Below are 256,658 nucleotides of genomic sequence, written 5' to 3' on the forward strand. Positions count from 1 at the left end.
ATGTCATCATCTTCGGAATCCTCCTCCAGTGGACACCATCTCTGTCCGCCACTCCCATTTTTACTACTACCCTCCCTTTAGCTCCCCTCCCAGTTGGACGTGCCCCCTTACCCAAGAGAGTGGGCGACTCCTTTGCTGCAGGTACCCCTGTCCCCACCCACTCTTAGCCCTGCTGCCCTCAGTGAGAAAGCTATTCACCTCCTGAGGTCCATTTGTGTGGGTCAGTCAATCATCACAAACATCATCCAGGGACTGGCAGCTCAAATCCAACTGAGTAATGCGTTCCTGAAAGGCATTCACGGTGCACTGGTGGGCATACAGAGATCCTTTCAGGCTCTGGCCTCCACACTGACAGCAGCTAGTCCCCCCTTGTCTATGGTCTGCCCTCTACCTTCCTCTTCCCAATCCCAAACCCCTCTTCCCAGACCTAGCTACAGCACACAAACAGGCAGGCATTCATCTACCTCAACATCAAAGGGTAGATCAGACAAACATAAGCACCACAAGACACACCAATGGCATGCACACAAGCAAAATCCAGATGCACACACAGCAACAATCACAACCTTTCCTGATACCCCACTACCCCCAGCATCACAAACAGAACACCTGACACACCCGCATACACCACACCAACACCACACACACATTCACAGATCCAACCACTATACCTATCCTATCCACAGACAGCACCACACCAACATTCACAGATCCAACCAATACACCTATCCTACCCAAAGACAGCACCACAGCAGACCCTCAGACATCCACCCCAGTCAACACACCTGCCGACACCACAACCACTGCCACTCCTATATGCAGCATATCCACAATACCTACAGTTACCACCCCAACAGAGAGTTACCCACCCCCCACAGCATCCCTCAGCACCTCCACCTCCCTCATCCCAAGACACATAAGCACCCTCACTCACCCACCCAACAGACACCCACCACCCACAAGCACACCTCCCACAATCATGCACCCAATACATCCACACCAGCACCTCTGACAACCACATCCAAACCCTTTTGCCATGACCATCCCTGTGTGTGTAAGAAATATTTCCTTTCAGAGTTTGCCCTTTTCCCTACTCCTCCCCCTTGAGGCTCCTAAATGTTCAGTGTCCCTCCCCAAGTCCTGCCCCTTCTACTTCCAAGCCTTCCACTATCCCCCTGCAAGTACCTTTGCTCCTCCCCCACCAAGTCTACCACTCCCAAGAAACCCCAACCTTCCCCTAAGCCTAAACCTAAACCCTCCCTTCCAAGCCAAATCCCAAAGGCCCCCTTCCCGAGCCTAAACCCAAACCTCCCCCAGTGACTCCCCAGATAATCACTGAGGTACCTGTCTGCCCCCTTGATGCCCCTACCTGTGGAGGCTACATGGCTGTCAGGAGTCAAGTTTGGGACACCCATAAATGCATTGTGTGCACACAAACGTACACCTATGGACTGGCCCTTGGCCTTTGACTTTTACATTGATTATTTCTAAATATAATCTAACCAAACAGTTTTTGGTTTTGAGGTTACATCTGTGTCCTATATTTCTTTTCCTAGGCAGATTTGTTCATGGCTGACATTGTTTGTCTGTCAGTGTTTGGTTGTGTGTGGTGCTTGTGCTACCTATATTGTTTGGACAGGGTCTGAGGTTGTGTGCAGTGCTTTTGTCCTCCAGTGATAGGGTGTGTGTTGTATGATGGGCATGTGTATGTCGGAAACCTGTTGTTGTCATGGCATTGAGTGGTGTTGGTGTTGACATGTGTTTGTTACTGTGTGGTGTGGCTTTGTGTTCTTTGAGTGTGTGCGTGTGTATGTTTTGTGCATAGTATGATAGATACAATGTGTTGTGTGTGTGTGATGTGTATGTCGACTGGTAAGCTACATGGTTGTGTGATTGTGTGTTCTCATTCCCCGTTGGTTGAATGTTGTGTTGTATGTGAGATGTGTCCATGGGTAGGGTCTATTGTGAGTGCTTGCCAGTGCGTTGATGATGGTGCAGTTGTGGTGTTTTTGTGACGTGTTGTGGTGTTGTGTGGTATTGTGTGTGGCTGAGCCTGTGCTGTGTTTCCCTGCGTGTGTGTTTTTGATCTATTTGTGTGTGGGGTGGCCGTAGTGTGTGTACTGTGTATATGCAGGTGTGTATGTGGCTGTATGTGAGTGTGCGTGTCAGTGTAAACTTACTTGTGAGTGTCACCATCATACCCACTTCCTGATGGTATGCTGTGTGACTGTACAAACATTGACAATATACAACAGTAACAGGTAAGTGTGTGTACTTATGGTTGCTGTCTACATTGGTGTCGAAGATTTAAAAGTCTCTGGGTGAGCAGGAGCAATGCGATGATGTTTAGTTCTGGTTCCATGGCAGCTCTGGACGAGTGCGGCTTCCTGAAGGTGAGTATCTCCTTTTATGCAGTTCACCTGGGTTGCCATGGTAGTGGGACTGAAGTGGAAACCTTGGTGGTGTGCAACAGTGTAATCTGTCCAGTGGAAACATGGTCTCTGCCACCCTGCAGGTGTCTTTCGTCATTCGTGGCGGTTTGACCGCAGTGGCCATGCCGGCAGTGCTTTGGCTGTGTTCTGTTGGGAATTCCGCCATAGTCATAATTTGGTGGTCTTCTCCACCAGCCTGTTGGAGGTGCAACCTCCACCGCCAACAATGAGGCCCAAAGTCTGGACAGAATGTAGGTGGAGGTTAATGAGACCCAAGTGTCTGACAAAGGCTTTCTGCAGCTTGGCTCAAGTGCATTTTAATTATGTAGGGCTGTGAGCAGAACCATCATTTACCTGTGAAGGTATATTGTTCCCCAGATTGTTGTGACTTTACATCCACCTGGGAAGTCTGTCTTCCATTCCCACCATTGAAGGGTGGGTGGCTGTGCCTGCAGAGTTGGGGCTCTGATGCATGTGTGGCTTCCTTGGGCTACAATAGTTGTTCTAAATAGTGCCCTTCATAAATAACATCAACTCCCTTTCTTTAAGTGCCTTGCCACTGTCTTGTTTTTTTCTCTCCTCTTACTGCAGGTGTCTTATTGTGTGCCTCATTTGCTAGAACAGGCTCATTGTTCATGTATTAGAATAGCAGGTAACTGAACTTTAATGAGAAGTTAGCAGTGAATATGAAGCCTGGGGTGGTGGGAGAGATCCTCTTGTATCAAGGAGACCGGGCTGATGCTACATCCAAGGTCATCAAGATGATTACTCCTTTGTTGACAACCAGGTAAACTAGGAAGTCTACATGCTTCCAGAGAATGCTGTCTCTGAATTGGTCACTTTGGTGGAGCAGCTTTCTAGAATCTTCTTCCATGCTTTAATTATATGTTCCTTAGAATAGCTGGGCAGATCCATATTTCAACTCCGGTGATTTACTTGCCCAAGTTTCAAGCTTCAAGCTTGAGTACTCATGCTTATTCCTATAACATTAAACATGGTTCATCTGATGCTGACACCTTCCTCATAGATTTTTCCTTTGCGACTTTCGATGCTTTACTTAGAAAGGGGAATTTTCATCATGGAAACTGCTTGGTTGATATTTTGTTTGCTGCATGCGATTGTATATTGCATCTTTTTCGTTGTAATATATCAATTTAGACTGCATGATCATTTAAATATGCGTGCTCTTAGCATATATTTTCTTCAAATTTCTGATTGATTTTACTTGTAACCTGAACAAAATTGCTAATAAAACCCTTGAAGTGTAGCCACCATCCTCTCTGTTGTTCTTGTGGAGTCGCATTGGTTTCACTGTGCTTGAAATGCATTGCTGATGTTAGCTCCTTTCTTACACTGCAAGTCAACAATTAAAGAACCATTTAAGCAATGGGGAATTCTCTTTCAATATACTACGTTCACATACAGTGGCACTTATTATGACTCTGGCGGTCTAATGACCGCCAGGGTCATGGTGGCTGTTTCACTGCCAACAGGCTGGCAGTGAAGACAGCCACTTTATGAGTGTGGAGGGTTGGACTCTGCCAACCCGCCATATCTCCTCTCAGACCACCAAGATCAGCATCTCCGACCCGGTGGTCCACAGAAGACCGCCGGCGGTATTACCCGCCTTTCCACCAGGGTTTCAGCGGTAGTAGCACTGCCATGAAAACTGTGGCAGAAAGGCTACCGGTGACAGGAAATGTCTTCCCTGTCACCGGCAGATGACTCCTCCATCCTCCCAATAAGAACAATACCCCCTCACCCCACCTCAAGGTGCAGCACCCCCCTCTTCCACCCCCACACCTCCTCCAGGTACAGCACCCCCTCCCCACACCTTCCACCCCCCACCTCCCCTCCCTGCATACATGCACACACAGACACCCACACGCACCCCGCATACACTCATTCACCAACACTGATGTTCACCCCCATGAATATATACATGTATTCATTTCAACTTTCATACTCGCATTCACTGCAACACTCATACTCTCATTCACTCCAACACTCATACTCGCATTCACCACAACACTCATACTCGCATGCACATACAACTACACACTTACATTCATAAACGCATACACACTTGCATACACACTTACATTCATACACGCATACACACATGCAGACAACATCCACTCACACATGTACACACAACACCTCCCACCCTCTCACCCGCCTCCCCTGTCGAACGATCGACTAACCTGGGCCAGGGAGGAGGTTGTCCGGCAGGGAACAGGCACTTCCACCTCTGGCAGCGCCCCGCCAGCAGGACACCACCAGGCCGTATTACAGGTTGTAATATGGCTGGTGGAGTCCTTTTGCCAGGGCTGGTGGTGGAACTGCCCCTGTGCCTCCGCCTGCCTGCACGACTACTGCTGGAATTCCACCCAAAATGTTGCAGAAATCTAGCAGTACTTGTAATATGGTGGGTGGAAGACCACCATCACTGGCGGTCTTCTGGCGCCTGTGGCTTTGGCGGTCTTGCTAAAAGACCGCCAAGGTCATAATAAGGGCCAATGTTTGAAATAATTTGTATATAATACATTTTACAGTAATGTTTATTTTGTATTTTACTTAAGTGTTTCATATTGTTATACCATTTTTATTGACATGGGTTACATTATTTACACATTTGTATATTTTTCTAACATTTTAAAAACCTTTTTACATTGATTCCCATTACTTTCTATAGGACGATAGTCTCTTGTTTACATTTAGAGGCCATTTTTTTACAGCTACCTATTCTTTTGTAGTCTATTTGTATCATTTTTGGTTAATTTTTGTGGAGGTAGGTTGCGAGAGGTTTTTGCGGTATGTCAAAACATATAAGACCATTTTAAGGTGTTTTATATGATTTTAGTGGGAGGGGTGTGGGGAGTAGTATTAAATGTTTGTTATAGTGTTTTTTGTGTTTATGGAAGGTTTTTTGGCAGTCTTGTGGTTTTGCTTATGAGTGGTTTGTTTTAGCTTTAGGTTGTTTTTGTTAGTAATATATAATTATTTCATATTACATATTTTGTTATGCTTTGTGGTTTATATAGAATAATTGTTATGTTTATGTTACGTTTGAATATGCAGTTTTTTGTGGGTGAATTTTGTGTCTTATTTTAGAGGTTTATGGATCAGGAGGCATAGAATTGATGTTGGGATTTTATATTTTTGTAAAGAAAGCATTTTGGTTTCTAGCAAACCAAAATTTTCAATTTTGATTTCCTTAGATTTCGGGTTCTCTCTGGAAGTTTTTTCTTTTTTTCTAAATTTTAGATGTTTGATGGGGCCTAGAGAATTTGGATTACATTGAGGGATATGTAGTGGACCTGTTTTATTTTTGCATTTTTTTGGCTTTTTACATTTATTTTTATTTTTTCAGTGGAATATATTTTTTACAATACTAAGGGGGAAGATCTGCAGAAGCCGCAGTAAGGTGTGTTTAAGTTATTTAGTGAGAAATGTTATTTTTTAAATTAATGTGCATTTGATATGATTGAGATTTATTATTTTCCATTTTATGCATATTATTGAGTTGTTTCTATTTGATTTTGCTTGTATTTTTCATTTGTGTATGTGGTGTTTAAACCTCAAATAATTTAACGCAGCAAAAATTGCAGCATTACATGACTCTGAGCCAGAGAGGCATTTTTATGGGTGTTGTGTGGGAGTTCGCACACAACATCCATGGATGTTGATGCATGCCCAGATTTACAAGAACTTGTAGACCTGTGAATCTGCCAAAACGATACACCCTCCCGGGGGAGGCGTATCTGGGAAAAATATGTTTACTTCTTGTTTTTTTCCTCTTTCTATGTGTGTGCATACTGCAGCACACATAGAAATAGGAAACAACTCTAAGAATTGTTCTTGTAACAGCCTTGTATGTGTGGGGCTAAGGATTTTTAATAGTTTGAGCCATGGCTTCTTGACCATTTATTAATATTGTATGTGGGGAGTAATTCTTTGTCTGACTTTTAATGTGGTTTAGTAGCTCATAGTAAAAGCTACTTTGTTTATTAGGTAGCACGGCATATAAGAATGGTATTCTAGTGCTTTGAGGTTCACTTTAATTGGTATATATTTGAGTGAATGGTTTGGGTCACATTTTTAATATTCCATCCATCATTCATGTTTGACATTGGGTTAGTTTATCTGTGGTAGAAAATCGTTTGTTGTGTCTATCATTGTTAAGCTTATCATGTAAGAGGAAGGATTCCTCTCTATGTGTGATGGTCAAATGTTCAGGAATTTGGGTGTCTTGGTATCTTTTAGAGGTATGAGGGGTATCTCTGGTAACTTTGTTAGGTTTGCTATGAAGTACTTTAAGGTGGGTATAGGTGGTGGCCGGCCTCTGATGTGGTCTGGGACTTTGAGGATTACATGTTTTAATGTTTTAGTTGTGGGTTCGGGTAAACTGGTGCTTGCCTCTTTTAAAGCTTGTAGTACATGCATTATTTTGATTTCTGTAACATTTGGGAGGTGATTCATTTCCCTTATATTAATAACAACACCATCTTCTCTGCTGGCCCTTCCATAGAAAGCATTAGAGTAATATTTAGTATATTCTCAACTGGTAGTTTCTGTGTGTTGGATAATAGGTTATTGGTAAGGGTAGGTAAGTACCTACACTTAGCAACAGGTCACTAACCTCCACTTAGGTACAGTTAGGTCTCAGTAAATTAAGCCTAGCTCAACCCTTGGTAGCTTGGCAACGAGCAACAGTTAACTTAGGAGACTAAGCGTAAATCATTAAAATATCACAAAACAGTAATTAAATAAAACAGAGGAAACAGTTTAAAAATCCAAAATCAATTTATAAAAATAGGAAATATTTTTAGTTTTTAAATGACACCAAAATGAATAAAATCGGAGATATGAATTTTTAAAGAATTATTGCATTCTAGAGCATATTAAGAAAAAACGCCAATCTGGTCATTTGGTCGCACCTCGAGTGTGGCAAAGTAAAAGTTTAAGGCCACCCGCGATGGAGGCTGGCTTCTTCTACAGCCCGCGGGAGGCCTCAGTCAAAAGTTTACCTTAAGACTTAGGGGGTCATTCTGACCCTGGCGGTCAGTGTTAAAGCGGCGGCCCAAAAAATGTAATTCTGACCCTGGCGGGAACCGCCAACACAGGCCGCTGCATTAACACTCCGACCGCCACGGCGGTACAAACAAACAGCGCGGCGGTCACCGCCAACAGGCAGGCGGCAGACAATGTACCGCCCACCCTATCACGACTCACCAATCTGCCACCTTTTCCGGGGCGGGAGCCCCGCCGATAAAAACACGGCGGAAACAGACATCTCCAATGGAAAACGCTTACCTCGACACACTCCACGCGGAATCGGACCAGCATGGAACCCGAACTCCACATCCTCCCAGCCAATGCCTTCCTGCTCTTCTTCCAGGATCACGAACCTCGCCGCAGACGACAACGGTGAGTACTGCACCTACGACACAGGGGAGGGGGGGAGGAGGAAAGGTTACGGGCACACACATACGCCACACACCCACCCCCACCCTCACCCCCACCGAAATACCTACCCACCTATGCAGATAAAAAAGTCAGAGTGACACCCCCCACCCCTACCCAAAAAAAAGCAAAGACAAAAGGCAATGAATGTAAAAGTAGAACTATATTATTGCAACAATAAAGTATAGCGACCTTAGCAATATATGAAGAATTAATACACATCTAGAACTATATCCATACAAGTAGCAAAAGTCCGGCCCAGTCTTTCAAAGTCCAAATGTCCGTGGGCCAATGTGCAGCAACACATGGGCAAAGCCCACACACAAGATCGAGTCCATAGGAGAGAACACTGCTGGGGCATCACAAAAATAAAAAACAGGCACCGCAGGGGGAAGGGAAGGGGGGGACACCTCAGCCACATGAGTCCACGACGCAAGATCCACGAAGGCCCTCCATGCCCACTGTGCCATCCTGGGGAGTGCAAAGCCACGGTCTCACAAGTCTCTACAGTGGGTGGATTGCCCACTGTGCCATCCTGGGGAGTGCAAAGCCACAGTCTCACAAGTCTCTACAGTGGGTGGATTGCCCACTGTGCCATCCTTGGGAGTGCAAAGCCACAGTCTCACAAGTCTCTACAGTGGGTGGATTCCCCACTGTGCCATCCTGGGGAGTGCAAAGCCACAGTCTCACAAGTCTCTACAGTGGGTGGATTGCCCACTGTTACATCCTGGGGAGTGCAAATCCACAGTCCATCAGGTGGATTACAGAGACCACTGGTCATGGAGGAGGCATGGTGGGCAGAGTGCGTCATGAAGGCCTGCCCGGCACAGAACCGGGACTTCCAATGGGCCAGCGGTGCTTGACAGGAAGGGCCCAGCGGAGCGGTGTTCGAGACGGCGGTGCCCAGCGGAGCGGTGCTTGACCGGAAGGGCCCAGCGGAGCGGTGCTTGACAGGAAGGGCCCAGCGGAGCGGTGCTTGACAGGAAGGGCCCAGCGGAGCGGTGCTTGACCGGAAGGGCCCAGCGGAGTGGTGCTTGAGACGGCGGTGCCCAGCGGAGCGGTGCTTGACCGGAAGGGCCCAGCGGAGCGGTGCTTGTCAGGAAGGGCCCAGCGGAGCGGTGCTTGACAGGGAGGGCCCAGCGGAGCGGTGCTTGACAGGAAGGGCCCAGCGGAGCGGTGCTTGACAGGAAGGGCCCAGCGGAGTGGTGCTTGAGACGGCGGTGCCCAGCGGAGCGGTGCTTGACCGGAAGGGCCCAGCGGAGCGGTGCTTGACCGGAAGGGCCCAGCGGAGCGGTGCTTGACAGGAAGGGCCCAGCGGAGCGGTGCTTGAGACGGCGGTGCCCAGCGGAGCGGTGCTTGACCGGAAGGGCCCAGCGGAGCGGTGCTTGACAGGAAGGGCCCAGCGGAGCGGTGCTTGACAGGAAGGGCCCAGCAGAGCGGTGCTTGAGACGGCGGGGCCCTGTTCAGCGGTGCCTGTCTTGCCTGGCCCTTGTTCAGCGGTGCTTCTCACGGCGGGGCCCTGTTCAGCGGTGCTTGAGACGGCGGGGCCCTGTTCAGCGGTGCCTGTCTTGTGTTTCCAGTGAACCACACCTGGCCAATACTTGCCGCTCAGTCTGCATCGGACCTTTCCGTTGCGGGGCCCTCCTGTGATGGAGTCCTGGGGCCCTGGGTCTCCTCCGAAACCCCCAGAATGGGGCTGGTGGGGCCCTCATGGCCAGGTCGGTTGCTCCCTGCCTTTTGCTCCTTGCTGCCCTTGCCCTCCTTGGCAGACTGTCCGTGGCCCTTGGCTCCCTTACCCGATGTGGCAGGTGACGGTGCAAGGCTCCCCTCCTTGGGGGCAGGCGTATCAGGCCTGTCGCGCCTGCCCTTCAGTTTTTTGCTCCTCTTCCCAAGGGGGGGGCTGGCTGTGCCTTTGCTGCTGGATGATGTCCCAGCCCAAGGAAAGGGCGGACTCCAAAAACCAGGCACGACGTTCTTGGGAGTTGCTGGGCTGGTGGTGGCTGAGGTGTTTGTGGAACTCTTACGGGATGGAGGGGGTGGGTCAGGTGAGGAAAAGAGGTCAAGTTTAGAGAGGAAAATTTTCTTTGGAGCCATGGGAAGGGTAGCTGGAGTGGGTATTGGAGTGGAGGAAGAGGATGTGGTTGTAGGAGAGTCAAGTGTGCTGTCTTTGGGTGCAGGTGCTTGGGCAGGCAGCTGACGTGGGGTGGATGGCTGTTGTTTGGGTGCCTGCCTGCGTTTGTGTGGTTGGGAAGCGGGGGTGACAGACACACTGGGAGAGGACACAGGGGACGTGTACATGGCAGTGGGGGTGGTGACTGCATGTGTGCGGACTGGTCTGGAGGGTGTGCTAGTGATGGGTGAAATGGCTGATGGTGGTGTGCTTGCAGGTGTGTGTGGAGACGTCACAGGGATGGAGGAGGGAGACGAGGAGGTGGGGGACACAGAGGAGGTAGTGACTGTTGGCATGTCTGCATCTGGATGTTGCTTAGGTGAATGCTTGTGTGTCCTGTGGTGCTTATGTCTGGATGAGCTGCCCTTGGGTGTTGAGGTGTGTGCAGGCTGGTCTGTAGGTGTGGATGGGATAGGCAGAGGAACAGGGGAGTGGGACTGGGTGGAGGGAGTCAGAAGAGGGAGGCTGGAGACAGGGACAATCGCTGCCGTCAGTGCTGAGGCCAGAGTGTTGAACGATCGTTGATGGGCAGCCTGACCCGAATGAAGGCCCTCCAGGTAAGCATTGCTTTGATGCACCTCCCTCTCCACACCCTGGATGGCATTCAAAAGGGTAGACTGCCCAACAATGATGGTCCTCAGGAGGTCAATGACCTCCTCACTGAGGGCAGCAGGGGTGACTGGGGCAGGCCCTGAGGTGCCTGGGGCGAAGGAGATGGACGGCTTCCTGGCCTTGTGGGCACGGGCCGAAGGCCGAGGGGCTGCTGGGAGGGCGGAGCTGGTGCGCTGGGTGGCGGCTGTACCTGTAGGGTCGGTGGGCACGGATGTTGCCGCCACTGCAAGGGAGCTCCCTTCCGAGGATGTGTCGGTGTCGCTGACGTCTCCACGGGTCCCCGTGGTGGAGCCCCCCTCGCCCTCCGTCTCACTGGTCATGTCGGAGTCCGTTGCATGGCCCTCCGGGGCCATGTGAGATTCAGCTCCCTCTTGCGCCGATGCCACTTCTCCTCCGCCTGATGATGCTAATGCACACATTCACAGAAAAACAAAGAAAAGGGGGAGGGGGGAAACATAAAGACAAGTTGAGTGCATGCATTGGGGACACCGTTGGCGGAGAGGACAGACACAGAAGCCCCCTGCACTACGCTGCGCACTTGGGGTACACTACTCATTCACTGGGACATGCCCTACAAGCCTATGGGCGACAACTGCCCACACAGTATACACTGGTCCATGAATCGCGTTACTAGGCACCCTACAGAGGTGGGGGGCCGGGGCACAGGACCATACCTCACGGACGGGCCTATCCTACAGAAATCGCCTTGGCCTAGGGATACCCACAGCCCTCCTCCCCCACCCAGGCACCTCCACTGCGCGCAAAATAGCTGAATGTGCTGGTACTCACCCCCTTGTGTCTGCTGTGATGTCCTCAAGCGCCCATCTATATCGGGGTAGGCCACCGCCAGGATCCGGGACATCAGGGGGGTCAAGGTACGACTGGCACCCCTCCTAGGTTGGGAGGCCATCCCCAGCAGAGCCTCCGCGGTCTTCCTGCTACCCGCGGCGGATGTCCTCCCACCTCTTGCGGCAGTGGGTGCCCCTTCTGTTGTGGACCCCCAGGGCCCGGACGTCCTTGGCGATGGCACGCCAAATGTCAATCTTCTGATGGGCGCAGACCTATGTGACATGTACAGGGGGGGAAGAGAAACATCATCACTTTTCTGCATGCTCGATGTGAGTGGCCGCCCCTCCCCAACCTTGCCATGTGGCACATGCTCTCATCTGTCGTGCCATGCATTCGTCATTCGCTGCCCTCCCCTCCATCGTACATCCTCCCCACTCAACCCAGGAATTGGGCACTATGCATTGCCCACTATGCATTGGCCCTGTGTACTCACCTGTTGGTCTGGAGGACCGTAGAGTAGCGCATACTGGGGGAGGACCCCTTCCACGAGCTTCTCCAACTCCTCGGAACTGACGGCGGGGGCCCTTTCCCCAGTCACAGCAGCCATTGTCACTTCCAGACCGAGGTCACAGCAGCACTTGCAGTATAGGTCCTCTCCTGTGGATGCTCAGGTCTCGTGTGATCAAGCAGAGAGAAAATGGCGGTTACGGCCGCCGCGGTGCGTACCGCGGCGGTGCGTACCGCGACCGCCGGCGCTCACCGCCATTGGCTCCTGAAACCCATAGGGTTCAATGTTGTCCAATGCGGCTTTGCGCCGCGGACTGCGACCGCCTACCGCCACGGTGTGCCACGCTTGCGCAATGACCTCACTTCACATTGTCACACTTCACAGGTCAGGCAGCCGCCATTTCAAGGGCCCACATGGCTTAATTCCTACTGCGTCACACATGGCTAGGCCTTGCACCGACAATCATACTAGCCATTCAATCCCGAGAGATTCGTGTACTGTGCATGCTGTGGGCACTTACCTGTGGGTTGCTTGACTCTGTGCTCCATGTTGTCCTTCCTAGGCATCGTCCGCTGGGACTTGCGAGGAGACGGAGGAATCTTCCCGTGTACAGACCGCTGGTGGACCTGTCGACAATGGAAGAAAGACACGTCATACTCCCCTACAGACTCAACCGTGCCACTATACAGGAACTGTGTGCCCAGCTGGAGCCAAACCTGATGTCACCCATCTGCCAACCCACAGGGATTCCGCCTCTAGTGCAGGTGCTGTCAGTACTGCATTTTTTTGCCAGTGGATCATTTCAAACTACCGTGGCCATTTCATCTGGGATGTCTCAGCCTATGTTTTCAAAGGTATTGTCCAGAGTGTTGTCTGCCCTGATGAAATACATGCGGAGCTACATCATTTTCCCTGAGGTGGGTGACTTGCCTACAGTGAAGGGTGATTTCTATGCCCTTGGACACATTCCCAATATCATTGGTGCAATTGATGCTACCCATGTGGCTTTGGTTCCCCCAAAAGACGATGAGCAGGTGTACAGGAACCGAAAAAATTATCATTCGATGAATGTCCAGGTGGTCTGTTTGGCTGGCCAGTACATCTCCCATTTAAATCCCAAGTTCCCAGGGTCAGTGCATGACGCGTACATCATGCGAAATAGCAGCATCCCTTATGTGATGGAACAGCTACAGAGACACCGTGTGTGGCTAATTGGTTACTCTGGTTACCCAAACCTGCCTTGGCTATTGACCCCAGTGAGGAATCCCAGGACCAGGGCAGAGGAACGTACAATGAGGCCCATGGGCGTAACAGGAGGGTGATTGAGCGGACCTTCGGCCTCCTGAAGGCCAGGTTTAGGTGCCTGCATATGACTGGTGGATCCCTAATGTACTCACCAAGGAAGGTGTGTCATATCATCGTGGCCTGCTGCATGCTTCAAAACCTGGCTTTGCGACGCCAGGTGCCTTTCCTGCAGGAGCATGGTCCAGATGGTGGTGTTGTGGCCGCTGTGGAGCCTGCGGATAGTGAAGAGGAGGAAGACGAAGAGGACGACACAGACAACAGGGACAGACTGATACTGCAGTATTTCCAGTGACACACAGGTAATAATCTACTCCTGCATTGTATTATATCTGTAACTGTAGTGGCTCTCTACTGTCTGACCTTTCACCCCCAATGTATGGTAACTTAGTTGTGTATATCACTTCCTATTACAGTGATCTGATCCCCACGGAGTGTCCTCTGTTTTTTTTTCCCCATGGACTACCGCTTTGTGACACTGGTATGTTGTCATCACAATGTAACTAGAAATGTTTTGTTGGTTATATAAAATACATTTGGTTTAAATAAAGAGATAGCAGAATCCAGTTGGTTTTTGTGCAATAATTGTGTTTATTGAAGTTTTCAAATAGGTGTATAGTTCAAAAAGGGTGATGGGTGATGGTGGAGGCATGTCCATGGCAGTGTCCAGACTTTCTTTCCTACAGGTCCATTGTCCATATGCCTGTGGAAGGTGGAGCAGGGGCAGTTCAAGGTTGGACAGGGTGAACAAGTGGGACAGTGGGATGGAATCCGTGGGTTTCCGTGCATGGCGGGGGTCTTGACATCCTACTCTGTCTTCTTCCTCGATCTCAGGCCTTTCTTGCGGGGTGGTTCTTGTTCTGCAGGGGGTGGGGTCCGGGTGGGCCGTTGCTGTTGTGTCGGGGCCTCCTGACCACTAGCGCCGGCGGAGGTGGTGGGCTGTTCTTCCTCCATGCTAGTGGCAGGGGCCCTTTGGGGGGCCACATGGTCCCGCAATGTGGTGACAATCTGGTTGAGTGCCACCACGATTGTACCCATTGCGGAACTGATGCTGCGCAGTTCTTCCCGGAACCCCATGTACTGGCCCTCCTGCATGGCCTGGATCTCCTGGAACCTGGCCAGGACCGTCGCCATCGTCTCTTGGGAGTGGTGGTACGCTCCCATGATGGTGGTGAGGGCCTCTTGGACAGTGGGTTCCCTAGGCCTGTCCTCCCTCTGTCGCACAGCAGCCCTCCCAGTTCCTCTTTGTTCCTGGGCCTCTGTCCCCTGGACGGTGTGCCCACTACCAGTGCTCCCAGGTCCCTGTTGTTGTTGGGGTTGTGGGTTACCCTGGGTGCCCTGTACTGGTAGACACACCGCTGCTTGACCTGTCCTGGAGACAGAAGCATGGGCCCGCTGGGTGGGTGCTGTGCTGGTGTTTCCAGAGGGGGGTAGGTCTGCTGTGGCCTGTGGCTGACTGAGGGTAACCGACTGTCCAGAGGTCCCCGATGGTCCGGGCTGGTCATCAGGTTCTAGGTCGACAGAGCTGCTGTCATCACTGGGGGTGGGATGGACAAATCTGGACCCTCCTGGCCGGTGTGTTGGCGTTCGGGCCCTGCAGGGGTAAAATAGTATGGTTATTGATTTTGTGTGTGCCATGGTGTTGTTAGGGTTTGTACACAGCAAAGAGCATGTCCCCTCTCACTGCACTAGTGGGTTCTGTAATAGCTCCCTTTTAAACTTATTATTGAAAGCCTTTATTGTTATCTCACCTTCCCCCCCCCCTAGGCTTCTGTGTATGTTGTTTAATGTGCTGTTTTGTTTACACATTGGGCCTTGCTTTTACCAAGGCTTCTTTAAAACACTCCTCCCTAGGCCATGTGTTAATCCAACTCATTTGCATGATAACTGAAACTCTGCACACCTTTCAAGAACATGTGCAGCATGTGAGGACCACACCCAGCTCTTCAAACCACACCCAGCTCTGCACACCTTCCAAAAACATGTGCAGCATGTGAGGACCACACCCAGCCCTTCAAACCACACCCAGCTCTTCGAACCACACCCAGCCCTGTCTATAAAAGGCATCCCCCGAGCCTCACCCAGTGCTTGTGCTCGTCTACCTCCCGCTTACCTGAGAACAGATCCCTCGGCGCTGGCACTCCTGCTCTTTACAGACTTTCTTTGACTTCAATGGGCGCAGCTGCTGGCTCTTCCTTCTTCCGGTTTCCGGTTCCTCCTTGCCTCAGCCTCTCTCCTACGAGTAACCTGCAAAAGAGAAAGAAGACAAGGTTAGACTGATCAGTATCTCTTGCCACCAACAAGTAAGTGCAAAACTTTTATTACCTGAGGGAGCTTTGACGGCAATTTCTGGATTCGTGTATAGACAGTTTGAGGCGAAGTGCCTTCACGAGCATTGTGATTTAGGCTCTTTGTTGCAGGAGTATTTTGCAGAACTTTGTGAAGCGGACATTGTTTTTTTTCATGGAACTTTTGGGAATCGAACAGTGGAAACCATTGACAGCAAGGCAAACAGTAAATCAAGGACTTGCACAAATTACATGCTGTATTTTGATGTAAAAGTACAGTATTTGTTTTATAAAAGATTCTGGAAATATGGGAAAAAAGCTTTACAGTAATAGAAAACACATCCCAGAGCAGTAACACATTCCAAACCTGGAAACTAGAGACCAGGATCCAAGAGGTACTTTTAGAAGAGAATTTCTAATAAATAAAGGGATAGTCAGGAACCCATTTAGGAATAGGTTGCATTTATCTGTTCTTTGTTTATGTTTCATTAGGCACCAGTTTCTACAGAAGTCAGAAAGGGCCGCAGATTTGTGCAGCACTTCAACAGTGGAAACGCAAGAACGGTGTTGTCTCTTTTTTTTATTTTATCCACTTCCCCCCTTCCCTTGAGCTTCTGTTCTTAGTGCACTGTTTTAAAAACTAGTGTGCTGGAACAAGCAGTTTCAGGGTGGGGTCGGATTGTCTTCAACCTCCATCAGAACTGAACAAGAACTCAGGTGAGCTGGGCTTTGACAGAAGCACAAGCCTTAAAAAAAATTCAGTTCTGGTGGACGATGAATACCGGGGAAGAAATAGAGGGCATTGACGTCACGGATATGGCGCAGGCCCTAAATGAGGACTTGGCTCATAATGAATCAGTGTCTGGCATCTTGCAACATATGCAAGCGGAAATAGAGAGATTAAAGATGGAGAATACCTCTTTAAAACAGGATTTAAGCAGGTATAAATTTAGGGGATCTCAGTGGAACACAGCTTCTACGCCTTTGTTTAAAACCTCCTCAGAGACAGGGGCGCCATCAAAACATACAACTTTGCCTTCCCCAGCTGAGGTTACTGTTAATGTTCCTAATGTTGTGCCCTTAGCAGCACCTGAACGTTTTCATGGAGATAGTAACAAATTCCATGTTTTTATCAATCAATGTCAATTACACTTCATTTGTAAGCCACAACAGTTCCCTACTGATGATACGAAAGTGGCATTCGTCTTGTCTTATTTGGGTGGCACAGCAGCCAATTAGTCAATTCCTTTCGTGGATAGAGATGATCCCATCCTCCATAATTGGAATCAATTTAAACGTACCATGACCAGCCTTTTTGCAAAACACACTTTCATGCAGGCAAGTGATAATGAGCTTTTAAATCTTAAACAAGGTAACAAGGATTTATTGACCTATCTCACTAGTTTTAATCGTTTACTCACCGAGACACAGTGGCCAGAAGAAAAGCGTGTCTCCCTTTTTTATAAAGGTTTGAGAGACGAGTTAAAAGACGCGCTGGCTCATATCGTTGATTTGCCAAAAGACTATTCCGACTTTGTAGATTTAGTTGTGAAATTAGAACATAGACTAGGAGAAAGAAAGGGAGATAAATACAAACTGGAATCACGGTTAACTTTTATTAGACACGAGAAGAAAGACACAGATAATAAACTCCCTGAACCAGAGCCTATGCAAATAGGGACACTCAGAGGTCCACTCACATCAGAGGAAAAAGAAAGAAGGAGAAAATTTCAATTATGTTTATATTGTGGCAGGGCAGGTCACTTTGCCAGAGAATGTCCAGTAAAGCCTAAAACTCCACGAAAGGGTGCTGTTTCCTCCACCTCCTCAACTGAATCGGGAAACGATTAAGCTCGACAAGGGGAGAGGTTACTTGTTCGAGAAAACATCTTAATCAAACCTCTAATGCTGCAGCCTTCAGGGTACCGCACATACCTAGACATTTCATAATTCAGGTTGTTTTAATTGTTACTACCCAAGTGAGGCATTCTCTCCCTGTCCTACTGGACTCAGGCGTGACAGGAAATTTTGTGGATAATAAGTTAGCTGAAATCTTAGGACTTCCTATGTGCCTCAAGCCTTGTCCAGAAGCAGTATGTGCAGTGGATGGGTCAGAATTGACCTCTGGATTAATCACAAAACAAACAAGTCCACTTGTTATGGTCTGTCAGAACGGGCACACAGAGGTGATTAGCTTTGATCTGATAGATACTCCTAATTTTGGTTTGATTCTCGGAGTACCCTGGTTAACAACTCATAACCCAAAAATTGATTGGGTGAATAGAACTGTTACTTTGGATTCCTCTTTCTGTAGAACCAATTGCTATCAAGAAGCAGGTACAGAACAGAGCACAGTATTACACTGTGCTAGTGTTACACAAGATGAACCAAGTCTCCCTCCTGAATATTCTGACTTTAAAGACGTCTTTGATCCAGTAAAGGCTAGTGTGCTGCCCCCACATCGGTCTTAGGACTGCCGTATAGATCTTATCCCAGGGGCCCCTTTACCTAATAACAGAGTATATGCTTTGACTGACGAAGAAACCAAATACTTAAGAACCTACCTAGATGACCTACTACAGTCTGGGTTCATCCGTCATTCCACATCTCCGGTGTCATCTCCACTCTTTTTTATCCTGAAGCCGGATAAATCCCTGCGCGCGTGTATCGATTATAGAGGACTAAATAAGGCTACAATAAAGAATAAATATCCTCTTCCTCTAATACCTGTGTTGTTGGATCAATTAAGACATTCTACTGTATACACTAAACTAGATCTGCGTGGAGCTTACCACCTGGTCCGAGTAAAAGAGGGGGATGAGTGGAAGACAGCTTTCAAGACAAAGTTTGGTTTATTTGAGTACACAGTAATGCCCTTTGGGTTATGTAATGCCCCTGCGGCCTTTCAGTTCTTTATAAATGAGGTCCTACACGAATTCCTGGACGTTTGTGTCATAGTATACATAGACGACATCCTCATTTACTCTAAGAACTCAGAAGAACATACCCAACATGTTCGTGCAGTATTATCAAAGTTAAAAGAAAATCATCTTTTTGCTAAGTTAGAAAAGTGTACTTTTAATGTGAACAAGGTAGACTTTTTAGGATACTGTCTGTCACCTCAAGGAATAACTATGGATGTAAAGAAAATCAGTGCTATTGCTGATTGGCCAGAACCATCCTCTGTAAAAGATATTCAGAAATTTCTGGGTTTCGCCAATTTTTATAGGAGGTTTATTGCACATTTTGCAGACATTGCGGCCCCAATAACTACCTTGTTGCGGAAAGGGCAACGATTTCTTTGGACTGATGAGGCGGCACACGCCTTTCAACTCCTAAAACAAAAGTTCACTTCAGCCCCAATTCTGAAACATCCTGATCCTGACTTGCCCTTTTTTGTTGAAGCGGATGCTTCACAAGTAGCTTTAGGAGGAGTTCTCTCTCAACGAGATGCAGTAGATGGCCAGTTACATCCTATAGCCTTCTATTCCAAAAAGTTATTGCCAGCTGAACAAAATTACACTGTGGCTGAAAGGGAACTACTAGCTATCAAAGTAGCCTTTTCAGAATGGAGGCACCATTTAATGGGAGCCAAGTACCCAGTTACAATCTTTTCTGACCATAAGAACCTACAGTTTTTTGGATCACTTAAAGCACTAACACCACGTCAGATGCGCTGGTTATTTTTTTTTAGCACATTTGACTTTGTTATAACCTATAGACCAGGTGCACAACAAATTCAATCTGATGTGTTATCTAGATACGGACATACCTCAGACATGAAACAAGATAAAATAGGAGAACCCATTATTCCTCCCCAAAAGTTGTTGGCACCAGTACAACAGAAGGATTTCATCACAGATCTATATAATGCACACATGCAAATAGCACCTCAGGATTGGTTAAAGGATTCCCATAACACAATACAACGAGGTTTATTGTATCACGACAACATGCTGTTAGTGCCCACCTCTGAATTACAAACACAGGTGATAATTTGGCATCACGCCTCACCGTTGGCAGGTCATCCTGGTTGGGTAAAAACCCTGGAAAATGTGCAAAAACACTTTTGGTGGGACACTATAAGAAAGGACATTAAGCAATTTGTCACTACCTGTCCAATTTGTGCAAGACATAAATCTTCTCATAAGGCTCCTGACGGCTTGTTAATACCAATGCCAACACCCAAACAACCTTGGCACACTGTGAGCGTAGACTTTATTGTAGGTTTACCACCTGTAAAATCCTTCACAACAGTGTTGGTTATAGTGGATTTTTTATCTAAAATGGCACATTTTGTACCATTACGGAAATTACCCACGGCGGCAGAATTTGCCGATATTTTTATAAGGGAAATTGTGCGTTTACATGGTTTGCCAAGCAAAGTGGTGTCAGACCGAGGGAGCCAGTTCAACTCCAGATTTTGGAAAAAATTATGTGAAAAACTGAAAATAGATGTGGCCTTATCCACTGCTTTACACCCAGAGACAGATGGACAGACTGAACGACTGAACCAAACCTTACTTCAAACGCTACGTTGTTTATTGGCTCATTATTCTAGTGAATGGTTGGAAGCTCTTCCTGTAGCAGAGTTTGTTTATAATAATACTGAGCATTCAGCTCTACTTTGCTCACCATTCTATTTCTTGCAGGGGTATCATCCAAGAGCTATACCCATTTTGTTAGAAGATTCCCTGTTGCCTACAGTAACGGATAGACTAACGAGGTTAGGTGACATACAAGACAAAGCCAGGAAACATTTATTAAAGTACAAGGAAAGCATGAAAAGACAAGCAGACAAACACAGGTCTGAGGCCCCAATGTATAAAATTGGTGACAAGGTATGGCTCTCCACAAAGAACCTAAACATAGAGGGATCCCGAAAGCTGCAACCACGTTTCATTGGACCCTTTAGTATAACTGCCATAGTAAACCCGGTAACAGTAAAATTAGATTTACCAAAAGAATATCCAGTACATACTACATTCCATGTGTCCTTGCTTAAGCCGTACAACTCAAAAACCCGACCTGAACCACCACCTCCACCCATACCAATTAAGGGAAATCTGGAATATGAAGTGAAAAGCATAAAAGACTCAAAAAGAATTAGTGGACGTCTGTTTTATTTAGTAGAATGGAAAGGATATGATGAATCTGAGAATTCATGGGAACCAGCATCATATGTACATGCCCCACAGCTGATTAGACGGTTTTATTTAAAAAATCCAGGAAAACCCCGTCCTGTAGGAGGGCCTTTGAGGGGCGCAACTGTTAGGGTTTTTACACAGCAAAGAGCATGTCCCCTCTCACTGCACTAGTCGGTTCTGTAATAGCTCCCTTTTAAACTTATTATTGAAAGCCTTTATTGTTATCTCACCTTCCCCCCCCCCTAGGCTTCTGTGTATGTTGTTTAATGTGCTGTTTTGTTTACACATTGGGCCTTGCTTTTACCAAGGCTTCTTTAAAACACTCCTCCCTAGGCCATGTGTTAATCCAACTCATTTGCATGATAACTGAAACTCTGCACACCTTTCAAGAACATGTGCAGCATGTGAGGACCACACCCAGCTCTTCAAACCACACCCAGCTCTGCACACCTTCCAAAAACATGTGCAGCATGTGAGGACCACACCCAGCCCTTCAAACCACACCCAGCTCTTCGAACCACACCCAGCCCTGTCTATAAAAGGCATCCCCCGAGCCTCACCCAGTGCTTGTGCTCGTCTACCTCCCGCTTACCTGAGAACATATCCCTCGGCGCTGGCACTCCTGCTCTTTACAGACTTTCTTTGACTTCAATGGGCGCAGCTGCTGGCTCTTCCTTCTTCCGGTTTCCGGTTCCTCCTTGCCTCAGCCTCTCTCCTACGAGTAACCTGCAAAAGAGAAAGAAGACAAGGTTAGACTGATCAGTATCTCTTGCCACCAACAAGTAAGTGCAAAACTTTTATTACCTGAGGGAGCTTTGACGGCAATTTCTGGATTCGTGTATAGACAGTTTGAGGCGAAGTGCCTTCCACGGGCATTGTGATTTAGGCTCTTTGTTGCAGGAGTATTTTGCAGAACTTTGTGAAGCGGACATTGTTTTTTTTCATGGAACTTTTGGGAATCGAACAGTGGAAACCATTGACAGCAAGGCAAACAGTAAATCAAGGACTTGCACAAATTACATGCTGTATTTTGATGTAAAAGTACAGTATTTGTTTTATAAAAGATTCTGGAAATATGGGAAAAAAGCTTTACAGTAATAGAAAACACATCCCAGAGCAGTAACACATTCCAAACCTGGAAACTAGAGACCAGGATCCAAGAGGTACTTTTAGAAGAGAATTTCTAATAAATAAAGGGATAGTCAGGAACCCATTTAGGAATAGGTTGCATTTATCTGTTCTTTGTTTATGTTTCATTAGGCACCAGTTTCTACAGAAGTCAGAAAGGGCCGCAGATTTGTGCAGCACTTCAACAGTGGAAACGCAAGAACGGTGTTGTCTCTTTTTTTTATTTTATCCACTTCCCCCCTTCCCTTGAGCTTCTGTTCTTAGTGCACTGTTTTAAAAACTAGTGTGCTGGAACAAGCAGTTTCAGGGTGGGGTCGGATTGTCTTCAACCTCCATCAGAACTGAACAAGAACTCAGGTGAGCTGGGCTTTGACAGGTGTGCGATTTGTGGGTGCCCTTGTCCCCCAGTGCTGGCAGTCCCATGTGGGAGGAATTGTGAGGGTGGTTTGTGGGGGGGGATGGGTATGTGCAGTGGTCATGCTTAGGTGATGGGTGTCCATGGTTTGTGTTGGCATTCAGGGGTTGGGTTGGGTGGGTTGTGCTGGTGAGACATTAACAGGGAGTATGTGTGCTGGGGGGTTAGGGGTGAGGGTGGGGGTGTGGGTTGGCATGCTGGTGGTTGGGGGGGTGAAGTAGTTGAGATTAGACTTACCAGAGTCCATTCCTCCGCCTACTCCAGCGAGGCCCTCAGGATGCAGGATGTTCAAGACCTCTTGCTCCCATGCTGTGAATTCGGGTGGAGTGGGTGGGGGTCCGCCGCCAGTCTTCTGCACAGCGATGTTGTGTCTTGACACCATCGACCGCACCTTCCCCTGTAGGTCGTTCCAGCGCTTTCGGATGTCTTCCCGATTTCTGGGATGCTGTCCCACAGCGTTGACCCTGTCGACGATCCTTTGCCATAGCTCCGCCTTCCTGGCTATTGTGGTGTGCTGCACCTGTGTGGCGAAGAGCTGGGGCTCTACCCTAATTATTTCCTCCACCATGACCCTGAGTTCTTGGTCCGAGAACCTGGGGTGTCTTTGGGGTGCCATGGGGTGGTGTGGATGAGGTGTGGGGTGGTGTTTGTGGTGATGAGTGTGGTGGTGTGTGGTGTTTTGTGCGTAGATGTGGTGTGGGTGATGATGTTGGGTTCCTGTGTGTGTTGTGGTTTGCGTTCCCTGTGCTCTCTCTCTGTGTATTGCGCCTTGTCTCTGAATTTCGATTTGTGGGGGTTTGTGGGTGATGTGGGTGTGTGTTTTATATGGTGATGGGTGTGTTGTTTGTATGTGTATCAGGTGTGTGTATTTCGATTTGTCCAATGTGGCTGGGTTTTGTAAAGGTGTGTGTATTTTGAGCGCGGCGGTGTGTACCGCCAATGGAATACCGTGCTTGAAAGACCGCCGCGTGGATTCGTGGGTCGTAATGGCATGGGCGTGTTTGTGTTGGCGTGACGGTGGAGGTTTGGTCATCTCCAGTTTATCGCTGCCCGCTGATGAGGCGGCCTTCAGTGGATGTCGGGTTTTTGGCGGTTTGGCAGTTGTGGGGCCAGAATGACCGTGGCGGTTTACCGCGGCCGCGCCGGTATGATGGCGGTCTTCTGACCGGCGGTAAGAGCCTTTTACCGCTGAGGTCAGAATGACCCCCTTAGTCGTTTTTCTGGAGATTTTCTTCAACGGGACGAACCTGCCAGTCCAATCCGACCTCCTGGAACTCTTCCTCGGATACGCGTTGCGGGAGCTCTCAGTGGAGATTTTTACCTTTGGACTTAGTCGTTTTTTCAAGTTGAAAATTCTTTCGACAGGGACAAACCTGAATGTTGATCCGACATCCCTGGATCCCTGTTTGGATACGCTGGCTAGGAGGTCTCGGTCAAGTTCCTACATTCAGACGTAGGCCCTCATTACAATCCTGGCGGTAAATCCCACTTTCCGCCATGCTGAAGACCGCCAACATACCGTTGCAGCGGTGGAATTCCGCTACAGGTATTACGACCCACATCTCGGAGTCTGACACAATACAGACACCCACACAAGTCTGCCACACCAAAGGTCAGTGATAAACTGGTGATACCAAAGCCTACACCGTCATGCCAACAAGAATACGCTCACACTATCACGACCCACGAATCAACACGGCGGTCTTACAGTAATCCATTGGCGGTACACACCGCCGCTCTCAAAATACACACACATTTACAAAATACAACCACATTGGACAATTCAAAATACACACACCTGACACACATACACACACTACACCCACAACACTATAAAACACACACCCACATTACCCACAAACCCTTACAAAGAACAATTTTTGTGGAAGCCTAGAGAGAGAGATTAGCAAACACAACACCAGCATCCACAGGCACACAACACCATCACTCATACAACATCCATGCACCTCAAACAACACACACCAACACATCCCCCCACACATCACAACAGACAGCACCTCACACATCACCCTCACCACATCATGGCACCTCAAAGACACCCCAGGTTTTCAGAGGAGGAGCTCAGGGTCTTGTGGAGGAAATCATCCAGGTAGAGCCACAGCTTTTCAGATCACTGGTGCAGCACACTTCCATTGCTAGGAAAATGGAGCTATGGCGGAGAATCGTCAACGCAGTGGGACAGCATCCAAGAACAAGGGATGACATCAGGAAGTGGTGGAACGACCTATGGGGGAAAGTGCGTTCTGTGGTTTCAAGACACCAGATTGCTGTACAGAGGACTGGCGGTGGGCCCCCACCTCCTCCCCCACAACTAACAACATGAGAGGAGCAAGTCTTGGCAATACTGCATCCTGAGGGCCTCGCAGGAGTAGCAGGAGGACTGGACTGTGGTAAGTCATATCTTACCCTCACTCCCATGACTCCATCATCTCACATATGTCCCACTATCACAACCCACACATCCCAATACCAAGGCATGGATCACCATCACAAAAGCATGTCCGGTACAGATACCCACACGGACCCCAAACCAACTATCACAAAAGGGCAAACACAATTACAGGAGTAGAGGGTACCTCACCCAATGCACAAGATGGCACACACAGACACTAAAACTATGCATTTACACCCCAACAGGACCCATACCCAACGTCACCGGACAGGATGTGCCAGACATATCCAGTCCCCCCACAGAAGAGGCCCACGGTGATGACAGCAGCTCTGCATGCCTGGATCAAGATGACCAGCCCGGCCCATCAGGGACCTCTGGACAGTCGGTTCCCCTGCCACTGTCACAAGCCACCACAGAACCTCCCCCTCAGGAAACACCACCACAGCACCCACCCAGCGGGCCCATCCCTCTGTCCCCAGGACACATCAATCAGCAGTGTGTCCACCACTACAGGGAACCTGAGAAAACCCACCAACCCAAGAAAATCAGTGGCAGTGAGCACACGGTTCAGGGGACAGAGGCTCAGGATAACAGGGAATCTGGGAGGACTGCAGTGCGAGAGGGGGAGGACAGGCCCAGGGAACCCACTCTCCACAAGGCACTTTCCAACATCATGGGAGCATACATGGGAGCATACCACCATTCTCAGGAGACCATGGGCACGGTACTGGACAAGTTTCAGGCGACTCAGCGGCTGCAGGAGAAACACTACCTTGGGATCAGGGATGACTTGAAGTCCATCAACAACAACCTGGTCACCATTGCAGGGGTGCTGGCAGACCTTGTCAACACCATTAGGGAAACAGTGGGACACAAACAGGCCCCTGACACTAGCCTGGACGATGAACGGCCCTCCACCTCCGCCGGGGCTAGTGGACAGGAGGCACCGCCACAGGACCAACAGGCCACCAGCACCCCACCCCCTGCAGAAGGAGAACCACCCCGCAAATGGTTCCTGAGATCCAGGAACAAGACAGAGAACATTGCCAAGACCCCTGCCAGGAAATAAGACCCTCCTGAATGTCACCCTTCTCCCACTTTGTCACCCTGTCCACCTTAAACTGCCATTGCTACCCTTCCTATGCCCAATTGGACAATGCACCTGTGAGACCAAGAGACTGGACTCTGCCATGGACAACCCTCCACCATCACCACAGACCATTGCACACCCCCTCCACTTATTAGCACAGAAATAAACACCCTTGAATCATAAAACAATCTGGAGTCAGTCTGTGCTTTCACAAACGTGTTATTGCAATAACCATGGAATATAGCAATGCCAATTTACTTCTGCACATACTGATGTAACACAGCTGTAGGCCTGGAGGAAATATAGTAGAGGGCACAAAGTGGGACCCAGATCTGTGAAATGGAAAGCCAAAGTGACAAGTCTGGGTCCATACACAGACATAAAAGGCAGATTTATGCTAGGTCCTACAATAGTATGAGATGTGGGAAGCAGTTCCATCCTCTTACCTGTGTCTCACTGGAAGTATTGCATGATGATGTTGTTTCGGTTGTCTACATCTTCTTCTTCTGCCTCCTCTTCTTCACTGTCCACAGGCTCCAAAGCTGCCACAAGACCACCATCAGGCCCATCCTCCTGCAGAAAAAGCACCTGGCGTCCACCTATCAGATGGAGGCACCAGAATCTGGCCTTCAGGAGGCCAAAGGTGTGCTCTATTATCCTCCTAGTTTGCCCATGTGCCTCATTGTAGCGTTACTCTGCCCTTGTCCTGGGATTCCTCACTAGGATCAGTAGCCATGACAGGTAGGGGTAACCAGAGTCACCTGCAAATATCGAGGGACAATTGTTAGACATCCTCCAAACATTAGGGAATCTCCCATACCCAGACAGCAAATGAAACTGTGTGGGTACTTTAGGCTCACCTATTACCAACAAACGGTGCCTCTGGAGTTGCCCCATCACATAAGGGATGCTGCTATTCCTCAAAATGTAAGCGTCATGCACTTGGCATTTACATGAGAGATGTACTGGTCTGCCAAACACACCATCTGCACATTCATAGAATGGTAGCTTTTCCGGTTTCTGTACACCTGTTCATTCCTGCAATGGGGGGACAAATGCCACATGTGTACCATCAATGGCTTCAATGATGTTATGGATATGTCCCAGGGCATAAACGTCACCTTTCACTGTGGGCAGATCCTCCACCTGAGGGAAAACTATGTAGCTGCACATGTGTTTCAGCAGGGCAGATAACACTCTGGACAACACTTTAGAGAACATTGGCTGGGACTTCCCTGATGCCATGGCTACTGTTGTTTGAAAAAACCCACTGGCCAGGAAATGGAGTACTGACAGGACCTGCACTAGAGGGGGTATTCCTGTGGGATGGCGGATAGCTGACATCAGGTCAGGCTCCAACTGGGCACACAGTTCCTGGATTGTTGCACAATCAAGTCTGTGAGTGGCTATGATGTGTCTTTCTTCCATTGTCGACAGGTCCACCAGGGGTCTGTACACCGGAGGATGCCTCCATCTCATCACCTACCCCAGCGGACGTGCCCTATGGAGGAGAACGGTGAGCAGAGGGTCCTACAGCACACAGGTTTCACAAGGCTCTTTAGCACAAACGTTAAATTTTCTCTATGTGCCATTGTCTCTCCATATTCCTGTCCTAAATAGGTGTGACACAGTTATTTGGCCTGCCATGTGGCCCCCTGAAATGGCAGCTGTCTGACCTGTAAGGTGGGACAAGGGGAAATGAGGGAACTGCGCTGGCGTTGTACACCGTTGCGGTAGGCGGTCGAAGAAGAGCATTGGTTATCATTGGGCCCTTTGGGTCCCAGGAGCAAATAATGACGATGTACGCCGGCAGTGACGGTACGCACCGCCGCGGACGTGACTGCCATTTTCTACCTGTTCACTCACTTGATACCTGACCTTCAACAGGAGAGGACCTACACTGCAAGTGTTGCTGTGACCTGTGTCTGGAAGCGACAATGGCTACAGTGTCTGGGGAAAGGGCCCCTGCCTTCACTTCGGAGGAGTTGGACAGACTAGTGGATGGGGTCCTCCCCCAGTACACGCAACTGTACGGTCCTCCAGACAGACAGGTGAGTAAACTGTGTGCATGGTGAATGGCACATGATTGTATGGAGTGTCATGGATGGAAGAGAAGGGGGGACAGGCCAGCATGCGAGGATGGTGTGTGTATGTATTTCTGGGCCAGGGTGGGAGGGTTGTGGCAAATGTGTGAGAAGAAATGTACGGGGGAATAACATCCATTTTTACTTCACTTTTCGTCTAGGTCAGCGCCCACCAGAAGAAGGGTATTTGGCGTGCCATCGCCAAGGAAGTGCGGACCCTGGGGGTCTACCATAGATGGAGCACCCACTGCCGTAAAGATGGAAGGACCTGCGCCGCTGGATCAAGAAGACAGCAGAGGCCCACCTGGGGATGGCTTACCAATGTGGAAGGGGTGCCCGTTGCACCATGACCCCCCTGATGTACCGGATCCTGGCGGTGGCATATCTGGAGTTGGATGGGCGCTTGAGGGCATCACAGCAGCCCCAAGGGGATAAGTACACTCTCATTCAGCTGCATCTTCACGCTTTACGAGGTGTCTGGGTGGGGGAGGTGGGCTGTGGGTTCCCCTAGGCCAGGGCAGACATGCAAAGGTAGATCCATTGATTTGCAGCCTCATTCCCAGTCCAACCCCAAAGGTGGTATTTACCCTCTACACCTAGTCATGGTTCTTGACAGAGTCCCCTATGGGCATGTGCTTTTCCCCGGCCCTTTCAGTGCATGGCTTAATGCATAGGGCTGCTCCCTGTGTGTTGTGTCTGCCAACGGTAGTGGTGTTGCAGGCATTGACCATGTGTCTCTTCTGTCTTTTCCCCCCTTTTTGTTTTGTCACCCTGTCCTTGGGTGCATTAGCATCATCTGGTGGAGGAGCAGTGGCACCGGAGCAGGAGGGAGCTGCATCCCACATGGCCCTGGAGGGTGAAGTAATGGAGTCAGAAGGCACATGTGGGAAGGAGGGCGATGGGAGCTCCATGACGGGGACAGGAACAGACACCAGCGACAGCAACTCCTCCTCTGATGGGAGCTCCCTTGCGGTGGTGGGCACCTCTGTACCCACTGTATCAAAAGGTACAGCCGCCACCTCCCTACCAGCACCGCCCTGCCAGCAGCCCCTCATCGAGTCTCCCGTGCCCGCTCACCCAGGAGGGTGGGCATCTCATTTGCCCCAGGCACCTCAACCCCTACCCCAGTCAGCCCTGCTGCCCTCAGTGAGGAGGCTATTGACCTCCTGAGATCCCTCAGTGTTGGGCAATCAACCATTGTGAATGCCATCCAGGGTGTTTAGAGGCATTTGCAGCAAACAAATGCATACCTGGAGGGCATTGATTCTGGTGTGGCAGCCCAACAGAGAACATTTCAGGCTCTGGCCTCAGCACTGATGGCAGCCATTGTCCCTGTGTCTAGCCTCCCCCCTCGAACTTCCTCTACCCAGACCCAATCCCCTGTACTTCAGCATATCCCAAGGACACCATCAGACCAGCATGCACACACATCAACACACAAGAGTGGACATGGCAAACATAAGCACCACACATCCCTCAGGCACTCACACAAGCACCATCCCCATGCAGATACACCAACATCCACTGTCTCCACTGTGTCCCCCTCCTCCCTCCCTGTCTTGTCTCCATTCACACCTGCATGCACTACATCTTCATCCACTACCTCCATCACCAGCACGTCCATCACCACACACCGCTCACGTGCAATCACCACACCCACTACCATTCACACATCCCCTGTGTCCTCTCCCAGTGTGTCTGTGATCCCTCCTCCCAAAGTACACAAACGCAAGCACACACCTACCCAACAGCCATCGACCTCACAACAGCCTCTGGCCCATGCACCTTCACCCAAATTCATCAGATGTACACCTTCTACAACCACTACCTCTTCCTCCACTCCCAAACCCCCTCCATCTTCCCGTCCCAGTGTGTCTAAGAAACTCTTCATCGCAAACTTTTACCTCTTCCCTACACCTCCCCCCTGTCCTTCCCCTAGGGCCAGGCTGTCCAGGTCCCAGCCCAGCACCTCAGCCACCAAATCCTCCAGGACAGTGGTCTTAGCAAGTCAGGTCACATCACGGGTGGCACCCATCAGGGCTGCCAGTGTGCCAGCTAGCGAAGCCAAGGAGCAGGCCATTCCGCCACCTTCTAAGGTGAAGAAGGTGCCCACATGCCAGAGGGAGAAGCCGCACCTACCAGCAAGCAAGGGCTCTTCCAAGCAAAAAGGGGACAGGGGCAAGGCACCAGCAGCGACATCAAAGGTGGGGAAGGAAAACAAGCCGAAGAGCAGGTCAGGTCAGGGCACGGAGGCTCCGGCTGAAGGACCAGAGTTATCCCTTCTGTCAACCACAACATCAACCTGTATGGCAGTGGACACCGCCACCTGCACCGCCACCTGCACGTCTGCTGCCTCAGCAACAGTCCCCAGCATCATCCCCAGTTGTCAGCCATCCGAGGCTGCAGGAGACGTCCTGCTGTGTCCGTCAACAGTTGCAGACACATGCACCACGGCCAGCACCTCCGCCACAACCACAGCCACCAGCCCGGCGATGTGCTCAGACAGTGCCACCACAGCTGACATGGCAATCATCCCCAGTGGCCAGCCGTCCGAGGCTGCAGGAGACGTCCTGGACCCTGCCGAGCGTACATGAGGCATGACTCCCAGCATCCCAGCACTGTTTGTACCTGTTAGGTGGCAGGCGAAGTCGCAGCAGGGTGGATTGTGTCTCTGCCTCCATGGAGTATCATGATACCTGTTCCCAGGCAATCTCGTAGCACACACACCCAGGTGAGGGAATGGGACCTGCAACACTGCATGTAAAGCTCTCTGGGCAAAAAGCCCCCTCCAGAACCAGTGGAGATTCACATCCACTACCTCTGTCCTTGGCAGAATGAAGCACTCTGGGCACAAAGCCCCATCCAGAGCCAGTGGAGAAAGACATCCACTACCTCAGTCCTTGGCACGAGGAAGCACTCTGGGCACAAAGCCCCCTCCAGAACCAGTAGAGATTCACATCCACTACCTCAGTCCTTGGCAGGATGAAGCACTCTGGGCACAAAGCCCCCTCCAGAACCAGTGGAGACTGTTATCCACTTGTGAGACTGTGGCTAAGCACTCCCCAGGATAAAGCAGTGGGCAACCCGCCCACTGGAGAGACTTGAGAGACTGTAGCTTTGCATTCCTCGGGATAATGCACTGGGCAACCCACCCACTGTAGAAACTTGAGAGACTGTGGCTTTGCTCTCCCCAGGATAAAGCAGTGGGCAAACCACCCACTGGAGAGACTTGAGAGACTGTGGCTTTGCACTCCCCAGGATAAAGCAGTGGACAAACCACCCACTGGAGAGACTTGTGAGACTGTGGCTTTGCACTCCCCAGGAAAAAGCAGTGGGCAAACCACCCACTTGAGAGACTTGTGAGACTGTGGCTTTGCACTCCCCAGGACCAATCAGTGGGCATGGAGCCCCCTCGTGGAGCAGTGGCATCATACGTTCATCCAGCTGAGGTGCCCCCCTCTGTCTCCCCCTGAGGTGCCTGTTTATTTTCCATCTGATGCCCGTGCAGTGTTCTCTCCGTTTCGAGTCAGGTATCTTGTGTGGGCTTCACCCATGCATTTTGGGACACTGATCCACGGACAATGATTTAATTAATATCCAGACTTGTGTAGTTGGCGTACATGTTTGTATATAGTGATATTTGAATTTGGCCTATCTGATATTTCAATGATTACACATGTTACAATCATTTCATTTTGTCCTTGTGATCTTCCAGGGGGTGACAGGGTGTATATGTAATGTTGCTGCATGTATTTGTGTGTATGGTGTTGTGGGTGAGGGTGGGGGTGGGGGTGTTGTGTGTTGCATGTGTCATTCTCTCCCCTGTGTGCTAGGTGCAGTACTCACCATGGTCGTCGCCGGTATCCAATGCGTCCTGGTTTGTTTGTAAAGTGTCGAAAGGTGAGTGGTTTCTGTTCCAAGTACTGTTTCCGCCGTGCTTTTGATGGCATTGGTACCGCCTCGGAAAAGGTGGCGGAGAGATGTGTTATAATACAGTGGGCGGAACCTTGTGTTCCGTCTGTCTGTTGGCAGTTACCACCGCGGTGTTTGTTTCTACTGCTGTGGCGGTCGTAGTGTTATGGTGGCTGTCTATGTTGGTAGTTTCCGCCATGGTCGTGATTCCATTTATTTTCCGCCGGCCTGTTGGCGGTATTACCGCCGCTTTAACACCGACTGCCATGGTTGTAATGAGGGCCTTAGTCTCTTTTTTGGAGATTTTCTTCACCGGGACGAACCTGCAAGTCAGACTGGGTCGCGGTTGAAGCAAGCTAGCTAGAGTTGCCGCGGCAGGTCGGTCCCTCTATGAAGCTTTTTTCACAAAGTTCTCCAAAGATCTCCAAACTTCTGGATCTTCTTCCAGATGTTCTTTTGATGTTCTTCTAAAGGTTCACAGTTCATTCCAAGGTTCCAGAAGCTCTTGGATGCTCCTTGGGGGTGTGGACTACAACTCCCAGAATGCACCTTAAACAAGCTCCTTTTTGGCCACTGGACAGTGGTCAGCTGGTTGGTTTCTTCAGGAGTTGGTGCAGGGATCTCTGGTTAGCAAGTTTTCACCTGTAGCAAACAGGGAGTCCCTTCTCGAACCAGTTGAAGCCAGGCAAAGTCCTTCTTCTGGTGAAGCCCAAGTGTGCAGCTGGTGCAGTCCTCGAGAGTGCAGGGTCCAGGTGCAGGCCAGGGGCTAGCAGGGCAGTCCTTCTTCCCATGTAGTTCTTCCTTGTTGGAATCTGATAGGAATCTGAGGTGTGGGTGCAGGTCTGCCAGTTTTATCCTGGGTGAAAAACAGGGGGGTCCTGGTTCTACAATCAGGGGCTGGGTCCTTCCCCCTCTGATGACCACTTCCTGGGAAGTGTGGCAAAAATCAATCCCAGTGACCAACATTCCTCAAAAATCCATCATGGCTGAAAGTGATTTTCAGAGGTTACATCTGGCTGAGCCCACCCACTGGTGTTGCTAAAAATCCTAAACACTCCCCTCTCCTGCATTTCCAAATCTAATCAATGGGGCACCTAATGGTCTGGGTTTGCAGGATGTGAGGGTGTTGCTGGGTTGCTCCAAATGTCCTTCTCTGCCTTTCAAGACCAGTTTGGCAGCCCTCCCCTTTCCTCCTTCCCCATCTGCTGAGGGGAGATCTGCTCCCCCAGGCACATCTCTTTGTGTGGGTCCAGGACACTTCACACCTCATCAAGGCAGCCTGGCCAGGCTGCCAAAGGCTGGCCAATCAGAACAAAGCAGCAAAAACACTGCAGGGCTGAAGTTGGCAACTTTTCAGCTAAAGTTTAAAACTCTTTACCCGAATAGGTTATATTAAATCCAACAACTGGAAATTGTGGGATTTATTATAACAATTAACTTGATACCAAACTTGTAGTATCTGTTACTTGAGGGGATTTTTAAAATTAAAATAAAGTCTCCCCATTCTAGCCTATGGAGGCCATTCACTACAATGAGGGAAAAACAAATGTGGTTGTTTTACCTCACCAGGTCTTATAAAACAATGCTTATAAGTTCTCTGCTTATATGTACATGGCACCCAGCCCTAGGGGCACATAGGGCACACCTTAGGGGTGACTTACATGTAAAAATAAGGTAGTTTAAGGCTTTGGAACTACTTTTAATTCCAAAGTCAGATTTGCATGTAACCTTAATTTAAAAGCAGCCAGCAAGGCAGTCCTGCCTTTAAAATGACACTGAGTACCTCAGCAGTGCACCTACCTATGCTGAATTCCCTAGACCTACATGCCCTACCATATACTAGGGACTTATAGGTAGGTTGACTTAGCCAATTATAATTAGCCTAATTTGCATATCCACTTTACACCGAGCACTGGCCCTGGGACTGGTAAACAGTATCCAGGGCACAGCCAAGAGTCGGTAACCATCAGTACCTGTCCAAAAAGTTTGGGGGTGACCAGGGCAAAAAGGAGGACTTTCCGACACTGTGCTTGTACTTTCTTTGGTGTAAGTGCAGTCCTCAAAAAGAGTAATTGTTTTCCTTTCTGTAGAATGATGTATCTTGGTCTTTCTGTCATTATGTCTGCAAACTGTGCAATCATATTAAATAGTACATGTGTAAACATTTATAATACATTTCATATTGACATGCAACTTTTGTTTGTTCATTTTCTATTTTATGCTTAAATATGTATTCTTGATTTTAAATTGCAATATTTATTTTAAGTCTTTCCAATGGGATTCTTGTAATGTTAGTTAGGTGTACCCTTTCTGTTGGGGAATACGCAAATACTATTGGTTGTTGGTAGTTAGTGGGGGTAGAGGAACTTTATTTAGAGTGTAATAGGTTTGGGTTACTTTCTGTTTATTATTTGTTTTAAACAACTTACTTTTTCATAATGTTTTGCAGGCATGTAAATTCTGTTGTTTTTCTGTAGATTAGTAGTTTCTCAATTTTGTAGTAAATATCTTTGTGGTATCCATATTTAAAACCATAGATGCAGCGGAGTGATTAGTTAGTTATTTGTCATTGTAAACCTTTAAAATGAATAACGTTTTAGTATAAGTAAACATCTTTCTTACTTTGGCAAGTAGTTATATATATTTTTCCACTTCTGTTTTCTTGTCCTGTCTCAAAAATCTGACAGAATATTGTCTTTTTGCAGCTTTTATTGTTTTAAAAGTTTTAAGAGTAGTAAGTCGTTTTATTTTTTGTGCTATTTATATTGTTATTTGAACTGATTGCATAATCATATTGGGTAATTTAAAAAAAAAATAGTTGTATAATATAGTTATATATAACAAATTATGTTTGTCTAATGTTTAAATATTAATACTTGTAAATACATATTTGTATTAATGTTTTGATATTGTGAAGTCCATTTTTGGGTGTCATATATGTTTGTTTAATTTATGTAAATTGTTCTTATATAGTTAGTATATTTCAGTCATTAAATGGTTAATTTAATTGTTTTTCGGTAAAATTTTGTTTTTTTGTTTTTGTGTTAAAGCTGTTGATCTTTTTCAATTTCCTTGTAGTCAATATTTTTTGTTTCCATATTTGTTACTAGTCATATTTTATTTCAGGGTCATGATATTTTTGTTTCTGATATTTTTGTTATCAATATAGTTTAATACAGATATTTTTGACAGCTATATTTTAATTATCAATATTTGTGTATTGTTACTTAAGTATAGGAAGACAATATTGTTGACAATATTTTTTTACTCTATATTTATTTTTTGATATTACTGCAAATCAATATGTTTTTTCATCAGTATTAAGTCAATGATCCCCACTTGATAAGTAGAGCAGCAATACTTTGGGCTTGATTATGAGTTCGGAGGAAGGGATAACCTGTCTGTCTATCTTCCGAGAGGGATGTTTCCACCCTACTGGCTACCTTCCGGTCGGGCCCATTGCAACTTCCCAGTTGGGCTGATCCAAAGTTTCTGCTCGTCAGCCCAGCGGGAAAGTAGCTACAGCGTTGTCAACAGCTCGTAATCGAGCCGGGAGCAATGCTGCTGCCACAGGGGGCACCAGCACCCTTGCAATTCTCACTGTATGCACAACGAGCATTGCGAGGGTGTTGGTCAGGGGGGACCAAGTGTATGGGCAGTGCAGGGGCTCCCCATGGCACATTTTCCCCACCAGTGGTGATACCGCCATGAAAAGGCTGGCAGAGAGCCAGGACATAATCAGAAGGGTGGGGGAGCATGCAGCGCCACCCTGGCTGATTCCGACCTCCGCCACTGTCAGCCCTTTGGGATCACCGATCCTGGCTTAGATGGCGGTACCCTGGTGGACTGACCGCCAGGGTCGTAATGTGACAGTCAGACTGCCACAGCAGTGGCAGTCTTGCTGTGGGGGGATCTTGACTGTTACCGCAAGGTTGGCGGTCTCAAGACCGCTAGCCTCATAACAAGGCCCTTTGGGCCCCATTATGAGTTTGGCGGGTGGAAAACCCGTTCAGCCAAATTCCTGTCACGGTGACCGTCACCTATGTGGGACCTCCTTGCCAGAGCAATTATGGGTTTTGTGCTAGCTCGGTAGGCAGAACCCTAAGTTTCCGCCCACTGGAATCGTAATTGAGCCGGCAGCAATGCTGTAGCCTGTAGGGTGCACAGCAGACAGTGAACATTGTGATGGTGCTGGCCAGGGGGATCCCTGCACTGCCCATGCCAAGTGCATGGGGAGTACAGTGGCCCTCTGTACTCGTTCTCCGACAGTCTTTTCATGGAGGTGCTACCACCATGCAACTGCTGACGGAGAATGAGGTCATAATCATGCAGCGCTGCCCTGGTGGATTAGGAACTCCACCACCGCCAGGCCACCGAGATCCAAGATCCTGGTGGAGCTGGCAGTTCCTCCAGGGTTGTAATGAGACGGTCGGACTGCCGCATTGGCAGTCCGACAGTCCCGACTGTGGTGGTCTATAGACTGCCACATTCATAATAAGGCCCTTTGTCTCACATTAACAGTCTTTTAAACAGCAAATGCTAAGAAACTACTCCTGTGACAGGGCCTATTCAGTAAGCAACTGCAGTGATCTCTTTACATGTGTCCTTCATCTGTTTGAAACTAAAAAGCACTTCAAACGCAAGTGGCAGGCACAGTGGAATCTAAATGGATATTTCAGATATTCAAAACCACATTTGAGTTTTATTTGGTGGGAGAGCTGCAGCAGCGCTATTTTACCACCTTAAAAAGTGGTTAATGGTTTCTTGTCATAGGAACTCTCAAGACATGTGACGTATGTAAAGTAAACAACTGATCACAGCACAATAACATACACATAGCAACATAATACCCCACTTAATGCATAATATGAACTTCAGAACAAAAGAGTCAAAACCAAATACAATAGAAAATATGCAATACATCAAAAACAAAGTCATATTGCAATAAAACAGCACAAAAATACAACAGCACAAAACACAACAGAATACATCACCAGCACAAGAAAATGCCAAACAAATGTGCAAAAACATCTGTGTCACATGTTACTTCCTCTATGAGCCTGTTTTCATGATATGGTGGTCAAATGTGTTTAGAACAAGCAATACCATAATAGCATCAGTCAAGAATGATTTGTGATCCAGTTCCTAAAGACACTATTGATGGTAAAGTTCAAAAAATTAAGACATTGTGAAATGTGTGAATGGTTTAAATAATACAATATATCCACTCAATTTGGTCATACTTTGAAGACTTCTGACAGTGCACTTACACAAATGAAGGAACTAAGTGGTTAGAAGGATGTTGATATAAAAGATGTGGATGATGACCATTTACCACTTGGGATGTGGTTTACATATGCTAGGAAATGGATATCAACTTTATCCAAAAGTGTACGAAGAATGTCCATATACATTATGTTGTACTACTTAAGATTTGCTGAACATGTACCAAAACCATTGTGGGCACATTCAATTCACTATTTCTGTCTTAAAATTCAATAAAATTTGTGGAAATCCTTGCACCAAACCTCAATAGGGACTCATGTTCTCAAAGACTTGAAAATCATGTTACTATATTTCTGGCTAACACATGCAGCTATCCCACAGTCAGTTTATCATGTCAAATCCCATCTCCCTTCCTTATTGAGCAGTCTGGTTGAGTAAAAACTACAACTATGCAAAATATCTCAAAGATACATCACAAATGACAACATGGAAAAAATATAAGAGGTACATCATCTTTATTAAACAGGACACAGATTTTGTTATACTTCACTAGATGGATATTTTATCAAACATACAAGCTAAAAGGACAGACATATGTATCTATAACAAATAACATTAAACTAGTCAGCAATTCAATCAATGGGTTAACAATAAGGCTAACATTCTGAATTAATTTGTCAGACATGTTACGTTTTAATGTGTGCTGAGTTTCTAATTCGATCTGGTGAGACTATAAACATATTGCCTGGCACAAACAAATTTGGAAATGTATTTTCTCCTATGTTTGGAGTATCTTTAAATTTTCTGGAAATTCAGAAAAGTTTCCAGCAGTATCCCTGGAAGGATTCAGCTAATGTGGATCAGAGATTATTGTATTTGTGAATTACCTGTTTCAAACCTGAAATCCTGGGGACAGATGTATCAAACATTTTTGTGATCGCAAATGGCCCAACGGGCTATTTGTGATTGCAAACATGCGTTTTGGTATGTAACAAGTCCAATTTGCGACTACATACCAATTTGGTATTAGGAAGAGACGTGTCAAGGGCGTCCCTTCCTGATACCGAATCGCAGAGGTATGTATGATTGTTTTGTGACCGTGAATGTGGTCGCAAAACAATCACAGTTACCACCTACATCAAGTAGGTGGTAACCCATTTGCAAAGGGGAAGGTGTCCCAGAGGGACCCCTTCCCCTTTGTGAATGCATGCAAAAATGTTTTTTAAGAGTAGGCAGTGGTTCCTTAAAGGAAAACAGGCTGCATTAAAAAACAAAAAAAAAAAAGATTGCTTTATTGATCGCAATGGCACGCAAATTGTGACCTACCTCATGAATATTAATGAGGTAGGTCGATTTGCAAGCCCTCACGAATCACAGTATGTGAAGTACATTCCAATAGCGATTTCTTAATTGCGTTTCGTTAAAAATCGCAATTAGGTAACCGCTATTGTGAAGAATGATACATATGTCCCAAAATTGCTCCTGTTATTCAATGGAGTACATCTTTTTTATGGGTAGTTATGCTGTTGAAAGCTTATAAATATCTACATTCAAGCATATATATGTGTTTATAAAGTTTCTAAGACTATCCTCAGTGGAAAACTCATTATCCAGTACTCACAGATGATTTAATTACATTGTGTGAGCAAAGACATGTTATGTGAAACCCACACTTGTACATCTGTACATTGAGCACACAAACAGGTTTGGGAAGCAGGTTCTTGTATGTTACGATAGACTGTAATACTAGTTACATATTATTGATTTGTTTTAAACCTGTAAAAAAAAAACTATGTAGACAGGTGTATTCAAAGCAGGAACTGCCCATTTAACCGAACAGAGGTTTGGGGTATACAATATTTATACACAACAACATACAGTGATATCATGGATTCTCAGACAAGATAATCTATTAGAAAAATAAGATTATTTTAAATATAAATGAAATCATCAATCCCTGCCAAGAATTGCTCTAAAATATTTAATGAATGTTTACAAGAAGAAATAAAGCCAGGGTGGTCGGAACTCCAGTGATCCCAAAGTGATATTTATTCAAGTATAAAATCATATACAAATATGGGGCAACCTGATAATATAGATTCAACCAGAGCAATTCGAAATATACATTCCTGAGCTTCATATTATGAACTAGTGATCAAATAACCCCTAATGTGGAAAGTGTTTCCACCTAATAAACAAATTGAGATAATCATCAACACATAAGTAATTAGAGTACAAGCACTAGAGCTCCTGTGAGGACAAGTGTGCTCGCTGGTCACACTAAAATTTGAAGATTCTAAATCTACTGAAAACACCTGGGAAGTTTTAGACCTGACAGGCTTAGGGTGGTCACCACTAACATTTTGCCTGCCTCCCTCCACTTTTTAGATACTGTTTTTGCTGGTTTTCAGACTCTGCGCACCTTATCACTGATAACCAGTGCTAAAGTGCATGTGCTCTCTCCCTTTAAACATGGTAACACTGGATCATCCTTAATTGGGCTATTTAATTTACTTATAGGTCCCTAATAGAGTGCACTATATATGCCCAGGGCCTGTAGATTAAATGCTACTAGTGGGCTTGCAGCACTGGTTGTGCCACTCACTTAAGTAGCCCCTTTACCTTTTCCCAGGCCTGCCATTGCAAGGCATGTGTGTGCAGTTTCATTGCCAATTCGACTTGGCATTTAAAAGTACTTTCTAAGCCTAAAACTTCCCTTTTTCTACACACCTAAGGTATGCCCTAGGTAACCCATAGGGCAGGGTGCTGTGTAGGCAAAAGGCAGGACATGTACCTGTGTAGTTTACATGTCCTGGTAGTGTAAAACTCCTAAATTTGTTTTACACTGCTGTGAGGCCTGCTCCCTTCATAGGCTAACATTGGGGCTGCCCTCATACATTGTTTGAGTGGTAGCTGCTGATCTGAAAGGAGTAGGAAGGTCATATTTAGTATGGCCAGAATAGTGATATAAAATCCTGCTGACTGGTGAACTTGGATTTAATATTACTATTTTAGAAATGCCACTTTTAGAAAGTGAGCATTTCTCTGCACTTAAATCTTTCCATGCCTTACAATCCACGCCTGGCTGGGTTTAGTTGAGAGCTCCTTGTGCATTCACTCAGGCACGCCCCACACACAGGATACTCAGCCTCACTTGCATACATCTGCATTTTGAATGGGTCTTCCCTGGGTGGGAGGGTGGAGGGCCTGACACTTGCATGTCAAAGGACAGTAGCCTGCCCTCTTCTAAGGACTGCCACACCCCCTACTGGGACCTTGGCAGACAGGATTGAACTGAAATGGGACCTTGTGCACTTCTAAGCCACTATTTGAAGTCTCCCCCACCTCAAAGGCACATTTGGGCATTTAAACGGGGCCTCTGCCCCTAACAACTCAGACACTTCCTGGAGAAGAAACTAGAACCAAAACCTGCATCCTGCCCAGAAGAACTCCCTTGCTCTACAAAGGAATCACCTATCTGCTTTCTGTGAAGGACTGCTGCCTTGCTGTTGCCCTGCTGCCTTGTTGCTCTCTGGCTGTGGTGAAGAAATGCTCTCCAAAGGTTTGGATAGAGCTTACCTCCTGTTCCCTGAAGTTTTAGGACCAACAAGACTTCATCTCTACAAGAAGGACTCCTTGTGCAGTGAAATTTGACACACAGCCTGCCAGAAACTACGCACAGCCTGCACTGCAGTGAAAATTTCATTGCACGCCAAACCTGAACGACACAGCCTGACTTTGCATCGAGAAGATCATCACAGCGCCAGCGTAGTGACCAGAAATACGACGCACGGCCCACCGGAACAACACCCAGACAAACCGGAACAACGCAGACCGACTTCCAGAGAGGAATCGATGCCTCGCCTGCCGTGTGGTAGAAAATGTGACGCAATGCCCACCGAATCGACACAGCTCCTGTGACTTCGTCCTGCCAGCACAGTAAATCCATGCATCGTCCTCAGGGCGTCGGAAAAACCCAGCAACCCGAAGAGAATCCATGACCAAGCGCCGGAAATCGAGGCACAGCCGTCCCTGCATGAGAACTAAATGACACACACCCTTTTGTTTCCACGTGTCTCTTCTTCTGCGGTTCTTTGTGGAGATTTTTCACGCAAACCAAGTACTTGTTGCTTGAAAAAGACTTTGGGGGTGATTCTGACCCCGGCGGTTCACTACCGCCGGGGCCAGGGTCGGTGGGAGCACCGCCAACAGGCTGGCGGTGCCCCACAGGGCATTCTGACCGCAGCGGTTTGGCCGCGGTCAGAAAGGGAAAACCGGCGGTCTCCCGCCGGTTTTCCGCTGGTTTTCCGCTGGTTTTCCGCTGGTTTTCCGCTGCCCTGGGAATCCCCCATGGCGGCGCAGCTTGCTGCGCCGCCATGGGGGATTCTGACAGCCCATACCGCCATCCTGTTCCTGGCGGTTCTCCCACCAGGAACAGGATGGCGGTATGGGTTGTCGTGGGGCCCCTGGGGGCCCCTGCAGTGCCCATGCCAGGGGCCCCCGTAAGAGGGCCCCACATTGTATTTCAGTGTCTGCATTGCAGACACTGAAATACGCGACGGGTGCCACTGCACCCGTCGCACCTTCCCACTCCGCCGGCTCAATTCTGAGCCGGCGTCCTCGTGGGTAGGCTCTTTTGCACTGGGCTGGCGGGCGGCCTTTTGGCGGCCGCCCGCCAGCCCAGTGCAAAAGCCAGAATCACTGCAGCGGTCTTATGACCGCGGAGCGGTGTTCTGGAGGGGGGAACTCTGGCGGGCGGCCTCCGCCGCCCGTCAGGGTCAGAATGACCCCCTTTGTTTGCTTTTAAAAGACTTAAGACACTTTGGGGGTCATTCCGACCCTGGCGGTCATGGACCGCCAGGGCCGGGGTTGGAGGATGCACCGCCAACAGGCTGGCGGTGCATCAAGGGCAATTCTGACTGCGGCGGTAAAGCCGCGGTCAGAAAAGGGAAGCCGGCGGTTTCCCGCCGGTTTCCCGCCGGTTTCCCGCCGGTTTCCCGCTGCCCCTGTGAATCCTCCACGGCGGCGCTGCAAGCAGCGCCGCCATTGGGATTCCGACCCCCTTCCCGCCAGCTTGGTTCTGGCGGTTTTCACCGCCAGAACCAGGCTGGCGGGAACGGGTGTCGTGGGGCCCCTGGGGGCCCCTGCAGTGCCCATGCCACTGGCATGGGCACTGCAGGGGCCCCCTAACAGGGCCCCACATTGATTTTCAGTGTCTGCTTGGCAGACACTGAAAATCGCGACGGGTGCAACTGCACCCGTTGCATACCAGCAACTCCGCCGGCTCCATTCGGAGCAGGCATCCTCGTTGCTGGTGCTTTCCCGCTGGGCGGGCGGGCGGCCTTTTGGCGGTCGCCCGCCAGCCCAGTGGGAATGCCAGAATGACCGCCGCGGTCTTTTGACCGCGGTGCGGTCTTCTGGCGGGGGAACTTTGGCGGGCGGCCTCCGCCGCCCGCCAAAGTTGGAATGACCCCCTTTAGATCACTTTTCAGTGATATCTCAACATTTACTTATAGCATCTTTAATCGTTTTGACCTGCATTTATCCAGATAAATAGTATATATTTTTCTAAACACTGTGTGGTATATTTTTATGGTGCTATATGGTGTTATTCTATGATTTACTGCACAAATACTTTACACATTGCCTTCTAAGTTAAGCCTGAATGCTCAGTGCCAAGCTGCCAGAGGGTGGGCGCAGGATAATTTGGATTGTGTATGACTTACCCTCACTAGAGTGAGGGTCCTTGCTTTGACAGTGGGTAACCTGACTGCCAACCAAAGACCGCATTTCTAACAGTAAGCATCTGGGCTTAAATTAAATGAGTATGCCAAGTTTGTTCCATATACTAAAGGGATCTCCACCAGGAGTGATGGTCAATGTTGCACAACTTGTCCCAGAAAAAATGTAATTCCACAGGTACCTAGTTCAGAGTCACATCACAATATATGGGCAGTCACAATATAAGAACAGTGGGAATGGGATGTGGATGACAATTGATTCTGAACAGCTGACACACACACACCCTAATTTCCAGGTCTATTGATTGGACTCTATTTATGTCCTGATTTTGACTTTTTGTTATTTTTATATGAGATCGAAACACTATCAGCACAAGGGGTTATTTTATGGCTTATTCATGATATGGAGCTGAGGAGTTTCCATTAGTATCCAATTACCCATTATTTGCATATTAACGGTTTGTCACTTCAGTTCATACAAAATACCACTTGAACAATGAGCACCTTGGCTTCCTTTTTCCTGTATATACTCATTAAATGATATAAAGAAATTATTAGCTGAGTTTTGTGATTCAATTCATGTCTGAAATAATGTTGTCTCATGGATTATCAATTTGGACCATAAATGGCATGACTGAAAGTTGTTGTTGTTGCATATATATGGGTCTTAGGTGTACCCGATATTAAATCTTCTGTGGATATAAGTACATATGAATTGATGCCTAAACAGTTATTATGAATTCAAATCATACAAACATATAATTCTATAAAATGATCACTTTCCACAATCTTTAAATGGGTTTTATGTCCTCAAGAAGTACCAGATTAATGGTAAAGTTATTTGGAATATAAAACTATGTAATTCCTGAAATGCATTTTATAAATATTTTGGACACACATGAAGAACGTTCTGAACTACTTTCTGGAAGCTTAGTGGTTACAAATGTCCTGAATGCAAGCTGGAACTAGGGTTATGGAGACATCAATAGTAATTATATAATTCATTATAATAAATGAAGTTGAACACAAAAATCAGTTGGCACTGTCCTTTAAGACAATAATGTTTGTAGATGGTTCATGAATCAATCAGAGGTGTCCAGGAGCATATTCTTCTTATGACTACTTTATTTCAGTAGTACACTTACAAGTGGCTTTGCAACCAGCCCTTACAAGGTAATCATATTTGCAGTCCTCTTTTAAGCTTTCACAGTTTATAAATTTGTCATGGAATGGGCAAGGATTGGCTGAAATACAAAAAAGTGAGAAGCTAGTTACAGTGAATATTTTAAAAGAAAAACATATATGTGCCATTTTTAATCCTCTTTAAACCTTTCAGTATATATACCTCATTAAGTGGAAGTTATGGGTACAAGATAGGCAGAAGGTTTGCTGCAATACCAATAATTCTGAATTAAAGAAGTCATATATAACCACTCACAGGATTGAAACTGGTGTTCACCCTATATGATTCCCACCAGGTGATATGAAGAGTTCTTCAAGGCTGAGCAATGTCACCTGTACTTTACTACTACTCCTGTGCCAATAATACATACATCTATTAATCTCTTATAAAAAAAATACCACCCATGTAAAGCCTTGCAGGGTTTTGTGTCCCTTACTGAACAGTCAGAGATTGTAAACAGTAACAAGAAAAAGTGGCTATTTCAGAGGTAATTGCACCACATGATCACTCCCCATACATAATCTACTGACCATCCAGGACAGTGACAATCATACCAAGATTGATAGCCAAGATAATATTTAAAGGGTCACTTTCAAACTATGTGAGGAGGATGCCCATGGTAAAATAACACTATCCACCATTGCCTTTTTCAGTTCTGTCTCATAGTATTTAGATCCCAGAGAGGCAAAATATCCATGCATATGGAAGTACACTATTGCATTTCAATAAATCAATTTCATCAAATAGCTTCAGCAGCAAGAATGGTAAATAATCTGGGACCAAGTCACCCAGAGCTCCATAGTTAAAACATAGCAGTAAATATAATGTCAGTCACTAGCACATTGAAGACAACTCAGACCTGTAAGGACCAGTGTTGCAATGATGGTTATCTGTACAGTCCATAAATACATCTAGCACAAAGTCCCTGACACTACTAAACATTATGCAATTCATTCCCCATCTGCTACATCAGGCACAATCAAGTTTGCATCCCTAGAACAGATTGTGTATTTCAAAGTGAAAAATACTTTGCCGTTCATGAGCTAAGGCATGCATTGCTCATCAACCTCTGGAGTATAAATCCATCTAGTGGTCTTTCAGATCATTGTGCTATGCTACATAATATTTTTCCACTTAACTCATTGCTACACATACAGAAATCTGCATTTATAAGAACCTGTACTTCTCTATTATTCTTATATAAAGAAGCACTGGTAACACCAATAGACCTCACGTTTAGTAGAAGGGTACCAACCTTCTGGCTTTTCAATGCTTGTTTGCATTACTTCAGTCAGCATGCATTTTGTTTACCTTTCCATCATTCCTGTTGGTCATGTGGGAATGGTAAAGTTAAAATAAAATAATAAAAGAGATAAAATGTCAGCTGAGAGTTGCCTCAAATACATTTGTTCCCACTGTGATGCAGATGCATTCATACATAATGGTTGCAAGAGCATGTAAGTGTGCACTCAATGGCTATTTTGGTTACTGTTAGAAGGTGGCTACCATGTATACATCCGTTGCTATGCTTGTGGGCATGCATCCTAATTAATTCATAGCAAAAATATTATATTTTTTTTTTTACCATCCAACATTGGCCACATAGGAACAATAAACAAAAAAAATGTAAAAGGTGTGACTCACTTAAAGGTGGCATGTACAGTTGGGCTTGCTCCTGACACAGTCTTGAGAATTAAAAAAATAATGCAGAATATGAGGGTGATGCATGAGGGAACACTAAAATTATTGGGCAGGGTGAGGTGGAGGTTGAATTTAACACAGAGAACACTGCGGGGCAGAGGCCCTCTCAATAAAAATTCACAAAAAACATTATTTAATGGCAATGTGTGTGGACTGCTTTTTAAGTAGACTACATCCACAAGATAGTGTGGATAAAATCAAAGCAATAAACAACAGTGACAACCAATGACTAAACCAGGGTATCCACTTGCAGAATAGGGCCGGCATCACTTTCTGAGAGGAACAGTTTTAGCTTTTATATTAGAGCTGGTATTAGACCATCCTATTTGCTTGGTAATGTGTTGCTTTGAGATGAAGCTAGTATCCAGGTAAATGTTGGGGTTTAAATCCACCTATGTTCACGGGGTTGAGCTAGGTTTGGACTCACTGGTATAGGTTTGAAGGAAGTGCTAGACTCAATGTCCTGCAGGCAGTGTTTGAGGCATTGATTGTCTAGAAAGGAGCAGAATTTCAAATTCTGTTGTCTGGCATTGGTTTATTGATAAATTATGATGCTGGTATTAATGTGTAGAGCCTTAAGGAAAGTAACGTAGACAAAGGGAAACCTGTGACTCTTTGTAGGTTATAGGGTTCTTTTGAGTTGCCAGTGCAAATGAACTAAAGTCAGTTTTAAATGTAGAAGTTGAACCATTTAGGGACTCACAATTATCATCAACCACTTTCTGACCCATCAATAATCATCTATGCCACAAGATATGAACCATATCTTCGGCAATGACTTGGAAAATGCATTCTTTGTAAAGAGGAATCCATGACCTGTATCCCAAAAATACTATGCAGTATATTCCTTTGCAGGTCTTTGAATTGTAAACTTTGAGATTTGATACAGCAATTTTATTGCAGACACATGTTGGCTGATGGTTGGTGGTAAGGAAAGTGGAAGATGAGATTTGTGAGAATTTAATTGAATATATGTGACCTTCAAGTTTAAAAAAAATAATTCACAGATGAAACTTGAGAGAAGGTGATTGAATATCTATTGTTTTATAGGACATTAAATTGTAAAACTGGTTATTCATTGCCCATTCACTTAGTATCAATTACAGTACATACATTTTACTGAGGTTAATGGCTTGATGAAACACATATGTAGTTTTGAAAACAAATTACTTCAATTATGAATATACCTATTTAGGAAGACATGAGCCTGGGAAATATAACAGTAAATCTAAACAATATAGAATATTTTGGTGATATCCCCATATTAAATTAAATTAATACAGGATAAAACATGAAACATGCACACTATGCTGGGCCTGCAATAGTCTAAAGTAGATCAAACGTCCAATCACTTTAGGCAAAAGATGATATAAATGGCTAATTTGATTATGTGTGGTTGACTTTATTGATGCCTTTGTAAATGTTGTTGTAAAGAAAACAATATCATGCTGCAAAGAGCCCACCAGGCCTTTGTGCACAACATTGATATTATTAACAATAATTTGATTTCTCCCTGTTTGACCATACCAGGGCTTGTCTATAGGTTGAGGGTGAACCTTGATTTTAATGATACAGGAGAAAGAGACCTTTATCACTAAGTTAATTTGGTCTAGGTAATCACACGAAATTATGTTTAACACTGCTGCTTACTATGGACTTTTTCTTAATTGATGTCCTGCTGTAATCAACCATTATGTGTACTTCCCTTTTTGGAACTATACCTTTAATATAACATTTCATCATATGCAAAGATTCAAAGTGCATGAATGCCATTAGTAAGGGTAGGAAGAATGGCACAATGTAAGACAGTGAAAGATAGTAAACTTTCAGTGATTTGTGGGATAAAAGATGACGATATACTGGCAAGTTAAAGGGCCAATGCTGAGACCATTCCTACAGTGGGTTAAAAAACTCAACATTGCACAAGATTAACTCTCACACAAAAGGGAGATTAGACAGTGGAGCACTAATGTACAAAGTGGCTATCAGTTTGAAAAATTATTGAAACATGTGAAACAGAGGCATAAGTAGTGCAGTTATATTTATTAATAACACAGAGAAACTTACTGCACAACCCAGCATCACAATCATTTGGACATCTTCCACAAGGCTTGCCTGATTCATAGGGGAAACTAATCTTTGTGTAGTCATTGCCTCTGGAAATGTTGAAAAGAAAAAGTCAGAAATTTAGCTAATGCTGAATAAAACAGAGAAGAAAAGACACTTCAGTAATTTTCAGCAATGATGACTAATAGCTAAAAATCACTTAGCCCAAATGGACTGTCACATTTTTATTATTGTACATTGGTAGGAAATGCTTTTAATGGGGCAACCCCCATTTTATTTGCTGAACTTGCTGGTTTTTAGGCTCTGCACACGGGGGCACTGCTGTCCAGTATCCAGTGTATGTGCTCTGACCGCTAAAATAAGTTTAAGTTAGCTAATACCTTAAATTATAATTTAACAGTCCTTTAAGGCCATAGAATATGGTGTGGAAATAAACCCAAACACCCAGTTCATTAAAAGTTGAATATTACCTGAGGACTGCAGCACTTGTCCATAGATTCAGGCCTACCTTTGCAGCCTGACTGCTGCAGTTTAAAGCTGGAGTGCGACTTACAAATACAGGAAAACAACACCCTTTTAACTATTAGTAAGTCGCTTCTATGTAGACCTTGTAGTCCCTAAGGGAGAGTGAATGGTATTTAAAAGTCATACATTTAGGGTACAGATTAAAATACAAGTGCTATATTTAGGGAATGAAACCAACTAAAAAACATGAAACCACTATTTTTAATTGGTCTTGAAAATCCAATTGAATGCTGTAGTTGTATTTTTTTAAACTAAACTAAAATTACTTGCCTGACCTGTCCGATGGCTAACTAGCAGTCTCATGTCGCCAAGTGAATGCAGTGTTGGTTCGCAATGTAATGTGATGTAGTATAAGGTGGATTTGTAGAGTCTGCTTGCCACCCATGATGGTATCCAGGCGCTGAGTAGGAATAGTGGTGAGGCTGGACCTCAGTACAGGCAGTCTCAATGGTTCAGCATAACAACTAATTCAAGAACTTAGGAGGAGTCCCTGCTGTGTGGGGGAAGTCGTTGCAGGGATTGACAGCGTGATAGGAGCTAGATGTATTGAATTTCTGGCCCCTTTCTGGACATTGATTCTATTTTGTTTTTTACTGAACCTCTGGCTTTCTTAGTTAATGGCCTCCACTCTGAAGGATGGCCTTTCAGTTAATGTGAATGAGTGTCACGTTAGCACCTACCAACTTCCAGCCTGTGTTCAGCCCAGGAAGATATGTGAAATTTCTCCCAGGAGTGGGCCACTAGCCTTATTTCAAATGGTTTAACACTATGAACAGGAAAGCAGGCTGGAAAGTGACCATCAACCTCAGAGGATGCTGCTACATGTAGACTGTCCAATTCAAGATCAAGTCCAGTGGGAGATAGGCTCAGTCTCTATGATCAACTACAGAAGGCTCTTTTGGTCATCTGGATCAATGGAAAGGGTGGAACAGAAAGCCAGGCATAAACGGAAGCAGGTTTGTCAAGAAATCAGTGACCCATTGGATCAATAGGCTCAACCTATGACACAACTCTTTCTTTAGTCACCTAAGTGGGAAGGGATGTTGGGAACACAGGCAAGATTGATTTGCATATGGCTGGGTCAGAACTAGAAGGGCGAGCAAAAAAACTGATTGGTGAAACCCAGATCTGTGACTGGGGGTGAATGTTTGATTTGTTCCGCATTCTGTCCATCATCTTTTCTTTTTGCTTTATTTGCCCTAAGTGGGAAAGGTATGCCTAGATGTGGGTTCCGGGCTCACTATGGGTCTCATTATGAACCTGGCGGCCGGCGGTGAGCTGGCGGTAACACTGCCAACAGGCTGGCGGTGTTCTGCTAGCTACTATGACCGTGGCGCAATAGCCACGGCCATACCGCTGGCCCCTCCACTAGACCGCCAGGCTTCTGACGGTCATAATCCTCAAGGCAGTAGTGCAAGCACCGCTGTCCTGGGGATTATGACTCCCGACCGCCAGCCTGGCCTCGGCGGTAAACACAGCCATAGAAAGGCTGGCGGTAAGGGGGACTTGGGGTGTCCCTGGGGGCTCCTGCACTGCCCTTGCACTTTGCATGGGCAGTGCAGGGGCCCCCAGGCATAGCCCCGTTGCGCGTTTCACTGCCCGAATTTCGGGCAGTGAAATGAGCGACGGGTGCTACTGCACCCGCTGCACATCAGCATTGGCGCCGGCTCTATTACGAGCCGGCAACAATGTTGATGTGACTTTTCCGCTGGGCTAACACTGTTACCGTTCGCAGTATTTTGGCTCTCGCAGCCTTGGCGGTCTTTTGAAAAGACTGCAGAGGTCGTAATGAGGGCCTATGTCACCAGATTCAAGATAGCCTGCTAATGAAGGGGTGGTACCCCAAAACCAGTAGCAGAATGCTTGTTTCTGGTCCAGGAAGGACCCGTCTTAGCCTTTCGGGCTGGACTATTCCCATGGGGGGCAGGCTCAAGACTGATTTGCATATGGCTGGGTCTAAACTAAAATGGCATGGCGAGGAAAAACTGATGGATTAAATGTAGATCTGTGACTGAGGGTGAATGCAAGATTTGTTCTGTATTCAGTCTATAATCTGTTATTTATGCTTTTGTCACCCTACGTGGGAAATGTATGCCCAGACATAGGTCCCATGCTCACTATAACACCAGATTCAAGCTAGACTGGCTGATGAGAGGTGATATCCAGAAATGAGTAGTTCTGGCTGGACTGTTACCATGGGGGGCAGGGTCAAGACTGATTTGCATATAGCTGGATCCAAACTGGAATGGCATGGTGAGGAAAAACTGATGGATTAAACCCAGATCTGTGACTGGTGGTTGATTTTTTCTGCATTTTGTTCATCATCTGTTAATTTTTACTTGATAGACTGGGATGAAACAGGCTCTTTAGTGCCAGTTAGTCAGACTGGGTTCATTAAGAAAACAGGTACTGCTGCAAACATCTCCATGCTTGCTTTGTTAAGAGAAAAAGCCAGGCACCATTCATACAATCTACATCTATGCTATGTTGACTTTAGTTCTGCCTTTGATGCAGTGCTGTGTAACATTCTATAGTTCAAGCTAGGGGTAGGCTGGGTAAAGTTTCAACAGTGTCGAAGAAAACCAAGAAGCAACAGTCTTAAGGATGTGTTTTGGCCCCATTTCTTTTCACCTTGTACTTGGCAGAACTGACCACTTTGCTTAAAAGTGTTAGCTCACATTTTCCTAAGAAGTCTGGATTTAGAAAGTCTCATATGATCTATGTAGATTATGTAGTTTTGATTAGTTATACTAATTGTGACCTACAGCGATTAATTATCGCAATGGCTCAGTACTCTGCAAAACATGGGTTACCAGTGAAAGTATCCAAACAAAAACAATGTTAGTGTCCACGAGAAGATGCCTACAACTGATTTACTATCTGGATGGCTCAGCGTTAGATCTTTTGGCAGACTACAAATATCCAGGAGTAATTTTTGAACGTAAAGGAACTTTTGACAAACAGTGTATTGTTATACAAAGAAGAAACAACACTTTAACTTCCGCTTTTTGTTCCATGAGAAACACCTTAAAAGGAATGTCTTTTCAGCCTCTCTTGCAGGTTATGATGGAAAAACATGCACCCTCTCTTACCTATGGAATAGAGGTGCTAAGAGCAGGAGCTGAGAAAATAATTGATAAAGCTGTAATAAGGACATACCTTTGTGTGTTTAATCTTCCATGAAATACCTCTCTATCACAAATCCGTCTGACGTTTCGGAACACACGTAGTCTGCATGCATTCTTGAAACTGTGTTAGAAGCTAAAAAGTGTCTCCACACCGCTCTTCAGTAGTCTTGCGTGGAAGGCTATAAATGACCTGAGTAACATTGAGGCACATAACTGTTTAAATGGGGCCTTACCATTTTCAAGGTGGACGAGCATTGAGCATTAACCTTTCATCACTTGCTTAAAACATGGTTATGAATTCAATGGGAAAAATGATTTTACTCCATGCAGACAAAGAAGTGTTGTCGAAGAGATCTCACTCCTGGATGGTAATTGGTTCATATGGCATTCTAAAGCCTCAGCCATATTTAGAGGCTCTGTTTGGGCTGAAATCCAAGCTTATATTGTTAACCTCCTGGATGGGAGATTTCCAAACTTGTTTCAACTCCCCAATCTGGAGGCGTTCCTCCACTGAGATAAAATGTTGGATCTCTAATTATTCGAAGGAGTACATTTTCCACATTGTTTTTATTTGTCCTGCTCTTATGATGGATTGAAAAGGGTTATAGAGGTAGCTTGCCTTCAGGGAAAAGATGAGATGTTATTTGGGAGGTTTCTTAATCCCTTGGGTGCCCTCAACGTAACGGTTACGTCCTGGGCAGCACTGCTCGGGTGCCCAGGACGAAACTGTTACGTCCAAGTAGGAGCACTCGGGGTAAGCGGGGGCCTCTCACACCCCCCTCCTCTGGGCAGGGATGGAAGGGGAATTGCTTCCTCTTCCACCCCACCTGACTCCCCCGTGGCGTCTCTTGACATCAGCGCACGATCGCGCGCTGACCTCATCAGAGGCCTGCCCCTCCGCGCGGGAAGCTGGAGGAGAAATGCAAAAGGATTTCTCCTCTGATCACATGGAGGAGCTGAGAAAGGCATCAAAGAAAAGGAACGGTCTTTCCTTTCCTTTGATGTCTTTCTCAGCATTTCTGCTGCCAGATCGCAATGCGATTGGGCAGCAGAAATGCTCACTAGACACAAGGGAGTTTTATATGAATGCATAAGGGGACTGGGCAAGGGCCGCTCCGCAGGGGGGCAAATGTTTAGGCTATTTCTGCCCCCCCCCCTTGATGGCAGATGGGCCTATTATACTTAGGCCGATCTGCCCCCAAGGGGGGCAGAAACCACTAGACACCAAGGATTTTTTTTTAATATATATTATTGAATGAGGGGAGCGACCCCTTGGGGAAGGCTACACCCCAGGGGGCAAAATATTTTTAGGCCTTTCCTGTCCTCCAGGGGCTGATGGGCCTATTATAATTAGTCCGATGTGCCCCCAGGGGGGCAGAAACCCCTAGACACCAGGGATATTTTTTTGTTTACTTTATTTTTTTATATGTGGACACGGCCCCTTAGGCAAGAGTCGCTCCCGTGGGGGGCAAATTGTATTTAGGCCAGTTCTGCCTTCCTTGGGGACAGATCAGCCTATTTCTATTAGGGCCAATCTGCCCCCAGGTTGGGCAGAAACCACTAGACACCAGGGATTTTTATTTTTTTGTGTCAATTTCACGCACGGGGAGCGACCCCCTTAGGCAAGGGTCGTTCCTCTGTGGGGCAAATTTATTTTGGGCCATTTCTGCTACCCTTGGGGGCAGATCTGCCTATTTTTATTAGGCAGATCTGCCCTCGGGGGGACAGAAACTACTTAGGCACCAGAGATTGGTATGTGTGCATCTGTGTGTGTTTTGTTTGGGGGGCAGCACCTTGGGCAAGGGTCACTCCCCATGGGGGCACATTACTGTCTGCCATATCTGCCCCCTTTGGGGGCAGATAGGCCTATTTTTAGAATGACCATCTGCCATCAAGGCGGGCACAAAGCCCACCAAAGATCAGGGACGTTTTTTTTCTTCAAAATAAGAGTGTGGGGGTATGACCATATCCCCACCCCAAATAAATGGGGTGAAAGTTGTTCTGGCCACCAGTGGGCAGATGGGGCAATTACCCTCGAACCAGGTCCCGGGGGGGGCATAACGTCTACTAGATGCCAGGGAATTAAAAAAAAAAAAAATAGTATGGTGGTCGCTACCAACAAGTATGTGCATGGTTATGCCCCCACCCCAACTGAAGGAGCTAACAGTCTTTCAGCTCTCCATCGCACGATAAAACATCCTATCCCACAGTAAGCAAAAGGACATTTGATTATTTTGAGTTTTGGTTTGATATTTGGGCCATGAGAGCTTGGCTAGCTCTCAAAATTGTCACACTTGGAATGGTGAGGGTTGCACTTTTTGGATTTTGGTATGCTGCCATGTAGGAAAATCCACACGACCTAGACACATCTGAAAACTAAACATCTGGGTGAGTCCAGGGTGGTGTGCTTCACATGCCCCCCATACCATTTTCTTACTCACAATGCCCTGCAAAACCTCCAACTTTGCTGGAAATCACACATTTATCCCACATTTTTGTGATGGAACCTTCCGGAATCTGCAGGAATCCACAAAATTCCGACCACCCAACATTGTCTCATCTATACCGATAAAAGTTTTGCCCCACTTGCCAGACTAATTTTTTTTTTTCAAACTGCCCTTTTGGTCCCGCTTTGGTTCCCCCTCAATTTTGACATGTTTTTGGCTCTTCCCTGTCACAGGCACTTGGCCCACTTACACAAGCGAGGTATCATGTTTACTGGGAGACTGAGGGGAACATTGGGTGCTAGGATATTTGGCCCGGTGCATTGATCCCACACAGAACTTTGGGAAAATTTGGATTTTTTAGCTAGATTTGAGGTCTGCTGAGGATTCTAGGTAGGAAAACATTGGGGGATCCACCAAGTCACACCTCCCTGGATTCCCTTGGGTGTCTAGTTTTCAAAAATGTTTGGGTTTGGTAGGTTTCCCTATATGGCTGCTGAGCCGGGACCAAAAATGCAGGTCCCCCTGCAAAAACAGGTAGTTTAGTATTTGATAATTTTGATGTGTCCACATAGTGTTTCGCGGGCACTAGGCCAACCCACACAAATGAGGTACAATTTTTAACGGGGAAACTTGAGGGAATTCTGGGTGGAAGGAAATTTGTAGCTCCTCTCACATTCCAGAACTTTCTGTCACCGAAATGTGAGGAAAAAGTGTTTTTTGGACACATTTTGAGGTTTGCAAAGGATTCTGGGTAACAGAACCTGGTGAGAGCCCCACAAGTCACCCCATCTTGGATTCCCCTAGATGTCTAGTTACCAAAAATGCACAGGTTTGGTAGGTTTCCTAAGGTGCCGGCTGAGCTAGAAGCCAAAATTCACAGCTACTCACTTTCCAAAAAACAGCTCTGTTTTCTTTGGGAAAATGTGATGTGTCTATGTTGTGTTTTGGGTGATTTCCTGTCGCAGGCACTAGGCCTACCGACACAAGTGAGGTACCATTTTTATCGGGAGACTTGCAGGATTGATGGGTCCAAGGAAATTTGTGGCTCCTCTCAGATTCCAGAACTTTCTGTCACCAAAATGTGAGGAAAAAGTTGTTTTTGTGGCCTATTATTGAGGTTTGCAAAGGATTCTGGGTAACAAAACCTTTTGAGAACCCCACAAGTCACCCCATCCTTGATTCCCCTAGATGTCTAGTTTAAAAAAATGCACAGGTGTGGTAGGTTTCCCTATGTGCCCCCGGAGCTAGAGGCCAAAATCTACAGCTAGGGACAAAAAGATGTCAGATTTCAATGTAAAAATGTGATGCGTCCATGTTGCATTTCCTGTTGCGAGCATTAGACCTACCCACGCAAGTGAGGTACCATTTTTATCGGGAGACTTCAGGGAACACAGAATAGGAAAACAAGTGTTATTGCCCCTTGTCTTTCTCTACATTTTTTCCTTCCAAATGTAAGACAGTGTGTAAAAAAGATGTCTATTTGAGAAATGCCCTGTAATTCACATGCTAGTATGGACACCCCAAAATTCAGAGATGTGCAAATAACCACTGCTTCTCAACACCTTATCTTAGGCCCATTTTGGAAATACAAAGGTTTTCCTGATACCTATTTTTCACTCCTTATATTTCAGCAAATGAATTGCTGTATACCCGGCATAGAATGAAAACTCATTGCAAGGTGCAGCTCACTTATTGGCTCTGGGTACTTAGGGTTCTTGATGAACCTACAAGCCCTATATACCCCCACAACCAAAAGAGTCCAGCAGACATAACGGTATATTGCTTTAAAGAATCTGACATTGCAGGAAAAAGTTACTGAGTAAAGCGTGGAGAAAAAGTGCTGTTTTTTTCACCTAAATTTAAATATTTTTTTTATTTCAGCTGTTATTTTCAGTAGTAAAACCCTTAGGATCTACACAAGTTACCCCTTGCTGAATGCAAAATTATGTCTACTTTTCAGAAATGTTTAGCTGTCTGGGATCCAGCATTGGCCTCATATCCATTTCTGTCACTAACTGGAAGAAGGCTGAAAACACACAAAATTGTAAAAATGGGGTATCGCAAACGATTTGTTGATGCCATTTTCAGGGAAAAAACCACAATGCTTCTTCTGCAGCCCTTTTTCCAATTTTTTTCTGAAAAAAACGAAATTTCTGCTGTATTTTGGCTAATTTCTTGGCCTCCTTCAGGGGAACCCACAAAATCTGGGCACCTCTAGAATCCCTAGGATGTTGGAAAAAAAGGGCGCAAATTTGGCATTGGTAGCTTATATGGACAAAAGGTTATGAGGGCCTAAGTGCGAACTGCCCCAAATAGCCAAAAAAAAGGCCTGGCACTAGAGGGGGAAAAGGTCTGGCAGTACGGGGTTAAGTTTATAAAAACTGCAGAGTCAAAACTAGCAAAGATAACATTATAAAGGAGCCTTTGATTTGGCAATGTCTGTTAGCTGATCAATTGCTTATTTGCTATGTATTTGAAAGCAGGGAACTCAGTGTCAATAGGCATGCAGTGTCCACATTTTGCCCTGTAAGTATTATTAGCAGTATAAGTTCAATGTAGTAACACTGGAGTATAAGCATGAGAAGGTGGAACCAATGCCAAAGGACTAGCAGGATACTCAGGCCCATATTTATACTTTTTTAGCACCGCATTTGCCTCATTTTTTGAAGCAAAAAAGGCGCAAACCTACAAAATACAATTGTATTTTGTAAGTTTATTCCTATTTTGAGTCAAAAAACAATGCAAATGCGACGCTAAAAAGGTATAAATATGGGCCTCCGTATCTATGGGCGGGTAGTGCACACTTTCAGCCAGGCAATTATTACCTTTACTCCAGTTGTCCATGCTTATTGTGATGTCATTGTATATACCCATGAGGAGATGAAATTTAACGCCAAAGGATTAAGCACATTATCTAGGAAATTAGTATTTTTAAATTTACTTTGGTTTCCTACGTTCAAGTAGCACAAGTATTGAATAGTATTTTTGTATTACAAGTATTGTATAGTATTTTGTACGAGGAGACAAAAGTAATGTCAATGCACTTAGCACTTGTTTCGAAAATTAGCACTTTTAAAGCTACTACACTTTGATGGCAAGTTATTACAGTTACAATGCACTTTTTAAGTATTCTAGAACCTTGCAGGGTTGGCATGTTTATCAATTTGATGATTATTTATTTTGCTGCATAATAAAGTATGATTGATGGAATTTAACTGGTAATCATGGCTGTCACACAACTTTTGATTGATGACTTTATAGCATAAGGACCACACTTATGAGGCCCTATCAGCACACTGTGCCACCGGAGCGTCATTTTTTTTAATGCGCTGGTGGCGCAGAGTGCCAGCCCATATTCATAAAACCATGCATAGCCATCTTTCTTTCTGTGTGAAAGGTGCGTTCCATGGGTGTTGCTTAGTGTGTTCCCACACAACACCCATTGAATCCGAAGGAATCTGATGCATTCCCAGATTTAGAAGTATGCTAATGCCTCAGATTCCTATGCCACCTCAGGGGTGGCATAAGAGGTACACAACAAGGAGAGATATCTTTACCTCTCCCTGCTTGTTCCTTTTTCTATGTGTGTTACATTCAGCAGCACAAATAGAAAGAGAAAAACACATTTTGTGATTGTTTTTGTGCAGGAAGATTCCCCTTCCTGAACATAAAATCATTCCCACAATGCTGACACCCTTGCACCATGGTGCAAGGGTGCCTGCAATGGCGCATGGCAGCACTTTGTGCTCCAGCGCTGGGGGAGAGGACAGAAATGCAGAGTATCTTGTAGAAACAACACTTCTTGCCCTTTCCCAATGGCATTGGTTGGTGCAGCAAGGCACCTGCTGTGCCGCCTTGTGCCACAGACCTTGTATATGAGGACCAAACTGCCAATGTATGTGTTTCTTTGCCAGCTAATGTGTTTCTGAAGAAGGATAATTCTAAGGGGACATGTTTAGTTTATCAGATTTAATTCGAAGATATTTTTACTCTGTGTTTTTAACAATTGTAGGTTTTAAGTAACTGAACAATAAAGAATAAAGGGCCACATGTACGAAGCATTTTTCAAGTCGCAAATGGCAAATCGGGCCGTTTGTGACATGAAAAATGCAATTTGGGATGTACAGACCCATTTTTATGATTCAGTAATCTACTTACTGAATCGCAAAAAGGGTTGGAGAGTCACAATTAGGAAGGGGTGTTCCCTTCCTAATTGCGAGTCGCAGTCCCATGTATTATTGTTTTGTGACTGCGAATGCGGTTGCAAAACAATCGCAGTTAGCACCAGTTTCAAACTGGTGCTAACCCATTCGCAAATGGGAATGAATCCCCATCGGACCCCTTACCCTTTGTGAATGGCAGCGAAAATATTTTTTCAGAGCAGGCAGTAGTATGACCACTGCCTGCTCTGAAAAAATGAAAAGAAAACTTTTCATTTTTTGTTTTTGAAATGCATTTAAAACAAAAAAAACAACTGCTTTATTTAAAAGCAGTCACAGACATGGTGGTCTGCTGTCTCCAGCAGGCCACCATCCCTGAGAGGACAGCCATTCCCAATGGGGTTGCAAATTGCGACCTACCTCATGAATATTGCGAGTCATGAAACCTGCATCTCGTACATGTGGCCCCTACTTACTTACTCCTTGGAGTGGACAATAGCAGGCTTGTTGTTTCTCCTGCACTGGCGGATACGCACTTCCTCAGCCATCACCCATTCCTCAACATCCCTAACTAACCCTTCCTTGCTAGGCCCCGTATGACCTATTCATATGATGGCTACTCGCCATTTCGCTAGCAGTAATAGTAATTAAGTAAACTTCCATTCTAATTTTCTGCCCTTTTGTTTCTTGACCGCTCCCAATAAACAAGGTGCTGGTCCGAGGTCTACTGTCACCCCCTCAACATACTGCAGTCTCTGTATCACTATGCCCCAGAATGTCTGAACTGGTGGAAGAGCACAATCAGACCCGGACAACGGTGATATCTGTCTGTTCTGACAGGATCTATTCTATGTGACATAGGTACAGTGAATATTGAGGTGCACCAATTTGAAATGTGCGTTACTCGTTTCCAATTAGACCAGCAGATAAACTTTTTCCCAGTGCACATCCTGAAATGGCATACCCAGGTCTTCCTCCTAGGTGGCCTTGGTTGGAAATATGATCCTAGGCTCAACAGCTATCATTGCCTGCACAGGCGGGAGAACAGGTGTCTGCTTCCTCCATATTCCAGCAGGGTTCTAAACAAAGCAGAAGAAGACAGAGCTTCTTGATATGTGGGCCATATGTCCCTTATTATATCTGCTATACTGGCATACACAAGAAAGTGTTCTTGTTTCACATTAAAAGTCTCTTGCGCTACTTCAAGCGAGATAAACATCCCTTTGGGATAAATGCCACTTAGGGGGTCATTCTGAGCTTGATGGGCGGCGGGAGCCGCCCGCCAAGCGGGAACCGCCAGAATACCGCTGCGCGGTCAAAAGACCGCCGCGGTTATTCTGAGTTTCCCGCTGGGCTGGCGGGCGACCGCCAGAAGGCCGCCCGCCAGCCCAGCGGGAAACCCCCTTCCATGAGGATGCCGGCTCCGAATGGAGCCGGCGGAGTGGAAGGGGTGCGACGGGTGCAGTTGCACCCGTCGCGATTTTCAGTGTCTGCTTGGCAGACACTGAAAATCCTGGTGGGGCCCTGTTAGGGAGCCCCTGGAGTGCCCATGCCAGTGGCATGGGCACTGCAGGGGCCCCCAGGGGCCCCGCGACACCCGTTACCGCCAGCCAGGTTCTGGCGGTCAAAACCGCCAGAGCCAGGCTGGCGGTAAGGGGGTCGGAATCCCCATGGCGGCGCTGCCTGCAGCGCCGCCATGGAGGATTCCCCAGGGCAGCGGAAAACCGGCGGGACACCGCCGGTTTTCCGTTTCTGACCGCGGCTGTACCGCCGCAGTCAGAATGCCCATGGGAGCACCGCCAGCCTGTTGGCGGTGCTCCCGCGGTCGTTGGCCCTGGCGGTCCATGACTGCCAGGGTCAGAATGACCCCCTGAGTGTCTCCCATCTTCCCCACCAGATCTACTGCGTCAGCTAATGTATGGAACATTCGGAGGTCTCAGAAACTAAACTCCCATACAAAAGGGGCTCGTCCCAGCTCTACCTTCACCGCTTGCTCCTACATGGAAGCTGTGTGCTTAAAAAAATATGGCAAGGGCTCACTAGCTCTCCCACCACTATGCAGCTGCTGCATCAGTGCAATGCCTTTGGACCCATCTGCAAGCAAATCTTTCTCCCAGTTGTTCTCATCAGACACCAGTGAGCAGCATGCTGCAGTTGAGATGCAAGATAATACATCTCCATATTTGGCAATGCCAAGCCTCCCTCCTTCCTGGGAAAATGTAGGATCTCATGAACTACTCTGCTTCTACCACCTGCACATACTAGTGTCCATAGAGTGTTACAAGGTATGTAAGCAGCACAGCAGGAACACATTTTGCCACTTCTACCTTTCCCCTGAGGGACAATGGTAGTGTGGTCCAAAATGTTATTGACTTGAAGAGGACCTTCATTATCTGCTCTATATTATATTGTTTCCTTTTTTGTCCGTGTGCACCACCATTATCCCCAGATAACGGAACTGATCTGTTTCCCATTTCAATGCTGTGGGTTCCTGCGCTGCCAAGGAAAATATTAGGGACTTTTTTGGGTTAATTCGCAGGCCTGTAATTTCACCAAAATCACAGAGGTACTCCAGCAGCAGTGACAGTGACTCTTTGGGAGCCATAAAATAGAAGAGAGTGTCATCTGCATACAATGAGATTAAATGGTTCACCTCCCCACTCAAATTCCCCACATTCCCAAGTCCCATATGATATGTATGGCTAAGGGCTCCAAAGTCAATGCAAAGAGCCAGGGGTGATAGCAGGCATCCCTGCCAGCTTCCTCTAATTACTCTTCAGAGGTGCAGAGCTTAGCAGTCCCAGTCGAACCCTGGCCATTGGTTCTGTATAGAGTAACTGTACCCAAGCTCTGAACTGCTGTCTAAACCCCATTGATCCAATGACCACCATCAAGTACCCCCAATTCACTGTATCAAAGGCCTTGGCAAAATCAATGGAGACCAAGGCGAGTTCCTCCTGTCTGTCCTCCACTTCATACAGAACATGTGTCAGTCATCTGGGATTCATAGTAGTATTCATGCATGGGATGAATTCATACTGGTCCGGATGAACCAGCCTTGAGATCATGGGTCCCAGTCTCATTACAAACATTTTACAAAGTACTTTCATGTCAATGCTAATCATCATGAGTAGTCGGTCAGATGCCGTGGCGGCAGGTTTCAGAGCCATAACTTTGCTACCCTCTTGCATGGACTTCAGGAATATTCTCTTGTCAAGGGCCTCCATATACACCTCGGGAAGTCGGTGCCCTAATTCTGTTTGAAAGGCCTGATAGAACTCAGACATTCCCAGCCATGTTTCCAGTCAGTAGAGACATCCTCTAACGTGAGGTCTGCATCTAATTCCTGCTATGCAACCCCTCCCAGACATAGGATCTAAATTCTCATCAGATAATTCTCGATACGCTCCCTGTCGGGGTCAATGGGGAAAGTATACATCCTCTCCAAATTATCTCTAAATGCTTCCCGATTATTGTTCTGGGTAAACGCATCTCCCCCTCCCGACTTTTTAAGATAGAGAACAGGAGGGCGGGGTATCTCATATCTCAAGATCCAGGCCAAGAGCCATATCAAAGTGTCCCCCTACCAGTATAGAAGTTGATAGTACAATTTCAGTGAGTAATGCTCCAGTCGACCTCTAACTGCCGTCAGCTTTCATAACACGTCTGTTTCTGCTTTCTTTCTATGTTCATCATCCCATGACAGCCTCTGGATTTCTGCCAGGGCCTCTTCCTTATGCAGAAACTCTGGCCCTCAATACGACAGTGGCCTTAAAATCCACCTATCGCCGCAGCGACGGCCGCCAAAAGACTGTCGCCGCGACTACCAGCCATCCACCATATTATGACGTAGCTGGAATTCCGCCACAAGGATGGCGGGATTCCGGCTGCGGTCATGGCGGCGGATGGCGGTAAGGTGGTGCTTCTGCCAGCCGAAGCGCCACACCAGTAGACTGTCGCAGACCGTATCATGACCCATGATACGGCCTGGTGGTATTCGGCTGGCAGACACTGCTGCTGGCAGCAGCGGCACATCCCGTCTCCTGCCAGAGGACCCCCTGAAATCAGGTAAGTTGGGTGCTCCGACAGGGAAGAAGGGTAGAGGGTGTTGTGTGTGTGTAGGGGTATGTGTGTATGTTTGTATGTACGTGAATGCAGGTGTGTGTTGCTGTGGTATGTGTGTGCATGTGTGGACGTGTGAGTGCGTGTATTGTGTGTTGTGTGAATGTGTGTGTGCTTGTATTTATGTCAGTGTGTCTGGATGTGTGTGTGTGAATGGATGTATGCATGAGTGGGTGCATGTGGGTATGAGTGAGTATGATGGTGCGTGAAGGTGCGTGTATGTTGGGGGTGGGTCTGGAGAGGGAGGGGGCAGAGAAATCTGGGGAGGGGGCAGTGAGGACCCCTATCAGTGACAAGGAAGGAATACCCTGTCACTGATAGTGCCTACCGCCATGGTTTTCGTGGCAGTAAGGAGGCCACAAAAACCATGGCAGTAGCCAGGTTCATAATCCCGCGGGCAGGCTAGTGACGGCCGCCTGGCTGGAGACTGAAGTCTCCAGCCCTGCGGCTGTTATCGCCGTGGTGGACGGAGTGGTGCATTGGCGGTTTGGCTTGCCAAACCGCCAAAGTCATATTGTGGGGAAAGGTACCACCAGCCTGTTGGCAGTACTTTCCTCCATACTACCGCCATCCGCCATCTGCCATCTGCCAGGGTCGTAATGAGGGCGTCTGTCTGTAGAGTGTGTCACACCCCACATGAGTGACCCACACATCTTTCCCTCACCACCACCTTCATCACTTCCCATTCTGCTGCCCGACTTTGCACTGTGTTTCTGTTGATTTCAACATATTCTCTCAGGGCTTCTGCTACTGTCTTCCTGCCAACTCGGTCCTGTAGTATTTCAGTTGGGAATCACCATGCATAGGGTGGCCTACGGCTCCCCCTCCATTCAAACAGACATACTGATGGGTTTTGTCAGATAGATATCGTGTTAGGTGCATGATCTCATGTACTGAGGTGGCAATTTGTAGCATGTCTAATGTATGGTCTAGTCTGCTGAAAGTACCATGTGTGCCTGAGTGGCTTGTATATTCCCATTATACTGGGTGTGTTTCTCTCCATGCATTGCTGAACCCCAATTGTGTCAAAACCTCCACTACTCTAAAAGGAAGACTACATCCAAGTGATGCAAGGTAATATTGTAAAACTCTTGACTGTGACAAAGCAGTAAGAGAAAAGGACTATGAATGCAGAGGAATGATCCCATAGAAATAATGACCAGGTGTCCATTTCTGAGGGTTCAGAAGGCACAAACATGTTGACATGGGGGTCACAAACTACACACGCAATTATAGAACCCTCCTGAACTAGATGAAAGAGATGTGATCTACAAAAAAGCACATCAACTGATAGCAGTTCACTATGACAAACACACAGTTATGCTGTTTCCTGACTATGGTGGTCATTACAACCCTGGCGTTCGGTGTTAAAGCGGCAGTAAGCCTGCCAACAGGCCGGCAAAAAAAAAATGAAATTACGACTGTGGCGAAAAACCGCCAACATAGACAGCCACTTTAACACTCCGACCGCCACGGCGGTACAAACAAACAGCATGGCGGTCACCGCCAACAGACAGGCGGAGGACAATGTACCGCCCACAGTACCACAACAGTCCAATCCGCCACCTTTTCTGGGGCGGATTCACCGTGAACAAAAACACGGCGGAAACAGGACTTCGAAGGGAAAACGCTCACCTCTACACACCCCACAAGCAATCAGGATGCCATGAAACCCGAGCTTCAGATCCTGCCAGCCCTTATCTTCTTGCTCCTCTACCAGGAGCACGAACTCCGGCAGCGAAGACCACTGTGAGTACTGCACCTACGACACAGGGGAGGGGAGAGGGAAAAAACAGTGACACACACACGCAACGCCCCCACCCTCACCCACTACAACACACACACTAATACAACGTGATACATTACAGTTACACCCCCCGGAAGAATGCAATGACAAAAGGAAATGAGTGTAACCATTGTGATATTTTAAAATCCAGTATGCAAAAATATATATACACTATAAACAAATATAAACACCAAGAATAGTAGTCCAGGTAGTGCTCCATTGAAGTCCGTGGAACACTGGGCCCACACGGCATGGGCGAGGCCCACACTCAATACTCGAACATGACGGAGAGAACACTGCAGGGGCATCATATAGCAATAAAACAGGCACCTCAGGGGGAAGGGAAAGGGGGGACACCTCAGCCGGTTGAGTGCACGACGCCAAATCCACGAGGGGGCCACATGCCCACTGTTCAATCCTGGGGAGTGCAAAGCCACAGTCTCTCAAGTCTCTACAGTGGGTGGTTTGCCCACTGTTCAATCCTGTGGAGTGCAAAGCCACAGTCTCTCAAGTGGATAACAGCCTCCACTGGTTCTGGAGGGGGCCTTGGGCCCAGAGTGCTTCATCCTGCCAAGGACTGAGGTAGTGGATGTGAATCTCCACTGGTTCTGGAGGGGGCCTTGTGCCCAGAGTGCTTCATTCTGCCAAGGACTGAGGTAGTGGAGGTGAATCTCCACTGGTCCTGGAGGGAGCCTGGTGCCCAGAGTGCTTCATCCTGCCAAGGACTGAGGTAGTGGATGTGAATCTCCACTGGTCCTGGAGGGGGCCTGGTGCCCAGAGTGCTTCATCCTGCCAAGGACTGAGGTAGTGGATGTGAATCTCCACTGGTTCTGGAGGGGGCCTTGTTCCCAGAGTGCTTCAACCAGCTAAGGACTGAGGTAGAGGATGTATCTCTCCACTGGTTCTGGAGGGGGCATGGTGTTCAGAGTGCTTCATCCTGCCAAGGACTAAGGTAGTGGATGTATCTCTCCACTGTTTCTGGAGGGGGCCTGGTGCCCAGAGTGCTTCATCCTGCTTGTGACGGACTCAGTAGCGTCAATGCCCTTGATGCTCATGGGCCAGCGGTGCTTGTTGTGGCAGTGCCCTTGGCAGCGGTGCTTGTAGCGGCAGTGTCCTGTTCAGCTGTGCTTCTAGTGGCAGTGTCCTGTTCAGCGGTGCTTGTGGTGGCGGGGTCCTTGGCAGCGGTGCATGTGGCGGCAGTGTCCTGTTCAGCGGTGCTTGTGGCGGCAGTGTCCTGTTCAGCGGTGCTTGTTGCGGCGGTGTCCTTGGCAGCGGTGCTTGTGGTGGCAGTGTCCTGTTCAGCAGTGCTTGTTGCGGCGGGGTCCTTGGCAGTGACTCATCTGCTGGCGGTCCTGTCGGGCCCAGCGGGGCTGGTGCTGGTGGTCCTTTATGGCCCAGCGGTGCTGGTGCTGGCGGTCCTTTATGGCCCAGCGGGGCTGGTGCTGGCTCTCCTTTATGGCCCAGATGGGCTGGTGCTGGTGGTCCTGTCCTGCGCAGCGGAGCTGGTGCTGGCGGTCCTTTTTGGCCCAGCTGGGCTGGCGGTCCTGTCCTGGGCAACTGGGCTGGTGCTGGCGGTCCTGTCCTGGGCAGCTGGGCTGGTGCTGGCCCCCTGGGCAGCAGGGCTGGTGCTGGCGGTGGCCTTCTGGGCAGCAGGGATGGTGCTGGCAGTGGCCTCCTGGGCAGCGGGGTTGATGGCGGTGGCCTCATGGGCAGCGGGGATGATGGTGGTGGCCTCCTGGGCAGCGGGGATGATGGCGGTGGCCTCCTGGGCAGCGGGGAGGATGGCGGTCTTCTCCGCCCGTGCTGCTCTTCCCAGACTTGATGAGTTTCTTGTGCCCCTCCCCCACCTGGGAAGGTGTCGCATCTGAATCCACACTAACACCTGTACCCCTGGGAGCGGTACAAGTGGGAGTGGCTGGAGTCTTCCCCCCTCTCCCACCAGGCACGGGCCAACTTTTGTTGCTTGACAGGTGGGGGACTGTCCGTGCTGTGGCTCCGTGTCACACTGGCTGCCCTGCTGCCCGGTGCACTCCAGATACCGGTGACTACAGGCACCACTGGTCCCGGAGATGTTGTGGCTGAGGTGCTAGGTTGGGACCTGGAGAGTCGGGCCCTAGGAGACTGACGGGGTGGGGGAGGTGAGGGAAAGAGGTCAAGGTAGGACAAGAAAAGTTTTTGAGGAACACTGGGACGGGTAACTGAGGGGGTTTGTGTCAACACCAGGACAGTGCGTGCTCTACGGGCGTCTAGAATGCAAAAACCCAACACTCTCAAGATAACGTAATTTATGCATTGTGATGATATGTTATTGTTTAACCTTTTGCATTGCAGAATTCAATCCAGAAGATTCATTCTTAAGTTGCTTATAAATACTGTTCATTTGCAATATATTGCTGCAGGCTTTCAGAGTGAGTCAGGGTGTGGTCCCTTTCCTTGGCCTTCTAGAAGCTTTCCCTGCAGCATGCCTGGGTGTGGTTGTGGGCTGGGCCAAGACTCTATAAAAGGGAGCCAGCCCAGCTCCACGTGCTCACTATTCAGAGGTCCCGGTGCAGAGCAGCAGCAACTTCCTGAGCTCCTGTTCCGGTGGCCTACCTTGACCTTCCAGGCCTCTGTGCTTTATTCTTCAGTGGTGATTCTTAGTCAGAGCGGTAAGGCGGAGGTTGGGCTGGGCCCCCGACCCCGTATTCAATGACGCTCTAATTCTTGGGCCTAATTCCTGATGTTAATAACATTTTGTTCATGGGCGTGTAATTGTGCATTTAGACTTTGCATGGCATTTGTGTGCACGCATTCGAATCGGCAAGACGCGCAATTCCATCCTTGAGATTATTTCATGTTATTTATTGTGCGCTACCGTTCCTTGACAGTTTCATGGTAGCATTCCAATCGGCAACGTGCGCAATTTTTTCCTGGTGTGCAATTCTTGATATTCACTGTACGCTACCATTTCTTGACATTTTCATTATGGCATTCGAATCGGCAACACGCGCGCTTCTATCCTTGTGTGAAATTCTTGCTATTTATTGTACGCTACCATTTCTGAGACATTTTAATGGTGGTATTTGAATCGGCGAGATGTGCGATTCTTTCCTTGAGTGCTTTTCATGTTACTCATTGTGCGCTACCATTTCTTGGCATTTTCATGGTGGCATTTGAATCGGCAACACGCGCGATTCTTTCCTTGTGTGTGATTCTTGATATTCATTGTACGCTACCATTTCCGAGGCATTTTCATGGTGGCATTCGAATCAACAAGATGCGAGATTCTTTCTTTGAGATTAATTCATGATATTCATGGCGCGCTACCATTTCTTGGCAATGTCATGGTGGCGTTTGAATCAGCAAAGCGCGCAATTCTTTTCCTCATGTATAACTAATGTAAATTGCTGTGCGCTACAATTCTAAGACATTTTCCTTGGTAGCATTTCGAGTTGACAAGTCACATGATTTATTCCTTAAATCTACATTGTGTGATTTCATGGTGGACAATCATTTATGGTGTTTAATACACATATAAAAACCTACAATTTGCGCAATTCTCTTTCCAAGGTGTTTTTTGAGAAGAACACAAGACCAGAGTTCTAGATGTAATGCTGTGTGTTCCTGATATGTATTCAAGATTCATATGATTGTTTTGGAAATTGCTCAGAGTGTTTCCTGATTCTCATGTTAAAGAAAGTACTTGAATCTGAAAGTTTTATCTAACTTTTCTTGTTTCCTCCACCGGTATTCAGTCATATAAAAGCCAAGTCAGTTTAGGACTATTCTAAGGTTGTTCATGTTTTCAGAATGACGAAGCTTAGAGTTATAGCATAGTACTGATTTCATGAGATGTAATTTTGATGTTGTGTGTTTTAACCTTTTGCTTCCTACAGAGCTCCTTCCCAGCTGTTCCCTTCCTAATCCCCTTTTCCCCACTTGGACTCTCTTAGACTCTGCGACAAATCTAACCAGAGTATTGGAGCTGTCTTGTGGTGGAAGTGTTAGGAACATGCACAGACCCCGAGGATCTGGTGTTGTCTGCCCTGCTGAAACACATGCAGAGCTACATCGTTTTCCCTCAGGTGGAGGATTTGCCTACAGTGAAAGGTGACTTATATGGCCTGGGACATATCCCCAACATCATAGGTGCCATTGATGGGACACATGTGGCTTTGGTACCCCCCCGCAGGAGTGAACAGGTATACAGAAACCGGAAGAGTTATCATTCCATGAATGTGCAGATGGTGTGTTTGGCAGACCAGTACATCTCCCATGTCAATGCCAAATTCCCTGGCTCAGTGCAGGATGCTTACATCCTGCGGAATAGCAGCATCCCTTATGTGACGGGGCAACTCGAGAGGCACCGGGTGTGGCTATTAGGTGAGCACCTGGAAGCAAGTCAGTGGGAATGGTTGTCGGGGTCTGGGGATATCCCTACAGGTTAATGTGTGTCTAACAGTTGCCCTCGCCATTTACAGGTGACTCTGGTTACCCCAACCTGTCATGGCTACTGACCCCAGTGAGGAATCCCAGGACAAGGGCAGAGGAACGCTACAATGAGGCCCCTGGGCGAACTCTGCGGATTATAGAGCAGACCTTCGGCCTCCTGAAGGCCAGGTTCCGGTGCCTCCATATGACAGGTGGATCCCTATTCTACTCACCAAAGAAGGTGTGCCAGATCATCGTGACCTGCTGTATGCTTCACAACTTGGCTTTGCGACGACAGGTGCCTTTTCTGCAGGAGGATGGTCCAGGTGGCCGTGTTGTGGCAGCTGTGGAGCCTGTGGACAGTGAAGGCGAGAAAGCAGAAGAAGAGGACATCGACAACAGGAACTCGGTTATCCTGCAATACTTCCAGTGAGACACAGGTAAGAAGACAAACCTGCCTACTACATGTACTTTAACACTACTACCTCTCTACTGTCTGTCGTTTTCACCCAGTGTATTGTCACTGAGTTGTCACTTTCCCTTACGATTTCACAGATGTGGGTCCCACTGTGTGACATCTGCTTTGTTTCCTCATGGACTAGAGCTGTGTGACATAGGTATGTTGACATTACATTTGAAAGAGCATTTTGTTACTGTAATTGCTAATACACTATTTCGAAATCACAGACAGACTCCAGATTGTTTTGTGCTTTAAGGGTGTTTATTTAAGTGCTCAATATTGGAGGGGGTTGAAAAATGGTGAGGGGTGATGGTGGAGGAATGTCCATGGCAGAGTCCTGCCTATTAGTCTCACAGGTGCATTGCCCAAATGGGCATAAGAAGTGGAGCTGGGACAGTTTGAGGATGGACAGCGTGATAAAATGTGGGACAAAAGGATGACATTCAGGGTGGTCTCATTTCTTGGCGGCGGTCTTGCCATCCTTCTCTGTCTTTGTCCTGGATCTCAGGGACCGTTTTCGGGGTGGTTCTCCCTCTGCAGGGGGTGGGATGCTGGTGTGGTGGTCCTGTGGTGGTGCCTCCTGTCCACTAGCGCCGGCGGAGGTGGTGGGCAGTTCATCGTCCAGGCTAGTGTCAGGGACCCCTTGTTGTGCCACAGTGTACCTCCTGGTGTTGAGGACTTCCTTCAGCACCCCTACGATGGTGCCCAGGGTGGAATTGATGGATCTGAGTTCCTCCCTGAAGCCCAAATACTGTTCCTCCTGCAGCCACTGGGTCTCCTGAAACTTGGCCAGTACCGTTGCCATCGTCTCCTGGGAATGGTGGTAGGCTCCCATGATGTTGGAGAGGGCCTTGTGGAGAGTGGGTTCCCTTGGCCTGTCCTCCCCCTGTCGCAACACAGCCTTCCCAGTTCCCCTGTATTCCTGGGCCTCCGTCCCCTGGACCGTGTGCCCACTGCCACTGCCCCCAGGTCCCTGTTGTTGTTGGGGTGGTGGGTTAGCCTGGGTTCCCTGTAGTGGTGGACACACTGCTGATTGACGTGTCCTGGGGACAGAGGTATGGGCCTGCTGGGTGGGTGCTGTGCTGGTGTTTCCAGAGGGGGGAAGCTCTGTGGTGGCCTGTGACTGTGTCAGGGGAACCGACTGTCCAGAGGTCCCCGATGGGCCGGGCTGGTCATCTAGATCAATTGGACAGAGCTGCTGTCATCACTGTGGGCCTCTTCTGTTGGTGGTGTGGACATGTGTGGACCTTCCTGTCCGGTGACATTGGGTAGGGGTCCTGCAGGGGTATAAAAGGATGTTTATTACATCTGTGTGTGCCATGGTGTGCAATGGGTGGGTGACCGTGTACCCCATTGCTTGCATTCCTGTGTGGATCCTTGTGTGATGGTGGTTTAGGGGGGTGTATGGTCATGTGTAGTGGCCATGCTTTGGTGATGGGTGTCCATGCTTTGTTGTTGCATGCAGGGCTTGGTGTTAGGATGTGTGGTTTGTGATGTTGGGACATTTGTGAGGAGTTGGAGTGATGGGGTGAGGGTGAGGGTGGGGGTATGTGATAGCATGCAAGTAGGGTGGGGGATGTAATAGTTAAGAGTTGACTTACCAGAGTCCATTCCTCCATCTACTCCTGCGAGGCCCTCAGGATGCAGAATCGCCAAGACTTGCTCCTCCCATGTTGTTAGTTGTGGGGGAGGAGGTGGGGGTCCGCCGCCAGTCCGCTGAACCGCAAGGTGGTGTCTTGAGACCACGGAACGCATCTTCCCCGTAGGTCGTTCCACCTCTTCCTGATGTCATCCCTATTTCTTGGGTGTTTTCCCACTGCGTTGACCCTCTCCACTCTTCTGCACCTTAGCTCCATCTTCCTAGCTATGGAGGTGTGCTTCACCTGTGATCCGAATAGCTGTGGCTCTAGCCGGACGATTTCCTCCACCATGACCCTGAGCTCCTCCTCAGAGAACCTGGGGTGTCTTTGCCGTGCCATGGGGTGGTGTGGGTGATTTGTGGGGTGGTGTGTGTAGTGGTAAGTGGGGTGATATTTAGTGGTGTGTTATGTGAGGTGTGTGGAAGTTATGTGGGTGATGGTATTGTGTGCCTGTGAATGTTTGGTAGTTGTTTGTAATGTCTCTCTCTGGCCTTCTCTCAGTAATTTTGTCGTAGGGTTTGTGGGTGATGTGGGTGTGTGTTTTATATTGTAATGGGTGTTTGGGAGTGGTGTTTGTATGTGTATCAGGTGTGTGTATTTTGAATTGTCCAATGTGGCTGTGTTTTGGAGATATGTGTATATCTTGAGCGCGGCAGTGTGTACCGCCAATGGAATACCGCAGTTGAAAGACCGCCGCGTGGATTTGTATGTCGTGATAGTGTGGGCGTATTTCTGTTGGCGTGACGGTGGAGGACTTGTTTTCACCAGTTTATCACTGACCTTTGGTGTGGTGGACTTGTGTGGGTGTCTGACTTTTGGCGGATTCCGAGCAGTGGGTCATAATGACTGTGTCGGAATTCCGCTGCCGCGGTGGTGTATTGCCGGTCTTCTGCACCGCGGTAAACGGCTTTTGCCGCCATTGTTGTAATGACCCCATATATGTGCAACAGCAGAGGCATTAATTTATTTTAGGCAACAGGAACTGTGTTCAATGCAACTAGACTATATTTAACAGTTCCCAGTATGACGTAGGGCCTTTTTGGGTAAATCATTCTTCTTTTTCAACTTCCATAGGCTGCCTGGTAATAGTTGAGGAGCGAAAAGTGCTGCCCCCCTTCTCAAATAAACTGACTCACATGCACAGAGTTCTAAAGGGGGCAGATGACCCTGGCCACAGAATAAGAGAACTTGTAGGTATAGGGGAGCCTGTCTGCTGTAGTCTGGTGGAGGAGGGGATTGACAGTGATAGCAATTCAACTGATCAGGACTCTGGTCAAAAAAGATCTAGACCTTTTCTGCAGACACCGGTGTAGAGTCATGATGTTAAAGATGATTCATAACTTTGCTGGTATCCTTTCCATATGCCCTCCACTCAAGAATGCTTAGTGTATGGACAGAGCTCTTGCTGCATTTAATTGATGCCATTGGAGTCTACCTTCCTTGCGTACAGATCCTTGCCTCTGCTGTCCCCATGATTCTGGACCCTTAACAGCTGTGAAAGTGTACTCCTGTGAACAAAATCTGGAAACTGGGACTTAGAAGTTATTTGGCTCCAAAGTCCTCTGGAGAACCAGGACAAACCTGCCAAGCCGATCGATAAAGTTGCGTTGCCGCTGGGCCAAAGATTCAGGTTGCTTTTCAGCAGTAGCAAATTATTTTCAGCTTGACTTTCCCACAACAGCATCCACAATAGCATCCAGCCTTGAAGAGCCCTTTTCAGCTACCACCCGCACTAGAAGAATCTGAGCTCCAAAAATGTCAAAGAGTAAGAATTTTTGCAAGGTGGCAAAAGTATCCATCTAGTGAAGGTCTTTTACTGGGCACAACATTCACATTTTTCCACTCACAGCTTTCCCACCAAATGTCAACTGCTTTACTGAGACTTTGTCCAGCTTCTCTCTGACTAAGTGACGATCTCTTCATCTACAGCTTGCTGCCTTGCCCTGCTGGGACTTTTTAACATCGATCTCAAAGGCTATCTGAAGGTAAAACTTCAGACAAGGTCAGACCTAACTTCTGTATCCGAACTCCACTCCATCTTCTTCAGGCTTAACTTGAACCTACGTGCCGGTAAAGCACACCCAGGTGACTGCTGTTAGTGCCTAATGCTTTTTGGTGCAATGTTTGTACTTAAACTTTAAAATTTCATACTTCATAACTCTAATTGGTTAGGAGTTTTTCCTGTGATGTATTGTGGTTTTATTACTGTTTTGGGACTGGATAACTATTTCACACATTGCCTCTAAGTTATGCTTGTCTGCTCTGTGCCATAGTTACCAGGGGGTCGAGATCAGGTTAATTTAGTGATTTTAAGGGTTCAATGTGACAAGTATTGCGATTATTACTTGATGTGTGGACTCACCTCCCTTACCCTAATTTCTTACACTACATACGTGAATTTTATTCTTTGCACATTAGGTCATATGTTTTGGTATGTCTAAATAGAATGAGGCAGAACTAGTGGAAGAGGTGAAAAGTCAGACTATATGAGATAGTTTCCTTGAAGAGGTGAATTTTCAGTTTCATGTTGGTTGTAGGAGGGTTGGTAATGTTTTGTTATTGGAGCTGACTTTTTCTAAGATCCTGGGAACATAGGGTTACAATGTTTATTATCCTTTTTTCTCCTTCCACCAATGGTTAGCCTCCAATTTGGCAATATTGGAGTTCCTCATCAGGTTTTGAACTCTAGAAATTGGTTTGTTTGCTTGTAAGTGATGCATCTGGCCTTAAGGATGATCCAGGTTTGTAGGGGAAGCAAAATTAGTTCCTGTAGAATAAGGGTGTTATGGTCATAATTCTTCGTACCCTTGATAAATCATGCTGCTTCATGACATATGCCTTTCAGAGGACCAAAGGTGGTCTTTGGGATACTGTTAAGCAAGGCATTGCTCCATTTAGATGGTAGAGGAGTAGGGAAAAGGGAATAAGCTATGATTCTGCATTTTTCTCATGGGATAAATGGTTTAAATATTGTCAAGAGAGAGACAGTTTGATTTTATTTTTTGAGAAAAGGATAGAGTGGAGGGTGAAACCAAAGAATTTGCCCAGTTTTACAGCTGGGGTTTGATGTCAGAAAGCCATGATTGATTCAGAGAAGATTTACATAGCTGGAAAACTGGAGGAATTCGATCTTCATGGGGTTAGCATCAGGTCGTTTGTTGACAAAAAGGTCTGAAATTGCTTGAGTTAGGTTTTGATTCTGTGAATGTCATTGGTTGAGGAGGTTTTAGGCTACAGTTGAATGTCATGACCATAGTAGTGTACATTGAAGTTGATGTCTGTATGGAGGGCTCCCAAGGGTCCCGTATAAAGGTTGAAAATGATGGATGGCAGGATGAAGCCTTGGGATGCTCTGCATATGGTGGGTGGAGTTTGGCATATGGTAGTTCCTATCTGAATGATATTCTATTGGTTGGTGAGGTTGATGTGATTCATGGCAGGGTTGTATCAGTGGAGCGCCAATGATATGACATGATTAGCGTGTGAATCAATGCAGAAAGGTCTACAGTGTTGAAAGCTGCGGAGAGGTAGGAATAGGAGGCAAGGGTCATTTTTATAAATGAGGAAGACTATATTGTGACTATTTGGAGCGTTGCAGTTTCAATACTGTAGCATGGTCATTTCCATTTAACTTCCACACTACATTCCAAACTTTGGTTAGAAAAGGACAAGGAACACACACTGAATTACAAAGCAGTAATACATTTATTCCTGAATAACTGGTTAAACTAATTTTAACTCTGAGTGCCATACATTTTTTTCAGTCACAGATTTGTTGAGTTTTTTTGGCTAAATTATAAAGTCACATGTCAAACATCCAGGGAGAGCCATATTTAAACAAGATATCCTTGAACACATTATACAAAAAAACACTGTTTCATACATGTATTTGATAAGAAACATGCCTACTTGGGTCACCGTACACAGTACTATATTTTTACATGAAATCATATACAGTTCAATATTAAATAGGTAAGTGGTAGAGGAAATTGAAGACGAATGAGACTGTACAGTAACAGTTAACTTGCATTGCATTAAACATTTGCTATTCTTTACAATATATGGCACCTATTTCCCTGTGACCATTCCGTCACAGGGAACCTAAGACACTGAGTCATACATTTTCATTGAACATTCTCCACTAGAGTTACTCACACTTTGGAGAAAAGGTATGACTTTTACAAATGATCAAGAAATTCCACAAGTAATTAGCAGACTCTACCACCTACATTTTTCCTGGAATTGCCAAAGGCTAATGCCCAGAATTTAAGACCAATGATGCACAACTGCGCTAGTAAATTTGTGCGTCAAAAAGTTTAACACTGCATAATGACTTTCCTTAGTGCCATGCGTGCACAGTATTTATAAAATGGAAAACCATGGTGCTAAGGAAAGCCTAGTGTAAAAAATATGTTGCTAACCTTTGCGATACGTTGTAAAGAAACATTATGCTACTGCTTCAAATGTGGTGTTAGCAAGATTTGCGCAACGTTACTTGACGCTCATCATGCTACCGCCATTTTTGGATCAAAAGAGTCCCCATAGAGATCCCAATCAGCCCAGTACAAGCCAGGATGAACAGACAGACTAACAGGAGAAGGGGAAAAGGAAGAAGAAGTATTGTTTCAGTGAAGAGGAGAATAACATCTCCAAATTGCCAATTGGTAGGAAGGAGGCCCTATGGCAGTCAATAGTCTATAAAGTCAGCAGTGTGGCATAGGTGAAGAGGGCTGTGACTGATTGTAAGAAGCACTTGCATGATTGCAAGTGCAGAACTAAAGAGAAATTGGCCAACAACCACAACGCAGTACTGCATACTGGAGGTGGAAGTCTGGCACCCCAGAAGCAGCTGGATGAGATGGAGGAGATGGTGGCAGCGGTCATCCTGGAGGCAGAAGTCATTGGAGTCTCAGGACAGGGTAGTGCAGCCTTTTAAAAACTACCACAAATGCAGGGTGAGTTGCAGTGGGGTCAAACTTGTAACTAAGAAATGGCAGAAGGGGAGGCACATAGGGCACCCTGCATGCATGCAAAAGGGTTGCATGGGAAACAATAATGGCCAAACAATTGTAATGGGCTCTCACATTCCCTCCTATATGCACCGGCCATTTCTCAACCCTCACATCGCTCTCTTCACTATTGCAACTGTACCATCTGCCCATGTGTAACACTCATTGGGCAACATGTGCAAGGCCTGTTGCAGAGGGTGGGGCAGCAAGAACTGGGCTACGCATCCATGCACCATTGGGAATGAGCACAAATGTGATCATACACAACATGTGAGGCATGGCTGTGATTATCATCTCTGCTGCTGTACAAGTAGCTCCCATTTCGCCATGCTGCACGGTTGCCTGTGTATTAGGGAATGTTGGTGGCTGGGGACACCTTCCTGCGTAACATCAGCTGCAAGTGTTCTCACCATCTCACTAGGGACCATATTCACAAGGTCTCAGTGGAGTATTATCATCGTATCGATTGATGCCAATGTGGCCTGAAACTCCCCAATCCCCCTTTGCCACATTAACAAAGTTGCACAATGCATGTATTGCTCCGCTTTGAAAATCCGTGTACCACAATATGTCTGTGCCAGATATGATGTATGCAAGGGTGACAGTCCCCTTGCAGGTCGAGCAGAACAAATGGGGAAGAAAATTCCTAAAGTTTATACTGTGTTATCTTTTAATATCATTTGTAGGGACAGACAAATGCAGATGTTCTATTGAGACACCCATTGTAATTAATGGGCCACCCTGTACTATGCTGCACTAGTGCCATCAATTATGGTGCCAATGCAGTAAAGCACCACAATAGTGCCATAACTCATGAGGCTACTGTGGAAATGGCTGCCACGGTGAACAGTAATGGAAATAAGGTGCTTCCATGGTGTTGTAAGCTGGGGCAAGGGGGGGCGCAAGGAAAGTGGTGTCTCTGGATCAATGCACCATATAGAAACAGGTGTTGTCCTATATATGATGCACAAGGCAACATACATCGGACAACTACATTCATGGGACATACAAAGCTCTCACACACCCACTTGTCGCTCCCACACCACCCTTGAGTTTTTGAACAAAACTGAAATAAACCAAGATGTGACAAATTAGGAAGGCATCAGAAGCTGGATGGGTTACACATGTGTTTCATGGGAAGACCCCCAACAATACACATAGAATGTCAACTACATGCAGTGTCAGGTGTGACAGGGGCACATAAACACTAGGCCAGGATAAGGCATGAAAGGTGAGCATAACAGACTGGGAAATGTAGGTTAGCAGATTGTACCAATGGTGACTAAATAAAAATGATGCTTGGGTGGCACAGTGTGCCACTAGGGGCCTATCAATGAGAGCCTTGATGTGTGGGACTGCACCATGGCACTAAGACACCACTATTAAGAACATGATGACTCATGTCAACATCCACTACAACCCAAGATTGACATTTCACTATCCCATTGCAGAGGATGATGCCGTACCACCTGCGGAGGTGCCTGTCCTGGATTTCTCGGATGATTTGGATGACCAGCTGCAGACCATCAAAGCCAACAATCTCAAGGATGTCCTGGATGCCATCCAGACATCATCTCCAGTTGCAGAGAGGACACACAGCATGGTGTGGTCTCCACATGAACCATCCAACAACCAACACATGTACAGCCACAGCCCTGCACTCTGAGGACCCAGACATTATCTTTCAGAAAACAGTGGTAGGAGACCAGCAGGAGCTGGCACAGCAGGTGTGGGTGGGGATGGAGACCATGGCTAGCAGCCTAGAGGGGATCCCGAAGTGCCTCAGTCTGAATAAGGACAACTCAGAGACACCCACTCTCCGTTACGTGGACTCCAGCAGTACCTGGCCTACCTAGCTGGTCTTCTGAGGCAGAGGCTCGATCAATTGCCCTCCGAAAGTGGCACCAGAATGATTGAGAACAGGCTGGAGGCTATCCAAAATGTTGTGGAGTCAATGCGGTGGATGTTGGCCTCCCTCAGTGACAACAAGGCTGCCGACCACCATGATCTAGCTACTGTATTGCAAAACCAGACGTTGTTCCTTGATGCAGTGATGCCATTCATTTTCACACAGATGGCAGCTGCTGGGTCCTTTGGTTTGACATCACTATCCACTGATGTGTGTGTGCCCCCCTCAACTTGAACACTAGCACCACCCATGGAACAGGAGGCACCAGACACATCAGGGGATAAAGATGTGGAAGGAACACAATGCACCAGAAAAATCAGCTTGTAGCTATAGTCTGTGGCACATGGACAGTATCTCTTTAGTTCAATTCTTAGGGTCATGCCAGTGTTGTAACAACTGGCAATGTGCCCTCTTCACTCCACCACTGTTGACTTATCGCTCATGGACTTCCATAGTGTCATATCCTACCTATTGGCAATTTGAATACCTCCTTATTGACGCACTCCTCCCCTACACATGTCTCATGACATGCCCCTCTCCCTTGGACTCTGACTGGACATTCAATGTCTTGGGATCTCCCAGGGGGTCATTATATTGTACATTGTTCATCATCTGAAACAAAACTTGCACATGTACCTAAACTAGTAAAATAACATATGCATTGTTTTTGTCAGTGATCCATTAACTGTTTGACTTGTATGCAATGTGTGGCACCAATACACTGAGTACTTAAGAAAAGGAAATGTGTGGCTTTGTGTCAGACACTTAGCCACACACATTGACTGAAACATGATTAAGGTGACTGATAGCATTGTGGACTGGTACAACATTTCTGAGTCTTCCAAGCATGTAATTAAACAGGTACCATGCAGGTTTAGTGATGGTTTGTATGATACAGAACACAAGTGTCAGGAAAAATCTAGGATGGTTGATGTGACAATCAAATTAGACATATATAAGACAGTGAGGGGTAGCCATGAGTTTGCCAGTCTCAATTTCCAATAGAGGTGGATTGCATTGTTCAAACCTTTTAACCAAATAATGTCACATTACTTACCAACTCAAATTGATGGTGTCAGATAACCTGCTTTAAGATGTGTATCCATGCACAATCAGAGTGTCATATACAGTGCTGAATATTGTATTGAGTAGCTGATGTAATACCTCTGCCAATATGACAGGTACTTGGCCATAAGGTATACACATAGTCACACATGTAAATCACTACAGGATGCACATCCAAAGGCATTTGTTTAAACTGAGCTGTGCAGACATGATACCACCCAGATAGTTATTCATTACGGAGACAATACTGTAGCAAAAAACAAGATTTAATAATACCAAAACATTTCCATCCAACAATTTGTTAAAGTACATACTAATCTACAGTAACCTAATCTGCACTATCTAATTGTAACTTATCCCTACAGCTAACTTATCTTATCTTAACTTATCCTTTAAATGTAATGCCACACAATATACACTGATCCTCTACCCCCCCTAAAGAGACATCAGTCAACAAAGACAACGGTAACTACAGCTAAACATTGACTAACTAACACTATTACCTAAACATTTTTATATTTTGTTGTATTTTTTGTATTTTATTCTTCTTATACATGACCCCTCTAATAATGCCCCAAACCAGTAAAACCCAAATAACCCCCTCAAACTAACCTACACTATTCTAACTAACCTATGCCAACATATCAAAAACTGTTAACACTAGGGGAAAGGAATGATAACAATTAAGGGTCCAAAGTCAGTGCCTCCTGACCTTCTTCTTGATGTTCTGCAGCATCTTGCACTTCTTATCAGTTTTTGCCTTCAATTTGACCAACCTCAACTTTAGGTCTGCAGTATTCTTCCACATTTCCTGTTCAAATGTAGGAGCTGTGATTGCAGGTCTTGGCAGGGGATATGATGGTGCTGGAATAGTGCCTGTGGATGTTGAAGGGGGGAACCTGTAGAGCCACCCTTGTTCTTCTGCTTTGATTTGCCACTTGTGTGGGTGCTGGTTGCAGCATGTTTGGCTGATCCTCCCTGAAGAAATGCCCACCAGGATCCTGATGCTTTCTCACTCTGATACCTACTGGCCATCCTGCAGTACCCTTTCTAGACAGCATGGATGTTCCTGTATCTTTTGGCTCTTTTTTCAAAAGCACACTTCTGTGCTGGATTCATTGTGGCTGCTAAAACATGAAGAAAACATGTAATCCAAATCTGTTTTGGGCAGTGGAAGAACAAGCATGAAATGGAAACAGCATCTTCAGATTACACATGTTGTCCACCACAACTCACAAAACATCATTAAGGCCAAAGTTAACACAATGTTGCATCACAACCATCTTCAACATATTGTTCATGTCCCAGATATAAAAGCTAACCAATGTTGCACACTATCTGTGCACAAGCTTGTAACATCTCCTAAGTAGCAGGTAAACAGTCACCATGCACATCTCATTCACCAATAATGTGACCTTGCTCGGTCGCAATCACCATGCAGGATAGCTCATATATGTCCCTCTGCATACATATTTTTTGCTTTGATCTGTAGACATGTACCACACTCATCAGAACAAGGACTTCAGTGTGGACTCAACTAACTACGGGGCTTCTCAAAAAGCTCCTTGCGTGGTCGGTGCATTACTTTTTTACGAAAGAGAAGTAAAACACCGGTGGAGCAAGTGGCTCAGTGATAAGCCCATTAGTGACCTTTTCACATGGTCCTTTATAGTAACATGCCAAGAGTTACTGTGCGCTACATGTGGCACGCAGTGCAGTAACGTCCTGTGACCTGTATGTTGCCTACATCCATCCATTTTTTAACCCAGCACTTCTGCCACATGCCTCGACTGACATCGCTGTGTTTGCGCATGTATATACCTTTTCCAAAAATCACAAAGCCCTTGCAGCATACGTTGCCACCAGTGCATCAATTTGTTGTACTCCACATCCTCAACATGATATCAGACATTCTGTCAATATCCAAGGATTGATAATGTTGTCCTAATTGCCACACATGCTATGTTAACATGGCAGGGCACACATCACATAACCTCACACACAACCCTTGCACTACACATTAAACATACAAGTTACCACTTACTGGCAGCACTGGGGTCCGCAAGCCTTCAACCTCACTAATGGTGTAGGGGGTAGCTCCCCCTGCAAGACACCACATGAAACATAGCTCTGTGAATGTTGAACAAAAAACACCATGGACAAATGTTAAACATTCCACATGTTTAGCTGATTAACCTAGATGGGTTAGTTTAGGGAATGACCAAGGGCCCCCTCAGACATGTCAATTTGACAGACATTGGTAGGCCTTGCAAACACATACATATATGGGCTTGGCTAATGCCTACATGTCTCAACTACATAAGTAACATTTTGCAGAGGACAGTCCACTGACAATCTTCAGAAGCTAGCACATTATTGTGTCATTCTACACAAGGAACACACGCATCCATGACTGCCTATACTCCTGCTCCATGTTTGTCATCACATTAACATGACTACACAAAATACCACAGTGATCAAGCCCCTGATTGACATGGACAGTAGTGCCTGGTAAACATTTACCCTTGCACCATAACACATGTGTGTTTTCTTTGGTGCACTTCAAATTATTCAAGCAAAACACAGGGTACGAATCTGGAATGTGCTAACTGTCAGCATGACGGTGCATTGCTGCCCTTCTCATGGATGCAGGTTGGCACAGACAGATTACTTGCAGTCCTGACCTTTGTCATGACATGATAAAGTAACCCCTTAGGCCTATAGTAATGCAAATGTGAAAAAAGATTCAGCAACATTTCAGATGTACTTACCAACAGTTCCCCCAACCTCAATTACGAGGTGATCCAGGAGGTCCTGTTCCCGGGAGATCAGGTCTGCCCACCGGTGCTTCAGCTGGTAGTCAATCTGCTGTACTGTGAAGATATGGGTTAGCTGGAATAGCACTTTGCGCCAGCGCAGCTTTTGTGCCTCCATTTTGTAGCCCACTATAACATGGCTACTCGTGGCCACCACATTTGGGAGATAGTGGAAGGTCAGCCATATGAACTCCCCCAGCTCATCAGCTGTCAACCTCCTGGTCCTTCCCTTCCCTGACATATTGCACAGCAGATCCAGTGAAAACCTAAAACCCACAAAATAAATCCCAAACTAACCACAACAAACTTATCTCCCCCAATAAAAACACCTGACAATACTCAGAGAATAACAGCACAAAATGACAAGAACACAACAAAATAGACTTTAGTGACAAAACACAGACAGCACACAGCACAAGAGACTCAAATCTAACCACTCCTCACACCAGCACAAGCACCACACAACCTCCCCAAAGCACAGGCACAAAGATGGTCTGTGTGCCACATTACAACCCTGGCGGTTGGTCCACCATGGAACCGCAAGCACTGCCATGAAAATGCTGGTGGAGAATGGGTGCAGGGGCATATGCATCACGTTTTCATGACATGCAGCATTTTTCTTGATGCATGACGGATGTGCATCGCTTTTTGAAGGATGGCTGACATGGCATAACGTTTTAGTTAAGACATGCAGATACCATGCGTACATTTATGTACACACAATGGTTTAAAATGACTGAATGCATCCATTTTTTTGATGCATGATAGGCATGAATTTTAGAGGGAAGGCTGACATGGCACTCAGTATCAAATTTCAGGCACAGATGCCATGTGTCTTTCATATTGAACACAATGGCTACACATGAATGCATGCATTGTACCGGAAACACTGAAATATGTTTCCATATGTATGTAGGTTTGTGGGATGATGTGGAGGAATGATATGGTTCAAATATGCAGTTTATGATCCATTTTGACACTTTCTTGTTTGCACATGTGTACAGTGTGTGTACTGTGTGTGTACATATGTGATGGAACTCCTATTGTTGGTCTAACACAACATCACTTCAGAATTTCCACACAGCACATGATAGCTGGTCCATGTGTGAAACATGTTCATGCACATGATACTCTTCACCGATGTTCACCTAGGGATGGTGGTGACTTGGCTTGGTTTATGATCTGCTAACCCAGAACTATGTAAGTGCAAGTGCACAAAAAACTTAAGTGTGTCCCTAGGGCCAGATATCCTAATGTTATGCAAAACTTGCAAGGTACAGTTCTCCATTGATGCAATTTCTTAGATATGTGGTACTCAAAGTTAAAGTTTCTTTATTGTCACAGCCAAACTGACCATACAGCACATCTCATTTTAAAACCTCATATCAGATGCATTAGGTTCATACAATAATCTCAAGATTTAAAAAATATTGATATAAATGTATAAAATGTACACAGAGGAGCTTGACCTCCTCTCAGTTACTGAGGCCACCGGTAGTACTCCCAGGCGGTATTGTAAATAAAGACATATTTTTTCCACTGGACAGATGTCATCAATAAAGGTGGCAGAATCGCACTCCTGATTAAATGGCAAGTAGTGTTTTAATAAGGGACCTAGTTAATTATGGACCGTTCAATTTTTGTAGTCTCAGTATGTCTTTTGTTCGTAACTAAACTGGCCTTTGTAATACTTTCTGGTTGGAGCCAAAATTCTTCTAGGCCAATATCATCCAAAACCTTGGACAACTGTACTAACCAAGGAATATTGGGGGTCATTCTGACCTCGGCGGTAAAAGGCCCTTACCGCCGGTCAGAAGTCCGCCATTCTACCGCCACGGCAAACCGCCACGGTCATTCTGACCACCAACTGTGAAACCGCCAAAAACCCGACATCCAAGGAAGGCCGCCTCATCAGCGGGCCGCGGAAAACTGGAGATGACCAAACCTCCACCGTCACGCCAACACAAACACGCCCATGCCATTCTGACCCACGAATCCACGCGGCGATCTTTCAACCGCGGTATTCCATTGGCGGTACACACCGCCGCGCTCAAAATACACACACAGCTCCAAAACACAGCCACATTGGACAATTTGAAATACACACACCTGATACACATACACACACCACTCCCACACATCCAATCAACTATAAAACACACACCCACATCACCCACAAACCCCCACTAGTTGGAAATTGGAGAGAAGGCGATAGAGATAGAGATAGAGAGAGCGAGCACAGCAATCGGAAACCCCAACACACACAGGAACCCAACTTCATCACCCACACCACATTTACGCACACATCACCACACATCACCACGCACATCACCACAAACACCACCCCACACCTCATCCACACCACCACATGGCACCCCAAAGACACCCCAGGTTCTCGGACCAAGAACTCAGGGTCATGGTGGAGGAAATTATAAGGGTTGAGCCCCAGCTCTTCGGCACACAGGTGCAGCACACCACTATAGCAAGGAAGGCTGAGCTATGGCAAAGGATCGTAGACAGGGTCAACGCTGTGGGACAGCATCCCAGAAATCGGGAAGACATCCGAAAGCGATGGAACGACCTACGGGGGAAGGTGCGCTCGATGGTGTCGCGACACAACATCGCTGTGCAGAAGACTGGCGGCGGACCCCCACCCACTCCACCCCAATTCACAGCATGGGAGCAAGAGGTAGTAAACATCCTGCATCCTGATGGCCTCGCTGGAGTACACGGAGGAATGGACTCTGGTAAGTCGAATCTCAACTACTTCACCCCCCCCAACCACCAGCATGCCAACCCCCCCCCTCACCCCCAATCTCAACCCCCCAGCACACAACCTCCCTGCCAATGTCTCACCAGCACAACCCACCCTAAACAACACCAACCCCTGAATGCCAACACAAACCATAGACAGCCACCACCAAAGCATGACCATTGCACATACCCATACACCCCCCCCCCCCCCACCACCACCCTCACAACACCTCCCACAAGGGAATGCCAGCACTGGGGGACAAGGGCACTCAAAATGCACACCATGGCACACACAGAAACAATAACCATACTCTTTTACCCCTGCAGGGCCCGAACGCCAACACACCGCCACGGAGGGTCCAGATTTGCCCATCCCACCCCCAGAACAGGCCCCCAGCGAGGACAGCAGCTCTGTCGACCTAGAACCTGATGACCAGCCCGGACCATCGGGGACCTCTGGACAGTAGGTTCCCCACACACAGACACAGGCCACAGCAGACCCAACCCCCTCTGGGAACACCAGCACAGCTCCCACCCAGCGGGCCCATGCCTCTGTCTCCAGGACGCATCAAGCAGCGGTGTGTCCGCCACTACAGGGCACCCAGGCTGACCCAACACCCCAACAACAACAGGGACCTGGGGGCAGTGGTAGTGGGCACACCGTCCAGGGGACAGAGGCCCGGGGAAACAGGGCAACTGGGAGGGCTGCTGTGCGACAGGGGGGGGAGGACAGGCCCAGGGAACCGACTCTCCAAGAGGCCCTCACCACCATCATGGGAGCATACCATCACTCCCAGGAGACGATGGCGACGGTACTGGCCAGGTTCACCGAGATCCAGGCACAGCAGGAGGAACGGTACATGGGGTTCAGCAATGAACTCAGGAACATCGCCACCGCTATGGGGACCATAGTCCAGGCCCTCAACCAGATAGAAACAACATTGCGGGACCATGTGGCACCACTAAGGGCCCCTGTCACTAGCCAGGACCAGGAACAGCCTACCACCTCCGCCGGCGCTAGTGGTCAGGAGGCCCCCACAGAACGACGGGCCACCAGAACCCCACCTCCTGCTGAAGAACAACCACCCCGCAAGAGGAACCTGAGATCTCACAGGAAGACAGAGTAGGATGCCAAGACCCCCGCCAGCATAAGATACCCCCTGATGTCATCCCACTGTCCCACATTGTCCCCCTGTCCAACCTTGAACTGCCCCTGCTCCATCCTTCCACAGGCATATGGAAAATGCACCTGTGAAACTGAGAACTGGACTCTGCCATGGACATAACTCCACCCTCACCCATCACCGTTTTAATATCATGTACCAATATCTAGCACTAAAAATAAATCACTCATTGCACTGAAATCATTCAGGAGTCAGCCTGTATTATTTACAAATGAATAACACATTACTGATCAATAATGTTCAGTTATTTTAGTGATGACAACATACCGATGTCAATAAGCATTAGTCCATGGGCTAACCAAGCAGAAGTCACGCAGTGGGTCATACAGAACTGAAAAGGGAAGGGAAAATCAAACATCAGTTTAAAAGAACTGGGGGGAAATACACAAAGTAAAGATGCAGGGGGCTTTCAGTAAATGTTAAATGGCGTGGGTGCTTCTTACCTGTGTGCTACTGAAAATACTGTTGGATAACTCTGTCCCTGTTGTCTGTGTCGTCCTCTTCGTCTTCCTCCTCTTCACTCTCCGCAGGCTCCACAGCTGCCACAACACCACCATCTGGACCATCCTCCTGCAGGAAAGGCACCTGACGTCGCAATGCCAGATTGTGAAGCATACAGCAGGCCACGATGATCTGGCACACCTTCTTTGGTGAGTACATCAGGGATCCCCCTGTCATATGCAGGCACCTAAACCTGGCCTTCAGGAGGCCAAAGGTTCTTTCTATGATCCTCCTAGTTCGCCCATGGGCCTCATTGTACCGTTCCTCTGCCCTGGTCCGGGGATTCCTCACTGGGGTCAATAGCCAAGGCAGGTTGGGGTAACCAGAGTCACCAATTAGCCACACATGTTGTCTCTGTAGCTGTTCCATCACATAAGGAATGCTGCTATTACGCATCACATACGCGTCATGCACTGACCCAGGGAACTTGGCATTCACATGGGAGATGTACTGGTCAGCCAAACAGACCACCTAGACGTTCATAGAATGGTAACTTTTCCTGTTTCTGTACACCTGCTCATCGTCTTTTGGGGGTACTAAAGCCACATGGGTCCCATCAATGGCACCAATTATGTTGGGGATATGTCCAAGGGCATAAAAATCACCCTTCACAGTGGCCAAATCAACCTCCTCAGGGAATACAATGTAGCTCCGCATGTGTTTCGTCAGGGCAGACAACACTCTAGACAAAATTTTTGAAAACATAGGCTGAGACATTCCAGATGACATGGCCACTGTTGTCTGGAATGAGCCACTTGCCAAAAAATGAAGGACTGACAGAACCTGCACTAGAGGGGGAATTGTGGGTTGGCGGATGGGGGACATCAGGGCTGGCTCCAGCTGGGCACACAGTTCATGTATAGTGGCTCAGTCAAGTCGGTATCGTAGTATGATATGGCGTTCTTCCATTGTCGACAGGTCCACCAGTGGTCGGTACACGCGAGGATTCATCCTTCTCCTCGCAAGTCCCAGCGGACGGTGCCTAGGAAGGACAACAAGGAGCACAGAGTCAAGCAAATCACAGGTACGTTCACCACAGCATGCCTAGCACACGATTATCTATGTATTGAAAGGCGTGTATGTGTGGCAATGCAAGGCCTAGGCCTATGTGACGCAGTACAAATTATGCCATGTTGGCCCTTGAAATGGCAGCTGCCTGACCTGTGAAGTGGGACAATGGGATGTGAGGTCAATGCGCTGGCGTGGCACACCGTGGCGGTAGGCGGTCGAAGACCACTATACGAAGCCGCATTGGTTAACATTGAAGCCTATGGGTTTCTGGAGCCAATGACGAGGTGCGCCGGCGGTCGCGGTACGCACCGCCGTGGTACGCACCGCCGCGGGCGTGACCGCCATTTTCTATCTGCTTAATCACTCGAGACCTGATCATCCACAGGAGAGGACCTATACTGCAAGTGCTGCTGTGACCTCGGTCTGGAAGAGACAATGGCTGCTGCGACTGGGGAAAGGGCGCCTGCCTTCACGTCTGAAGAGTTGGAGAAACTAGTGTATGGGGTCCTCCCCCAGTATGCGTTACTCTATGGTCCTCCAGACTAACAGGTAAGTACACTGGGTGCACATGGAATGGGCTATGCCTGTGTTGAGTGGGGTGGATGTATGATGGTGGGGTGGGGAGCGAATGAGGAGTGCAACGCACGACAGATGAGAGCATGTGCCACATGGCAAATTTGGGGAGGGGGGGGCATTCACATCTAACATGCAGATAAATGATGAATTTTCCTTTCCCACCCTGTACATGTCAAATAGGTCAGCGCCCATCAGAAAGTCGACATTTGGCGTGCCATCGCCAAGGAAGTCCGGGCCCTGGGGGTCCACGTCAGACGGGGCACCCACTGCCGCAAGAGGTGGGACGACATCCGCCGCGGGACCAGGAAGACCGCCGAGTCACTGCTGGGGATGGCCTCCCAACCTAGGAGGGGTGCCAGTCGTACCCTGACCCCCCTGATGTCCCGGATCCTGGCGGTGGCCTACCCTGATTTGGATGGGCGCTTGAGGACATCACAGCAGGCAAAAGGGGGTGAGTATCAGCACATTCTGCTATCTTTCTGCGCAGTGGAGGCGTCTGGGTGGGGGAGGAGGGTTGTGGGTGACATTAGGCCAGGGCGTTTTCTGTAGTGTAGTCCTCTCCTTTAGGCATGGCCCTGTGCCCCCGCCCCCCACCTCTGTAGGGTGCCAAGTACAGCTATCCATGGTCCTGCATCATCCATGTGTGTATTTGTTGTGCATAGACCTGTAGGCCTGGTCACAAGTACTGAGTAGTATACCCCGATTGCGCAGCGTAGTGCATGAGGCCCCTGTGTCTGTCCTCTCCGCCAACGGTGTTGACATTGCATGCACTCAACCTGTTTTATTATTTCTCCCCCCACCCTTTTTCTTGATCATCTTGTGCATGTGTGCATTAGCATCATCAGGCGGAGGAGAATTGGCATCGGAGCACGAGGGAGCTGCAAGTCACAAGGCCCCGGTGGGCCGTGGTACAGACACTGAGGGCACCAGTGATCCGGAGGGCGAGGGGAGCACCACAACGGGGACCGGTGGTGACACCAGCGACACCGACACGTCCTCGGATGGGAGCTCCCTAGCGGTGGCGGCAACATCCGGGCCCCCCGCCTCTACAGGTACTGCCGCCACCCAGCGCACCAGCCCCGCCCTCCCAGCAGCCCCTCAGCCTACGCTCCGTGCCCGCTCGCCCAAGAAGGCGGGCATCTCCTTCGCTCCAGGCACCTCAGGCCCTGCCCCTGTCACCCCTGCTGCCCTCAGTGAGGAGGTCATTGACCTCCTTCAGACCATCATTGTTGGGCAGACTACCCTTTTGAATGCCATCCAGGGGGTAGAAAGGGAGGTGCATCGGAGCAATGCCTACCTGGAGGGCATTCATTCGGGTCAGGCTGCCCATCAACGATCGTTCAATGCTCTGGCCTCAGCACTGACGGCAGCCATTGTCCCTGTTTCCAGCCTCCCTCTTCTAACTGCCTCCAGCCTGTCTCTGTCTCCTGTTCCTCTGCCTATCCCATCCACACCATCAGACCAGCCTGCACACACGTCAACACCCAAGGTCAGCTCATCCAGACAGAAGCACCACAGATCCCACAAACACTCACCCAAGCAACATCCAGATGCAGACATGCCAACAGTCACTACCACCTCTGTGTCCCCCTCCTCCTCGTCTCCCTCCTCCCTCCCTGTGACGTCTACACTCACACCTGCATGCACACCACCATCAGCCAGTGCTTCCATCACCAGCACACCCTCCAGTACAGTCCGCACACGTGCAGTCACCACCCCCACTGCCATTTACACATCCCCTGTGTCCTCTCCCACTTTGTCTGTCACCCCCTCTTCCAAGACACACAAACGCAGGCAGCCACCCACCCAACAGCCATCCACCTCACGACAGCCTACGTCACAATCACCTGCACCCAAAGACAGCACACCTGACACTCCTACAACCACATCCTCTTCCTCCACTCCCATCACCACTACTCCCACCCTTTACCTTGGTCCTAAAAAAGTTTACCTCTCCAATCTTAACCTCTTTCCCTCCCCTGACCCACCCCCTCCATCTGCTAAGAGTCCCAAGAGCACCTCAGCCACCACCAGCCCAGCTTCGAGTGTCACTGTGGTGCATGGATTCTGGAGTCCACCCTTTGGCAGCAGTGACACTTCTATCAGCAGCAAGGGGACAGCCAGCCCCCCCCCCCAGGCAAGAGGACCCGGAAACTCAAGGGCCGCCGTGAGAGGACTGACACGGCTGCCCCCAAGGACCAGAGTTCGGCCACTTCACCTGCCACAACATCCAGGGGAGGCAAGGGCCAGAGAGCCTCTTCTAAGGAGCGAAAGGGCAGCAGGGCGGAGAAGTCAGCCAGCAGGAGCGCGGAGCAGGAGGGCCCCACAAGCCCCATCCCGGCTGTAAGGAAGGACACCAAAGGGCCCAGGACTCCGTCACCGAAGGGTCCTGCGACTGCACGGTCGGAGGGCGACTGAGCAGGGAGTCCAGGCCAGGTCTGGCTCCCTTGAATTACTGGACAAGCATCGCTGAACCGGGCCCCGCCGTGCAGAAGAGCACTGCTGAACCGGGCCCCGCCGCACAGAAGAGCACCGCTGAACAGGGCCCCGCCGCACAGAAGAGCAACGCTGAACATGGCCCGCCGCACAGAAGAGCACCGCTGAACCGGGCCCCGCCGTGCAGAAGAGCACCGCTGAACCGGACCCCCGCCGCATAGAAGAGCACCGCTGAACAGGGCCCCGCCACACAGAAGAGCACCGCTGAACAGGGCCCCGCGGCACAGAAGAGCACCGCTGAACCGGGCCCCGCCGCACAGAAGAGCACCTCTGAACAGGGCCCCGACGCACAGAAGAGCACCGCTGAACAGGGCCCCGCCGCGCAGAAGAGCACCGCTGAACCGGGCCCCACCATGCAGAGGAGCACCGCTGAACCGGGCCCCGCCGTGCAGAAGAGCACCGCTGAACCGGGCCCGCCGCACAGAAGAGCACCGCAGAACAGGGCCCTGCCGCACAGAAGAGCACCGCTGAACCGGGCCCCGCCGTGCAGAAGAGCACCGCTGAACCGGGCTCCGCCGCACAGAAGAGCACCGCTGAACCGGGCCCCGCCGCACAGAAGAGCACCGATGAACAGGGCCCCGCCGCACAGAAGAGCACCGCTGAACAGGGCCCCGCCGCACAGAAGAGCACCGCTGAACCGGGCCCCGCCGTGCAGAAGAGCACCGCTGAACCGGGCCCCGCCGCACAGAAGAGCACCGCTGAACAGGGCCCCGCCACACAGAAGAGTACCGCTGAACCGGGCCCCGCCGTGCAGAGGAGCACCGCTGAACCGGGCCCCGCCGCACAGAAGAGCACCGCTGAACAGGGCCCCGCCGCACAGAAGAGCACCGCTGAACAGGGCCCCGCCGCACAGAAGAGCACCGCTGAACCGGGCCCCGCAGTGCAGAAGAGCACCGCTGAACCGGGCCCCGCCGCACAGAAGAGCACCGCTGAACAGGGCCCCACCGCACAGAAGAGCACCGCTGAACCGGGCCCCGCCGTGCAGAGGAGCACCGCTGAACCGGGCCCCGCCGCACAGAAGAGCACCGCTGAACAGGGCCCCGCCGCACAGAAGAGCACCGCTGAACAGGGCCCCGCCGCGCAGAAGAGCACCGCTGAACCGGGCCCCGCCGTGCAGAGGAGCACCGCTGAACCGGGCCCCGCCGCACAGAAGAGCACCGCTGAACAGGGCCCCGCCGCACAGAAGAGCACCGCTGAACCGTGCCCCGCCGCACAGAAGAGCACCGCTGAACAGGGCCCGCTGTCTCAAGCACCGCTCCGCTGGGCCCCGCCGTCTCAGGCACCGCTCCGCTGGGCCCTTCCTGTCAAGCACCGCTCCACTGGGCCCTTCCTGTCAAGCACCGCTCCGCTGGGCCCCGCCGTCTCAGGCACCGCTCCGCTGGGCCCTTCCTGTCAAGCACCGCTCCGCTGGGCCCTTCCTGTCCAGCACCGCTCCGCTGGGCCCCGCCGTCTCAAGCACCGCTCCGCTGGGCCCCGCCGTCTCAGGCACCGCTCCGCTGGGCCCTTCCTGTCAAGCACCGCTCCGCTGGGCCCTTCCTGTCAAGCACCGCTCCGCTGGGCCCTTCCTGTCAAGCACCGCTCCGCTGGGCCCCGCCATCTCAAGCACCACTGGCACAATGACAGTGCCGGATCTGTCTCGAGCTACTGTTCACGGTTCACTGTGCCCACCATGCCTCCTCCTTGACCGGTGGAGACTGTTATCCACCTGTTGGACTGTGGCTTTGCACTCCCCAGGATGGCACAGTGGGCAAGCCACCCACTGTAGAGACTTGACAGACTGTGGCTTTGCACTCCCCAGGATGGTACAGTGGGCAAGCCACCCACTGTAGAGACTTGACAGACTGTGGCTTTGCACTCCCCAGGATGGTACAGTGGGCAAGCCACCCACTGTAGAGACTTGAGAGACTGTGGCTTCGCACTCCCCAGGATGGCACAGTGGGCATGGTGGCCCCTTCGTGGATCTGGCGTTGTGGACTCATGTGGCTGTGGTGCCCCCCCCTTCCCTTCCCCCTGAGGTGCCTGTTGTTTTGTCATCAGATGCCCCTGCAGTGTTCTCTCCAAAGGACTCAGGTCTCCTGTGTGGGCTTTGCCCTTGTGTTGATACACTTTGGCCCACGGACACTTGGATTTTGGTTAGATGTGCAGGACTAATTGCCTCGGTTTATCGTATGCACTAAATATTGAATTGTTTTTTTTTAATTGTTATTTGCTATTTGACCATGACTTATCAGTGGCTTTTTATTTCCATAAATTGCGATTCACAATTTTATTATGTCCTTGCTTTTTTCACGGGGGTTTGGGTGGTGTCACTGTGACTTGTTGCTCTGCATTGGTGTGTACATAGTTTGGGGGGTTGGGGGTTGCATATGTGTGTGCCGTAACCTTTCATCCTCCCCCGTCCCCTGTGTCGTAGGTGCAGTACTCACCGTTGTCGTCTGCGCCGGCGTTCGTACTCGTGGTAGATGAGCAGGTAGACGAGAGCAGGTAGGATGTTTAATTCGGGTTCCATGCTGTCCTCCTTCCTCGTGAAGTGCGTAGAGGTGCGCGTTTTCCCGTTCGTAGTCTGTTTCTGCCGTGTTTTTATCGGCGGTGCTCCCGCCCCGGAAAAGGTGGCAGATTGGTGAGTTGTGATAGTGTGGGCGGTACATTGTCTGCCGCCTGTCTGTTGGTGGTGACCGCCGCGCTGTTTGTTTGTACCGCCGTGGCGGGCGGAGTGTTAATGTGGCGGGCTGTGTTGGCGGTTCCCGCCAGGGTCAGAATTCCATTTTTTGGACCGCCGGCCTGTTGGCGGGTTAGCCGCCGCTTTATCACCTACCGCCAGGGTTAGAATCACCCCCATTATGTAGTCTTGCACCTTCATAATATCCATTAGGGCTACTCTATATGGTGCAAGTTCCACTTTGTACCAGATACGGGACCAGTATGCTATTGCTGCTAATGCAACATAATCTGTACTTTTTCCAATAGGCAGCTCTATTCTCACTGTATCCATTAGTGTTCTGCGACCCAGATGCAGCAGCCCTCTGAAAAAAAACTATTTTCCATACTTTGTAATACGGAGGAATTCCTACACCCCCAGATCTCAGCACGTATAAGAATGATGCTCTGTCCTTCATTTTGTAAGCCTGTAATGCAGACCTAGCAGAATGATTACCACAGGATTTTGAGAATCTTAGCACTGCTCCAGCTTAATGGGCCAAGCAAGTGTTACTTTTAGATAACTGTGGTAGCCATGAGAGCTTTATTGAAATATCAAGATAGCCATATGTGGATACCTGGCCAGAGGTTTATTGCAGACCTTAAAAGTAGCTTGCAGCTTCTTTTTCTGGTTGAGAATAATACTTTGTTTTCCCAATGTTGGTAGTCAGTTTTCTGGAGGCACAAAAAGACTCAAACCCTTTCAACAGGAGATGCACTGACATCTCAGTGCTAGCCAACAGCACTGTATAGTCAGCAAAAAGCAATATTGGTATACTTTTGCTACACAGTTTGGGCACGTCAAGGGTAAGGGCCTTAAGTGTTTTGATGACATTGTTTATGTAGCAGGTAAAAAGGGTTGACACAAGGACACATCCTTGCTTAATGCCTCGCTGGATCGGGATTTCAATTGTATATTCACCCTTGATACTATATCGAGCCCTGGTGTACTGGCATATGTCATGGTTGTGACATATGTTACATGGTAGTGAGTGAAAAATGAGCCGTAGTGCATACTGCAGTGGTATGATTAGGGCTGTGACTGCTACAAATTTTCAATTCCATCATTAATAATTGTGCACTATTGTAGCAAAGCTCTGTGCTCATATCAGTGTTTTATATGTTCCCCTATGTAAACACATGTGTAGTGTACTTAAAATTTCAGACTTTCTACACACTATATGGTGAATGTTCTCATTTGTCCATGCACAAAGTTACAGGCCACACCAAGCCCGGACACATACACTTTGACCAAACAATTACTCAACCTTTTATTTTGCCAGATTTCCCTTTTAGCCCACAATATGTATGGCATGGCTGCTCTCAGAATGTGATGGCAGGTTAACCATCAGTGACCTAGTGGCTCTTTGTACGCCCACAAAGCTCGATTGTTTCTGGTGTGCCCACAAGTTTGACTGTGGTCCCCTTATAACAGTTCATTGTGCACATGTGGCATGCTCCTGACTGTATCAAAAGTGGATGTAGCCCCCCTCAAGTTTAAATTCAGCACTGCAGTGCACAATCAACTGCATACATCCAACTGCACAATTGTAGTCCAATGCCCAACTATGTTTTGATCACTTTTAGGTTGTTGATGTCAACCTTGCCCTATTATGTACTCGAGACTTGTAGGTTGTTTGTGTTGGACTTATCTTACTAAGGATTGACATGACTATGTGAGATTTGTTCCTCTGATGCATTGTTAGGTCATTGGTAGATATTGGAACCGGGTCATATCTGCAGACCCAGGGTACAGATGGTGTCCTATGCCAGTTGCTTCTGTCACACATGTTTGTGCTGGCCAAGCACACAGTTGTAGCTCTTGGTTATGTGACTAGGATATATACTCACAATGAGTATGAATATGTGTTTGATATTACATGGCAGCATTGGTGTAGGTTGAGTATTTGACAATGGGTGATCATTCACATGCATTGAAGGCAGATTGTGTGATGTATGCTTCTAGGTCAACCCTGCTGGTACACTTTCTGCAGATCTCCCTCAGTACACATCTTCCCGATCCTCACTGTCCTTTCATTCATGCACACCATACTTGTCAACTTTCTGTTGTGCGCACACTAGCTCATCCAAGAGCTCAATTACAGTAAGATGTTGTTGCTTGCAACATTCAGACTTATTTGGGTATATTCATTACATCCTTGAATATTAAGTTTGCAATAATCAATGCTTGTCAAATGCCTCATTTATTATAACCAATGCTTGTTGACTATGCACATTGTATTCCACCTGCTCTAACTGCCAAAACATGCTTTTCACAATGTGATCTGTATTGAACATGTGCCACAATTAAGAGGATAATTGCTCATTTCCTTAACAAGCAATCAACTGGCAAAAGGCAAATATGCACATTTGATTATTTAAGGAGGCTTGTGAGTTTGAAGCAATGCTTGGCTTCATACCTATTGCTCTACTCATCTGTTTCCAGTCAAGTCAAATTCCTTGTCCTCCAGCCTGCCTCCAGTCGAATTCCAGTGCAAGTGAAGTTCCTTGTCCAGTGGAGTCCCCGTGTTCCAGTGTTCCCTGCTCTCCGACTAGCTTCCAGTCGAATTCCAGTCTTTCTTGCCCTCTGGACAGCCTACAGTCAAGTTCCGGTGATCCTCGCCTGTCAGCTTTCTGTGGAGTCCCTGCTCTCCTCTTCTATCTTCTGCCGATGATCCCGTATTTCTTGAAAAAGAAAGAAAATAAGAAAGGTGAAAAGACCCAGTTTGGGTTCTTCTGAAAGTTTCAAGCAAGTAACTTGATTCAAGGTAAAGAAAGATTCATCACTTAAATTAAACGAAACAAAGCTCTGTCTTTTAAATAATTTAGAACAGTAGGAACTAGTGTGATTTATTGTTTGGCTTGGAATCCAAGATACCGCTAAACAGACATTAAGGAAAGATGTATTTCCTGTAACAAGCGCTTCACTGAGAATTAGAAGATTGGAAATAGAGCAAGTTTATCAAAACTATTATTGGCAAGAGATTACTCCAGATCAAAGAAGACCTTAGTAAACTTGATTGTTTTTGAGTTTGGACATTGCTTTAGAGACTCTGAAAGTATTGTAAAGCGAAAGAACGTGTTCAGCCTTATAGAAACATATGCACAATGTGTGAACAATAACTAATATTATGCAATGTACAATAGTTTATGCAAGTTCTATGCATTAATGAATTCATTATTTTGCAGCCCAGAATCCTAAAAACCAAGGACTCAGTATTTTGAGAAATCAGAAGTCCTGATGCCCAACATGACAGGCAGTCCAGGGTCCAGCAGTCCGATTCTGCAGTCCATGAAGCAGGTATGTTCTCTTTTTCTCTTCCTAAAACCCCCTTCCCCGAGAGGACTTGCAAGAGGGCAATGTACTCTTCATTACGGCCACGTTAGTCCTCACTGGGATTGGGGAATTGTCATCCCCCCTATTGGAACACCTGGAATTCAGGTGGGTGTCTCACACAGAACACTTTGATAATGGACATTGCTTCTTCTACAGGCTAAGCGAATATTTGCCATAATATTTCCTGCATCTGCAAGATGAAATGACTAAACTTCCCATATCACTGAACACAGGCCACAGTACATGTGTAGTGTCTAAGTCACCTGCACATATTGGATGTCAATGTTAAGTAAAGGAGTGTCTCAGCTGTCCTTCTCCATTTCTTTGTTTGACATGAGCACTCATACACAGCGGCATTCCCCATCCTTTGTCGAATGCACTACAAGAGTATTTTAATTGTGTGAATACTCGTGACAGCTATGAGTGGAACATGCAAGTTTCTACATGTCTGTGTCCTTCATGACACATACAGTTTGCCAAGGCTTTGTGACTTGTTTTGACGTTGCTTGACATGCATGCACAATACAAACTGGATATAGTCTGACAGACCTAGACATTCAGGTGTTTGGTCCTCTGATTTTAACCCTCTATTAGACATAGATGTGAGTGCCACTGAGGGGTATGTTTTAGGCTGTCACCTGTGATTGTGACATACAAACATTGATTTGTTACATAGCAGACACAGACCTACTGTTGTAGGTATCATCTACTCTTGTCCTGCCTAGGCCAAACATTTGAACAGCAGTCGTCACATGTTTTTTTCTGGAATGCTGCTGTCAAATATCAAGCAAACATACTTGTGTGATATGTGTGTAGCAATGAAATGTATTTGTGCAGAAGGGTATGCCAACATTTTACCAATACATTCATGTAGTAGTGCATTGTGTGTAGTTGTTTCTTGTGCCAGAGTGTGTTCCTAATTTATTTACATCTTTCGTGGTCTAGTCATGCTTTCCAAGATGTGGGTGAGTTGATAAGGTATGTGAAGGTGAAAAGAAGTACTCAATGACAAATGTGAGTTCAAATGATTTACTGACAAAGCTTTGCTCATTGATGATTGGAATACAGTCTCTAAGTGAAGAAGTTGTTCACAGTATTGTCCCTTCTGCGTGTACCTGTAGCAAAGTTTTGTTGTCCCCATCTTCCTGTTATGCATCATTGTCCTCATCCTCCTCCCCGGGGACCTCTACCTGTTTGTCGCAGGGGAGAATTAGTGCGTACACAGATGTTGTGCAAAATTGTACATACTAGTATAATATTGGACACAAGGGGTGGTGCATATCATAGACTTCCTCCAGATAGACGTAGGCACCTGAACCTGGACTTCAAAATGCCAGATGTCCTCTACGTCACATTCATGGTCCTCTTGTGTGCTTCATTGTAAGATTTCTCAGCCTTCTCAGCATATATGTGGGTTTCCATATGGGGTCATGACCCATGGTTGGATGCCATAACCGTGTTCTGCTGCAATGGAATGAGAGAAACAGTATCAGACGTGCCCTTGTGTTTATTACTCAATGGCCAGACACTGTTTTCTTAAGTAGAGTGGTAACATTGTGTTTGCATGCATGGTTGTATTGGTGTGTGGTGATGTACTTACCAGTCATGGATGGTGCCTCAGGGGCATGGTGATTGTAGGATATTTTTCTTGCCTAACAGTTTACCCATGTGGAATATGTGTGGTGTTGTTTATATTTGTCCCTTAGTCCCATTACTTTAGACCTGCTTACGAGTCATGTTGGCTAAGTTTGTACCTATTTTATGAGGTCTATACCATGAAATAGGTGACCACCCTTGCACAAAGAGTTGCTGTAGAAATTTACTATCTAGCATGCATATGTGTATGTAGTGAATATGCGCAGTGTGGCATAGTTGTTTGGAATGTATTGCCATGCATGTGACAAGTTTACAGACACCTGTGGGACAGGACAGGGCATGAGGGGCCTTTCTGCACTGCCCTGCATCACCAGCACAGGCCACAAATTGTGCCATGTCTCCTTGTTGTTGTGGGTTTCTGACCTCTTCCAGTGTGCTGGAAGTAGTTCAGCTGTCAAAGTCCACTGTAGGCACCCTTGTAGCATGGTAGAGAGATGACAGATGTACGGGTTTGATTGTTGCTGTGCTGTGAGGTATCCATTCCTACACATGATCTACCAATGATGCTGATGTCCTATTTCAATGTGTGCTGCAGTATGCACCACATATGGGAAGAGTCTACTCAATGAAAGTATCAGGTATTTTTCTTGATAGGTAAGTGGTGATGCCACCGTTAGGGTGGCATTATATATTGCTGCAGCCTCAGGTTTCTTCATTGTGGTAAATGTGGGGCAGCGCCAATATGCAAGTTGTTTGACAATGGCATGGCCAATGCAAAACCTATTGCTGGACTCATCCTCCTGGACCTGCTGGACTCATCCTCCTGGACCACTCCGCTGCCTTCGACACTGTCTGCCGTTAAACACTCCGCACACGCCTCCACAATGCAGGTATTCGACACAAGGCCCTAGACTTTCTGACCTCCTTCTTCACCGAAAGAACCCAGAAAGTCCGCCTCCCTCTCTTCCACTCCACAGCCACCAAAATCATCTGCGGAGTCCCCCAAGGGTTCTCCCTCAACCCCACCCTCTTCAACATTTACCTGACCCCGTTCGCCAACATCCTCTGACCACACGGAATCACCATCATATCCTACACAGACGACACCCAACTCATCATCTCCCTCACCCAAAACCCTACAACCGCTAAAACCAACCTCCACGCTGGACTCCTTGACACCGCAACATGGATGACAGCTAACCACCTCAACCTCAACTCCAACAAAACCGAAGTCATCATTTTCGGCCCCACCAAAACCATATGGGACGACTCCTGGTGGCCCACCTCCCTAGGCCCCCCACCAACACCGTCAAACCACGCACGTAACCTCAGCATCATCCTGGACCCCTCCTTCTCCATGACCCAGCAAATCAACGCCATCACCTCCTCCTGCTTCAACACACTCCGCATACTGCGAAAAACCTTCAAATGGATACCCATAGAGACCAGAAAGACCGTTACCCACACACTCCTCAGCAACTGGCTAGACTACGGTAACGCTGGCACCACACTCAAACTCAAACGCAAACTCCAGGGGATCCAGAACGCAGCCGCTCACCTCATCTTGGACCTCGCACGCCATGAACACATGTCCCCACACCTCAGGTCCCTTCACTTGCTTCCGATCGACAAGAGGATCACCTTCAAAATCCTCACCCACGCACACAAATCCCTCCACAACGCAGGACCAACCTACCTCAACGAAAGAGTGAACTTCCACACTCCCACTTGCCACCTCCGCTCCGCCAACCTCGCTCTCGCCACAGTTCCCCGAACCCAACGCGCCACCACCGGAGGCAGATCCTTCTCCTACCTTGCCCCCAAAGCCTGGAACTCCCTCCCCACCAACCTCCGCAAGACTCAGAACCTCCTGCTCTTAAGAAGGAACCTCAAGACGTGGCTGTTCAGACAGCAATCCACCTCCCCTCACCACCAGCGCCTTGAGACCCTCATAGGTCAGTAGCGCGCGCTATAAATCTTTTTGATTGATTGATTGATTGACCAATTCCACGCTAAATGATCTGTGTGAAGGATCTGTATTTTCTATACTACGTGGGAACACGTATAGTGGCTTGACTCTACATTGGTATCAGAGGGAATTAATCCACCACAGCATATTTAAAAGTGACAGTCTGATGGTGCTAGGGACTTGTACATGTGGCCATATGTGAGGGTGATGTGCATTGAATGCAGTGGAGTGATGCGTTGTTTTCTGAACATCTGTGCTTTCCTGTCCATGTGCATGTACTGTGGTGTATGTACTGTTTGTCCCACGTGTTTAGTATGCTGTCTGTGTCATATAGTGTATGCTGGCTTACCTAGGAGGAGGCCATTGCCATAGTGTCCATACTGGAAATGCTGATTTATTATTGGGTGTCTGAAGATGTAGGCATCATGCACGCTGCCCGGATGTTTAGCGAGGATGTTGGTGAATAACCTGTGATGGTCCACAATGGTCTGCACATTCATTGAGTGTGTGTGTTTCCTGTTCCTATAAAGGTGTTCCCTCGCAGCAGGGGAGACAAGTTGGGCATGTGTGCAGTCAAGTGCACCCAGCACATGGTGGAACCCAGCAATTTGGTAGACTTCTTGTGTTATCTTGCAAATGCTGGGTGTTGGGGATCAGGATGTTGTGGTTTGTGAGGCTGATGATGGCATCTAGGACCATAGGGAGGAAGGCAGAAAAGTATGGTTGGGAGCTGCCACACACTCATGCTGCAGTTGTCTGAAATGATCCAGAGGCCAGCATGTAGAGCACAGCCAGAAGCTTGGTCAAGGGTGGTATTGTTATAGAACTTTCCACTCTTGCCATGATGTTGGGAGCAATGTGGTGGAGGCGGTACAGTATGATGGCCTCTTCTTCCCTGAGGTCAACGATGGATGTGCAATGGCAAAATATCCTCTCCCTCCTTGTTCGCTGCCTTTGTGGCTGCAGTGGTGGTAGTTCAGGGTGCTGTATTGGTGGTGGTGGCAGTTGGTGTTGTCACTGTTGTCTTCTCCAGGTGCCGAGCTGTAGCAGTAAAAGGTCCATAATGTCCAGTTGTTTGCCAGAGTTCCTTCTGTGTGTTTTCCTTAAGTAGTTGTGGCTGGGCGTCATGTTAATGCCTGGTCTGACCAGGTGTTTACATTTTGATGCTAATGAGAGTTAGCAACATTTTTTCGGGGCGATTCTTGGCATACATCTTTTTTCTGTTGGCCTGTAAATATGGCCCTAGCGGGCTAGCATCATTTTTAGGAGGGAACGCCTACCTTGCATACCATTGTTGATAAATGATGCAAGGTTAAGCGGCTTTCCTGAAAAATGACACTAAAGACAGGAAAGTGGGGCAAGACTGCTCTCGTGTCACTTTATAAATATGGTGCTTGCTTAGCGCTGATTTTGTGTAAAATAATGGCACAAAGGTGGCACAAACTTTTCTTAAATTTGAGCCTAAATATTTCCATATATACATAAACCACATTTTTGCTAAATTGCAAGTGTAAAGAGAATGAGAATGTATGTATCCAGCTTGCATTTTTTTCTCAGCTAGGAAAATATTTACTTCATAAGATCAACCTTCTCCTCTACCCTGATTAATTCATATAGTGATCTTCCTCACGGCCACCACAGCAATACACCATAGTATGTTGATTCTCCATTTGAGTTGCACATTTTCAGTTGACAGTTTTAGCAATGATATTTTTCATTTTTTAATGCTTGCACGATAACATACTGAGACTGCATTGTACATGCTATTTATTTCCAGTAAGCCCTTCTCGACATGTAATTTGTACACTCTGTTCAAGGCTAGAAACATAGAACAAGATATTCCAGTTTCTGCATTGTCTGTTTGGAGACAACTCCTAAAACCTAGACACATTAGCACATCAGAGCTGCACCTCTAACACAGTGTGGTTTTGATTAAATAAATGGTGTGCTGCCATCTAAGGGTCAGAAGAGAACTAAGGCCATGATTGTTCTAGAATTAATGCTGTGTTTGATATGCAGCTGACTCATAATCTCGCAGAGGAGGCTAGGCTACTCTACTTCAGACCAGCTCCCTGACCCAGCCTGCTATCCAGGGATGATGGTTCCGGCCATCCTTCGAGATCTGGCAGAGGGTACCTATGCTATGCTCTCAGAGTGTAGGTAGTGATATTTAGGAACATATAGAAATAAGGTTGCCATGTTTGGATTTTTTTATCCTATTCATCAAGTTAGTAAATCTGGTTACAATGCTTTGTTTTATCTGCCTAATATTCGCAGCTCATTCTCTTTATGCAAGAATATGATTGTTTCAATAAAAGATTAAAAACATTTATTCATATCTTTCTTGTGTTTACCCTGAGCATGCCTGAGGAAAACAGTGCAAGTGTAGATCTGTTTTTTACAATTTCCTTGGGAATCATAGTGGTCATGTTTGAAGTTTGCTAAAATCATCTGCTACCCTGGGAAGGTTAGGGGTGTAGGGGAGGCACTGTGAGCTGGCTAGCAATTGGGCTGACTTTCCATGATGGTGTAGAGGCAGTAAGTCCCTACATCCTGAAGTTTCTGTTGGCCTAAAACATATAACAACCAGGCCAGGCATGAATTGACATGCTTTTGAAAGGCAGGAAACTGTCTTCAGTGAAAACACACAAACATACACCTTCAGGGATGTTCCAGGATGACCTAGATTGCAATGCCCAAAAACGTGGCACCTAAGTATGGATTTGAGAATGCTGATATTACTCCAGATTGGCAGTGAGCACCATTCCTTTAAAGAGGCAAATGTAGTTTTAGTGCACAAAGGTGTACAACACGTTGAAAACCAGGGCCCAAGTGATTCACGTAGAATAAATAATATTTGAATGAGCCCTGTTCATAATATTTTCAATGGCTTACGAATCATCTACTCACCCGGGGCAGAAATTGCAAGAATAAATGAAATCTTTGTTGCATAATACCACTTGGCAGCCGACCTCATGAGACTGGGCCCAAACAAGCTACAACAATGAAAAGATGGATATTTAATATTGTCATAAAGTTAAAAAAGTCAAGCCACGTCCTTAAAGATGTGCTTTTGAGAGCTTTTATAATTAGTAACACAAACGTGTCTGCACAGTATGGCGAGTTACATATTTTGCACATGTTTTTTTTGTGCTGTAGAATATGGACACATTGCATTTTGAAAAATATTAATAATTAATCAGATCCAAAATATGGCATTATATATATTTAATCCTTGGAAATAGGAAAACAAAGGTGCGTAATGTTACAGGACTAAAATGTTTATTCTGCAAGTTCTTTATGTTATTTTCATTGGAAATATGAGGCAGGAGATGACCAAATTATGTTTCAGTATTGAATAAATTATCGGGCAAAAGAAACAATCATGCAGCTTAATGCACAAGTAAGCACTGTCTTTGCAAAGGTTTCACCTCATTAAATCAGTTTAACTCCCAAATGCAGCAATAAGAAACAGCAAAAGGGGCAGTCAACCTTTGCATAGGGCCTTCCATTGCATCACTAATACGTGTTTCAGTACATGGTTTTGTTGCAAATATTGCAAATCCATAATAAGTACGACAAAACTGCATCCTCAAAATTGCATAACCCAAGTGGCCAGTTAATCTCCACATGTCATTCAGGCTCATATTTATAATTTTTGACGCAAACCAGCGCCGGCGCTGGTTTGCGTTAAAAAATGTACTGCCGGCTAACGCCATTCCAACGCGCCAGGCGGGCGCCTTATTTATGGATTGACGTTAGCCGGCGCTGCGGGCTGGTCAGTGTAAAAGAAAATGACTCTAACCAGGCAGCGCCGGCGTAGGGGAAAATGGGGGTTGTGCGTCAAAAAATGGTGCAAGTCAGGTTAGAGTAAAAAATCATGGCTCTAACCGGACTTGCACCATTTTTTGACGCACAACCCACATTGAAAAGACTCCTGTCTTAGCAAAGACAGGAGTCTTGCCCCCCTGCCCAATGGCCATGACCAGGGGACCTCTGTCCCCTGGGCATGGCCATTGCGCACAGTGGCATGTAGGGGGGTCCAAGTTAAGCCCCCCTATGCCAGTAAAAATACTTACCTCAACTTACCTGTACTTACCTGGGATGGGCTCCAGGGATGGGTGGGGATGTTAGGGAGTGTCCCTGGGGGCAGGGAAGGGCACCTGTGAACTGCTTCCATGGTCAGAGACCATGGAAATGAGCCCACAGGTCCCTTAACGCCTGCCCTCACCCAGGCGTTAAGAAATGGCGCACATCAGGCTGGGTGCCGTTTTTTAAGGCCTGTCCCCTCCTGTAGTAGTAGAAGTATAAATAAGGCGCACAAGCCTTAAAAGTCATTTTTTGGATGGGAACGCCTACCTTGCATGTCATTAATGCAAGGCGGTTTCACGCATCCAGAAAATGACCCACATGGAGGAATTTTTACGTTCGCGGGGTCGGGCGACATAGTATAAATATGGTGTAAGGTTTGCGCCAAGTGTGCGTCAAAATTGTTGACGCACATTTGGCACAGAGTATAAATGTGCCCCTCATTCTTTTCAAATTCAACAGCTATTTTAGTTCTATCTTTTCTTCGAGGGTCTGTGTTTATCACGTGCCATTGTGCCTGTCCTCTCCTCTCTGAGTGTTAACCTTGCCTTTATAAGCTCTTGCAACGAAACACAGGTAGAGTAATGACCATGCTGGGCTCCCAGTTGAAGTGCACTCATCCTCCCTTCTGCAGAAGAGGCATGAAAATATTTTCAGACAAGTCCACAGATAATTGAGAGAAGCTATGCTCTGAATGTCTACGAAATACCTCTAGACTTGGATCCAGTCTATTTATCTTGTCAGATAGGTTAAGCAGGGATTTTCCTCCTTTCCATGACTTTTGCCTAGCTCCCACAAATTGTTTCTCCTGTTTTCAGGAGCACAGATTTGTGGGGGCAGATTCTGTGACTTATCCATGGCCTCCTGTCGTGATGTACACCTTCCCTCTCTTTCTCCTAATATTCAAGCTGTTAGCCAAGTTAAGGTGGATGTGTCTCTTACAGTCCCCTTTTGGCTAAGAATGGGATGGTTTACTCCATTGAAAATACTGGCAGTGTCACTAGAATGGATCATTCCAATAGATCAGTGCCCCCTTTGATCTCAATGTCTTCTTTTGAGCATATGTTGAGAGGAGGAGTTTGAAGAGACTGGGTCTTTCATCATCTATGGCCTTTTCGGTCTAGCAATCAAGGGTGATATTCACAAGGAAACCATATGGCAATTGTAAGTCATCCTTTTCGAAATGGTATGGTGACAAATCTCTAAGTCCTACTAATGTTGAATCCAAATTAATCCTTCAATTTCAGGAGATGGTTTTGACAAGGGCTCAGAGTGTTCCTAAGATGAATTCCATGATGAAACCAAACTTAAAGTTAGTTACCCCTTATCGGGCTCTTCCTTTGTTCCTTAGAGTGTTGCAATCTAATAATTTTAAACCTCTTAAAAAGGTAGATTTGAAAGATTTGTCATTAAAGGTGTGTTTTTGGTGGCTATTTCATCAGACTGTAGGCTCAGGGAATTGGGTTCAAAGAACTGGGTGGATTTACTTGTCAAAGTCCCAAGACTTTAGGCAATGTGAGAGCATGTTTAGAAATGTTGGTGTTTTCGGACTTGGACAAAAGACTTCTGTTCAGACCTCTGCTTCTTAGGAAATAGCCTTAATGGGTAAAATTCAGGACAGGTAAATTCAAAGTATGGCTGTCTCTTTGGCTGAAGGTTCTGGGTATGTGCGAAGCTGCCGCTTGGGTGTACACCATTTACTTTTGATTCCCATTGCAGATTGAGTGTGGGAAATGTTGATTCTATGAACTTTGGTTCCAGAGTATTAGCAGCTGCTATACCCTGAACATTCGTTTATCCTACATTTTGAATGAAAAGATTTGTTGCATTTCTTTGCAAAATTTGTATTCAGACTGTTTGTTAGCTCTGTTATATCCTTAGACAGTAAGTAGTGGCACAAGAAAAAGGGGTTAAGGAAGTAATGATTTAGTCACTTACAGCCTTAGGGTGTCATTCCTAACTTTTTGCCTGCCTCCCTACGCTTTTAGGATACAGTTTTTTCTGGTTTTAGGACTCTGCACAGTTTACCACTGCTAACCAGTGGTAAAGTGCATATGCTCTCCCCGTTAAAACATGGTGACATTGGTTCCTACCCTATGGGCTTATTTGATCTACTTGTAAGCCACCAGTAAAGTGCACTACATGTGCCCAGGCCTGTAGATTAAATGCTACTAGTGGGCCTGCAGCACTGATTGTGCCACCCATATAGGTAGCCCCTTAACCATGCCTCAGGACTGCCATTGGAAGGCCTGTGTGCAGTTTCACTGCCAATTCAACTTGGCATTTAAAAGTACTTGCCAAGCCTTAAACTCCCATTCTTTCTGCATATAAGTCACCCCTAAGGTAGGCCCTAGTAGCCCATAGGGCAGGGTGCTATGTGGATAAAAGGCAGGACATATACCTGTGTAGTATATATGTCCTGGTAGTGTAGAACTCCTACATTCATTTGACACGGCTGTGAGTCCTGCTCCTTTCATAGACTAACATTAGGTCTACCCTCATATACCGTTTGTGTGGTAGATTCTGATCTGAAAGGAGTAACAAGGTCATTTTTAGTATGGCCAGAATGGTAATACAAAATCCTGCTGACTGGTGATGTTGGATTTAATACTACTATTTTAGAAATGTCACTTTTAGAAAGTGAGCATTTCTCTGCACTTAAATCCTTCTGTGCCATCCAATCCACATCTGGCTAGGTTAGTGGACAGCTCCCTTGTGCATTTCACTCAAACAACCCCAAACACAGGATGCTCAGTCACACCTGTACACATCTGCATACTGAATGGGTCTTCCTGGGCTGGGAGGGTGGAAGGCCTGACACTTACATTTGAAAGGACAGTGGCCTGCCCTCACACAATGGACTGCCAAACCCCCTACTGGGAACCTGGCAGACAGGATGGAACTGAAAGGAAACCTTGTGCACTTCTAAGCCACTCTCTGAAGTCTCCCCCACTTCAAAGGCACATTTGGGTATTTAACCAGGGCCTCTGACCCTACCAACTCGGACACTTCTGGACAAGATACCACTGGTGAAGAAACTCTGAACCAGACGCTGCAATCTGCCAAGAGGAACTACCTGGCTGCCCAAAGGAACTCACCTGACTGCTTTTCTACAAATGACTGCTGCCCTGTTGTTGCCCTGCTGCCTTGCTGCCCTCTGGCTCTTCTGAGAAGTGCTCTCCAAGGGTTTGGGTAGAGATTGCCTCTTGTTCCTTGAAGTCTCAGGGCCAAAAAGACTTCATCCTAAGAACTCCTTGTGCAGCGAAAATTAGATGCACAGCCTGCCAGAAACGACACACAGCCTGCATGGCTCCCGAGTGGAGATTGACGCAGTGCAAGCATTGTGACCAGAACTTTGACACATGGCCCACTGGATCGATGTATAGCCGAGCCGGAACAACCCATACCGACTTCCTGTTTAGAAGAATCGATGCAGCACCTGCTGTGCAACAGAAATTTCCCTGCATCACCCACTGGATAGACGCAGCTCCTGTGACTTCATCCTGCATGCCCAGGATTTCTCTGCATCGTCCCTGGGGTGCCCAAATACCCCACAATCCAAAGAGGATTCAAGTCAGCACATCGGAAATCGACGGAAAGCCTTCCCTGCAAGGAAAATTATTGATGCATCCTCTGTGTGCGCCCAGACAAACCGATGCACACCTCCCCGTTTTCCACGCATCTCCTCCTCTGCAGCTCCTTGCGAGAATTTGAATGGAAACTAGGTACATGGTGCTTGAAAGAGACACTTGTTGCTTTTTAAAGACTAAAGACTCTTTTTATCATTCTCTGAAGTGATAATTCAATGTGTACTTATCAAATCTTGTTCGTTTTTGACCTACATTTATCCAGATAAATAATCTATACTTTTCTAAGCACTGTGTGGTGTATTTGTTTGTGGTGTTATACTGTGTTATTGCATAATTTATTGCACAAATACTTTACACATTTCCATCTAAGTTAAGCCTGACTGCTCGTGCCAAGCTACCAGAGGGTGGGCACAGGATAATTTGCATTGTGTGTGACTTACCCTGACTAGAGTTAGGGTCCTTGCTTCGACGGGGGTAATCTGACTGCCAACCAAAGACCCCATTTCTAACATTGGTGATCAGCGGTGAGCATAGGACTTGTATTTGTGCAGTGACATACAATACCTGTGTGTACACTACCTGTACTAAGAAATGAGCGCCACTTCACCATAATCCTATCCCAAAGCAAAAAGTTATTTTCTCATCAATAGCAATTAGTGTCCATAAATGACATGTTGTTCCATAGGTTCGACATTAATATTCTTTATTCTTCTATGAAGTTCTTGTGTCCAAATTGTTCACAACATTGACCCTTCGTACTGTCCCAGTCAACATGTGTTTCGTCTAGGGAATACCCCTTGACTTCAAGTGTAGTGTACACTGCCTACTCACAGTTGAAGGTCAACTTGATTTTTTATCTTTTTCTGCAATTTCGTTTTCTGCCTGACATTTTTAACTAAATACTAAAATCAACATGTCTCTGGCTGGGTCCCAAGCAGGAGCTGAAGATTTTGACCTAGCCAAGCTGGAGACATACACTGTTAACCAGCTGAAAGGGTTCTGGAAGGGGATGGGAGTACCTACCCAGGGTGCCTCCAGAAAGGAAGAATACCGAAAGGTGTTGAGGGCCTGGGCAAAAGCCCATTCAGATGAGAATGGGAGTCACAAAAAGGTGAGGTATTTAATGAACCCTGTAAATACCTGGGGTGTCTTATTTACGGGGGAAGTTAATGCTTCTAATTCCAAGCTTTTCTCAAGAAAATGATAAATTGCATGCAGAATGTGTACACTGTACATCAAGTTTCTCATGTCAATGTTCACACAAAGCATTTCTCCTGGAAAAATTGCAGGGGTGCACACAACTCATACTTCTTATTCTCAATGCACGAAGATTGGAATTTAACAAGCCATTCGTAATCAGGGACTCACCAAAATAATAACTTGGTTCCACCTCCCATGTCCTCCTCTGCTAACAACTCTCTTCCAATACAGAGGAATATAAAGAAAAATGTAATGCTTGTTTCTTCACATTGTTCACGTTCATGTTAACTGTTGCCAATATTCTTGTGTTTTTTGCTGTCATTTTGCTACCTATGTTTTATGCATTTTGAAGACATCTTTCAGGATATTTGTCTCTATATGTGTGTGCTAAACAGGTGTACTAAACAGAAACTCACAATACAATACTATATCTTTTACATGAGTGATTGTTCATTTTAATGTGGCCCATTTCCTCTGTATAATGTAAAGGAAGGGCTCATGATATGGAGCATTGCAACACATTGTGCCTTCTGTTGATGGTTGACTTGCCAGCTTTTTAGATCTTTGTGTGCCAAGAAACCTGCATGCCAACAGCTGTGAATACCTATATCTAAATATTGTGCTACCAACCTGACACTAGAGGCTACATTTGAGAGAATCCAAAAATCTCTTTGTGTAGAGTGGAGTGTTTAAATAAATACTGAGCCTTAGAATGGTGAGCCTAAATGGCACAGACCATTGCTACTTAAGCTACACAATTGTTTTAATACAAGTAAAAACATACTAAATATTAAAACTGAACAACAGCTAGAATAGAAAATAAACTTCCAGTGCTTGAGCTCATACAGAAAGACACACACTACTGATCCACACACCCAGTTTCCATACTCAAGATGAATAATTATTAATAAATAAGATGATACTCCTTCAAAGTCATATGTGCACTTGCAAATTACCAATATCCCTTATTCAAAAGGGTACCCAAAATGCTTACCTCTTAACTGAGATCCTTTATATGGCAGGGCAGACACTTTGTAATTGTCTATGCCAAATGCCACATACGATTTTGGACATGGAATTGTCAGTACCACTACCTATTACAGAACATCACATGCTAGTAATCAAAGATTGGAAATATAGCTCACCAATGAACCGAGCAAATAGACCTGCACTGTGGGAATCACCAATACAACTTACTTAAACTACATTTTTAGAGCTAATCAGTCCCTTCATCTGATTCCACTAGCAACCAAAGTGGTGCGTGTTTCTTAGAGGACCACACTTGAATGAAGGAATTAATTAATGAATAAAACACATATGAGCAAATAAGATTACTAGAGAAACCCCGGTAGGGCGAGGTAATCAATTCCCTCAGGTATCAACATTAAATACACTAAATGACTTTCAAGAATAGGCCTATCTTGGAATTCCAACCTTAGGAAACATAGGTGCATCCTACTTAATGAAATCCCTTGAGGAATTATTTGAGGAATTGGGCTAGAGAGCTCTCAGGTCTACTGATATCTACAATTAAGACATGCCTTTACACCTTACCTTGCAAACATGAAGGACTCTGATTCTAGCCCTCTTGATGCCAAACTAACTCTGTTACCCCTTAAAGTGGTTAAATATCAGCTATAAACAGACCCCTCAGAAAACATAACCCAGCCATATTTGACACACTGAGATTGGTATGGAAGATAGATCTGAGCCAAACAGGGTATGAATGAGTGGACTTTTAAATTGACACATCTAGGGAATCCATAATAGCCTCTATATACTGCTTAATACAATTTAAAGATTTGCACTAAATCTACCTAAAACTACAGTTCCCAGGGCAAGACGTAGCAGAGGCCAGATAAAACATTCCGTAGGTGTCAAACAACCTGGATGGGCAAGGATTACCCCTGCCTGCCCCCCAACCTTTTTGGAAAGCTATAGCCAAACCATAAGAAGAGGTCCTGAGTCACCCAATCTGCTGAAATCACTAGAAACACCTATTAAATACTGTAGAGAACATGGTGCATGGTGAGTGCGTATACTGGATGTATGTGTAGCTGCAATGAGGACAGTCCATGTAAGATGTGGTGTTTTGCAGCATGTGCATGGCAAATGTGTATGCTGGTGTATGTGTGCCTGCAAATGGCACATTGCAAAAAGGCTATGGTGCTGTGCAGTGCATGCAATGGGAATATATGTGCTGAGCATGGCGTCCCATGTGGCACAATACATGGAGGTAACAGTGTGTGTATTGTCTACATACACAGAGTGCAAGTGTGACTGTAATAGTGCATTGCATGGAGTATCTTTGGACCATTTTTGAACGTGAAGAGGCAGAGGAATCCCCTTAAGTAGATTTGTATCTTGCTACATTCCTATGAGCTGAGTGGGACACACTAGGAAGGGGAGAGTGGGGCTCCTCCTGTGCACTTCAAAGGGTGCTCTTTGTTTCAGTGAGAGATCAAGGAAGGGGCCTGGATATATCTCATGAAGGAAATAGGGTTGAGAAGGAAATCATAAAGAGTAGGGCTTGTCATGCTGGCTCTAATTATAACAATGAGACTGCTGGATTCGGGTGGCAGCACCACAGGATTGTGGGGAATTGAGTCCAATTCTATACGATGTGACAACTGTCCGTCTAACCATTCTGGCCAGCTAGCAGTACCTCACCATTTCCCAAGAGTAGAGGTGATTTGTGGCAGCCATGCGCATGACATTCTGATTTCTCAGGGAAATCATGGTGGAACAGATCTTACCCGTTTTTTCTCAGTTACAATCATCTCATACGTGCAAAGACAAACAGAAACAGGAATTGTTTTAATGGACTTTATTGAATCAACTGCATCCTGGATAAAAAAGCATGCACTGCAATATTAAGGATAATGAAACACAATAATAGCAGTACAGTAACAAAGAAAGTGGAACATAAGAAAAGTCCCACATAGTATCACAATGCTAAGTGTCAGAATTGCTACCTACACCACTAAGGTTCTATACCAGCGCACAGAAGTGTTAGCCCTAATCCATCCTTCAGAACCCATGGGAAAACAGCATCCCCCATACCTGAATAAGGTACTAGCGAAGAGGGCTGTTGGTCTACTGAGAGTCTTCACCCATCTAGATGGAAAAGACGTCTAGACCCGGCGGACAGCTGCAATAAACTGGTGGCAACGTCTGGCTGGAATTTCCTTCTAATGTATAGGGGCAGAGGAGCATTTTATAATAAAACATTTGATGTTCTGAGAATACTCCTCTAACGTAAGAATATGTGTTTTTCCATGAAACAACAGGGAATGTGATTTTCTGCTTTGTACTGACAACATTATCGTGTACAGCCTTGAGCAAGCACGGAACGCAGATTTTGTGCTAAAACAATTTCTAAGCAGAGCTAACTGCAGCTTCTGCTAAAATAATACAATTAATTATTTTCTAGGCTTGAAGGCACAAGCTGCAGGCCTATGGCTAAAATAATGTGCCCATAAAATGATGCTAAAATAACCTAAAAACAGACTGGGAGCCCAAGATTAACCTTTTGATGCACATTTTGCTGTGACTGACATCCTGGTGTGAACTCTAGTCACTCCCATGGCCTGTGTTGTGGGACTATCGGCTTCAGGATCTCTCCTGCTGTAACAGGCAGCTTTTCAAGAGGAAGAAAGGGTGGAGGAGTAAATACTTTAAAACAAGCAGAACCCTAAAATAAAATGTCAAAGACCCTAACTACATTTAGTGTCTGCAATTATACTATAAGAAGGTGAATTTGAGACATCAAAAATTGTTATCTGTCAAACAGCCAGGTGGGGTGTGCAAGGAGGGGAAGGTCTAGAAGACTTCAGCCTGTGATCCAAGGCGTGATCTTGGCCTGCTATTCTCCCTCCTGGGTGAGGGTACTTCACACAGGTAAACCAAGACCACCTGCATGGGATCACCGGCTCCTGCTTGCTTGTGAGGAAGAAGAGAGTGTTGAAGGGAGCAAGGTCCAGTGTACAGCCCTGTCTTGTAGACTCCCGGAATGAGGTGTGAGAAAACTGCTGCTGCAATAATCGGGTAACTGTCCAAATGCAGAATTGAGTTGATGACCCGATCCAGTAAAGACTGAAGCCTGTGTGGCATTATTGTGGAAACCCTGTGTGCCTGGAGGGGCTGGTGTGGAAAAAACTGCCCTTTGGAGAAGGGCATAAGCCCACGCAAAACCACTGCAGTGACCCTGTAAGCTAGGAGAGGCTGCACTGCAAAACATTGCCATGAGGTAAAGGCTGAAGCATTGTGTGGCACCTATGCAGCATGTTGATTGGACAGGAGATCTAGGTCACCAGGAGCATCAAGGACCGTGACTGATATGACCAGATAGAACAAGTGAGGATTCCACAGGAGCATGAGCACCCAAGCTCGGGATCTAATAGAGGAGCATGGAATCTTACCCTGCATTCCCGGCAAGGTTGCGATCAAGCACAGGAGCATTGGAACCATCCCCCCAACCTTTTGGGAGCATCTAAACTTAGCCCACAAGAAGAGTGCTGAAAACCTCTGATCGCTTCCAAAGTGCAGCTGCAAGGGATAGAGAGAGAGAGCCTGCATCTGTGAGCCACTGAGTCTGCGTGTAGCCTCCTCACCTGATCAGGATTCAATTGGAGCTGCTGTAAGTGACCATGGACAGGGCACACTCCTAGTCTCTGCATGCTTCACTCTCATCAGAGTGGGTAAGAATTGTTTTGGTCCACCCAGCCCTGGGAAAACTCGCTAGTGAAAGATCTGAGAAGCTAAGACACTTTGGACTTCACTTTAAGAGTCAGAGTGGACTCCTCTGGAAAAATTGCAAGTAGAGCATTCTCTGAATGTGGCAAACACTGAATGGGGACTAACCCCTCTCGCACTGCGAGAAAAGAATGGGACAGGTAATTGCCATTGAAACACTAGAGCCCTAACCTCAGGCGGAAATGTGTAATTGTTTAAAATGTCATATTCTTGACTAATGAGTAGAGTTAAAAATAAAATACTTCTCTTTTTTCTATAAAAGTGAGCATTGGCTGGACATTGATTTATTGCTTTGCTGAGGGCTCTTTGCGTGTGAGCCTTTGTCCACTAATGTGTATCCACATCTCCCCCTTCGAGGAAGCCGTGGACTGCTTGTTCAGGTCCACCACTGCAAATGGGAAACTTGGCCCAAACGCTCATGATCCATAGTAGATCTGGTCCCGGGGACATCAGGAGTAAAATGACTCAACCCCCACAGTTGGGCCCAGTAGTCCCTACATGCCCCTGGCAACCTGAAAGGGATTCTGACACCCCTCCATTTGAGGTGCTCTTATTGTGCTATTATCTTGAGTGATACTTAACATTTACCCCGTACTGTTGGAAATTATCTGTTACCTTTGATGCATGAATCATATCACATTTGTGCTTTGATAATGAGCCTTTAGTTCTAATTATTCTATCAATGTTTATCCTACATATATACTTGAGCATATTTTATTAGTCTAGGATTTGTTCATCTTTTGTGTGATGTCCCTCCAGATGTTTGCCCTATCTGCTTTGCTGGTTTTAGAATTCTGTGCACTTTACCACTGCTAACGAGAAGAAAGGTGCTTATACTCCCATTTAACATTTGACATATTCCTGATTGGCACATTTATTTTGCCTATAAGTCTCTCATATGTGATAATGAAACTCACCTCTCTTTTAAATATTAGTACAATTCCTCTATGTAGGCCTTGTAGCCCATAAGACAGGGCACATGCTATTTAAAAGTGAGAGATGTAGAAAATTTATATTACCATGTGCCTACAATGACAGGGCCCAAAAAGCTATTTTCAGGACCAGGTGCCTACAATGACAGGCTCCAAAAAGCTATTTCCACAGTGTCAGGCCTAGCTGTCCTATGTACAAAAGCACATTACAGATTAAAATAACAATGTTGTATCTCCAGAATAGACCAATTAAGCCACTATTTTTAATAGTTATTAAAATCCATATATTCAGAATATGATCTTTAATAAAGACTGAAAAAAGTAACTTTTAGAAAGTTTCCTTTACCCTACCTGGAGCTTCTGGAGACTAATTTGCATGGATACTCCAGCAACCCTCAGTCTGTACTTGGCCTTAATGAGGTGTGAACAAGGTGAGAAATGCCAGGAGTTACACAATAGGTTGACCAGAATGGGCAGGTATATTTCCTCTGAGCTCAGCAGAATATTCAGGGTGTGGCTGTGCTCATCCGATTGACTTAATGTCAAAGTGGAGTGGTATAGAGAAGAGGAGAGTGGCATAGAATTAGGTGGAAGATAGTGAAGCAGACTGGAGTAGAGTGTTGGTGAGTGGAGTGGCACAGTGTAGATTAGAGTGGAGTAGATTAGAGTGTCATAGATTGCAGTGACATAGAGTTACATAGTGTAGAGAGCAGTACAGTGTCTTAGAGTGGAGCAGAATGGAGTGGTGTAGAGTGGAGTGGAGTAAAGTGGAGTATAGTGCCATACAGTGGAGTAGTGTAGTGTGAAGTGTGTAGAGTAGAGTAAATTGGCAAGGAGTGTAGTAGAGTAGAAGGGTATAAAGTTTCACAGAGAAACATAGAGTGTAAAGAGTGGAGTGGCAGGAAGTGGCATACAGTGGAATGTTATAGAGTGGAGTGTCACAGAGAGAAGTAAAGTAGCCTAGGGTGAAGTGGTGTAGAGTGTTGTGGAGTGGCTTTGAGTGGAGAGGAATAGAGTGGCATGAAGTAGAGATGCTTGGAGTGCTATAGAGTAGAGCAGAGTTTCATAAAGTGTTGTAGAGTAGAATGGAATAGAGTGGAGTGTCATAGAGGGGAGTATTGTATAGTCAAATTGAATCACTCAGAGTGGCATTAAGTGCAGTAGCATATAGTAAAAGTAGAGTGAAGTGATGTGGAGTAGAGCAGTATGGCATAGACTGTAGCAGAGTGGAGTGGCGTAGAGTAGAATGGAGAGGAATAGAGTGACATAGAGTGGAGTAGAGAAGCATAGACTTGAGTTGAGTGGCATAGTGTGGAGTTGTGTAAAGTGGAGGGGTGCAGAGTGGCTTAGAGTGGAGTGGAGTTTTGTAGAGTGGTGTGGCATTGTTATTCTTTTTTTTAACACTAGGTTGGCATAAATTGTTTCTTGTCAAGTTTTAGGCCCTAGGGTCTTCGGGTGATTTTTAATCACCCATGACATCAATTGATTAGTGACCAGTTATTGGAAAATTACCTGCAGCTGTCTGGTCTGAGCTGTCTTGAATGATAGCTTGGTCCCTATTTAGTGACTCCTCTACTAAATTCATAGTCAATGATTCAACAACTTTGCCTGGTATCAAGGAATTCTTCTGACCACAAGCAGCAATCAGGGTCGGTGTTGGTATCGGGGGCAAGCTAGGAGAACAATTTTGTGATTTTGATTGTATGTCCTTTTCAGGAGTGGCATTATGGGGGTCATTCCGACCCTGGCGGTCATAGACCGCCAGGGCCGGGGACCGCGGATGCACCGCCAACAGGCTGGCGGTGCATCCAGGCCAATTCTGACCGCGGCGGTAAAGCCGCGGTCAGAAAAGGGAAACCAGCGGTTTCCCGCCGGTTTTCCCCTGGCCTGAGGAATCCTCCATGGCGGCGCTGCAGGCAGCGCCGCCATGGGGATTCCGACCCCCTTCCCGCCAGCCTGGTTCTGGCGGTTTTGACCGCCAGAACCTTGCTGGCGGAAACGGGTGTAGTGGGGCCCCCTAACAGGGCCCCACAAAGATTTTCAGTGTCTGCATAGCAGACACTGAAAATCGCGACGGGTGCAACTGCACCCGTCGCACCCTTTCCACTCCGCCGGCTCCATTCGGAGCCGGCATCCTCGTGGAAGGGGGTTTCCCGCTGGGCGGGCGGGCGGCCTTCTGGCGGTCGCCCGCCAGCCCAGCGGGAAACTCAGAATGACCGCCGCGGTCTTTCGACCGCGGTACGGTCTTCTGGCGGTTCCCGCCAGGCCGGCAGCATCCGCCGCCGGCGGGGGTCAGAATGACCCCCTATGTGTCTTTGCAGAGTTTAAATACTCTGTGTTCCTCTGGAAACCGACCATTAAATTAGTTCTGTGCTTGACTTTCTTTTTCATTTAGCTTTTTCAGGTATTTTTTGTTCCTCTTTAATATTTAAGCTCCATCTTGCTCTGGCTCATCCTCTCTAGTTTGGATTGTCTCCCAATTTGTAGTCTCACTTGAGACATGAGAACTGTTGCCAGTAAGCAGGCCCCTCGTTGCTGCAAAGGTTGCTGTCTTCCACTGTTGCAAGTTATTTTCTTATATTATAGATCACTGGTTGCATTATTTCTGGCAGAATGTTCAACTTACTAATAAGGTCCAATAACTGTAGCAAAAAAACAAGTTCCCTTAATCTTTTTGTTTTTATTTTGCTTTTTGTAAATTAATGTGTTTAAGTTGTTCAGTGTAGAGTCTATAGCAAGCATATAAGTAGCCAGTGTTTGGAGTACCTTGATTTGAGTTTCCATCTCATCTGAGTGAGTTTGGCCTGCTAGACCAATTGAAGACACAGATGTATCTAGTATTGACCACTGCACTGATTAGGAGTCAAATTTACACTTCTAAGAAGTATTGTATTTTACTGTTTTTGCCTTGTGTGAGCCTACCGGTATTAGGAGCACTAATAGGATCAGTAGCACTAATGGCCGGGCTAATGTTTGCATTTGGCCATATTTATGTCTTTATATCCTTATACAGGTCTCCCTTATTATGTTTGTTCTCAGTTTGGCTTTTAGAAAGTACTCTGTTGTGAGCATTATTAAAAGGGCAATTGTTAGGAACAGAACAGTAGTTGGTGGGAACATAATTCACATAGTTACAGGAATCATTGGGGGCTAGCTGCATGCTGCTTTAATCAGGGAACAAGCAACTAGCCCCCTATGCTCTCACAGCACTGCTGTGTGCTAAAGTCAATGGACCCATTAAAATTATGGTGACCGGCGATAGAGGCGTACCAGGCCTTGAATTTTTAGTCAATTTATAGAAGTTCATTTAATCCTCTGCCATCTCCATTTAATGCCTTTGATCCCCAACATTGTTTTCAGCATACCGTGTCAGTTTGGGAGGGTTCAGATATTTTTCAAGGTCTAGGTGGGATACGTGCTGTGCATACTACATGTGCTTTGTGTGGTCTACCGTGTCGGTTTTCATACCTATATTGCTCGAGTATAAATAATTTAAATCTACTGAGCCCAATGAGCCTTCTGTACTCAGGCTGAAATGACTAGAAAGTCTTTTGCAATGCATATTGTCCTGTACTTTATTGCTACTTTGTGAGCTCATAAGAGAGCTCATAGTTTTACTGAATTGTTTAGATGGTTAGATGGTTTAAAATAGTATTTTATACCCTTCATCTGCTTAAGCCAGCCTTTATTCATTGGAGGTTGATACACATTTAGGCCTTGGATTCTTCTTTGCTATTAGTACCTCTCTTGGCTGTTTCATACCTTTTAATTTCGTATTTTACTCACACTTATGTGAGTTTGCTGTAGAATTGAAGTACGACTTCCCATTTTAAAGTGCGACATTACCTGCTATCACTTGTCTATCTGTTGTCAGTTGTCCATTGACTATAGCCCTATAAAAAATAATTATTATCTGGTACAGTAAAGCATATAGGACTAATTTTTTAGGCAAATCACTTCAATTATTCAAAATAATTTGCTGTATTTTAATGGAAACTAATCTAATGACATCCATCGGTAGCGAGCCAATAAAGGTGCACTAGCTAGCACCAACATTTACCAAGCATTTACTAGGCTTTTCACATGTTGAGGGCAAGGTTGAGGAAGACTCTACTGAAGCTATCCTAAGGCATCCAAAAGGATGATGAACAATGTCAACAAACACAGCCGGTGAGGTTCTGACTAGAAACTGCAGATTCCAAGAACAAGAATCCAATGTCTAACGTGGGATGTACACACACAGCACCAGGGCTGCCTTCTCAGGGACTCACCTGTTCCCCTACCGCTGCCAGTACATCACAACACCACCCCCACCAAGCACAGCCAGGACCAGAGCTGAAGCACTACTAAGCACCTATAGCCATTGGAGAGCTGCTGGGAAACAAGTAGGGCAAGGTTTAAGACACAGGGCTGAGATAAAAAGGAGTTCAGGATGGAGGTCCTTGAAGCACAGCAGGGCGCCTCTCACACCTCTCTTGATTCCCCACCAGCTTCCAAGGTTTGAGAGTATGCCTGTTCCACAAAGTCACACAATGTTTTATGTTAGGAAATAATTAACACTTTTCTTTGTGGAGAGTTAGGCCGTGTTCTGCTAGGTGTTGGAACATAGCTTGGAGGTTTTTGTGGTGCTCCTCAGTGGTCGTGAAGTGGATGAGGATGTTGTCACTCACATTCATGACTCCAGGTAGGCCTGAGAGTGCTTCCTGAATGTCGTCTTGGAATACTTCGGCTGCATATGAGATGCCAAAGTACAATCTCTTGTACCTCCAGAGCCCTAGGTGCATGCTGAAGGTGGTGATATACCTGCTCTCCTCAATTAGGCATAGTTGGTAGTAACCCTTGTTGAGGTCCAACATGGAAAACCATCGGGAGCCATTCAGATCGGCAAAGATGTCATCGATAGTAAGTATTATGTGCGTCTCCTGCTTGATTGCCTGGATGGGGAGGAACATGTCGATGCATGGGATATTTTCCTGGCTGTTTTGGTTTCTCAGCAATCACCATGGGGGACACCTATTGTGTAGGTCCAGTTACTTTCTCTATGATGCCTTGTTCTTCTAGCTTGTGTAGTTGTTGTTGCACTAGCGGGCGCAGGTGGAATGGGACATGCCTGTGTTGTGATGCAGTGGTTTAACAGATTTGTTGATGTGTAATGTGATAGGTGGGGCTTTCAAGCACCCCTAACTGATGTATAATTCTGGGAATTGATGCAGTCATTTGTCAATCTGAAAACTCTGAAGTTCTTTGCGAAAGACACAAGATCTACGTCCTCGACGAAGTGGCTGCCAAGTAGTGTATCTGCTTCTTTGTCTATGATATGCAAGGTGGTTCATACTTTCTTGACGTCTGTCCTTATGCACACTGTCATTTGCCCCTTGAGTGGGAGAGGTGTGTGGCTCCTGTATGTGAAAATCTTGGTATTGACTGGCACCATCAGACGGCAAGGCTGAAGGTGGTGGCATTGTTGGACGCCCATTACTTTGACCGAAGCACCTGTATCAATTAATGCTTTCATAGGGACCCTGCGATCTTGATGACGGGTTGTTGTTGTCTGTATTTTTTTTAGGTTATTCTTAAAGGGAATGAGGAGCTCCTCTTCTTCATCAGGTGAAGAGTCTTTGGGTGCATTCTTCCACTTTCTCCCTTGCTGGTCCTGTCCGGGTTATTCTGGGTCTTCCAGCAACAGGTATTTCATTGTTTGGGTTGCTAGGCGTCTTCCTCCTGTTCCTCTTCCACTGCAGCATGGCCCTTGTCTTGTTGGTGTTTTGGGTCTGCTCTTGGTATGTTGTACTTGCACTGCATGAGCCCGTTCCACCTTGATGGTCGGGCCCGTCTTGGGGGCCTGAGTTATTGCTGTATTCATCTGTGAGTTGCCTTAGGATGAGCCCTTTGAGTGTCTTATTATGACAGCCTTGGATGATCTGTGTGTGTATTTATTTGGGCTGGTTGTCCGCAGTGCATGAACTGTCTATCTCCGTCAGCCATGCATAAAACTGGGCTATAGATTCTCCTTCTCGTTGACGAGCCTGGAGGAGTTTGAATTTTTTAAATTCAGGATTTAGTTGAGGGTCAAAATGAACGTTGAGTGCTTTAACAGCAGTATTATATGTTAGGTAGGTGTCCGAAAAGTTTGCATATTTCAAATCCACCTAAGTGTAGCCACAGGGACCTCTTGACAGCCCCATCTTGCTCTCGAGTGGTGATAAAATAGGCTTCTAGATGCCCAATTCATATTTTCCTTTGCAGGGGGGCAGTTGCAGGGTCTATTAGCTCGCTGAATGGTGACAACAACCTACCTTGGTATGCTGTTGTGGGAACTGGGCAGGCTCTGCTGGTTGGTCAGAAAACCTTTGAGTTATCATTTCAGGTCTCAATATGTTTCTGCCAGAACAGATCATATTGTAACCTGGAGACTCCTCAAAGGATGTTTTGTAGGATTTCCTCAGATTGCATAACGTGGTGAGCTGATGCAAATTAGCCTCTTTGCCTTTCATGGCTCTTAATGCTTGGTTAAGCTTTTTCTTTGCCAGATGCACCAAAGCAGAGCGTCATATTAGTTCAACGGCCAGAGCGAGCATGACTTAGAGCAGACTTTCGCTGAAGTACTGTTTGCATACTTGTAGGGGAAAGAGCTACCCATAACTTTATCTCGTCAGGTGGGGTAGACTCAAGTCTTACTAAGATACATTTGACTGATAGTTCAATAAGATCTATTGATTTAGTAGACCACTTGATTCTCATATAATTAGACGTAAGAGTTATTCCAATTATATCTTAATCTTCCTCATATTTTGATACGAACCAGGGTTATTGATTGAGGAAAGTGGTCACTGTCCAGTCTGGGAAGCATACCAAAAGTCATAACTGCTGGGAAAAGAGATGTTGCCATGAAAGTAGAGTCCTGCATTGATTGATTGGAAGAAGAGTGGTGGGTATAAACTGAAGGTGCATCTAATCTAAGCAGCTCCAGCTCCTCCTACAGCACTGCACTTGTTTTATATCTCTGCTTATTTTTCATTAATTGCACAGAGACAGCAAGAATATTACAAATTATGTTTTGTGCAATGATATCTTCGTCGGATCGATGCATCAATTAAGTTCAAGGTAAAGTCGCCCGATATACAAATATGAGGTTGTGGATATCTTTTTATTAGCACTAGAATTGTGTGCAGAGTTATTTTTATTGTTTCTACCTTTGTTTTCATGTAAAGAGGCATATAGACATTTATTAGGGTGAGCGAGATATTAGACCCAGGGATCCAATTAGCTATTTCCAGAATCTGCAGGCCTGGATGATCAAATGAGATTACATCAAGTGACCCCTTTATTTATGAAGAAACATAAATAACTAGGCCCTACATTAGTCATCCAAAAATGTAGGCCTTCACTGCAGGCGTGCCTAATGCCATGTTTCCAGATATTATTACTGGTTGCATTGACCGTGTTTCTTGAAACATCATTTTTTTAAATGATTCCCAGTAACTTAAGACACCCTGATCTAAGCTTTCTGAAACTAGATCATCAATGTTCCATCTACATATGTTAAGAGGCCATTATTGCTGCTTTCTTTTGCTGTTAAGGGTCATTGTTGGCATGTTCATTGTAATATTGTTGCTAATCAGGACTAATCATTTGTCCCAGAGAGTCTCCTTGTCTAGAGTTGAGTGTTTCATTGATGAGGTATTACAGCTAGCTCCCCTTAAGATCGACGTGGGACTTTTTGGAGATCTGCTTGACTGCCCACCTCCATTATTCTAAGTCTCTGGGAGGCATATGTTGATTCCCCACTGAAAGGGCCATTGAATTTTTCGGCAGTAGAATTGTTAGATATCCAAGGTGACCATAAGATCTGATTATAATTCACTATTTTTTTAGAACAGCCTTTTCTTTCAGCACTTTGTGTTCTATAATTCTAATTGCCCAGGTGACTATGGTGACTTCTCTTCCGTACACTGCTTGTGGTGGTAAAAAAGCTTTGGATAGTATATCTGAGCTGGACAATAATTCCAAGGAGGGAACTTATTTTAATACTCTCTGGATTTTTCACCAGTTTATTACATCAAAGGGACCCCGTAAGCTGTACTGGGAAATGAATAAAAGATTATCACGAGCTTCTTCCTCATCCCGATTTGTGCATCTTTGCTCTTCCAGAGAGCCAATTTTGGAATGTTTTTGACTGAGTTTCATTACATAGACCCCATCACTTGTTATATTTTCTGACATTCTACTGGGTGGGGCAATAGCTCCTTTTGCTCTGCCTTGGAATGATTTGCTTGTAGCGATGCAGGGAGCCCTGGACTATGTCCCTTTATCAATATTGGGAGTGTTCCAATGGATTAATTTACTGCTGATGTTTCTGGCTGACTCACCTGGGAAGTATGATTGTCCTCCAAGATCTGGGAGGGTGAATTATGCATGCTGCATGCTCGTAGGATGTGCTTTGTTTTCTATAATCTTGGGGAGTTTTTACTTGATTTTTGGTATCTCCCTTGACTTTAGCTATATTTGGTCTAGGCTCATTTATAACAGAGCCTTCATCTCAGTGAGTTTGTGATGACTTATTTGTTTGGCTATGCACTACTATATTGGAATTCCCATTTATACCAATCCTATGTGTCACTGTCCCCTTCTGACTTGTCAATCTTTTAATTTGTTAAGCAGATTTTTGCATATCTATTGAGGGCCCATTAATTGATATTCTCTTGACTTCCCTTCTCATCTATTTGCTCAGATCCCAAATGGGACCTAGCAAAAATTGGGGAATACATTCTCCACACATAGCCCATGACCGTTTTGTTGTGAGCTTTTCATTCTCTTTCCCTCTGCCTTTTTGTAACAACTTGGTTCATAGATGCTTAACCCACAATCTTTTTTGCTGTTTTCAGACTATGTTGCTTCTTCTTACTATTAGAGTCTCATTATGATCTTTTTGTTCCTGCACGCCTAGGATATTGGCAACAGATGTTATATGTTAACCAATATTCCCTGAGTCTTTCGCTTGACTTGGGAGAACACATGGGATCATTATTGCTGGTCTAATGGAGGTCTTTGATTGACTCTGTTCCCCTAATTGATTGGCTAATGTAGTATTCCACTTGTTTACTACCTCTGAGTGCTTGCATAGTCCTATGTAGACTTCTGGTTTCATAATCTGTTATTTCTCTCTTCTGATCTTATGTGCTGTTCCAGTGACTATCTCTAGTGATGTTCCCCATCTCTTATTATGATTGGGTTTAGCAGAGGTTGTAAACCTGTAATTTTGCTAGTTGTCAAAACAATTGCTGCAGACAGATCCGTCAGGAGGCTAAAGTTTGTAAAGTGGCTGAAGCCACTATCATCAAGGTCAAAGGAGGGTAATGTCAGGGGTAGAGTGGGTTCTGTGACTTTTACTATTGCTCTCTTTTGGTGCAAGAGTAGCTGACATTTTCTTTTACACTTGATTAGGTGAGGTGGCCCACAAACCTCGCCTGGCCTCATCATTACCAAGTTGTGCTAGCCATATGTTATTTAAATGCATATAGTGTATGTTATACAATGGAGTGCCCTCAGTCTACAGTCCACAGAGCTCCTATCAATAATGGCAGCTTTGTCCTTACCTTCCCTGAAACACTTCACCCTGCTACTGTGTGAATTGACTATACCTTCCCGCCTGTGTTACCTGGCAGTGGGAACTAGCAAGTCTCCAATGGTTTCCAATGACCTCTTCTAACCCTGTCCATCCCCCTTGGCCCATCATCCTTTGCCCTCCTTAAAGATAGCAGAAATCTGACAGCGGGGTACGTGGTAGGCTTCAACCATAACAATATCCACCAGTAAAGAGCCAAGTCAAGGCATACTCTCTAATCAGCACAGCTCAGCTCATAAGTCAGATAACACACATAGGGGGTCAGAAAGACCGCCAGGGTCGCGAATGACGGAAGCACCGCCAACAGGCTGGCGGTGCTTCCAAGCCCATTCTGACTGTGGCGGTAAAGCCACGGTCAGAAAACCGGGGCCGGCGGTTTCCCGCTGTTTTTCCCCCGGCTGGGCAAATCCGCCAGGGCAGCGCTGCCCTGGGGATTCTGACCCCCTTCCCGCCAGCCTGTTTCTGGCGGTTTTCACCGCCAGGAAGAGGCTGGCGGGAACGGGTGTCCTGGGGCCCATGGGGGGCCCTGCACTGCCCATGCCAGTGGCATGGGCAGTGCAGGGGCCCCCTAACAGGGCCCCATGAAGCTTTTCACTGTCTGCTTAGCAGACAGTGAAAAGCTCGACGGGTGCAACTGCACCCGTCGCACGCCCGCAACACCGCCAGCTCCATCCGGAGCCAGCTTCTGTGTTGCAGGCCTCCTTCCTGCTGGGCCGGCGGGCGCTAACATGGTAACCGCCGCCCGCCAGAGTCAGAATGACCGCCATAATTTTAAGTGGGATTATAGGTATGATTATAGGCGAGCGCAGGGGATCACACAGAGGGAGGCAAGCTGCACTAAAACCTAGTCCACCTCTACCTACGGAAAGATGATAGCACCACCTCCAGGCCGCCGTGTCTAACTCTGAATTGCCTGCACTCCCCTCGACATGCATCCATGGGGGCGCTGATGGTGCCGTGTTCTCCTGAGGGTTTTCTGAAGAAGAAGCAGTAGGCAGGCTGTTGTGGCAAGCCAAAAGCCAACAGCTCAGAGAAAAAATGCACAAGCAGGCAGGCAAAAGAAGGGTCAGGGAGGTGGGATGAGTGTTAAATTCAGGGTTTGAGTGCTGCGGGGTCCCCTTCGCCAAGGCGAGTATATGCTGTCAAAATATCCCGCACTGCCACTGCTGTGCTACTCCATCACTAGTCCTGTTACCAGTCCCACAACAGCTGGCATTTTCTTTTGTGGATGTGGTGGCAATGACTCCTGTGCTCCTACAGACCTCTGACCACTGCTGTTTTCTTTTGCAGCCACCATGTCATACTCTCCTCTGCTCCTCCAAATCTCTGTCCAGTCTGCACTGTGTTGTGCCCTGCATTCTCTGCTAGGTGCTCGTCCACTTTCCACTGAAAAAATGGAGTACCACATTGCCAAGAAACCTTCCAGTGTGCCTGATCCCCTAAGTGAATACCATTTTAATAATACAGAATGTGTTCTGGATTCCTGTAGTGTTTTCCTGAGTGCAATCTACATAATTGAATGCTGTCAAATAATCAAGGAATCAGTAATAAAAAAGATTACCCTTGAATTTGGTTACACTTAGATCCAAAGAGCCAAGATCAAAACAACTGGTAGAAATACTGCCATTTTTCTAGAAGCCAGATTGAGCCATTGGTATCAACCATATTCAAAAGATGAAATAGGCAAATATTTGCAAAATATTTAGAAGCAGGTAAAGGAGAACAATCTGTTTTTTTAATTTGAAGGGAATTTGAGGAAGAATACTGCTATGTTTGAGAAGCATTATGGAGTCTTAATTTAGGCACACTTTGCTGCTTCCATTTAATAGCAATACACATTGTGACCCTTAGACATAATCTACAACCCTCCAGGAGTGGTGGTCCTAATTTTTAATTTGAGCTAGCATACTTTAAGTAAATCAGTACATGCCTTGCACAGAAAGCAACAAACACTAATTATGGTAGGCCTCCGCATGTGGGAATACAAGCCTGATGCTAAAACTAGCTCACTTTCTTCAAATTATTTGCTGGGAGTATACTTATCATAACCGGTAAATTAACTTTCTCGTGTTAGGGGGGACATTCTCTTGACTGGATTCTAACTTTTGAAAATCAATCTTTAAGAAATATTACACTTTCTAAAAATGGACTAAAGTGTTTATTTTCCTACAGATAACAGACAGATAAAATCATGAAAATACAAGTGTTGAGAATCTACTCTTAGCTGTGCTTTATTTGTAAAGGAATTAGTGTCAGGCCTAAAGTTTTGCTAAGAAGTGTATGTCAGGTGCAGTCAAAAGCCAGGGGGCTTAATACCAGGGTTCCCTAGTTGTTATTACACTTCATGACTTTTTCATGCACCATTATCCACTCGCTGCTCCTTTATCCTACTCTGGCTGGTTCTGTTTTTGTCCTTGATTTCTCTCTTTATTACAGTTTTTCTGCTTTTCTCTCTTTTTTCTTTTCCCTTTTGTATGTTTTTCTCTCTTTCACTAATGTCTGATGAGCTGAAATATGTGCCAGTCCCAAAAATCAGTGCCGGTGGCCACATCTGCAACCATCAGCTGAAATGAAGTCCTGACTATTAGTGGAAAAATCTAGCAACAGTCAAGATCAATCAAACAGATCTAATACAGGTTAGATTAACAAATGATATGAGGGCAACGAAAGCTAACAAAGGATGTACCACACAAAATTTTCAGACTTTTGGCACAGTATAAAAAGGGCCATCCAATACCTATACATTAGGGGCTCATTTGTCAAATGATAACATTGATGCTGTGCAAACTCCTCTTTTTGACACCGTCAATTTGCAAAACAAACCTTTTTTCCCAGGAGACAAATGTTGCTCCTCATTTCCTATTCCTGAATTGAAGAATGTCAATCAATCCATCAACCATATCATTTGTAAAGCACACTACTCACCCGTGAGGGTCTCAAGGCGCTGAGGGGGGGATACTGCTACTGCTCGAACAGTGAGAGGTCTTGAGGTGTCTCCCGAAGGTTAGCGGATATTGTGTCTGTTGCAGATGGATAGGAAAAGTGTTCCACATCTTGGCAGCGAGGTGGGAAAACGATCTGCCACCGGCGGTTCATCTGTGGATGTGTGGAACGGTGGTGAGGGCAAGGTCAGTGGAGTGAAGCTGGTGGGTCGGAGTGTAGAAGGAGAACATTCTGTTGAGGTATTCTGGTCCGGTGTTGTGCAGTGCTTTGTGAGTGTAGGTGAGGAGCTTGAATGTGATTCTTTTGTTGACGGGGAGCCAGTGAAGGTCTCTCATGTGGGCTGTGATGTGGCTGTGGCGAGGGGATGTCCAGGATGAGGCATGCAGAGACGTTCTGTATGCATTGCAGTCTTTTATGGAACTTGCCCGTGTTTCCTGCGTAAAAAGCAATGCCGAAGTGCAGTCTGCTGCTTATGAGGGCTTGGGTGACCGTCCTTCTGGTCCCGGTGGGGATCCATTTGTAGATCTTCTGAAGCATGCGGAAGGTGTTGAAGCAGGAGGAAGAGACGGCGTTGACTTGCTGGGTCACTGATAGCGTGGAGGTTGGTTTTGTCACTGGCAGGGTCCTTGGGGAGAGAGAGGATCAGCTGGGTGTCATCGGTGTATGAGACGATGTTGAGGCTGTGTGATTGGCGATGTTTGCGAGCGGAGCCATGTAAACGTTAAAAAGGGTCGGCTGAGGGTCGACCCTGGGGTACGAGGCAGATGATCTTGGTGGCTTCAGAGCGGAATGGAGGGAGGCGGACTCTCTGGGTTCTGCCTGTGAGGAAGGAGGTGATCCAGTCCAAATCTCACGGATCCCTACATCATTGAGGCATGTGCGTAGGTTTGGTGGCAGACGGTGTCGGAGGCAGCCGAGAGATCCAGGAGGATGAGGACCACGGTTTTGCCGTTGTCAAGTAGGGTCCTGATGAAACGGTGGCGGCGATGAGGGCGGTTTTGGTGCTGTGGTTGCTGCCAAATCCAGATTGGGACGAGTCTAAAGTGTTGTTCTCCTCGAGGAAGTGGGTCAGTTGTTGGTTGACAATTTTCTTGAAGGGAAGCAGGGCGATGGGCTGAAAGTTCTTGAGGTCGTTTGGGTCCACCTTGGGTTTCTTGAGGAGGGTGTTGATCTTGGCGTGTTTCCAGCTCTCCGGGGAGGTGGCGGTCTCAAAGGAGCTGTTGATGATCTTCCGGAGTTGGGGTGCGATGACAGAGCTCGCTTTGTTGAAGATGTGGGCAGGGCAGGGGTCAGATGGTGAGCCGGAGTGGATAGTGTTCATGATTTTGATGGTGTCGTCGTCGTTGACGTGGGTCCAGGAGAGCAGGAGGTTGGTGTGGCTGGAGGCAGTGAGTCTGTAGTGTCGGTGGTTGACTGGGGTCTGGGTATTTAAGCTGTCATGGATGTCTGCAATCTTGCGGTAGAAGAAGGTGGCTAGGGAGTCGCAGAGGTTTGCAATGGCGGGATGTCGTTGACATAAGAACCAGGGTTGGAGAGTTCCTTCACGATGTTGAAGAGCTCCTTATAGCTGTGTGTGTTGTTGTCGATGCGTTCTTTGAAGACGGTTATTTTGGCGGTTCAGATGAGTTAGTGGTGTCTGTGGATGGCGTTCTTGAAGGCTGTGTGGTTGTCCGTGGTCTGTCAGTTCAAACCATGTTTCACAAATACTAGGCAATACTTTTCATTCCTTCAGTAACTATGATTTTAAAATTCTAGTATTGCCTCCTAGAAAACAAACCTTGTCTTTATGCTATATCCTCTTCTCTCCCTGGAAGAACAAGTCAATCTGAACAGCAGAAATGTTCATTTTTACATACCTAAGAGCGATAGTATTGTGGGCTGTTACTGGCATGTACAATGACTAGGGTGGAACCCTATTTGAGTGCATGGCATGTAATCATAAGCAAGGTCCAAAAAACTGGCTCAATGTTATAACTGACATCTATGGTGTGCTATTCCCCCCCCCAAAATGTTTCGCTTTCAACCCTTGTTTTTGTTGAACTTGTTTTTTTTGGCTTTAAGACTCTGTGCACTTTACCCCTGGTAAGCAGAGGTAAAGTGTTTTTGCTTACTCCCTATTACATGGTAGAATAAGCCTACATCTAATTGGCACCTTTAATTTACTTATAAGTCCCTAGTAGATGGTCCTCCATGTACCCAGGACTTGTAAATATAATGCTGTTAGTGGGCTGCATGACTCATTGTTCCACCCAAAGTAGTAGCCTTTAAACATGTCTCAGGCCTGCCACTGTACCGTGTAGTGCTGAACTGCCATTTTGACTTGGAAAAATAACTCTTTTGCTAGGCCTAAACCTTCCTTTTTAATACTTATAGTTCACTCATAAGGTAGGCCGTAAAGGCGCATAGGGCACGGTGAATGGTATTTAAATGGTATTTAAAAAGTAGGACAGGGGAGTTTAAGTTTTATATGTCCTGGTAGTGATAGGCTTTTAGAAATCATTTGTCTGTCTCAACCAAACGTGCCTTTCTGACAGTGTCCAGGGTCAGAGAAGTCTCCAAGGTTCAGTTGGCTGACCTCGTGTTTAAGCTACAGGAACACAACAAGCTTCCAGAGGCCTGCCCTGCAACTGCCCAGCACCAATTGGACCAGCAGGGACCTACCTGAGCCCAGATGCTCGCCTCTGGTGGAGTGAGACCTGGTCCCCAAGTGGTCCCATCCAGGTGCTGGACCCCAGCTCGCATAGGAGTGTATTTCTCCTGAAGAAAAGATGAAGATACAGATGTTTTGGGCTCTTCAAAACTGTAAAGTCACCTCCTTGCAACAAGAATCTACCACCCTCAATGACCACCACACAAAGCTCCAGTGAGACCTGCTCTATACACCTACAGTGACTGTCCCTGAAGATCACCAACGTGAAGTTCCAGTAAGACCTGCTGTTTGAACTGACAGCGACAGCTGGTGTTGGCCTCAAATGAAAACCTCCAGAAATGATCGACGCTACAGCAGTGACCGTCTGTGGCACATGACCTAACTCTTGTGCCACCAGCCTCCTCATCATGACCCCAGCCAACTTGAACTGCACCCTTCACATGGGTTTGAGAAAGTAACTCTTCAGTGGAAAGAATATGGTCCATGCCCAATTGCCGTTAGCCTGAACCTATGTCTTTGCCCTGGTCCAGCACTATGAATAACTGTGCATGGCACTTTATGGTGCTATCTTCACCTAACACTTGTCATCTTAGGGGCTCCTTACGAATTTGGCTGTCCGACCATCCCAAACCACCCAAACCATGTCATACTGGCAGCCTCACCCTCGGTCAAATTACCATGTTTCTACTGGGTTGACCGGCGGAAACAGTGCCATGGCATTGCCCTCAGCTCCTTTAAGGGAGCCGAGGCCAATATTGTCACACAGCAGCACCCTTGGAATGCGCACTGCAGAGCAGACAGTGCACATTCCGAGGGTCTGGCAGTGCAGGTGCCTCCCTGTGGCCCCCAGCACTGGCTTTCTGCCACCCTTTCCATGGCGGTTTCACAAATTGGAATCATGATCAGCATAGAGGTGCTGCTGCGGGCACTGCCGTGTCTCACCACGACTCCGACCACCACCACCCCATCGGTATCCATGATCCTGGCAGTGGCAGCAGCCCCCTGGCAATCTGACATCCAGGGTTGTATTCTGGCAGTAGGAGCACCAGGAGTGCGGTAGTCTGACTGCCACCCTGAGTTTGGAGGTCTTGAAGCTTCCAAACTCGTAATGCGGCCTTTAGTGTAATTTTTTTTTTTTTTTTAAATGACTCAATTTTGGGGGATTTTTTTGTGTTGTGTTTTCACTTTATCCCTGTTTAAGGGCTGCATACATACTTTACACATTGTCTCTAAATTAATCCTGACTGATTTTGTGCCACCTACCAGAGGTTTAAGTATAGTTTAATTTAGTGACTTTTGACATTCACCCTGACAAGGATTTTGTTCATCATTTGAGAGGGGCTTCCACCCCTCATAACTAATAACACAATTTATTACACGCTGTACTCAGGCAAGAGTAAAATTTTGAATGAAACTGCTCATCCTTGAAGTGTTCTTTGGAGTGTGGCCTAATCAATTGGCTGACCCCTTTAATAGCATGCCTCTAGGAGGGATCTTCACTTAGCTGTAAAAATCTAAACAGAAAATAGATAATGCGTGGAAATTTTTTTTTGGTAGTAATTAATATCAGACATGAGGCTAATACGAAATCCAGTATAATTTAAAAGGGCTATTGGTCCTGGCCCTTTTTGCCGGTAACCCCTGGATTTTCTACCTTATGTTGCTATATTCGTTTTTGGTGGTCTTAGAACTGTTTGCAATATTCCACTGCTAAGCAGTATTAAAGTGCATAGGCTCTCTTCTTCAAAATGGTGCAATTGAACTACAATTAAATAGTACGTTTAATTCAGCTGTAAGTCCCTAGTAAATGATACTACATATACCCAGAGCCTTCAAATTAAATGCTACTAGTGGACCTGCAGCACTCATTGTGCTGCCCATTAAGGTAGTCTTTTAAAACATGTATCAGGGCTGCCACTGCAGTGAAGATTTAAACTGCTACCTTGACATGGCAAATTAAACCTTTTGCCAAGCCTAAGCTTTCTGTTTTAATACGTATACCACCCCTGAGATATTCTCCAAGGACTCATAGAGCAGGGCGCATTGGTTTGGAGGACATGTGTACTTAGGTTTTATATGTCCTGGCAGTGAAAAACTCCTAAAATTGATTTCAACTGTTGTAAGGCCTATTTTTCCCATAGACTAACACTGAGTTACTTTATTACATGTAATAAGTGATCATTTTGGATTGGGAGCAGATAGAACTATGCTGTGTACACTCAAATGAATTGCAATTTAAAATCCTCTTTAATGGTAAAGTCTGAGAAAGTTGGCATTTTCTTTTTCTAATCATCTGTACCTTCTGTGGTGTCATGGCTCAAATGACTGTAAATGGCTCTGCTCTTGGGGTTTGCGTATTTCTTAAAGACAGTGACACAAAGTGCCAGGATGGCATGGGGAGGAGCTGTGTCCTGCCTCACTTGCACTTCAAAGGGCTTGACTCTAGCACACATAAAGGGTCCATAAATATTGGACCCTCAGACCAACTCTTCAGTACACTCATGGACCTGTGAACTTTACAGAAGAAGTGCTGCCCTGCCATTGGAGGACTGCCCTGCTGCTACCAGAGGATTGCCGTATTGCTTGAGGATTGCTTTGCTCTCTGAAAAGGAAGACTGGATCAGCTCCCTTCAGCCCAGGCTCACCTGAAAGATTCCAAGAGTCAGTTGACTGGTCTCCTCTGTGAGCTACAGGAACACAACAAGCTTCAGCGGCCTCCCTACTACTTCCAAGCTATCCTGCTGCATTGAACCTGCCTAGACCTGCAACTGGAACTGCCTGAGCACTGCGGACGGCATCTGCTGGAGTGAGTTGCTGATCCCTAGGATGTACCTCCCCAGGTCATCATCACTGCCTAACTGTGAGTTCCACTGACACCGATGCTGCGCAATGCATCTTAATGCAGGACCTTGTGCTGCATCCCTCTCAGCTCCTCACTGGAACCAACGCAGCACAATGAAACTCATGCAGGACCTCACACTGGAACCCTTGCAGCTACTCTTTAGAACCGGTGCAGGTCGACACAAAAAAAAAAAACATGACCTCGCAACAAAACCCTTGCAGCTCCTCATCAGAATTGACACTCCGCAACACATCTCAATGCAGGCCTTCTCATCACAATACCACACATCAAGTACAAAAGGTGCAACTTTCAGCTGAACTAACCTGCTCCCTGTATCATGCACATGCTCCATCACAGTCAGGTTGAACTTTTGATTTTGCCACGGTCTGGCACGACCTGATAACCACAGTCGTCCCTTTCTCCTACGATGTGCTATTTTTACTTATAGCTTTAAAAATGTAATTTCTCTGGTTCTACTGGTAACATTTTATCAGAATGTACTTGACTTTTCTAAATTGGTTTGGAATTTTTCTGTTTTCACTTTATTACTATTTGTGTGCTGCAAAAATACTTTACGCATTGGCTCTAAGTTAAGCCTGACTATTTTTGTGCCACACTACAAGAGGGCAAAGCACAGAGTAATTTAGTGACTTCACTGGAGGGCCCCTTTAAAGCTCCCTTAAAGACACATCCATATCCAAATGACTAAAAAAAATGTATAAAAACTTTTATGTACTAGAATTTTACTGCTTTGTTATCCAATGATAGTACAATTTACAGATACATTGTTTATAAAATGGCAATTTGTATATCCATCACATTTGTTAATACTCTTTTTAAAGATTATGTTGTTTCTTTATGTTGGTTAAATCAGCGTTTACGCTATGTTTTTTAAAAATCTATTTTTTTTAAAACAAGAAACACCCAGAAACCTCCATAAATATGTAACAAAAGTAACACTCCTCTACAGACTGTATTATATTTGATTCATTACAGTAAGATTTGGATCCTTGGAAGTAGTTTTATATTTGTAGATGGTCTGTTTCACTTCATAATGATGTTTCCTTGAAAACCTCCCTTCTTTTGCTGTGAGTGGAGTGGGACAACAACAAAACTCACTGGCTATTTTGCTTCTAGTCTCCTTCTCTCTATATTTCAGTCTCTCTGCCAGAGTTGAAAAAACAAGCCAGGATAATTTATCCTGCCATGCCCCCCCAAAAATAATTTCATTTCTTGTCATCAAACACATTAATTAATAACAGCAGGCTTTTCAAATTGATTATGTTCAAAGATGCTGGACACAGGAAATGTAGATTTCCATCTTCTTTATTGAGTATTCATGTACAACCCCTGCCAGAGCACAGAGAGGGCATCCAACCGGTCTGAGATCTTCCAAGACACTTCTAAAGTAAACACTCTAACTAAGAACACTGTAAAAGTTGCTGGGATACAACTGATTATCACTTTTAATATATTTGGCATAAAATGCTATGAGTTCCTCTACAAAAAAGTTGACAAAACCGTAGACTTGCTTTTTAATCAACATTTGTATGTCCAGCTGTAACCGTTGCGGAGCATATATTACAACTTGACTTCGTGCCTATTTTTTTCTCTTTCATCTGTTACTATAGGAAAACGCATGCAAATGATTAATTAAAGTTCACAGTTACCTCATACCTGGGTGTAATGCGCGATCCATGCATACGGAGTTCGTTGACCAATTCCATATGCATAATTGTCCTCTTGACTATGCCAGGCCCTAATTACGTGCTCCCATGAGGCGGCATAATTTGCCCTGTACATCAGTGCACCGCAAAGAGTTCCTAAATTAGGGAAAGCACACAGAAAGAAAACAATACAAAAAGATAGTGTGAAAAGTTACAGAAAAGGCATGTTCATACTGGTTTAGGCAGAAGCATACAATTAGCTGATTTTGCAACACATTTTGAAGGTCTGCTGTCAGTTTGTGATGTAATCCCAATATTGGGGCTAATTCATACATATTTTGCTGCAATTTACTCTTGTAGTGCTCCCAGTATACTCCACAATTCCGGAAAGAACCCAGAAGTAAAGGGGAAGAAACCCTGGCTTACTCAGGGATTATCTAAATCAATGAGGGGGAACTAGGTCTTCTGGTATTTTTTCAATGTATTGGAACAGTGTACCCTTTTACTTGTTATGATTACTCAAGGATCACACATTGAAGCCAAGGGTTCTGTAGGACTAAGTTACAAACACTCATGTAAAAATCATTGTGAACCATGCACAGCATCTTCTGAGCCAGGGCTTCTGCTGTACAAACGCAGTAAACCCAGAAAGGCTGGCGAATCCTGAGCTCAGCCATCCTGACTGTTACAGATCCGAATTTTGGTGAGCCTGGTGTGTGAGAGCCTAATTTACTTTTGCAAATTTAAACAAAATTATGCATGAATACACAAAATGCAAATCGTTTTTTTAGTGCTATATGTTATTGTGAAGTGTGTCTCCACGTCTACTTCTGACACGAGGATGCATTTGCTGCTAAAAAAGTGAAAAAAACATGGCAAACAACAACCTCTCGAGTTCGGTTGTTCCCTTATGTTTGTTGTAAACTTTGATAGCAAATGACGTGTCATAATGGTGCGTAATAGCATAAATGAGGAATTTCACACAAAAAGCATAACAAGAAATTCCAAAAATTTTGCAAATCTCACTGGCATAATATACATTTTGACCAGGACTTCTTCTCAGCCGGTTGCCATCCCAGTGTCAGGAATGAACAAGGACCTTCGAGACCTTGGCTAGCCCTGTTGAAACAATATAAGAGATTTGTAAAATAAATCCTAGCAAGGTTATTGCAGACGGGCCTATGAATGCAGGGGCACTGAGATTACTACTCCGAAGAAAGTCAAATGGTGGGAATACGCGGTCAGCATTGGCGGAAGTGCTGTTTGACCTGTGAATGGTCATCAGGAAGGTGCCTGGCAATTAACCTCATTGTATTGGCGTTTCCATAGACCCTGCAGCACGCATAAAAATAACCATCCTGTAGTTTAGTAGGTGAATGAGCAATAATACATCTCTTCAGATTTTGTTTTTATCTTGTAACATTTACTGTAAATTTAAAGATAAATGTGAAATGTCAAGGGAGATCGATGTTAATTTTCTCTCTCTAACTGCAAAGTGATAGAATTTTGTAAAGTAAACTGTGCCAACATTTTGCAGACGTTCAGGGAGTGTAGAAGAAAATGCAGTAGTATGTCATTTTTTTTTTCTAAAGCTCAAAATGTAAAAATCTGTAAACGGACTAGAAATATTTCAAAATTCATCAATAATCGGGAAAGCAAAAGATCAAACGAAGCGCAGTTTTTGTAATTCTGAAGTATGAAGAAAAAAAAGTATTTGCTGGAATTAAAACACATCGAGAGACTTTACTTACTGATGCACAATGATAAATGTATGAAGAGGTGGGTTACTGGTTGAGTGTGGTGAAATCCTATTCAAGCAGAAACTATGATTCTTGTCGGGGTGAAAGACAAACAAACCCCAAATTAACCTGTGCTTAACCCTCTGGTAGTTTGGCAAAAAGAGTCAGGCTTAACTTAAAGTCAATTTGTAAAGCATTATTTCAACACTTCAAACAGTATCAATGTGAAACACACCACAAAAAAAATCCCATCCAATTTACAATCAATAGGATATAATCTGATAAACTATTTGAGACCAAAAGGAAAGAAAATCTAATTAGAAGAACTGGAATCATGCAATTTTAAAGATTTAATTAAAACAGTCCTTAAAAAGATACACAGGACCAGGACAAAGGTACGCGTTCAGGGTTACTGTGATGCAGCACAGACCTGATACAGGGACCAAGTTAGGTTTGTCAAACAAAGAACCCTTTGTCCTTGGTGTGCACCCTGCGTAGCCTTGCTTTGCGAGTCTTCGTGGTGTCCAATCTCAGTTCCAGTTAAGCTGTATGGAGAGGTTTTGTGGGTCTTTGTATCACTCGCCATCGGTTCCGCTAAGCTGTCCAGCAAGGATTCTCTAGGCATAGCATCTCCATGCATCAGTTTCAATGAAACTAGCAGCAGATCAGCGAGGCTCTGCAGGACTTTGCGTCACTTGCAGCAGATGCTGTTGAAGCTGGCACAAGGCTTTGAGGGGAATCGTTTTCCTTCAAGTCAGTTCCAATGGGTACCACAGCTGGGCTGTAAGAGAAACTTCATCCTACATCCAAGGGTCCAGGGTGAGGTGGCACCACTTGGGAGGCAGGACTCAAAGCAGCCAAAATCAAGATGCATGATTTAAGATGGCTGGTGTCTTTTCTGTCCCTGAGACTCTGACCAGGAGTCCATCCAACTACCCCTCGGAGTCAGTCTGGTGATCCTGGATTCAAGATGCAGGTCCAATCCTTCTCACTCAGGCAATAGGGCAGCAGGGCAACCGGACAGGGGAGTAGCAGGGCAGTGGAGGAGCTCAGCAGTCCTTCTGAGTCTTCCACATGCCCAGAGGTGCATGTAGCAGTTGGGTCTGAGGGTCCACTATTTATCCTTGGTGTCAACACTGAAGTAGAATACGTATCCAGAGAGGTCTACCCTCAGAGGTGTTTGGAAGTTCCTTCATCCCTGCTAGTATGAAACCCTTAGTGGGAGTTCAGAGGCAGTGTCTTTGTGATATGCAAGTGTGGTAGGTAACAGCTTTGACCCCACTGTCTAGGCAGAGATGGGCCATCCTGCCAAAACCTATTTCTTCTTTATCTCACTGTCTCAGAGCAGCACACAAAGAACAAACGGCTAGCTATACCAAGTCATGTGGCCCAAGATACAGGCTGCAGGCACCAAATGGTTCAAACAAGAAAATGTAAATTTTCTAAAAGGTCCATTTTCAGAATTGTGTCTTAAAATCTGACTTTAAATTACAATTCTTTGGATACCAACCTCGCCAATCCCACTTGCTTATAATTGAAAGCTATCACGTATTAATTGTAATAAGAGAACTCAATTTTATCCTGTGGGAGAGGTAGACCTTTCAGTAATGAAAAACAAATGCAAGAGTTGTTCACTACTAGGACATGTAAAACTTAAAAGTACATGTTAAAACTTTGAAATACCCTGCACCATGCCTTATGGGCTGTTTAGAGCCTACCCTAGGATGACCTTTATGTATTAAAAACAAAGGTTTAGGCCTTTTTATTTTGTCAGGTCGTAATAACAGTTTAGAACTGGCAGGCCCGAGGCATGTTTAAAGGGCTATTTAAGTGGGTGGTACAATGAGACTTGTAGACCCACTAGTTCTATTTAATTTACAGCATCTGGGTACATGCAATACCATTTTACTAGGGACTTACACATAAATTAAATGTGATAATTGGGTGTAAGCCAATTTCATCATGTTTAAAGGACAGAGCACAAATTAAAAAGAGATATTTGTGACAACAAAGCTGTAGCAATTGTCCCCTCTCGATTTAATAGTCTTCCTCTAAATTCTTGTGGTATCCCTTCCAAGAGCATGGCAATCTCACAATGTTCTTATTAGTTGGCTTTTATCCTACTACTGCTAGCATTGCTTGTTCAAGCTAACGTCTACTCTTAGAGAGTCACCCAAAGTTGTCTTGGTGCTAACATTCAAAGGAACAACACAAAGGATGATTATCCAGAGAAGAGGAGATTTTTTAGGTTTGTACTGAAACTGATGTAGAAAGAACACTCTTCACATCAAATGGAAGAATGGTTGAAACCAGAGAAAAGGATATGCCTCACATGGACGATTTTTCTATCAAGAAAAAAGAACAAGTTGGCATCGAAGGAATGCAAACACCTACTGGGCATATATTTGATAAATCTAGAACTATGACAGAAGGGTAAGTCGGCTCATGTTCTTTTATGTGATGCAAAGACATTTAACTGTACTCTTTCAGACATTAGTACCCAATGAATGATTTTCAGCATTGGTTAAGCTGAGGTAAACTGAGTGTCAAGAACCACCGATCCTGTGGCCTGGTTCTGAGTGATTTGCAGAATAACTAGTTGGTGCCTGGATAATCCAACTTACAATATATTACAGTAGTCAAGTCTGGCACATATCAAGATGGATATAGCTAACTGCATTGCATCCTCAGAAAGAAAGGGGGAGGGAGGCATTGTAAGTAGCAGGCACAGGACAATACTACAACAGATTCAAATGCAATGCCCAGGCTCTTTACATTATGCGTGGGAGTAGAAACGGCTCTTAATTCACTAGGCCATATAGAAGGGGACCAGTTTGCAGATGTATTTCTCACTATTAGGTCTTTAGTCTTCTCTATATTGATGTGGGTCCATTTACATACATCCGATCTTTGACCTTGTATAGGCAGGTCAAAGGTTGCAACAAGAGTTTACCCACTTGAGTCACTGAAATGAAAAACAAGCTAAGTGACCTGAGCATGTGGATAAAAGGAGCATTGATACTTCCTGATCAATTGAGCTAGAGTGCCAATTTTTATACTGAATAAATAAAGCAACAATGTGGATCCACCCTGCTCCCCACAATGACATGGCATAGAAGGAATTTATCTGTCATCACTTTTCCTGATCACCCCTCAGGCAAATGAAGCATTCTAATACAGGACCATTAGAGCAATGCCACATTGCTTTAACTGAGAGCTCAGAATATTATGGTCTACCAATTCAAATGATGTGGACAGGTTGTGTAAAATCGAAGCACAAGTAGTGTTGTTAACTGCTAACTTGCAGTTAATTTGATATCATCTGGTACGGCTACTTGGGGGAGAATGAGTACTTCTGTTATCATTAAAATTCACTTGAATGTCACCAAGAAGTAAATGATCTTTCAAAAAAAGAAGCAACATGCTTTGCCACAAATTATTTCTAGGATTTTCACAAGAGCTGGTGACAGTACAATGGGACAGTAGTTTTTACGTCATACAGGTTCAGATTTCACTGAGTGAAAGTGAAATCATTTGATAGCGTTATGGGGTACTGTAATATTGTTGTGAGTAATTTGTATTGGAATAGTATATACAGGAATCCAGATTTTCATTTTATAATGGATTTTTCAATCTGAGTCAGTGAGAGAGTAAGAAAGCTTGCAAAACAAGAAGAAGAAAAAATGTCAGTTAACAGGTTAAAACATTGGTCATTGAAATTCATGTTTATATATGAATTAGACACATTTTTCTAATACTAGCACTGGTGGAAGAAATTGTATTTATGAAAACAAGGATACATCGTCACAGAATGTTTGTGAGTCAATAAATAATGAGATTAAGGAGCGAGTGATCCTAATCTTATCAATATTGTTTTTTCTATTTGATTTTTTGAAGGCCTAAGCTAGTCATACGGAATTATAAGCTTTTGTGGTGGTCACAAGAGCTTTTTTTTAAATAAGTCATTATTTTGTTCTTGTAAAACGCTTTAAGGTCTAAAGAGTAATACAGACACCATTTTTATTTTGCTAGTTTAAGTTCTCACTTGCATTCATGGAGTTACTTTTTTCTCCTCATTCAAGCACTTCATGAGAGAGCATGTGTTGTTTGCTCTCTCTTTTGTGTGCTCTTTCTCCCTTCAATTTGCCCTGCACTCAGTCTCCCTTTTTCTTTCCCTCCTCAGTTTTTCCCATTGCTTCCCCTACCCCACTGCACTGAGCTCATTGTATATAAATATCTCCTATGTGCCATCCCCACTACACCACTGCTCCTTCGCTCATGCCACTTGTCCCTCCTCTCCCAGTTGATGTTGTGCCTCCTTATAGCACCTGCTCTGAGCAGGCGTTAAAAGTGCAGACACAATTATGCAAAGAAATCTCTTAGGTTTCTTTGTGACATTTTTTCGCCCCCCCCCCCAACCGGGGGAAAGCCCCCCTTTGTATACATTATTCCTGGCTCAGGAAAGGGTAACAAATTTGTGCAATGCATACATTGAGTCACTTTGTAAATATGGCGCGGGGAAAAGGCCACCTTACCATAAAAAAAATTATGCTAAGGCGACGCTAAAGTGGCACTAAGCCCTCTTAAATAAGAGTCATAGTTATGCAATTAAAAGGTAATTTAACAGTCAGTACCCTATCTCTCATAAATTAAAATAATAAATATATCCCAGTATTACACAATAATTTCTCCTCTTCATTAATTAAATTAAGATTACTCTATTATTTATACTCATCTTCTAATAATATATGCTGACATTAATACCAGCATTAGGAAAGAGAATAGATAAATTGGATAGAGACATTTGACAGTGCTAATCTCTTTCTTGTGCACCACATTGCAAATAAAAATCTAGAAACTGCAAATACTATAGCTTGAAGAGAAAAACAAATTTGGCAACACTAAGCAACAGTATCAATGCTCATTTCCTAATTTACCCAAGTATAAATGCTGTTAGGTAGTGCTCATACACTAATGCACATCGTTGCCCTGATGTGCTTTCCGGTTTTTCAAAGAAAAGACCGTAACAATAGAACCAAACAAAATGTACTAGCGGAGCACAACAATTTTTTTCTTTCTTTCTTTTTTCTAAAGTATTGATAATCAAAAAGTCAAAAAGTCAAATATGACTATATAATTAGTAAATTGTGATAGACTGTCCACAATCCATATACATTCATATATTATTAACGTCAAGCAATGTAGGTTCTCATAATTTTATAGAATGAAAATATTTATTTCAAAAATTGGTGACAATGATAAATAACATACAACACTAAACCCCTACAGTAGACAACCAACCAACATAAAAGACATAGGTGGTCATTCTGACCTCGGCGGTAAAAGGCGCCTACCGCCGGTCAGAAATCCTCCATAATTCCGCCGCGGTCGCGGTAACCCGCCACGGTCATTCTGACCCGCAGCAGCCAAACCTCCGAAAATCCGACAGCCACAACAGACCGCCAGACCAGCGGTCGGCGGAAAAGTGGAGGTGACCAAACCTCCACCGTCACGACAACAGAAATACGCCCATGCCATTACGACCCACGAATCCACGCGGCGGTCTTTCAAACGCGGTTTTCCATTGGCGGGACACACCGCCGCGGTCAGAATACACACAAACGAACAAAACTCAGCCACATTGGACGATTTGAATTCCACACACCTGATACACATACACACACCACTCCCACACACACAATACAATATAAAACACACACCCACATCACCCACAAACCCCTTCGACCAAAATCCTAAAAGAAGCACTGAGAGACACATCAGCGATCACAGAACACCATCACACAGAGGCACACTACACCATCACCCACACAATATCCACACACAAAACAACACACACCACCACACTCAACACACTTAACTACACATACTCCACCCCACCCATCATACACACCACTCCATGGCACCCCAAAGACACCCCCGCTTCTCAGACGAAGAACTCAGGGTCATGGTGGAGGAAATCGTTCGGGTAGAGCCCCAGCTCTTCGGCACACAGATCCAATACACCAGCATTGCCCGGAGGACGGAGCTATGGCAGAGGATTGTCGACAGGGTCAACGCTGTGGGACAGCACCCCAGAAATCGGGAAGACATCAGGAAGCGATGGAACGACCTACGGGGGAAGGTGCGTTCCATGGTATCCAGGCACAACATCGCCGTGCAGAAGACTGGCGGAGGACCCCCACCTCAACCCCCACAATTTACAACATGGGAGGAGGAAGTCTTGAACATCCTGCATCCTGACGGCCTCGCAGGAGTCGGCGGAGGAATGGATTCTGGTAAGTTGAAGCTTCAATACTGCTTCCCCCCACCTGCATGCCAAATCATACCCCAACCCTCACCCCCATCCTCGAACCCCACCCTCACCCCCACCCCCATCCTCACCCCGACCCTCACCCCCACCACCATCCTCACCCCCACCACCATCCTCACCCCCACCCCCAGCACACCTATTCCCTGCCAATGTCTCACCATCACAACCCACACATCCCAAAACCTAGGCCTGCATGCGTCCACTAAGCATGGACACCCATCACCAAAGCATGCCCAATGCATATACACATCCCCCCCACAAGCCACCCTTACCAAAGCCCCCACACACGAATGCCAGCACTTGGGGACACGGGAACCCACAGATACACCCATATGCCCCACATTGAAACTATAACCATACCTCTATACCCCTGCAGGACCCAACCGCCAACACACCGCCACGGAGGGCCCAGAATTCTCCACACCCCCCACCCAAGAGGCCGTCAGCGATGACAGCAGCTCTGTCGACCTGGACACTGATGACCAGCCCGGACCATCGGGGACCTCTGGACAGTCGGTTCCCCTCACACAGGCACAGGCCACTACAGACCCAAACCCCTCTGGGAACACCAGCACAGCTCCCACCCAGCGGGCCCATGCCTCTGTCTCCAGGGCGCGTCAATCTGCGGTGTGTCTACCACTACAGGGCACCCAGGATAACCCACCACCCCAACAACAACAGGGACCTGGGGGCAGTGGTAGTGGGCACACCGGCCAGGGGGCAGAGGCCCAGGGAAACAGGGCAACTCGGAGGGCAGCTGTGCGACAGGGGGGGGACGGGCCCAGGGAACCCACTCTCCACGAGGCCCTCACCACTATCATGGGAGCATACAACCGCTCCCAGGAGACGATGGCGACGGTACTGGCCCGGTTCCAGGAGATCCAGGTACTGCAGGAGGAACACTATCGGGGGTACAGGGAGGACATCAGAGCCCTCACCTCCACCCTGGTTACCATGGTAGGGCTGCTGCAGGAACTCATCAACACCAGGACGGACACTCAACAACAACAAAGGGCCCCTGCCACTAGCCTGGACCAAGAACAGCCAACCACCTCCGCCGGCGCTAGTGGACAGGAGGCCCCCGCACAACAGCAGCCCACCAGACCCCCACCTCCTGCAGGAGAAGAACCACCCCGGAAGAGGCCCCTGAGATCTCGCAAGAAGACAGAGTAGGATGTCAAGACCCCCGCCAGCAAAGGATACCACCTGATGTCATCCCACTGTCCCACATTGTCACCCTGTCCATCCTTGAACTGCCCATGCTCCATCTCTCCACAGGCCTATGGACAATGCACCTGTGTGACTGTTACTCTGGACTCTGCCATGGACATTCCTTCACCATAGCCCCCACCCACTTGAAACCACCCATCCCATTTTGAGCACTGAAATAAACACCTATTTTGCACAAAACTATCTGGAGTCTGGCTGTGATTTCAAAATATTGTAATTGACATGACAGTGCAAATATGTCCTTGTACATAGTGAAGTCAACAAACAGCTGCCACAAAGCTGTAGTCCATGGGGAAACGAAGCACAGGACTCGTAGTGGGGACCCCAGATCTGAAATAGGGAGGGAAAAGCCACAACTCAGTCATCATACACTGGGGCAAATAGACAGGCAGCAGAGATGCTGGAGAGTAGTTTACATTAACTAAATTATGTTTGAATTGTTACCTGTGTCCTATTGGAAGTACTGTGCAATGATTCTGTCCCTGTTGTCTGTTTCAGCCCCGTCGTCTTCCTCCTCTTCACTCTCCACAGGTTCCACAGCTGCCACAACACCACCATCTGGACCATCCTCCTGCAGGAAAGGCACCTGGCGGCGCAAAGCCAGGTTGTGAAGCATGCAGCAGGCCACGATGATGTGACACACCTTCTTAGGTGAGTACATTAGGGATCCACCTGTCAAATGCAGGCACCGAAACCTGGCCTTTAGGAGGCCGAAGGTGCGTTCGATCACCCTCCTAGTACGCCCATGGGCCTCATTGTACCGTTCCTCTGCCCTGGTCCGGGGATTCCTTACTGGGGTCAGTAGCCACGACAGGTTGGGGTACCCAGAGTCCCCCAATAGCCATACACGGTGTCTCTCTAGCTGTTCCATCACGTAAGGGATGCTGCTATTCCTTAGGATGTAGGCGTCATGCACTGACCCTGGGTATTTGGCATTTACATGCGAGATGTACTGGTCAGCCAAACACACCACCTGGATGTTCATGGAATGGTAACTTTTTCTGTTCCTGTACACCTGCTCCCTGTCTCTTGGGGGAACCAAAGCCACATGGGTCCCATCAATGGCACCAATAACGTTGGGAATATGTCCAAGGGCATAGAAATCACCCTTCACTGCAGCCAATTCGCCCACCTCAGGGAAAAGGATGTAGCTCCTCATGTATTTCATCAGGGCAGACAACACTCTGGATAACACCTTCGAAAACATGGGCTGAGACATCCCAGAAGCAATTCCCACTGTTGTCTGAAATGACCCACTTGCCAAGAAGTGGAGTACTGACAGGACCTGCACCAGGGGGGGAATCCCTGTGGGTTGGCGGATGGGGGACATCAGGTCGGGCTCCAGCTGGGCACACAGTTCATGTATAGTGGCACGGTCAAGCCGGTAGGTCAGGATAATGTGGCGTGCTTCCATTGTCGACAGGTCCACCAGCGGCCTGTACACGGGAGGATTCATCCGTCTCCTCGCCAAACCCAGCGGACGGTGCCTAGGAAGGACAACATGGAGCACACAGTCAAGCAACCCACAGGTACGTACTCACAGCTTGCACAGTAAACGATTCTCTATGCAGTGAATGGCGTGTCTGAGTGGCTATGCAAGGCCTAGGCCTGTGTGACGCAGTTGAAATTGAGCCATGTGGACCCTCGAAATGGCGGCTGCCTGACCTGTGAAGTGTGACAATGGGATGTGAGGTCAATGCGCTGGCGTGGCACACCGCGGCGGTCGGCAGTCGAAGACCGCGGCGCGAAGCCGCATTGGTTAACATTGAAGCCTATGGGTTTCAGGAGCCAATGGCAAAGGGCGCCGGCGGTGGCGGTACGCACCGCCGCGGACGTGACCGCCATTTTCTATCTACTTATTCACTTGCGACTTGAACTTTCACAGGAGAGGACCTATACTGCAAGTGTTGCTGTGACCTCGGTCTGGAAGGGACAATGGCTGCTGCGCCTGGGGAAAGGGCCCCTGCCTTCACTGGAGAAGAGTTGGAGAAACTTGTGGATGGGGTCCTCCCCCAGTATGCGCTACTCTACGGTCCTCCAGACCAACAAGTGAGTTTAATTCAATATGGATTTGGGGCCACTGGCTGGCTTGGGGGCCTGGCGGGGGGCCTGGCGGGGGGCCTGGCGGGGGGGCCTGGCGGGGATGGGGGGCATGTTGGGCCTGGTGGGGGGCCTGGCGGGGGGCCTGGCGGGGATGGGGGGCATGTTGGGCCTGGCGGGGGGCATGGCGGGGGGCCTGGCGGGGATGGGGGGCATGTTGGGCCTGGCGGGGGGCATGGCGGGGGGCCTGGCAGGGATGGGGGGCATGTTGGGCCTGGTGGGGGGCCTGGCGGGGATGGGGGGCATGTTGGGCCTGGCGGGGGGCATGGCGGGGGGCCTGGCGGGGATGGGGGGCATGTTGGGCCTGGCGGGGGGCATGGCGGGGGGCCTGGCGGGGATGGGGGGCATGTTGGGCCTGGCGGGGGGCCTGGCGGGGATGGGGGGCATGTTGGGCCTGGCGGGGGGCATGGCAGGGGGCCTGGCGGGGATGGGGGGCATGTTGGGCCTGGCGGGGGGCCTGGCGGGGATGGGGGGCATGTTGGGCCTGGCGGGGGGCCTGGCGGGGATGGGGGGCATGTTGGGCCTGGCGGGGGGCATGGCGGGGGGCCTGGCGGGGATGGGGGGCATGTTGGGCCTGGCGGGGGGCCTGGCGGGGGGCCTGGCGGGGATGGGGGGCATGTTGGGCCTGGCGGGGGGCATGGCGGGGGGCCTGGCGGGGATGGGGGGCATGTTGGGCCTGGCGGGGGGCCTGGCGGGGGGCCTGGCGGGGATGGGGGGCATGTTGGGCCTGGCGGGGGCCTGGCGGGGGGCCTGGCAGGGATGGGGGGCATGTTGGGCCTGGCGGGGGGGCCTGGCGGGGGGCCTGGCGGGGATGGGGGGCATGTTGGGCCTGGCGGGGGGCCTGGCGGGGGGCCTGGCGGGGATGGGGGGCGTTGGGCCACTGGCAACGAAAATGCAGACAAACTTGAACGTGGTATTTCTCCCTCCCTGTACGTGTCACATAGGTCCGCGCCCATGAGAAGATCGGGATTTGGCGTGCCATCGCCAAGGAAGTCCGGACCCTGGGGGTCCACCATCGACGGGGCACCCACTGCCGCAAGAGGTGGGAGGACATCCGCCGCGGGACCAAGAAGACCGTCGAGTCTCTGCTGGGGATGGCCTCCCAACGTAGGCGGGGTGCCTGCCGTCAACTGACCCCCCTGATGTTCCGGATCCTGGCGGTGGCCTACCCTGATTTGGATGGGCGCGTGAGGGCAGCACAGCAGACACAAGGGGGTGAGTACAAGCATAATCTACTCTGTTGTCGCGCAGTGGAGGTGTCTGGGTGGGGGAGGAGGGCTGTGGGTCCCCCTAGGCCAGGGCGATATCTGTAGGCTGGGCACCACCGTAAGCCCCTGTGTCCCCAGCCACCACCCTCAGTAGTGTGCCAGTACAGCCATCCCTGAGCCGTGTCATCCATGGGTGCAGTTGTCAACTCTAGGCGTGTAGGGCATGTTCCACGGAATGCGTAGGGGACCCCAAGTGCGCAACTTAGTGCAGGGGGCATCTGTGTCTGTCATGTCCGCTAACTGTACCGGTGATCCATATACTCAAAATCTCTTTATTTCTCTCTCCCCCCCCCTTTTTGTTTGTCTTTCTGTGCTTGTGTGCATCAGCATCATCAGGCGGAGGAGAAGTGGCATCGGGGCAGGAGGCAGCTGCATCTCACATGGCCCAGGAGGGCCATGCCACAGAGTCTGACTGGACCAGTGAGACGGAGGGCGAGGGGAGCTCCACAACGGGGACGACTGGACCCTGCAGCGACACAGACACGTCCTCGGAAGGGAGCTCCCTTGCGGGGGTGGCACCATCCGTGCCCCCCGCCATTACAGGTACAGCCGCCACCCAGCGCACCATCTCCGCCCTCCCAGCAGCCCCTCAGCGTTCGCCCCGTGCCCGCTCTGCCAGGAAGCCGGGCATCTCCTTCGCCCCAGGCACCTCAGGCCCTGCCCCTGTTACCCCCGCTGCCCTCAGTGAGGAGGTCATTGACCTCCTCCGAACGCTCATTGTTGGGCAGACTACCCTTTTGAATGCCATCCAGGGGGTGGAGAGGGAGGTTCATCGCAGCAATGCGTACCTGGAGGGCATTCATTCGGGTCAGGCTGCCCATCAGCGATCGTTCCAGGCTCTGGCCTCAGCACTGACGGCAGCCATTGTCCCTGTCTCCTGCCTCCCTCTACTAACTCCCTCCTCCCAGTCTCCTGTTCCTCTGCCTGTCCCATCCACACCATCAGACCAGCCTGCACACACCTCAACACCCAAGAGCAGCTCATCCAAACATAGGCACCACAGATCACGCAGACATTCACACAAGCAACATTCCGATGCAGACATGCCAACAGTCACAACCACCTCTGTGACCCCCACCTCCTCGTCTCCCTCCTCCCTCCCTGTGACGTCTACACTCACACCTTCATTCACCTCACCATCAGCCAGTGTTTCCATCACCAGCACACCCTCCAGTACAGTCCGCACACGTGCAGTCACCACCCCCACTGCCATTTACACGTCCCCTGTGTCCTCTCCCACTGTGTCTGTCACCCCCTCTTCCACACCACACAAACGCAGCCACCCACCCACCCAACAGCCATCCACCTCACGACAGCCTCCCGCTCCTGCACCTGCACCCAAAGACAGCAAACTTGTTTCGCCTACAACCACATCCTCTCCCTCCACTCCCATACCCACTGTACCTACCACTCTCCATTGTCCCAAGAAAATCTATCTCTCTACTGCTACCTTCTTTCCTGACCCTGAGCCCCCCCTCCTTCTCGTCGGGGTAAGAAGAGCACCTCAGCCACCACCAGCCCTGCAGCCCCCTTGACAAGGGTGCAGGGGTATTGGAGCCCACCAGCCCGCAGGTCTGGATCTTCGCCCAGCAGCAAGGGGACAGCCAGCCCACCCCCTGGGAAGAGGAGCAGAAGGCGGAAGGGCCGCCGCAGGAGCCCGGGTTCTATATCCCCCCAGGACACTAGCCAGCCACCGTCAACAGCCACAGCTCCAAAGGGAGGAAAGGGCCACAGACTCCCGACTAAGGAGGGCAAGGGCAGCAAGGCGGAGAAGTCAGGCAGCAGGCCTGCTGCCCATGGAGGACCCGTCACAGCTGCCCAGGAGGAGCCCACAACCCCCATAGCCGCTGCCCAGGGAGGAACCGTCACAGCTGCCCAGGGAGAGCCCACCACCCCCATAGCCGCTGCCAAGGGAGGAACCGGCACAGCTGCCCAGGGAGAGCCCACCACCCCCATAGCCGCTGCCCAGGGAGGACACAGCCCAGCTGGCCAGGAGGGCCCCACCACCCACAGCCCAGGTAGGCATTGAAGGAGCACCATCCCCGCTGCCCAGGAGGGCACCACCAGGCAATGAGCAGTTGGCCATAGAATGGCCGCCGTCTCCAGCACCGCTCCGCTGGGGACCGCCGTCTCAAGAACCGCTGAACTGGGCCCTTCAAGGCAAGAACCGCTGAACTGGGCCCTTCAAGGCAAGGACCGCTGAACTGGGCCCCGCCGTCTCCAGCACCGCTCCGCTGGGGACCGCCGTCTCAAGAACCGCTGAACTGGGCCCTTCAAGGCAAGGACCGCTGAACTGGGCCCCGCCGTCTCCAGCACCGCTCCGCTGGGGACCGCCGTCTCAAGAACCGCTGAACTGGGCCCTTCAAGGCAAGGACCGCTGAACTGGGCTCTTCAAGGCAAGGACCGCTGAACTGGGCCCTTCAAGGCAAGAACTGCTGAACTGGGCCCTTCAAGGCAAGAACCGCTGAACTGGGCCCTTCAAGGCAAGGACCGCTGAACTGGGCCCTTCAAGGCAAGAACCGCTGAACTGGGCCCTTCAAGGCAAGAACCGCTGAACTGGGCCCCGCCGTCTCCAGCACCGCTCCGCTGGGGACCGCCGTCTCAAGAACCGCTGAACTGGGCCCTTCAAGGCAAGGACCGCTGAACTGGGCCCTTCAAGGCAAGAACCGCTGAACTGGGCCCTTCAAGGCAAGAACCGCTGAACTGGGCCCTTCAAGGCAAGAACCGCTGAACTGGGCCCTTCAAGGCAAGGACCGCTGAACTGGGCCCTTCAAGGCAAGAACCGCTGAATTGGGCCCTTCAAGGCAAGAACCGCTGAACTGGGCCCTTCAAGGCAAGAACCGCTGAACTGGGCCCTTCAAGGCAAGGACCGCTGAACTGGGCCCTTCAAGGCAAGAACTGCTGAACTGGGCCCCGCCGTCTCCAGCACCGCTCCGCTGGGGACCGCCGTCTCAAGAACCGCTGAACTGGGCCCTTCAAGGCAAGGACCGCTGAACTGGGCCCTTCAAGGCAAGGACCGCTGAACTGGGCCCTTCAAGGCAAGGACCGCTGAACTGGGCCCTTCAAGGCAAGGACCGCTGAACTGGGCCCTTCAAGGCAAGAACCGCTGAACTGGGCCCTTCAAGGCAAGAACCGCTGAACTGGGCCCCGCCGTCTCCAGCACCGCTCCGCTGGGGACCGCCGTCTCAAGAACCGCTGAACTGGGCCCTTCAAGGCAAGGACCGCTGAACTGGGCCCTTCAAGGCAAGGACCGCTGAACTGGGCCCTTCAAGGCAAGGACCGCTGAACTGGGCCCTTCAAGGCAAGAACCGCTGAACTGGGCCCTTCAAGGCAAGAACCGCTGAACTGGGCCCTTCAAGGCAAGAACCGCTGAACTGGGCCCTTCAAGGCAAGGACCGCTGAACTGGGCCCTTCAAGGCAAGAACCGCTGAACTGGGCCCCGCCGTCTCCAGCACCGCTCCGCTGGGGACCGCCGTCTCAAGAACCGCTGAACTGGGCCCTTCAAGGCAAGGACCGCTGAACTGGGCCCTTCAAGGCAAGGACCGCTGAACTGGGCCCTTCAAGGCAAGGACCGCTGAACTGGGCCCTTCAAGGCAAGAACTGCTGAACTGGGCCCTTCAAGGCAAGAACCGCTGAACTGGGCCCCGCCGTCTCCAGCACCGCTCCGCTGGGGACCGCCGTCTCAAGAACCGCTGAACTGGGCCCTTCAAGGCAAGGACCGCTGAACTGGGCCCTTCAAGGCAAGAACCGCTGAACTGGGCCCTTCCAGGCAGGAACCGCTGGCCCTTTGGCAGACGTGGCAGGGCAGGATCTGCCTCGGGCAGGGCTGCAGGATGTCCTCTGGCCAACATGCCTCCTCCAGTGGCAGTGGAGTATGTTATGGACTGTTTGGACTGTGGCTTTGCACTCCCCAGGATGGCCCAGTGGGCAGGCCACCCACTGTATGGACTGTATGGACTGTGGCTTTGCTCTCCCCAGGATGGCCCAGTGGGCAGGCCACCCACTGTATGGACTGTTTGGACTGTGGCTTTGCTCTCCCCAGGATGGCCCAGTGGGCAGGCCACCCACTGTATGGACTGTATGGATATGGACTGTGGCTTTGCTCTCCCCAGGATGGCCCAGTGGGCAGGCCACCCACTGTATGGACTGTTTGGACTGTGGCTTTGCTCTCCCCAGGATGGCCCAGTGGGCAGGCCACCCACTGTATGGACTGTATGGACTGTGGCTTTGCTCTCCCCAGGATGGCCCAGTGGGCAGGCCACCCACTGTATGGACTGTATGGACTGTGGCTTTGCTCTCCCCAGGATGGCCCAGTGGGCAGGCCACCCACTGTATGGACTGTATGGACTGTGGCTTTGCTCTCCCCAGGATGGCCCAGTGGTCATGGAGTCCCCTCGTGGATCTGGCGTCGTGAACTCAAGTGGCTGAGGTGCCCCCCCTTCCCTTCCCCCTGAGGTGCCTGTCCTTTTTTCTTTCTGATGCCCCTGCAGTGTTCTCTCCGTGGAGTTCTTGTCGTGGGACTGGGCCTTGCCCCTTTGCTCAGGACCCCTGTGGTCCACGGACAGTGGTTGGACTACATTTAGTAGATGTATATATTTTGTACATAGTTCATTTATTTATTTGGATTACTGCTGTCCATTTTTCAATATATCTGCCCGTTTAAGATCTCTTCTTTTGGTCTTTGCATTATTTCGGAGGGGGGGGTTTGTGGGTTGTGACAGTGATCTGTGGGAATGCATTGATGTGTGTGTTGTAGTGGGTGTGGGTGGGTGGGTGTGTGCCGGTAATCTTTTCCCTCCCCTGTGTCGTAGGTGCAGTACTCACCGATGTCTTCCGCGCCGCCGGGCGTGCTCCTGGTACAGGAGCAGGTATAGGAATGCGGGGATGACCTGCAACTCGGGTTCCATACTGCCGGAATCTCGCGTGGAGTATGTGGAGGTGAGCGTTTTCCCGTTCGTAGTCTGTTTCCGCCGTGTTTTTATCGGCGGTGCTCCCGCCCCGGAAAAGGTGGCGGATTGGTGGGTCGTGATAGGGTGGGCGGTACATTGTCTGCCGCCTGGCTGTTGGCGGGGACCGCCGCGCTGTTTGTTTGTTCCGCCATGGCGGGCGGAGTGTTAATGCGGCGGGCTGTGTTGGCAGTTCCCGCCAGGGTCAGAATTGCATATTTTGGACCGCCGGCCAGTTCGCGGGTTGGCCGCCGATTTATCACCGACCGCCAGGGTCAGAATGAGGGCCATAATGTAAATAGATACAATAAAAGACCATAATCTAACAGAGAAATGAACTATGAGTCAAAGGACCGGATGATATTTTGTCGAATCCACATGTAACATCAGCTGACACGTGTTTCATCCACACATTGGACTTCTTCAAGGCTGATAAATCATAATTCAAAAATATTACATTAATAATTTAAAAATACAAAAACTGAAAAACAACTCCAAAGACTAAAGAAAGGATCACAGTTAGTCAACCTGAACCAAAAGTGTGTTGGAAATAGAAAAAGTGCTATAGAGAGCCTACATCCCAAATTAGTCTTTGAGATTAATAAAATGATATAGTAAGTATGAGTGATAGGGATGAAATTTGATATGAATGTGAAGGTGAGTCACTATTTGTAAGTATGAAAGAGAGACCTATGTAACCCCCAAAAAGAGTTTTGAAGGGAAAGTACCTTAATCTCTCCATTTACCACTTGTATCTCCAAATTCTATTCAAATCTCTAAATGACAGAGAAATAGGGGAAGAGATCCAATCATCAACTGTCAACATGTAGACCATATGTGTTACCTATATTCAAAATCTGGTACCCCACTAACCTTGGTATGGTCCGCACTAAGCTTGTTCATTGTACAAAAAAAACGCAACTGATTTTCATTTTTTTGATAATATAATTTTAATTCATCAGCTTATAGTTGGCCCTACAAATAAATGAAAAGAACATGTATGCACATATTAATAGCTGATACAGGCCATGTTATGGCCTTTATTTATCATATCCTTCTTATCAAAGGAACCGTAATCCAATCTAAGCAAAATATCTAAACTGTCACGATAACATGAAACCTGGTTCCCTACAAAGTGCAATTTAACTCCATATAGATACATCACGTCACAAATGAAACTAACCTCTATATGTTGTTCAGAGTGCTTGGCCATAACAATGTCAGGCTACAAATAGAAAGTCACATAAGAAAATGTATCGCCGATATTAAATAAAGTCATGATATGAGAGAGAATATTCAAACCTGAATCAATATCAAGGGTATAATAAAGTCAGAAAACCATATCCAAAAGAATATGTCTTGTCCATGATAGTATAAACAGGAATGTCCCACATAACTCTGTGGCCAATGAGTAATAAAAATCAATGGGGCACCCCCAAGACAAGCTAGCCGTAACGCCTTCAAAACTAACCTGTATCCTCGTAACGTCCGCATAATAGCAATCCTCGCCCCGTGTTGCTTCGTTGCAATAACAACAAAGGTGTGTGCATTGAAGAGAGCACGGATATCTTCTTAAATCTGGTTGGTGTCGGCAATTTAGCCAATGCCGACCCGGAGTTTCAAACCCACAATTAGAATATTCTTATAGTAGAAAGAGAAAAGGGCCCACTACAAACATCGCGAACATGGCGGCCATCTTAGAATAGTTCATTTTCATATTACTCAGACCTGTTGTCCAATTGTCAGAGAACCTAATTGATATATACTAATCATCAGGCAGAATATATATAAGTATATTGGACCAACGAGTGAAGCTCTTATCAAATACTCTGATCTGTGTAGGTAATAAACCATCCTCAATGTATGGACAGAGTAAGGTAACCAACGAGACTCCGAATGATAGGAAGGAGAAAGGAGGAACTGAAAGAAAGATCCTATACATATTAGTCCAATATGTGCACATTATCATAGAAAATTATATATGATAAAAAGTGATTGGACAGACAGGAGATATCAAATATCGCTCAAAGAGAGGCATCCGTCACCATGGTATGTGAGTATACATCAGTTAAACATATAGGCACAACAAACCACTGATCCCAATGTATTATTAGCCTGCAAAGAGATGTATTGCTAATAAAAAGAAGACATATCTTATAATCCACAATCATGTATCCATTATTGTAAAAAATGATATAGTTCATCATCAATATTCATCCCCATTTCTATAGTTCTTAACCTGTTAATCCATTTCGCCTCATTTTTTCGTAGCTCCAATGTTCTATTACCTCCTCTAGGGTTAACAGATGTATTATAAATTCCAATGTATTTAATCTAAGGAATTTCTCTCCCTGGATGTTTGATGTTCATGTGTCGGACTACTGGTGAGATTGTGTCATTGTTTCGCAGGGCACGGATGTGTTCCTGAATGCGTTCTTTCAAGGGCCTGATAGTACTTCCCACATATGTCTGGCCACATTTGCATTCCAAAAAATACACAGTGAATTTGGTGTTACAATTTATAAAGGTGGTAATTTTATGTGGTCCGCTTCCATTGTACTGAAATTCCAGGGTTTTATGCATTGTGAAACCACACATATTACAATGATCACATTTGTAAAAACCATTGATTTTGCTTGGTAACCATGTCGGTGTTTCTTCCCTTAAAGGTGGCAAATAACTTTTACATATTACATTTCTAATAGTTTTGCCCCTTTTGTGGATCATTCTCGGTCTTTTAGGTAATATTTTTGCTAGTGTATTATCCATTTGTAATATGTTCCAATGTTTTTGTAGAATAGGATGTATATTACGGCTATTCTGACTATACTCCGTACAGAAACTCACCATTGTGCCCTGGGACCTTTTCGGAGATGTGCTATGCCTATTCAGCAAGTTTGTCCTACATGTCCTATTGATTTTGTTTCTTGCTACATCAATAGTTTGTTTGGAATATCCCCTTTGTAGGAATCTTTTTTCCAAAATGTCTAATTCCATATTGCATGTATTTGGCTCACTACAGTTCCTCTTGAGTCTAGTCATTTCCCCAAGAGGAATAGCTGAGATCTGAGTTTTAGGATGAGCACTCTCCGCATGCAATATTGCATTACAAGCTGTTGGTTTGCGGTAAATTTTGGTGTGTATCATGTTGTCTTTGATGAATATGTTCAAATGCAGGAAACATATATTTTCCTTACTATATTCATAAGTCATTTGTATATTGTACATATTCAAATTCAAATGATTACAAAATTCCACTAGTTGTTGTTCCGATCCAGTCCAAATCATGATGACATAATCAATATACCTCCCCCAAAAAAGATATTTTCCGTCAGATGTGGGGGACCGTTCTTCCAAATATGGATTTGTACAAACCAACCCATATACAAGTTTGCATACGATGGGGAAAATCTAGACCCCATAGCAACTCCTTGCGCTTGTTTGAACCACTGTCCTTCATGTATGAAGACATTGTTGTCTAGTGTGAATTCTATCATATGTAATAGCATCTCTGTGTGTTCATAGTATGATGCTGATCTTCCTGATAAAAAATGACGTACTGCTTGCAATCCCTTATCCTTAGGTATACAAGTATATAGTGAGGTAACATCTAGTGTAACCCAGATCATTCCTGTTGTCCACACTATATCCTCTAATTTTGCAAGAACATCTTTTGTATCTTGTAGATACGAGGGTATATTCTTAACAACAGGTTGCAAGTAACTATCGATAAATTCGGAAAGTCTTTCAGTAGGTGCCCCTATTCCTGATATGATGGGTCTACCGGGAGGTGACGTTCTACTTTTATGTAGTTTTGGTAAGATGTATATGCATGGTGATGTAGGGTGTGGGTTAAATATGTATTTGAATTCCGAATCAGAAATCAAACCCTCTTCCCGCCACACTCGTAACCATCTTTCTAAATTTACTATGATCCTTTGTAAGGGATTGGTCTGTAGTTTAGTATATGCAACACTATCCATAAGCTGTCTGTCTATTTCCTTAACATAATCTGTCCTATTAAGGATTACAATATTGCCTCCTTTATCCGCCTCTTTGATAACTATGTTTTGATTATCGCTAAATTATTTTAAAGCTGATTTTTGTTTAAGAGTCAGATTATGTGATTTGTGACATTGACCTTTCTTAATTTGATTTTCCAATCTATATAGATACTCTTTGACCATTTTGCCAAAGGTGTCTATCACGTTGTTACTTGGTAGACTGGGAATGAACAAAGACTTTGGCTTGAGGCCACTATTTAGTGTCAAATCTTGTGCAACTTTGAGATCTTCTAATAGTTTCTTTCTATTGAAAATATCTTGATTCATGTTGTCCAAAGTTAATAAAAGTTCAATATCCATAATATCTCGTATTGAATAGGAGCTGACAGTAGTGTGAGATGTATCTGTAGTCTGTATGTCAGTTTTGTCTGCAAAATATTGTTTGAGTTTAAGTTGTAAAAATGTGAACAAATCTATGTGTATTTGTGTCATATTGCAAAAACTGGACACACAGAAACCTAATCCTTTACGTAATACTTTTATTTGTTCATCAGTCAATACACAGTCAGATAGATTCACAATAGAGATATCATTGCAATCATGATTGTCAATAACTGTCGACAATTCTGTTAGAGTCAGTTGTTTTTGATTTTGTTCCTGTTAAATACTATAGCTTGGCTAGTATCGGTTTTCAATATTCTATGTGCCTCTTTGTGCTGTAGGGTCCTGATAATTCTACATGTGGGCACTTTCCATATTCTTCTAGCCCTGCAATAAGCAGGGCCGAAGAAAAGGACTTGAACTTTTGTTTCTCTAGAACCACCACATGAATGACAAATTTGTTTTCCATTGGACCCTGTAGTTGCCCTCTTACAGGTATATGAACATATGGGTAGGGTACCTAACCTGAATAGAACATAGAGTTTCCTCTGCCAAACCGGGTTCAATTTCATCCATAAACCTTTCAGATTTATAGGAGACCTTATGCATGATGAAACTGTCTGGCAGTGATCCCAACGTGGAGCTAGCCAGCCTCTTATTTAAAACATATGTTTTACAACCATTCATTAAGTCAGCTTCTGAAACGTGTGAACAACCCCTACTGGGGTAACCCACAGACTCTCTCTCCCCGTAACTCTCAAAATCTCTTTAACAAAACGGACCCAGGGTAGTTTACCAGCACCCTGCATCCCTAGTATTTCATCCAGCGCTAGCCTCTATGATATCAATTCAGGGGTAACCCACACTCTTCTCCAATACAGGATGGGTCTAAGGGCAATCCCCTCTGATTGTTCGAACTCCCAGATCTAACCTGAGTGGAACAACAAGTGTTCTAACAGGGAGTTTCAACAGTTGCCACAGAAAGCGGTTCTTAGACAGAAAAAGAGTTTTCACTGACTTATGTACCCATAATTCTGCTCCATATCACACAGCCCCAGGGGCATTGAGAACATAGATCTTGATAACTGGGGAAAAAGGTTTGTAAAATGACCCCCAAAGCACCTTTAGAAGCCCATCTACATAATGCTCTCATTTAATTCTTTGCTTAGTGATGCAGGATTCCCAATCCATTGGCTCACTAGGAGTAATACCTGGATAGTCAAAGGTGTGAACCTGTTCTGGAAGATTCCAATTCAACGTGGGATTTGGGCATGTTGACCGACAGGGGTTAAGGACCATACATTTAGATTTGCTCAAATGTATTTCAACTCCGCTTATGTGACAAAAGTTACTAAACTGGTCAAGGATCTTTTGTAAGCCCATAGGAGATTGAGAAAGGAGAATGTCATCCTCAAACATAAGGGCTGGCACCTTCATAGAGGATAAACTAGGGGCGTCATTGTCTTACAGATTTAAATAATCAACAAAACCAGTTATATACAGGATAAAACGTGTAGGTGCCATCACACACCTCTGCTTAACTCCCCGATTAACTATGAAAGGTTCAGACACCTCACCCAACCTACAAAAACACACCTGCGAAAAATTGTGCTTGGGAATTCTTCCTGGAATAGACAGAAGGTAGGGTGGAACCCTCGATTCAGATAAGATCCGCCACAGGGTTCAACCTGGGTACCAGATCAAAGGCTGTTTTTAGGTCTACAAAGACCATATACAATCTGCTCCCCCCCAACAGTACTGTTTTCCAGTGGAGGAATCATTGAGATATTGTATTGGAAACCCACTTGCAAGGGGCTTAACACCGCGTTGGCCTCTATCCAATCTTGCAACTTTTCCAAAATAACTCTAGCAAAAACCTTTGTTGTGGTTTCTATTAAACAATTAGGTGATAGTTTGTGGGCAGTAGGGGAGAACCCTTTTTAAAAATTTGAATTATTTCTGCCCCCGCCCAGCAGTGTGGAATCCCTTCCATAATTGCATTAAATATTACAGTAAGGTAGGGGCCCCAAGCCTCAGGTTCCGACAAAAAACAGATCCTTGGGTATTTTATCCAGACCCAGTCCTTTATTAGGAGCAATCTTTTTTATTGGCAAATTGACCTTATCTAATGGTATTTACTCGTTTCTACTACACGTGCCCACTGCACATTTCTTATTATTTAAATTGGGGAGCTCCAATGTGGCATTATCTGCTGACTGAACATCATACACATTTAAAAAATACTTATTCCAAGCATCTGCCCCAGTGTTGCTCCCTATCTACGCATTACTTTTTTGCATCCCAGAAAAAACAATTTCTAGAAAGCAGTGTAGTCTTTATGCCTTACTGCGCTTACCAGGTCTGCCCATCTGTGGTGGTCCCTTTCCTTCGTTGCAGTATTATTATTTTTTTTTTATACATTATACGTAAAGATTGTATTACACCTTTATCCTGGGACATGATCATGTTAAGTAGCAAGAGTTAAGTTTGCCTAAAATGCCTATTTCCTAAGGATTTAGATAGAGAATCACGGGTGCTCCTCACAGGTGATAAATTCAACATAACGCCTAAGCTCTTTCTGATCTCTTGGTAGATTTGTCTTTATGAGACTTGCAAGCGCTCAACCACACTCCAGTTGAGTCTACGTTTGTTGTTTGACAGCAAAAGTCTACCATCCAAGGGATCATGCCAGATGGCAACAGTGCTACATGTCGGGAAGGTTAAGTCTAATACTAAAGCTTATGGTAACTATCATGTCTTGCATTAATATGCATATCAATAAAATAGGGCCAGAGTCTTACATCAACTAAAATCTAATCTATCAGACTTGTGCTCCCAATCCTATTAAAAGTAGGCATTCTGTTCCTGTCAGACTTAGTTCTCCTGTTGCAAGTCTTCAAGGACTGTTTTAAAGTAAGTGCATACATTTGCAATGCCAGCATTGTCCATTTCTTGATAGGGGTAGAGACAGATTCGGTATCGATCAATAATTATTCTCTGCTACTAGGGAAACCTCATTGTCTACCTCAAGGGGTTCAAAGTGGCAGTTGAAATCCCCACCAACTACCTTTAATATTGACCTTGTTTTCATCATGCACTTTCCCATAGGGATTTTATGGACAACAACAGCCTCATCCGCTGAACAAAATACCCCAAATTTGGCAGAAAGCTAGACCTTGGTACAGAAACATCTTCTTTTGTGATTTGCTAAAAATCTGTTCAGTAGTTTTGGAGTCGTTAAAGAAAAAAGAAATGTGAATATCTAGGGACGTGGATCCACAGCTGAGCTGACAGAGCTCATGCTGAGGTCTGACTGGCTGCCATCACTTCAACCAGGAAGTGTTGGTGTTAGCAGCCATCTTGAGCCAAGTCCCAAAATAAAAGTAAACATAAAACAGAGGGGGGCAGGATAGGAATACTATGAGCCTCTAGGCCTTCTGGTGGGGTTCCACAGGGACTCTGTCAGGGCCAAAAAGCTTATTTTTAAATTGTTGCCACAAATCTCAGCAAAATTTAAAAAGCAAGCAAAGTCTCCTGCAAATGTCATTGTGTATATGGGGGAGGGGGCTCATGCAGTCCCCCTCACCATGACTGATTTTGGCATTAGGGACCGCCACCTCTCTGGAATAAGGCCAATCTCAATTAAGGAGAAGGTGGCCATGCGGCCCCACTCCCCATGCTGTTTACGGGCCCAGAGACTACCACCTTTCGCAACCCATGAGACCACCAGCTCCTTGGGGCCAGCTTGTGCACTTTAAAAGGGTGGGGGTACCTATCACCTCCCAGGGCTGGCTCCCTATGTCCTGGGGAGCTTTGACAGCTCTTCCTAAGCCAGAACAAACAATAAGCCAGCTCCCAGCAGGCAGGAGCAAGAAAACAGCCCGTCCACCCAGAGAGTGGACTTTTCATCTGTTTCCATGCCCACTGTCAGGTGGGCATGGAAACAGATGAAATAATTGCGCCAGCATACAGGACACAGCATGTTTAGCTGTTCCCTGCGTGCAGCGGCAACGCTGGCTCCTGCTGGAGACGGGCGCTGGATAGGGCCACAGAGTAATTGGGGCTCCCCCGCAGCCTCCAATGAGGAAGAAATAGGTACCCTGGGTGGGACCAAGACAGCCAACATGTTAAGGTGAGGCCCTGTGGAATGGGGTCCCCAGTGCCAATATTGGCCAAGGGAGGGGGGCTGCATGCCCTCTCCCCTTCTAAATTGTGCCTAAGCCCCAGGGACCACAGCCAATATTGGCTCATGAAGAGGGCTATGCGTCCCTCTCCCCCCTTTAAATGATAGGCAGACCCCGCGGGATGGGGTACCCAGGGACAGTATTTGCTCAGGAAATAGGGCCTCTGCATGCCCTTCTCCACCCTTTTAATGTTGGGCAGGTCCCAGGGGAGAAGGGCTGTGTGCTCCTCTTCCCTGGACAGGCACTGGGAGATGGGTTCCCCAGGGCCAATGTTAGCCCTGGGAGAGGGGCAGCATGCTCCCTACCCTTTCAAAAGGTAAGAGGCCATGAAGGATGGGGTTTCCAGGCCCCAAATTAGCCTGAGGAGGGGAATCTGCGTGCCTTTCGCCTGTATTGACTGCCTTTGAGGGGTATGCCAAAGAGTTCTTTCTCTAAGGTAACTACAACTCGTGCCCTAGCCATGTACTGCTAAGAACCCCACATTTTACAACACTCGTAACATCTTCTATTACATATTTGATAATATCTTGGCAGCATTTGCTGTAAAATTATTGATGAGAAAACTGTGCATGGCGGGGCTCGAGTTATAGATACCTTTGAGAACGTTACAGCTACATGAGATAACTGATGAATTTCTATGGGTTTGTGCATGTAAAATGTGGACCTAACTATAACGTCACTGTAACCTTTGGTTCTTTTAGTAGATGTATACATATGTGTACATATATTTGTGTGTATTCCAAATATCAAAGGTTAAAGTTACATTATAGTTAGGAGATAATTTCAGTGCCAACATAACAGTTACAGTTATTTCTAGCTACAAAAACGCCTGCCCTAAGGTAATTATAACTCGCACCCCCACCATGCAGTCTTGTCATCAAGGATGTCATTTTAGATTCTGCAGCAATGTTGTCAGTGATTTCATAGGACATGTTGTGAGTGATGTAATATGGGAGGCAATTATTGGGTAGGGCACAAAGGTTAATAATGAAAGTCAATTTAAACTGGGTGTCATTGTACCTAGCCCCCTTTTCCCTTCCCTGTCATCTTAAGCTTGGAAGTGGAGATAGAGACGTGAGGAACTGATAAAGATGGAAAAAAGACAGAATAGAGGTATATTCAACACAGACCTGAAGAGTTAGCATGGATTTGATGTTAAAATGCTTCTCAGACAGAAGATATGATTCTCTAATAGAGAATTCATATTTAATAATATTTAACAATACCATTAAGTGTCCTTAGTTCGAGAGGACTGTGGTTAAAGTTGCATTTTCGAATCCAAACTTCCGCGATAGCTGCAGTGTCTTCATTCCAACTCTAAGTAAAAGTGACAAATACAAATGCTATTTTTATTCCTTTGTTGCATTTCGTGTGAAAACAATTCATAGTAAATGAAACCTGTAACATAATTGATATACAATACATTTATGTCTGGTTCAATAGTTACATATGACCTCTTATCAAGCAGTTTTTGAATATGAGTATAAATATTCAAAGAAGAATAGTAATTCAAGTATATTCATATAACCATTAGACACTTCTTGACATGTAAATACAGCACAAACTCAGGCCCATATTTATGAGGGCTGTGTGCTGCTGTTGCATCACTTTTTGTGATGCACTGCAGCGCAAATCACCCAATCACATTTATGAGGCCATGCAAAGTCATTTTGAGTGGCTTTGAATGGCCTCATGAAGAATAAGAGTAAGGCAAGGCAACACAAAAAGCTGCATTGCCTTACTCAGCACTAGGGTGGCAGTCCATGGGCATTGTGGTGTTTTTTCCCTTGCAACACCCATGGATTTTGACACATCCCCAGATTTACAATACCTTGTAAACCTGGAGATGTGACAAAACCTTACGCCTCACCCTTGGGAGGTGCAAAGTGGAGAAATCTCTCTATTTCTCCTTATTGTTTCCTCCTTCTGTGTGCTGCATCCTGCAGCACTCTTGTAAAGAGGACAAAGCCTCCCAGGATTGTTTTTGTGCAGGAAGGTGCACCTTCCTGCACAAAAACAATCCTTTATGCAATGCAGGCACCCTTGCACCACAGTGCCTGCATTGGCACTAGTCTGCCGAAACGGCACCAGCACGGGGGAAAGGACAGGAATGTGGCGTATGCCCATAGACACTGCACATTCCTGCCCTTTTACAGTGATGCAGGGCAGCACAGCAAGACAACTTGCTGCATTGCCCTGTGCAACAAAATCCTAAATATGCACCTCAGTACCTTGTATTTCTCACTTACCACGGTGACAAATCAAACTTTCCTGCCATATCATGTAAAACTATCTTGAAGATTTGGAGCACCATCCTTCCTTTCAACTTATCAGTTTTGCACTTCAGAAAGAAACAGACAATTCCTCTAAGGCCTTCAATTGGAGTGATGCAGAGCTGTACCCAGGTCTTTTTGGGATAACTCTATAAGTCAGTACTTCCCAAACGTTTTAGAACTATGACCCACTTTTTAGAACAATGAAGCTTTGCGACGCACCTAGCTGTAGAGGAAATGAGATTTATTTATATTTTTATCGTAACTAAAGCATTGTGTGGCAGCACACTGTCATTTACAGACAGCACATTTTCCATTGAAATTGCAGATTAATTTTCTGCAGACTTACACTTTTAACAGTAAAACTATATCACACACAAATAATAATGTGTGGAAATCGGGTTTTACTGAATACTTATCTTTTGTTCATCAGTAAGTAAAGTTTTATGATTTTTTTTAACCCTATTATAAAAATCTACAGCCTACAGCCTATGCTCACCCCAGCAAGATTGCAACATAATTCTCTTTACTTTTCATTCTCTGACTGCAAAGTGAGAGGAGCTTGTAAATACCACTCCCCACATTAAAGAAACATCAAATTGTCTGAAGACATAACCTGACCTTTGTCTTTGAGGTGCAGCTATTGTGACAAAATAAACATAGAATATTAAGGCATGTTTATGTATTGCTTAGACTTTAACTACCTATCAAAAATCATCTTGCAACCCACTAGCGGGTCACAACAGTTTGGGAAACACTGCCCTAGATTATTCTGAGTAGCGTGTTAAAGCGTAGGATCAACAAATGGCAGATGGGATAAATACAGGCACAGAAACACTGGACCCAGATATAGATGCAGAGCAGCTCTGGGTGCTGGAGTTGGTGTAGCATGGCCCTCATCTGTCCTCTTCAACAATGGGAGGGCAGCAAGTGCTTCCCCTTCCATTTTAGCCACTCCAGGCCCTGATTGACCCCACTGATGAATCATCTTAATCCAGCAACACTCCTCTATCTGAATATACCTTCTGCTATGGTCTGGTGGTAAATTTGTGTGGTGAAATGCCTAGAAAAGTGCCTGGAATCAGGAATATTTGCTCTGTTGTGCAAGGTAGTATACATGCTGTAATGGAAGCAAAAAGTGTGCCAGCATGGAAGGAGAGAAAAACAGGGCCATATCTAAGTATATTAGGTGCTGTTCTGTGCTCTCCCACCTATGCTACACAGTGCAGCAACCTTGGATACTACTAATCAGTATTGGGTCAAATCTTGATAAACTTTCTCCTAAGTCCAAAGATAAAAACTCTGACAGAACTAGCTGATGCTTAAATTGTAAAATAATTTGATCCCGGGGCCCACTGTTTTGCTTAGAAGCCTGTGGTTAATGCTATTAAATGTCAATGTGATAAATACCATGGTTTTATAGCCTTGCTTCCACCTCATGTCTATTTAAACAGTCACCAAACAATCCATGATCATTTTTCTCAGTTTTGTGTTTTCTCCCATTAGTACAGTTTTTTACTCTTTTTTCCCTACTTTTTTCCCACGTGCATGCTTTCCCTCTTTTCACTTCTGGGAATGCAGCCTCCAGGTAGGTCATGGAGAGGGGGCTTCATCGAAAATTGGCAACGAAAGTCCCCTGGCTCGCATTTTTCCCCAAGGAGCCCTGTCCTTCCTATAGGAGGTTCCATACCTATTTAGGTTCTCTGTTGCATAGCTCCTTATGTAAGTTACATTTTTTCTCCATATTTTCTACACTCACTTGGGTTATTTAGTGTAGCCTAGGAGTTGTTTGTTTCTGTTTTTGGTCCTGATGAAATGCTACCATATCCATACAGACAACTAAGGCATGAAATATGTTGACCTCTATTTAGGGCTGAAGGAAGATTTTCCCTTTGCCAAACCTTCCTTTTGGTAGAGTGGAGGAACATTATTTTGGTTCCACTCCCCACTGTTTTTAACCTTGACCGAGACCTTCCATGTATAATAAACATGCTGCTGTGAGGTTCTTGAGCCTATTTTAACTCTTCTTCTCCAGCTCTTTTTTATAGGCTTCAATCTATTCCTACACGTTACTTTGGCACGCACTTCAAAAGATCTCTGTTAAAGAGCCCCCTCGTGGGGCCTGTCACACATTGCAGCGCCAGCCCGATGAAGAGCAAGCCCTATGATGAAGCATGACATCCAGTGGATGTGTGAGGGCTCTGGCTTCTATTTGTAGAAGTGCCTTTTTGACCTGTGGTCCTTTAAGTGGAACAGTGTATGTTTTTGATTGTATGTAGGGAGGCTGTACACTGGACTAATTCATAATCTCCCTGTCCACCTTATCTTTTGGTATACATGTTATCTCTCTCCTGCTCTCAGTCAAAGTCTGATGAAGAAAAATAAGGGCAGTGTGGTGTCTTATGTCACTGCAACCTAGTGTTATGTTGTAGGAAAATATCCTCTTTTTGCCATGGTTACCCCCATTTTCTGCCTGATGTAAGTGTGCTTGACCATGTTCACTGGGATCCTGCTAACCAGGACCCCAGTGATTATGCTCTCTCGCCTCTAAATGTTGTTGTTGCATACTGGTAACAAAATAAACACCCACAATTGGCATACTGGTGCTCCTTTATAAGTCCCTAGTATATGGTATTTAGGTACCCAGGGCATTGGGGTTCCTGTGGATCCCTATGGGCTGCACCATATCTTTTGCCACCCACAGGAAGCCTATGCAAAGGCTTCCGTGGTATTGCCATTGCAGCTTGCATGAAAATGTGCATGCACCCTATCACTGCCATTTACACTTCACCAGGTCACTTATAAGTCACCCCTATAGCAGGCCCTCAAGCCCTGAGGGCAGGGTGCAGAGTACCTCCTGTCTGATGGCACCCCTGCACTAGCATAGGTGCCCCCACGACCTCCAGGACCATTTTCCCAGACTTCGTGAGTCTGGGGATGCCATTTTACGCGTGTACTGGACATAGGTCACTACCTATGTCCAGTTACATAATGGTAACTCCAAACATAGGCATGTTTGTATCAAACATGTTGAAATCATACCCCAAGGTTTTTGCAAGCATTGGTTGTATGATTCCATGCACTCTGGGGGTACCTTAAAGGACCCCAAATATAGCCATTCCAGACTGAGGTTTTCCTGGCAGCCCAGCTGCTGTCACCTCTCAGACAGGTTTCTGCCCTCCTGTTGCTTGAAGCTCAATCCCAGGAAGGCAGACCAAAGGATTTCCTTTGGAAGAGGGGTGTTACACCCTCTCCCTTTGGAAATAGGTGTTACAGGCTTGGGAGGGGTAGCCTTCCCAAGCCACTGGAAATGCTTTGAAGGGCACATTTGGTGCTGCCTTGCATAATCCAGTCTACAATGGTTCAGGGAACCCCAGTCCCTGCTCTGGCATGAAACTGGACAAAGGAAAGGGGAGTGACCACTCCCTTGTCCATCACCTCCCCAGTGATGGTGCTCAGAGCTCCTCCAGAGGGTGTCTGGGTTTTGCGATCTTGTATTCCAAGTTGGCAGGGAACTCTGGGGGCATCTGAGTGGCCAGTGCCAGCAGGTGATGTTAGAGCCCTCCCCTGGTAGGTACTTACCTGTTTAGCTGACCAATCCCCCTTCCAGGGCTATTTAGGTTCTCTACTTTGGGTGGTTCTTCAGATTCGGATTGCAAGACTCCAGCAGGAATCCTCTGCATCCTCCACTTCACCTTCTCATTGAAGAAACTGCATCTGGACCCTCCAGGAACTCTACAAACGGCAACAAAGAAGCAAGACGACTTCTGCAGGATTGTATCTTCAGCTCCTGCCAGCAACTGCAATTATTTACCGATCGTGCATCCTCAGAGGACAGCCTGTCTTCAGCCTGAACCAGAAGAAGGAAGGAATCTCCCTTGGGGTGAAGGAGTCACTCCCCTGCTTCAGCAGGCACCTCACTGCATTAACAAACAGCTGTGTGGATCCCCTCTCCTGCTGAGCTGCCTATATCCTGCATTAAGGGTGGTGGACTGAAGTGGTCCCAACTGTCCTGATCTACAATTATACAAATTTGGTGGAGGTAACAGCTTGCCACCTCATGAAAGACAGTAACCCGGTGCACCATGTGTTTTGCAGTTGCCAAGACTTGTTGGGATCTTTCCACAAAATCCTTCAAGCACTGTGCAGCTCCGGCCCCCAGCACTCCATCCTGCGATGCACATATTCCTCTGTGGTTCTCTGGCGGTGTGGGAGCTTTTGTCATAGTGGTGCATGGGCCTCCTTTTGCACCTCCTTTGTCCCCGTGCTGTGGGACTCCTGTGCATGCTGTCTGGTCTTCTGTGGGCTCTCTGATTTGCTGAGAGACCCCTCTGGCTTCCCCACTAGGTCCCTCCTAGTCCCAGGCAATGCCATTTGCCGCTAACCGCGAGCTTTGCGAGTGCCAAGGCTTGTTGGTGGACTCTAGCGACGCAAACCAGACTGCAGTCCCCCAGCCAGCGTGGGACATCACCTGCACCAACCAGGAACCCAAATCCATTTTCTTGGGAGCAGTACTGATTGTTCTTCTTCACCAGAGGTTCTTTGTTTACACCTTCCTCTGGGTTAGCAGGGGCTCTTGTTCTCCCTGGACTCTTCTGTGCTTCTTGGACTTGGTCCCCTTCTTCCGCAGGTCTTCAGGTCAAGGAATCCACTGTTGGTATCTTGCAGTCTCTTCTGGCTCTTGCATTATCTTCTTTCTCGTGTTTCTGTTCTAGGAAAGTTACTGTGTTTTACTCCTGCTTTCCTGGGTTCTGGGGTGGGTTCTAGTACTTACTTTTGGTGTTTTCTAATACTCCCAGAGCCCCTCTACACACTACACTTGCCTAGGCGGGAAACCGACATTCGCATTCCACTTTCTTACCACTTTCTTACTATATGGTTTGTGTTCCCCCAGGCTTATTTCTAACTATAGTTATTTTCACTAATTGTACCATTTTCTTACACCTGTTTTTGCATACTAGTGTATATAATTTTTGTATCACTTACCTCCTAAGGGAGTATAGTCTCTATGGTATTTTTGGCAATTGTGTCACCAAAATAAAATACCTTTATTTTTTCAACACTGAGTATTTTCTTTCATGTGTGTGAGTACTGTGTGACTACAGTGATATTGCAAGAGTTTTGCATGTCTCCTAGATAAGCCTTGGCTGCTCATCCACAGCTACCTCTATGGAGCCTGGCTTCTAGACACTGCCTTCATTCTCCACTAATAAGGGATAACTGGACCTGGTATAAGGTGTACGTACCATAGTTACCTACTACAAACCAGGCAGCCTCCTATATGTATATATGTGAAGATGCGTCCCTGTAACCAAGACATCATCTAGAATGTTATGATTCCAATTGCAGGTGAGTCAATTGATGTGATTACTTGTACCTGTGCTACCTCTGTGAATGGGATCTCTGTATTATAAGGACTTAATAAAAGCAAGAAACCTTTCTTTAACTCTTCGCTGCCTGTGACCAATTTGGAAATCTTAATAGGCTGTACCCCAAAAATGAGTGCTGGTGGGCCCCACCTGCAACCTCAAGCTTAAATTACAAAATCCTGGAGCCTAGTACAATGACCAAGATACCTGCCATGAAGAGGAGGACCAAGGAGTGCAGAGAGCCCTCTCTAAAGATTCCCATGGTCCAGGAAGAAGCAAAACATGAAGGAGCTGCTTCAGAACCTACAGGAAAATATATTTTTGTTCTGACCTGGGTGAATTACCTGAACCTGCCATTTGGCAAGTGGAAGCAGGCCCCTCCCCAGCAGAATTCTGCCAAGCACAGAAGGAGTGCCCAACTCTCGAGGTCCCACGGAGCCACTACCTGCACTGACAAAATATTTTTGCATGCATTCTTGAAATTTTTGCTAACTGTAATTGGTTTGAGACCGCATTCTCGGTCACAAAACAATCATACATAGCACTGCAACTGACAATTAATAAGGGAACGTCCCTTCCTGATTGCAACTCGAAAACCCTATTTGCGTTTCAGTAAAGAGATTACTGAATCACAAAATTGGGTTTGTGCATCACCAAATGCTTTTTTCTTGTCGCATATGGCCCAATTCGCAGAATAAGGCTGTTTGCAATGAGAAAAAGCTTTTGTACATATTGCCCTATATACCATACAATATTTTTTCAATAATAAACATTTTTCCAAAAACAACCCTGCATCATGCTATTCTCCAAACCATCTCAGAAGTTTTCCGCTGATATGACTAAAGTTTAAAAAAACAAGGGCTTGATTCACAAATTGTGGTTTGTAGTACATGTTGCACTGTGAAAGCTTCTACAAAATGTATGTTTTAGCTGTGGAGTCTCTGCACACTGTGCTACAGTCGAAGAGCCAGGTCTTAAGGTCCTTCCTGAATTGAGGCAACAATGGTGACTGCCTGAGGTAAAGAGGCAAGATGTTTGAGCTCTTTGTCTCGAGGTAGGTGAAGGAACTTTCTCCAGCCAAGGTCTTCTGTGTGCGGGATATGGTGGCCAGTGCCCATTGAGAAGAGTGGAGAGATCTGGTGGCGTAGTAGAAGGTGATGTGGTGGTTGAGGTAGGTGGTTCCTAGATCACGAAGCACCTAGTATGCATGGACAAGGAGTTTGAAGTTCATCCTCTTCTCAAGGGGAAGCCAGTTGAGGTCCCTTTAGGGTCTGGTGATGTGTTTGTGGTGGGGGACATCCAGGATGAGTCTGGCAGAGACGTTTTGGATGTGCTGTAGTTTCTTCAGGTTCTTCTGGGTTTTGCCAGCATATAGGGCATTGCCATAGTCGAGTCTGTTGGTGACCAAGGCGTGGGTAAGTGAACAGGAAGATGCAACAGAGTTGACATGTCGGGTCATGGTGAGCGATGAATCCAAGATGAAGCTGAGGTGCGTGCGGGGTTTGTTGGGCTGAGGGGGTGGCAAGGGAAGCAGGCCACCAGGAGTTGTCCCAGGATGATGTGGAGGGTCCCAGGATGAGGATCTCAGTCCTGTCAGAGTTGAGCTTGAGGCATATGTCCTTCATCCAGGCGGTGACGGCTTTCATCCCAGCTGGGTGTCGTTGGCATAGGAGACAATGTTCAATCTGTTGTTCCTGAAGATGGTTGCAAGTTGGCCTGCAAATGTTGAAGAATGTGGGGCTCAGGGAGGAGTCCTGTGGAACTCTGCAGCTGATCCCTGTAGGTCCTGACAGGTAAGGCGGAGCCTGTGTCTGTGTGTTCTGCTGGTCAGGAAGGAGCGTATCCATTGTATAGTCTTTACACGGAGGCCAGCTGCCTAGAGTCTGGAGCAGAGGGTGTGATGTGAGGCCGTGTCGAAGGTGGCCGATAGGTCCAGGTGGAAGAGGGCTGCTTTTTGACCATGGTCCGGGAGCGAGCTGATGTCATCTGTGGCGGCTTGGAGGGGGGTCTCTGTGCTGTGGTTGCTCCTGAAACCTGATTGGGAGATGTCCAGGATGTTGTTGTCCTCAATGTGTTTGCGAAGCTGCACATTGATGGCCTTTTTTAATGACCTTGGCTGTGAGACGCAGCAGGACAATAGGGCAGTAGTTCTTGAGGAAAGGGCATCTCTCGGTGTGCTTCCAGTCCTCGGGAGAGTTGGCCATCTTGGCCAACAGTTGAGAGTGTGGCAGAGCTCAGGTGCGATGGAGGTGTTGGCTTTATCGAAAATGTGGTGAGGACAGGGGTCAGTAGTGGCTCTAGAGTGGATGCTACTCATGATGGAGCAGGCCTCTTCCATGGTGACGGTGGTCCAGCAGTGCAGGATCTGGGAAGGTTCGGAGGGTCCGAGCTGGAGGGTAGTTGGTGGGTGATTTTTCAGTAGAAGAAGATGCCTAGATAGTCCTGAAATGGAGGGATGTTTGCCGCTTTCGATTGCTGTTTGGCAAACTCCTTGACCACTGTGAAAAGCTCTTTGATGTTGTGTGCAGTGGCACTGATACGATCCTGCAAGGCAGTTTTCCTGGTGGATCTGATGAGGTGGTGGTGAGATTAAATAGCGGATCTGAAGGTCGAGTAGTCTTCTGAGGACTGTTTCTCCATCTTTTTTCTAGCAATCTGCAGGTGCACCTGACGTCCTAGAGTGTGGGGCAGAACCAGCTGGCCTTCTTGAGGTTGTGTTTTGTTGAGGTTTTGCAGAGTGGTGCTAGGGTGTTGGTGCATTTGGAGATCCATTGGTAGAAGTTCCGTGCTGAGATGTTTGCTTCTGTGGTGAGGGGAGGAAGAGACTTGCTGAGGGTGTTAGCGAGCTATTCCTTAGGTGTACATTTGCCTTACACCTGATTGGAATATTTAATTTAATTATAAATCCCTAGTAAAGTGGTATACCATTTACCCAGGGCTGGTTAATGAAATACTTCTAATACGCCTTATAATATGCCTGTGGTACTTCTTGTGCAACCCACTTAAGTAGCCTCTTAAAACAGGCCTGCCATTGCAGCCTCTTGGCAGCTTTAAACTGTCAATATGACTTGGCAAAATAACCCCCTTTCCAAGCCTTAAGCTTCACTTTCATTACAAATAAGTAACCCCTAAGATAGGCCCTTGACAACCTTATGGGCAGAGTGCATTGTAATTACAAGGTTGGACATGTACTTTAAGGTTTAGCAAATCCTGAAAGTGAAAAACACACAAATTAGTTTTTCACTACTGTTAGGCCTACCTCTCCCATAGGATAACATTGAGTTGACTTATTACATTTTTAAAAAGCTAACTTCTGATTAAAGCAAAAAAAAAACATATGGATCTAATTTGAACAACTACAACCTGTTAATTTCAGACAGTTCGTCTTCTTTCAAAACAATTGGCATTATCACGCCCTCTAGCGAGATTGAAATAGCCATCAAGACAATTATATCACAAAAATGCTATAAAAAGACTCCTCAAGTAAGATACCCAGACTACATTATCAAAAATTATATCTAGAATCCAAAATTGAATTGACTAGAAGATTCGGCTGCTAAGATTAGACTACTGGTGAACAGTATCATTGGGAACGGCCCTGAAGAAGGTGACCTATAACAACCTAAAACACCGAATTGCGCGTAGGCCCCCGGTCCCCACGGTACCAGTTCGACAGAGCCACGTCATTAGTATTTCCTTTGTTTATCAGATTACTATTATTATTGTTGTATTAGAAGATTTAATATTTATATATTTTCATCATTAAAGAATTGTTTTAGTCTTATTTTGTTATTAGGATTAGCTGTATTGATGTAAACCCTTCACTTGTATATATAACATTTTCCACGATTTTGTTTTATTTAGTGTGTATGTGGTATGTCTGAGTTAGGTATTCTGTTTTTTCATTATCGTCTTTCCTCAAAGGGATATTTATAAATTTTATGTTAGCATAATCATGCAAAAATAAAATAAATATCCAAATATATAATAGGATCAACTTGATTTGTGTTCAATTACTAGATTATAGCAGCCTAGTATCATATGTCTATAATAGGTTTTACTGTATAAGGTTGCAATCATCATAAACTACAGTGTTTTCATTCTTAAAGATCATTGTATCTTCATGTATATTCGAGTAGCTCTTTCAGTAGTTTCTCTACATTGGTTATTTTCCCTGTTTGAGCTATGTCTATTCTCTCAGGGAATCCCCTTATAGTTACTTTCCTAAGGTTTGATTTTAAGTCAGTATTTTCAAAATGTTATTTTTATACTTTTGCCATATTCCTGCCATATTTGCTGCCTGCAGCCTGATCCTTGGTGTAGTTGGCAGTTGACTTTGTATAATCCTCCCACACAGTTACACCATAGAGAGATTAGGTTGGCAGGGTGGGCCATCACTGGCAGGACGACAGGGTGGAGCTGTGCATAGACCACTTATAAGTCAATAGGCTCTGCCCTCGCTGTGCACAAAGAAAGTCACATTAACCCATTGTGCCTGGAAACAGGCTGGAGCCAAGGCAGGGAAGCAGGATATTCAGAGCACTTCGAGCAGAATCTATTGAAACCTCTCCTACTGCAAATAAGGCATCCACTATAAAAAATAGGACCCTCAAACTCACTCTTCACTACACCTCTGGAATTGACGAAGACACAGAAGAAGGACTGTTGTGCTGCATTGATGCAAGAAGAACTGCCTTGCTGCCCTGCTAGTCTGCAGCCTGAGATAAAATGACTGGACCTGCATCTTCAACTCAGGACTACCAGGGTGACTCCAAGGGCTAGTTGGCTGGCCTCCTAGTCAGAGCCTCACAGACAGAAAAGGCTCCAACCATCTTAAACCCTTCACCCTGCCAGTTGTGACTCCTAACCCCCGAAGTGGTGCCTCTTTATTCCTGGAGCCATGGAAGTGGGGCTAAAGGTGCTGTCCCGGCCCAGCTGTGATCCCATCAAAACTGACGCAGGCTCGACACGAGCCTGCATTGCAGCCTGCCCAGCTCATCAGAGTCACCTCTGTATGATGCATTTTCAATGCATCTTTTCCCAGAACCAATGAGGTACAATGCAGCCTTGATGCAAACCTGTATCGCAGCCTCCATAGCTCCTAGGAACCACTGCTGCACAACTTATCTTAGAAGCAGACCTCGCTTGCTTCTCCAAACCAACGCTACATGGCTTAGCACTCTGCAATCAGGATTTTAGGTACCTTTCTCAGCTGGGGTAACTTGGTCCCTGTATCTGCCCTGTGCTCCATCGCAGTCAGTGTGAATGTGTGACATTGTCTCATTTGTGTAGCTTGATATTCACACTTGGCGCTTTGTGCTATTTGACCTTCAGCTTTAAAATTGCATATTTCTGCTTCCACTGATTGAATATTTGTTGTTTAGGTGTCATGTATTTTTATTACAATTTACTTTATTTTCCTAAATTTTGTGCGAGTTTTCTTGTGTTGTGCTTCTGCTTACTGTTTGTGTTCTCAATAAGTACTTTACACATTGCAGTAAGTTAAGCCTGACTGTTTTTGTGCCAAGCTACCAAAGAGTTAAGCACAGTTAATTTAGTGGGTTGAGTGGTTCGCCTTGATAGGGAGCCTGGCTGTTGTTGGAGCAGGTTTTACACACCACTCAATCAACAACCCAATTTTTCACAAAGATTTTTTTCTATATGGCTGTTTTCTGTCAATCATGGCATTCTTCATGAAAGTGATTGAATGAAATGTGATCCTGAGCAACCACCAGTAGCTAAAATTAAATTCACTTTTCCTTTTATCACCTTGTTTTTCTTGGAGTTCACATACAGACACTGTATGATTCATTCTAACTATGATTAGTTAAACGACGAACTAAAAGTAGAAAAATTAAACAACAGACAAACAGATAGTGGTGTATAGTGAGGATTATTGTGTAAATAGTAAAAACAACTGATGTACAAAATAACAATTTTCAAGGAAGAATCCAACTTTCATCAAAGAGACCTATCACAGGAGGTAATCTGTCCCAAAAACTATTTCAGTTGTTAAAGTCATCCCTCAATCCCAAATGTTTAGCTCTTTCAACATCGTTCTCCCAAGAGCTTTGTGATACAAATTCTGATGTTTCCAATTCAAAATTCAAATCATAAACCCAGGTATAGAAGCAGCCCAGGCCCTAATACTTAGGCAATAGGGTGACAAGTGAGTTAGGGCATCACACGTTAAATGGAAAAGCTTCAGCTTGCTGGCTAAGTAGACAGTAGAGACAGCTTTAAATTATCCAGGAGCCCCATTCGACACTCTATCAGGCTTTGTGCAGAACTGCTCTAATGATTGTCTGTTCTGCAAGCCTGGAATATGGGAATCATAATCACTTTATTAAGAAATTGTGTTTTACCATCAAAGAGGTTGATAACTGTTATCCAATCAAATTGTTACCTGCACTGGACAAAACCTTAGACACACTGGTGGGCAAACATTTCTTGGGATCTTGGAGCAGAAGGAGGTGCTAATTGAATGTCAACTTGGCTCCAGGACTGGAAGACATAGACAGCACTCATTGTAGTGACTAATGAGTTACGGAAAACAATGGATGAAGGTCTGATGGTGGCAATGATCTTCTTAGACCGCCCAGCAGCTTTTGATATGGTTGATCATAATATTTTAATGAACTGCCTAATAAAGGTATGTATTATAAAAGCTGTTCTGAGATGGCTAAAATTTTATTTTAATGGCACCATCATCACACTGCGGGTGCACAAGGACTCTTCTCTTTCATGCTTGCTTTTTAATCTGTATGTCCAACTATCATCAAATATAAACCCTGCATGTGATAAAGGCACTGGGCACTGCAATTAACTTCCATGAGTGAATTCTGGATGTCCTGAGATGGATAAGAAAAACAGAGATCCTTGCATATGGGCAGCATAGATCAACAGAAATATTCCATATAGCCAAAAATTATGGGTTCTTCTCCAACTAAATCAAAATGTGTGGGTGTGACTTTGGAAGGCAGACTTAATTCCCATCCACAGATTGACACAGTCTCCACAGCCATCTTCCAATGATTATGAATTCTATAGAAGACACTTTTCTTTTCCTTTTTGGTAAATCTCACATACAGGTTGTAGGTGGCTGCAGAAAGCAACATTACAAGGAGTGTAAAACGTGGTTGATCTTTCTAATGGGAAAAATCAACCACGATTTAGGCCTTTATTAGTTTCCTATTGAACAGAGAATTTAATTTAAATTAAATATTTGAGCCTGATTAAAACATTTATTTACCAACTATAAATAATTATATTCATAGAATTCAGGCCAGCAGAGGCATTACACAAACAGGGCAGGTTGGCCATTCCATTAAGTCCCAGAGGAAAACTTTGGAACCAGCATACTATCCTTCTCAAGCAGAGTACAGACCTTCTGGCTTTCAGGAAGATTTAAAAAAACTCTATCTATTGTGTTAAATTCCTCTGAGATGGACACTCTATAATCGGATTCTTAGTGACAGGAAAGCTTTGGTGTCAATATTGTCAATATACTGTATAGAAATACAATCAACATCAAATCTTTACAGGATTTAGTAAAGGTGGTCCTGTTGAGAACTGTACTAGTTCTTGATCACTGAAAGAGTGACATTCACAGTCTCACCTACAAAAGCATGATTGGGATTCATTACCTGTGAAAGATATTATTTGCCTATGATCGAAATAGAATCGTCCACTCATTATTATTTGCTAGAAAATATGTATATGAATGTTGGGAATGTGTTAATTTTACACCTTAAAAAGTGATACACAATGATATGGTGAAAGACTTGTTGATAGTTCCGACATTCAAGTATAGCCTAAAATCACATATATATATAATTATTTGTGGGTTTAACAGCATATGAGGTCTAGTGGTGCAGAAAATGTTTTTATTAATTGGCATTATTAGTGGTATGAGTCAAAAAGTATATAGAGAGAGTAAATGGCCTCAGAATCAGCCATGAACACACATTTAAAAGACAAACAGTGAATTTATTCCCAGAAACAACGATCTACTATCCTTAATTTCAGACAGTGATCATTAAGTTAAATAATGAATAAAAAAATGTGATTTTAGCGTATTTCAAAGTTGAATATGGTGAAATAGAGGATTTCCTTCAATCAATGTCCCGCACAGATTTCGTAGTAGACAAGAGTAAGCTGGACATTAGCAGTTCTTCTACTATTAAGCCAGCATGTCTGGAGGATTGACCAATAGAAATGTGTAGCCTATTGAAATTCGTTTTAGCTGTGTTTGGACTATACTGAATCCCGAATAGGGGAACCCCATGTCTTAATCTGAAGCCACAATGTGTTTGGCCATAAAGCTATGTGAAAAATACAGACCAATGTATTTGCTGAAAAAAAACTTTTAATGTCTTACACTGATGATGGTTACCTAGTTGTTTAAAGACAGTGTTTGTTCTGGCCCACACCGACCAGAAAAACGTTATGTATTTTACAAAAGAAGCTGGAATGAACACAAAACTTAAGTACCGAAGAGAGGTGCCAACTTTCACATTGACTGTTTGAGAACCTCTGGCCCAAAGATGTAGGGAGTATTCTGGTGTTTCCCATTTACACATGTAAGTTTGAAAAAATTGGCCTTTATGCAGATTGTCTTTTACTATCCTTTGAAGAATATCATTTTTCAGTGAGATTTAGTAAATTTCAAACTGCAAGTTGAAAGGCTATACATTAGAGGGAATGGTCTGGAATTTGGATCATGCTCTTCCTGCGTGAAAGGAAATATAAAGTACCTGGTCATTTTGAGTACTAAAGAATAGAACAATTGGTTGAGGAAAATCTGATGACAGTGATAGATCAGGTTAAAGGTGTATTACAGAAATAAGCCAGGCTACCGTAATTCTAGTACGTCATTCTCATACTATTGTGAAGATGCTAATCATGCCAAAATTACATTTGGTACTTGTAAATATATAAATGTACATTGCTAAATAGTAATTTGAGGAAATAAAGGCCATGATTATGACTTTTGTCTGTCATGGACGAGGTGTACAGATCAATCATGAGAGTTCGTCAACTCCAGGGTTGCCGTTCTTTATTCAGACAATACTTATTAGGCAGGTCAAAGCATCAAGATGCAGGAGGTCTAGAAAGATTTGAAACATTAGATTACGTGAATAATACACCCTTATTCACAAAGAAGATATGATGTTACAAGGGCACTGGTATATATATTATAGTCTCGGTCATCTGTGATGGGAGTCACAATGTCTTCCTTAGTACACCCAGTAAACCCCTTTGAGTACCTATTTGTAATGCTCAAAGAATGTACTGCTTCAGAATTTCAGTGGTTTATTGAATGTAAAATGTAACCATAACCTAGACACAAATGTATTGTTCTTTAGCATGGAACTACCAATCCTGTTATCCTAGTTATCTTATCTTAACTAAGCTGAGGTGATGCCAGTCCATCAATTTATTTTGAGGACCTTTGTACATCTGAGAGAGAAGGCTGCACCCTGGTTCCCTCCTACAGGCAACTGTTTACGTTCCTACCACTGACACTGAAAGAGAGCACAGCAGTGTGGCCAGAATGCAAACGTGCTCTGACTATGCTGTCACTCAAAATCTTTTTCTCTGACGTATGCTACTCTCTCTTGGCATCCCTTTCTTCACTTCACTGTCTTTTTTTCCATGTGTTCACCTTTTTCAAATCCAGTATGTCATTTCTGCTCCTTTCTTCCCGTTTCATTTGCCCTGTTTCTTTTACTTTCTTTCATTTTAAGTGTTATGTCCCTATCTTTATTTGCTTTCTTTTGCATTCATCTTTCATTTCTATATTTTTTCACTCATGTTTTCTTTATTTCCTGTCTTCTGCTCTATTTCTTTTCCTTCAGTTATTTACTTTCTTCTCTCTCAATTTCCTGTTTCCTATTTCATCTACTTTTTAGTTCTCTCTCCCATTGGTTTTCTCCTTCTACTTCTTTCCCTACATTTGATTATGTTTCTTCACTTAATTTTGCCTACTCTTCACTATTATTTCCTACTTTTTTTTCTCTCCCTTTTTCCCCCCTCTAACCTAATGTTTCTGTTTTTACATTGTCCACTTTGCCACCACTTCCTTTTTTTCTCTTTATCTTACTACCTTTCTCTCTAACCATGTCAATTCATTTTCTACCCTTGTGAAGCAGCTCTCCAGCCCTGTCAGCTTAATCTCTTTCCGGAAGTACTGATAACACTTTCTGTGAGTAGGAATCAGATGAGGGAGTGTGGGCGATAGATTTCAGTCCAGTACTTGTAGGAGGATGCAAAGTCGTCAATAAGGACTGGACTGAATCATGGTACATGCACAAGGACTTCAAGCTTCACTCCCATACACAATAGCTGCTACACCTGCATCATCATTACGTACTTCATGGCCAACCAAAGTAGGTACAGCATGGCAGGAGTGAATGACACCCTCAATTATGGACCACAACTGCAGCAGCAAGGCAGTGCTCTCCGAAATTTGTCTCAGCCTGGAATAATTGGGTCTGAAAACTCTAGGGGCAGAATTTAAGAAAAGTGGTGATGCCTTCAAAGCAGCACCACTTTTCTTGCACCCCCCTGAACCCCTTTAGAACCACCATGTGTACGCCGTATTTAAGATACAGCACACCATGGCGGTAGTTAGAACAATAGCATCAACATTTTTGACTCTATTGTGGCGCTTTGCTACACTAGAGTCAAAAAGTTTGATGCCAGTGCCGCAAAGTGCAAGGAGGCCCATTGATTTAAATGGGTGTGTCATTTTAACACCTGCTCGGATCAGGCATTACAAATGATATAAAAAAACTTTTAAAATGAACTGCACCTTTTTTTCAGGCCTCCTAACGGGGGAACGCCCGCTTGCATACATAATGGCTGACGCAGGCATAATGTGATGCAAGGGGTTACAAAGTGGCGCAATGCATGCATTGCACCATTTTGTAAATATGGCGCAGGGAAAAGACCATCTTAGCATAAGGAAAATGATGCTAAGGTGGCACTAAAGTTATGCAAGGGGCTCTTAAATCTGCCCATAGATTTGAGAATTCCAGACCCAGAGACACCAAACCTGCCTTTGCTGCTCTACGGTTAGAGTCTGCAAACATCAGCACAGACTGACCATGCAGTGGGGGAGCAGGAAATGCCCCTCCCCAGGCAGATAGAAGCATGCTCAGATTCCTCAGTAGCCCCTTTTAAACCCCCATTGCTTCGAGCAGGTGGAAAGTGCCAGTGTTTTATTTTCCACCAGAATCATAAAAACCTGCCTGGGAAAGGATTGGATATCTCTGAGTCCAAATATTATTCACCAATCCTTAGTAAGTTCATTTAAATTGGTGTGTGCTCCACTGGAGAGCAGAAAGCTAGGCGTAGTCGTATAGAGCACAACATCTATAAGGAATCCTAAATTATCCCGTCTGTATCGACAGGCAGGTCAAGCGTTGCCTCAGGCTAACCAACCTCCCTTGTTGCGGTGCTCCCTCCCTTTAGAAGTAGACCTCTACTTACTGCAGGCTTGTTGTAACCAGTTGCAGCTTGTGGGGCGCAGAAGGGGCAGGGCGACTCACGGAGAGGGTTTGGGAAGATCATTAAACATTGATTTAATTTAAAAAAGGAAAAAACACCTACCTTAACTCGCTGTTCTGCTACTCCATCGCAGGCTGCAAGCACAGGCTCCCAGCATGCTCTGCAGCCAATCCTGACGCTGCTCAGAGGATTGTCTGGGAGCGCCCCACAGGGCGCTCCCAGGCAGACTGGGAGCCTGCCAGCAAAACACACATCTGAGACAGCCGGCCAAATACGCATGCGCTCTGAGGGGGAGTTTATTATTGTTTTTAAAAAAAGTTTCTTATCATTTTCTTTTAAAGGTTTTGCAGCTGCCACTACTGGTGGGGGGGGGGGGGCACTCCTCCGCCCTAACAGAGGAGTCTCCCCTGTTTGTAACATATGGAGTATTCCAGTAGGGCTCCCCTGGGTCCACCATGACCTGCACTCCGCTCTGTCATTCTAAATCTGCAGACAGGCTTCTCTCTGCGGCATCTAGTGCACATCGAACGGGCTCAGTGTTGGAGCTCTGGCCTTAAGTGGCTTTTTCGGCCCCAGGATCATGCATAACTTTGACAATTTTTAAAAAAATACTTCATCACTGGTGACTCCTCAGAGTTAAACATTATCAGAAAACCTAACTTTATAGAAATACATTTTACCATACTTCACTTTCTACAGGACCTTTTTCATTTTCCAGGTGATGTTGTTTCTGTAGTATTTTCATGAGACTTATGACTCCGGTACAACACCTGCTGGGAGCTAAGCCGAATATAGGTGCCTAGGTAAGTTCATGTTATAGTAAGTGTTTATCATGGGTCACAAATGAAAGCTTAGCTGCTGAATCTTAAGGCAGTGAGAGTTTCTCACAATAACACTTGTCGGTGGGTCATACATGTATTAAGGCTACACGCTCATCGAACCTCTCTGCAGAGTGCTCATTAATGTTCCTATATGTTCAAACTGTAATTACCATTTTATATGAAAGTCTGTGAAGGAGGTGTACAAATCTGTTGAGGTACTGACAGCCTCAAAGAAACGAAGGTGGTTTACGGATGAGCAGAGAGTGAGAGTGGATGAGTGTGTGCTGAAGAGGGTGACATAAGGGCAGAAAGGAGACGATGTGTAAGATATTCAGATGTTGAATTTCAGAAAATTTGGGGAAGAAAAAGAGCATAAGTGGTAAACAGTGAGTGACTGAAGAGGAAAGCACTGCGAAGTTTAGAACAGGAGCGAATAGGGTGAGAAACACCGGAAATCACTACCTTATTCACAGATATTAGTAATATTTAATTCACAATCACATATTTTCAGATTTGAAACACTTTCCATGCTAGTTATCCAGGACAAGATCGTTTTTATTACACTTTTAGCTGATCCTGTTAAAAGTATTAGCATCTCCAATAGGACTGGCTTGTTTTAGGGATATGCCTGTTTTTGTGTGATATGTGTGGCTCTCAAAGACGTGCACTCCATTATTCATCATTACTTTGAATTATTTATGAGTCACTCCAATTACCATACATTTGACAGTAAAATATCACTCGTACTTACATTGAAAGCTTAGAAATGTCACACATAAACAACCTAAAAACTTGGAATTGAGAAAAGAGGTCAGTAAGAGAACCTCCTCACATTGCAAACACCGGACACTGCGGAGTAGGACCTGAGTCAAGATCATTCTCTGCCAGACCCATCCCTAATGCCAGGAAAGCCACACACTTGCTAGTCTGCTGTATGCCAGACTTGCTTTTCTCCTCCTGTCACGAAGGAAAAGAGAATCTCACATGCAACCTACACCAGCAGTAGTATTTAAATTAAAGTAACTCAGTGTAAGAATACTGCTGTACACCAATCTTAGTTATATAAGTTTTATTGTAGGAAGATTTGACCACAGCAGGAGAAAGAGAGGTACAGCACATCCAGCTGTCTAGCTTCCCTGCTCTACGCCCCAACATTCCATACACGATCCTTTTATCTCATTACATGCTGACGTCATTACACATTTTATGCTATCTCCTCCATTAAACTGTAACTACTCTGTTACCCGGATATGCACCGCTGTTTTGATTGTGCCAATGAGGATGACAAGCATTCTAATTCATTTGAGGTTTATCCCGAGAACTTCATAGTGTATTTATTCTGCATAATACAAACATGTGAACTAGGAATTACAGTTTCCCTTCTCAGTGGAGCAACATAAAGCAAAGAAGGGGTCTAGAGAGCTACATTTTGCTCCTATTCTTTACACTTCCTTTGCAACTTTTGAGTTAGGAAGTGCAAGGGCAGTGCCAGGGGTCGCTAGGGATAGCAGCTGCCATGCTCGGTAACAGTAAAATGGCTTCCATACCCTAATCGACTGGTCGCTCGCAAGAAGCATGAAAAACTTAATTTAAATAGAGTTTTGTGTTACAAACTATACATCACTTGGGTGAATTAAAAACAAAGTACCTGTAATTCACTAGTTTATGGCAGTCAGAAAGGATAGGCTACGTCTGCTGGACAAGAGGAGAAGAAAAGACTGCTGCACCACTCATTTGAAGCTGACCATTATGATTGTACTTTACTTTGAAAAAAAAGTAATGCATAACTTGTTAGAAATGGGGTGTCTAGTTGGCAGTCATTTTGCACTCTGCCCAAGTGGGGACTCTCACTCTAGTCAGGGCAATGGAGATAATCTGAAGAAAATTCCTGCTTACTCCATAGAAAACAATGGAGATGTTGTTGTTACACAAAATAACTGGTTTGTGTAAAAAATAAAGCTGCACGGGTGAACATGCATCAGAAAAGTCAGCGATGCATTTATTCCTTACTTGTAAATGAGGCCATGCATTGTCTCTTCTCTGGTCGGGTAGGCAATGCGTCCTTTTTCTCTCCTGCAAGAGAGCTATGCTTCAATTTCCAGGTGGGCACCCCGGATCCAGTCAGGTTCATGTTGATTTTGACGCCCAGCAATGTTGTGTGTGAAATATGGATGCACGGTGATGGAGAACCGCGCTGCATGGGGGTTGCGTTGTTCTCAGCAGCCGCAAGTGGGTGTTGCATCATTTTCCCAGATACGATGCAGGTGATGTGTTGATTTTCCAGCTGTGATGCAGATGGGGCGTCGATTTTTCAGCCATGTTGAAGGCAGTGCATTGTTTTTACATCCGCGTTGCATGTGTTGAGTCAAAACTTTCCCCGCACGGCTCCTGTGTGTGGATTTAAGTCTTTGTTCCACCAGCTGCATCTTTCAAGGGCCAAGGGACTGGAGTGGACACCACTTAGCAGGGTAGGAGTCTCAACAGAGAGTCCAGGTAATGGCAGAGGAAGTCCTTCATGGCCCTGAGACTTCAAAATAGGAGGCAAGCTCAGTCCAAGCCTTTGGAGTCACCTCACAAGCAGGAATATACCACAAAGTCCAGCCTTTGTCCTCTTTCAGGCAAAAAGCAGTAACTGCTGGACAACCCAGTAAATCGCAGTCACAGGCAAAGGGACAGTGCTCCTCCTCCATCTCTTCAGCTCTTCTCCTTAGAAGAGTTTCCTCTTGAATCCAGAAGTAATCTAAAAATCTGAGGTTTTGGGTCCACTACTTATACCTCTTTCTGCCTTTGAAGTAGGCAAACTTCAAAGGAAATTCCCTGTTGTTCACAAGATCCTGCTTGCCCAAGCCTGTCTCCAGACTCACACCAGAGGGGTGAAGATTGCATCATGTGAAGGCAGGTATAGCCCTTTCAGTTGTAACTGGCCACTCCTCCCTCCAGTCTAGCCCAGAAGGCGCATCAGGATATGCAGGCTATACCCCAAATCCCTTTGTGTCACTATCTAGTGGGGATCCACGAACAGCCCAACTCTCAGCCTGTCCCAGACAGTAAATACACAGGTAGGCAGGGTCACAGAATGGATTAAGCAAGAAAATGTCCACTTTCTAAAAGTGGCATTTTCAAACTGACAATCTAAAATACAACTTTACTTAAAGATGTAATTTTAAATTGTGTGTCCAGAGACCCCAAACTCTCAATCTCTATCTGTCTAAAATTGAAGGTTTGGGCCTGGCAAGCGGGCACACTTGTCAGGTCAAATTGGCAGTTTAAAAACTGCTGATGCAGACACTGTAGTGGCAGGTCTGAGCTATGTTTACAGGGCTACTCATATGGGTGGCAGAATCAGTGCCCACTTATAGCATTTGATTTATAGGCTCTGGGTACCTCTAGAGCACCTTAATATGGACTTACTAGTAAATCAAATGTGCCAATCATGGAAAAGCCAATTACACATACCTTTCACACAGGAAGCACTTGCAGTTTCGCACTGGTGAGCAGTGGTAAAGTGCCCTAAGCAACAAAACCAGCACACACTCAAAACATGGGAAGTAGAGGCAAAAAAGACAGGGGAGGCCACGCCAAGTATGCCAGGTCCAAAATAACTTGAAATTGCTTTAGGTAGTTGGAATGCAGGGCGGGACAGGCATTTTTTATTTCACTGGGCATTTCCTCTTTGGTGGTCGTGTTTGACAGCCCAGGGCCACTTCTCTTTCCTCTGTCACTTTCCTGAGCTCCCCTAGGTTAACTACAGCAGGAATGAGGAGACCTCAAGTGAGCGAGAAAGAGAGGGAGGGAAGCAGAAGATAGAAAGTGATCAGAGAAGAACAGAGAGAGATTAGGCGACTGAAAGAATCGATGGATGCAAAAAGATTACACAAGGAGATGAAAGGAGTGGGACTGGTTTGAGTATTTTTGTCATGGCTGATTTCGATACCCCAGTCCAGCCACATCAGAATGCTTCAAATGGCACTCAAGTAAAGTTTTTAAAATATAATAAAATCTTACCAGTTTTAGCATGTTTGCAGCTTTTGGCTTAACATTCCTTCTTAAGTTATTCATTAGATCAACAATAGCATTTTGAACACGTCCGTCCATTGTGTCCAAATTTACCAATAATTTCTGAAATAGATAATTTTATGAAAATCATTCACTCTGTGGATGTTAGTGGCAAGGTGTTAAATTACATAATGAGGATTGAGCAAAGCAATGAGTACAATTTCAAATAGTTGCAAGTTAGACTGCCACTGTGTCAAAACAAAACATATATTAAAGATCAAGTGAAATATTACATTCCCAACCTACACTGACACACGTAAGGTGAGGGGTAAAATTACATTAATTAAGGAGGAGGTGGAAGAAAGCTTTGTATACTTAGCCACAACATCCATGTCCATGTATATGTCAGACCCGGTAAGTACTGCTGCTTCAATGTACATATAGGCATATATATATATATATATATATATATGTATATATATATATATATATATACAGGGGTCAGTGGTTGGTACTAAAACTTTACTAAGTGTCATTCAGGTATCATTCAGGTATCCTCTCTGTGCTGGATCTGCTTCTTAATGGATACGACACAAGCTGTCAGTCTGGCACCTAAGTCCTCGGAAGCCTACAAACTCATCTTCAATGCATAAATGATTCCTCTGGCTGATATCACTCATGCACACAACATCAACTTCCCCACCTATGCCAAGGACACACAACTCATGCTATTCCTCTTGTACAAAATGCCCACCACAAGAAACAAGTTCACAACCTGCATGGCTGAAGTTGCTAACTAGGTGAAAGCCAATATCCTCAAGCTCAACACTGTGAAGACAGAAGTAGTGATCTTCAACACGAGCACCTCACCTGGGGACTCCAATTGGTGCTAGATGAATTCGGACCCACACCCACCACCCATGCCAGGAAATTAGGAATCCGTCAAAACAGACAGGACATAACTGTACAAGTGAACACTGTCTCTTCATCCTACATCCACACCCTGAGGATGCTGAGGAAGATCTTCAAATGGCTCCGAAGCAGCACCAGAAAAAATGTTATTCATAGCCAAGTCACGAGCCAGTTGGGCTTTGGAAACAGCATCCATGCTGGAATAACCAAGAACTCACCAGAAGACTATAATTCAAAAGGAACTCGGTAGACAGACTTATCCTCAACCTCCCACATAGAAGTCACATACCACAACACTTCACGGAGCTCCAATGGCCCAATACACAAACATTTTCATTAAAAACTCCTCACATACATACATTCAAGGCACTACAAAATGTGCCCCCCCCCACATTAACAGTTGTATCACTTTCCACCAAGCTCCCAGAAACCTCTCATACCACATCAGAGCATTCCCCTCTCTTCTTGAGTTGCTCAAGAAGCTGAATACCTTTTTTCTTAAACCAACCTGCTCTGGGTAGGGAGAGGCACACACAACTGCTCAGTGCCAGGATACTCTTGCTATTTACAAATACACATAATATAACATACAATGAACATCCAAATATCCTTTTTAAAGTTCCCCCTTCTTTTTAAACAATCTACCCAACTAACAGGTGTGCATGTACACTACTCCCAATAACAACTCACAATTTCCCTTTTCCAATCCACTTCTGTTATTTTATCCCCAATCAAAACACTACCAAAAGCATGAGAACTCAAGAGCACTAACTTAGCACACTTACCACAACCAATCCACAGGGAAAAGGGAAAGCACGTATCACTATTCTACTAAATTTTTAACTCTGATGTTGGAGTTCAGAGTAGTGTGTTGCTTGCCACAAAGCAGTTCTATGCCTTGTCAGGGTAGAAAGCACTATATAAATACATTTTTCAATTACAAAGTCATTTTGCAATCACAGACCTTGCGATTTGAAAAGTCACAGCAATTGCAACCACAAACTGTCTTCTTGATGAAAACCATTTTTGGTTCACTAACCCATACTGAATCACAATTAGGAAGGGGAGTAAAAGGGACATAATCGGGATTTGGTCTGGAATGTATCAATGGCTTGCAACTGTAATTGCAGTTGTAAACCATTAATTAGCTACCATCATCTCAAAGGAAGTGGTAACATATTCATAAATGAAATCTTGTTAATTTTTTATTGTTACTTACATGTATTTTTTTGGTAAAGTTTTTTGATTTGGTAAGATATATATATATAAGAAATGTTATTTCATTTTATTTTTCTAGCATCTTTTTGGATTTGTTAGGGGATAGGGTGGAAAGCATATTAACATTATATTACAAGTTATTTAATTAAATGTTAGTTTGTTATTTTGTAATTGTATAATTTGATTACTACGTAACATAATTATCTAATTTTAATATGCACAATTCTGTCTATTTTATTATGTGTTAATTTTATAGCTTTTTTTATAATTTACTCCAGGTATTATAATATACCACTGTGACACTTTCTCATAAACACAGGCCTTAGTATTTTTTCCCTTCAATTTTTTTGACTTGATATTTTTGTATTGCAATATTTTTGACCTTCGTGTTATATAATAGAAGCTTCCAGTGGACCACTGACTGCTCCTTACTATTCCAAGTGAATTTTTTTTATTTTTATGCACAATTTTCTTTAAGAACAAAAGAAAGTTTCTTCCTTGGAAATGCAGATATGAGACTTATAGTCTGCAGCACATGCATGCTACTGCACATGTGTTTACAGAATTACCTGCACAGCCCCTAACCCCTATGACTGGAGATTTTGTGACAGGACCCATCAATGCTCTCTTTAAAAGTCTGCATTTAGGCCCTCATTCTGACCTTGGCGGTCGGCGGAGAGGCGGCGGTCGGACCGCGAACAGACCAGCGGTCAAAAAAATGGCATTCTGACCGCGGCGGTCCCCGCCGCGATCGACTGCCACTTCCCCACTCCGACCGCCACGGCGGTCATGACCGCCGGGCTGGAGTTTGCGCACTCCGGCCCGGCGGTCGTCCCAAGACCGCCAACGGTATCATGACCCTGCTTACCGCCGCGGTTTCTGGCGGTTGGGAACCGCCATGCGAACCATGGCGGTAGGCACTATCGGGGCCAGGGAATTCCTTCCCTGGCACTGATAGGGGTCTCCCCCACCCCCCACTACCCCCCACGAGTCCTCCCCCCACACCCTCCACCCCCCTGCCACCACCCAGAGGTGGTACGAACCCCCTCCCCACCCCCACCCCCGACATGCACATACATGCACCCCGACATGCACACACCCTCTACACACACACATACACAACGGGGACACATACCCGCACACATACATGCAGACATGCGCACCCGCCGAACTGCACACATTACCCATAGACACAGCAGCACCCCCCGCCCGCATACACGCACTCACACACCCCCTCTACACACTCACACGCACACCCCCATGCACGCACACATCACACAACACACCCCCACCCCCTCCCCTAACGGACGATCAACTTACCTTGTGCGTTGGTCCTCCGGGAGGCGACGGGAGCCATGGGGAGGTGACCGCCAACAGAACACCGCCAACAGAAGACCACCACACAGCTATGTGGGTTGTAATTCTGTGGGCGGTGTTCTGCTGGCGTGGCGGTGGAGGTTGACCAGTCTCCACTTTCCCGCCGACCGCCAGTGTGGCTGCTGGCGGTTTCCCGGCGGAACGCTCCCAGCGGTCGGAATACGCACAGCGGCATACCGCCGCGGTCGGCGGTCTTCACCACGGCGGTAACTCGGCGGTCTTGCGAAAAGGCCGCCAAGGTCAGAATGAGGGCCTTAATCTCATTTCAGCAGGTCGGCAGGCAATCCTGCTTTTTTCACCTGTCCACATTTAGCCAAGAAAATTATGTCAAACTAAATGCAGCGACAAAAAGGCCTCAAATCAGAATGAGGTCAAAACAATAAGGCAACACCATTCGTTATGCTTTCCAGAATTATGTCCACCATGCAGGAAAGTGTGATTACCAATTGATGCCTCTAAAATGCAAAGGCAAGGTACAGGGATGGATTATATTGATTTCTGTAATGGGAGTTATAAATAGCTAGTTACATATAAACAGTGCTTTAAATGGGCCGGTACTCTCCGGTACTGAGTACCGGCACTTTTTTATTTTGAGAGGGAGACTACCGGCATATCTCAAGAAAAATGTAATACTTTTAATTGGAGAGTACCGGCACTTCTCAGAAACAAGCAGGCACTCTATTACAGAGTACCTGCACTTCTATTTTTCCATTTAAAGCACTGCATATAAACACAAATCCTGCACAGCATGGTATTCTACAAGAAAAAAAAATGCAAAGGCATAGTCCCATTGCAAATGTTCTTTCTTCTCATTTGCCAGCCCTGTAGCATGTCAATTTTGTTGTGTGACATATATGCAATGCAGCTAACACTACTTTACATGTTAGCTATTTGTAGGCCTAAATGTGGGTGGTAAAGGCATCAGTGTAAAAGTTGCTTTCTGTTCAAGGTGGGCTGACTTGCCTTGAAGTTTTAGCGGAGCTGAATGGTAGTCACCTCCCTTCATCGATGGCCAGACGATGTGGGGGGCCGCTTGCATCGGAACTCCATACGCTTTCTTTGGTTTCCTGAATCCTCTGAGGAGCTAAATGTGGAGCTCTTCTTTGAAGCTTGACTGACAAGAATGGTACTGGGAGACAAAATACCGAAATTCTTCTCAGTAGAGCGGGCACATCATACCAGGTTAACTACCTAATCCAGGAGCTAACCCTCAATCCAGTAATTGCCTGGCTACTAAACCATGGGGACAGAGACCTGATATTGCAATTGTTTCACTCTAAAGGACCCTGGAGATATGAGCAACATCATAACAGCATATCCAGACTTTACAGCAGAGGCGCAACATCAACACCAGTCTTATGCTGCAGTCAAGCAGAAACTGTGTGAAATGTTCCTAAAATATGCGGCATTGTCCACTTTTTCTCTTCACCTTAAGATGTGTGGACCGGCTACACACCAAAGGACCAGTAAAAAACACTAGTGGTGACCATTTATTTGGCAAATGGCTTGCACATCATCCTTGATGCAAAAGGAGCAAAAAACATAACATTCGCCCCACGCTGGACCAGGCAGCTAAAGAACAAGCACAGGCAGTGGAGGAGGCTTCACACCTTGGTAGAAAACCTTTTGAACTACTGCGTCAGCATCAACAATCTGACACAAGCTCTGAGGCAGGAATTACTGAAACCTCCTTGGAGGCAATGACCAGGGGAGTGAAGCTGACACCCAGACTAGCGGATGATCTACTTTGAAGGATGTGGAGATTCACTTAATGTCAATATATGACAGATGCTTGCAACATGTGCCGATCTGGGCAAGCTGCTTCTCCTTTGCGGACCAGGACGTATGATACAGGAATCATGGTGGGCACCACAACCAAAGACCTACAGCCATATATGTGAAATGCCACTGAGGGATTACGATAAAGACTTGGTTTGTTCTATGTTTAACTTACTTTTTTTTTATATTGATAAATACACATTCAGCACAGGCCAGGGTCATACTGACTTATTGGCAAGGAGGGGTTGAGATTATTATGGTATGTCTCTTTCTCTCCATTCTTTTTCCTACCTCTGCTTTTCTTTTATTGTTCGTAATGCATGTGGAATCACCCGTTTGAACTTTGGAGGGTGGGCATTGTTAGACACAGACTGCTTGCACACATTAGATGATGGCTGGCTGCTCCCCCCACATGCTCCCACAGGGATCCTGTGAGCAGGAGACTGATATTGCTTCTCTACACATTAACACATGGGCACTCCAATGCATGACATTGTCCCCCAAAAAAGCTACTGAAGTGCAATGTGCAGGACATGCCAATCCCTAGAAAGCTTTATAAAGTACACACACAGCTCACACAACATCATGCACAAATTGAGATCCTACAGGAAACACACCTCATGCAAAGTAAACTGGGTATGGACAAAATGATGAGGGCAAATATATATGGCACAGTAGCCTTGGCCTATGCGAGGGGTGTATTGATGTGGATTGCTCCTGGGGTGCCTTATGTGGTGTGTTTTTATAGGATTGACGAGGAGGGTAGATTTGTGATCCTGAAGGGTCTCCTGTAAGGGTCACCTCTTACAGCGGCAGGCATTTATGTGCCTAACTTTAATCAATTTGCCTTTTTGGATACCCTGACCCTGGTTCTACTTCAAGACCCCCAAACCTCTGGGGTGTGGAGTGAAGAATACAATTGTGTACCAGATGTAGACAGGGACTGTTTGATTCCTGCTCTAAGCAAGATGTCTTGTGTCCCCATGTCACTTCACTTTAGGGAATGGATGACCTGCAATTGCCTGCATGATGCGTAACACCTCAGCCACCCCACTGATAGCTAATATTCCTTTTACTCGACTATTATATTTTATGCTGCCTCTCAATATACGTCTCTGACTCTTCTTTAAAAAAACTGTACAGTGTCCTGAAGGAACTCATATGGGGAATGAGTAGATAGTGGTTGGCACTGCAGGAGTTACAACAGCTAGAGAGGGGAATGGGTGCCCCGGAATATGAGTGGTATAGCTGCAGTGACCCATGCAGTGGCTGGGCACAAAGGCTTGTTCTGAAAGATCGGCCATTACTAGGACACTTTGAGACATCCAAGGAACCCGCCACCGGAACCCGACTGAAGGAAGAGTCACACCAGGTGAAGGTCACCTGCCTGTGTTGGGACTACTTTGTGAAGGGAAGTGGTACAAGAGAGCCCTAATCCTTATTAATCACAATATGACAAATGCCGACCCTACAGGAGGTGGCTCATCAGTTCAACTTGGCCCTATGGAAGGAGGCTGAGATTCTCACCATTGAAAACCTCTACAATTAGAGGGACCTTATCCCCTTTTGGGACATTATGGACACCTACAGGATACAGGAAGGGCAATTCTTAGCCTACTATGAGTCCAACACATGATTCAAAATACGTGGGGTGCCGAAGGGAGGGAACCGCCCTAGTTCCCGATGCTGCCTGCTATGTTATTACATGGAGGCACAGAGTGTGCCATTACTGGAGTGCATAATGCAATGCAGACCACTGCATAGGTTCTTGAGACAAATATAATTGACAGACCAACAGTGTTGTCAAGCACTGCAACATGTTAAGAAGTGTCTCCCAACCTGCTCTTCCAATTTGCACAGTTTAACTTTTTTACACCAAACATACCTCATCCTGCACGGAATAAAATACATGTTTCCTGGAGCATCCTCGGAATGTCCCAGATGCAAGACTCCAGATGCTGGCTTTCATGACATGGAATGTGAATGTACATTAATACAGCGCGTTTGGGGGAAAAAACTGAACTCAAAGTTGTGATTGTAGATCATACACTTTCACCTACCCCAGAAGCTTGCATGTTGGGAACCTGACCTAAAGCAAAAGGGGAGAAGAACACAGACAAGTTCATTGACTTTGCTTTCATTATTTGTAACTGCCAAATTGGGATGACATGGAAAGCGCCCACTTCCCCAAACACTAAAAATGCTTAATGACACTCCTGACTTGTGCACAGGCCGAACTGAACGCGTTCACATGGCTGCACCATACAGGTGGGGACGCAGTAGACAGAGTAATTTGGGATGTTGATTGTTAGAAACGGGGTCTCTAGTTGGCAGAGGTATACACCCTTGTCCAAGTAGAGACCACGTTCCTAGTCAGGGTAAATCACACACAATCCAAATTATCCTGTGCCTACCCTCTGGTAGCTTGGCACTGAGCAGTCAGGCTTAACTTAGAAGGCAATGTATAAAGTATTTGTGCAATAAATCATGCAATAACACAATGAGAACACCACAAAAAGACACCACACAGGGTTAGAAAAATATATTTATCTAGGTGAATTAAGGTCAAAACGATCAAGTACAAGTTCAAATATCACTTTTACAATGATAAGAAATGCCTTAATCCTTTAAAAAGCAACAATTGTTTCTTGCAAGAACAAAGTACCTGGTATGCGTCAAAATTACATGCACGGAGACCACAGGGGAGGATATGCAGGGAAGACAAAGGGTGTGCATTGGATTTTCAGGCGCACACAGACAATGCGTCGATTCTTTTCCAAGCAGCAAGGACTTTGCATTGAATTCCGGGATGAAGGGTTGAATCCTCTCTGCGATGCAGGGTTCTTTTGATGCCCAGGGACAATGTGTGGAAATCCTGGGCGTGCAGGGTGAAGTCACAGATGCTGCGTCGATCCAGTGGGTGATGGTTCCGAGTTTCTGTCACACTGCAGGCGCTGCGTCGATTCCTCCCACAGGAAATCGGGCTGCGTTGTTCCGGCTCAGTGATGCGTCGATCCAATGGGCTTTGGGTCAAACTTCCAGTCACAACGCTGGTGCTATGCTGATCTCCACTCGGGGATCCGGGCTGAGCCATTCCAGTTCAGCGTTGTACCGCTGGTCAGGCTGTGTGACGATTTTGGCAGGCTGTGCAGAGATTTTGGCAGGTGGTGTATCGATTATTGCCACCCGAAGAGTTTCCTTGCAGAGAAGAAATCGTTTTGGCCCTGAGACTTCAGGAACAGGAGGCAAGCTCAATTTAAGCCCTTGGAGAGCACTTCTCAGCAGAGCCAGAGGCCAGCAAGGCAGCAGGGCAACAGCAAGGCAGCAGTTCTTCACAGCAAACCAGTTCAGGTGAGTCCTTTATGCAGCCAGGCAGCTCCTCTAGGCAGGCTGCAGGGTCTGGTTCAGAGTATCTGTCCAGGAAGTGTATAAATAGGGAGGGTCAGGGACCCAGATTATATAACCAAAAGTGCCTTTGAAGTGGGGGAGACTTCAAAGAGTGGTTTTGAAGTGCACAAGGTCCCCTTTCAGTGCAATCCTGTCCGCCAGGGTCCTATTAGGGGGTTTGGCAGTCCATTGTGTGAGGGCAGAAAAGTGTCCTTTGAAATGTAAGTGTAAGGCCCTCCACCCTGCGATGGGTGCAGGTGTGACTGAGCATCATACGTTTGTGATAGTCTGGGTGAAATGCACAAGGGAGCTCTCAACCATTGAAGCCCAGACATGGACTGGAGACATGCTGTAAAGCACAGAAGGATTTTAAGTGCAGAGAAATGTTCATTTTCTAAAAGTGGCATTTGTAAAATAGTAATATAAAATTCAACCTCACCAGCCAGCAGGATTTTGTATTACCATTCTGACCATACTAAATATGACCTGTCTACTCCTTTCTGATCAGAATCTACCACTCAAACAGTATTTGAGGGTAGACCTAATGTTAGCCTATGAAAGGAACAAGCCTCACAGCAGTGGAAAATGAATTTAGGAGTTTTCCACTACCAGGACATATAAAACACACAGGTATATGTCCTGCCTTTTGCCTACAGAGCGCCCTGCCCTATGGGTTGCCTAGGGCCTACCTTAGTGGTGACTTGTGTGTAGAAAAAGGGGAGTTCAAGGCTTGGCAAGTATTTTTAAATGCCAAAACGAAGTGGCAATGAAACTGCACACAGAGGCCTTGCAATGGCAGGCCTGAGACATGGTTAAGGGGCTAATTATGTGGGTGGCACAATCGGTGTTGCAGACCCACTAGTAGCATTTAATTTACAGGCCCTGGGCACATGCAGTGTACTTTACTATGGACTTACAAGTAAATTAGATATGCCAATTGGGTATGAGCCAATGCTACCATTTTTTAAGGGAGAGAGCATATGCACTTTAGCACTGGTTAGCAGTGGTAAAGTGCACAGAGTCCTAAAGCCAGCAAAAATGAGTTAAGAAAAAGAGAAGGAGGAAGGCAAAAGGTTTGGGGGTGACCCTGCAGAGAGGCCATTTCCAACACTGATATTCAGAAGATAGGAACAAAACATCATAGTCACCCTCCCGGAACCTGTTAGAAATGGGGTCTTTGGTTAGCAGTCAGGTTACCCCCTGTCCAAGCAAGAACCCTCACTCTAGTCAGGGTAAAGGAGAATCACCCTCAGCTAACCCCCGCTCACACCCTTGGTGGCTGGCCACTGAGCAGCAGGTTTAACTTCAGAGGGCTAGGTGTAAAGTATTTGTACCAACACACACAGTAACTTAATGAAAACACTACAAAATGACACAACACAGGTTTTGAAAAATAGAAAATATTTATCTGAACAAAACAAGACCAAAAAGACAAAAATCCACAATACACAAGTCAAGTTATCAATTAAAAAGCAAAAACAGTTAGCGGAAAAATGTACCTGGGTGCATAAAAAATAACCTTGCATGGGTGAGTGTGCTTCAAAAAGGGCTCGCAATGCGTCGATTTCACTCACGAGCGAGACCTTACGTCGTTTCTCCTTCAGTCGAGTCGGTGTGCATTGATTGTTTCTTCTCTCCGCAGAAGAGCGATGCGTCAATTCGGTCGGCACTCTCAGGTCCGGGCAGGCCTTGCGTAGTTTTTGCACACAGAGTGATGGTTGCGTCAGAAATTCAGCCGCACAATGGTCCTAAAACCATGTATCGCAGGTTGCGATCTCACCAGCCTCCGTTAGCGATGCTGCGTGTCATTTCTCCAGCCGATGGCATCGATCTTCCGGTCCGGTTGCAGCGAGTGTCGATTTTCAGTTGTGAGGCTGGCGGCGCATAGATTTTTCAGCCCCAGATCATAGTCGCATTGATCTTTTTCCCCCACGGCGGTCGGTGCATGGATTTATCACTCTTGGGCTGCCAGCTTCTCTTTTCAGGGTCCCAGGAACTGGGTGGGCACCACTTGGCAGGGTAAGAGTCTCAGCAGAGGCTCCAGGTGCTGGCAGAGACAAGTCTTTGCTGTCATTGAGACTTCAAACAATAGGAGGCAAGCTCTAAATCAAGCCCTTGGAGAGTTCTTCACGAGAAGGAAGGAAACAAAGTCCAGTCTTTGTCCTATAGCAGAGGCAGAAGCAGCATCTGCAGGATAGCTCCACGAAGCACAGTCACAGGCAGGGCAGCTCTTCAGCTCTTCTCCAGGCAGAGGTTCCTCTTGGTTTCCAGAAGTGTTCCTAAGTCTGTGGTTTTGGGAGCCCTTCTTATACCCATTTGCTCTTTGAAGTAGGCTTACTTCAAAGGAAAGTCTCTCTTGATTGTGAAATCCTGCCTTGCTCAGGCCAGGCCCCAGACACACACCAGGGGTTGGAGACTGCATTGTGTGAGGGCAGGCACAGCCCTTTCAGGTGTGAGTGACCACTCCTCCCCTCCCTCCTAGCACAGATGGCTTGTCAGGATTGGCAGGCTACACCCCTGCTCCCTTTGTGTCACTGTCTAGGGGAGGCCGCCCGCCAAAGTCCCGCAGGCAGAATACCACTGCGCGGTCAAAAGACCGCCGCGGTTATTCTGGGTTTCCCGCTGGGCTGGCGGGCGACCGCCAGAAGGCCGCCCGCCAGCCCAGTGGGAAACACACTTCCATGAGGATGCCGGCTCCGAATGGAGCTGGCGGAGTGGAAGGGGTGCGACGGGTGCAGTAGCACCCATCACGATTGATGACATGGCAGACACTGAAAATCTTGGTGGGGCCCTGTTACGGGGGCCCCTGGCATGGGCACTGCAGGGGCCCCCAGGGGCCCCACGACACCCCATACCGCCATCCTCTGTCTGGCGGCCAAAACCGCCAGGAACAGGATGGCGGTATTGGGGTCGGAATCCCCATGGCGGCGCAGCCAGTGGCATGGACAGTGCAGGGGCCCCCAGGGGCCCCACGACACCCGTTCCCACCATCCTGTTCCTGGCCGTAAAAACCGTCAGGAACAGGATGGCGGGAAGGAGTCGGAATCTCCATGGCGGCGCTGCTTGCAGCGCCGCCATGGAGATTCAGCCCATGCAGGGGAAATCCGGCGGGAAACCGCCGGATTCCCTTTTCTGACAGCGGCTTTAACGCCGCGGTCAGAATGGGCTGGGAAGCACCGCCAGCCTGTTGGCGGTGCTTCCGTGGTCGTCGACCCTGGCGGTCGATGACCGACAGGGTCAGAATGACCCCCTATGTATATGTTGGGGAGCGGCCGGTATGACAAAGATTGCTCCCCTTTTTTGGGAACACATTTCTTGGCAGTTTCTGGCCCCCTTGGAGGCAGATTGGCCATTTTAGGCCCATCTGCCCCCTATGAGATGTTTTTTATGTGTGAACTGGAGCTCAGCTGATGGGCAGTCTGTACTGGTGTTTGGCTGGCTGTGTGTGTACTGGCATTTGCCTGGCTGTGTGTGTATCCTGGGGTTTGGCTGGTGGTGTATGTGGACTGGCATTTGGCTGATGGTGCATGTTGACTGGCTTCTGGCCAGCGATGTGTGTGGTCATAGTGCTTTATCATGTTAACGGTGTTATTTTTTGTCATTGTTTGCATTTGTGATTGTAATGCTTTATTTCTCCTTTTTAATCTAGAGCAAAGCTTTTGATTTCCTTTACTGCGACTTCTGCTTGCTGTTTCAGCACTAGTAGATCTGCAGTTTGAGTAGCTGCATGTGTTTGGCAAGAACGGTTTGTGTACTGTTTTCCATAAATGAGTATCCTTTCCCTGCATGAATGTGGTTTTTGTAAATGGTGTAATATTAGCAGCATATTTAGATTCTGTTTTATTGTGTGTGAAATTCACTTTGGATTTGTGCACAGTGGGTACTGGGCGTTCTTATGAGTAATTTTATTTTCTTGTCCTTTCTAGTGGGATGTCATTGGTGGTTGTGGTGTCTGTGCAGAGTAGGTGCTGGTGAGTCTAGTTGTCTCTGTAAACCTGTGTTGTGTCATTTTGTAGTGTTTTCACTGAGTTACTGTGTGTGTTGGTACAAATACTTTACACCTTGCTTCTGAAGTAAAGCCTGCCTGCCTGCTCGTGCCAAGCTACCAAGTGGGTGAGCATGGGTTAACTGAGGGTGATTCTCCTTTACCCTTACTAGAGTGAGGATCCTTGCTTGGACAGGGGGTAACCTGACTGCCAACCAAAGACCCCATCTCTAACACTCTGGCAAGTGAGTAGTATTGTTTTAGAGAATATAGGTCTTTTTGTGCTTTATCTTGATTGCCGTTTTCTTCCTGATTAGCAGTAGCTTTACTTTCCATTTGATAAAGCCACACTTTGTGAATTACTTATTTTACATGGTGTTGGTTCTGGTTGACGTATTTGTCAAGTTACTTTATTACTAAGGATTTTGGCTAGCCACAGGATTACCGCTCAGCAGGTTGTTGGTAAGCTTTTTAAATCTTCACCTGACCATGATTATAACACTGACTGCATCTGAGGCAGAGGAGGATGTCCAAGATTCTGGCAGTGAATTTTCTGTCTGAGAGGAATCATCTAATGATGAAGCCACATTGAAGGAAGTGCTTCTTTTAGAGGAGGGCACTGATGTGCAAAGAGGCATCTGGATTGCAACCTGGGTTAGAAAGGCTTCCTATTGGAAATGCTGAACTCTGGGTTGTCCAAACATAATGCAGACAGCGTCGCCTGCCTTTCCTGGTGTTGCAGGTGCAGAGTGAATACTGAAAATGCTTTGACAATACACTTCTTTCAATTGTTTATGGATGATGTATTTTAGGATGAGATTGTTGACCAGACTAATCTGTATGCTGAACAGTATTTGAGGGCTAACAGTGCCAGACTTAAGCCTCACTCTAGAGCTAGCCAGTGGACTCACACAAATCTAGATGAGTTGAAGAATTTCTTGAGTTTAAATTTGTTGATGGTTCTAGATACGAAAGTCATTGCTATCTTTATTTTTGTCTACTACACCCTTGATGCAATGGCTATGTTTCCTGCAACCATGAGTCATAATCTGTATTTGCTTCCGCCTTGGATGCTGCATTTTGTTGATAATGCTTCAGCGTTGCCACAAGATCACACTGGTTGTGACCATCTTTTTAAGATTCCGCCTGTCCTTGATCACCTTGTAGATTGATTTTCAGAGATCTATGTTTCAGGGAAAGAAATAGCTATGGATGAGTTGTTGGTCCAGTTGAAGGTCCGTTTGGTTTTTAGGCAATACATTCCTGGCTAGAATTAAGATGTATATGCTGTCTGGGAGTAGCACTGGATGTGTCTATAATTTCAGGGTGTACGCTGGTAGGGATTCCATTATTGACTCCCTTAGTTATCCATCCACTTTCTGAGTTAATGAGAAAATTGTGGGGGAACTTGGTAGAAGACTTTTTAACAAAGGTCACCATTTGTACCTAGATAACTTCTACATTTGTGGGGAATTGTTCAGGGAACTATTCAAAGTGGACAATGTCGCTTGTGGCTCAATCCACCCTAACAGTAAAGGTTGCCCAAAAGAGCTTGCTTTAAAAACTTGAGAGGGGACAGTGCAGTGCCTTGCATAGTGATAAACTTTTAGCTGTAAAAGTTGTAGACAAGACAGGTGTTCACATGCTGATAACCATGCATGATGAGAGTACTTCACCTGTTACTGTTTGAAGTAAGGTTGCTGAAGTGCATAAACCTGTGTGCATTTTGAACTACAATACGCACTTTGGTGGTGTTGATAGGGTAGATCAGAAGATTGAGTCTTACGAGCCTTACAAATGCCATTCGTAAGGCTTACATTTGGTAAAAGAAGTTGTCTACCCATTTTCTTTCATTTAGCACATCCAATGCTTTTGTTGTATTCAAGGATTCTTCTCCACATTCAAAGTTGACATTTGTTCAGTTTCAGAAATCTGTGGTAGGCAGCCTTGTTGCAGTGAAACAGGCAAGCGTTCCTAGAGTTGGAGTGGTGGAGGATGTGGCTAGGTTGAAAGACTGTCACTTTCCTGATTACCTTCCTCCCACATACAAAAAATGTTTTTGCAGTCAGAGATGTAGATTCTATATCCAAAGAGGCATGCAGAATGAGACTCATATGTACTGCCCCTTTGTCCTTATTATCCTGAGTTACTGGGATTAACCATGAGCATAAAAGTGAACTGACTGGTCTGTATCCTTTTATATTTTTTGTTCAGATTTAACAGTGGGCATTAGACTGACATATTTACTTAGACCTGTGCAGGGTAGGGGGCAATAGCGTCATTTCTCATGACGCTATTGATGTACTTTGCAGGAGTAGCGACAAAATATTGGCACTACTCCTGCAGAGTATATAGGGCACTACTCTAAAGAATGGAAGCCCCCTTTTAATGCCTGCTCTTGAGCAGGCGTTAAAAGTGCTGTAAAAAATCGTGCAAGGAAATCTCATAGATTTCCTTACACCATTTTTCCAGCTCCCTTGCATACATAATGCATGGTGCAGGCATAATTTAGTGCAGTGGGTTACAGAGTGCTGCAATAAATGCATTGCGCCATTCTGTAAACACGGCACGGGGATTTTGGCTTCGTTGGGCCACATTAACATAAAAAATAATAACGATAATGTGGCACAAGGTGGCACTAGGGGATTATAAATATGCCTCTTAGTGTAAAAAAACAAAGAGATGGCTCATAGAACAACCAGATCATTAATCACAATCAAGCATCTTTTCTCTTTTTTTCTCGTGACAAACATAAAACAAAGCATGCATCTTGAACACTCACATGCAAATATTGCATAGACTAACCAGCACCCCTTTGGTCTGCGTGCAATAATATCACCATGCATTCATTTAAAAATAGACATTAGTCCGTGCAGTCGTGTTTTCACTTCAAAACTTCGTGGTAGTGATGAAATAGAAAGTGCATACTGGATGATAAACTATTTTTACCTCTTTTGGTATCCTTCTGCACCCTACCATGACAGACGAGGGCATGCCCCTATAGCAGCATCATGTAAAAGAGGCATGGCCAGTACCTCACAATTAGTATATGTCCCCCTTAAATGTTACCTGAGTGCTGTCAGTGTCTGTTATTTAATACTCATCACTCGAAGGCCCATATTTAAGAGGCTACGCACCCGGGGGCATATTTATACTCTGTTTGCGCCGGAATTGCGTCGTTTTTTTTTACGCAATTCCGACGCAAAACTAACTCAATATTTATACTTTGGCGTTAGACACGTCTAGCGCCAAAGTCCATGGAGTTTGCGTAATTTTTTAGCGTGGACACCTACTTTGCGTTAATGATATGCAAGGTAGGCGTTCCCGTCTAAAAAATTTACTCCGAGGCATGTGCGCCGTATTTACACTCCCGGGCAAAAATCACGCCCGGGAGTGGGCGGGTAAAAAAAAATGACGTCCAGCCGCTTTTGCGTCCTTTTTTAGCGCCTGGTCAGGGCAGGCGTTAAGGGACCTGTGGGCTCGGAAGGAGCCCAGAGGTGCCCTCCCATGCCCCCAGGGACCCCCCTGTCACCCTTGCCCACCCCAGGAGGACGCCTAAGGATGGAGGGACCCATCCCAGGGAACATAAGGTAAGTTCAGGTAAGTATTTTTTTTTTTTTTTTGTGGCATAGGGAGGCCTGATTTGTGCCCCCCTACATGCCACTATGCCCAATGACCATGCCCAGGGGACAGAAGTCCCCTGGGCATGGCCATTGGGCAAGGGGGCATGACTCCTGTCTTTGCTAAGACAGGAGTCATTTCAATGGGGGTTGGAAGTCAAAAAAAATGGCGCAAATCGGGTTGAGGCGATAATTTTGCCTCAGCCTGACTTGCCCCATTTTTTGGCGTCCAAGCTCCATATTCCCCTACGCCGGCGCTGCCTGGTGTACGTCATTTTTTTTTATGCACACCAGGCAGCGCCGCTGGCTAACGCCGGCTAACGTCATTGAATAAATACGGCGCCCGCATGGCGCTTCAGAATGGCGTTAGCCGGCGTTAGATTTTTTGATGCACAACTGCGTTGGCGCAGTTGTGCGTCGAAAAGTATAAATATGGCCCCCAGTGTTCACATCTGCGCTGCACCTCCCATTGAGAGAGCCTTCGGGGATCATGGGTTCTGATATCTGTTTTTTCTAATGACTATGATGCACGAGTATGATGTTATTTCAACAATTCGTTTATGGATTTGAACAAAAAAACTAGATCAAAATGACTTCAAAATTGATGGGTTTGAGTCCCTTGGGTGCTACTTTAAACTATTTATCATACCTGCAACGGTTAATGAAAACAGGTATTTTTTGGAAGTTTGTTTTAAATAGTCATACATCAGTGTTATCAATACATATAATATATATTTCTTATCTGGTAATTCACTTTTATTTACTCTCATCAGAAGCAATAGGTATTCAATGATCCAAAAAATTAGATGTTACTAAATATTTTTCAAATTTGGAGAGGAATTAGGACACTGGGGCCCAAATTTAATAAGGGCCTAGCGCCAACTATCACCACAATGACAGTCATTTTTTTACGTTAATGTGGCGATTGTGTGCAAAAACGCTGCGCCAATTTACAAAGTGACGCAATGCATGCATTGCACCACTTTACAAATATGGCGCATCGTTTTTTGGCGCAAACCCTGCAAAGTACAACAATATAATCAAAATGATGACACTATTGCCCCTAACCTGCGCCATGATATGCCGTATGTTGAATACACATGGTGGTGTTAGGGGGGTGCAAGGGGCCGCAAGAAAAGTGGCGCTTCATGAACTGGAGTGCCACTTTTCTTAAATCGGGCCTGGGTTTTTACATGCTCATTTTAAAGGGAAACAGTCCTCCATGTTGGTCTACTTCTACAAAGGGGAAGCTATACTGTGTTGAACAGGTTTCATGGTATGTCGATATTCGGACACATTTGCTCGGTCTTCAATACATAAACCCAACTCTGTTCCCGTGGTAGAAGGGGTTTTGTATTTTACTGATAATGTATTTTTTTCCTATTACTGTCCATACTATCCTAGATTTGTATTGAAATAGACTGCACAGCACCTCTTGTATCCTGCCACCCTTTTGCTTAGTTGCAACGTTTGCACAAGGATACCATGATGCAGATCTATGAAGACAAGACAAGACAAGCGTGTATCTCAGACATAAAGGAAGGCGATTAAGCGCTGGTTAAAAGGGTGCTGATGAGAAAGGGGACTCCAGAAATGCCAGCATTCCACTACAAGTAATTATCTGGAATGAATCAGTGGTCACCGAGATGAGTGACCACCAGACATCACATTACTGAAACAATTTATACTATTACTTGGAGTGATGACAATGAGTTAAACCATTCCATTGGAAAGGATGAGACACATCTACCCAGATGGTGAATGTGGACATCCAAAAACCATTGCAAGTGCTCAAGGAGATTTAAATATGCACAACCTAAGAGGATTCTCCCGACTTTCAAATTAGGATGTTGGGGGGAGGGTGTTATTGTAATATTGCTCGAACAGCCCTGAGATCTCAAACTCTCGAGAGATCAGTGCATTAGGTGACCACATCACATCAATTCCGGAAATGGGAAAAGAAATAGAAAATGCTGGGACAGGAAAGGGGCACAGACAGACACTTAGGGTGGAGGATGCACTTGACAGAGGCTAGCCCTCTCATGTAGGGATACTGTACTGAGGGCTCATTCACAAATAAAGAAAGCTGGAAACACATACCAGCGTCCTGCGTCTCATCCATACCTGCAGATACCACATTGGCTCTGATCACAAATTATTTGAACAATATTTTGAATTATATATAATTTGAACATCCACTTTCGTCAGTTTACCATGGTATGTGGACATTTTTCATCCTTAAAAAGGCATATTGTTCCTGGGGCAGAGCTATGCTCCATTTAGAAACAATGTATGGTTAAATCCTTGATAATCATGCAACAATGCTACACCTCATTTCACTTAAGTGTATTTGTTTTGGGATTTTTTTCCGAAGGTTTAAACAGCACAAGCTTCGTAAATTTTTAAAAATGAGATCAAGATTTATATTTTAATTACTTTCAGTGCGCACTTTAAATGTGAGGTAAACTTTCATAAAATGCTAAATAATTTTCATGGCACACATATGAATATACACTTGTTCTTTAGTTATTACTATTTTGTTCTGAAAGTATTTGTGCAGATGTCCATTGTTACTGTGTTTTCAGTATAAAAGTGGAATTCCATACCTCCCCCATACATTGTTGCATAACAAAAGCCAGAAGGAGTGTCTCCATTGCCAGTGCACCCATTCCTGAAAAGTAAAAGTGGAATGTCAGATATTTATTCAGATAATTGCAGTGGTTTTTGAAACGTTATGCAACAGCTATGACACAGTATCAATACACGGTAAAGAAGATATATAATAAACGCGCATTCTGAAATAACTTGCTTGTCAAATGTAATTTTACAACAGACAAAGTACTGGACAATTGGACAATGATCTATGACTGTAGAAGTCTCTCGACCCTGGCGAGTGGGTTTTAGGTTTTGTGCCGTTATGTGCCTTCTGTCCTCGCACTCTTATTGCAATGGACGAACTCTCACTTGGGACTGCAGTGTTAAAATTAATTAGGCTGTGCCTTTAGGGCAGACTTTCTTTGGCTGCTCAAGTAATTGCATTTATATTTTGGACATATCAAAAATGGCTGCATTTCTAACATCAGGCCATTAGCACTGCCTACTTCAGGTCAAATATGTACCATGTTCTTTATTCTTTTAGCACGTGAGTTATATGGCACATGCTAAAACACATGCGCATCAGTCCGCTACCTTGCACTATACTGTTGGAGGAGTTAACCTCCATTTCATTGAAAGAATCTTGGATCCACCTAATTTCTTTGGCACAGAAAACACATTTCAAACTCTCCATCATTTTTGGAAAGAGTCAGAGATGTGTTTTTTCATCAGTCACTAAAAAGTAAGCAGCAGTCATGCTACCTATATGGGTGGAAGGTGTATGTGTTTGCGTGTATGTTTGTGTATTACCAACTGGCTACCGCCGATAGGTAGTTAAAGTTAGGACCTTGTTTCCATAGAAACAGCGTTTTTTTACACCTATATCTTTGGCACCATTTGAGGAATATTCACAACATTTTCCCCAAAAAGTGATGAGAAAAGGGGGGGATCAAAAAAGTTGTGTTTCTCATGTTAATTCGCATAGGACCTTTAGACACAACTACAGCCCAAACTACTGCACACGAAATTTGGCAGAAAGCCAGCTTTCGGTAAGCAGGTTACACTTTTGGTGTAAATCTGTCCAGTACTTTAAGAGATATTAAAGGGAAAGCAAATTTGTATATCTGGGCTCGTGATGGTTTCACGATGATCGCGACATATTCGCGAATGCATGCGACATTAGAGATGCTGTGATTGGCTGGCTTAAGCTGTCTAGAAAATTGCGGCCGCCATCTTAGGGAACAGGTTACTGACCCTGGGGCTAAAATCTCAGCTGGAAAGTGGCATAAGGGGTTAGGGTGGAGTTACCCTGAACCTAGGGCTGTTATATAGAACACTATGGAAGTATAATTATGACCTTACATTTTTTTTTTGACGATTGTTACGATAATCATGAATATATCCCAATGCTCAGCACGGCCCCTGTGTAACGTTGTGACATCTTCGCAAATGTCAGTGACAACAAAATAAAATACAGTCATCCACTCAGTGACGCACCCACTCACAGACCCACTGAGAGTCTCATGCACCCACTCACAGACCACCTTAGACACTGACACAGTCAGTCGCAGATGCACTCAGACACTGATACACTCCCTCCCAAACCCATTCAGACCCTCATGCACCCACTCACAGCCCCACTCAGACCCTCGCTTACCCACTCACAGATCCACTCAGACACTCATGCACCCACTCACAGACCCACACTGACACTGACACATCCACTCACAGACCCACTCAGACACTGATGCACTCACTAACAGGACCATTCAGACATTGACACAGCCACTCACAAACCCACTCAGACCCTCCTGCACCTACTCACAGCCCCACTCAGACCCTCATGCACCCACTCATAGACCCACTCAGGCTCTCACAACCCGACTCACAGACCCACTGACACCCTCATGCACCAACTCACAGACCTGTGCAGATATTGACCCACTGCTAAGTCACTGATGCATGCACTCTCACACCAAGACAGACTCTCACAGCCACTATGACCCCCAGATACACCCTCTTACACCTAGTCTCACACCCAAAGAGATAGGCTGGGGCCAACTCCCGCCATGCACAGCCAAAAGGCCATGTGTAGAGTAGGGTTGGGTGGTTAGGGGGGTTGGCTACAGGGACTTACTGCACGCCAGGTCTTGTGGGCAAACCCTGATGCGCATGGGCGAAGGCCGTGCACGGTGCAAGGTTGGGTGCTTATATGGAGTTGGCCTCTGGGCCTTTGGCCATGTGCAGCGTGTTTGGATTAACAAGTAGTAATGAAAATTACTGTACGTTAGAAAATACATAGAAATTCACTGAAAAAAATAAAGGTTACAGGGATGTTATAGTTAGGAAATAAAATTTGAAAAACCTTAAAAATTCACTGACAAAAACAAAGGTTACATTTACGTACAAAACCATAGAAATTCACCTGTTATAGTTAGAGTTGTCTAAAGTAAATATAGCTCATGCCCTAAGGTAACTACAACTCATGCCCTAAAACTTAACAGCAATAGTACCAAAACCACTGGACAGAATTACACCAAGTTCGGCAGAAAGGTAGCCCTTGGTACAGAAAGAGCCCTTTTTGTTATTTGGTGCAAATCTGTTCAATAGTTTTTGAGAAATTAAAGGAATTCCAAATTTGTATATCTAGGGAAGTGAAGGGTTTGTGATCCCTTTTGATCTCATGCTGAGATCTGATTGGTCACCAGTACTTCAAACCAGAAAGTGTTGGCATCCCTCTTGGGACACAGCTTCAGCCAAGTCCCAGACCAAAATGCAAAATATAAAAAAGGGACCATGGTAAATCCACCTTGACCCCTTTGCTGTGGCGCTGAGGTCCCACAGGGACCCTCCGAGAGCAAAAAAAATATTTGAAAACATTTTTTCACTGTGATTCGCAGCAGATCCGAGGATCCAGGAAAAAAAGTAAAAAAAAAAAGAAGTTCAGGCTCCTCCCCTTAATTTTTCTGAAGCCCCGGGTGGGTCAAATCAGGGGGCATTGTTTTCTTGTAATCGGGAGGGCTGCCCAGCCCCTCCTGTAGCCCCTGGGACCACCACCTTCCGGGGCATTGATCTGATTGTGTGCGCGGGAACCTCACAGCACCCCCATAGCCAGGGACTTCCACCTACCCAGGGCAACCTGAAAAAATGGAAGAGGGTACATTTTGAACTCCCTGCAGCCCGGGGTACCACAACCTCCTTGGGGCTATCTCCACATTGGAGAGGGAGGTGTGGGCCCCCTTGTGGAACCACTGCTGGCTCTGTGGACTGCCACTCCCCAGGGCCATATCCTGCTATCTCCCGGGGTCTCCCCCCCTTAGGACATAGCCGTTTGCTGTGGGTTGGATGCAGCTTTGACAGCTGCAGCTAAGTCACAGCAAACACTCTGCTCTCAGACAGCGGAACCTGTCAATTAGGTCCTCCTTTCATCTCTGTTCCCTGCATGATGATATGCGGGCAGGGAACAGAGATGACAACATTGCTGTATCAACCACAGAGATGCTACTTAAGGCAGCTCCTTGGTTGCTGGATCAATGGGGCTGCAGCGGAGGCCTTGAGGCTCCCCCCATGGTCCCAGATAGCCCATGAAGGGCATATTATAAAAAATATAAAAAATAATCAGGGACTGTGGGGGAGGCCTTGAGGTCCTCCACCCCTCGGTCCCAGATACCCCATAAAGGGGTACATTTAAAAAAAAAAAAATCAATAGCTCAAGTGTGAATGTCACAGACTTTCACACTTATTGTTAAGGGTTCACGTCCAGGTTCATCTCTTGTCTCATCCTATATATTCTTTTTAATTCAAATGTTTACTGTTCTTACTGAAAGGTGATCTTGCTCTTTTTAATTGACAAATACATTTTTCTCTTCAATTTGTGCAGAGATATCCCATTCTAAATATATCATCCATCAAACCCTAAAAAATTCTCTATCTCTCTCACTCACTCTCTTTCTCTCTCTCTCTTTCTTTCTCCCACTCACACACCCACTCAGACCCTTATGCAGCCACTCACAGACCCACTCAGACACTCAGGCCCTCATTATGAACATGGCGCACTTTTCTCTGCATCAAACCTGGTTTTCTCAATGGAAGGGCTGAATCCCTGCACTGCAGGATGTGCATTGGATGCACCCAGCTCCTGCCCAGGCTAAGATTGCCCAGATAAGGCTGGTTTGTGTCATTTTTTAACAAGGATCCTGCAAGTTACCATTTTTATTTTCTTTCACCTTTTGACTTATTTATTGTATAAACATATTACATGCCCACAAGACAAAAATTGCCAAAAGAAAGAATCCTTTAAATCCATCCCTAAGAGGCATCCCCACCCTAGACACTATCACATGTTTTCTGTCCTGGGCAATAAACTTTATTAATATAGGAATTGGCAATGTGGAGGAAAGACTGCAAGACACTCAGCGAGCACTCAAAGTCTTAGGGGGTGATTATGACCTTGGCGGACGGCGGAGGCCGTCCGCCAAGGTACCGCCGCCAAATGACCGCACCGCGGTCAAAAGACCGCGGCGGCCATTCAGACATTTCCTCTGGGCCGGCGGGCGCTCTCCAAAAGAGCGCCCGCCGGCCCAGAGGAAATGCCCCTGCAACGAGGACGCCGGCTCAGAATTGAGCCGGCGTAGTTGCAGGGGTGCGACGGGTGCAGTTTGCACCCATCGCGTATTTCAGTGTCTGCATTGCAGACACTGAAATACACAGTGGGGCCCTCTTACGGGGGCCCCTGCAGTGCCCATGCCATTGGCATGGGCACTGCAGGGGCCCCCAGGGGCCCACGGCACCCCCTACCGCCATCCTGTTCCTGGCGGGAGACCCGCCAGGAACAGGATGGCGGTAGGGGGCATCAGAATCCCCATGGCGGGAAGTCGGCGGGAGACCACCGACTTTCCGCTTCTGACCGCGGCTGAACCGCCGCGGTCAGAATGCTCGTGGGAGCACCGCCAGCACCAGGGTCAGAATGACCCCCTTAGTCTCTCCATGGCGGAAAACATGATGGGCAGCCAACCGAATCCTCTGGAAGTGTCCTCTCATCATAGAAAGCCACAAACACATCCTAGAATTTCAGTTTCACCCCTTTCCCAAATAGAAACTCCTACTTTCTCTTACTACCTCACCAATGCATCCTCCCCCATCCAAAAAAGAGAAAGAGACATAAAATTGAAGAGTGTGATTAGATCCACGTACAGTGTTCAATTCCATTGCCTCTTTGTCAGACTCCCTTGAATAAGATAATGAATTTGGAAAAATCAGTACAGTCAGCAGTGAGTGATTCACGAGAATATTAGATTACTTAGAAAATGGGATGTTAAAAGTGATTGAACTACTACAAAAGCAGCTACACCTTCTGGCCCCTTCACCTCTCACTAAATGGAGGAACATCTACAGAATATGAAAGAACCACCACCGATAAAACACGTTCTGAACTCTGCAACGCTGAACCCTCAATTCAGGGTCAGGAGGCAAACATAGCCCACTCTTTTAAGAAGACCTCTCAAATCCTGGTGACCAATAGGATTTCCCCACTTCCCTGTAGTGAACCCTTGTTTAACTCATTGCTAGGAGAACCCAGAAGGCACTATAGCAAAAATGAGGGAATAACTCAATCTCCATATGGAAATGCTATTCATCTCACCCTGGAGTCCACATTTTGGGCCTCATTATGAGGCTGGCAATCTTCAGCCTGCCAGCCTAGCCTCGCTGTGGCAGTCAGGACAACCACTGTTGCGGTGGTCCGACCACCGCATTAAGACCCTGGCAGTCAGACTGCCAGGGTTCCGCCAACACCGCCTGGATCCATGATCCCAGCAGCCTGACGGTTGCAGAGATCGTAATCCGTCAAGGCAGCGCTGCATGGAGCGCTGTACCGTGGATTAAGTTCTTGTTCTCTGTCATCCTTTTGCTGACGGTAACACCACCATGAAAATGCTGGTGGAGAACAGGTGCAGGAGGCTGCAGGGGGTGCCCCTGCACTGCCATGCACTTGGCATGGGCACTGCAGTGTTGCTCTTGCCCAGCACCATTGCAATGTTCAATGTTTGCTGTACAGACAGTGAACATTGCAAGGATGCTGGTGCACCCTGTGGGCTACGGCATTGCCGCTGGCTCAATTATAAACCAGAGACAATGCTGTAGCCTTTTTCCTGCTAGACCAGTGGGTAGAAACCAAGGTTTCTGCTTGAGGACCTAGCGAGAAACTCTTAATAGCTCCAGCGGGGAGGTCGCCACGGAGGCAGCGACCACCCTGTCAGGAGTTTGGTGGACAGGCTTTCCCATCCATCAAACTCTTAATTAGGCCCTTTCTGTCTTCACCCTAGTAGGAGTAACCTATTTGAGTCTGTCACTAAACAAATCCGGCAAAGAGCTAAAAAATAATGTGGTAATCTCCCATGCACAAATGACTTGTGTGGTAAATCTACTTTCCAAAGAAATAATAATGGTCAGTAGAGTCGGCGGAAGTCACTGGTGGGGACTGTGTTATAGGTAACTTCAGACACCCTCACCTGGTGGAATGTATATCGTCCAGGTTTCAACACATGAACTAGTTTAGAGTAGTCCCTTTGGGCTATTTTCATAGACCTGCTTGTCCCCATCTCCCACCAAGGAAACTTAACCCCTATGTCAAAAGCAGCATAGCATGAACAGCGGTCCCAGTGAGCAATCGTTTTGCCCACTTATCCCTAGTGGAGGAAAATTACTGACTTGCAAATTCAACCAATCCTAATTACACACAGGAAACAGAGGAGCAAACAATGCATCATATTGAAGACATAAAAACCATGGTAGCAGAGGAAAACTCTAACCCTGGCAACACAGACGTTGGAATAGTCACCACAATTATTTTCTTGGAATATAGTATATAGTGGCTAAAGAAGGTAACTTGTATAAGTGTTCCATGGACATAAGCAGTGCCTTCTACTTAGTGAACCATAATAAATCATGGAGATGCATGTCCTCATTAGGGGCTTCAAAAGAGATCATTTCACTACTTTCCTATATGTATAGTAATCTGATGGCAAGTGTACAGTATGGAATGCAGGGAGAATTAACTGGACAATTTAGGATAAATAGGGAAGTAAGACAGCAGTGTTTCTTAGCCCCTTCCTCTCTTCAATGTATATTAATGGTATTTATGAGTGACTGCAGTCACTTGGTGTTGACTTTCCAAGGGTAGCTTCCAGACCCACACCGATCCTGCTGTATGCAGATGATGCCGTTCTTTTTGGCATTGACCCCAGAGAGCCTTCAAACCTTCATTAACTTTTATAGTGATTTCTTGGAAAGTATCAATATAAATATCAATCAGGGGAAAACTGTTACATTGTCATGTTGCAATAAAAAATGGAAACCATATCCCTTTTATTTACATGGAAACTAGATTGTAAGCACAAAGCAATTTCATTACTTTGGCTTAAGGTTCTCCAATAATGGGGGTTGGAATCTGCATAGAGATGTTAGTGTGGGGAATATGTCTAGGAACAATGAGGGGATATCTAGATTTGCTGCCAAACTAGGGAATAAACCTACCCTAGAAATGCTAACACTTTATAGTGCTAAGATGTTATCTGTCTCAACAAATGGTGTGGGCATCTGGGGACTGGGAGATAATCACATCCTGCAAAAACATGAAGACACTTTTTTGCGAAGGCTGTTAGCGATACCACAATCAACCCCCAGAACTGTTGCCCATATGGAGCAGGCCCTCCAGCCTATACTGGATATCATACAGCCACTGCTACTTTGACGTTCAGGCTGGTCACAACCAAAGGCCCAACCAACCAAGGATATGATCAGGGATTGCATGGCATTGTACCAGGCACATACAATACCATGGTTATCCCAGATTAATAGGAGTTATTGAAGATAAAGATACACATTTGTGAAAAAAGTCGGAAATCATCTCACCCTTCCCCAAAAGTAATTTAAAGCAGTGCATCTGGGATAAATGTTTGAGAGAAATCAAACTTGGAGACGGGACTGAAAGCATTGTAATGGCATCTGCATCATACCTTACTCAACAGGGCCTACAGTTCTACCTTAGGTGGGTTCACAATTTGTATTATAGATTTCTCTTGATAAGATTCCGTTTTGCCATAATACATCATCTGGGGGATAATCATATCCTGCAAAAACATGAAGATATGTTTTTACAAAAGCTGTTAGAAATACCACAATCAACCTCCAGAACTGTTGTCCATGTGGAGCTTCTCCATAATACATCATCTGGTAGGCTTCTTGACTGTAACTAAGTGGGCACACAAAGATGTTAAATGCCTGTGTGATAATATCTAAAATCAGTCAACTATATTGTAACCCTTTTTTGTAAATGTTATTGTGAAGGTAGGAATTCACATTTAAAGCCTCTGTTTTTAAAAGGAGGACTGCATAATTACAAAAAAGCATATACATTTCTGAAGAAATTTGAAGATTGCTAAGGAAGATTTACTGCTGCTTGCACTTTAATCAGAAACTCTTCTGAGGAAATGAAAATGTATAATTTTGTTCTCCATTTTTTACAGGTGGACTACTTAATAAGTGGTAACAAAGTTATGACCTGTTTTATTTTTTTAAATTAGCTCCTTTATTTTGATGAATCATTTTAAGATGTTGTGCTTTTATGGTTTATCTATGATATGAGCCTAATACTGTTTATTCTCATCTGATCTGGAAGAGTGAAACATCTTTACTATTTGCACATAAAAAGTGACATTTCCTTATTACTTGCATGACTGAAGAGAGCATATGCTTGGTTTGTAGCCAGCAGCCAGGTAAATAATAAAGTTGTGTTGTCATTTGAATGCCACCTTTTTTCTGGTATTTATACTGTGGCCAGATAAGTACGGAAGTTCATGGCTTCCAACAAACCACTGCATAATCTCTACTATTTAATCAGCAGCCAATTAAATAATGAAGTGTATTAGCTATTTGCATAGTTGCAAGTCAAACAGTGAATCAATTATGCTACGTATTCTCTGGCCAGGTAACTAGCAAAACTTTTGTTTTTGGACAAAATATTGAGTTGAAAATATCGGTGGTCAGAAATATTGGAATTAAGTGAAGAATAGTGATACAAAAATAGTGTGATAGAAAAAAATTATTGTCCAGAACATTGTTTTTTAGGTAATATTGTTTTTATTGTCTTTTTCAGTAATGTAGCTGTAATGTTTTCTATTACCTTAATGTTCATATATCAATTGTATGTTATTGTTTGTATAATTCTTATTTTTGAAATATAGTTTTAATGTGAATTGCAATTTAATTGTTAATAGTAATTGAAAATGTCACAGAGGGGTATTGGGTTTGTTGATGGATAGGGAAGGAAAATAATTAGCTAAAATGCAAGTATTAATTATTTAATAATTTTTAATCAATTATGTTATTGATATTTATTCGATAAATTATGTAATATTGGTTTATTTTAGTTATAGTTTAGGTGCCGGTTGATAGATTTTAGAGGTATAAGGTGGGGAATTAAGCAACAATTGAATGACAATTGATCATCAATATAGAATTAATTATTTAATTGATTTCTAATTATGTAAATTGTGTAATATTTTAGTTACATTTTAAGTGCGTGTTGCTAGATTTGTAGGGATTTGGGGTGGGTATTCAAGTAAGAATGAATTACCAATAATTGGTAATTACATCATTGATTATTAATTATGTAAGTTGTGTAACACTTGTGTCTTTTAGTTTTATTTTAGATGCAAAGCTGGGCCTGTAGTGGCATAGGGTGGGAAGGTAATTAAGTAATAATTAATTGACAATTAATTATTAATTGATAATGAATTATTTAATTGATATCAATTATGTAAATTGTGCTATACTTATTTATTTTAGTTTTATTTTATGTGTGGGCTGTTGAATTTATAGGAGTATAAGGTGGGAAGTTAATTAAGTAATAATTAAAATATTTTAATAATACGTTTTTAAAATTATTAAACAATTATGGCAAATTCCTTTTAAATAATACTTTTTATTAAAATAGTAAAGAATTATTTTAATGAATATTTGATTTTTTAATTGATTAATAGTTATGTAAATTGTTTAATCATCTTTTATTATCTATGTGTATATATGTGTGATATATATATATATATGTGTGTGTGTGAATATACATATTTTTTTTTTCACTGAAAAAACTAACGGTTACAGGGACGTTATAGCTCAGATTTCACACTCAGAAAACCATAGAAAACCATAGAAATTCAGCCTTTATAGTTACTTGAGTTAACTATAACGTACACACCCGCAATGCACTGCTTATGACTTCAGATAGTACACCACTCATGACGTTGTCAGTGACATCATTGATGACATCACTGATGAAATCTCAATAACATCACTGATGAAATCATCCATTGTGTGTCAGTGTTGCGTAAAAGTTTTTGAGGCTTAAAGCCAATTTTTCATGCTATTCCTAACTATAACATTCCTGTAACACTTGTTCTTTTCAGTAGTCACAGACTAAACAATGTACAACAAACATCTTGGTTTCATACAAGTGGGCCATTTTGTGAGAGTAATGCATCTCTGGGCTTTTGTTCTCAGCACAAAGTTTGGAAGGAAGAATTCAGGCAGCTACAGTGGCATTTTCGTAAAATACCTGTTTGTTTTGTTTTTCTTACATGAAATGCCTCGTTGCTTTTGATGGTGCATAATGAATGATTTTGGTTGGTGCTCCAGCTCTTACTCTGGAGATGTTAAGGAATAATATGCCTTAATCACTTCAGGACTGCTAGCACACAAAGGTGGTATAATGTTAAAAACATGTATTACTTTTGCACACAAGCTGTTAAATGATTGTCTTTAAATTACCTCTTCATCTCAGAAGCAACATCACAGGCACAATCAATATCCTGATTGGAAATCTTTAATTTTCCTTCTCCTGTAAGCTCCAGGACTAACCAAAAGGAAATGTCACCTCATGCAGTGACAGGCCATTCCAGAAATAAAAGGTAAATTCTGTTAGACACAGGCAGCGATCATTATGGTTTTAGGCCAAGTCTTACAAATCTCCTGCCCATATGATTTGATATAGTAAGCATGGAATGTTAATTGACCCAATAAGGGTATTTGGCCTAACGTCTTGTGAATGGAATTTGGTTGAACACATGTTTTACGTGGCATATTGAAATGAGCATTAAAGTACAAGGCCCTGGACCTTTTTCATTTTATAACAACAGCCCGGAGCCACATTTCCTTCTAAATACTTGCAATTAACCCTTCTTCAAAACCTTTTTTTATAAATATTTTGACCATTAGCATCACAGGCCCATAATAAATCAGAAAGAGGAGATATAGGGGGTCATTCCAACTTTGGCGGGCGGCGGAGGCCGCCCGCCAAAGTTCCCCCGTCGAAAGACTGCTCCGCGGTGAAAAGACCGCGGGGGTCATTTCGACTTTCCCGCTGGGCCGGCGGGCGACCGCCAAAAGGGCGCCTGCCGGCCCAGCGGGAAAGACCCTGCAACAATGAAGCCGGCTCCGAAAGGAGCCGGCGGAGTTGCAGGGGTGCGACGGGTGCAGTTGCACCCGTCACGATTTTCACTGTCTGCAAAGCAGACAGTGAAAATCTTAATGGGGCCCTGTTAGGGGGCCCTGCACTGTCCATGCCAGTGGCATGGGCAGTGCAGGGGCCCCCAGGGGCCCCACAACACCCGTTCCCGCCATCCTGGTTCTGGCGGTGTAAACCGCCAGAAACAGGCTGGCGTGAAGGGGGTCGGAATCCCCATGGCGGCGCTGCAAGCAGCGCCGCCATGGAGGATTCTCTGGGCCAGGGGTAATCCGGCGGGAAACTGCCGGATCCCCTTTTCTGGCCGCGGCTTTACCGCCACGGTCAGAATAGCCCTGGAAGCACCGCCAGCCTGTTGGCGGTGCTTCCGTTGCCCTCCGCGACCGCCAGGGTTGGTATGAGGGCCTTAATGTCTTTGCCAAACCAGACCTTCTAACCTCTGAACAGCTGAAGACTGCATGCATGCCAATAGACATGATTCAGACGGGAGACTCCTGATTTTTTAAACACAAAATGGCTTTACTATAACTGTCATCCTTCTGCCTCTGCCTTCCTCTGCTTCAATAGAAGCCAATGGGGGAAATACATTCTCCTAATACTTTTTTTTAAATCTCCCACCTTTGCTCTTCTAGCAAGGCAGCAAATTATTCTAATACCAGAGCCTCGGAAGGCACCAGTTGCATATTTCACTGTTCAACCGGCCTAGCCTCGTCCACAAATCTGAGAGACCTTTACTGTATAGCGAGGTCAAAGGCTATGGTTTCTACTGGCTCTCAAAGAATGCACTGGGCATCAGCAGTAACATCTGGACTTACTTAGCTAACATATATATGCCGAGCCATCTTTGTTTTCTTCAATTACTATGGGGGTTAGCAGGGTCAGATTATGAACTTTAGAGGCCCTAAGCACTTAAAAGATTTTGGGTCCCTTATAAATTTAAAATTCAAAATATATAGAATAATAAAACATAAAATAAAATGTTATTTTTCAAAATGAAAGAAAACTTACAGTAAGATGAAAAAATATGTTTATTTTTGTATGCTTCCTCTTTACTTCTATTTGAAATGCTTTGTCCTAATTGCAAAGTCTTTGATCATATTCTCAAAACTAATCTTACGTAACACATCTGCTTCTATACTTAGTAGAGGTAAGGCATCCAGCCTGCCTTGTTGCATAGTTGTTCCATTTAAGATTTTTAATATACTACAGCTGAGAAAATGGACACTCAGCTGAGCAATTTGTGTCCATACATGTTACAAATATACAAAAGCAAATGTCTACATTAGAAAAGGCACACTCGATATTGTCTTCTACAATTATTTTATGAAGTTCAGCATGACTAAATCTTGTTTTTACATTTTTTGTTGCACTGAACTTATGACACTCATATGAGTGAAACTTCTGAAGCCCTACTAAGAAATTAGTGTTCATGTCCTCTGGGTAAGCATCAATCAACTTTTGACAACTCTGAAAATACCTTTCAATTTCAGTAGATGACAAAGTGAATTTATAGCCCTGATTTTGACTTTGGTGGTCAATTCGCCTGATGGCCAAAGCCAAACCCGCCACTAGGTGGCCAGTGTTGGCGGTCTGCAGACCACCATAATATGACTGCTGGCAGCTGTCTGCTGCCATACTTGAGGTCGAAAGTCACCAGCAGTCCTCCTGGCGGTTGGCAGTGCAGAGGCGGTTCCATCGCTGGCACCCGCAGGCAGCAGGACTCCGCACACTGTATTCCAAGCCGTTATACGGCTTGCCAGAGTCCTGCTGGCGTGGTGGTACTGGCGATGCAAGACTGCCAGGACCCATCCCCTCCCGGATGTCCTCCTTGACGGAGAAGGTAATTTGGCATCCGAAAAGGAGGAGTGTCTGTGTGTTTGGGTGCGTGTCTGCAGAGAGGGGTGATGAATGTGTGCGTGTATGCGAGTGAATGTGAATGTGTGTGTGCGTGCATGTGCACATGTATGGGGTTGTCTGTATGTATGAATGGGAGTGAGTTAGGGTGTCTGAGTGCATGTTTGCCAGTGAGTGGGGGTGTTTGAGTGCATGTATGCGTATGCTGAATGAGTGTGTATGTGAATGCATGCATGAGTGAAGGGGCGGGAGGCTGTTTGTGAGTGTGTTAAGAGGTGGGGGGGATGTGTGCATGTGTGGGACATGTGTGCATGTGTGTGCCGGTGACAGGAATGGAGATTCCTGTTGCCTGGTGCGTGACCGCCAGGGCTTTCGTGGTGGGGTGACCACCAAGGAAAGCCTGGCAGTTTGCATCCTCGTAATCCAGCCTGCAGGCTGAGGCCAGCACTGGGCTGGAGGTGCTCACCGTCGGCCGCGGCAGTTCGACCGCACCGGCAGGCCAGGTGGGGTTATGGAGGCTACTCGTCTGCTAAGCCCCACAACTCTTAATGTGTGCGGTCCTTACCGCCGGCTCCACGTTGGAAGGACTGCCACAGCCAGGCTCGTAACGAGGGCATATGTGGCACATAACCTAGAAAAGAAAATCTCTGTGCTATATCTTCGTATATCCCTCCTTTTCTTCTTATCTTATCTCTGGCATTCAGATCTACTTCTGGTGCAGCATCTCCATCATTAGGTAGCTTCTTTCTGATACATTTGTAAGTTTGTGCTGTCTTGTAATCAACATCTGGTAGTATTTCCTTTGTAGAGGCTCTGCATCTTTTAAATTCATCTTGTGAAGTGCACAGTTGGTCTAATGCTCCATACAGATCTGCACATCTTTTTAAGTTCATACTATTTGGCAGTTACCAAATTCTAATTTTTTTGTGTTCCCAAGATGAATGTACATAATTAACCTCTATTATTAATATTTTATTATTTTTATTATTATTATTGTAGCATATATGTATGTCATTTTTTCATTTATTGTGGGAGCCCCTTTTTGTGGAACCTGGTACAGCTACATCATTTACAGTTTTGGACTATATGGTCCATGGTAAATACGGCAATGGAAATTTCTGTGGTGCCCCCCTTCCCTTGATGCCCTAAGCATGTGCCTATTTTGCTTAACGATTTATCCTGCCTTGGGTGTTAGTTTTATTTTAATTTTGTGGGCAATGGCTTGCTGTCATAAGACACACAGCAGAACTCCTCCTTAAAAGGAAACACAAAACTATAGAGCATGAGTTGTCCTTTTTAGTAACATTTAATAAAAAAAAAGGCAAGTACAGTAGCTTTCTAAAGCTGAGATCGCAATCCACCCTGTTAAAAATCCTGTGACAGAATTGGGGTATTTATTAGCGCATTACAAGTTCTTTCCTTGCCCCTCCCCCTCTCCCACCTATGAAGCACAAATGTGCAGGAAGTGGTCACCACAAAGGGTGACATTCTGCATCCCATTGGTAAGGTGTGCCCCTTGCTTTCCAGTCCAGAAACCTGGATGAATGTGGAAGAGGTGTCCAGCAACTCAGGTCCCTGCCTGAAGAAATCAGAGGAAGAAGGACTGCCCTGCTGAACCCCAGGTCTGCCACAAGAAGGACTGCACTCTGAAGGGCTGTACCTGCTGCCCACCCCGGGCTTCACCACAAATAGGACTTTGCCTTGCTACTAAAGAGTCAGGAGTGGACTCCCTGTAAGCAACAGGTACAAACAGCTGCTCAGAGTCCTAGGCTTAACTTAGGAAACAGGTGTATAAAGCATTTAATATCAACAAAACAGTAAATATGTAAAATACAACACACAATAAAAATCCAATACCAACTTATAAAAAAAATAAAATAATTGTTTATCTTTAAAATGACTCCAAAATGCCAAAATTCTAATGTAGGGAACCGGAGATATACATTTTTAAAGATTACATTTAAGAAAATGCTTTCTAGTGCCTAAAAACTAAAAGTGCCAAGCGGGGACATCTGGTTGCACTTGACTGGGGCAAAGTCAAAGTTTGAGGCTGACCGCGATGGAGTTCTGCTGGGATACTCTGAGTGGGAGGCAAAGGTCATAATTATACCTTTGGACTTAGGCCCATATTTATACTTTTTGATGCAAATCTGCACTAGCGCAGAATTGAGTTAAAAAGTATAACGCCGGCTACCGCCATTCCAGCGTGCCAGCCGGGAGTCATATTTATGGAAAGACGGTAGCTGGCGTGCAGGCCCGATTAGTGTCAAAATAAATTACGCTAACCGGGCAGCCGAGGAGTAGGGAAGTCTGGGGGTTGTCCGTCAAAGAATGGTGCAAGTCAGGTTAGAGTAAAAAATATTGACTCTAACCTGACTAGCGTCATTTTTTTACACACAACGCCCATGGCAATGACTCCTGTCTTCGGAAAGACAGGAGTCATGCCCCCCTGCCCAATGGCCATGCCCAGGGGACTTCTGTCCACTGGGCATGGCCATTGGGCACAGTGGCATGTAGAGGGGCCCAAGTTAGGCCGCCCTATGCCACTTCTACGTAAATAAAAAAATACTTACCTCTACTTACCATAGATGGGTCCCCCCATCCATGGGTATCCTCCAGGGGTGGGCGAGGGTGGCAGGGGGTATCCCTGGGGGCAGGGAAGGGCACCTGTGGACTTCTTCCATGGTTGGAGACCATGGAAATGAGCCTACAGGTCCCTTAACGCCTGCCCTGACCCAGGCGTTAAAAAATGACTATAAACTGGTTTAGAGTTATTTTTTAAGGCCCTCCCCCTCCCGTGCCTCATTTGCCCGGGAACGTCTACCTTGCATGTCATTAACGCAAGGTAGGTTTCCACTGTAAAAAAATGACTCTAACTCCATAAATTTGGCGCTAGACGGGTCTAGCACCAAAGTATAAATATGGAGATAAGTTTGCGTCGAATTTGCACCAAACAAAATGACGCAAATCCAGCGCAAACAGAGTATAAATATGCCCCTTAATCACTTTTTCTGAGCTTTTTCTCTTGTCGTTGGGCAAGGCTTCTCTTCAACCGGGCAATAATGCGGGAACAGTGACTTGCTTCAGTATGTGGTCCCTATAAACTCCTGGAAGTCTCATTGGCGGGAAAAAACTCCAGGGCTTCAGCGGGATGAACCTGAAATTTAAGCCCGTTCGTGGTTTGACATCGATGGCTTGACTTTCATATATGGGTCAATCCCCTATGGAGCTTTTTTCCAAAGTTACTCCAAACTTCAGGATCTTCTTCCAGAAGTACTTTTTTGGTTCGCAAAGTGTCCGCAAGTATGCTCCAAGTTTACAGAAGCTGTGAGTTGCTCCTTGGAAGAAGGGTCTAGAGTTCCCAAAATGCATCTGGTCAGAATCCTCAAATGGTCACAGGGTGCTGGCCAGCTGGGCTATTCTTGCAGGACTTAATGCAGGGGACCCTGGTTAGGTCCTTTGTACTTGTAGCTTACAAGGAATCCACTCCTGGAGTTGAGGAAGCAAGGCAACGTCATTTTATTGATGAAGCCCTAAGTGTGCAGCTGGTGCAGTTCTTCTGAGTGCAGTGTCCAGGTGCAGGCCAGGGGTCCAGCAGAGCAGTCCTTTTTCTCCAATATCTTCTTCCCGAAGGGATCTGAATTGTGGGGCAGCTTTGTCATATTTATCCTTTCTCCTGGGGCTGGAAAGCAAGGAGTGCTCCTGTCCAATGGAGTGCAGGCCAACACCCTCTGGGGTGACCACTTCCTTTGAAGTGTGCCAAAAAGCAATCCCAGAAAGCAACATTCCTTAAAAATCCAACATGGATGAAATCTCTACTTGCAGGTTACAACTGGCTGAGCCCACCCGCTAGTGTGGTCAAGTTTTCCTACAACACCTCCTCCAGCACCTTTCCTAATGTAAGCATTGGAGCTCCTAGCTCTCTCGGGGTGCAGGAAATGAGGGATGTCCAGTTTCTGTCCCAAGTAGCTTTCCCTCCTTTGAAGACCAGTTTGGCTACTCTTCCCCCATCCAGCTCTGCCATCTGCTGTAGCAGTTCTCAATCCCCCCATGTGCTTCCTTTGCGTCAGCCTAGGCAACTTCACACCTCATTAAGGCAGCCTAGCTCAGACTGCCAGAGGCTGACCAATCAGGAAAGGGCACTACAGGGCTGAATTTGGTAACTTTCCCTGTGCTAATTATATTAAATTCAACATTGGCAAGTTGTTGAATTTACTATAACATTTAATTTGGTAGCAAACTTGCTACATCTAGCTCATCTTTATTGAAAAATAAAGTATCCAATATTAGCCTATGGGGCCCATTGACTACAATAGAAAAAGCACATTTGGCTGTTTTCTCTCACCAGGGCTTATACAACATATTTTATAAAGTCCCTGCATATATAGCTTATATTTACACTGCACCCAACCATGAGGGTACTTAGGGCAAACCTTAGGGGTGACATACATGTAAAAATAAGGACGTTTACGACTTTTGAAGTACTTTGAATTCAAAAGTTGAATTTGGATTTAACTTTAACTTAAAAGCAGCCAGCAGTGCATGCCTCCCTTTAGAATGACACCAGAGACCAGAGCACTGCACCCAGGGTGCCCTATCTACCCTGGGATCCCTAAACCTACATGCCCTACCATTTACTAGGGACTTATAGGTTGTCAGAGCCAATTATAATCATGCCTAATTTGCACATAATATTTTAAACAGAGCACTGGCCCTGAGACTTGTTGGCAGTACCCAGGGCACAGTCAGAATCAGAAATCACCAGTATCCGCTAAAAATGGTAGGAAAAAGAGAGGGGCTTCTGCAATCTGCCCGGTTTGCCCACACACTGCATTCGTGGACAGGACACAGGTCAGGAGCTATGCAGCAAACCTCTGCACACCCCACCATGCACAGTTTTTTTCTTCAGTAATTTGACTGCTGATGTTTCATTTATAGTTTTAATAACATCTCTGTAAGCTTGTTTTTTTTCAGTGAATTTCTATATTTTTATTTAAATTCTATTTCCTAACTAAAACATCAATGTAATCTTTGTTTTTTCAGTATATATATATATATATATATATATATATATATATATATATATGTATATTCACTGAAAAACAAAGGTTACAAGGATGTTATATGGATTTGTACAAGTAAATTCAGAAACTAACTATAGCGTCCCTGTAACCTTTGTTTTTAAGTAAATTTCTATTGTTCGTTTACGTGAAGTAATTTTCATTACTACACTATACTATCACTATACTTTTAATCCAACCAGTGCCATGCGTGGCCTTTTGCCGTACACAGCGGCCGATTGCCTGCAGGGACTGGTCTGCAGCCAGGCCCTGCACCCAACCCCTCTATAATTCCAACCCCGTGCTGCACACATCCTTCGCCCGTGCGCAGCAGGAGTTTTCCGCAGAGCTTTGCCTGTGGCCAGCCTGTGAGGCCAATCCCTATGACAACCTAACCCCACGCTGCTCACGGCCTTCAGCTGTGCACAGCGGGACTTGGCCACCTGGCCTATGGCCAGACCTAGCGGCCAACTATCCTGCATGCACCCAAACCCAAGCTGCACACCACCTTCGGCCATGCGCAGCATGAGCTTGGATGCAGTGGGTGGGGTTTTTTAAAAATTTGCTTTGATCTGGGGATCCACTCGTAGATTCACAGACTCACAGGTCCGTGGATCCACAAATCCAGCCATGGATCCGCAGATCTGCAGATTGGGCAAAAAAATATAATTGGGTAATTTCTTGTCCTCAAGGGGTCACTTATGAGTTCTATGGGATCAGGAAACTTGTATCCTGACTCCTTATGTGTTTTTTTCTCTGATCATTTCTCACCCCGAGCCGATGCAACAAAAAAAAATGGTGGTCACAGCTTTTCAGTCAGGTTGCGGACAGCCAATCAGGGCCTTGCTTTTACCTCAAATCTGTGTTTTCAAATCCGTGACCCTATATATAGTTTTTTTTTAAACACTAATATCTCAGAAACTACTGTACGGAGTTACACCAAATCAAAAAAGTGTGCTTTCAGCTTTCTGACAAATATGGTGTAATTCCGTTCAGCGGTTTGGGCTGTAGTCATGTTCAAATTTGAAAAAAATCCAATTGACATAAAATGGGGAAAAGTGTTTTGGGACCCCCCATTTTCATCAGCCCCTGCTTGACAGATAACCCAGAAACTTTATAGAAAGCAGCTGAACTGACTAGAATATTAATTTTCAGATTTTTGTGATGATTCGTCAAGCGGTGCCAAAGTTATTGTCAAAACAAAAAATGCTCAATGATATTTTTATTATTTGTGTTAAATAATATATATATATGCACACATTCCCCTAGATAAGTCTGCTTGGAGTGTGTTTATACAAGTATGTATATATATTTTGTGTTAAGTATTAGTAGAATGCATCTATTTAGTTTATATTAAGGTTATAAACTAAAATATTAAGATTTACTACTTTAAACTATATATATATGTATATATATATATATATATATATATATATATATATATATATATATATATATATATATATATATATTTGAAAGCATTATTTTAGTATGCCATTGGATAATAGTGTAAAACAGTGTTTTATTTCTGATATTTTTGTACCCCCTATTATAAGTAAAGGGACACAATATTTTGATACACAGTATTTTTGAAACAGTATTTGTGGCAATCGATATTGTTTACCTCAATATTGTGCCAGTGATTCAAAACTATTGATCCACTAGTTGAATAAACAGCAGAGAAAGTGCCTTTTTGCTTGACAGCCATCCAAATAGATACCAATTATAAGATATGGTGGAGAGCTTAATTCTATTGTTTTGCAGGTAATGCAGCTTACTTGTTAGGTGCTGGAAGATGGCAGAGGAAGACCATAGAGAATATTAAGGGTGGAAAAGATGTCAACGTTTATGAAAAGTTTGGTGAGCCTATTTTGACAATGTTGGTCGGTTGGGGTGGTAGGAATCAGGGCACTCTTCAAGAGAGTCTGATGTGATTCTACAATCCCGCAAGCATGGAATTGTCCCGATCAAAAAGAGAGAGTAACAGACATTCATGGTTTGGTTCACATAGTTTGTGTCTGTTTTTTAAATGTGGGTTGGGAACTGAGGGTGATGTTTACTTGAAATAATTGTGATTTGTCATAGTTCAACAGATGTGGGATGAAGAGACATCCTTGCACACATTCATGTTTGTTTTCATGGAGTTGAGCTTCAGTATGACTTCAGACTTAGGCATTAAGACCTGGATGATGGTGGAGCAATGTTTGATTCAGATGATGCCATTAACCGATTTGACTTTTAGGTAGTTTTGGAACAATCTACATACCAATAGATATTTATGTTAATACCAGCCAAGCAGACACATTGTGGTCCAATTTACAGGTTTAGGATTACTAAAAAATGGCTGGATCCTTGAGGAACTTCTCAGGTCATAGGAATGTTGCCAGATCTGATAAACCTCACACAAAAGAGCTTGCCTCTAATCTTCAGGAAAGGTAAAAACCACTGACGGGCAAACACCATCATGCTGGAGAAAGTGCTGAGCAGGGTTTGATGTCTGCAGATGCTGAAAGAAACAGAGGTGTCAGACCTGACACCCTTGGGTGGTAGTGCCTCAATCATTTTGCTGTCACCCCTTCTATTTTGCTGAAATTATTTTGTTAGCTTTAGCACTTTACCACTGCTAACTTTTGCTAAAGTGCTTGTGCCCTCTCCTCAATCCATAGGAAAATTGGCCTAAACTTAATTGGCACATTTAATTTACTTGTAAGTCCCCTGGTAGTTGGTACTACATCTATGCAGGGCCTGTAAATTAAAGCTGCAAATGGGCATGCAACAATCATTGTGCCACCCAATAAAGTAGCCCTATAGAACATGCCTCAGGCTTGTAGTGAAGTTTTAAACCGCCATTTCAACCTGGTAAAATAAACCTTTTGCCAGACAAAAAAATCACTTGTAATACTTTTTAGTCACCCGTAGGGGAGGCTGTAACAACAGGGGGCATGGAATTTAAAACATAGGACATATGTACTGAAGTTTTATGTGCCCTGGCAGTCGAAAACTCCCAACGTTGTTTTTCATTGTGTTAAGGCCTGTTTATCCCACTAACTAATACTGGGCCACCTTATTACATTTGATTAGTGCTAACTGGAAGTAGATAGAGACATGCTGTTTAGTCTCAAATTAATTGTAATTTAAAATAATTACAGGTAATGTCACATTTTAAGTCACAATTCTGAAAATGTCACTTTTAGAAAGTTGGCATTTTCTTGTTTCACGCATTTGTGCCTTCTGCAAGAGTCCTGGGTCACATGACCGTGAATGTCTCTGCTGTTGGGGTTCTTGTATTACTCCCAAACAGTGACACATAGGGGACTAGATGTGGACAGGATGGCCATCCTGCCAGGATGGCTGGGGGCAGAGCTGTACCTTGCCCCATTTACACTTCAAAGGGCTTTGCCACCAGCACACACAAAGGACACAAGGTTTTTTCACCCCAGACAGTTCAAAGCCTTGACAGAGAAAGGTAAGACCTTTCGAGAACCATAGGTGGGTGAAGGACATGGAGTCCCATACAATAAAATGATGGTACCAGGTATACATATTGGTCCCCTGGAATTAATCTTCAGATCAATTCTGGACCTGTGGAAGGCTCAGAAAAAGGACTACTCTTTTACCCTGCTGCTGGAAGGATGGCTGTGGTGCCCTGTTCCCTGAGGAAGGAAGACTGTACCTTCTCCTTGAACTGATGACCCTCAGAGTCACTTCAAGGGCCAGTTGGCTGGCTTCCTGTGTGAGCTACAGGGACACTATAAGCTTGTCTGTTGCTTCTGGTTCCTGCTGGAGTGCGTTTTAGCCTTCAAGTGTTGCCCCCCCGATCATGCATTCTTCATGCAGTGCTAAAGTGACCTCCTTGTACCAAAATCCCAAATGTGAGGCTTTGAAAAAATTTCAGCAACAACTGCTCTGAGAACGGACAAGTGCCCCACATCTACCCGCAAGGAGATCCGTTGAAGGGTCATGGCCGGTGGGATTGACTTTGCCACAGCAACTGCTATGTTCTTCTCTGCAGCAGCAAATCCTCTTCAGTGGGACCTCCCAGCAGTGGTACCCTGCCTTGTGGATCCTCATTTGGCTACAACCGATTGTACGCCGAAACAACGACTTCAAAAACAACTACTGCCTTAACAACGAGGTTGGAACACTGACCTCGTTGCTACTACTAATGATTTTACCACAAATGCCTTAACAACGATATTTCGTTGTAAAGGCATTCCTGATAAAATCATTAGCAATAGGCACCATTCACCCTACATCCCTCACCCCACCCCCCCAACCCAAAACCTAAAACCCCCAGACCCCCCACCCACTCCCCAAAACCAAAAACTCCCCACCCCCCCAACCACACCCCAAAACCTAAAACCCCCTGATCCCCCACCCACTCCCCAAAACCAAAAACGCCCCACCCCCCAATCCCACCCCAAAACCTAAAACCCCCTGACCCCCCCCACCCACTCCCCAAAACCAAAAACGCCCCACCCCCTCAACCCCACCCCAAAACCTAAAACCCCCTGACCCCCCACCCACTCCCCAAAACCAAAAACGCCCCACCCCCCCAACCCCACCCCAAAACCTAAAACCCCCTGACCCCCCACCCACTCCCCAAAACCAAAAACGCCCCACCCCCCCAACCCCACCCCAAAACCTAAAACACCCCACCCACTCCCCAAAACCAAAAACACCCCACCCCTCAACCCCACCCCAAAACCTAAAACCCCCTGACCCCCCACCCACTCCCCAAAACCTAAAACGCCCCACCCCCCAAACCAAACCCCAAAACCTAAAACCCCCTGACCCCCCACCCACTCCCAAAAACCTAAACCCACCACTTACCTTCGCCAACTCCCTTCTTTGTACCTTAACCATGCATGTTCGTTGTTCAGAACATACGTAGTTAAGGCACAAAAAAACGGAGTCGTGGTTAAAAAAAGCGTTGTTGCGCTTTCGTTAACCACAACTTTCGTAAAAAAAAAGTCATAAAAAAGGACGTTTCCCGCTACAACCTGCTGCCTCGTCTCACTGGGTGAATCCAAGCTCCAGAAAAACTTCTGAAGGTAGAAGTCATCACTGGGCTCGATGATGACTAGCACCTCATTGAAGATGAAGACCTCTTAGGCCTGGAAGTCCAGCTTTCCCCTCTCAGAGCTTTTCATGCCTTCATGGCCAGCTTCAGTGAGGCCTCGTCCAGCAGCTCCCTGTTGTCGATGGCTCTTCCTCAGTCACAGACTGCTGCCTTGCCCCACTGAGACTCTGTCTTCACAAGAACTTTCTGAAGATTTATTTCTAACTGCAAAGGCAAGCCAAGATGGGGAAAAATCCACCCTTCATATCCGTCCATCTGTCCAGGAGAGCCCGGCCGCACAGCAGCGGCGGCGTGCTGCTCCCTCCCCGTTGGAAGGCTTTGAGCTTTGGAGTCTTCGAGCAGAGGAACAGGCCAAGTGGACCAAGCGGTCCACCCGCACTCCACAGCCGCACCTGCACTCCACTCTACTCCGGAGTGCCGGGGCCACCGAAGGCCTCGTGGCAGAGGTCCGAGGCAGAAGCCTTACCCCAGGTGAGCGGTCCCATCCGGAGCCCACTGGAGCCCTAGTGGAAGCACCAGACCAAGGCAAGTGGCCTCTCCTGCGACCCCTACGTGGACCCCTGTGGAAGCAGCCCGACCGTGGGTGTGGCTTGGGGGGGTGAGGGGTGTGGGGTGTAGGCATAAGAACTTCCTATATTTCGTCTAGCTAGGGAGTAGCTAGGAGGAACAGACACAGTGCAGGGGCTGGCTGCGCGCTGCACCCTGTGTTAGAAGCCCAAGGAGCTAAGCCGCCAGCCCTCAGTGGACCCTCAGCGGACCCCCGGCACCCTCGAGAAGCAGGCGAGCAGCAGGGGGGAAGAGCGACGCTCTCAGGTACCTGGCTACTGGCGCAAACATCACCTGATTCCCTGCCCACAACCCCTGCCCCTGACCCCAACCCTGCCCGGCCCCGCCCAATCTAGACCTGGACCTGGACCCGGACCTGGGCATCACTACGACCATGATTACGACCTCGACCCTCCTAGGGCTGCCCACAGGGCTTTGTGAAGGACTGGGCAGGTGCTGCAACTCGGACTGCACTGGCCCTGCACTGGCCCTTGGCCTCTGGACTCCTGCCCTCAGTGACTTGAAGAGGCCTGAGGAAGTGCAGCCACAGGGCAGGACGTGATAGGGCGCCACCTCAGCAAACGGCAACACCAGCGAGCAGTGGAAACGTCAAGCCAGAGCACACAAAAAACCACAGACAAATTACAGATGATCTACGGTCACAATTTTAATCCTCCAAGGAACAGAAGGCGGAAAGAGGCAGCCCTGCTAACTCCTGTATACATCAGCACCAGAATCACAGGAATCACAATATATTATCACCACAGTCCAGCAGTTTCTACCCCGCCCGACCCTCAGTAGCGCAAGGAGTAAAGTGGTACGTCTCCCACATTCCAAAGCAGGTTGTGCAAGTTTGAAGTTGGAGAGTATTTTGGGGCAAGTCGTCAGCACTAGAAAAGATCTAGTGAACATTTCCATTGCCTACCCACAACCAGGCCCAACTGAAGGCCAACGGAAGGCCCCCTCAAGCAGATCACCCTACTACCCAGTAAACAGATTGATCAATCAGGGAAAGGAGTATGAGGTCAGGTAGACACGAAGAAATGCCACCAATCAACCCACAAATCAATCAAAGAGGAAAAGGAAAAGAGAACTGGCTTCGGATGGAGCAGGAGCAAAAAGGAGAGCACGTAGTGACTTGGATCGCCCCATCCCGCGCAGGAGACAATTCCCAGCCAACGAAACAGGCAGGGGCTCGGCTGAGCAAAACTCCAGCATGGAAGAATCGAATCGAGGAGAACCGGACCTTCGGAAAGTTGGGACCCCTCCACTCAATCACCGCAAGATAACTGACTACTTCGCTGTCGTAAGAACTCATGGTGCTGAAAAAAGGACTGAATTACCGGCACCAAGCAAACTAAACTTAGAGGGTGGCATATCACCCATCTACGATCTGCAAACTCAAGGAAGCTTCGGAGAGAGAGCTAGAGTGAATCTACCTGCCCCCCCTCCTCTTTCACCAACAGCAGTGATCATGAGAAAGCAGCCTCTGAAAGTAGACCACCTTGCATAGCCCAAGATGCCTGCACTCCTGAAACAGGAGCTCCCCATATGCTTGGGCAAGAGAAAATCATAAGGAGCACAAGTGCAGATCCCACCAAGCACCACCGGACATCCAGCTCAGTAAATCTATTGATTCTGGATTCAGAGATGGTAGCAACCACGGAAATCCTAGAACAAGACCCCCAGCAAGGCTGCCTCTCGTGCCAAAGCCTCAAACTCCACTCCTTTCTGACGTATGGATGTGAAAGTGAGGAACTGGAGCTCTGGGATACGGAACTGGGCTTTCCAAATAGATCAAGGAAGAAATAGTGATAGCCGCACAGAATCATCCCCATAAAGCAACAACAATCGAGGGTGCCTTAAGTGGGGATCCCAATTCCAACTTACAATCGCCATCACAATCACAACCACAACCCCCGGATGCAATCAGGGCAGACGATATGTGGGCTGCAATCCTGAATTCAATGCAAGCAACGGTTATGGCTCTGCAGTTCCAATCAAATAAAATGGATATCCAAGTAGACTTGTTAAATACAATGGCGGTATTCGTCGCCGGAATCAACAGCAAACTGGAAGAGTTAATTGCTTTAACAACAAGGGTGCAAGCTAGACAAGCTAATGACTTCACTATATGCTCCTGCAAGGACTTGGTAGATAAATTATCTCAACTGCCGCTAATCCTAGAAGGAAAATTAAAAGAAATTGGCTCTGCCTGGAATAATGAACAGACATATACTAACTCCCTCGCTACTATGCTAACATTGGCTCCTCTCTGCTTGCGCAAGAACAAGAGGAGATGCTCCACTCCCCTCAAACAGCCTCATCGTCAACCTTAAGAGAGAAAATAATTCTGGCAGAAAGTAATGCTTCAGTAAGCTTCAGTATGGAAACCATGGAAAATCATTTTCCGTTACAAGCTACCAACAAGCATGGGAGCTCTGAGAAACCGTTAACTCAGGTTCTATCAAAAAGAGAACGAAAACGGGCAAGAAAAGGAAGGAGGTCTGCATGACCTCTCCAACTATCCACCTTACAAACCACCAAAATCATCCCAAATGAACAAAGCCAGGAGCACATGGCACCAAGTGGAAGGCATAATAGAGACATCTTTGTCCCCGCAAGTACAAGTACCGACACAAAAGTAGATGTAAAGATCCCCTTTTATTCAACAGGTGCTGTTCAGCCAATTAAGTCCCCTTTGAGGCCCCCGCAGTACTTGGCAAATATACGGACAATTGTACAACTCCCACAAGGGACCAACAGAGTATAATGTCAACAACCACTATGCATGGACAATTCAGCTAACTATCACAGGTACACTTAAGCAGTAAGAGGAATGACCATGGCACCAGGCTGGGTGAAATTGGCTACAAGGAACAAAACAAGCAGTCCTTTCACACAGCTACAAAAAATGACAAACCAAATTACCAGCTGCTTTGGATTCCTGAATTCACCTCAAGGTCCCCTACAGATGTTCTCAATTGCTCTACTATTTTAAGACCCATAAAAGCACTTCAGAACCTACAGTGTGTGGCCTGGGATGACATTGCTATAATCACAGGCCCAACACTTACTATCTTTGCAAAGCCGGTCCTACCCAAACAGATTTTGGAGAAAAGGGTCCTTTTGAAAGCCTGGGGTATTAAGGTGGTCGTCTATAAAGGCGAACAATATCCATCCCCGCTACTAGACTCTCAATATCGGGAAAAGCTTAAAGACAAGTGGTCTGTACTGCATGGACCACGCGCGGCCATCCTTCACAGCGGAGTCACTGAAGAAATGATTAGCGAGAGGAGACAATCCAAGACCCTGTTGAAAGTTCAAATATGGAAAGAAGAAGGGAGGAAAAGACTGGTTTTAGTTCAGAGATCCCACCATGGAAGGGAATGGGTAGCGACTGCACCTCCCCCTGGAGCGATGGGCAACAGCTGAATAGCTGAAGAACGATCCCCACAAGGCGCATTGAACATCTGCTCGTGGAACATAGGTGGCCTGCGGGCAAAGATGGAGGATCCAGCAGTAACAAAGTTTTTTAGTGCCTTTGATATTATACTCCTACAGGAATCCTGGTAGATGGAATCAATACCATTAATAGGATTTATAGAATATCTCAGTCCAGCCACAAAAACCAATAGGTCTGGCCGGTCGAAGGGAGGCCTAGCGATATATATTAGCATGAGCATCCTAGCAAAGATCTCAGAGCACAAGGAGAAAGATCTACCCTTTTAACTAGTCAGGCTTGATGGATGGGGAAAGAATACACAGGAACCACTGATCTTAGTCAATATATATATTAATCCAAAAAACAAAACAGTTGAGGCAAATAAGTTATTAAACCAACTGATAAGGATGAAAAGTACAGTGCAATCAGCATACTGGCTAATTTTAGGTGATTTCAATCTCTACCTATTCCACAATCCTGGTGAAGAGCATACTCAAACAGTGGCAATGGTGCTCACCCAATCTCTCCTAATAAAAAGCAGGAAAGACAAGTTAGGTGGGAGTTTTATACTCATCTGTGAAGCTGTAGGCCTCTTTGTGCTAAATGGTCGGAAGCCATCCAACATCCCTCCAGCGTGGACAAGATCCACCGGGAAAACAGTCATTCACCTTGACTACACACTGGTAACTCCTGCCCTGTATTCATTAGTGAGCGACTTCAGCATTTTGGACCGCGTGGAAAGTGATCACAAGCTGCAGGTGATCGTGATTCATTCATCACCCTATAAGCCAGAGAAAGCGGTAGTCCCGGATGGGGTGATTGGCACTGAAAATCTAAAACGACTTAACTTAAATGGTCATCCAATACTATTAAAAGCCAAGCAGAAGGGTCTCTACTAAGACTATAATCAATGGCCACGAGCGGGGCAAAATTGACAACGGTCTGGGAGAACTTTGCCACCGACCTTATGAACAAAGACTCCGCAGGAAACACAAGAACGGGAGAACAATTGAATTATCAAAAAGGTTTACATCTATCACAACCAGTCCATAGAAGGAAAGCAGCTGTAGGTAAACTACTAAGGCAAATGTGTAAATTCCCAGACAATGGATCATTATTGGCCGCCTTGCGAAAGAAAAGGAAACTACTTAAAAGGGACTATAAAAAAACATCAGCAGGAGACGCTTTGGGCCAAACTACACTTTGCGTCCAAAACATCTGACCCCAAAAGATTCTGGAAAATCATTAATACAATGGATAAGGGTCTAAAGGCAGCTTATAATGCAAATATAACAGAGAAAGCATGGGTGTTCCATTTAAAGTCGCATTTAAAGGCGTTGACCACCGAAGACGAGCCGCAAACCCAGGGGTTTACCAAAAACCAGGAACCCGATATTTCAGAAAGTCTGAAGATTTCAGCATCAGAATTAATAAAAATCATCAGGAAGTCACGAACTGATTGTGCACCAGGACCAAATGGTTTACTGCAGGCACTGTTTAAACAGGAAACAGAAAGATGGGCCAATTTCCTGGCTGCAATGTTCAACTGTGTGCTCACAACAGGAATTGTCCCGGCAACCTGGAGAGGCTCAATAATTCATCCCATCTACAAAGGGGGGAGCACGGCTTTCCCAAGCAATTACAGACTTATCGCTCTCTTAGATGTGGACCTCAAGTATTTCTCATCTTGTATGTTAAACCACTTAGAGTCTTGGATTGCAGATAAAAACATTCTGCCATTAAATCAAAGCAGCTTCACCAAGCATCAAGGAAGGCTAACAAACCTTATGGCACTGGGACTGATTACCAACAGAGCAAAAGTAAACCATGACTCCCACCTATTTGTGGTTTGTTGAAAGCTGCCTTTGACTGTGTCCCTCGTGGCAAACTGTGGGCCAAACTACAGATTTGGGGGCTACCAGTTACTATTTTAAATGCTAGCGAAATGATTTACTCTGATACATGGGTAAAGGTAAACCTGGGGGGAAGCTCACACCTATCTAGGGCGGTTAAAACAACAGTTGTTGTTAAACAAGGCTGTGTATTGGCAGCAACACTCTTTAACCTGTATATAGCAGATCTGTCTGCCAAGTTAAATGATGAATCACCCCATTCCCCCTCTCTGGGTGGCAGGCAACTATCTAATATGTTATATGCAGATGACCTATTACTAATTAGCAACACCAGAATAGGCATACACAAACTGCTAATCAAACTAGAAGGGTATGCAAGAATAAATGATTTAGAAATCAACCATAATAAATCTAAAATGATTACTCTAAATTGCAGAACCACCAGCCAGCGTAAATAGTACCTGAATGGAAAGACTTTGGAGGAAGTAAGGGCCATATGTACTAAAGCATTTTCCCATAGACACAGAATGGGTAAAATCCTTTGGTACATCTGGCCCTAAGCTCCTACAGATACCTAGGAGTTGTGGTTGATGGCAGGTGCAACTTTGCGCTACAAAAAGAATCAATAAAACATAAGGTGCAGGCACTTGCTTACACCTTTTGCAAGCTCTCAAATTCAATCTGTGGCCATGCCCTGAATCCATTGACTGCCATAATGAGAGCAAAATTACTGCCAACACTCTCCTATGGGTCTGAAATAATGAGGGGGATGGAGGTAGGTAGTTCTCCTGGATAAGCTTCTGACAAAGACATATAAGCTTGTCTTTCGGTTACCAAGGCATGCCTCAGCAGCCCAGGTCAGACTAGAATTTATGTTTGTTAAACAGTCTCTGGCCCGTCCTGCAGCTTTCATCAAATGCTGTTACAAACTGAGCCACGCTCAAAAAGGGTCTTTAGCCAATCTAGTCTGGCAGGAAATTATTTTAGAAAGAGGGAATAACAACTATAAAAGGTATCTGGAAAACAGTATAAGTCTTTTGAACTTAGGTGATGTATGGGACCAGTCGCTTCCCACACCGGCTTTTAACAAAGCAGTGAATAAATCAAGTAAATTGCATAGCTGACTAGAAGACAGGGAGGCTCTGGCTAAAAGGTCGCATGGCTGGTTGGTTCTTAACTCATATAAAATACTCAAAGAATCACCACTTATGGCCGCCCCCTACTCACAGAAAATCAAGCAACGCTGGGTGAAATTCCAACGCTAGACCTCATGTCAAAATGGAAGAAGGGGCCTCGAGCGGGCGCCCTTGAGTGCCACCTTTGTCATCTGGCAGAAGAAAACTTGGTGCATGTGGTCTGCATTTGCCCAGCCCTGGATGTTGAAAGAAGACGCTTACTGAAAAAAAAAACTAAATGGCTTAGGGATCAGATCCTGTAGACATGCACTAACTGAAGCATTCAATCCACGAAACACCATATTGAATATTAGATTGGTTCAATTTTTTGAACTTTTTCTGCTAAAATTACATCTGCCGGAACAAGCCAGTGAAAGGGAGGACGTGAGTAGAAACAAAAACCATGTACCACGAGTGACTACATCAAAGAAAGAAAGGTTCTTAGGTAACATCACGGGTTACACAGCCAGACCGGTATGAAGTCTTGTACCAGCAATCGGAATTAAGTAGGAGCAAATCAAATCTGTAGAATGTATTTAACTTTTTCCATTTGATAATTTTTATGTAATATATATGTCTTAGTGCATTAATATTGTTCTGTTAAATTTTATGTTGAAGGAATATTTTATGGTTTTAATTAACTAATAAAATAAACATTCTCTCTCTCTCATCCCTCATATCCGACCAACAATCCATTGTGGTAGCCCTTAACATGTGACTCTGAACGAGTTTTGCACAGTTTTGCCTTTAATCTTTAGATGCTAGACCTCACTAAAAACATCACAACTCTGGTTCTACTAATTGGATTTAATTAGTTTTGTGTTGTGTCATTTGCTAAAACTTGCTCTATGTTTTCTAAATTGTTTTGGGATTTCTCTTGTGGTGTGTTTTCACTTTATTACTGTTTGTGTGCTGCATAACTATTTTACACATTGCCTCTAAGTTAAGCCTGACTGCTTTTGTACCAAGCTACAAAAGGGTTAAACACTGGTTAATTTAATGACTTTTTGTGATTCACTCTGTCAAGGGTTGTGATTATTTTTTGAGTGGTGTTTCCACCCCTCTCAACCAATAGAGCAATTTCTTATAAGAGGGATCTATGTGGCATGGGTTCATAGGTCACATTTTCACAGTGATTTAGAAGTTTGTTGTCATCTGCCTGACTATTGTCAGTCTTGTTGAGGCATTGAATCTAGGCTGCTAATCCTGGAGTTGAATGTTGTTATTAATTCTGTTGTTTTGATTGCCAAATACATTTTTGGTGATGTTTTCCCAGAAATGATAGGTGTTTGACTAGTTGGTAATTGGCCTGGTCATCAGGATCCATGTTCAGTTTTCTCAATAAGAGCAAGATTTATCTAACCCTGCCAGAGTTGTGGAAAATGCCTTGGGTGTGGGACATAATAATGATGCTGATAAGTGCAAGGCGTCATCTCCAAAATCCTTCACTAGTCATGCTGGGATGATGTTGCCTTCATAGATTTCAGCATGTAAATGAGGCCTGGGAAGGTCCTATATCTGCGAGGTAGTTGAAGTGGGTCAGCTTCAGTCTTTCCTGATAGTATACTGTTCGAGAATAGCTGGGAATTCCAGGCTTTGAATTTGCTAGTTTTTTTTGTTTTTTTTCTCTTTGACAATAATGTTGTTTGATATTCATTCTGCTTTTGAATATTTGATGAGTCTGTTGAAAGTGCTTGATCACTTTAAAGTGTTTTCTGAATCTGTTGTTTACATCTGTGATTATTCTGGTGTTCTGGATGACTCTTACTTTCTATACTGATCTTATTATGGGAAGTTGAGATATTCTTCAGTGTGATGAGGTCTTCCTAAAGCTATGATGATCACCAATACATCTGCTGCCTTCTCTCTGCACACTTGTCATCTGTGAGTTATTGCGTGTAAGATGGTGTGGAAGGCTTGACTTTAGATTATCAGTTTTCATTCATAGCACTGGTGATGATTTAGGCATCAAGGATGGCTGGTTTGAAATGGAGATGGTTCAAAGGGGTGCTTGTGTGGCTACCCAGTCAAGGAGGAAGGTTGTGTGGCAAGTGTAGTTTGTGTTGGGCTGTGGTGAGTGGGAGGTGGTAAAAGTGGAGTTTGAGCACTTTTCTTGCAGGAGTAAGTAGGGCCATATCGCTATTACCTTTTTTGCTGGATAGACCGGGTTGGTGAGTGTGGTAGATGCTATTGTCAAGGGAAATTAAGAAATTGATGATATTTGTAGAAATGATATAGAACCAAGTTTCATTTATAAAGATGACACAAAGGCATGGAGTGCTGAGTATTGATTCCTCTTTTGTGTGTAGGGTGTAAAGTGTACCTTATGTAGCATGATGTCTAATATGTACTTGGTGTGTTTCTTATGAGTTGCCCTTTCTCACCCACCAAGAACAGAGCAGGACTAATCACTGCATTGTTCCTATCAAATCACATCCTGTTTCAGCTGCAAGCAGCCTCTGCTCCCGGTCAGAGCTTTTGCCGCATCTTGAAGTTTAATTTCCTTAAGCATCCAAAAAGTAGATGTGAAGCTAATAACACTGTGTGTTCCATTTTTCAGTGTGACAGAACCTTACATCAGCAATGTATCTATAAGAGAAAATTTCAAGGAAAATATCTCATGCATGAAATGTTTTCTTAATTTGAGTATTGATTCAGTAAAAGCTCCTTTTAAGCTTAGTTGAGTTCTTGGAACCAACTTTAGGTATATACCTGCAATTGTCTCTTTCTTGAGAAAACTGAGCTTCATGAATACAATGGTATTTAAAACAAGATTTGTGATGACTGCATCACGTTAGACTCCTTAGGGCATAATTAAGAGCCCCTAGCACCACCGAAGCATGACTTTTCGTGACACCCTTTGTGGCTCTAAGCACTGCTTCATATTTACAAAGAGGTGTGATGCCACTTTTTTGTGGCATTACGCCACCTTGTAAATATATGGGCCCCTCCAATGCAGTTTTCTGCATCAGAGGGGCTTGAAATGCCCGCTGCGCTGGGTGTTGAACCGCAACACCCATTGCTTTTGAAGCTGCCTCAAATTTATGAGTTGTCGTAAACCTGAGGCAGCGCCTAACGCTAACGCCATCCCAGGGGTGGCATTAGCATGGCAAAACGAGGAGGAATGCTTTTATTCCTCCTTATTTTTTGCTTTTTATATGTGTGCTGCATTCTGCCATGCCATGGATGATTGTTTATGTGCAGGAACATGCCTACTCTTGCACATAAACAATCATTCAAAATGACACTTTTGTACTTCTATGTGAATTTCTGCAACACACATAGAAGTGCCACATCGCCCTATTGTGCAAGGATGCCTGCGCTGGCTTCAGGCAGCTTAATTCAGCACCAGCGTAGGGGGAACTGCAGGGGTGCGCCGCTTCTAAAGTGGCGTGGTGCTGCTATTTTTGGCACCGCACTGTGCTGCACCACTTTAACATAAATCTAGGCCCTTGTGTCTTAAATGACCCATTAGCCCTGCTCCCCTACTAATCCAGGTAGAATTTTTACAATATTCGTATTCACTGTAGACTTTAAAAGGTCACATTACAAGCCTTTACTTTAGCAGACTAACCATTAACTCCATAAAATGGATACATTTATTTTACTCCCAGTGCATTAAAATGCACCTAAAGTCTTTTGTAGCTTAGCATGTGTGAGTGTTTTATTCCTTCTCCTCTTGCAAGGTTTTATCTTGAACTTGCCCAAGATACCAAAAACAGAAAAAAGTGCCTTACACAGAAAGAAAAACGGTAGTGAACAGATCAGCACTTTCCAAACACATTTAAACATATTTCCCTCTGTTTACTAGAAACAGTGACACCGATTGGTAGTTATGTTACATTATGCTTGAGGATGCATACAACTTTGACTGAGATTCAGAGGTCTCAAATTTGTGATTAGCTTTGCGTATTCTTTAAACAGATAGTCTCCGTTCTATACCACATTTTGAAACTTTGTTTAAATAGGCAATGGAGATATTTTGGCAAAGTCATTTAATAGATGAACTGCAAGCTAAGGATAATGTGTTTATTGTGTGTGAGACGTAGCACGACTTAGCAACTGCAGGTGGCTCACTCTGCAGCCTGAAAAGCTTGCTAAAACAAATGTAGTAATGTAAGGGTTTTCTGCTGGATTTAGAAGATATCTAGGTGATAGAGGGGATCTATGTAAAGTAACAGATAAGGCTATTGTACAGACCTAACAGTTATGTAAATGTGTAGCATCCTTGCTAGAAAATAAAAATGATCTTATTTCCTGGCAGTGAATGTTTAAAAGGGATAGGTTAGCATGGTAGTGTAGGTTATCCTGGCTGATATTTAGGTAGAGATGTACTTAGCAATGATGCTTAAGTGGAACTGGGGGCGGAAGGTGATGCTGGCCAAAGGAGAGAAGTCAACAATATGTAACAAAAGAGGCATGTACAAACCACACTGTACATCACAATCCATTTTACAAGCGGTAGGCTGAAAGGAATGCAATGTAAATTAAACCAACCTTATTTTTTACTGTCACTGTCAGTTTTAAACGTTCAAATATGATTTAAACATACATGGTTTCTTAGAACAACAAGTCAATGAGTAGTGAGCAGCCAAAAAACAGAGTTTTGTTGGCCAAGTGCCCATATGAGGTTTGTTCTGCACACCACTTACCCCTCTTTCATCGTCAACCCCTGGATGGCTAAAAATACTTTATATAATTTTATGTCTGGAACAGGCTGATTCTGTCCCTTATGGGTCACCATTAAAGGTAATCTTACAATTGCTCAATCCTAAGAAACTTTTGCCTTACTAATAGTTTCTACATATATTGGAACAATATTGGAAGTTAGATCTAGATGAGGAATCTTTGGACGACAGAACCCCACTTCCACTATGCCATGTAGTGTTAGTCCTCTTCCTGGTTCTGCTCTACGTCCTCCTTTTCTGGGTTGTTATGACCATCCTGGCTGTAGACAGAGGAGTTCTGGTCACTCTCATACTAGTTTCATCTGGTACTCTTTGTTCCAGTTCATCATGACTTGGTTTTTCTGGCCCTTCTTTATATTAGCCTTTCCTGAACATCCTGATCCTGTTGCTACTCGACCTCCCCACCCTAATCATACTGGGCTGCTGGGTCTTCTCCACTTAGCTCTGTTGTCCTTGTTCTCCTAGGTTGGGCACTCCTAGTCTTCCTGGTTTGGGTTCTCCTGATTCTCCTTTCCCCTGGTCCCTGTCCTCAAGGTTCACTTCATACTGCATCCTCTGGCCCTGGTCCTCTTTATATCCTCTTAGGATAGGCCTGTTCATATGATTCCTGCTCTGGTCTCATTAGTCCTTGTGGTTCTGGTCACCATGATCCTTAATATCCTGATTCCCAAGCTCCTGGTCATTCTGATCACAATGGTACTTCTGGTCCTTGTCTGCTTTGTTCTAGTTCCTCTGCTCCTCCTAGCCCTCTTTCTGGGCCTGCATATCCTGATGCTTCTGGTCGACCTAATCCTTCCTAATCTGGTTCTAATGGCAATAGTCCACATGCTCCTGATCTGACTAGTTCTTATGACCCTCCTTCATCTTGTCATGATACTTTTAGCCCTCGCTCTCCTGCTCCTTGTCGTCCTGGTTCTCAACTAATGTCCACTGCATTCTCATCCTACTTGTTTTTGTCATCCTGTCCTTTCCCACCCTGTTTGGTCATTCTGGTTCCTGTCATCCTGGTCCTCCATTTCCTCCTTGTCCTGGAATTCCAGGTCTTGATACTCTTGCACCTCTGTGACTTGTTATTCCTTTTATGCTCAGGTGTGATCCCACTGGTCCCCTTGTTTTGGTTCTCTTAGTTCTTGTTCTCCTGGCTCTGGTTGCCTGGCCATCCCCTTCTGATTCTCTAGGTCCTGGTCTCTAGTTTTCCTCACTTTCAGTCTGGTTTGCATGGCACTGGTCTTCCTATTTCTGGGCCTCGGAGTCTCTGTTCTCTTCTTGGTTTTGAGCCCATTAGGCTCGATGTTCTTGCTTCTGTTCCTCCTTGTTTGGATCTTTTTATACCTGGTCTTCTTGGTCTTGGTTTACCTGACAACCCTGGTCCTTTCTGCCCCCCTTCCTCTAGCTCTTCCTGCTGCTTCCGGGTCCTCATCCTTTTGCTCCTCCTCACCCTGTTCATCCAATTTCAGAGTCATCAGCTCCAGATCATGCTGGTCCCTTTGGTCCACCTAGTCTCTCACTTCTCTCTCTTGGCCCTTATCCTCCTGGTTTCAATTGTCTAGATCCTCCTGGCCATGTGCCTTGTTCTTATGGCCCTTTTGGCACTGAATGAACTGGTCTGGACCCTTTTGGTACTGGTTCTCTTTGTTTAGGTCCTTCTGAGCCTGATCATTTCAGTGCTGGTCCCCCTGGCCTTCATGTCCTGTCCCTTTGGTCTTCCTGGCTCTGATAGTTCTGGTCTTCCTGATATTCCTTACCCTGGTTATGCTACCTCTAGGTCCCGGTCCTTCTGCTCAACTTTGTACTCTGGGCCCTGGACCTATTGCCCCTGGCATTCTCAGGCCTGATCCCAGTCCTCTTCATAGTGATCCGTCTAATCCATCATCCTCAGGTTCTAGTCCTTCTAGTTCTGGTCATCCTGGCATCCTTGGTACTGTTTCCCTTTCTTCCTTGTTTCTTCTGGTCCCTTGGTCCTACTGGCTATAATCCTCATGCTCCTGATCTTTCTAGTTTTCCTAGATCTGGTGCAGATCCTCCATTGCCCTCGTTCTCCTACGTCTTGTCCTAGTGGTTCAACAACAATTGACCATGGCCCTTCTTCTGGTCTTCCTGGACCCAGCCATCCTGTTCCCTACCTTCCTGGCCATCCTGCTCCTGACCTAACTGCTGGGTCCACCTGGTTATAGTCATTTGACCCTGATGACCATGGTTCTATTCTACCTTTTCTTCCTCACTCTGGTCCTCATTGACTTAGAACTCTAGGTCTTGATCCTCTTTGCCCTGTTCTTCCTTGTCCCCCTACTCCTTTGTTTCATTTCTTTCTGGCTCTTGATGTCTGTGTTTCTGGTCTCAACTGCCTGGTCCTCCTGGCAAATGTTGTCCTCCTCTTGTTTTTCAAAGTTCTTGTCCTTCTTGAGATTCTGTGCCCATTGGCCGTGATCTTATTGGATCTAGTCCTCCTGCTCTTTGTCTTCAAGGTTCTGCAATAACTTGTCCAGGGCCACCACAGATAAGCCTAGTGCGTTCTATTTCTGATGTTCATTGACCTCTAGTTTACACTAGACTCAGAAAGTCATTACCCTGTTCATTGTAGTTCTGATCTCTACCATCATCATTCCCAGGTACTCCTGTGACTAATCATTGGAGCCGGACTGGCCATAGTGGGTAATGGGTGTTTCCCTGGGTATACTGGAAGGGTGGGGTCCAGTGTTGCAGTGGTTAAGGCCCATTTTGTTACTGGAGCCAGTTTTGCAGCAGTGCTGCAATATCGGCCTCCAGTAACAAAAGCAGCAGTGCTTCACACTTGTAGCACCCACTCTCCCTGTCTGGCCCTGCTAATCATCTAGATCCTTGTTTCCCAGTCTCTCGGTCCTGGGCCTTTTCTGCCTACTGACCCTAATTCTCATCCATCAGTCCACTTTCCTCATCTCTGTGGCACAGTTCCCCCTAGTTACCACATTACAGGTCTCCCTGGTTCATGTAATTCCTGTCACCCTGGTTTAGGAGCCCCATATGCCTGATTCTCATGGACCTTCTAGCCTGGTCCACTATATTTGTAGTTGATGGTCCTTTTCCTTCCTCCTGGTCCAGCCGAACAGAGTCTCCTGGTCTTGCTTGTCATGATCCTTTCTAGTACTGGTAATTCCATTCCTGGTTCATTTGCTTTTGGGACCTTGTTCCTTCTTGATCTGATCTCTGTGATCTTGGTCTTCCTGTCTCATGTTTCCTATTGGTCTCCTGGTACTGATCCTCTTTGGTATGATCATTGACTGCTCCTGGTTGCAGTTGTCCACATCCCTCTGGTACTCAGTGGTCCTCTTGGGACATCCTACCCCTCCCTGTCATTATAGTCTTGGGCTTTCTATTCCTTCTACCCCTGGTCCTTCTGTTCCTTTGGGCCCTGTTCCACCCGGTGCTGATCCCCCTGTTCCAGATCCTCCCGGCCCTCATGATCATTTCGTCCCTGGTTCCAGTACCACAGTCCTGTTTTTCCTCTATTTGTTCCTGGTGCCTTCAGGCGTTGGTAACCCTGGTTCATGTGGATTAGGTCTCCTGATGCCTGGTTCTTACTGTCCTAGCTCTAGTAGCCCTAGTTGCCCCACTCCTCCAAGTGGTCTACCTTCTGACCCTTACCCTCCTACTAGTGATCATTTTCTTTTTACTGGTCCTACTCATTCTCTGGTTCCCTCCAAAATTACTTTAGTCAGGTGTAGCCTCCAAGCCTGTCACTCAGATTTATATTTTTGTTTAGCTTCTAGACTTCTTTTTTCAGACAGCACTGTCGAGGACAAAAATGAGGACTCAATAGAGACAGGACCTTGTGCACTAAAAATACTGCTTAGCACTTTAAAAGCAAACCTAACATTCCCAAGATACATTGAACATTAGACCACTAGGCAACTATGCCTGACACCAACTAAACTGGGACAATAGTATGAAAAAGAGTGTTTATTCAACAAGCAACTGAGTGAATAGACACTCCTCCAGTAATTTATCTAGGTGCATTGTTACTTGTCTCCGTCTTTTACTTCTACGTTCCACAGAGGTCCTATTATTGTGTCTCACTCAATTTACCACCTGCAAGCATCCTATTGCACTGTGTTCCCAAGCTCCAATTGCCCTCTATAATTGTTCCTCCCTCTGTGGCCCAGATACCACCCATCTCTACACTTCCTGTCTGCTGGTGCTTGTCATCTGCTGCTGTATTGCCAGATCTGGGTCTGTGTGCTAAGCAAGCACAATTCTTCCTCAAATGAAGCCTAAAACTGGCAGGAGGCCTTCCACAAGATACCCAAATGAGCCCAGTCCTTACAAATCATCAAAAGGAAGATCATAAACATTAAAAAACTCCTCATAAGTTAAGACAACATTTAAGAAACATGGTTTAAAACCATACTCTTTGCAGACAACCAAATACTCTTAGACTGCCACGACAAATATCTGTGTGCCATATTATGAAGCTCCTGAAACAGAAGTTTTGATGCCTAAGTTTTTTATTTTAATATTAAAATAATAGACCTGTTTTCATTCAAAATAGTTTTTTCGTATGTAAACATCTTAGATAACTCATGCGCTTACCTGTATACAAACTATTTTACATTTGTAACCATGATGGATATTCCGTCCACTGCATTATAATCCAATGATAGCCTATGGAGATCGTAATACGTCAGACGGGATTTCCATCACATTTGTGATGGAGTAACCTATCTGCCAAACTCTAAATCAGGCCCTAGTGTCCAACAGAACCCGGCAATTTTTGAACTGATGTCAGATTTACTGAATATCGACACAGGATCTCAATTAATTGCATTCAAAAACACTGAAAATGTATAAAATCTAGATACCCTGAAATCCAGAGCCTAGACCTAAGTTGGACAGTGCTGGTCTGATATCTGATTCTCAGGTACTAAGCTTATCACTTTCCAAGCTTTTCCATCTCAAAATGCCTTTCGTAGTCCCATGTATCTTTTCCAAAATGTATCTCATTTAAGTGTTTCACTGTCTCAGTGCTTTAAAAAAAAATTTTTTTAAGTATCTCCGTAGTTAATATGAGAACCCCTTACTAAGCAGTAGTACATCTACCTCATGTTTCTCATTTACACTTGTTTGGCATATTATTAGCAACCATTGCTTAGATAAAGGTGGTAGATCAACATAGTACAATGATCCATGTTAATCTTATTCACCTTGTTAGCAAAAATTGCAGTCTAAGGTTTGTGCATATTTTAAGACGTATGCTTTACATTGTATTGATCAATACTGTATTTTCTGGGCAAATGCTCCATGTTGAATATTTCCTGACTGACATTATGTCTAAATGTATTGATAAAAGCATAAATATCTAAATAATACAATTTATGTGCCTTAAATATATTAAAGATATTGATTAGAAATATTTAATTAAATAGAGTTAAGAGCTGACTTATGAGCCGGCATACTTTAACTCACATTCAATTAATAAACATAGTACTTTTATGCTACCATTTCCCTCTTGCCTGTCATAACTGATCAAAATAGGTTCCTAACAGGTATCTTGACCATAAGGAATATTACTCTCACAATACTGCTAAATGCAATAAATACATAATCATTTTGTAAAGTCTCTTTTATTGCAGGTATATCTAGACATACCAGGATGTAACATACCTTTCATTGTAAGGGTTTGAGGAGGGATCTGGTGTCGAGGTGAAGATAGTCCTTATACAGTGTGAAGTGGAAGAGTACTGGTGGCACTCTTTTAATGCCTTGAATAGTTGTGCAGTTACGTCAGAAGTACTTATGTCTTGGACAAGGTGCTCAGAACAAAGAATAATAATATGGAAACACTATGTCCAACAATGTTACAGAAGTGATAATTGCCAGAATGGCCATATTCCAGCTATATTTCTGCCTTTGGTTGTCATCAATATGCAATTAACGTCTAGTTGGGATGACAAATTGCACTATAGTGCTGGTGTAGAGTTACACAAGAGCACAAAGCAGAGCTCCACAAATTGATATCTTCCTTGACTGTGAAGCTACCACTGAGAAATGTTTATTTGAAAAGGTATGTTAGAGTGGTGAAAGATGCAAATAAGATACAGCACTATTCATGAATATAAATGGATAAAGTATCATAGATATCATCATTGTAAACCTATTTACACACATCTGACAGTAAGGAAGAATCATGTAAAATGTGTCAATTTATCACAAATATTAAATACCAAAATACAACATGGAATGCAAATCTTCTATTGCCATGTGAGGGCCCTGTTATAAGTTGGCTGTAAGCTCACTGAGCAGATATCAAGTCTGAAATCAATGGTTCTAGTCAGTATCTTCTCAGCCATTGGATTGAGAAATAACCATTTGGAACATTAATTATCGGATAAAAACTACAGAATCCATAAACTATTACCATCACTTTAACACCTGCTCTTAGATGTGGTACATGGGAGCACAGAGGCCTGTGCAGATTTCTCTGCAGGGACTCTGCATGTTTGGATGCAGGCACCAGGGCTGCTGGAGCTGCATTTCATGCTCCCTTCGTGATTTCAGAAGGAGTTGGGTGTGGCCAGTCTGAGATGCTGCTCACTGCCTTTCTCCCAGAGCCCTGGTAGAACATGCCTAGTGTTCCCTCACCCACTAATTTTCAAGCAGGATCACAGATTCACTTGAAATTGGATGGGGTTGTAAGTCCAAGCCTGACATACCATTCTGCCCAACTCACTGACTTGCTCTATATGAACACAATATTATTTTTCCAGGTCACAGACCAAAGTAGTTAGGAAATGTAACATATCCACATCTTCTTTACTTCACGTCTCTCAAAAATAGCTTCATGATTTTGAGAGTAATGTAGTGACCCACTCAAGGGGACCGTCTCACGAGCTACAGTTAATGCATCTTTGGTCTCCATTACAAGAATAGGTGTAATGAATACGATTAAATTTATGGCCACATATCCCACTAATATGTGTCTCATTCACACTGTGACCACTCATCTGAGGGTGACAGGAATGGAGCCAGAAAATAAAGGTATTCAATTTGTGATGATCTGAGTAAAAATGTAGCTTGTGGGTGGAAAAACTGGGTAGGTATGCTGGGACTCCATAACATGTTTGTCTTTGCTTTGGAGACTAATTTCAACATGTTTTTCTTTCATAAATATCAGTTTTACTGAACATATGAGTGCTTCAACCCCATTAAGCTTTGTAGCACCTAGAATTATAACATAGTTGCCATTCCATGGATGTGAGCCTTGACTCAGATTATGGAGGTTTGTATATGTTCTGGAAGTACATATGACAAGATGTAGGTCAGAATTGCAATTACTATAGCAATCAGGCCAGAGTCAATGAAGAACTGCCCCATGATGATTTTCCAAGCAGTATTAAAGCACAAAGAGCAACATGAACTCTCAGAAAAGTGTTATCACAATATGAGCATTATTTCTAATGACACAAACATCTCCTCTTGGGTTCCTTGAGTTTTTGAAAATGTGGCAAGTGAAAGTTTGAGGGCATTGCTGGTGAGATGGCATGACCTAAACATATTGGTCTAGGTTCAGATAGTTTATACCATAGAGGAAGTGACTTTCAATTACCTTTGAGAGCTTTTAGAAAGGAACAGAAGATTGTGCCTTTTTTCCGAATTGTTTTCTAAGATATATACCTTTGCATTAGCTTGCTGGAGACCTATCAAAATCGATTGATCTTCACTAGGACAGGGACACTATACAAAAGACATAAACGGGTATTTAGGCAAACAGTTGCCAACCCAAAATCAAAATGGTATCTCCTGATTTCAATTTCCCACCCCGTATGAACAAAAAAAGGATTGAGGTGACTTCCACTAGAGCCCTTAGGTTTATTTCTATTATCACCATAAAAACACAATAAGTGGGATAAAAAGGATGGAGCGTAGCAGAATCACTTAAATCGAGCTGGTATTTAACATATGGCCAATCAAAATTTTACACTAATAAAGCTGTGATAGACAAAAAAAAATACAATCACTTTTATTTTCTTTCAGAGAGTCCAATAACTCAATTAAAAATCCAGAGACTTGTGTCATTGTGGAAATTTCATTATTTCTTATTATAGTCTTTACCATAAAACAAGACGGCAGTGTACATGTTTCACTTATACATCAAAGAGCTACTTTAGGGCTGTTGATCAAAACTACATAATTTAGTCACTGGGTAAAAACCTAATATCTATACGTTGTAAAAATACAGGATGGACTAAACAGCACTTTCCAGCCTGCAATAACCAAAAAGCCAATGAAACTGGTGCAGAAATAGGACCTATGCATGTGAAGTCTACATAAGCATATGCTCCATCATATACTCCTTTTCTTTGCTTGGAACACATTCCTGTTCTAATATGACAGCTTGGCTGGCGTCCTGTTTTATGATCAAGAAAAAATATGAAATATAAAAAAGAATATTTGTAAGAATTGGATTTATGATTGAGGGGGCTGAAACTCTATTCAAGCAGAAACAACATTATTTTTCAGGGTGAAGTCACAAGCAAACCCCAAATTAATGTGTGCTCAACCCTCTTGTAGCTTGGCAGAGAGAAGTCAGGCTTAACTTAGTGGCAAAGTGTAAAGTATTCATGCTGCACTTCAAACAGTAATAAAGTGAAAACACAACACAAGAGAATATCCCACTCCAATTTAGAAAAATAGAGTAAAACATAATAAATAATTTGAAATGACAAAATGTAATTAGTAGAACTTGAGATATGCAATTATAAAGATTTAAGAGAAAATAGTGCCTAAAAGCACAATCTGCCACTGATGGCTATCTGATCATATGAGAACAGGTAAAAGTCACAAGTTCAGGCCAACCGCGACGGAGTGTGGGTCTGATGCATAGACCAGGTTAATCCGGCAGAGGTAGCTACCTTCAAGTCCAACACAAAGAGTTCGGTTCATGGTGGAAGGGGCGGCAAGGAGTAAGGCGGGCATTGCAGAGGTCATCAATGTATGCAAAGGGAATGCTGAGCATTGCAGACAGCCATCACTGTAGCACGAAGATCCTGTTGATGTTATGGAAGGTGGTGGCTGGAGCTTCGCATTGGCAGTCACCATGGCAGTTGATGCTGCAGCATGAAGAGTTGATTCGTCAGAACCTCTTAATGGTTATAGGCACAAGTGGAAAGGTGTTGGCGCCAAGAGGCCGGTTCTCATTCACTGAGTGCCCAAAAACTACAGGGGAGCTTATTTGAGGCCACACCAAGGATCCAGGACCTCAGGTGCTGCACTTGGGGTTCAGGAACTGACTCTACTAGAATCCAGCAGGAGTCAGGCAGGTTCAATTGCATTCCAAATACAGGACCAAGCACAAGGTCACCTGGACAGTACAAGGATCCTCTGATGCTTGTTATGTCCCTGTTGCTCAGAACACGAGGTCAGCTGGCTGGCCCTTGGAGTCACTTCTGCCTGGGATGAAGGGTGCAGTTCCAATCTCAGCGAGCTGGTCAGCAGGCAGCAGAGCATCACAGCAGCCCTTCTTATGTAGCATCCACAAGTGCAGGAGTGCACTAAAGAATTGGTGTCTGAGGTCCAATATTTCTACCTGGTCTCCTCTTTGAAGTGGGAGAAACTTCTAGAGGATGCCCTTTCAAGTCCCCATGTTTCCTACCTCCCCTGTCCTGGCTGCATATTAACTATAGAGGGTATGCTAACCTTTGTGTGAAGGCAGGGCAAAGCCTATTCATGTGTAAGTGGAACTGTGCCTAACTCTGTCCTTCCCTCCTGCAAGTGATGGTCCATAAAGACACATCTAAGCTCTCTATTCTGGGTGGCTGTCTAGGAGGAATACACAAAGACCAACTGCCAACTACACCCAGTCATGTGACTCAGAGACATACTGCAGGAACTAAATGGCTAAGGCAGGAAAATGTAAAATTTCTAAGAGTGGCATTTTCAAAAGTGTAATCAGTAAACTGATTTCACCGTAAAAGAGGATTTTTCATTACAATTCTAAAGACACCAAACATTAATTTCTCTCCTGTTCACATTTGGAAGTTGCAGCTTGTTAAATGCAATAAGCTAACTCCAATGTTATCCTATGTGAGAAACAGTCCTTGCAGTAGTGAAAAACAAATTTAAGTATTTTTCACTACCAGGACATGGAAAAATTAAAATTGCTTGGCCTTATATGTAATAAAAAGGCAAGTTTGAGCCTGGCAAAAAGTTTATTTTGCCAGAACAAATTGGCAATTTAAAACTACATACACAGGCTGCAATGGTAGGCCTGAGACATTTTAAAGGGGCTTCTTAAGTGGGTAGCACAATCAGTGCTGCAGGCCTACATGTAGCATTTAATGTGCAGGCGCTGGGTACATGTAGTACCACTTTACTAGGGATTTACAAGTACATTACATATGCCAATTGGGTGAAAGCCAATTATATCATGTTTTATGAGCACTGTGTTCTTTTGAAACCACAGTTTGAAATATTAACACTTACTTACTTATATTTTGGCTTATTGTGATCTATTTTATGTCTGGGAAGACACTCATTATGTATGTGGTTGTTCAGCAGTTACAGTTGCAGTAAAGTATCTCACACACTCTGCCAGTTCCACATTAAGAATACATTCCACTTGAGAAATTATGTTGCTTCTGTTGGGATAACACCTTCTACTGGTGTTGGCAGTGATAGTTAAGGTAGTACCATTTTCACAGTTCCACCATCTAGTTCAATAGGTTCTTGAAAGGATTTTAAAAGAACAGAAGCAGCTGTAAAATGGCCTTTACATTTAGCTGCTAACTTCCCACCACAAACACTGACAGATTATTGCAAATGTCCAGTGTTTTGCTGTGCCAAATACTGCAGCTGACATACTGGAATTCGTTGTGACTGTCTTTCTCTGTCCACTCTTCTCCGCAGCCAGGTAACTACCACAATATTATCACTTAGCATGTGGAGTTGATCACTAGGAGCAGGAAAGCCAACCAGAATGTTTCCGTTGTGGGCTACAACTAATGGTGTAAATTCAATGCCTTACTGGAAAAATAAAAAAAAAATCCATCCACTGCTGTTTTAGCCGATTTAGACTATCCATTAACTTTATGCAAAATTTCTTCAGGGTTAGTGATAAGGGGTTCCTTTGTGATGGTATACTTCATCTGGTCAGCTACTTCAAAGGCCAGTAAATTATTCCTAACTGGAATGGGCATGTGTTTCCGCAGACTAGCCTACCATTCCTCGTCTGGTACTGTATGCATACACAGGGCCACCTTATATGCTGCAAACCACTTACTTAAGTTATCCCCTACGACATAACGAGGCACCAGGTCTTTGGGAATGTGGACTTTTTTACCTCTCCCAGACACCTCACTGTTAATACCACCATCATCATTGGACTCAGAGAATCTTTTTGCCTTTCAGCTCACTTCTTGCTGTTTCCTCTCATGGGCCCTGCAGGGCCTTCTTCTCCTCCAAGGCCAAAGTTAATTTTTTCTCCTCCAGTGCCAACTTTGCTACTTCTGTCTAAGTTGTTTCCTTCTTGTTCTAATCAGCTTCTTGGCTAGTTTCTTTACTTATAGGGCAAAGTGGACAATTGCAGCCTCAACTTTCTTTCTGCTTGTCTGTCCTCCATTTCAGATGGGGTGAGACCCTGGGCTAATGCACTGCTCCCCATTCTGGAAAAAAATTCAGTTCCAGCACACTTATTCCTGTCTACAAGGGGCCACCAGGAACACATGATTGCACATTTAACTACTGCTAACTAGTGCTAAAGTGGTTGTGCTCTCTCCCTAAAACATGGTAACATTGGCTTCCAAACAATTGGCACATTTAATTTATGATAAGATCTTAGTAAAGTAGTACTACAAGTACCCAGGGTCTGTATATTAAATGCTACTAGTGGGTCTGCAGCACATATTGAGCCATCCAAATAGGTAGCCTTTTAAACATGTCTCAGGATTGTAATTGCAGCAGTAGTAACCTGTCACTTCGACCTAGAAAAATAAGTTCTTTGCCAGGGCCAAACCATTGTTTTTAATACATATGTCACCCTAGGTATACTACAGCCTACCGGGCAGGGTGTAGTATTCCTAAAAAGTTGGCCTAATGCTTTTAGTTTTAACTTTTAACATGTCTTGGAAGTTACAAACTCTTAACTTTTTAAACTCTTAAATTTGTTTTCCACTACTTTAAGACTTACCTCCCCCATGGAATAATATTGGGTTACCTTATTATATTTAACAATTGATACCTTTCAATTAAGAACAAGTAGGAAAGTTGAGTTTGGTCTCTAAAGCATTGTAATTTAAAACCATCTTTATTGGTGAAGATGGTTTTAAGTCACAATTCTGAAAATGCCACTTTTAAAAAGTCGAAAGTTTCTTGTCCTAACCATTTGGTGCCTGCAGCCTGTGTCTTGGAACACATGACAAGGTGTAGCTGGCACATGGTCTTTGTGTATTTCTCCTGGCCAGTAAGACAAAAAAGGGAATGTGGGAGTAGCTGTTGGCAGGATAGTCCATCTCTGTCTGGATAAGGGGGAGAGCTGCCACACTCGTACATCACAAAGGCTCTGCCTCAGCACATTCACAAAGGGTTTAGCACTAGTCTTTTGGGTTCCCAGGAAAGCTGGGGCCATGGGATGTAGGCAAGAAATTCCACACACTTTTATAGGGGGAGGACTCTAGAAGCTCCTACCACTTTGAAGTGGCACTGGATAAAGTAGCGGACCCTCATATTCAACCTGTCAGATCAGTTCTGGACCTGTTGACTCTGACAGGAAGATGAACTGCCAAGCTTGGAAGTCTACCTCCTGATCTGTTTGCTGACCAAGAACTGTTTCGCTCCCAAAGGTCTGCCATTGCTGCACCAGAATGCTTCTGTAAGTTGCCATAGCTAAACCAGACTGCCTGTATGGACTATCAGGGTCCACCTTCAGATTGAGATGCAATATGCCACTGCAGTACCTACTCATACTACACCAGCCATGGCCAGGAAATCTCAGACCCTGAGTGCCTTGCCTTCCCTGTGGTCTCCTAGTCCTTAAAGCATTGTACTAATTGTGTATCTCAGCTCCCCAACCCGGGATCTCAGCCCCCGAGATCTCTCCATAAAGGTATCTCAGCCCCGAGTTCTCCAACATCAAAACCACTTTCCAATTGGCATTCCTGTTTATGGTTTGATGTGCATGTTATGTTTGTCACCACAGAGTTTTGACAAGATATTTTGAGATCTCGTCAAATGTCGGTGGACATCTTAGGTATGGTAAGGTATTTAAACCACTCCAGGACTCTCCAGCATGTAAAAGGCTCCAGTGGACAATTTACCTGTGCTTGGTCCTTGTCTTTGTACATGACCTCTCATCCATGCCTGCATCATGAACCACAGCATTCAACCTCAGGTAACTTTAACAAAGGACTTTGTTGTATGAAAATCCAGCACTGTTATAAAAATAATCTTCTAAAGAATTACCAAATCACCAAGATAAAGACAAGTCCACACATTAGGCGTGCTCCTACGTAACTACAAGATACCATGATATGTAGACTACCATATGAATTTTTCTTCATTTTATGAGCTAGTTTTAACAGTTGAACTATAGAAGCGCAACTGTGCATCGAAGAGAGATTTGGTAACAAGGATAAAAAAGAAAAAGAGAACAAATATGCAGTAACCTTTGTGCAATCTCTCAATGAATTCAGGTATTACATTTATAGGTGAAAGTAATGTTGTAAGACAGTTGGATAATGCTGTAACCTTGTTCTGAGAAACTAATATAATAATAAGAATGTATCTCTTCTAGAATTGTTGAAGCTTGGGTTCCACAAACACTGAGCTGCAAATACGAAAGGAAACTATATCTTCACAAGCCACTCCCAGTCATGCTACCCACACCCTGTTGCTGATCCCTGAACAAGGTAACTCACAGGTATATCTGGAAAAACATGAGGGGAGGGTTGACACAATGACTGAGTCAGTTTACTGTCAGACTACAAAAGCAAAGCTAACCTGAAGCAACCTGTTCCCTCTCCTCTCGTATCATAGTTCAACAGTTTTATAGAACTACAAAAGGCACCACCTGTAAACAAGACCATCTTCCCTAGTATTGATCAATCAATTTTTGCTGTATATTATGCCTCATGAGTAGGAGTGGTCCAGAAAAGGAAGTTGGATCCATATCATCTCTGCCATGAACCTCAAGGCAAGAGTTTGCAGTGTCTGCTCTGACCCAGGATTCCAAGGAATCTCCAAGGGCCAAGTCTGCTGGTCCCCTGTTTGCAGGGACTTAACAGGTGTCTTTGAGATCAATGCATCTCCACGCATCTCAATGCAGCTTGCCATTGACTCCAGCCCAGTGCGTTGCAGCTGGTCCTGAATGCTGATGCAAGTCTTTGCAAGCCCTGGTAGCTTCTTTGATGCAGCCGAACGCCGACACCAACCTAGCACAACCTATCCAGTCCTCTGTGCCGATGCATCACAGTCCCAGTCCCAGTTCCAGAAGCCCCATTAGGTTTGTTTATGACGACGCAAAACTGCACATTGTGTCCCTTCACCAAAGGTCATCAACTGTGCTGCATCTCAATACCAGACCTCACATCACAGCTCCTTGATGCCCGGCCACAAGGCACTTTTCACTACACTGAACTTCTACGTCCTGTATCTGGCTCACACTGCATCACAGTCGGCCTGAACTTGTGAGGTGGACCTCGTCTACCATGACTGGATAACCACAATTGGAGATATTTGCTTCTTAGGGTTGATTTCTACAAAATCTTTAAAACTGCATAACGCTGGTTCTATTAATTGGATTTTTTGCGTGGGATTTTTCCGGTGTTGTGCTTTCCCTTTATTTCTGTGTGTGTAATACATTACATATTGCCTCTAAGTTAAGCCTGACTGCTTTTGTGCCATGCTACCAAAGGATTGAGTACATGCTAATTTGGGAATTGCTTATGATTCACCCAGACAAGATTTGAGGTTGCTTCTTGAGTAGAGTTGTACCCCCATCAACCAGTAACCCAATTGTCTACACTGCCCTATCTTCACCCTCTGCAAAGCATCCAAGGCTGGACTTGTGGTACCGGGCATCAGGTGTCTCCCCTGGGGGCTGCTCTGACGAAATGTGCAAAGGCTGCTTTGGGTTCCCACTCTGGCTGTGAAAGCATCAGTCACTTAGCAGAGTATTTTGCTAAACTCTGCCTTAGAAATTGTGCACACAAATCCTACTGTCCACTGTGTGATGCTTGTTCCACAGAATTCTAGTGCTGCTAGCATTTTAGGAAGGGATGGTATGGGATCTCTGTGTTGGACTCTAGGGTATCCATTTTGTAAGGCACCCACATTGAGCCAGAATTTTCTCAGGAGTTCAAGCTTACTAATGTTTATGCACCCCATCCTTTACACGATCAATCTAGGTTTTCATCCTGTGTTGATGCACCATATACATTCATTGAATGGTGGTATGGTTCCTACCCTCATACTGCATACTTATTGTAGCATAATATGGATCTGGCATAGCATGATATAATGGGCTAGCAGTGCTGCATCATAGTGGTGTAGAGCAGAATGGAATTGTGAACTGATGCAATCAACCTATGGAACCTTCACCTATCCATAGCTCTTTATGTAGGTCTGGGCCTGTGTGCAGGTGTGTGATTATATTTTTTCAGTACATGTACTGTGTTAGTTTGCATTCCTGAGTTTTGTCGAGTTGTATTTCTATTGTTTGCAGCTTTTCTTTAATTCCCCAAACTTTCAGGAATTTTTATCTCCTACTTTTAATTGGAGGTATTTAAGGTTGGTAACTCCACTGGTTTTCAATGCCTTCTCATACTTGTAATTAGGTGCTATTTAAAATGTTCATTGTTTTCACATGTGGTCAATCTCACATGGTAAATCACACATGATAAATAGTGCATGTGGACCACAGACATGCAGGGGCACATTTTTCATTTCTGCTACAGCAATGCGTTGTGTTACATCAGAATGAATTGCTCCGTGTTGTGAATACTAATATGCTGTATTTAGCATACAGTGCACCAGTGCGCAAGGTCCATGATGCATCATGACAAAAATTAGCTGATTATGGCGCAAAGTACCATAACGTAACTACTACCTATGTGATGCAAAGTTGATATGAGTGTCATAAAACACCTTTACATGCTGCAAATCAACATTACGTCACGCAGGAGTTCATTGTGTCGTAATAACACTTGAAAAAAGTAAACAGAGAAACAATATTAACAATATATGGTGCATTACTATTCTCTGCAGGTGCTGGTGCGCAAACTGATGCCTCGAGCAAATGCAGGCACACTTGCAACATAGTGGAATTGGCGCTAGGAAAGCACATTGTGCGTTAAGACAGGCAGTGAGCAGGAATGCGAGGGGTAATGTTAAAAACAGCCCATTTTTGCCCTCTTCCTTTCATGCAGGGCAGCGCAGCATGATGGCTTGCTCTGTTACGTTGAGTGAAACTTTTATAAGTATGCAACCTAATAAATAAAGAGGGTGTGAGATCAATGTGCATGGATTGACATGTGAGAAGTGAAAACAGTACAACATGGGCATATTAACTTGTCGAAACATATGTCTTCCTATCCCTGTGAACTTGAAAGTGAAGGAAAATAATGTTGAAATGTAAAAGAGATCGATGACATCATATGTAATCACTGAATATTTGTAACAGATCCCTATTCCTTTCCAGAGGGACAAACAGCACCTCCTGAAAATTAGCTGTCTGTGATGATCAAACTGTTGATGACACTGTCTTGCCCCCATGGATGAAACCTCCTTCCTTCCAACAACTCCTGGACACAATATAAACATCTCCTCCAGTTTTGGCAAGGGAAGACGATGTTGATGGGTCCTCTGATAAACGAAACCAAACTGGACATGGAATATCTAAATAGTATATTGCAAGTGAGTAGTCGAGGATCTCTAAGTCACATTTCAATGGCAGGTTGTAGGAGTCAAACAACAAATGGTTTATGAGGTCAGGTTGAGGATAGCGACAAAAATGGCCACTCTCAAAGGAGTCTGTAGGTGTCTCAGCCCCAGAAAGGGGTTGTCAAAGAATATTTTAGACACCTACACTTGGCTTCATGGGATTATTGTCTCCTTAGCTGATATCGCTGGTATCATGACTCAGGATGAAGGACCATCAACATCAGCCTTCTACATCTGACACCAGTGATGTTGTTAGCCAGCTCAGAGCCATCCGTTCCTCTATCCAGTACTTGGAAAGAGGACTGGAGACTTTAGGTAATCACCTGGAGGCCAAGAAGGATTCCTTCAGGGCATCGATAAGTGCCCTCACCAGCAGCATCTTAGCTGTGTTGTCCAACCAGCAAGTCTTTGCCAGAGACTACCATGCTGCCTCACTGGCCTTCATAAGTGTAATTAGGAAATTGAGGATACCAATTACTGCCTCTGATTCATGTGCTTCAGACGCAAGTATAATCACTCATCTGCCCCGTAGTAAAACCCCACAACATCCAATTGAAGCAGAACACTCGTCAGTTTTTGAAAACCTACATGGCTCAGGATGGTTGACCCCATACTAGCCAGATGCTAATGGCCGTATTTATCACAGGTTTGCACTGCACTTGCACCATGCAATACCTTGAATGATATTTACCAAGCCATTGCAAGGCCGCCTTGCATGGCCCTTCATGTCTTGGTAAATGTGGAGTAACGCAAGTCAGGGCAAAATAGCAACCTTGCGTTACTCTGTCCTAGCGAGGCATTGCATGTGTTGGGCTTGGGTATATGCACACATGCACACATGAATTTAGTTGCATTCACAGATTTAGGTTTGGTGGCAGATCAGACAGCCTGTAAAAATGCTACACCTCACCAGGGGAGGTCTAACGAGGAGACAAATGTTTAAATAGTGTTTTGTCCTCTTTCAAAGTGTGCTGCATTAAGAAGCACACTTAGAAAGAAGTAAATGCCTCTGATGATTGCCTTTGGCCAGGTAGGTGTCCCTTTCATCACTACAATTGTTCCAGCCAACAGTGGAAGCCCCCTTGCACCATGGTTTAAGGGTGTCTGCATTAGCCCTAGGTAACATTTTGTGTGCCAACGCAGGCAAAGAGCAGGAATGTGTCATTAAAATATGACTCATTACTGTCCTAATCCTTTATGCATTGCACTGCAGTAAGGTGACTAACTCTGTTGGGGGGGGTGTTAACTGGAAAACTCAGCCCCATTATCAGTATTAGAAGCATGGATATGCATTCATTCATATCTGCATTGTGAGGAAAACCTACAGTTGTCAAAAGGAGTCTGCTGCTGAAACATTTTGGTGCAATACACTCTGGACTATCGGGACATCTTGTACTCTCCTAAATCAATAATAGGAATTTAAAGCAAACAAATAAATATCACTTTGACATCGATGTGACATTTATCTAGAGATAAAAGATCTAATATAAAAACACTTTCAAATGCTACCTAACCTGCACAACTTATTATTGAAACTATCTTATCTTACCTTATCTAGCACTTAACCTAACTTAACAACTAACACATGACAAGATAAACATTACCCCAACCCCCTTAATATAAATAAGCCAAAACAATACAACTAAACTACATCTTAAATATGTTATGCCTACACACATTAGCCTATGCAAATATATTTGCTTAGATTTTTCAAAGATTTTTATTTATGTTTTCTTATGACACACAAAACATTCACCCCCTGCCACTAAAAACCTTAAATATTCTAAACTTCTTACATTAAAGTCTACCTAAAAGGATCCTGCTAAACTCTTTCTAACCTACACTATCCCTAAACCTACACTATACATTAACTATTAACATATAAAATGCAAATTGGACAGGTGGAAATAGAGGGAAGGGGTGGTTTGAGGGAGAGT

The 256,658-nt window shown here is 45.5% G+C and overlaps 1 protein-coding gene across 1 annotated transcript; it reads right to left on the bottom strand.

Annotated features, from left to right (window-relative positions):
- Positions 1-37,480: 37,480 nt before the first annotated feature.
- On the bottom strand, positions 37,481-243,533 carry LOC138296725 (cysteine-rich venom protein-like). Its single transcript, XM_069236126.1, has 9 exons — positions 243,454-243,533; positions 202,606-202,670; positions 191,068-191,096; positions 183,731-183,844; positions 160,975-161,065; positions 133,576-133,721; positions 102,183-102,268; positions 47,675-47,763; positions 37,481-43,967 (listed from the first exon to the last, which is right to left on the bottom strand). Exons 2-9 carry the CDS (start codon positions 202,616-202,618, stop codon positions 43,843-43,845), a joined length of 693 nt encoding a protein of 230 aa, XP_069092227.1. The 5' UTR covers positions 202,619-202,670; positions 243,454-243,533; the 3' UTR covers positions 37,481-43,842.
- Between the last annotated feature and the right edge of the window lie 13,125 nt (positions 243,534-256,658).

Source organism: Pleurodeles waltl, chromosome 5 (assembly GCF_031143425.1).
Source record: "Pleurodeles waltl isolate 20211129_DDA chromosome 5, aPleWal1.hap1.20221129, whole genome shotgun sequence".
Lineage (NCBI taxonomy): Eukaryota > Metazoa > Chordata > Amphibia > Caudata > Salamandridae > Pleurodeles > Pleurodeles waltl.

Coding starts and splice junctions, on each gene's coding strand:
- LOC138296725 (XM_069236126.1), bottom strand. Junction 161,066..183,730: donor CTGCAAACATGCTAAAACTG/GTAAGATTTTAT, acceptor ACTTTTACTTAG/AGTTGGAATGAAGACACTGC. Junction 133,722..160,974: donor CGAACTAAGGACACTTAATG/GTATTGTTAAAT, acceptor TCCCTAATTTAG/GAACTCTTTGCGGTGCACTG.